Source organism: Watersipora subatra, chromosome 1 (assembly GCF_963576615.1).
Source record: "Watersipora subatra chromosome 1, tzWatSuba1.1, whole genome shotgun sequence".
Taxonomy (NCBI): domain Eukaryota; kingdom Metazoa; phylum Bryozoa; class Gymnolaemata; order Cheilostomatida; family Watersiporidae; genus Watersipora; species Watersipora subatra.
In genome coordinates, this window is record NC_088708.1 from 36,234,277 (window position 1) to 36,481,780 (window position 247,504).

Below are 247,504 nucleotides of genomic sequence, written 5' to 3' on the forward strand. Positions count from 1 at the left end.
CTAAACCTCACCTTGTACATTCCAATGCTAAACCTCACCTTGTACATTCCATTGCTAAACCTCACCTTGTACATTCCATTGCTAAACCTCACCTTGTACATTCCATTGCTAAACCTCACCTTGTGCATTCCATTGCTAAACCTCACCTTGTACATTCCATTGCTAAACCTCACCTTGTGCATTCCATTGCTAAACCTCACCTTGTGCATTCCATTGCTAAACCTCACCTTGTGCATTCCATTGCTAAACCTCACCTTGTTCATTCCATTGCTAAACCTCACCTTGTACATTCCATTGCTAAACCTCACCTTGTGCATTCCATTGCTAAACCTCACCTTGTACATTCCATTGCTAAACTTCACCTTGTGCATTCCATTGCTAAACCTCACCTTGTACATTCCATTGCTAAACCTCACCTTGTACATTCCATTGCTAAACCTCACCTTGTACATTCCATTGCTAAACCTCACCTTGTACATTCCATTGCTAAACCTCACCTTGTACATTCCATTGCTAAACCTCACCTTGTTCATTCCATTGCTAAACCTCACCTTGTTCATTCCATTGCTAAACCTCACCTTGTGCATTCCATTGCTAAACCTCACCTTGTTCATTCCATTGCTAAACCTCACCTTGTACATTCCATTGCTAAACCTCACCTTGTGCATTCCATTGCTAAACCTCACCTTGTACATTCCATTGCTAAACCTCATCTTGTTCATTCCATTGCTAAACCTCACCTTGTACATTCCAATGCTAAACCTCACCTTGTACATTCCATTGCTAAACCTCACCTTGTGCATTCCATTGCTAAACCTCACCTTGTACATTCCATTGCTAAACCTCATCTTGTTCATTCCATTGCTAAACCTCACCTTGTACATTCCAATGCTAAACCTCACCTTGTACATTCCATTGCTAAACCTCACCTTGTACATTCCATTGCTAAACCTCACCTTGTGCATTCCATTGCTAAACCTCACCTTGTACATTCCATTGCTAAACCTCACCTTGTACATTCCATTGCTAAACCTCACCTTGTTCATTCCATTGCTAAACCTCATCTTGTTCATTCCATTGCTAAACCTCACCTTGTACATTCCAATGCTAAACCTCACCTTGTACATTCCATTGCTAAACCTCACCTTGTACATTCCATTGCTAAACCTCACCTTGTGCATTCCATTGCTAAACCTCACCTTGTACATTCCATTGCTAAACCTCACCTTGTACATTCCATTGCTAAACCTCACCTTGTACATTCCATTGCTAAACCTCACCTTGTTCATTCCATTGCTAAACCTCACCTTGTACATTCCATTGCTAAACCTCACCTTGTGCATTTCATTGCTAAACCTCACCTTGTACATTCCAATGCTAAACCTCACCTTGTACATTCCATTGCTAAACCTCACCTTGTACATTCCATTGCTAAACCTCACCTTGTACATTCCATTGCTAAACCTCACCTTGTGCATTCCATTGCTAAACCTCATCTTGTGCATTCCATTGCTAAACCTCACCTTGTGCATTCCATTGCTAAACCTCACCTTGTGCATTCCATTGCTAAACCTCACCTTGTGCATTCCATTGCTAAACCTCACCTTGTACATTCCATTGCTAAACCTCACCTTGTGCATTCCATTGCTAAACCTCACCTTGTTCATTCCATTGCTAAACCTCACCTTGTGCATTCCATTGCTAAACCTCACCTTGTACATTCCATTGCTAAACCTCACCTTGTTCATTCCATTGCTAAACCTCATCTTGTGCATTCCATTGCTAAACCTCACCTTGTGCATTCCATTGCTAAACCTCACCTTGTTCATTCCATTGCTAAACCTCACCTTGTACATTCCATTGCTAAACCTCACCTTGTACATTCCATTGCTAAACCTCACCTTGTACATTCCATTGCTAAACCTCACCTTGTGCATTCCATTGCTAAACCTCACCTTGTTCATTCCATTGCTAAACCTCACCTTGTACATTCCATTGCTAAACCTCACCTTGTACATTCCATTGCTAAACCTCACCTTGTACATTCCATTGCTAAACCTCACCTTGTGCATTCCATTGCTAAACCTCACCTTGTACATTCCATTGCTAAACCTCACCTTGTACATTCCATTGCTAAACCTCACCTTGTGCATTCCATTGCTAAACCTCACCTTGTTCATTCCATTGCTAAACCTCACCTTGTGCATTCCATTGCTAAACCTCACCTTGTGCATTCCATTGCTAAACCTCACCTTGTGCATTCCATTGCTAAACCTCACCTTGTGCATTCCATTGCTAAACCTCACCTTGTGCATTCCATTGCTAAACCTCACCTTGTACATTCCATTGCTAAACCTCACCTTGTACATTCCATTGCTAAACCTCACCTTGTTCATTCCATTGCTAAACCTCACCTTGTGCATTCCATTGCTAAACCTCACCTTGTACATTCCATTGCTAAACCTCACCTTGTACATTCCAATGCTAAACCTCACCTTGTACATTCCATTGCTAAACCTCACCTTGTACATTCCATTGCTAAACCTCACCTTGTACATTCCATTGCTAAACCTCACCTTGTACATTCCATTGCTAAACCTCACCTTGTGCATTCCATTGCTAAACCTCACCTTGTACATTCCATTGCTAAACCTCACCTTGTACATTCCATTGCTAAACCTCACCTTGTTCATTCCATTGCTAAACCTCACCTTGTACATTCCAATGCTAAACCTCACCTTGTACATTCCATTGCTAAACCTCACCTTGTGCATTCCATTGCTAAACTTCACCTTGTACATTCCATTGCTAAACTTCACCTTGTGCATTCCATTGCTAAACCTCACCTTGTACATTCCATTGCTAAACCTCACCTTGTTCATTCCATTGCTAAACCTCATCTTGTTCATTCCATTGCTAAACCTCACCTTGTACATTCCAATGCTAAACCTCACCTTGTACATTCCATTGCTAAACCTCACCTTGTACATTCCATTGCTAAACCTCACCTTGTGCATTCCATTGCTAAACTTCACCTTGTACATTCCATTGCTAAACCTCACCTTGTACATTCCATTGCTAAACCTCACCTTGTACATTCCATTGCTAAACTTCACCTTGTGCATTCCATTGCTAAACCTCACCTTGTACATTCCATTGCTAAACCTCACCTTGTTCATTCCATTGCTAAACCTCATCTTGTTCATTCCATTGCTAAACCTCACCTTGTACATTCCAATGCTAAACCTCACCTTGTACATTCCATTGCTAAACCTCACCTTGTACATTCCATTGCTAAACCTCACCTTGTTCATTCCATTGCTAAACCTCATCTTGTTCATTCCATTGCTAAACCTCACCTTGTACATTCCAATGCTAAACCTCACCTTGTACATTCCATTGCTAAACCTCACCTTGTACATTCCATTGCTAAACTTCACCTTGTACATTCCATTGCTAAACCTCACCTTGTACATTCCATTGCTAAACCTCACCTTGTTCATTCCATTGCTAAACCTCACCTTGTACATTCCAATGCTAAACCTCACCTTGTACATTCCATTGCTAAACCTCACCTTGTGCATTCCATTGCTAAACCTCACCTTGTACATTCCATTGCTAAACCTCACCTTGTTCATTCCATTGCTAAACCTCACCTTGTACATTCCAATGCTAAACCTCACCTTGTACATTCCATTGCTAAACCTCACCTTGTGCATTCCATTGCTAAACTTCACCTTGTACATTCCATTGCTAAACTTCACCTTGTGCATTCCATTGCTAAACCTCACCTTGTACATTCCATTGCTAAACCTCACCTTGTTCATTCCATTGCTAAACCTCATCTTGTTCATTCCATTGCTAAACCTCACCTTGTACATTCCAATGCTAAACCTCACCTTGTACATTCCATTGCTAAACCTCACCTTGTTCATTCCATTGCTAAACCTCATCTTGTTCATTCCATTGCTAAACCTCACCTTGTACATTCCATTGCTAAACCTCACCTTGTTCATTCCATTGCTAAACCTCACCTTGTACATTCCATTGCTAAACCTCACCTTGTGCATTCCATTGCTAAACCTCACCTTGTACATTCCATTGCTAAACCTCACCTTGTTCATTCCATTGCTAAACCTCACCTTGTACATTCCATTGCTAAACCTCACCTTGTACATTCCATTGCTAAACCTCACCTTGTGCATTCCATTGCTAAACTTCACCTTGTACATTCCATTGCTAAACTTCACCTTGTGCATTCCATTGCTAAACCTCACCTTGTACATTCCATTGCTAAACCTCACCTTGTTCATTCCATTGCTAAACCTCATCTTGTTCATTCCATTGCTAAACCTCACCTTGTACATTCCAATGCTAAACCTCACCTTGTACATTCCATTGCTAAACCTCACCTTGTGCATTCCATTGCTAAACTTCACCTTGTACATTCCTTTGCTAAACCTCACCTTGTTCATTCCATTGCTAAACCTCACCTTGTACATTCCATTGCTAAACCTCACCTTGTACATTCCATTGCTAAACCTCACCTTGTTCATTCCATTGCTAAACCTCACCTTGTACATTCCATTGCTAAACCTCACCTTGTACATTCCAATGCTAAACCTCACCTTGTACATTCCATTGCTAAACCTCACCTTGTACATTCCATTGCTAAACCTCACCTTGTTCATTCCATTGCTAAACCTCACCTTGTACATTCCATTGCTAAACCTCACCTTGTGCATTCCATTGCTAAACCTCACCTTGTTCATTCCATTGCTAAACCTCACCTTGTGCATTCCATTGCTAAACCTCACCTTGTGCATTCCATTGCTAAACCTCACCTTGTGCATTCCATTGCTAAACCTCACCTTGTACATTCCATTGCTAAACTTCACCTTGTACATTCCATTGCTAAACCTCACCTTGTTCATTCATTTGCTAAACCTCACCTTGTACATTCCATTGCTAAACCTCACCTTGTGCATTCCATTGCTAAACCTCACCTTGTGCATTCCATTGCTAAACTTCACCTTGTGCATTCCATTGCTAAACCTCACCTTGTGCATTCCATTGCTAAACCTCACCTTGTACATTCCATTGCTAAACCTCACCTTGTACATTCCATTGCTAAACCTCACCTTGTACATTCCAATGCTAAACCTCACCTTGTACATTCCATTGCTAAACCTCACCTTGTGCATTCCATTGCTAAACCTCACCTTGTTCATTCCATTGCTAAACCTCACCTTGTACATTCCATTGCTAAACCTCACCTTGTACATTCCAATGCTAAACCTCACCTTGTACATTCCATTGCTAAACCTCACCTTGTTCATTCCATTGCTAAACCTCACCTTGTACATTCCATTGCTAAACCTCACCTTGTACATTCCAATGCTAAACCTCACCTTGTACATTCCATTGCTAAACCTCACTTTGTGCATTCCATTGCTAAACTTCACCTTGTGCATTCCAATGCTAAACCTCACCTTGTACATTCCAATGCTAAACCTCACCTTGTACATTCCATTGCTAAACCTCACCTTGTACATTCCAATGCTAAACCTCACCTTGTACATTCCATTGCTAAACCTCACCTTGTGCATTCCATTGCTAAACCTCACCTTGTTCATTCCATTGCTAAACCTCACCTTGTACATTCCATTGCTAAACCTCACCTTGTACATTCCAATGCTAAACCTCACCTTGTACATTCCATTGCTAAACCTCACCTTGTTCATTCCATTGCTAAACCTCACCTTGTGCATTCCATTGCTAAACCTCACCTTGTACATTCCATTGCTAAACCTCACCTTGTACATTCCATTGCTAAACCTCACCTTGTACATTCCAATGCTAAACCTCACCTTGTACATTCCATTGCTAAACCTCACCTTGTTCATTCCATTGCTAAACCTCACCTTGTACATTCCATTGCTAAACCTCACCTTGTACATTCCAATGCTAAACCTCACCTTGTACATTCCATTGCTAAACCTCACCTTGTGCATTCCATTGCTAAACTTCACCTTGTGCATTCCATTGCTAAACCTCACCTTGTTCATTCCATTGCTAAACCTCACCTTGTACATTCCATTGCTAAACCTCACCTTGTGCATTCCATTGCTAAACCTCACCTTGTACATTCCATTGCTAAACCTCACCTTGTACATTCCATTGCTAAACCTCACCTTGTACATTCCAATGCTAAACCTCACCTTGTGCATTCCATTGCTAAACCTCACCTTGTGCATTCCATTGCTAAACCTCACCTTGTGCATTCCATTGCTAAACCTCACCTTGTTCATTCCATTGCTAAACCTCACCTTGTACATTCCATTGCTAAACCTCACCTTGTACATTCCATTGCTAAACCTCACCTTGTTCATTCCATTGCTAAACCTCACCTTGTACATTCCATTGCTAAACCTCACCTTGTACATTCCAATGCTAAACCTCACCTTGTACATTCCATTGCTAAACCTCATCTTGTGCATTCCATTGCTAAACTTCACCTTGTGCATTCCATTGCTAAACCTCACCTTGTACATTCCATTGCTAAACCTCACCTTGTACATTCCATTGCTAAACCTCACCTTGTGCATTCCATTGCTAAACCTCACCTTGTACATTCCATTGCTAAACTTCACCTTGTGCATTCCATTGCTAAACCTCACCTTGTGCATTCCATTGCTAAACCTCACCTTGTACATTCCATTGCTAAACCTCACCTTGTTCATTCCATTGCTAAACCTCACCTTGTACATTCCATTGCTAAACCTCACCTTGTACATTCCATTGCTAAACCTCACCTTGTACATTCCATTGCTAAACCTCACCTTGTGCATTCCATTGCTAAACCTCACCTTGTACATTCCATTGCTAAACCTCACCTTGTTCATTCCATTGCTAAACCTCACCTTGTTCATTCCATTGCTAAACCTCACCTTGTGCATTCCATTGCTAAACCTCACCTTGTACATTCCATTGCTAAACCTCACCATGTACATTCCATTGCTAAACCTCACCTTGTGCATTCCATTGCTAAACCTCACCTTGTACATTCCATTGCTAAACTTCACCTTGTGCATTCCATTGCTAAACCTCACCTTGTACATTCCATTGCTAAACCTCACCTTGTACATTCCATTGCTAAACCTCACCTTGTGCATTCCATTGCTAAACCTCACCTTGTACATTCCATTGCTAAACTTCACCTTGTGCATTCCATTGCTAAACCTCACTTTGTGCATTCCATTGCTAAACTTCACCTTGTGCATTCCAATGCTAAACCTCACCTTGTACATTCCAATGCTAAACCTCACCTTGTACATTCCATTGCTAAACCTCACCTTGTACATTCCAATGCTAAACCTCACCTTGTACATTCCATTGCTAAACCTCACCTTGTGCATTCCATTGCTAAACCTCACCTTGTTCATTCCATTGCTAAACCTCACCTTGTACATTCCAATGCTAAACCTCACCTTGTACATTCCATTGCTAAACCTCACTTTGTGCATTCCATTGCTAAACTTCACCTTGTGCATTCCAATGCTAAACCTCACCTTGTACATTCCAATGCTAAACCTCACCTTGTACATTCCATTGCTAAACCTCACCTTGTACATTCCAATGCTAAACCTCACCTTGTACATTCCATTGCTAAACCTCACCTTGTGCATTCCATTGCTAAACCTCACCTTGTTCATTCCATTGCTAAACCTCACCTTGTACATTCCATTGCTAAACCTCACCTTGTACATTCCAATGCTAAACCTCACCTTGTACATTCCATTGCTAAACCTCACCTTGTTCATTCCATTGCTAAACCTCACCTTGTGCATTCCATTGCTAAACCTCACCTTGTACATTCCATTGCTAAACCTCACCTTGTACATTCCATTGCTAAACCTCACCTTGTACATTCCAATGCTAAACCTCACCTTGTACATTCCATTGCTAAACCTCACCTTGTTCATTCCATTGCTAAACCTCACCTTGTACATTCCATTGCTAAACCTCACCTTGTACATTCCAATGCTAAACCTCACCTTGTACATTCCATTGCTAAACCTCACCTTGTGCATTCCATTGCTAAACTTCACCTTGTGCATTCCATTGCTAAACCTCACCTTGTTCATTCCATTGCTAAACCTCACCTTGTACATTCCATTGCTAAACCTCACCTTGTGCATTCCATTGCTAAACCTCACCTTGTACATTCCATTGCTAAACCTCACCTTGTACATTCCATTGCTAAACCTCACCTTGTACATTCCAATGCTAAACCTCACCTTGTGCATTCCATTGCTAAACCTCACCTTGTGCATTCCATTGCTAAACCTCACCTTGTGCATTCCATTGCTAAACCTCACCTTGTTCATTCCATTGCTAAACCTCACCTTGTACATTCCATTGCTAAACCTCACCTTGTACATTCCATTGCTAAACCTCACCTTGTTCATTCCATTGCTAAACCTCACCTTGTACATTCCATTGCTAAACCTCACCTTGTACATTCCAATGCTAAACCTCACCTTGTACATTCCATTGCTAAACCTCATCTTGTGCATTCCATTGCTAAACTTCACCTTGTGCATTCCATTGCTAAACCTCACCTTGTACATTCCATTGCTAAACCTCACCTTGTACATTCCATTGCTAAACCTCACCTTGTGCATTCCATTGCTAAACCTCACCTTGTACATTCCATTGCTAAACTTCACCTTGTGCATTCCATTGCTAAACCTCACCTTGTGCATTCCATTGCTAAACCTCACCTTGTACATTCCATTGCTAAACCTCACCTTGTTCATTCCATTGCTAAACCTCACCTTGTACATTCCATTGCTAAACCTCACCTTGTACATTCCATTGCTAAACCTCACCTTGTACATTCCATTGCTAAACCTCACCTTGTGCATTCCATTGCTAAACCTCACCTTGTACATTCCATTGCTAAACCTCACCTTGTTCATTCCATTGCTAAACCTCACCTTGTTCATTCCATTGCTAAACCTCACCTTGTGCATTCCATTGCTAAACCTCACCTTGTACATTCCATTGCTAAACCTCACCATGTACATTCCATTGCTAAACCTCACCTTGTGCATTCCATTGCTAAACCTCACCTTGTACATTCCATTGCTAAACTTCACCTTGTGCATTCCATTGCTAAACCTCACCTTGTACATTCCATTGCTAAACCTCACCTTGTACATTCCATTGCTAAACCTCACCTTGTGCATTCCATTGCTAAACCTCACCTTGTACATTCCATTGCTAAACTTCACCTTGTGCATTCCATTGCTAAACCTCACCTTCTGCATTCCATTGCTAAACCTCACCTTGTACATTCCATTGCTAAACCTCACCTTGTTCATTCCATTGCTAAACCTCACCTTGTACATTCCATTGCTAAACTTCACCTTGTGCATTCCATTGCTAAACCTCACCTTGTACATTCCATTGCTAAACCTCACCTTGTTCATTCCATTGCTAAACCTCATCTTGTTCATTCCATTGCTAAACCTCACCTTGTACATTCCAATGCTAAACCTCACCTTGTACATTCCATTGCTAAACCTCACCTTGTACATTCCATTGCTAAACCTCACCTTGTTCATTCCATTGCTAAACCTCATCTTGTTCATTCCATTGCTAAACCTCACCTTGTACATTCCAATGCTAAACCTCACCTTGTACATTCCATTGCTAAACCTCACCTTGTACATTCCATTGCTAAACCTCACCTTGTACATTCCATTGCTAAACCTCACCTTGTGCATTCCATTGCTAAACCTCACCTTGTACATTCCATTGCTAAACCTCACCTTGTGCATTCCATTGCTAAACCTCACCTTGTACATTCCATTGCTAAACCTCACCTTGTACATTCCATTGCTAAACCTCACCTTGTGCATTCCATTGCTAAACCTCACCTTGTACATTCCATTGCTAAACCTCACCTTGTTCATTCCATTGCTAAACCTCACCTTGTACATTCCAATGCTAAACCTCACCTTGTACATTCCATTGCTAAACCTCACCTTGTGCATTCCATTGCTAAACTTCACCTTGTACATTCCATTGCTAAACTTCACCTTGTGCATTCCATTGCTAAACCTCACCTTGTACATTCCATTGCTAAACCTCACCTTGTTCATTCCATTGCTAAACCTCATCTTGTTCATTCCATTGCTAAACCTCACCTTGTACATTCCAATGCTAAACCTCACCTTGTACATTCCATTGCTAAACCTCACCTTGTTCATTCCATTGCTAAACCTCATCTTGTTCATTCCATTGCTAAACCTCACCTTGTACATTCCATTGCTAAACCTCACCTTGTTCATTCCATTGCTAAACCTCACCTTGTACATTCCATTGCTAAACCTCACCTTGTGCATTCCATTGCTAAACCTCACCTTGTACATTCCATTGCTAAACCTCACCTTGTTCATTCCATTGCTAAACCTCACCTTGTACATTCCATTGCTAAACCTCACCTTGTACATTCCATTGCTAAACCTCACCTTGTGCATTCCATTGCTAAACTTCACCTTGTACATTCCATTGCTAAACTTCACCTTGTGCATTCCATTGCTAAACCTCACCTTGTACATTCCATTGCTAAACCTCACCTTGTTCATTCCATTGCTAAACCTCATCTTGTTCATTCCATTGCTAAACCTCACCTTGTACATTCCAATGCTAAACCTCACCTTGTACATTCCATTGCTAAACCTCACCTTGTGCATTCCATTGCTAAACTTCACCTTGTACATTCCATTGCTAAACCTCACCTTGTTCATTCCATTGCTAAACCTCACCTTGTACATTCCATTGCTAAACCTCACCTTGTACATTCCATTGCTAAACCTCACCTTGTTCATTCCATTGCTAAACCTCACCTTGTACATTCCATTGCTAAACCTCACCTTGTACATTCCAATGCTAAACCTCACCTTGTACATTCCATTGCTAAACCTCACCTTGTGCATTCCATTGCTAAACTTCACCTTGTGCATTCCATTGCTAAACCTCACCTTGTACATTCCATTGCTAAACCTCACCTTGTGCATTTCATTGCTAAACCTCACCTTGTTCATTCCATTGCTAAACCTCACCTTGTGCATTCCATTGCTAAACTTCACCTTGTGCATTCCATTGCTAAACCTCACCTTGTGCATTCCATTGCTAAACCTCACCTTGTACATTCCATTGCTAAACCTCACCTTGTACATTCCATTGCTAAACCTCACCTTGTACATTCCAATGCTAAACCTCACCTTGTACATTCCATTGCTAAACCTCACCTTGTGCATTCCATTGCTAAACTTCACCTTGTACATTCCATTGCTAAACCTCACCTTGTTCATTCCATTGCTAAACCTCACCTTGTACATTCCATTGCTAAACCTCACCTTGTACATTCCATTGCTAAACCTCACCTTGTTCATTCCATTGCTAAACCTCACCTTGTACATTCCATTGCTAAACCTCACCTTGTACATTCCAATGCTAAACCTCACCTTGTACATTCCATTGCTAAACCTCACCTTGTGCATTCCATTGCTAAACTTCACCTTGTGCATTCCATTGCTAAACCTCACCTTGTTCATTCCATTGCTAAACCTCACCTTGTACATTCCATTGCTAAACCTCACCTTGTACATTCCATTGCTAAACCTCACCTTGTTCATTCCATTGCTAAACCTCACCTTGTACATTCCATTGCTAAACCTCACCTTGTACATTCCAATGCTAAACCTCACCTTGTACATTCCATTGCTAAACCTCATCTTGTGCATTCCATTGCTAAACTTCACCTTGTGCATTCCATTGCTAAACCTCACCTTGTACATTCCATTGCTAAACCTCACCTTGTACATTCCATTGCTAAACCTCACCTTGTGCATTCCATTGCTAAACCTCACCTTGTACATTCCATTGCTAAACTTCACCTTGTGCATTCCATTGCTAAACCTCACCTTGTGCATTCCATTGCTAAACCTCACCTTGTACATTCCATTGCTAAACCTCACCTTGTTCATTCCATTGCTAAACCTCACCTTGTACATTCCATTGCTAAACCTCACCTTGTACATTCCATTGCTAAACCTCACCTTGTACATTCCATTGCTAAACCTCACCTTGTGCATTCCATTGCTAAACCTCACCTTGTACATTCCATTGCTAAACCTCACCTTGTTCATTCCATTGCTAAACCTCACCTTGTTCATTCCATTGCTAAACCTCACCTTGTGCATTCCATTGCTAAACCTCACCTTGTACATTCCATTGCTAAACCTCACCATGTACATTCCATTGCTAAACCTCACCTTGTGCATTCCATTGCTAAACCTCACCTTGTACATTCCATTGCTAAACTTCACCTTGTGCATTCCATTGCTAAACCTCACCTTGTACATTCCATTGCTAAACCTCACCTTGTACATTCCATTGCTAAACCTCACCTTGTGCATTCCATTGCTAAACCTCACCTTGTACATTCCATTGCTAAACTTCACCTTGTGCATTCCATTGCTAAACCTCACCTTGTGCATTCCATTGCTAAACCTCACCTTGTACATTCCATTGCTAAACCTCACCTTGTTCATTCCATTGCTAAACCTCACCTTGTACATTCCATTGCTAAACCTCACCTTGTACATTCCATTGCTAAACCTCACCTTGTACATTCCATTGCTAAACCTCACCTTGTGCATTCCATTGCTAAACCTCACCTTGTACATTCCATTGCTAAACCTCACCTTGTTCATTCCATTGCTAAACCTCACCTTGTTCATTCCATTGCTAAACCTCACCTTGTGCATTCCATTGCTAAACCTCACCTTGTACATTCCATTGCTAAACCTCACCATGTACATTCCATTGCTAAACCTCACCTTGTGCATTCCATTGCTAAACCTCACCTTGTACATTCCATTGCTAAACTTCACCTTGTGCATTCCATTGCTAAACCTCACCTTGTACATTCCATTGCTAAACCTCACCTTGTACATTCCATTGCTAAACCTCACCTTGTTCATTCCATTGCTAAACCTCACCTTGTTCATTCCATTGCTAAACCTCACCTTGTGCATTCCATTGCTAAACCTCACCTTGTACATTCCATTGCTAAACCTCACCATGTACATTCCATTGCTAAACCTCACCTTGTGCATTCCATTGCTAAACCTCACCTTGTACATTCCATTGCTAAACTTCACCTTGTGCATTCCATTGCTAAACCTCACCTTGTACATTCCATTGCTAAACCTCACCTTGTACATTCCATTGCTAAACTTCACCTTGTTCATTCCATTGCTAAACCTCACCTTGTGCATTCCATTGCTAAACCTCACCTTGTACATTCCATTGCTAAACCTCACCTTGTACATTCCATTGCTAAACCTCACCTTGTGCATTCCATTGCTAAACCTCACCTTGTACATTCCATTGCTAAACCTCACCTTGTACATTCCATTGCTAAACCTCACCTTGAACATTCCATTGCTAAACCTCACCTTGTTCATTCCATTGCTAAACCTCACCTTGTACATTCCATTGCTAAACCTCACCTTGTACATTCCATTGCTAAACCTCACCTTGTGCATTCCATTGCTAAACCTCACCTTGTACATTCCATTGCTAAACCTCACCTTGTGCATTCCATTGCTAAACCTCACCTTGTTCATTCCATTGCTAAACCTCACCTTGTGCATTCCATTGCTAAACCTCACCTTGTTCATTCCATTGCTAAACCTCACCTTGTGCATTCCATTGCTAAACCTCACCTTGTGCATTCCATTGCTAAACCTCACCTTGTTCATTCCATTGCTAAACCTCACCTTGTGCATTCCATTGCTAAACTTCACCTTGTACATTCCATTGCTAAACCTCACCTTGTGCATTCCATTGCTAAACTTCACCTTGTACATTCCATTGCTAAACCTCACCTTGTGCATTCCAATGCTAAACCTCACCTTGTACATTCCATTGCTAAACCTCACCTTGTGCATTCCATTGCTAAACCTCACCTTGTACATTCCATTGCTAAACCTCACCTTGTGCATTCCATTGCTAAACCTCACCTTGTTCATTCCATTGCTAAACCTCACCTTGTGCATTCCATTGCTAAACCTCACCTTGTTCATTCCATTGCTAAACCTCACCTTGTGCATTCCATTGCTAAACTTCACCTTGTACATTCCATTGCTAAACCTCACCTTGTGCATTCCATTGCTAAACTTCACCTTGTACATTCCATTGCTAAACCTCACCTTGTGCATTCCAATGCTAAACCTCACCTTGTACATTCCATTGCTAAACCTCACCTTGTGCATTCCATTGCTAAACCTCACCTTGTACATTCCATTGCTAAACCTCACCTTGTGCATTCCATTGCTAAACCTCACCTTGTTCATTCCATTGCTAAACTTCACCTTGTACATTCCATTGCTAAACTTCACCTTGTGCATTCCATTGCTAAACTTCACCTTGTGCATTCCATTGCTAAACCTCACCTTGTACATTCCATTGCTAAACCTCACCTTGTACATTCCATTGCTAAACCTCACCTTGTTCATTCCATTGCTAAACCTCACCTTGTGCATTCCATTGCTAAACTTCACCTTGTACATTCCATTGCTAAACCTCACCTTGTTCATTCCATTGCTAAACCTCACCTTGTGCATTCCATTGCTAAACCTCACCTTGTGCATTCCACTGCTAAACCTCACCTTGTGCATTCCATTGCTAAACTTCACCTTGTACATTCCATTGCTAAACTTCACCTTGTACATTCCATTGCTAAACCTCACCTTGTACATTCCATTGCTAAACCTCACCTTGTGCATTCCATTGCTAAACCACGCCTTGTACATTCCATTGCTAAACTTCACCTTGTACATTCCATTGCTAAACCTCACCTTGTACATTCCATTGCTAAACTTCACCTTGTACATTCCATTGCTAAACCTCACCTTGTGCATTCCATTGCTAAACCTCACCTTGTTCATTCCATTGCTAAACCTCACCTTGTGCATTCCATTGCTAAACCTCACCTTGTTCATTCCATTGCTAAACCTCACCTTGTGCATTCCATTGCTAAACCTCACCTTGTTCATTCCATTGCTAAACCTCACCTTGTACATTCCATTGCTAAACCTCACCTTGTGCATTCCATTGCTAAACCTCACCTTGTACATTCCATTGCTAAACCTCACCTTGTACATTCCATTGCTAAACCTCACCTTGTACATTCCATTGCTAAACCTCACCTTGTACATTCCATTGCTAAACTTCACCTTGTACATTCCATTGCTAAACCTCACCTTGTGCATTCCATTGCTAAACCTCACCTTGTTCATTCCATTGCTAAACCTCACCTTGTACATTCCATTGCTAAACCTCACCTTGTGCATTCCATTGCTAAACCTCACCTTGTGCATTCCAATGCTAAACTTCACCTTGTTCATTCCATTGCTAAACCTCACCTTGTGCATTCCATTGCTAAACCTCACCTTGTACATTCCATTGCTAAACCTCACCTTGTACATTCCATTGCTAAACCTCACCTTGTACATTCCATTGCTAAACCTCACCTTGTACATTCCATTGCTAAACCTCACCTTGTACATTCCATTGCTAAACCTCACCTTGTTCATTCCATTGCTAAACCTCACCTTGTATATTCCATTGCTAAACCTCACCTTGTACATTCCATTGCTAAACCTCACCTTGTACATTCCATTGCTAAACCTCACCTTGTTCATTCCATTGCTAAACCTCACCTTGTGCATTCCATTGCTAAACTTCACCTTGTACATTCCATTGCTAAGCCTCACCTTGTACATTCCATTGCTAAACCTCACCTTGTACATTCCATTGCTAAACCTCACCTTGTTCATTCCATTGCTAAACCTCACCTTGTGCATTCCATTGCTAAACTTCACCTTGTACATTCCATTGCTAAACCTCACCTTGTTCATTCCATTGCTAAACCTCACCTTGTACATTCCATTGCTAAACCTCACCTTGTACATTCCATTGCTAAACCTCACCTTGTACATTCCATTGCTAAACCTCACCTTGTACATTCCATTGCTAAACCTCACCTTGTTCATTCCATTGCTAAACCTCACCTTGTACATTCCATTGCTAAACCTCACCTTGTGCATTCCATTGCTAAACCTCACCTTGTACATTCCATTGCTAAACCTCACCTTGTACATTCCATTGCTAAACCTCACCTTGTGCATTCCATTGCTAAACTTCACCTTGTACATTCCATTGCTAAACCTCACCTTGTGCATTCCATTGCTAAACCTCACCTTGTACATTCCATTGCTAAACCTCACCTTGTACATTCCATTGCTAAACCTCACCTTGTTCATTCCATTGCTAAACCTCACCTTGTACATTCCATTGCTAAACCTCATCTTGTTCATTCCATTGCTAAACCTCACCTTGTACATTCCATTGCTAAACCTCACCTTGTACATTCCATTGCTAAACCTCACCTTGTACATTCCATTGCTAAACCTCACCTTGTTCATTCCATTGCTAAACCTCACCTTGTACATTCCATTGCTAAACCTCACCTTGTGCATTCCATTGCTAAACCTCACCTTGTTCATTCCATTGCTAAACCTCACCTTGTACATTCCATTGCTAAACCTCACCTTGTGCATTCCATTGCTAAACCTCACCTTGTACATTCCATTGCTAAACCTCACCTTGTACATTCCATTGCTAAACCTCACCTTGTGCATTCCATTGCTAAACTTCACCTTGTACATTCCATTGCTAAACCTCACCTTGTGCATTCCATTGCTAAACCTCACCTTGTACATTCCATTGCTAAACCTCACCTTGTACATTCCATTGCTAAACCTCACCTTGTTCATTCCATTGCTAAACCTCACCTTGTACATTCCATTGCTAAACCTCACCTTGTGCATTCCATTGCTAAACCTCACCTTGTGCATTCCATTGCTAAACCTCACCTTGTACATTCCATTGCTAAACCTCACCTTGTACATTCCATTGCTAAACCTCACCTTGTACATTCCATTGCTAAACCTCACCTTGTGCATTCCATTGCTAAACCTCACCTTGTTCATTCCATTGCTAAACCTCACCTTGTACATTCCATTGCTAAACCTCACCTTGTGCATTCCATTGCTAAACTTCACCTTGTACATTCCATTGCTAAACCTCACCTTGTACATTCCATTGCTAAACCTCACCTTGTACATTCCTTTGCTAAACCTCACCTTGTACATTCCATTGCTAAACCTCACCTTGTGCATTCCATTGCTAAACCTCACCTTGTACATTCCATTGCTAAACCTCACCTTGTACATTCCATTGCTAAACCTCACCTTGTACATTCCATTGCTAAACCTCACCTTGTGCATTCCATTGCTAAACCTCACCTTGTACATTCCATTGCTAAACCTCACCTTGTTCATTCCATTGCTAAACCTCACCTTGTACATTCCATTGCTAAACCTCACCTTGTGCATTCCATTGCTAAACTTCACCTTGTACATTCCATTGCTAAACCTCACCTTGTTCATTCCATTGCTAAACTTCACCTTGTTCATTCCATTGCTAAACCTCACCTTGTACATTCCATTGCTAAACCTCACCTTGTACATTCCATTGCTAAACCTCACCTTGTACATTCCATTGCTAAACCTCACCTTGTACATTCCATTGCTAAACCTCACCTTGTACATTCCATTGCTAAACCTCACCTTGTTCATTCCATTGCTAAACCTCACCTTGTACATTCCATTGCTAAACCTCACCTTGTACATTCCATTGCTAAACCTCACCTTGTACATTCCATTGCTAAACCTCATCTTGTGCATTCCATTGCTAAACTTCACCTTGTACATTCCATTGCTAAACCTCACCTTGTGCATTCCATTGCTAAACTTCACCTTGTACATTCCATTGCTAAACCTCACCTTGTACATTCCATTGCTAAACCTCACCTTGTACATTCCATTGCTAAACCTCACCTTGTACATTCCATTGCTAAACCTCACCTTGTACATTCCATTGCTAAACCTCACCTTGTTCATTCCATTGCTAAACCTCACCTTGTACATTCCATTGCTAAACCTCACCTTGTACATTCCATTGCTAAACCTCACCTTGTTCATTCCATTGCTAAACCTCACCTTGTGCATTCCATTGCTAAACCTCACCTTGTGCATTCCATTGCTAAACCTCACCTTGTTCATTCCATTGCTAAACCTCACCTTGTGCATTCCATTGCTAAACCTCACCTTGTTCATTCCATTGCTAAACCTCACCTTGTACATTCCATTGCTAAACCTCACCTTGTGCATTCCATTGCTAAACCTCACCTTGTTCATTCATTTGCTAAACCTCACCTTGTACATTCCATTGCTAAACCTCACCTTGTACATTCCATTGCTAAACCTCACCTTGTTCATTCCATTGCTAAACCTCACCTTGTTCATTCCATTGCTAAACCTCACCTTGTACATTCCATTGCTAAACCTCACCTTGTGCATTCCATTGCTAAACCTCACCTTGTGCATTCCATTGCTAAACCTCACCTTGTTCATTCCATTGCTAAACCTCACCTTGTACATTCCATTGCTAAACCTCACCTTGTACATTCCATTGCTAAACCTCACCTTGTACATTCCATTGCTAAACCTCATCTTGTGCATTCCATTGCTAAACTTCACCTTGTACATTCCATTGCTAAACCTCACCTTGTACATTCCATTGCTAAACCTCACCTTGTACATTCCATTGCTAAACCTCACCTTGTTCATTCCATTGCTAAACCTCACCTTGTGCATTCCATTGCTAAACCTCACCTTGTGCATTCCATTGCTAAACCTCACCTTGTTCATTCCATTGCTAAACCTCACCTTGTGCATTCCATTGCTAAACCTCACCTTGTTCATTCCATTGCTAAACCTCACCTTGTACATTCCAATGCTAAACCTCACCTTGTACATTCCATTGCTAAACCTCACCTTGTTCATTCCATTGCTAAACCTCACCTTGTACATTCCATTGCTAAACCTCACCTTGTACATTCCAATGCTAAACCTCACCTTGTACATTCCATTGCTAAACCTCACCTTGTGCATTCCATTGCTAAACTTCACCTTGTGCATTCCATTGCTAAACCTCACCTTGTTCATTCCATTGCTAAACCTCACCTTGTACATTCCATTGCTAAACCTCACCTTGTGCATTCCATTGCTAAACCTCACCTTGTACATTCCATTGCTAAACCTCACCTTGTACATTCCATTGCTAAACCTCACCTTGTACATTCCAATGCTAAACCTCACCTTGTGCATTCCATTGCTAAACCTCACCTTGTGCATTCCATTGCTAAACCTCACCTTGTGCATTCCATTGCTAAACCTCACCTTGTTCATTCCATTGCTAAACCTCACCTTGTACATTCCATTGCTAAACCTCACCTTGTACATTCCATTGCTAAACCTCACCTTGTTCATTCCATTGCTAAACCTCACCTTGTACATTCCATTGCTAAACCTCACCTTGTACATTCCAATGCTAAACCTCACCTTGTACATTCCATTGCTAAACCTCATCTTGTGCATTCCATTGCTAAACTTCACCTTGTGCATTCCATTGCTAAACCTCACCTTGTACATTCCATTGCTAAACCTCACCTTGTACATTCCATTGCTAAACCTCACCTTGTGCATTCCATTGCTAAACCTCACCTTGTACATTCCATTGCTAAACTTCACCTTGTGCATTCCATTGCTAAACCTCACCTTGTGCATTCCATTGCTAAACCTCACCTTGTACATTCCATTGCTAAACCTCACCTTGTTCATTCCATTGCTAAACCTCACCTTGTACATTCCATTGCTAAACCTCACCTTGTACATTCCATTGCTAAACCTCACCTTGTACATTCCATTGCTAAACCTCACCTTGTGCATTCCATTGCTAAACCTCACCTTGTACATTCCATTGCTAAACCTCACCTTGTTCATTCCATTGCTAAACCTCACCTTGTTCATTCCATTGCTAAACCTCACCTTGTGCATTCCATTGCTAAACCTCACCTTGTACATTCCATTGCTAAACCTCACCATGTACATTCCATTGCTAAACCTCACCTTGTGCATTCCATTGCTAAACCTCACCTTGTACATTCCATTGCTAAACTTCACCTTGTGCATTCCATTGCTAAACCTCACCTTGTACATTCCATTGCTAAACCTCACCTTGTACATTCCATTGCTAAACCTCACCTTGTGCATTCCATTGCTAAACCTCACCTTGTACATTCCATTGCTAAACTTCACCTTGTGCATTCCATTGCTAAACCTCACCTTGTGCATTCCATTGCTAAACCTCACCTTGTACATTCCATTGCTAAACCTCACCTTGTTCATTCCATTGCTAAACCTCACCTTGTACATTCCATTGCTAAACTTCACCTTGTGCATTCCATTGCTAAACCTCACCTTGTACATTCCATTGCTAAACCTCACCTTGTTCATTCCATTGCTAAACCTCATCTTGTTCATTCCATTGCTAAACCTCACCTTGTACATTCCAATGCTAAACCTCACCTTGTACATTCCATTGCTAAACCTCACCTTGTACATTCCATTGCTAAACCTCACCTTGTTCATTCCATTGCTAAACCTCATCTTGTTCATTCCATTGCTAAACCTCACCTTGTACATTCCAATGCTAAACCTCACCTTGTACATTCCATTGCTAAACCTCACCTTGTACATTCCATTGCTAAACCTCACCTTGTACATTCCATTGCTAAACCTCACCTTGTGCATTCCATTGCTAAACCTCACCTTGTACATTCCATTGCTAAACCTCACCTTGTGCATTCCATTGCTAAACCTCACCTTGTACATTCCATTGCTAAACCTCACCTTGTACATTCCATTGCTAAACCTCACCTTGTGCATTCCATTGCTAAACCTCACCTTGTACATTCCATTGCTAAACCTCACCTTGTTCATTCCATTGCTAAACCTCACCTTGTACATTCCAATGCTAAACCTCACCTTGTACATTCCATTGCTAAACCTCACCTTGTGCATTCCATTGCTAAACTTCACCTTGTACATTCCATTGCTAAACTTCACCTTGTGCATTCCATTGCTAAACCTCACCTTGTACATTCCATTGCTAAACCTCACCTTGTTCATTCCATTGCTAAACCTCATCTTGTTCATTCCATTGCTAAACCTCACCTTGTACATTCCAATGCTAAACCTCACCTTGTACATTCCATTGCTAAACCTCACCTTGTTCATTCCATTGCTAAACCTCATCTTGTTCATTCCATTGCTAAACCTCACCTTGTACATTCCATTGCTAAACCTCACCTTGTTCATTCCATTGCTAAACCTCACCTTGTACATTCCATTGCTAAACCTCACCTTGTGCATTCCATTGCTAAACCTCACCTTGTACATTCCATTGCTAAACCTCACCTTGTTCATTCCATTGCTAAACCTCACCTTGTACATTCCATTGCTAAACCTCACCTTGTACATTCCATTGCTAAACCTCACCTTGTGCATTCCATTGCTAAACTTCACCTTGTACATTCCATTGCTAAACTTCACCTTGTGCATTCCATTGCTAAACCTCACCTTGTACATTCCATTGCTAAACCTCACCTTGTTCATTCCATTGCTAAACCTCATCTTGTTCATTCCATTGCTAAACCTCACCTTGTACATTCCAATGCTAAACCTCACCTTGTACATTCCATTGCTAAACCTCACCTTGTGCATTCCATTGCTAAACTTCACCTTGTACATTCCATTGCTAAACCTCACCTTGTTCATTCCATTGCTAAACCTCACCTTGTACATTCCATTGCTAAACCTCACCTTGTACATTCCATTGCTAAACCTCACCTTGTTCATTCCATTGCTAAACCTCACCTTGTACATTCCATTGCTAAACCTCACCTTGTACATTCCAATGCTAAACCTCACCTTGTACATTCCATTGCTAAACCTCACCTTGTGCATTCCATTGCTAAACTTCACCTTGTGCATTCCATTGCTAAACCTCACCTTGTACATTCCATTGCTAAACCTCACCTTGTGCATTTCATTGCTAAACCTCACCTTGTTCATTCCATTGCTAAACCTCACCTTGTGCATTCCATTGCTAAACTTCACCTTGTGCATTCCATTGCTAAACCTCACCTTGTGCATTCCATTGCTAAACCTCACCTTGTACATTCCATTGCTAAACCTCACCTTGTACATTCCATTGCTAAACCTCACCTTGTACATTCCAATGCTAAACCTCACCTTGTACATTCCATTGCTAAACCTCACCTTGTGCATTCCATTGCTAAACTTCACCTTGTACATTCCATTGCTAAACCTCACCTTGTTCATTCCATTGCTAAACCTCACCTTGTACATTCCATTGCTAAACCTCACCTTGTACATTCCATTGCTAAACCTCACCTTGTTCATTCCATTGCTAAACCTCACCTTGTACATTCCATTGCTAAACCTCACCTTGTACATTCCAATGCTAAACCTCACCTTGTACATTCCATTGCTAAACCTCACCTTGTGCATTCCATTGCTAAACTTCACCTTGTGCATTCCATTGCTAAACCTCACCTTGTTCATTCCATTGCTAAACCTCACCTTGTACATTCCATTGCTAAACCTCACCTTGTACATTCCATTGCTAAACCTCACCTTGTTCATTCCATTGCTAAACCTCACCTTGTACATTCCATTGCTAAACCTCACCTTGTACATTCCAATGCTAAACCTCACCTTGTACATTCCATTGCTAAACCTCATCTTGTGCATTCCATTGCTAAACTTCACCTTGTGCATTCCATTGCTAAACCTCACCTTGTACATTCCATTGCTAAACCTCACCTTGTACATTCCATTGCTAAACCTCACCTTGTGCATTCCATTGCTAAACCTCACCTTGTACATTCCATTGCTAAACTTCACCTTGTGCATTCCATTGCTAAACCTCACCTTGTGCATTCCATTGCTAAACCTCACCTTGTACATTCCATTGCTAAACCTCACCTTGTTCATTCCATTGCTAAACCTCACCTTGTACATTCCATTGCTAAACCTCACCTTGTACATTCCATTGCTAAACCTCACCTTGTACATTCCATTGCTAAACCTCACCTTGTGCATTCCATTGCTAAACCTCACCTTGTACATTCCATTGCTAAACCTCACCTTGTTCATTCCATTGCTAAACCTCACCTTGTTCATTCCATTGCTAAACCTCACCTTGTGCATTCCATTGCTAAACCTCACCTTGTACATTCCATTGCTAAACCTCACCATGTACATTCCATTGCTAAACCTCACCTTGTGCATTCCATTGCTAAACCTCACCTTGTACATTCCATTGCTAAACTTCACCTTGTGCATTCCATTGCTAAACCTCACCTTGTACATTCCATTGCTAAACCTCACCTTGTACATTCCATTGCTAAACCTCACCTTGTGCATTCCATTGCTAAACCTCACCTTGTACATTCCATTGCTAAACTTCACCTTGTGCATTCCATTGCTAAACCTCACCTTGTGCATTCCATTGCTAAACCTCACCTTGTACATTCCATTGCTAAACCTCACCTTGTTCATTCCATTGCTAAACCTCACCTTGTACATTCCATTGCTAAACCTCACCTTGTACATTCCATTGCTAAACCTCACCTTGTACATTCCATTGCTAAACCTCACCTTGTGCATTCCATTGCTAAACCTCACCTTGTACATTCCATTGCTAAACCTCACCTTGTTCATTCCATTGCTAAACCTCACCTTGTTCATTCCATTGCTAAACCTCACCTTGTGCATTCCATTGCTAAACCTCACCTTGTACATTCCATTGCTAAACCTCACCATGTACATTCCATTGCTAAACCTCACCTTGTGCATTCCATTGCTAAACCTCACCTTGTACATTCCATTGCTAAACTTCACCTTGTGCATTCCATTGCTAAACCTCACCTTGTACATTCCATTGCTAAACCTCACCTTGTACATTCCATTGCTAAACCTCACCTTGTTCATTCCATTGCTAAACCTCACCTTGTTCATTCCATTGCTAAACCTCACCTTGTGCATTCCATTGCTAAACCTCACCTTGTACATTCCATTGCTAAACCTCACCATGTACATTCCATTGCTAAACCTCACCTTGTGCATTCCATTGCTAAACCTCACCTTGTACATTCCATTGCTAAACTTCACCTTGTGCATTCCATTGCTAAACCTCACCTTGTACATTCCATTGCTAAACCTCACCTTGTACATTCCATTGCTAAACTTCACCTTGTTCATTCCATTGCTAAACCTCACCTTGTGCATTCCATTGCTAAACCTCACCTTGTACATTCCATTGCTAAACCTCACCTTGTACATTCCATTGCTAAACCTCACCTTGTGCATTCCATTGCTAAACCTCACCTTGTACATTCCATTGCTAAACCTCACCTTGTACATTCCATTGCTAAACCTCACCTTGAACATTCCATTGCTAAACCTCACCTTGTTCATTCCATTGCTAAACCTCACCTTGTACATTCCATTGCTAAACCTCACCTTGTACATTCCATTGCTAAACCTCACCTTGTGCATTCCATTGCTAAACCTCACCTTGTACATTCCATTGCTAAACCTCACCTTGTGCATTCCATTGCTAAACCTCACCTTGTTCATTCCATTGCTAAACCTCACCTTGTGCATTCCATTGCTAAACCTCACCTTGTTCATTCCATTGCTAAACCTCACCTTGTGCATTCCATTGCTAAACCTCACCTTGTGCATTCCATTGCTAAACCTCACCTTGTTCATTCCATTGCTAAACCTCACCTTGTGCATTCCATTGCTAAACTTCACCTTGTACATTCCATTGCTAAACCTCACCTTGTGCATTCCATTGCTAAACTTCACCTTGTACATTCCATTGCTAAACCTCACCTTGTGCATTCCAATGCTAAACCTCACCTTGTACATTCCATTGCTAAACCTCACCTTGTGCATTCCATTGCTAAACCTCACCTTGTACATTCCATTGCTAAACCTCACCTTGTGCATTCCATTGCTAAACCTCACCTTGTTCATTCCATTGCTAAACCTCACCTTGTGCATTCCATTGCTAAACCTCACCTTGTTCATTCCATTGCTAAACCTCACCTTGTGCATTCCATTGCTAAACTTCACCTTGTACATTCCATTGCTAAACCTCACCTTGTGCATTCCATTGCTAAACTTCACCTTGTACATTCCATTGCTAAACCTCACCTTGTGCATTCCAATGCTAAACCTCACCTTGTACATTCCATTGCTAAACCTCACCTTGTGCATTCCATTGCTAAACCTCACCTTGTACATTCCATTGCTAAACCTCACCTTGTGCATTCCATTGCTAAACCTCACCTTGTTCATTCCATTGCTAAACTTCACCTTGTACATTCCATTGCTAAACTTCACCTTGTGCATTCCATTGCTAAACTTCACCTTGTGCATTCCATTGCTAAACCTCACCTTGTACATTCCATTGCTAAACCTCACCTTGTACATTCCATTGCTAAACCTCACCTTGTTCATTCCATTGCTAAACCTCACCTTGTGCATTCCATTGCTAAACTTCACCTTGTACATTCCATTGCTAAACCTCACCTTGTTCATTCCATTGCTAAACCTCACCTTGTGCATTCCATTGCTAAACCTCACCTTGTGCATTCCACTGCTAAACCTCACCTTGTGCATTCCATTGCTAAACTTCACCTTGTACATTCCATTGCTAAACTTCACCTTGTACATTCCATTGCTAAACCTCACCTTGTACATTCCATTGCTAAACCTCACCTTGTGCATTCCATTGCTAAACCACGCCTTGTACATTCCATTGCTAAACTTCACCTTGTACATTCCATTGCTAAACCTCACCTTGTACATTCCATTGCTAAACTTCACCTTGTACATTCCATTGCTAAACCTCACCTTGTGCATTCCATTGCTAAACCTCACCTTGTTCATTCCATTGCTAAACCTCACCTTGTGCATTCCATTGCTAAACCTCACCTTGTTCATTCCATTGCTAAACCTCACCTTGTGCATTCCATTGCTAAACCTCACCTTGTTCATTCCATTGCTAAACCTCACCTTGTACATTCCATTGCTAAACCTCACCTTGTGCATTCCATTGCTAAACCTCACCTTGTACATTCCATTGCTAAACCTCACCTTGTACATTCCATTGCTAAACCTCACCTTGTACATTCCATTGCTAAACCTCACCTTGTACATTCCATTGCTAAACTTCACCTTGTACATTCCATTGCTAAACCTCACCTTGTGCATTCCATTGCTAAACCTCACCTTGTTCATTCCATTGCTAAACCTCACCTTGTACATTCCATTGCTAAACCTCACCTTGTGCATTCCATTGCTAAACCTCACCTTGTGCATTCCAATGCTAAACTTCACCTTGTTCATTCCATTGCTAAACCTCACCTTGTGCATTCCATTGCTAAACCTCACCTTGTACATTCCATTGCTAAACCTCACCTTGTACATTCCATTGCTAAACCTCACCTTGTACATTCCATTGCTAAACCTCACCTTGTACATTCCATTGCTAAACCTCACCTTGTACATTCCATTGCTAAACCTCACCTTGTTCATTCCATTGCTAAACCTCACCTTGTATATTCCATTGCTAAACCTCACCTTGTACATTCCATTGCTAAACCTCACCTTGTACATTCCATTGCTAAACCTCACCTTGTTCATTCCATTGCTAAACCTCACCTTGTGCATTCCATTGCTAAACTTCACCTTGTACATTCCATTGCTAAACCTCACCTTGTACATTCCATTGCTAAACCTCACCTTGTACATTCCATTGCTAAACCTCACCTTGTTCATTCCATTGCTAAACCTCACCTTGTGCATTCCATTGCTAAACTTCACCTTGTACATTCCATTGCTAAACCTCACCTTGTTCATTCCATTGCTAAACCTCACCTTGTACATTCCATTGCTAAACCTCACCTTGTACATTCCATTGCTAAACCTCACCTTGTACATTCCATTGCTAAACCTCACCTTGTACATTCCATTGCTAAACCTCACCTTGTTCATTCCATTGCTAAACCTCACCTTGTACATTCCATTGCTAAACCTCACCTTGTGCATTCCATTGCTAAACCTCACCTTGTACATTCCATTGCTAAACCTCACCTTGTACATTCCATTGCTAAACCTCACCTTGTGCATTCCATTGCTAAACTTCACCTTGTACATTCCATTGCTAAACCTCACCTTGTGCATTCCATTGCTAAACCTCACCTTGTACATTCCATTGCTAAACCTCACCTTGTACATTCCATTGCTAAACCTCACCTTGTTCATTCCATTGCTAAACCTCACCTTGTACATTCCATTGCTAAACCTCACCTTGTTCATTCCATTGCTAAACCTCACCTTGTACATTCCATTGCTAAACCTCACCTTGTACATTCCATTGCTAAACCTCACCTTGTACATTCCATTGCTAAACCTCACCTTGTTCATTCCATTGCTAAACCTCACCTTGTACATTCCATTGCTAAACCTCACCTTGTGCATTCCATTGCTAAACCTCACCTTGTTCATTCCATTGCTAAACCTCACCTTGTACATTCCATTGCTAAACCTCACCTTGTGCATTCCATTGCTAAACCTCACCTTGTACATTCCATTGCTAAACCTCACCTTGTACATTCCATTGCTAAACCTCACCTTGTGCATTCCATTGCTAAACTTCACCTTGTACATTCCATTGCTAAACCTCACCTTGTGCATTCCATTGCTAAACCTCACCTTGTACATTCCATTGCTAAACCTCACCTTGTACATTCCATTGCTAAACCTCACCTTGTTCATTCCATTGCTAAACCTCACCTTGTACATTCCATTGCTAAACCTCACCTTGTGCATTCCATTGCTAAACCTCACCTTGTGCATTCCATTGCTAAACCTCACCTTGTACATTCCATTGCTAAACCTCACCTTGTACATTCCATTGCTAAACCTCACCTTGTACATTCCATTGCTAAACCTCACCTTGTGCATTCCATTGCTAAACCTCACCTTGTTCATTCCATTGCTAAACCTCACCTTGTACATTCCATTGCTAAACCTCACCTTGTGCATTCCATTGCTAAACTTCACCTTGTACATTCCATTGCTAAACCTCACCTTGTACATTCCATTGCTAAACCTCACCTTGTACATTCCTTTGCTAAACCTCACCTTGTACATTCCATTGCTAAACCTCACCTTGTGCATTCCATTGCTAAACCTCACCTTGTACATTCCATTGCTAAACCTCACCTTGTACATTCCATTGCTAAACCTCACCTTGTACATTCCATTGCTAAACCTCACCTTGTGCATTCCATTGCTAAACCTCACCTTGTACATTCCATTGCTAAACCTCACCTTGTTCATTCCATTGCTAAACCTCACCTTGTACATTCCATTGCTAAACCTCACCTTGTGCATTCCATTGCTAAACTTCACCTTGTACATTCCATTGCTAAACCTCACCTTGTTCATTCCATTGCTAAACTTCACCTTGTTCATTCCATTGCTAAACCTCACCTTGTACATTCCATTGCTAAACCTCACCTTGTACATTCCATTGCTAAACCTCACCTTGTACATTCCATTGCTAAACCTCACCTTGTACATTCCATTGCTAAACCTCACCTTGTACATTCCATTGCTAAACCTCACCTTGTTCATTCCATTGCTAAACCTCACCTTGTACATTCCATTGCTAAACCTCACCTTGTACATTCCATTGCTAAACCTCACCTTGTACATTCCATTGCTAAACCTCATCTTGTGCATTCCATTGCTAAACTTCACCTTGTACATTCCATTGCTAAACCTCACCTTGTGCATTCCATTGCTAAACTTCACCTTGTACATTCCATTGCTAAACCTCACCTTGTACATTCCATTGCTAAACCTCACCTTGTACATTCCATTGCTAAACCTCACCTTGTACATTCCATTGCTAAACCTCACCTTGTACATTCCATTGCTAAACCTCACCTTGTTCATTCCATTGCTAAACCTCACCTTGTACATTCCATTGCTAAACCTCACCTTGTACATTCCATTGCTAAACCTCACCTTGTTCATTCCATTGCTAAACCTCACCTTGTGCATTCCATTGCTAAACCTCACCTTGTGCATTCCATTGCTAAACCTCACCTTGTTCATTCCATTGCTAAACCTCACCTTGTGCATTCCATTGCTAAACCTCACCTTGTTCATTCCATTGCTAAACCTCACCTTGTACATTCCATTGCTAAACCTCACCTTGTGCATTCCATTGCTAAACCTCACCTTGTTCATTCATTTGCTAAACCTCACCTTGTACATTCCATTGCTAAACCTCACCTTGTACATTCCATTGCTAAACCTCACCTTGTTCATTCCATTGCTAAACCTCACCTTGTTCATTCCATTGCTAAACCTCACCTTGTACATTCCATTGCTAAACCTCACCTTGTGCATTCCATTGCTAAACCTCACCTTGTGCATTCCATTGCTAAACCTCACCTTGTTCATTCCATTGCTAAACCTCACCTTGTACATTCCATTGCTAAACCTCACCTTGTACATTCCATTGCTAAACCTCACCTTGTACATTCCATTGCTAAACCTCATCTTGTGCATTCCATTGCTAAACTTCACCTTGTACATTCCATTGCTAAACCTCACCTTGTACATTCCATTGCTAAACCTCACCTTGTACATTCCATTGCTAAACCTCACCTTGTTCATTCCATTGCTAAACCTCACCTTGTGCATTCCATTGCTAAACCTCACCTTGTGCATTCCATTGCTAAACCTCACCTTGTTCATTCCATTGCTAAACCTCACCTTGTGCATTCCATTGCTAAACCTCACCTTGTTCATTCCATTGCTAAACCTCACCTTGTGCATTCCATTGCTAAACCTCACCTTGTTCATTCCATTGCTAAACCTCACCTTGTACATTCCATTGCTAAACCTCACCTTGTACATTCCATTGCTAAACCTCACCTTGTACATTCCATTGCTAAACCTCACCTTGTTCATTCCATTGCTAAACCTCACCTTGTACATTCCATTGCTAAACCTCACCTTGTACATTCCATTGCTAAACCTCACCTTGTGCATTCCATTGCTAAACCTCACCTTGTGCATTCCATTGCTAAACCTCACCTTGTACATTCCATTGCTAAACCTCACCTTGTGCATTCCATTGCTAAACCTCACCTTGTGCATTCCATTGCTAAACCTCACCTTGTTCATTCCATTGCTAAACCTCACCTTGTACATTCCATTGCTAAACCTCACCTTGTACATTCCATTGCTAAACCTCACCTTGTACATTCCATTGCTAAACCTCATCTTGTGCATTCCATTGCTAAACTTCACCTTGTACATTCCATTGCTAAACCTCACCTTGTGCATTCCATTGCTAAACCTCACCTTGTACATTCCATTGCTAAACCTCACCTTGTTCATTCCATTGCTAAACCTCACCTTGTACATTCCATTGCTAAACCTCACCTTGTGCATTCCATTGCTAAACCTCACCTTGTACATTCCATTGCTAAACCTCACCTTGTACATTCCATTGCTAAACCTCACCTTGTACATTCCATTGCTAAACCTCACCTTGTTCATTCCATTGCTAAACCTCACCTTGTGCATTCCATTGCTAAACCTCACCTTGTGCATTCCATTGCTAAACCTCACCTTGTTCATTCCATTGCTAAACCTCACCTTGTGCATTCCATTGCTAAACCTCACCTTGTTCATTCCATTGCTAAACCTCACCTTGTACATTCCATTGCTAAACCTCACCTTGTGCATTCCATTGCTAAACCTCACCTTGTACATTCCATTGCTAAACCTCACCTTGTTCATTCCATTGCTAAACCTCACCTTGTGCATTCCATTGCTAAACCTCACCTTGTTCATTCCATTGCTAAACCTCACCTTGTACATTCCATTGCTAAACCTCACCTTGTGCATTCCATTGCTAAACCTCACCTTGTTCATTCCATTGCTAAACCTCACCTTGTGCATTCCATTGCTAAACCTCACCTTGTTCATTCCATTGCTAAACCTCAGCTTGTACATTCCATTGCTAAACCTCACCTTGTTCATTCCATTGCTAAACCTCACCTTGTACATTCCATTGCTAAACCTCACCTTGTGCATTCCATTGCTAAACCTCACCTTGTACATTCCATTGCTAAACCTCACCTTGTGCATTCCATTGCTAAACCTCACCTTGTACATTCCATTGCTAAACCTCACCTTGTACATTCCATTGCTAAACCTCACCTTGTACATTCCATTGCTAAACCTCACCTTGTGCATTCCATTGCTAAACCTCACCTTGTACATTCCATTGCTAAACCTCACCTTGTTCATTCATTTGCTAAACCTCACCTTGTACATTCCATTGCTAAACCTCACCTTGTGCATTCCATTGCTAAACCTCACCTTGTTCATTCCATTGCTAAACCTCACCTTGTACATTCCATTGCTAAACCTCACCTTGTACATTCCATTGCTAAACCTCACCTTGTTCATTCCATTGCTAAACCTCACCTTGTGCATTCCATTGCTAAACCTCACCTTGTACATTCCATTGCTAAACCTCACCTTGTACATTCCATTGCTAAACCTCACCTTGTACATTCCATTGCTAAACCTCACCTTGTGCATTCCATTGCTAAACCTCACCTTGTACATTCCATTGCTAAACCTCACCTTGTTCATTCATTTGCTAAACCTCACCTTGTACATTCCATTGCTAAACCTCACCTTGTGCATTCCATTGCTAAACCTCACCTTGTTCATTCCATTGCTAAACCTCACCTTGTACATTCCATTGCTAAACCTCACCTTGTACATTCCATTGCTAAACCTCACCTTGTTCATTCCATTGCTAAACCTCACCTTGTGCATTCCATTGCTAAACCTCACCTTGTACATTCCATTGCTAAACCTCACCTTGTACATTCCATTGCTAAACCTCACCTTGTGCATTCCATTGCTAAACCTCACCTTGTGCATTCCATTGCTAAACTTCACCTTGTACATTCCATTGCTAAACCTCACCTTGTACATTCCATTGCTAAACCTCACCTTGTGCATTCCATTGCTAAACTTCACCTTGTTCATTCCATTGCTAAACCTCACCTTGTGCATTCCATTGCTAAACCTCACCTTGTTCATTCCATTGCTAAACTTCACCTTGTGCATTCCATTGCTAAACCTCACCTTGTTCATTCCATTGCTAAACCTCACCTTGTACATTCCATTGCTAAACCTCACCTTGTTCATTCCATTGCTAAACCTCACCTTGTGCATTCCATTGCTAAACCTCACCTTGTACATTCCATTGCTAAACCTCACCTTGTACATTCCATTGCTAAACCTCACCTTGTGCATTCCATTGCTAAACCTCACCTTGTACATTCCATTGCTAAACCTCACCTTGTACATTCCATTGCTAAACCTCACCTTGTACATTCCATTGCTAAACCTCACCTTGTACATTCCATTGCTAAACCTCACCTTGTTCATTCCATTGCTAAACCTCACCTTGTACATTCCATTGCTAAACCTCACCTTGTACATTCCATTGCTAAACCTCACCTTGTACATTCCATTGCTAAACCTCACCTTGTTCATTCCATTGCTAAACCTCACCTTGTACATTCCATTGCTAAACCTCACCTTGTACATTCCATTGCTAAACCTCACCTTGTACATTCCATTGCTAAACCTCACCTTGTACATTCCATTGCTAAACCTCACCTTGTGCATTCCATTGCTAAACCTCACCTTGTACATTCCATTGCTAAACCTCACCTTGTACATTCCATTGCTAAACCTCACCTTGTACATTCCATTGCTAAACCTCACCTTGTACATTCCATTGCTAAACCTCACCTTGTTCATTCCATTGCTAAACCTCACCTTGTACATTCCATTGCTAAACCTCACCTTGTACATTCCATTGCTAAACCTCACCTTGTACATTCCATTGCTAAACCTCACCTTGTTCATTCCATTGCTAAACCTCACCTTGTACATTCCATTGCTAAACCTCACCTTGTACATTCCATTGCTAAACCTCACCTTGTACATTCCATTGCTAAACCTCACCTTGTACATTCCATTGCTAAACCTCACCTTGTACATTCCATTGCTAAACCTCACCTTGTGCATTCCATTGCTAAACCTCACCTTGTTCATTCCATTGCTAAACCTCACCTTGTGCATTCCATTGCTAAACCTCACCTTGTACATTCCATTGCTAAACCTCACCTTGTGCATTCCATTGCTAAACCTCACCTTGTTCATTCCATTGCTAAACCTCACCTTGTACATTCCATTGCTAAACCTCACCTTGTACATTCCATTGCTAAACCTCACCTTGTACATTCCATTGCTAAACCTCATCTTGTGCATTCCATTGCTAAACTTCACCTTGTACATTCCATTGCTAAACCTCACCTTGTGCATTCCATTGCTAAACTTCACCTTGTACATTCCATTGCTAAACCTCACCTTGTACATTCCATTGCTAAACCTCACCTTGTACATTCCATTGCTAAACCTCACCTTGTACATTCCATTGCTAAACCTCACCTTGTACATTCCATTGCTAAACCTCACCTTGTTCATTCCATTGCTAAACCTCACCTTGTACATTCCATTGCTAAACCTCACCTTGTACATTCCATTGCTAAACCTCACCTTGTTCATTCCATTGCTAAACCTCACCTTGTGCATTCCATTGCTAAACCTCACCTTGTGCATTCCATTGCTAAACCTCACCTTGTTCATTCCATTGCTAAACCTCACCTTGTGCATTCCATTGCTAAACCTCACCTTGTTCATTCCATTGCTAAACCTCACCTTGTACATTCCATTGCTAAACCTCACCTTGTGCATTCCATTGCTAAACCTCACCTTGTTCATTCATTTGCTAAACCTCACCTTGTACATTCCATTGCTAAACCTCACCTTGTACATTCCATTGCTAAACCTCACCTTGTTCATTCCATTGCTAAACCTCACCTTGTTCATTCCATTGCTAAACCTCACCTTGTACATTCCATTGCTAAACCTCACCTTGTGCATTCCATTGCTAAACCTCACCTTGTGCATTCCATTGCTAAACCTCACCTTGTTCATTCCATTGCTAAACCTCACCTTGTACATTCCATTGCTAAACCTCACCTTGTACATTCCATTGCTAAACCTCACCTTGTACATTCCATTGCTAAACCTCATCTTGTGCATTCCATTGCTAAACTTCACCTTGTACATTCCATTGCTAAACCTCACCTTGTACATTCCATTGCTAAACCTCACCTTGTACATTCCATTGCTAAACCTCACCTTGTTCATTCCATTGCTAAACCTCACCTTGTGCATTCCATTGCTAAACCTCACCTTGTGCATTCCATTGCTAAACCTCACCTTGTTCATTCCATTGCTAAACCTCACCTTGTGCATTCCATTGCTAAACCTCACCTTGTTCATTCCATTGCTAAACCTCACCTTGTACATTCCAATGCTAAACCTCACCTTGTACATTCCATTGCTAAACCTCACCTTGTTCATTCCATTGCTAAACCTCACCTTGTACATTCCATTGCTAAACCTCACCTTGTACATTCCAATGCTAAACCTCACCTTGTACATTCCATTGCTAAACCTCACCTTGTGCATTCCATTGCTAAACTTCACCTTGTGCATTCCATTGCTAAACCTCACCTTGTTCATTCCATTGCTAAACCTCACCTTGTACATTCCATTGCTAAACCTCACCTTGTGCATTCCATTGCTAAACCTCACCTTGTACATTCCATTGCTAAACCTCACCTTGTACATTCCATTGCTAAACCTCACCTTGTACATTCCAATGCTAAACCTCACCTTGTGCATTCCATTGCTAAACCTCACCTTGTGCATTCCATTGCTAAACCTCACCTTGTGCATTCCATTGCTAAACCTCACCTTGTTCATTCCATTGCTAAACCTCACCTTGTACATTCCATTGCTAAACCTCACCTTGTACATTCCATTGCTAAACCTCACCTTGTTCATTCCATTGCTAAACCTCACCTTGTACATTCCATTGCTAAACCTCACCTTGTACATTCCAATGCTAAACCTCACCTTGTACATTCCATTGCTAAACCTCATCTTGTGCATTCCATTGCTAAACTTCACCTTGTGCATTCCATTGCTAAACCTCACCTTGTACATTCCATTGCTAAACCTCACCTTGTACATTCCATTGCTAAACCTCACCTTGTGCATTCCATTGCTAAACCTCACCTTGTACATTCCATTGCTAAACTTCACCTTGTGCATTCCATTGCTAAACCTCACCTTGTGCATTCCATTGCTAAACCTCACCTTGTACATTCCATTGCTAAACCTCACCTTGTTCATTCCATTGCTAAACCTCACCTTGTACATTCCATTGCTAAACCTCACCTTGTACATTCCATTGCTAAACCTCACCTTGTACATTCCATTGCTAAACCTCACCTTGTGCATTCCATTGCTAAACCTCACCTTGTACATTCCATTGCTAAACCTCACCTTGTTCATTCCATTGCTAAACCTCACCTTGTTCATTCCATTGCTAAACCTCACCTTGTGCATTCCATTGCTAAACCTCACCTTGTACATTCCATTGCTAAACCTCACCATGTACATTCCATTGCTAAACCTCACCTTGTGCATTCCATTGCTAAACCTCACCTTGTACATTCCATTGCTAAACTTCACCTTGTGCATTCCATTGCTAAACCTCACCTTGTACATTCCATTGCTAAACCTCACCTTGTACATTCCATTGCTAAACCTCACCTTGTGCATTCCATTGCTAAACCTCACCTTGTACATTCCATTGCTAAACTTCACCTTGTGCATTCCATTGCTAAACCTCACCTTGTGCATTCCATTGCTAAACCTCACCTTGTACATTCCATTGCTAAACCTCACCTTGTTCATTCCATTGCTAAACCTCACCTTGTACATTCCATTGCTAAACTTCACCTTGTGCATTCCATTGCTAAACCTCACCTTGTACATTCCATTGCTAAACCTCACCTTGTTCATTCCATTGCTAAACCTCATCTTGTTCATTCCATTGCTAAACCTCACCTTGTACATTCCAATGCTAAACCTCACCTTGTACATTCCATTGCTAAACCTCACCTTGTACATTCCATTGCTAAACCTCACCTTGTTCATTCCATTGCTAAACCTCATCTTGTTCATTCCATTGCTAAACCTCACCTTGTACATTCCAATGCTAAACCTCACCTTGTACATTCCATTGCTAAACCTCACCTTGTACATTCCATTGCTAAACCTCACCTTGTACATTCCATTGCTAAACCTCACCTTGTGCATTCCATTGCTAAACCTCACCTTGTACATTCCATTGCTAAACCTCACCTTGTGCATTCCATTGCTAAACCTCACCTTGTACATTCCATTGCTAAACCTCACCTTGTACATTCCATTGCTAAACCTCACCTTGTGCATTCCATTGCTAAACCTCACCTTGTACATTCCATTGCTAAACCTCACCTTGTTCATTCCATTGCTAAACCTCACCTTGTACATTCCAATGCTAAACCTCACCTTGTACATTCCATTGCTAAACCTCACCTTGTGCATTCCATTGCTAAACTTCACCTTGTACATTCCATTGCTAAACTTCACCTTGTGCATTCCATTGCTAAACCTCACCTTGTACATTCCATTGCTAAACCTCACCTTGTTCATTCCATTGCTAAACCTCATCTTGTTCATTCCATTGCTAAACCTCACCTTGTACATTCCATTGCTAAACCTCACCTTGTGCATTCCATTGCTAAACTTCACCTTGTGCATTCCATTGCTAAACCTCACCTTGTTCATTCCATTGCTAAACCTCACCTTGTACATTCCATTGCTAAACCTCACCTTGTACATTCCATTGCTAAACCTCACCTTGTACATTCCATTGCTAAACCTCACCTTGTTCATTCCATTGCTAAACCTCACCTTGTACATTCCAATGCTAAACCTCACCTTGTACATTCCATTGCTAAACCTCACCTTGTGCATTCCATTGCTAAACTTCACCTTGTACATTCCATTGCTAAACTTCACCTTGTGCATTCCATTGCTAAACCTCACCTTGTACATTCCATTGCTAAACCTCACCTTGTTCATTCCATTGCTAAACCTCATCTTGTTCATTCCATTGCTAAACCTCACCTTGTACATTCCATTGCTAAACCTCACCTTGTGCATTCCATTGCTAAACTTCACCTTGTGCATTCCATTGCTAAACCTCACCTTGTTCATTCCATTGCTAAACCTCACCTTGTACATTCCATTGCTAAACCTCACCTTGTACATTCCATTGCTAAACCTCACCTTGTTCATTCCATTGCTAAACCTCACCTTGTACATTCCATTGCTAAACCTCACCTTGTACATTCCAATGCTAAACCTCACCTTGTACATTCCATTGCTAAACCTCATCTTGTGCATTCCATTGCTAAACTTCACCTTGTGCATTCCATTGCTAAACCTCACCTTGTACATTCCATTGCTAAACCTCACCTTGTACATTCCATTGCTAAACCTCACCTTGTGCATTCCATTGCTAAACCTCACCTTGTACATTCCATTGCTAAACTTCACCTTGTGCATTCCATTGCTAAACCTCACCTTGTGCATTCCATTGCTAAACCTCACCTTGTACATTCCATTGCTAAACCTCACCTTGTTCATTCCATTGCTAAACCTCACCTTGTACATTCCATTGCTAAACCTCACCTTGTACATTCCATTGCTAAACCTCACCTTGTACATTCCATTGCTAAACCTCACCTTGTGCATTCCATTGCTAAACCTCACCTTGTACATTCCATTGCTAAACCTCACCTTGTTCATTCCATTGCTAAACCTCACCTTGTTCATTCCATTGCTAAACCTCACCTTGTGCATTCCATTGCTAAACCTCACCTTGTACATTCCATTGCTAAACCTCACCATGTACATTCCATTGCTAAACCTCACCTTGTGCATTCCATTGCTAAACCTCACCTTGTACATTCCATTGCTAAACTTCACCTTGTGCATTCCATTGCTAAACCTCACCTTGTACATTCCATTGCTAAACCTCACCTTGTACATTCCATTGCTAAACCTCACCTTGTGCATTCCATTGCTAAACCTCACCTTGTACATTCCATTGCTAAACTTCACCTTGTGCATTCCATTGCTAAACCTCACCTTGTGCATTCCATTGCTAAACCTCACCTTGTACATTCCATTGCTAAACCTCACCTTGTTCATTCCATTGCTAAACCTCACCTTGTACATTCCATTGCTAAACCTCACCTTGTACATTCCATTGCTAAACCTCACCTTGTACATTCCATTGCTAAACCTCACCTTGTGCATTCCATTGCTAAACCTCACCTTGTACATTCCATTGCTAAACCTCACCTTGTTCATTCCATTGCTAAACCTCACCTTGTTCATTCCATTGCTAAACCTCACCTTGTGCATTCCATTGCTAAACCTCACCTTGTACATTCCATTGCTAAACCTCACCATGTACATTCCATTGCTAAACCTCACCTTGTGCATTCCATTGCTAAACCTCACCTTGTACATTCCATTGCTAAACTTCACCTTGTGCATTCCATTGCTAAACCTCACCTTGTACATTCCATTGCTAAACCTCACCTTGTACATTCCATTGCTAAACCTCACCTTGTTCATTCCATTGCTAAACCTCACCTTGTTCATTCCATTGCTAAACCTCACCTTGTGCATTCCATTGCTAAACCTCACCTTGTACATTCCATTGCTAAACCTCACCATGTACATTCCATTGCTAAACCTCACCTTGTGCATTCCATTGCTAAACCTCACCTTGTACATTCCATTGCTAAACTTCACCTTGTGCATTCCATTGCTAAACCTCACCTTGTACATTCCATTGCTAAACCTCACCTTGTACATTCCATTGCTAAACTTCACCTTGTTCATTCCATTGCTAAACCTCACCTTGTGCATTCCATTGCTAAACCTCACCTTGTACATTCCATTGCTAAACCTCACCTTGTACATTCCATTGCTAAACCTCACCTTGTGCATTCCATTGCTAAACCTCACCTTGTACATTCCATTGCTAAACCTCACCTTGTACATTCCATTGCTAAACCTCACCTTGAACATTCCATTGCTAAACCTCACCTTGTTCATTCCATTGCTAAACCTCACCTTGTACATTCCATTGCTAAACCTCACCTTGTACATTCCATTGCTAAACCTCACCTTGTGCATTCCATTGCTAAACCTCACCTTGTACATTCCATTGCTAAACCTCACCTTGTGCATTCCATTGCTAAACCTCACCTTGTTCATTCCATTGCTAAACCTCACCTTGTGCATTCCATTGCTAAACCTCACCTTGTTCATTCCATTGCTAAACCTCACCTTGTGCATTCCATTGCTAAACCTCACCTTGTGCATTCCATTGCTAAACCTCACCTTGTTCATTCCATTGCTAAACCTCACCTTGTGCATTCCATTGCTAAACTTCACCTTGTACATTCCATTGCTAAACCTCACCTTGTGCATTCCATTGCTAAACTTCACCTTGTACATTCCATTGCTAAACCTCACCTTGTGCATTCCAATGCTAAACCTCACCTTGTACATTCCATTGCTAAACCTCACCTTGTGCATTCCATTGCTAAACCTCACCTTGTACATTCCATTGCTAAACCTCACCTTGTGCATTCCATTGCTAAACCTCACCTTGTTCATTCCATTGCTAAACCTCACCTTGTGCATTCCATTGCTAAACCTCACCTTGTTCATTCCATTGCTAAACCTCACCTTGTGCATTCCATTGCTAAACTTCACCTTGTACATTCCATTGCTAAACCTCACCTTGTGCATTCCATTGCTAAACTTCACCTTGTACATTCCATTGCTAAACCTCACCTTGTGCATTCCAATGCTAAACCTCACCTTGTACATTCCATTGCTAAACCTCACCTTGTGCATTCCATTGCTAAACCTCACCTTGTACATTCCATTGCTAAACCTCACCTTGTGCATTCCATTGCTAAACCTCACCTTGTTCATTCCATTGCTAAACTTCACCTTGTACATTCCATTGCTAAACTTCACCTTGTGCATTCCATTGCTAAACTTCACCTTGTGCATTCCATTGCTAAACCTCACCTTGTACATTCCATTGCTAAACCTCACCTTGTACATTCCATTGCTAAACCTCACCTTGTTCATTCCATTGCTAAACCTCACCTTGTGCATTCCATTGCTAAACTTCACCTTGTACATTCCATTGCTAAACCTCACCTTGTTCATTCCATTGCTAAACCTCACCTTGTGCATTCCATTGCTAAACCTCACCTTGTGCATTCCACTGCTAAACCTCACCTTGTGCATTCCATTGCTAAACTTCACCTTGTACATTCCATTGCTAAACTTCACCTTGTACATTCCATTGCTAAACCTCACCTTGTACATTCCATTGCTAAACCTCACCTTGTGCATTCCATTGCTAAACCACGCCTTGTACATTCCATTGCTAAACTTCACCTTGTACATTCCATTGCTAAACCTCACCTTGTACATTCCATTGCTAAACTTCACCTTGTACATTCCATTGCTAAACCTCACCTTGTGCATTCCATTGCTAAACCTCACCTTGTTCATTCCATTGCTAAACCTCACCTTGTGCATTCCATTGCTAAACCTCACCTTGTTCATTCCATTGCTAAACCTCACCTTGTGCATTCCATTGCTAAACCTCACCTTGTTCATTCCATTGCTAAACCTCACCTTGTACATTCCATTGCTAAACCTCACCTTGTGCATTCCATTGCTAAACCTCACCTTGTACATTCCATTGCTAAACCTCACCTTGTACATTCCATTGCTAAACCTCACCTTGTACATTCCATTGCTAAACCTCACCTTGTACATTCCATTGCTAAACTTCACCTTGTACATTCCATTGCTAAACCTCACCTTGTGCATTCCATTGCTAAACCTCACCTTGTTCATTCCATTGCTAAACCTCACCTTGTACATTCCATTGCTAAACCTCACCTTGTGCATTCCATTGCTAAACCTCACCTTGTGCATTCCAATGCTAAACTTCACCTTGTTCATTCCATTGCTAAACCTCACCTTGTGCATTCCATTGCTAAACCTCACCTTGTACATTCCATTGCTAAACCTCACCTTGTACATTCCATTGCTAAACCTCACCTTGTACATTCCATTGCTAAACCTCACCTTGTACATTCCATTGCTAAACCTCACCTTGTACATTCCATTGCTAAACCTCACCTTGTTCATTCCATTGCTAAACCTCACCTTGTATATTCCATTGCTAAACCTCACCTTGTACATTCCATTGCTAAACCTCACCTTGTACATTCCATTGCTAAACCTCACCTTGTTCATTCCATTGCTAAACCTCACCTTGTGCATTCCATTGCTAAACTTCACCTTGTACATTCCATTGCTAAACCTCACCTTGTACATTCCATTGCTAAACCTCACCTTGTACATTCCATTGCTAAACCTCACCTTGTTCATTCCATTGCTAAACCTCACCTTGTGCATTCCATTGCTAAACTTCACCTTGTACATTCCATTGCTAAACCTCACCTTGTTCATTCCATTGCTAAACCTCACCTTGTACATTCCATTGCTAAACCTCACCTTGTACATTCCATTGCTAAACCTCACCTTGTACATTCCATTGCTAAACCTCACCTTGTACATTCCATTGCTAAACCTCACCTTGTTCATTCCATTGCTAAACCTCACCTTGTACATTCCATTGCTAAACCTCACCTTGTGCATTCCATTGCTAAACCTCACCTTGTACATTCCATTGCTAAACCTCACCTTGTACATTCCATTGCTAAACCTCACCTTGTGCATTCCATTGCTAAACTTCACCTTGTACATTCCATTGCTAAACCTCACCTTGTGCATTCCATTGCTAAACCTCACCTTGTACATTCCATTGCTAAACCTCACCTTGTACATTCCATTGCTAAACCTCACCTTGTTCATTCCATTGCTAAACCTCACCTTGTACATTCCATTGCTAAACCTCACCTTGTTCATTCCATTGCTAAACCTCACCTTGTACATTCCATTGCTAAACCTCACCTTGTACATTCCATTGCTAAACCTCACCTTGTACATTCCATTGCTAAACCTCACCTTGTTCATTCCATTGCTAAACCTCACCTTGTACATTCCATTGCTAAACCTCACCTTGTGCATTCCATTGCTAAACCTCACCTTGTTCATTCCATTGCTAAACCTCACCTTGTACATTCCATTGCTAAACCTCACCTTGTGCATTCCATTGCTAAACCTCACCTTGTACATTCCATTGCTAAACCTCACCTTGTACATTCCATTGCTAAACCTCACCTTGTGCATTCCATTGCTAAACTTCACCTTGTACATTCCATTGCTAAACCTCACCTTGTGCATTCCATTGCTAAACCTCACCTTGTACATTCCATTGCTAAACCTCACCTTGTACATTCCATTGCTAAACCTCACCTTGTTCATTCCATTGCTAAACCTCACCTTGTACATTCCATTGCTAAACCTCACCTTGTGCATTCCATTGCTAAACCTCACCTTGTGCATTCCATTGCTAAACCTCACCTTGTACATTCCATTGCTAAACCTCACCTTGTACATTCCATTGCTAAACCTCACCTTGTACATTCCATTGCTAAACCTCACCTTGTGCATTCCATTGCTAAACCTCACCTTGTTCATTCCATTGCTAAACCTCACCTTGTACATTCCATTGCTAAACCTCACCTTGTGCATTCCATTGCTAAACTTCACCTTGTACATTCCATTGCTAAACCTCACCTTGTACATTCCATTGCTAAACCTCACCTTGTACATTCCTTTGCTAAACCTCACCTTGTACATTCCATTGCTAAACCTCACCTTGTGCATTCCATTGCTAAACCTCACCTTGTACATTCCATTGCTAAACCTCACCTTGTACATTCCATTGCTAAACCTCACCTTGTACATTCCATTGCTAAACCTCACCTTGTGCATTCCATTGCTAAACCTCACCTTGTACATTCCATTGCTAAACCTCACCTTGTTCATTCCATTGCTAAACCTCACCTTGTACATTCCATTGCTAAACCTCACCTTGTGCATTCCATTGCTAAACTTCACCTTGTACATTCCATTGCTAAACCTCACCTTGTTCATTCCATTGCTAAACTTCACCTTGTTCATTCCATTGCTAAACCTCACCTTGTACATTCCATTGCTAAACCTCACCTTGTACATTCCATTGCTAAACCTCACCTTGTACATTCCATTGCTAAACCTCACCTTGTACATTCCATTGCTAAACCTCACCTTGTACATTCCATTGCTAAACCTCACCTTGTTCATTCCATTGCTAAACCTCACCTTGTACATTCCATTGCTAAACCTCACCTTGTACATTCCATTGCTAAACCTCACCTTGTACATTCCATTGCTAAACCTCATCTTGTGCATTCCATTGCTAAACTTCACCTTGTACATTCCATTGCTAAACCTCACCTTGTGCATTCCATTGCTAAACTTCACCTTGTACATTCCATTGCTAAACCTCACCTTGTACATTCCATTGCTAAACCTCACCTTGTACATTCCATTGCTAAACCTCACCTTGTACATTCCATTGCTAAACCTCACCTTGTACATTCCATTGCTAAACCTCACCTTGTTCATTCCATTGCTAAACCTCACCTTGTACATTCCATTGCTAAACCTCACCTTGTACATTCCATTGCTAAACCTCACCTTGTTCATTCCATTGCTAAACCTCACCTTGTGCATTCCATTGCTAAACCTCACCTTGTGCATTCCATTGCTAAACCTCACCTTGTTCATTCCATTGCTAAACCTCACCTTGTGCATTCCATTGCTAAACCTCACCTTGTTCATTCCATTGCTAAACCTCACCTTGTACATTCCATTGCTAAACCTCACCTTGTGCATTCCATTGCTAAACCTCACCTTGTTCATTCATTTGCTAAACCTCACCTTGTACATTCCATTGCTAAACCTCACCTTGTACATTCCATTGCTAAACCTCACCTTGTTCATTCCATTGCTAAACCTCACCTTGTTCATTCCATTGCTAAACCTCACCTTGTACATTCCATTGCTAAACCTCACCTTGTGCATTCCATTGCTAAACCTCACCTTGTGCATTCCATTGCTAAACCTCACCTTGTTCATTCCATTGCTAAACCTCACCTTGTACATTCCATTGCTAAACCTCACCTTGTACATTCCATTGCTAAACCTCACCTTGTACATTCCATTGCTAAACCTCATCTTGTGCATTCCATTGCTAAACTTCACCTTGTACATTCCATTGCTAAACCTCACCTTGTACATTCCATTGCTAAACCTCACCTTGTACATTCCATTGCTAAACCTCACCTTGTTCATTCCATTGCTAAACCTCACCTTGTGCATTCCATTGCTAAACCTCACCTTGTGCATTCCATTGCTAAACCTCACCTTGTTCATTCCATTGCTAAACCTCACCTTGTGCATTCCATTGCTAAACCTCACCTTGTTCATTCCATTGCTAAACCTCACCTTGTGCATTCCATTGCTAAACCTCACCTTGTTCATTCCATTGCTAAACCTCACCTTGTACATTCCATTGCTAAACCTCACCTTGTACATTCCATTGCTAAACCTCACCTTGTACATTCCATTGCTAAACCTCACCTTGTTCATTCCATTGCTAAACCTCACCTTGTACATTCCATTGCTAAACCTCACCTTGTACATTCCATTGCTAAACCTCACCTTGTGCATTCCATTGCTAAACCTCACCTTGTGCATTCCATTGCTAAACCTCACCTTGTACATTCCATTGCTAAACCTCACCTTGTGCATTCCATTGCTAAACCTCACCTTGTGCATTCCATTGCTAAACCTCACCTTGTTCATTCCATTGCTAAACCTCACCTTGTACATTCCATTGCTAAACCTCACCTTGTACATTCCATTGCTAAACCTCACCTTGTACATTCCATTGCTAAACCTCACCTTGTGCATTCCATTGCTAAACCTCACCTTGTACATTCCATTGCTAAACCTCACCTTGTTCATTCCATTGCTAAACCTCACCTTGTACATTCCATTGCTAAACCTCACCTTGTGCATTCCATTGCTAAACCTCACCTTGTACATTCCATTGCTAAACCTCACCTTGTACATTCCATTGCTAAACCTCACCTTGTACATTCCATTGCTAAACCTCACCTTGTTCATTCCATTGCTAAACCTCACCTTGTGCATTCCATTGCTAAACCTCACCTTGTGCATTCCATTGCTAAACCTCACCTTGTTCATTCCATTGCTAAACCTCACCTTGTGCATTCCATTGCTAAACCTCACCTTGTTCATTCCATTGCTAAACCTCACCTTGTACATTCCATTGCTAAACCTCACCTTGTGCATTCCATTGCTAAACCTCACCTTGTACATTCCATTGCTAAACCTCACCTTGTTCATTCCATTGCTAAACCTCACCTTGTGCATTCCATTGCTAAACCTCACCTTGTTCATTCCATTGCTAAACCTCACCTTGTACATTCCATTGCTAAACCTCACCTTGTGCATTCCATTGCTAAACCTCACCTTGTTCATTCCATTGCTAAACCTCACCTTGTGCATTCCATTGCTAAACCTCACCTTGTTCATTCCATTGCTAAACCTCAGCTTGTACATTCCATTGCTAAACCTCACCTTGTTCATTCCATTGCTAAACCTCACCTTGTACATTCCATTGCTAAACCTCACCTTGTGCATTCCATTGCTAAACCTCACCTTGTACATTCCATTGCTAAACCTCACCTTGTGCATTCCATTGCTAAACCTCACCTTGTACATTCCATTGCTAAACCTCACCTTGTACATTCCATTGCTAAACCTCACCTTGTACATTCCATTGCTAAACCTCACCTTGTGCATTCCATTGCTAAACCTCACCTTGTACATTCCATTGCTAAACCTCACCTTGTTCATTCATTTGCTAAACCTCACCTTGTACATTCCATTGCTAAACCTCACCTTGTGCATTCCATTGCTAAACCTCACCTTGTTCATTCCATTGCTAAACCTCACCTTGTACATTCCATTGCTAAACCTCACCTTGTACATTCCATTGCTAAACCTCACCTTGTTCATTCCATTGCTAAACCTCACCTTGTGCATTCCATTGCTAAACCTCACCTTGTACATTCCATTGCTAAACCTCACCTTGTACATTCCATTGCTAAACCTCACCTTGTACATTCCATTGCTAAACCTCACCTTGTGCATTCCATTGCTAAACCTCACCTTGTACATTCCATTGCTAAACCTCACCTTGTTCATTCATTTGCTAAACCTCACCTTGTACATTCCATTGCTAAACCTCACCTTGTGCATTCCATTGCTAAACCTCACCTTGTTCATTCCATTGCTAAACCTCACCTTGTACATTCCATTGCTAAACCTCACCTTGTACATTCCATTGCTAAACCTCACCTTGTTCATTCCATTGCTAAACCTCACCTTGTGCATTCCATTGCTAAACCTCACCTTGTACATTCCATTGCTAAACCTCACCTTGTACATTCCATTGCTAAACCTCACCTTGTGCATTCCATTGCTAAACCTCACCTTGTGCATTCCATTGCTAAACTTCACCTTGTACATTCCATTGCTAAACCTCACCTTGTACATTCCATTGCTAAACCTCACCTTGTGCATTCCATTGCTAAACTTCACCTTGTTCATTCCATTGCTAAACCTCACCTTGTGCATTCCATTGCTAAACCTCACCTTGTTCATTCCATTGCTAAACTTCACCTTGTGCATTCCATTGCTAAACCTCACCTTGTTCATTCCATTGCTAAACCTCACCTTGTACATTCCATTGCTAAACCTCACCTTGTTCATTCCATTGCTAAACCTCACCTTGTGCATTCCATTGCTAAACCTCACCTTGTACATTCCATTGCTAAACCTCACCTTGTACATTCCATTGCTAAACCTCACCTTGTGCATTCCATTGCTAAACCTCACCTTGTACATTCCATTGCTAAACCTCACCTTGTACATTCCATTGCTAAACCTCACCTTGTACATTCCATTGCTAAACCTCACCTTGTACATTCCATTGCTAAACCTCACCTTGTTCATTCCATTGCTAAACCTCACCTTGTACATTCCATTGCTAAACCTCACCTTGTACATTCCATTGCTAAACCTCACCTTGTACATTCCATTGCTAAACCTCACCTTGTTCATTCCATTGCTAAACCTCACCTTGTACATTCCATTGCTAAACCTCACCTTGTACATTCCATTGCTAAACCTCACCTTGTACATTCCATTGCTAAACCTCACCTTGTACATTCCATTGCTAAACCTCACCTTGTACATTCCATTGCTAAACCTCACCTTGTGCATTCCATTGCTAAACCTCACCTTGTTCATTCCATTGCTAAACCTCACCTTGTGCATTCCATTGCTAAACCTCACCTTGTACATTCCATTGCTAAACCTCACCTTGTGCATTCCATTGCTAAACCTCACCTTGTTCATTCCATTGCTAAACCTCACCTTGTTCATTCCATTGCTAAACCTCACCTTGTACATTCCATTGCTAAACCTCACCTTGTGCATTCCATTGCTAAACTTCACCTTGTACATTCCATTGCTAAACTTCACCTTGTTCATTCCATTGCTAAACCTCACCTTGTGCATTCCATTGCTAAACCTCACCTTGTACATTCCATTGCTAAACCTCACCTTGTTCATTCCATTGCTAAACCTCACCTTGTTCATTCCATTGCTAAACCTCACCTTGTGCATTCCATTGCTAAACCTCACCTTGTTCATTCCATTGCTAAACCTCACCTTGTGCATTCCATTGCTAAACCTCACCTTGTTCATTCCATTGCTAAACCTCACCTTGTACATTCCATTGCTAAACCTCACCTTGTACATTCCATTGCTAAACCTCACCTTGTACATTCCATTGCTAAACCTCACCTTGTTCATTCCATTGCTAAACCTCACCTTGTACATTCCATTGCTAAACCTCACCTTGTACATTCCATTGCTAAACCTCACCTTGTGCATTCCATTGCTAAACCTCACCTTGTGCATTCCATTGCTAAACCTCACCTTGTACATTCCATTGCTAAACCTCACCTTGTGCATTCCATTGCTAAACCTCACCTTGTGCATTCCATTGCTAAACCTCACCTTGTTCATTCCATTGCTAAACCTCACCTTGTACATTCCATTGCTAAACCTCACCTTGTACATTCCATTGCTAAACCTCACCTTGTACATTCCATTGCTAAACCTCACCTTGTGCATTCCATTGCTAAACCTCACCTTGTACATTCCATTGCTAAACCTCACCTTGTTCATTCCATTGCTAAACCTCACCTTGTACATTCCATTGCTAAACCTCACCTTGTGCATTCCATTGCTAAACCTCACCTTGTACATTCCATTGCTAAACCTCACCTTGTACATTCCATTGCTAAACCTCACCTTGTACATTCCATTGCTAAACCTCACCTTGTTCATTCCATTGCTAAACCTCACCTTGTGCATTCCATTGCTAAACCTCACCTTGTGCATTCCATTGCTAAACCTCACCTTGTTCATTCCATTGCTAAACCTCACCTTGTGCATTCCATTGCTAAACCTCACCTTGTTCATTCCATTGCTAAACCTCACCTTGTACATTCCATTGCTAAACCTCACCTTGTGCATTCCATTGCTAAACCTCACCTTGTACATTCCATTGCTAAACCTCACCTTGTTCATTCCATTGCTAAACCTCACCTTGTGCATTCCATTGCTAAACCTCACCTTGTTCATTCCATTGCTAAACCTCACCTTGTACATTCCATTGCTAAACCTCACCTTGTGCATTCCATTGCTAAACCTCACCTTGTTCATTCCATTGCTAAACCTCACCTTGTGCATTCCATTGCTAAACCTCACCTTGTTCATTCCATTGCTAAACCTCAGCTTGTACATTCCATTGCTAAACCTCACCTTGTTCATTCCATTGCTAAACCTCACCTTGTACATTCCATTGCTAAACCTCACCTTGTGCATTCCATTGCTAAACCTCACCTTGTACATTCCATTGCTAAACCTCACCTTGTGCATTCCATTGCTAAACCTCACCTTGTACATTCCATTGCTAAACCTCACCTTGTACATTCCATTGCTAAACCTCACCTTGTACATTCCATTGCTAAACCTCACCTTGTGCATTCCATTGCTAAACCTCACCTTGTACATTCCATTGCTAAACCTCACCTTGTTCATTCATTTGCTAAACCTCACCTTGTACATTCCATTGCTAAACCTCACCTTGTGCATTCCATTGCTAAACCTCACCTTGTTCATTCCATTGCTAAACCTCACCTTGTACATTCCATTGCTAAACCTCACCTTGTACATTCCATTGCTAAACCTCACCTTGTTCATTCCATTGCTAAACCTCACCTTGTGCATTCCATTGCTAAACCTCACCTTGTACATTCCATTGCTAAACCTCACCTTGTACATTCCATTGCTAAACCTCACCTTGTACATTCCATTGCTAAACCTCACCTTGTGCATTCCATTGCTAAACCTCACCTTGTACATTCCATTGCTAAACCTCACCTTGTTCATTCATTTGCTAAACCTCACCTTGTACATTCCATTGCTAAACCTCACCTTGTGCATTCCATTGCTAAACCTCACCTTGTTCATTCCATTGCTAAACCTCACCTTGTACATTCCATTGCTAAACCTCACCTTGTACATTCCATTGCTAAACCTCACCTTGTTCATTCCATTGCTAAACCTCACCTTGTGCATTCCATTGCTAAACCTCACCTTGTACATTCCATTGCTAAACCTCACCTTGTACATTCCATTGCTAAACCTCACCTTGTGCATTCCATTGCTAAACCTCACCTTGTGCATTCCATTGCTAAACTTCACCTTGTACATTCCATTGCTAAACCTCACCTTGTACATTCCATTGCTAAACCTCACCTTGTGCATTCCATTGCTAAACTTCACCTTGTTCATTCCATTGCTAAACCTCACCTTGTGCATTCCATTGCTAAACCTCACCTTGTTCATTCCATTGCTAAACTTCACCTTGTGCATTCCATTGCTAAACCTCACCTTGTTCATTCCATTGCTAAACCTCACCTTGTACATTCCATTGCTAAACCTCACCTTGTTCATTCCATTGCTAAACCTCACCTTGTGCATTCCATTGCTAAACCTCACCTTGTACATTCCATTGCTAAACCTCACCTTGTACATTCCATTGCTAAACCTCACCTTGTGCATTCCATTGCTAAACCTCACCTTGTACATTCCATTGCTAAACCTCACCTTGTACATTCCATTGCTAAACCTCACCTTGTACATTCCATTGCTAAACCTCACCTTGTACATTCCATTGCTAAACCTCACCTTGTTCATTCCATTGCTAAACCTCACCTTGTACATTCCATTGCTAAACCTCACCTTGTACATTCCATTGCTAAACCTCACCTTGTACATTCCATTGCTAAACCTCACCTTGTTCATTCCATTGCTAAACCTCACCTTGTACATTCCATTGCTAAACCTCACCTTGTACATTCCATTGCTAAACCTCACCTTGTACATTCCATTGCTAAACCTCACCTTGTACATTCCATTGCTAAACCTCACCTTGTACATTCCATTGCTAAACCTCACCTTGTGCATTCCATTGCTAAACCTCACCTTGTTCATTCCATTGCTAAACCTCACCTTGTGCATTCCATTGCTAAACCTCACCTTGTACATTCCATTGCTAAACCTCACCTTGTGCATTCCATTGCTAAACCTCACCTTGTTCATTCCATTGCTAAACCTCACCTTGTTCATTCCATTGCTAAACCTCACCTTGTACATTCCATTGCTAAACCTCACCTTGTGCATTCCATTGCTAAACTTCACCTTGTACATTCCATTGCTAAACTTCACCTTGTTCATTCCATTGCTAAACCTCACCTTGTGCATTCCATTGCTAAACCTCACCTTGTACATTCCATTGCTAAACCTCACCTTGTTCATTCCATTGCTAAACCTCACCTTGTTCATTCCATTGCTAAACCTCACCTTGTGCATTCCATTGCTAAACCTCACCTTGTACATTCCATTGCTAAACCTCACCTTGTTCATTCCATTGCTAAACCTCACCTTGTGCATTCCATTGCTAAACCTCACCTTGTGCATTCCATTGCTAAACTTCACCTTGTACATTCCATTGCTAAACTTCACCTTGTTCATTCCATTGCTAAACCTCACCTTGTGCATTCCATTGCTAAACCTCACCTTGTACATTCCATTGCTAAACCTCACCTTGTTCATTCCATTGCTAAACTTCACCTTGTGCATTCCATTGCTAAACCTCACCTTGTACATTCCATTGCTAAACCTCACCTTGTGCATTCCATTGCTAAACCTCACCTTGTACATTCCATTGCTAAACCTCACCTTGTGCATTCCATTGCTAAACTTCACCTTGTACATTCCATTGCTAAACTTCACCTTGTTCATTCCATTGCTAAACCTCACCTTGTGCATTCCATTGCTAAACCTCACCTTGTACATTCCATTGCTAAACCTCACCTTGTGCATTCCATTGCTAAACCTCACCTTGTACATTCCATTGCTAAACTTCACCTTGTACATTCCATTGCTAAACCTCACCTTGTACATTCCATTGCTAAACCTCACCTTGTACATTCCAATGCTAAACCTCACCTTGTACATTCCATTGCTAAACCTCACCTTGTTCATTCCATTGCTAAACCTCACCTTGTACATTCCATTGCTAAACCTCACCTTGTACATTCCATTGCTAAACCTCACCTTGTGCATTCCATTGCTAAACCTCACCTTGTACATTCCAATGCTAAACCTCACCTTGTACATTCCATTGCTAAACCTCACCTTGTGCATTCCATTGCTAAACCACGTTTGCTTGAACGTTCTTGTGGTTCTTTCATTTTTTGCTACCTTGCAGCTTTTTCATATTCTTTTTCATATTCATTTCATATTCAGCTTTTTCATATTCATAAGGGTATTGCTATAATAGAGAGAGAACATGGTAGCTTGGTTTTAAGCACAAATTACTTTGTGCACATAATGTGTGTGTGCATGCACATCGGACAACAGTTTTTGCTCATTGTGTGTGTACACGTATATAGAAAATTGTTCTACCTACTCATTTCATATCACAGATAGCTTGCATTTGCATAACTAACTCCTTTTACCAAAGTTGGTATCGACATCATGTTCATTATAAAATATCAAACAATCAAAATTCAAGTGTATTTAATATACCGGCTGCTACGTTGCAGTCAAGTTAATACTTTTTGGAAAGACAAAATATGAAGGGCTGGCATTTTTGATGTGACAATAGTATTGTTGAACCTTTTGTCTTACCCTCTGTGTCTGGCTTTTAGCAACTTCTCCAAGGAGTTTCTTCAGGGTTTTTAGGACATCTTTATTGATGTTGTTGGTAGCCTTTACCAACCAACGATTCCGGTAGAACTATAGGATTACAGAAATAACAGCTAAATGCGGTCAGTATGTTCAGAGAGCAGCACCGAAACGACAAGATTGAATTTATATGACAGGTATCAAATAGAAGCGATCGAGGCAGGAAATTAATCGTCATCAGGCAGGAGATTACTGAATTTCGAAATTACTCAAATAAGAAAAAACGAATTTTCGCTGAAAGAAAACAAAACGACTGAAAGAAACAAACGTTCACGTGACCTTCCCTGCACACGTTAGCAGTAAATATTGATTGCATGTAATTTTTTGCTCATTAATTTATTTAATGAGTAGGAAATTTAATTTAATTTTATCAAATTAAAATTTTATTTACTACTCATATTAATTCAGTTCACTTTGTACAACTGTACACTTTGTACTTTGTACAACTGAATTGAAAAAAGGAAAGACTATGTTTGAAAGGTGTGTGTTGTATAATCGTAATACTCTTTTGGAGATACAATACTTATGTAGTATTGTATCTTTATACTCGTAATCCTGTTATATAATTGTATCTTTATGTCAGTCAGCTTCTGGTTAAATAAATTCTCACCGAAATATTTTTAAGTTACACCCTTTGCATCAGTGTGCTAAAACAGAACAGTCTGAGCGCACTAAATGCGAATTAAGCGAAGCTGTAGCGGCTGAGGCCTCAAACGAATGTCACCTCAAAGCGCATTTGGTGCGATATCATTCACGTTCCATCCAGCATTAATTTAAATTTGAATTAAAATATATTAATTATTATTATGATTTATTTACTCACCAGCTAGCTTTAACTCTTTTGCGATTATTCGCCAGTTGTTTCTCTTGATATCTTCTCTTTTATAATTTTGGTGTCTTTGATTATAGAGACAAGACCTCTCTCTTACTAGCGCAATGAGTTGCTCTTCCATATCTGATCACGCTACTATTATTAATTAATCAATTTATTATTATTAATACACTATAGTTTGGTATGACCAAGCTTGCAGTTTTTGTGGTCTATGGAACAGCTAATAGCGTGCAAGTGGTTACACCCAAAATCAAACATGTTTGAACGCTCTGAAAACGCCACAATCTTGCCTCTGCGGCTGCCGCTTTGTCGCATCGCTTCACTTTCGTATCACATTCGCTGTAGTGTGAGCGCACACTAGAGCAAACACACACACGCACACAAATATACAGACAGATATTTTGCCGTTTTTATAGTAGATATAATAGCTGTACTAACCGGCGTTGCCCGAGTAATAAAAAGTCTTTGGACAAAAAATTGATTTGTACTTAATATATAACAACATTTGACATTCTTACTTTCAAACTTCATATCTAACTTTCAAACTACAGCAAAGTGTTTTGTGTACTTGAAATGAACTAAGAGAGAATATAGAAACAACTGTGAAGTTTTAAAGCTCCGTTAAACAACTGTAACTCTCAAACTTTAGATCATGAAAAAAATGTTTTGTGTCAAATAAGTTAAAAAAATAAAAAACCTATAATACCAGGATCGCCGATGCGTGTTTGTTAAAAGTGATAGTAATTAGTGCTGTTACTTGTGGTGCTTAGTTGTTTACAGATACTATACCTCATGATAAGTGTTTCGTGTGTGGTTTCCGTGCTTTAGTGTTTACAGTGTAGTGGTGCTAAGTGAAGTTTTTTTGGTGTTTTTAACACTTGTGTGGTGTTCGTGTTGGTTCTTGTTATGCGTCAATTATTTAATTTTAATGAGTTTCCCTCATTAAAATTGCATAGTGGTGACATTAATGGTTCATGGAGAAGATGGTTTAAGAGTTTCCAAACGATATACGTAAAAACGATGCAATTCATTATTGTTTCACAAACAGCCGGTGAAATGGAAAGCGATTATTTGCTTCGAGTTGAAAAACTCAGCCGTAGGAAATGCAATAGAAAAGGTCATACTAGTATTGACTGTAAGAAAGATAGCGCCAAGAATACTCGGAAAAGTGACCACTACAACAGAAGTAGTATTAGGGGAAGTAATTGGAGTAGGGGCAGAAGCCCTGATAGAAGGAATAGAGATAGTATATGTTTTTCCTACCCAAGTGGAAGTGAAAGATTTTTCTCTGCAGGTCCTAAAGGTAAACGGTAGTGAAGTTAATTTCACATTTGATACAGGTGCTTGCTGATGTTTCTACTTTGACTGTTAAGACATCAAATAAACTAGGTTTGAATTTAAAAGTTCTAAGGTTTAGTACAGTACATTTAGAGAACTCATATCATACTACTGATGCTCCTGTATATGTATTAGAAGGTTTAGTAGAGTACATATAGAGAGCTCATATCATACTACTGATGCTCCTGTATATGTATTAGAAGGTTTAGTAGAGTACATTTAGAGAACTCATATCATACTACTGATGCTCCTGTATATGTATTAGAAGGTTTAGTAGAGTACATTTAGAGAACTCATATCATACTACTGATGCTCCTGTATATGTATTAGAAGGTTTAGTACAGTACATATAGAGAGCTCATATCATACTACTGATGCTCCTGTATATGTATTAGAAGGTTTAGTACAGTACATATAGAGAGCTCATATCATACTACTGATGCTCCTGTATATGTATTAGAAGGTTTAGTAGAGTACATATAGAGAGCTCATATCATACTAGTGATGCTCCTGTATGTGTATTAGAAGGTTTAGTAGAGTACATATAGAGAGCTCATATCATACTACTGATGCTCCTGTATATGTATTAGAAGGTTTAGTACAGTACATATAGAGAGCTCATATCATACTACTGATGCTCCTGTATATATATTAGAAGGTTTAGTAGAGTACATATAGAGAGCTCATATCATACTACTGATGCTCCTGTATATGTATTAGAAGGTTTAGTAGAGTACATATAGAGAGCTCATATCATACTACTGATGCTCCTGTATATGTATTAGAAGGTTTAGTAGAGTACATATAGAGAGCTCATATCATACTACTGATGCTCCTGTATATGTATTAGAAGGTTTAGTAGAGTACATATAGAGAGCTCATATCATACTACTGATGCTCCTGTATATGTATTAGAAGGTTTAGTAGAGTACATATAGAGAGCTCATATCATACTACTGATGCTCCTGTATATGTATTAGAAGGTTTAGTAGAGTACATATAGAGAACTCATATCATACTACTGATACTCCTGTATATGTATTAGAAGGTTTAGTAGAGTACATATAGAGAGCTCATATCATACTACTGATGCTCCTGTATATGTATTAGAAGGTTTTAGATGCAACCCTTTAGAAATGACAGAACTTAAAAATCTTAAAGGTTGACTTGCAACAAAATTCACACTACAGTTATTTGGTATTAAAAGATTCACCAAGTCTTACTCTGCTGTGTGGTAGGTGCAAAAAATGTGAAATGTGATTACAAGCTTTTAAAAGTTCAAAAACGAACAGTTATTCGCAGCCATCACGAAAATACCACAAATGGGAATCCCTTTTCAAAACGGCTCAAATGGGACGCAGTTGAACACGATGGTTTCTGTTTACAGTTTCATGCAACCTCATTCGTCGAAATATTTTCACAAATATACTTCACGCATTCAATAAAACTATGTCTATTGTTCTTACGAGTCTGTTTTATGATCATTGTAATGCTGTCATTTTGAACACTGATATCTCAAAACCTACCGTCAAGATTCATCTATTTTTTCAACCTTAGCTCGAAGGAGTGCATATCATCCTCTGATAAACACGAGGAGCCTGTTGGTCACCTGTGTTAGTAAAAAATTGCTGCAGAAATTATTTGCATTGTTTGGCAGAAAGTATGGGTCCCATGATTAGATTACGACTAGATGATTAGACCAAGCCGAACCAAAACTCTAAACTAGCGAGCATCTATATTTGGTAAGGGCTCTTCAGTAAAACCCGAAGTGTTTGTCATAAACTAGTGCTACGAGATGTTTTATATTGAGCCTTTTATTGGCCTTTCAATTCACGTGATAACATCACGTGTCAAAACAATAACCAAATCGTTTGAGTACGTCAGAGAAATAAATTGATTCCAATCTACGGCGGTTTCAAAATGGCGGGGATGAACTGTTCATTTTTGAGCTTTTAAGAGCCGCTAATCACATTTCCACATATTTTGCACCTACAACACAACAGAGTAAAACATGGTGAACCTTTTGTTACCAAATAACTGTAATGTGAATTTTGTTGCAAAAAAACCTTTAACAATATTCACACATGCTTGAAAATAACTTGAAGAATGCTTCAACTTGCGATGTCATTCAGACTAAAATAATTGAGGCATTTAAAGTAGGCCTATTGTAATAGTTGAAAATACAGACCAAAAATAGTTGAAACTTCTCTTTTTATACACTACATACCGGTATATTGAAATAAAAATAGTCTTGCAAAAACAAACAAAAGTTCGATTGGTTTTGAAATATATAGGTGACCTATTTTGTAACCAAAAAATTAGCGTTAAAAACATACCAAAAATGAATTTTGTTTAGACTGGAACATAGAAGGATTGCAATAAACATTTAAACCTTTGTCGAAAACTTGTAAAATACAAGGAAAACGGGCGTTAGAAACCACTTATCACTTGCTGATACTCATTGAGACAGGTCTCAATTTTTGGACAAAGATGTAGTTTGCGTTTGTAAAATTCATAACACTTTTTCATGCAGTGCACATGTGCATACATGTAGTGATATCGAATTGTTCCATTGTTTGGGGTTCCTTTTAACAAAGTACCAACAATGTTATGGAAAACTTTTTTAGTTTTAACTATTTGTTTTTTACTATGTGCACAAGATATATAAGATTTTGTAATACTTGTTGTATATGGGTACATAGAATTCGAATTTCTAAGTACTTTACTTAGACATTTGTTTCTATTAAGTCGAATTATTTCCTTTTGGCACGGTCTTTTGCTTCGGGCTGCCCGACTACCAATAAGCTCTTTGCGACTTTCTTGCTTTTCTTTGCATGGCTTTGGACCATTCCAAAATGAGTTTGGAATAAGTTTTGTTTGTTTAATCTTTAATCTTTAATGGCAACTTTGACCACTCATCTGGATCAACATTAATATGTGCAAAATTAGTATACTTGACTAGCACATAGAAACAAAGAACTACAAATTATACATAGTAGTCTATTGCTAACGCAGTTGCTCTTCCGAAACAAAAGCCATGATTCATGACTGGCATATCCTATGAACTAAGCATTACCATCTAATTATACATACTTCAACGGAACCAATGCTGATGTAAGAATGAAGCCCCGCCATTCGTGACTATGCAAAGCTCAAAAGTGAACTGAGCAGCGCCTTTTTGAGGCATAAGCCAATGAAAGTACGAAGTCTATTTACTCTATCACAAGGGAAAAAGAGCGTGGGCACATTCTATGATGAGGTGGTGACCGCAGGCAAATCAGCTTATGCTGATATGCCAGCTGACTACAAAAATCGCATTATACGGGATGCATTCATCAATGGTCTCAAAGACAAGTAACAGGACAAGACTTTGGCCAGAGGAGATGTGTCTCTTGAAAAGGCTTTGGACATAGCGTAAAGAGTGGAGTATACCGATACAATCGGTAAAGGTCAGAAGCTAGTGGCAGCATCCCAAGGACATGTAAATTGTGTTCAGGATAACCCTGACCAACTACAAGCCCATACTCAGCAAATGAGTGCTTTAACTGAGTTGGTAAGAGCCCAAACTGCAAGGCCACCCAAAAGCCATAAATATTCCAAGCATAATTTTCCATCAAATGGCTCGGGGAAATGCAACTCGAAATGGGTTCCTAAAGCTCAAAATCAGCCAAAATTTCAGCATAAGAATTAGAGCTGCACAACGATTATAAAAATGAATCGCGATTAATAACTAGTCTGAACCAGTTAATCTTCGATTAATCTTAGAATTAATCTCGCAAAAAACCTGCATATTCAAAAACAAATAATACAGCTATATACAAATTAATTATATTTGAGACAATTATTGTTAACACAATTATATGTTATGTACAATGTATATAAGTTACAATCATAGATATATACACTTAGGTTGGCCAATAATAGCTACTCCTATCGGTTGCCTTGTCAGACTTAAATAACTTGACGTAACGTCATTGTATTGTACTTCACGCTTGACTGCACGGTTTGTAACAATGGAGCTTATGAGGAGAATTTGACAAAATCACATTTATTTTCACATAAAAACCTTCTTGGATACATAATCAAGTAAACTAAAGCAATTCTGTGATAATATCTGATAACCATCTTAGATTAAAACTATAAAAGCTATGAATTGTTGCGAACAAATCATGAGCCATCAGGGCTTTATTTGCCACCCTCTCCTATCCCTATTCTCTCTTTTCCCCTTCTCCAAAAAAGAAGTGAGAAGGGAAAAAGGAAGAAGGGAGAAAGGAAAGGGAAGGGGGTCAAATAGCCCACCCACTCAAAGAGCCAGACCCTGGCTAGGTAAATAGAGTAATATCATGCTGAACTAAACATGACTAAATATGATGAGTATGCAAGTATGTCTTAAGTCAAAAATGAGACAGAATGATTATTTTACAGTTAGCTATGTAGCTGGCTAGGTCACCAAAGCTGAAATGTAATGATTGTATCACTAGCATCGTAGATGTTACCAACTATGATGTAAACCAAGCAATGAATTCCCTAATCACAGTTAAGAATCGTGGTGGCTTGACTTTGTCTTCACATGTGGTGATTGAGGTTTGCAACCACAGTGAGAAAGCGACGAGAGTGTTGCTTAGTAGTGCTGGATTGGTGAAAAACTTTCCCAAGCTAGCACTAAGTGCTACCATGGAGAAGTTGCTGAGGTTCAACATCATGCTACTGTTTAAAGAATGACTTGCAATAAAATCCACATTACAGTTATTTGGTATCAAAAGATTCACCATGTCTTACTCTGTTGTGTTGTAGGTGCAAAATATGTGGAAATGTGATTACAAGCTCTTGAAAGTTAAAAAAAGAACAGTTAATCGCAGCCACACGAGACCGCCGTAGTTTGGAGTCGCTTTCCCAAACGGCTCAATTGGGACGTAGTTGTTACAGGATGGTTTCTGTTTACACTTTCATGCAACCTCATTCGTCAAAATATTTTTATAAATATACTTCACGCATTCAATAAAATCATATCTATTGTTCTTACGCGTCTGTTTTATCGTCATTGTAATGCTGTCACTTCTAGCACTGATATCTTATAACTTACCGTAAAAAATCGTTAAACTTTTTAACCTTAGCTCGAAGGAGTACATATCATTGTCTGATAATCGTGACGAGCCTGTTGGTCACCTGTGATAATCAAAAAGTGCTGCAAAAATTATTTTCGAAGTATTGGGTCACGTGATCAGATTACGACTTGACGATTGAATAATGCCGAAACAAAACTGTAAAGTAGCGAGCATCTATATTCGATACGGGGTCTTCGGTAAAACCCAAAGTGTTTGTCATAAACTAGTGCTACGATAATTTTTATATTTAGCTTTTCATTGGCTTTTCAATTCACTTGAGAACATCACGTGACAAGATGATAACCAAACTGTAATGACTACGTCATCGAAATAAAGAGATTCCAATCTACGGCGGCTTTTCGTTGTTGAGCTTTTAATTGCTTGTTATCGCATTTCCACGGATTGGGCACCTACAACACAACAGAGTAAAACATGGTGAATATTTTGATATCAGATAAATGTAATGTGAATTTTGTTGCAAGTCAACCTTTAAGCTACAAAGAACGGTCCACCTCAATACTATTGAGGCATTTACAACGAGGGCATCCTGAGGAACTTAAAAGCGCGTCTAAGAACCTTCAATCCAGCAAATTTATTTTATTTTTAGTTTCTTTCACTAATACCAGAAGTTTTAGGAAAGTGATGGATTTTTGCTTCCCACTATGCTGGGTTATCTATTTCTATATTTGTAAAGTATTTCTTAACTAATCTCTTGTTGATTATAATAGCAGTTGAAAATAAAATCTGTAATAAAAACACTAGCCAAATCATGCCATTAATCTATCACCCATTGAGTAGCATTGATCCACCAATGTATAGCCATAAATTGTAGATTGCATCTATAAACCAAGCCACAAAATATAATGGTTGGTGTGATAATGGTTTCTTTTATCTTAGTTTATTGATGTCACAACATTAGGCTGTAATGGAACTATCTCTTAACCTTAAATGAATAAAAAATCGCGCGTGCTGAACCGGTCCGACCCGATCTTGGCCCTCATTGCTGACCCCGATTCTGGTCCGACTCTGCATTCCTTGGTCTTGTTCCAGCTCTAGGTAAGAAAGCCATTGATTCCATTTCCCTGATCAGATCAAAACTTCACAGGCTCATCATATTTCGTCATGTTTAGTTCAACATGATATTAGTCTTTTACCTAGCCAGGGTCTGGATCTTCCGGTGGGTGGGCTATTTGCCCCCCTCTCCTTTCCCCCTTCTCTCTTTTCCATTTCTCACTTTCTTTTTAGAGAAGGGAAAAAGAGAGAATGGGGATAGGAGAGGGTGGCAAATATAGCCCTGCTGGCTCATGATTTGTGTGCAACACTTCATAGCTTTTATACTTTTAATCTATAGTGGTTATCAGATATTATCACAGAATTGCTTTAGTTTACTGGATTATGTATACAAGAAGGTTTTTATGTGAAAATACATGTAAATGTGATTTTGTCAAATTCTCCTCATTAGCTCCATTGTTATCAACAGCGCAGTCAAACATGAGGTACAATACAATGACGTTATGTCATGCTATTTAAGTCTGACAGGCTTTTCCCTATTGGCCAATCTAGGTTTATATATCTAGGTTTATATATATTATGTACATAACGTCTATCATCTATGTACTATTCATCGTTTGCCGTTTCCACACAAAAAGACAAAATAATTACAACTCTATGGATTTCTTTTAGCTTCATGACACACGATGCTTTTTGTCCTCGACGCATTAGGGCTAATTTGTTTTCGGCAAAACGATATCGACAATAGACTCTCTCGATATTTGGCGAATAAATTTTATTAACTCTATGAAACACGATGCCGTTTTTGTGAACCTCTATTTCTGGCTTTTCTTAAAGTTCAATTGCTAAATCGCTGTTAAGGTCACTATTTTTCACGTGGACAATCATATTATCTCGACTAGATTTTCTTACCTTCGATCAGACAAAGACACTATAATATTTTATTTTTACATAACAAATCGTCGTACCAGTATCGTCGTACTTAGAGTTTTGATGGGTAGCTGTTGGCGGAACTGTAACTTTTTTATACACACACTTCTATGCAAGAATTGTTATTATTAATTCAACATTTTCACGAATTTTATTTTGTTTTTTCAGATCGTATTAATTGTATCATTACCGAATCATCTCATATTGTAATCATAGCAAAACAGATTCAATTTAGCTATTACTTGCTAATTATTTCACTGTTACTTCTAAACCTTTTTGTAGTTGTTTTATTTTTAAAATTTATTTGACCTGCACGAAACATTTTTCTCATGATATGAAGTTTAAAAGTTGTTTGACAAAGTAAGTTTGAAAACCTTTACAGTTGTTGGCAAATATTATATGTTAAATACAAATCAATTTTCTGTTCAGTTTTTTTATTACCCGGGCAACGCTGGGTTGTACAGCTAGATGTATTAGCTTACACATCTTTCCTTTTAAACCTAACCAATTAGTTTTTCGTAATTAATTTCACATTTTACAACAAACATTTGTAAGATTACTGTAAGAGTTATCGTGTAAGATTGCAAGTATTAGTTATTCTCCACTCTCTTATATTTACATACATTTACATACTTTGAGAAATATATATATATATAGATATATAAATTTAAATTCTCTTATTACATTTATATACTTATTATGACTTTTGAAGTTTATAATATAAGTTTTTTTAAGTTTGTTTCATCGTTTTTATTATTTTAACTTGCATTCTTTTAAACATAAATTGAGTATCGTGTTTGAAGTTAAAACATTATTCATTTTTCTATCACTGTTATTATTACTTGATTAGTTTCCAATCTTTATCATTAATATTACTCTTTTAATCAACCATTTTTGGCAGACATTGTTCTAATAAAATTTCAACTACAAAATACTATGATATTCTGTCATATTTTTTAGTATCGTCGTATTCAAAGAATTGATGGATAGTTTCTGTTGGGACGGTAACCTTTTTATACCCATACATCTATGCAAGAATTGTTATTATGAATTCAACATATTCACAAATTTTATTTAGTTTTCTCAGTTTGTATTAATCGCATCATTACCGTATCATTTTTTATTGTAATTGTTGCAAAACCGACTTAATTTAGCTATTACTTGCTAATTATTTGAAATTTACATCTAATCCCTTTTACAATTGTTTTGTTTTTTTAAATTTATTAGACAGACAGAAAACCTTTTCCTCATGATATGAAGTTTGAAAGTTGTAGTTGTTTGAAAAAGTTTGAACCTTTACAGTTGTTTTATTTTTTCTCTTAATTTATTTCAACTACACAAAACACTTTTTTCATGATATGTAGTTTGAAAGTTAGAATGGCAAATGTTGTTATATGTTAAATACTAATCAATTTTGTGTTCAAAGACTTTTTTGCTACCCGGGCAACGCCGGGTAGCACAGCTAGGCTTGGGGCCGTGGCGTCACTTGGGGATGCGCGGAAGACCTTTTTTACCCCGAGTGCAGTGAGAGTCTCCATGCGCGGCTTTCCGGATGAATGAGTTGGCGAGTGCGAGACGATTGATTGCGAGTGCGAAGCGATTGGTTGCGAGACGATTGGTTGCGAGTGCAAGGTGATTGATTGCAAGGCGAGTGGGAGGTGATTGATTGCAAGGCGAGTTCAAGGCAATTGATTGCGAGGCGATTGATTGCGAGGCGAGTGGGAAGTGGTTGCAAGGCGAGTGCGAGTTTTGATTGCAAGGCGATTGATTGCGAGGCTAGTGCATGAACGCAATTGTCAACTGCTCGGCGGGTAAAGACTGGTCAGCCGAGGGGGGGGCTCAGCGGCAGAAGTGCGTGATCGTCAACTACAAATATAGATGGGTGTGAACGGATGCATGAATCTAGACACATGAATCTAGAATATTTACTAGATTTTACACGCATCTAGCTGTAAGAAACATTGCAGATTTCCATTGTTCTCCCCAACATTGACATGTATGTCTGCATGCATACTCTGATCAGGACAACAATTTCAGTAGACTGCATATTTGGAGTCATTTTACAGTATGAAAGAAAACTCTCAATAAAACTTATGCTGCACAGGAATCTGTTTCTGTAGGCGGGTAATGCAGCTAGTTTATAATATAAATAAGTACATTTCTTGCAAACAATAAATAGGGGAGAGCTGGGATACATGGGCCAATAAAAGTGCCGTTTTTTTGTTTTCTATGCCACATCCAAATTATTGCTCTCAGTTACTTCCAACCCATATAGAAACAATGTATAGACCTGCTCTAACATAATATGCTCTTGAAATTACCAACACCTTAACATGGCAGCAGTAATTAGAGTTATATGATGTTGGCCCATGTATCCTTCAGCTCTGGATACTTGTGCCAGGGTGAAGGATACATGGGCCAAAAAGAAAATATCAATTAAAACACAGTATTGTGAGGTTTTATTAACCTTTTATTACCAACATCTATCAGAAACAACAAAAGGAATAAATTTCAGTTCCACAAATCATGAAAAACCCCGAAAACAAGCTAATAGTGTGGTACTGAGTTAGTTCATTTGACATTTGATGCGAGTTCGGTCCCAAAATTCAGGATGTTTTGCAGACGACCGGTGCCTCCGCTCTGGATGGGGTGTGGGAGAACCGTCACAACTTGGTTACAATCGATAGTGGAAATGTCAGGCTGTAGTGGACTCACCCACACATCACCAAACCTTCAGCAGAAATCAACAGATAGAGTTGTTTCGTCAGAGTCTTTAGCTAGAACTTTTCCAACGTACAACACCTTAGTCTTCTTCGTCGTAAACTCCACCAGGCAAAAGTCTCCAACCGCCACTTCCCTTCCACATCTCCCGACTCAATGCAACTTGGCTCATTGGCATCACTCAGTGGCTCAGACGAATTGCTGTCCAGTGGTACCACTACATTCGAGTTACTAGACTCACTTGATTCTACCGCTGCTAATCGTTGACAAACTGTTGATTTCTTGGCTCGTTTAGGTTTAGGCTGAGGTTTTCTTCTTTCAATTTTAGGTGTTCGTGTTAGATATCCTGTTACCGCTTTCATTCGTTGTGTCGTCACACTTGAATTTGATTGAGCCCTGGCTGATGTTGGAAATGGTCGACATTCAGATGGCTGGACTGTGAAAGCTGTCGTTGACGGGTTGCCTGAAGTTAAAGGATTGTCTGCCGCTGACTGACGAAAGGTGGAAGCGATAGGCTCATCTGTAACTGGGTCGGTGGTGGTAGTCGGCTTGGCAGTGGCCGTCAGCTCAGCGGTGGAAGTTGACACGGTGGTGGTTGTCTGCCCAGTGTTGCCCATCGGCCTTTCTGAAACAGTTGCTGGTAAATACCAATAATCTGTGAACATGTTTCTGTCATATGGCCATATTCCTGCCGATTAAAATCCAGATATGATATTTTCTGGAGTGCAGGCTCTCAGATAACTTTTAGTTATGAGCTCTGGCATTTGGTAAATGGTAATAGGCTTTCCTGGATTCTGCAACATCCATGAATTGGAAAAATTTGAAAAGCATCTTTTCATAGGACCGAAGACGGTCTTGTCCAGGGGCTAGGTTTTGTTGCTCGTGTGGGCCGGAAGAGTTACGATGTGTATGCCACACTCCTTGGCTTTCTTCAGCCCTTCATATGACACATGACTTTCGTGATTGTTCATGATTAAGATAATAGGTCTTTCAGCTGATGATTGAGTACGCTGCACTATGTGGTCTATGGTTTTTTGCGAATAACTCTCTACACATCCATGCCGAGCCAGTGCTAGGGTTTGTGAGGACCAGAGTGTTTTCTATTCGGCATCCTGCCTGAAAGCCGGGTTGGTTTTTTTTCCTTGGCATTATTATCACCGGTGGAAAAGCCACACCTGTAGCTGAGATTATTGCAGCACAAGTAACTAGCACTCCTCGATCTGTGCTCACTATCTGGCCAACTTGTTTGTGGCCTTGTGGAGAGATAACCTTTAGCAGGCGAGCAACAGTGTTAAAACCTGTTTCAGCCAGGTTATAAATTCTGTCCCTGGTGACTCCAGTTGCCTTCAAGGCTCACTCAAGCTTATCAAAGAAATAAGCGATATTTGGCCGGTTAAACGCTGTGGCCCTCGCAATGCTTGTGGCTTCTGGGTTTCTAATGGAGATTTGAGAATTTTTTTTCATGAAACCCTGAAGCCATGATTTGCCTGCTGACTCAAGAGTTATCCACTGACTAGGCATACTAATGTTGTTTGCTTTAGCTAAATCATATGCATAATGCTGAGCTTCCCCTGTAGTTAGACCATAGAATCGTTTGGAACAGTCACAGAGATAGGCAGCTAACTCGGTCTCCTGCTCTGTAGTAGAAACTTGGCGGTTGCGGTAGTTTGGTTCGAGAGAAGCATCTTCATTCGCTAAATGTTTTTTCAGATACCTGCTGAGAGTGTTTTGAGGGACATTATACAGGCCTGCTGCCTGACGCACAGATTGATGATCCTTCTTCACAGCTTCCACAACCTTCAGCATGACATCATGTGACACCACCTCTCTGCTAGTCCTTCTTTTGTAATTCTGTGGCATTCTGAATACCTGAAAGAATGTTTCTATTTTGTAACATAACATCAAAAAACATAACATGATTCATAAATCTCAAAGATAACTGGTAAGCGGCCAATATCTGTTCTAAAGCACTAAATTTGCACTTAGTAACTATTTTAAATGTATAAGGATATATGGGCCAGGACAAGGATACATGGGCCAGTGGCCCATGTATCTCTGGCCCATGTATCCTACAGACACATGTTTCACAAAAATTACCAAGTGCAAAATTTAAGGTGAGATTTCAGATTAACCTTTAGCTGCTATGAAGTCAATCAGTCAAAGCACAAAATAACACAAGATTTAAATTGATTATCACAATTACTTACCAAGTGGCTTAATTCACAGAGTCATCAAACAATGGAAAATTTCTACAAGCATACAGACATGTCAGACTTCACAATTCTCATTGTTCAAAATGGCTGAAAGTATGTCAAGGACAAGACAAAGGTCACAGTTCTTTCATATGAAAATCCAGAAAAGAAAACACAATTCCTTCAGTTTAAAAATTGATGTGGCCCATGTATCCCTCTGGCCCATGCATCCCAACTCTACCCTACAAACTTTTATTAGAATGAATCTGTAATATTGGACCAAGAAATTGAGACAAACAAATAAAGTGCATATCAGATAATTAGTGTGAAACTTGATATTTTACGTTTTTACACAACTTTTCAATGTCCGCTTTTACTGATGTAGTAGCAACTCGAAGTTGTCTGGTCAGGTGTTCATCGGTGAGTTGACTTCGGTACCTGTCTTTAGTGAACTTCATTTTTGAAAAAAACTGTTCGCAGCAATACGTACTGCCAAAAAGTGACAACATGTTTCTAGCATGCAGCTCTAGATTTGGATACTTTCCAAATACATATTTCTCAAAAATGTTACTAAATCATTATTAGTATATGCTCTCCTCAAATCAGCATCTGATTGTAATTCTATCATCTCCATTTGATAGCGGTCAGGACTGTCTTCAGGTACCATGTCAAAGGGCTGAGAAAATAGTTTGAACTTAGGTTCACATTTCCTAAAATCAGCAAACCTCTTTGAAATTTCGGAATGCAACTTGTCAAGTTGTTCAGTATATTTGGAGCAATCTATTCCTGGCAGTTCTGCTTTTCTGACTGCTAAACAAGGAAAATGAGTAAGTTATGTTTTACTCAGTTGATTCCCGAAACAGTAGAAGCTTCTTTTCAAAGGAACATATGTGTTCAAAAATCTTGTTTACCAACTGAAATTTGCCTTGTAGTTTAACATTTAAATCTGAAAAATGTTGTGTGATGTCAGTTAGAAAGGCAAGGTCATTTAACGAGTCATCATCAGTTAAACAAGCAACATCCGGCTGCTTATTAACCATGAAAGTCATAATCTCCTTTCTCAGATTCCAAAATCTTTTTAGTGTACTAGCTCGGCTCAACCAACGCACTGCAGAGAAATATACAACATCTGGGTAATCTGAATCGAGTTCTTCTAAAAATGCCTTGAATTGGTGATGGATGAGTCCTCGAGCACGAATGTAGTTCACACATTTAACCACACTTTTCATCACATCAGTAAAACCAAGAATTTTTGTGCATAAATTTTTCTGATGTATAATACAGTGATTCACCACAACCTCTGGCAAACCTATGGCATCTAAGAATTTCTTGGTGAATCCATTAATTTTCCCTGCCATCGAAGGTGCCCCATCAGTTGTTAGGCCAGCGAGCCTAGAAGGGTCCAGTTCAAACTTATCCATCAGCTTCACTACTTGGTCGCAAATGTCTTGTCCAGTGGTTGTTGAAGACATACTGGTCATGTCTAAAAATTCTTCAATTATTTCAAAATTATCTGTGATGCCTCGTATGAAATCAACCAATTTGGCAGTGTCACCAACATCTGTGCTTTCATCAAGAGCCAAGCTATATGATGTGCATCTCTTTATTTGTTCTTTCTAAGTCTCTTCAATGTTATCCGAAAGCTGGTTAATCCTGCGTGCAACAGTATGACGAAACAAACTGGTTTGTTGCAAAAACTGTTTTTTTCAGGACGGGCGAAATCGGTGAATATACCCAAGCAACTTTTTACGAATTCTCGATCACTACATGGCTTCCCTTTTTCTGCAAGTAACTCACAGACTTTGAAGCTAAGCTTGGTTACAAGCTCAGAGTCTTTCTTATATGAAGTAAGCACCCCTTGTTGCTTCTTAATTGCCGCGGTCATCTGTTCCAGCTTGTTTAATCTAGCTTGGCCTAACAAGGTATCGTACGAGGCTGAATGTATTGATGTGTAATGTCGTTTGATGTTGTATTCCTTCAATACGTTGATTGTAGCTTGGCAGATTACACATATAACACCTTTGTTGTGCTCAACAACAAAATATTTGCTACTTCAATCTTTATTGAAAACTCTTCCTTCAACGTCAACTTTTCTTTTCTTAGTAGCAGACATGTTAAGCTACAAAAACAAATTTCCCTGACTGTTATATTACCATCGCAAAAAAAGCTTTAATGAGTACAATCAGCTGACACAGAACTGGGTAGAGTCGATAAATTTCATTTAAATTTGGGATATAAGTTGAAGAAAATATTTTTAAAATATCTTAATAAAAATATACATATTGGAGGAAAAATTTTAGCCCAGAATGTTCAACTTACCCAAAAAAGTTATTTTCGTTTTGGTTAGCACTTACCAGTAATAATCTTTCCCAATCTTATTTTATCAATAAAGAGTGTACTGTCCTTACGGGGTTAAAGAACTGAGTCCAACCGATTCAGGTTTATATTGTTTATTTGGAACCCAAACCGTGAAAACTAAAATAAAAGCATAACATTATGACATAAAACATTTTGACATGGGTTTATATAAGCTTATATAAGTAGACAATTTGCACAATTCTAAGCAATATAAAATCAATAAAATATATAAGTTCTATAATATGCAAATGCTACAACAATTACATGAATGATTGCTAATAATATAAATCGCATACCTCTTTGGCGTTCTACTCAGGTAAGGCAGTAAAAAGACTTGATCACTTGTATGTCAAGCTATGACTGTTGATAAAGCGTAAATATTAAAAAACTACATGCTGCCAACTAGCAGAGTAGCTTGGTATAAAATGGCTTAGTACAAATCAGCAGAGTTTATATATTGTTGGCTATAACATAAACAAAAATACAATTTATTGCAAAATGGCAACGCAAGAGCTATGAATTTTTCTAGCTTAGCTAAAAATACACAAGACAGGATTAAAATGGTCAATTTGATTCATAGGCAGCATCAGTGCAACCTACAAGCATAGGTTATATAAACAAGCATCACTAACTAAGCTATTATATTGCCGTTTATGCGATGATGATCTCATGGCTATTCTGTAGGCGCTAGGTGAATGAGAGTTTACTACTCTAAAACACTAGCACCGCAATGCAGGGGCCACATTATCTTAGCCTGTGGGCCAGATTGTGGCCCGCGGGCCGCCTGTTGCACACCCCTGGTTTAAGTCTTTCCGTGTCCACGAAACATCTTTAGGATAAATATTTATATTAGCAGGAATCCACATAGAAGAATAAAGTTTTTATTAAGCATTCTTTAGTACTTGTCACGGCATCAACTATTCTCCTATTAGAATGATTAAATGCAGAGAACTTTTTTTAAAACTTACCTAATCTTCCATCTGTGTGCTTTGGAAGATTTAGAAGATTGATCATTGATAATGTCTTGGAGGAGTTGTGTGAAGTTGTGATGATTTTTAAGGTCAAGTGGAAAATAACTTATAATTTTGTCAATATCTATGGTCTGAGTAGATGGTCTGTCGTTAGTAGATGAGTAAAATGGTATATAGTCTTTATCAGAAGTTAAGTCGCAATCTGAATCACTGACAGTAGATGTCAAATCGCAGTCAGAGTCCTTGATGTCACTTGTCTCTGGATTGTTTGGAGCGCTTTGCACTTCCCTTGTATTTATGACCCGAGTATCCTGAATATCGAACTTCACAGCTGAGTAGCTGTGGTCCAACAAAATGTGGCGTGGAAAATGATCATGTGACATGATCATTTCCTTTTCTAATCAAGCCAGAGTAAACTTGCACTCGTTTGCCATCGACTGTTGAGCCTTCCATTGTGCCAATAGATGGGAATACTTCATGCAGTGCAATGCCAAACTGTCTTTTACTCAGTCGTGAACAATGACCTCTATAATGGTCATATGCAGAGCTGACAAGAACATCTCTGTACCTTGAAACATTTCCGAAAGCCTAGCTTTCTTTAATCCTGGTACAAATAAAAAATAACCGGAGTTGCACTATTGGTTCCAGATATATGCGCAATATATACATGCGATATATATGCATCCAATCTATAAATCTCAGTGTTGGTCTTTCTGAATTTTTGTCTCTTTGTTTGTTAAACCGTGTGTCCAGTTATAGCAATTAAACCCTGTGTCCAGTTATAGCAATTAAACCCTGTGTCCAGTTATAGCAATTAAACCCTGTGTCCAGTTATAGCAATTAAACCGTGTGTCCAGTTATAGCAATTAAACCCTGTGTCCAGTTATAGCAATTAAACCCTGTGTCCAGTTATAGCAATTAAACCCTGTGTCCAGTTATAGCAATTAAACCCTGTGTCCAGTTATAGCAATTAAACCGTGTGTCCAGTTATAGCAATTAAACCCTGTGTCCAGTTATAGCAATTAAACCCTGTGTCCAGTTATAGCAATTAAACTCTGTGTCCAGTTATAGCAATTAAACCCTGTGTCCAGTTATAGCAATTAAACCGTGTGTCCAGTTATAGCAATTAAACCGTGTGTCCAGTTATAGCAATTAAACTCTGTGTCCAGTTATAGAAATTAAACCCTGTGTCCAGTTATAGCAATTAAACCCTGTGTCCAGTTATAGCAATTAAACCGTGTGTCCAGTTATAGCAATTAAACCCTGTGTCCAGTTATAGCAATTAAACCGTGTGTCCAGTTATAGCAATTAAACCGTGTGTCCAGTTATAGCAATTAAACCCTGTGTCCAGTTATAGCAATTAAACCCTGTGTCCAGTTATAGCAATTAAACCGTGTGTCCAGTTATAGCAATTAAACCCTGTGTCCAGTTATAGCAATTAAACCCTGTGTCCAGTTATAGCAATTAAACCCTGTGTCCAGTTATAGCAATTAAACCCTGTGTCCAGTTATAGCAATTAAACCCTGTGTCCAGTTATAACAATTAAACCCTGTGTCCAGTTATAGCAATTAAACCCTGTGTCCAGTTATAACAATTAAACCGTGCGTCCAGTTATAGCAATTAAACCTTGTGTCCAGTTATAACAATTAAACCGTGTGTCCAGTTATAGCAATTAAACCCTGTGTCCAGTTATAGCAATTAAACCGTGTGTCCAGTTATAGCAATTAAACCGTGTGTCCAGTTATAGCAATTAAACCCTGTGTCCAGTTATAGCAATTAAACCCTGTGTCCAGTTATAGCAATTAAACTCTGTGTCCAGTTATAGCAATTAAACCCTGTGTCCAGTTATAACAATTAAACCCTGTGTCCAGTTATAGCAATTAAACCCTGTGTCCAGTTATAGCAATTAAACCCTGTGTCCAGTTATAGCAATTAAACCGTGTGTCCAGTTATAGCAATTAAACCCTGTGTCCAGTTATAGCAATTAAACCCTGTGTCCAGTTATAGCAATTAAACCCTGTGTCCAGTTATAGCAATTAAACCCTGTGTCCAGTTATAGCAATTAAACCCTGTGTCCAGTTATAACAATTAAACCCTGTGTCCAGTTATAGCAATTAAACCCTGTGTCCAGTTATAACAATTAAACCGTGCGTCCAGTTATAGCAATTAAACCTTGTGTCCAGTTATAACAATTAAACCGTGTGTCCAGTTATAGCAATTAAACCCTGTGTCCAGTTATAGCAATTAAACCGTGCGTCCAGTTATAGCAATTAAACCGTGTGTCCAGTTATAGCAATTAAACCCTGTGTCCAGTTATAGCAATTAAACCCTGTGTCCAGTTATAGCAATTAAACTCTGTGTCCAGTTATAGCAATTAAACCCTGTGTCCAGTTATAACAATTAAACCGTGTGTCCAGTTATAGCAATTAAACCCTGTGTCCAGTTATAGCAATTAAACCGTGTGTCCAGTTATAGCAATTAAACCCTGTGTCCAGTTATAGCAATTAAACCCTGTGTCCAGTTATAGCATTTAAACCCTGTGTCCAGTTATAGCAATTAAACCCTGTGTCCAGTTATAGCAATTAAACCCTGTGTCCAGTTATAACAATTAAACCCTGTGTCCAGTTATAGCAATTAAACCCTGTGTCCAGTTATAGCAATTAAACCTTGTGTCCAGTTATAGCAATTAAAATCTAGCAATGAAAAATCCACACGGCACAAGATCTGATCTCGGAACCTCAGCATCGAACACCAGCAAACTTACCCATTGGAGTACACTTGCAACTACGCATAGCTGTCGATAATAGTGAAAACATTCATTACATTGGTTAAGATACTCACGCTTGATGCGCTAGTACTGTTGATCGTTACGCATAATGTCACCAGTGATAAGCTGGCCCAAACGCGAGTATTGTTTTAGTAAAGATTTTAGTAAAGATCTAGTTGTCCAGGCAAGTTACTCAAATTCATTACGCAATTTATTCTATTCCCGTGGAAAGTTGAGCATTCGGCTTTTATACATGTATATATTAGTAATCTATGGAACTTGGCAATGTGGAGGAGATAACTATGGCTACAACACATATAGTATTATGCAACAACTATATAATTGACAGTGATAAACAGTGCTACGAATGATAGTACAATGTATATTGGCATATAAACTGAAAAACCGAATAAAATTGGAATGACAAGTTGCTTTTTACTTGCTTGACTGGCTAATCGCGCATGGAAGGTTATACAATGAACATTAGAAACTTGTTGCAAGTAAATGCCATCAAAAAGTTTTAACAAATGTCTGTTCTTGGGTCACACAATCAAATGATGTCTCACAGGAACAGCTGTTAGGTTTTATAGCAGTCAACTACCATTTTTAACTATTAGAATTAATCTAAGTAATTCATATTAAATTACCATCTTTTGGCTGCTACTTTAGCTGTTTTTTGTGTGTCATTCATTATGATATTAAAATCAATATAATTACATAACCCAAAAACTAGTTAAATTTCACAGCTGACTATTGGCATAAAACCATTAGAGCGCGTAACTACTTTCCTCAGCAGCCACCAGTACGGCACATGTCAAATAGCGCGCCTGCGATTTTGACTACGTAATCTTATTGGCTAATAATTATTGCCGATGCAGAGTCAGGTAGCGCAACGAGGCTACATTGCTCCGAGTCGATGAACTTATGGGGAAACCCCAAAACCTTTGCTTTTAGTAAATACACGTTTGTGACCGATCTAACGACGAGGTTAAAAGATCATTTCGTAAACTTTTCTTGTAGCCGTTATATATCGAATCCCGGTATTCAAATGTTTACATTAGACGCTCGTTTCCGCCCGCAAGTGTCTTTTGAAAGTTCTATATTGTTAGTAAAGGTGAGTGTTTTAATTGGTAAAATTTTAGGTTTTTATGCTATTTGATGTATATTTTCAATTGAGAGCATTTCTAAAAGTGAATGAGATGGTGTGATTTTTTGTAATATACCCTTCTCTCATTTTTATCACCGTCGCCTATCGCAACGCTCGGAGTACCCGTGGTTTCAAATGATATGGGCCCGTTGAAATGGATTACTATGATGGCTGATAGCAGCCATTAGAAACTGCAGCTTGGCGACCCGAGATTATGAAAACTTCGCCCGCGGTTTTCATAATCTCGGGGTCACGAATCCGCGATTTCTAAGAAAAAGCGACGTCGACTAGACACCGGGGCTGTACAGCTTGCCCTTGTTTTCTCGCCCTTATTTTGTTAAATAATATACTATTGGTAACTTAAAACTACTTAATGACCAATGACATGCCTTGTTTAACACTGGTTTTTCCTATCTCAATAAGCGGTATATATGGCTGTCAGAAATTGTGACTTCGTGTTAAAACTAATAACATATTTATTAGCTGTCAGTGGCAGGGCTCTTCTGAGGATTTGTAGGGTGTATGGGTGGGCGTTAATAGAAAAAATACAATTATTTGGTGCATGTGGGTGAGTAGTAAATACCCATAACAATGTACACTAAATAAAAGGACCCGTAATACTTCGCATTTTCATTTTTTGTTTTATTATTATTATTTATTAATAATATAGTATGACAGAATCGTTTGATATAATATAGTCTTGGTCTGGTATTAGTTGGCTGAGGTTATGAAAAGTTTTTCTAGGACAGCCAGCTACCCACAGACTGGCTGCTAAATCACTGAAATTAATCTTGTGTGGCTTTTGTATGCCTTTTGTAGTTTTTTTTCTCTTATCTTCTTAATTAACTTTATCTACTGTTCTAGGAGGCGCTTCCAGATCTTCTGCTGATGTAACTCTATCTACTGTTCCAGGAGATTCTTCCAGATCTTCTGCTGATGTAACTTTATATATTGTTCCAGGAGACTTCCAGATCTTCTGCTGATGTAACTTTATCTACTGTTCCAGGAGACTCTTCCAGATCTTCTGCTGATGTAAGTCTATCTACTGTTCCAGGAGACTCTTCCAGATCTTCTGCTGCTGTAACTTTATCTACTGTTCTAGGAGGCTCTTCCAGATCTTCTGCTGATGTAACTCTATCTATACTGTTCCAGGAGACTCTTCCAGATCTTCTGCTGCTGTAACTTTATCTACTGTTCTAGGAGACTCTTCCAGATCTTCTGCTGATGTAAGTCTATCTACTGTTCCAGGAGACTCTTCCAGATCTTCTGCTGATGTAACTCTATCTATACTGTTCCAGGAGGCTCTTCCAGATCTTCTGCTGATGTAACTTTATCTACTGTTCCAGGAGACTCTTCCAGATCTTCTGCATATGTAACTTTATCTACTGTTCCAGGAGGCTCTTCCAGATCTTCTGCTGATGTAACTTTATCTACTGTTCCAGGAGACTCTTCCAGATCTTCTGCTGATGTAACTTTATCTACTGTTCCAGGAGGCTCTTCCAGATCTTCTGCTGATGTAACTCTATCTATACTGTTCCAGGAGGCTCTTCCAGATCTTCTGCTGATGTAACTTTATCTACTGTTCCAGGAGACTCTTCCAGATCTTCTGCATATGTAACTTTATCTACTGTTCCAGGAGGCTCTTCCAGATCTTCTGCTGATGTAACTTTATCTACTGTTCCAGGAGACTCTTCCAGATCTTCTGCTGATGTAACTTTATCTACTGTTCCAGGAGGCTCTTCCAGATCTTCTGCTGATGTAACTCTATCTATACTGTTCCAGGAGGCTCTTCCAGATCTTCTGCATATGTAACTCTATCTACTGTTCCAGGAGGCTCTTCCAGATCTTCTGCTGATGTAACTCTATCTATACTGTTCCAGGAGGCTCTTCCAGATCTTCTGCTGATGTAACTTTATCTACTGTTCCAGGAGACTCTTCCAGATCTTCTGCTGATGTAACTCTATCTATACTGTTCCAGGAGGCTCTTCCAGATCTTCTGCTGATGGACGGTATAGGTACGGTATGAACTTCTTTAGTAATTGATTTATGCTTGTTTAAAAATTTATTGAAATGGCTATCTGATTTAAACATACAACGAGAATTATTGCAAGACGTATACATATTTTTCGTGGTCAGTAGCCAATATGTATTTGGTCTTAAGCCTTTGCTTAGAAAATTGAGTAGATTAATGAACCTGCTCATTATTTGGTTGAATTTTTTTACGTTCAGTTTTTATTGTGGATCTCGAAGTATTGAGGTTGCTGTTAAGCCGATATGTTTCTCAGGGTCTGAGCAATGTTCAGTTAGTGGAAGTACTTAAAAACAGGCACAGGATTGGAATTAGATAGGAGAGAGTTGAAAGTTAGTACGGATTTGTTATTGTATACGATGGTAATTGCTGTTTTTCAAATTATATCAGTGGCAGTCCTTTTAAAAGCCATTGTGTTCTGTATATTTGGTGGCAATTGTCAAAAATCTACCAAAAAGCTAGCCTATGTATCTAGCAAGTGTTTGGAGATTGGGTGGTGAGATAATGGGATTCAATGTTTTTTTTATAATTTTATGTTTTTTTACAATTACAAATGCCACCCAGGCTTGCGGTGTTCAAAAAGGCTTGAGGAAAGCTTTTTGTTGACCCAGGTTACGATACCCATCAATGCCAATCCCCAAACACTTGCTAGATACACAGGATACATCGGTTAACTTTTTAGTAGCTTTTTGAAAATTGCTATATGGTGTCTGTTTTTGGAAAAAAAGTTCCCACTTTGACTGTTAAACGCTATTAAATGCAGGTGAAGCTATTTTATAATTTTAATTGACGACATGTTTTGTTAAGTATGACAGCATAATACGGAAATGTCAAGATCATGCACTGCTTGTTCCTGTTTTCTGTTACAATTTAAACTGAGGTTGTTGATCTTTCTACAAAATATGGTTGTCCAGTTAAAGTTCATTATCACCAAATGACATCATATTTCATGCTTTGGATTTTTTTTCTGTTTAAAGCATCTGTCTTCAATGATTATAAAATATAAAGGAAAGTTGTACAGCTAGTGAGCACAATAATGGTGTTACAGTAACATGATCATAAATTAAGTCACATTGCCTATGTGTTTTTGATGTTAGTGTGTTACATTTGTTTTGTTTGTTGATTTTATTTGGGACTGTAACTGTAAACAACATTGTAATCATTTGGTTTAGTGAAAGAACACTAAGGCGGCGGTCAACTGATTTTAATATTCACCGAAGAAATATACCTTATGGTGCTCAGGAGCTTAGATATGCCATTGAGGTAGGTTTGTATAAAATGCCATTTTCTCACCTGTCTTTGCTTCTGTTTCATTTGGCACCCTATATGAGAGGAGCTAGATTTTAGAGAAAGAGCTCAACTCTCTCCACAGTCCCCAGCTAGGTGTCTAACCTTAAACCTTTCAGTTGCGTAAGGTCAAGGTAGTCGCTCCCCAACCCCGACATATATGAAAAATTCTGCAAGCTAATAGTGACTTTGCTTTTTTTAGCATGAGGTTGATACAACTGGAGCGGATATAGGTTACAGGGCTATGCGAGTGAGATTGCAGCTATCCTATGGCGTAACAGTTTCAAGGTAATCCAACGCAACTTTAAGTGGTAAACTGTACTGTAGGCTGTAAGAATGTTGGCAGTTTCAACAGATATATAACATGTTATGTGGTTTAATCTATAAGGAGGTATAGTAGTTCAGCAACAATTGCTGGAAGTGGATCCACAAGCCGTTGAGCTTCGAAGGTGGGGAACCCTGCGTCGTAGGGTATATGTCAACAAAGGCCCCAACTACTTAATTCACGTAGATGGCTATGACAAGTTGAAACGCTATGGACGGGTAATATTTCTGAATTTAAGTTCCACTAGATTGAAAAAAAATCTTTTTTACGTGAACAAAACAATATACGATAAGCATTTGCATATAAGCAAGCACTGATCGCTTTTTCATATGCTAATGAACTTTCAAAGGTTACTATGGATTATCTGGCACAATACTATTAGCAATGGTAGAGTCGGTTTCACCTGTAATTGCATTTCATTTTTTCAAAACATCTAAATTTTAAAGATCTTTTACTGATCACTCAAGTTGTAGTCACCTAAAATTTTTATTGTAGCTATCTCTTAATAAAATATGTCTCATTTGTGATAAAATAAAGTTTACAAACATAACATTAGTTCTGTCATGTATTAAATATGAAAATAAGGGTTGTATTTTGCGACATTGGTTAAATTACATAGTCATATAGGATGCCTATAACGGTCTTTCGCCATCCTTTCCCCTTGTTATATTAATGTATTTGCTACTCTATTTCTTGTGCTTCCACATAGATATTTTGGCATATGTTTCGACGAAAGACGAAGAAAGTAAATTAATTAGCAGGTACATGTATATGCCTACCAGAAAAGAGAGTAAGTTGTATGAAATTTTATTGGTATAGAAGGAAAACAGTTGTTGTTATTGGGTTTATCTGAAGCCAATAGTGTGTTACTCGCTAAGGGGCAACAAAAATGTTACTGGTTGTGGTATTATTTTACAGATATTCTAAGAAGCTTCTCTGGTTGGATGTGGGACACTCAAATAATGATCCTAAATATGTAGCTTACAACTTTACCCAATACATCAACTGCATCAAAGGTAGTAAACAATATATATGTAATTGGTTCTTAGCAGATTGTGTGATCTTTATGTAGTCACTCTAGCAGCTATAGTTGATTGTCTAACAAAGTAGCTTGCTTGAACCTATCAGTAGCACAATGTTTTACAAAAAGTATTCTAAAACTTATTACGGTTTTACAAATTTCATTTATAATAGTCACTTGGCAACAATGAAATATATTAATTAGTTTTGTTGTGCTGTAAATAGAGCAATTTTTCATCTTATATTTATGCTCTAGGTGCTAGGTGTTCCAAGGTTTAATCTTACATCTATGCGCTAGGTATTCCAAGGTTTAATCTTATATCTATGCGCTAGGTGTTCCAAGGTTTAATCTTATATATATGCGCTAGGTGTTCCAAGGTTTAATCTTATATCTATGCGCTAGGTGTTCCAAGGTTTAATCTTATATCTATGCGCTAGGTGTTCCAAGGTTTAATCTTGTATCTATGCGCTAGGTGTTCCAAGGTTTAATCTTGTATCTATGCGCTAGGTGTTCCAAGGTTTAATCTTATATCTATGCGCTAGGTGTTCTAAGGTTTAATCTTATATCTATGTGCTAGGTGTTTCATGGTTTAATCTTATATCTATGTGCTAGGTGTTCCAAGGTTTAATCTTATATCTATGCGCTAGGTGTTCCAAGGTTTAATCTTATATCTATGCGCTAGGTGTTCCAAGGTTTAATCTTATATCTATGCGCTAGGTGTTCCAAGGTTTAATCTTATATCTATGCGCTAGGTGTTTTGAGGTGTATTAGAATGGATCGAGGAAGAGAAAATACCTTAATTGAAGACATTCAGGCCACAATTAGAGAATGTCATACCAATGATATGGCCAGGAACTCAGTATTGTACGGTTCTTCTACACATAACCAGGTGCATTGGAGAAATTGTCAAAATGTAAAATTGTTATCAGTGCTAATTTGTTTTTTATTCAGTGCTAGAAACTACGTCTTCGTATAAACATTTCTAGAATGTTATACGATTTTATTGCATTGTAAAAAAATTATGGATTCTGCAAAATGTATGTGCTTGTTGTTTTCTAGCCTATAGAAAGGTGGTGGCGAAGTGCTCGCCAGCTTGGCCTGCAATATTACCTCAATTACTTCAAAGATTTAGAGATGGCTGGGGACTTTGAGACTGGCAATTATAAAGATGTGTACGTTAGACATGCTATATTATAGAGCCTTTAAACCTAATTAACTTAACATAGAACTGCGCAAACAAAACACACAACTTCTACTCATGATCGTTTTTGAAATACGCTATGACCAAGCCCGTATAGTCGAGTTATTTTTTACATGTTGTGTTTCTTTACGTACTCTATTAATTCATAGTTTGTCAGATCTATGCTAGTGGTCAGTAGTGAAGTATAAGAAAAGGTAGAGTGCAATTGCTCTTCTAACGCAAACGTTTTGTTATAACTGTTGGTTTAATCTGCTAAAGCAACTGTTTTGTTATTAACTATGGTTCCCTGTTTTCAATGCTATTATTAGCACTATTATTGAGCATTAAGAAATAGAGCCACGCTACGAAACTTTTATCAAATTTGCAACTCAATTTTAGTCATAGATGGTTATAAATTTTAAAAGATATTCTGTTCTAAAACTATTATTTGGTGACAAAACAAAATTATAGAAATGTTGAGGAGAGAAGACAACTTCACTGTATTTGTTGTATTTTGTAGAATGTGTCTCAGATATTGCTTTATGCATATTGTCAAACAAAAACTTCATGAAATCATGATGGAGTGGAATCAACATACAAGAAGATCAACTGGCGATCATTTAGGTGGCATTCCTACTGTCTTCTACGGGCATCCTGAACTGCAAGGTAATTCTCCAAGTCTTTTAGTGTCATATGTTAGCCCCGATAACCATGCTGCACATTATTTCACTCGTAGTATATACATGTACTGCAAGATATGTCGCATTTCAAAACGCAGCATTACCTGTCAATCCGATTAGGAAAAACCTGGGGCTAGTTATTTAAATTGCTTGCAGTTAATTTTTTAGGTCGCGTAAATCATAAAACCATGGTTGAACGGCAGGATATAGATGATGTTATTACTTTATGCATGCCACCAAAACAACGTGGTATTGACGGAGTTGAGAGGGAAGATTTAGACAACTTAGTGCAAGACCTAAATGGCCAATTCACTATTCCTTGCTCCATTGAGGCAGCCAAAGACTTGTATATACAGCTGCGACTGCTCCTCTAAGGAAATACGTAAAATAAGTTAAATACATGTTCGCATCTGTGCATCTATCTATCATAAATCTCACATATAAAACAATTGAGCGTATTCCAGAGCTGCTAAGTTTTGTTTGCAGTTGTGAGTGTGACCGCATAGCTTACACGGCTTTAAACTTTGTAGCTGTTCAACTAATTTTATAAGACAGGGTAGGCATTTCTAGCGGAAAGTTTTTATTGGTAACATTGCTTGGTGATGGTAACTTCAGCTAGTGCATCTTCAGTGACTATATGTTCTATGCCTTCTAAAGCATCATCACCACATTCAGAATAGTTGAGGCAGACTCAGGGTACTGCGGTATTCAGTCAGTTGCGATGACTTGTAAGATGTTACATTAGGCATATGTGGCATCAGCATTCACCAGTTGATTCAGGTGCCATTACAATTTATACAAACATAATTATCTGATCAATCAGCTTCTCAGTAACTAAAATTGTTTCCCATGTTATGTCCTATTTGAAAAATATAACAGCATAACACACTGAATACACACCATGCTTTGTATTTAATGTCCTGCAATTAATCCATACTGCTGTTTAGCAAGCACCCAGTCATAGAACAAATGTTATGTTCATAAACTTTATTTTATTACTAAGGAAAAATATCATGTAAACAGTATACAGAAGAATGTGGCATGTAATATATACATGTGCTATGCGATACCATGTAGCATAATGGAAATACTATGAGAGTAAGTTGCAATGGGTTGTTAGCAGCTGAATAAAACTTCCTAGTGGAGAGAAAAACACCTATTCTGCAAAAATGAAACAGCATGTAAATATAGTATACAAAAGAATGTGGCATAGAATATATAGATGTAATACAGTGCTATGCAATACCATGTAGCACAATAGAAGTACTATAACAGTAAGTTACAATGGGTCGTTAGCAATACAGCACCGAGGAAACATTTCAAATATGTCTAAGCATTAAAGAAGAGACATCCAACTTCAAAGAATACGGTGTTCAATGTTGCACAGATGTTGTTCATATTCTACACCAACTGACAAATGGAGTAAGTTTGCACAAGTGTTGGCATAAGGTATATTTCTTTCATGCACATTTACCACGTCTCCCAGATGGGTGAAACATATTTCAAGTGGGGAGCTTAGGCCTAGAGGTGGTATATCCTTCAGGCCTGTGATATAGGCCTAGAGGTGGTATATCCTTCAGGCCTGTGATATAGGCCTAGAGGTGGTATATCCTTCAGGCCTGTGATATAGGCCTAGAGGTGGTATATCCTTCAGGCCTGTGATATAGGCCAATACCATAGGTAGTTGAATTCCTAAGAAAGTAGCAAATACAAAGTTAGCACATTCGAGTTAATTTTTATATTTAGTTTTGGTATTACGAATATTATAGAGAAATGCTATAAAACTCTATAGAATGCAGGTAATCCTCTAGGTTTTGCATGCTGTATAAATGTTGTGTAGCTAAATAAATTTAATTTTCTGACCGCTAATCCATATGCACAGCAAATCATTAATTAAAACATGAGCTAAGGGTAAAAAAACTTGTGTAGCCTTAGATATTAACTTTGCAGCCGTAGCAACAGTGTAGTATAGAGGAGGTTGGTGAGTTCCTAGCTGATTTATGAAACCGCCATGAGCACTTGGGCTTTACGGCAGTATGATAGACTGGTTTGTTCATTGGCTATATCCTACCTGGTTGGGATCTCAACCAGTCAGGATCTGGCCTGTGGGATAGCTACATTATCTAAGGTGGCTTAAATTTCTTTTATACTACCTTTGATTTAATAAATGCAGGCAATCAGTCTATAACAATCCTGTAATCTTCCAGTGCCCAGCCCAAACAAACCCAGTTCATAGCCAGCCAGTGCATTGATTTGCTTGTGATGTGAAGCCGTTTGTATGATCATTGCTATATGTTCAAGGTTGTAGGCCTAGTTGTAGGTGAAATATAACCAAGATCTGACCACAATTCACCACAAGCCAACCAATCCAATTAGTTAGCTAGCTGCACAGATAGATTTTTTCTTCTAATCTAATTAAGAAGATAAAAGTAAAATAAAAAAAGACTACAAAAGGCATACAAAAACCCCACAAGTTTAATGTCAATGGTTTAGCAGTCAGCCTGTAGGTAGCTGGCTGTCCTAGAAAAACGTTTCATAACCTCAGCCAACTAATACCAGACCAAGACTATATTATATCAAACTATTCCGTCATACTATATTATTAATAAATGGTAAAAATAAAATGAAAATGTAAAGTATGACGGGACCTTTTATTTAGTATACATTTTCATGGGTATTTAATACCCACCCAAATGTACCAAGTAATTGTATTTTTTCTATTAACGCCCACCCATACACGGATGAGTATAACTGGAGTGGCTCAGAACCTGGTCAAGTGACAGGGGAATTTTCTGTTTTTGTCACATGTCTTGCACATGCCCAGTTGCTACGACAACATAATGCCAAAATGGGAGCTGCTTAACCGTCGGTCTACTGAGATTCATCTACGTGTATTGCACAATTATCCACATCTCCCAAGTCATATTGTTTTGTGGGTATATCTCGTTGTTTCAGAACAAAATAATTTTGGTTTTATCAACAGTAGCATATGGTAATATTGTGTTAGAGATTCCAAGAATGATAAATAAATCTATAATAATACATACATCCAAAGTTCAGAGTAAGTCAAGAAGGATGTGTTTTCCAGATTTTTTTCATAAATATGCTTGTATTTAAGATCAAGATCAAAGCTAAAATTATACATACTATTGCTGATAAAGTCAGAAAAAACCGGTAAGTACATGTATATGATTTCTAGAATTCAACATGATCAATGATATCAATGTATCATGATTGATATTAGTAAATTAGACTGCAGGATGCAGCTATTGATACCGGGAATATACTGATCACCCTGAAAGTTTGTATGGATTACAGAGATTACGCCTACAAGAGGATTGGGCTACAAGAGCTTTCGCCTACAATGCTGGATGTTTTGTCTACACTTCCTGGAGGTTACGCCTACACTTCCTGGAGGTTACGTCTACACTTCCTGGAGATTACGTCTACAGTTATGGAGATGGTACCTACCATTGATTGTTGAAGAGAAAATGTCAAAAAAATGGTAAAAAATAATGCAATAAGTGTTTTCACTTAAAATTGATTGAAAAATGTACTACCGATTAAAGTCATCTATCAATCAGAACGAAAATCGTGGAAGTGTAAAACAAAAACAATTTATTATCTCCTTTCCTTTCTTGGCTTCCTAACCATTACTATCACTGCTACTATTACAACTGATGGCCAGACCTGCCAACCCAAGAGCGGGGCAATGCGTGAGATTTGGTTTTGGGGCAATTGAGGTATCAATGATAGTATATATAAAATTGTAGAAATTGGGACAAAAATCTCACGCATTTTCATATTTTCTTTGGGGTGATTGCGTGAGTCTCATGCCCAATGCGTGAGAATTGGCAGGTATGCTGGTGGCTCTTCGGAGCCACAAAAACGCTAAGATATGTGCTTAAAATCCCAAAGCTTTGGTAGACGCTTTGAGTCTGATAAAATCATCACCACCTTATGGTGATAGTACCATTCATTGTACTACGAATTATTATTTATTGATATTTTGTAGTTAATTACTAGTCTGCAACTCACGGTAAACTAGTATTAATAAGTCGATATATTTGGCATTGGTCTGTCTGCCTATAGTAACGCAATAGTAAAACGAGTGTGAGTGAATGAATGAGACAAAATAATATGATTATTTGCGAATAAATAACAAAAAATGAATAGTTGTTTTATAACTAAATTGTTCCATTCTTCTGGTCACTTTTAATGTTTTACGCATTGCTTTGTTTTAGCTTGCTTTGTAAAACATTGTTTTAGTAATGTCTTATGCATTGCTAATATATACATAGTAGTAGTAATATTATATCTTTGGTATAATATACCATATACATAATATATATTACATATAATTATGTAGTGGTTTTATTATTTTGTGTTGCAGGCAAGGTTGATTGATCGAAAGGTTGAGTCATGAGTTAAAACTGTTTGTCTTGGGGTGGCTAATTGTGATAAGTAACATTACATTAAAAATTTCATCCTCTGAGCAGTACAATTAGTCTAAAACTTTAAATTATGAAAAGCCAACACCATGTAGCAGGCTGTACGCTACCATTTTCCATGTAGGTAGCTTTGTACGCAACATCTAAATTATAAGTCCCAGGTAGCGAATGGGACCAATGTCAATATTGGTATATTGATATTGGTCCTGATCAATAAGTCAATATTACCACCCTGAATTTTACTAAAAACATTATGACAAAGTTTAACTCATCTGTCTTTCAAGGTTTTAAAATAATTAATTTCTCATAGTTGAAGAAAACTAACACTGCCTTTTTGTCTATACAAAATCTCAATGCAGCATTTTGAGTTCACTTTAGTAAAGTAATATCCTTTGTAAGGTAAGGGTCCCAAACCATGCAGCCATACTCAGGACCAGGTCTAACTCGTCAAGTATCAGCTATCTTTCTTGTCTTTTGATCTGCATCTTTCAGAACCATTGTGAACATGCCAATTAATTGCTCTTCCTAGGATTCAATTTTAAAAATATGTTGATTAAATTTCAGATCATTCTGCAGTGCTACCACAAAATAAGGATTAGAAGTCACACTTTGAAGATGTGGATCACATAAGATGAGAAAATTATTTGTATCCATCGGCAAAGAGGACTTGCCAATAGAGAGATGGTAATACTTTTGTGGATTAAATTTCATGTGCCAAATTTTGGCTCAAGATTCAAAAGAGAATAAATCTTGTTGCAGCATGGGAGCTTTGTCTTGTGTAGCTGTTGAAGCTCTGTGTTATCAGCTAAGTTGTCAGTTCATCTTCGGCCACTTTCTTGGCACTAGCATGGAGTCCCTTAATACCTCGTCTCTTAGCCTACCAAGCATCATTTTATGCAATATGTAGCAGGCACAGAAATAGCTCTAGATTCTCTCAACAAGCTGTTCGACAGTTGTCTGTTAGAGTTTTGCTGTTGTTGAACACACGACTCCTTTCTTAAAGCTAGTCAAACCAGGCTAAACTAGCTCATACAATGATTAGCAGGGCCTTTGGCTCACAAAATATGAAGCAAAAGTTTAATCATTATATTATCGTTTGAGCGTTTTAGAATATTATACCTATAACCTAACTTAGGTTGATTTGTTCTGTATCTTGCAAAAAATATGTGCATTTAATCATTAATTCTATGTTATGTACATTAGGACAATTTTTTTCCAGCATCAAAACTAATTAATTACCTGCATCAGTGAATTCCTAGTTTGTAGATACTTGCTGTTATTTTGTCAAGTTTGGTGCTAGTGAAAATTCCTATATAATTCTACTCCGGAAATTTGATCTAAAATTTACCGATTAAACTGCTATGTTACTGTTTTTATACCTCTCATAGATATCTTGATGGCTGCTATGTTGCTCTATCTTGCTCCATCTGACATGGTACGTTGTCAATGAGAGGTGCAGCTGTGGCGATCATTCCAGTGACAGGTGACTCTGCCAGAAGTACGGGTATACAATCTTTCTTTCTGTAGTATAAAATAATATTATTAATGCGAGTGATTGGCATACGAATCAAAAAGTAGTGCGTTATCATTACAGTGCCATAAATATTTGTTATAAATTCCAAAAATTATAACAAATATTTATATTTGATATAAATTCAAAAGTTTATAGCAAATATAAATATATTTATGTATTTATATTTATTATGAATATATAAATAGTATTTTATGTTTATTTAATATAATATTTTCATTTTAAAAAGTATAAAGATATTTGATTTTATATTGGTAAATATTAACTATAAATAAAATTTATTTATATCTAAAGCCAAAAATTTATAAACTCAAGCATTTTTAATGATCTAAAGTTCTAAACCATGGTATTCTCAACAACATAAAATCGCTACTCTAAACAGGCATCACCCATGATAGTGTTGGTGTATGAGGGCTTGGTAATTTTATCTCTTTAACGTCAGTCTAGAGCTACTAATATTATTAGAGCATTACACAGCTTGCAAAAAAATAGTGACAACTGTGGGCCTGCCCCTCTCTGTTATGCGAAATCAACAAAAGTCATCTGCTCTTGTTTACTCATCAATCTTCATTGCATGTCAATTTTATCTAAACCGCGTCATCCACACATCCTCGGATTGCGGTTGTAAATAATAAACTTCATCGCATGATTTTTTTAAATACAGTATACCGCTGGCTCCATTGAATGTCAAGTTTTTACTTCCAATTCGTAAAATATCGTCAAACCATTTCCGTAGATGAAATGTCAATAGAAAATTTCGAAAAAATATAACAGGTTTTCATTTGAATGCTTCATTTCTTTATGCAATTACAAAAGAATTGAATTACATACAATCACACTGTATTAATGCCAGTTTGAAAAATCTAATCATTAGTGTTCCAAATTGCTTATCAAGGTGTATCTAACTTACATGGTATATACTTTGATTATGCCTATGATTTCATGATTATCGTGATTCAGTATTATCACTCACCATCAAACAAGCAGTAAATCCCATTGACAATTTTTGTTATTTTTGCAGTGCTTTCACCTTAAACATATTACACAACCAATCTGTAGGCAACCAGTCACAGATGAACAACCCGTACTCTAGTATTTAGTACTCTACGGTTAAGGTTCTTTTGAGTGAATTTTACCAAATTTGTATTTACAAAGAAACCAATTTTACAAATTGTTTTTGTATCTCATATAAAGTTAACTGATTAATTTATGGTGAGCCAAAACACTTACAATACATGTTTATAATTGCTGCCATTTTTCTCCTCATCACTCTGTGCAAATTTTCTTATCTGCTCAGTGTTGGGGTCCTGATGTATCGAGCTAGAGAAAGTAAATTGCATGATCATACTTTCTAATATTCTCAAAAAAACATATTGCTTTTTCATGACCTTCTACTCTACTTTGTAGAACATTGAAAGTCGATTAAGAAAGAATGATGACAGTCAGAAGATAGGGTGATATGACGATACATACGATATTGAACAAATACTAGTACAAGTACAGATACTACCATCTCAAGATGTATCACTGACATGATGGTGCTTATATGTGATGAATGAGAAAATGGAGCAAATAAATCTATAACTGGATGTTTGTATTTTTTTGCAAAATAAATTCCAAACTTATAATATATCAATTGATTCAATGGATGAAATAGGAAAACTTCAGCAAGTAAAAATACTACAAGGATGTGTACTTAGCATATGAACGTTGTTATTATGTTTTGGTACGCATTTAAAGTGTACACGAAGTGCAGATGGTTACGATTGCATTTATTGACAGAAGAAACAGATAATAGTAATGGCGCTTAAACCTCGCACATATAGTGATGTATATCACGTAACTTCCGTTAAGAGAATAGCATAGTCGTTAAGCATAAAGAGCAGCATAACTCTATGAACACAACATCCCTTCAAAACTTTAGATAGTAAAATACATTACAAAACAAAAGGTAATCAGTTAGTCGAGTACACACAATAAAACAAGACAACTACTTAATAGCATAGTCTAAAGTTAATGTTAACAAAATACATAAAATGCACCAAGTAAAAGACAATATAAAACAAGACAAGTACCCTGGGTGTGTGTGTCTAATACATTTGAAAATCGTCAAACTTTGAAGGTAGTTTATGAGCCCGAGAACTACACCTACGACTAGAAAGGCCATCCTCTATAACAATGCTAGACTTAGATTGCTCATTTGGCACCTGTGTGACGCTTTCATTTACTTGTGGGCTATTGTCAAAAGAACTGGGAGATGCAAGCTGCTTTGCAAAAGATGCGTTTCTCCGAACCAAAGAACCATCCGATCTCGTGCAAACCATATCGGAACCTTGAAGCCCAACAACTGTATGCTCTTCTCGTCTATAGTTAGTGTCTAGCTTCCCCTTGCTTTCCTGTCTCTTAACCACCTTATCTCCTACTCCAAACTCAGTCAGTCTAGTGCCCCTATCGGCATAGGTTTTCATTTTCTCCTTGTATTGACCATCACAATCCCTAGCCTCACTGTCTATACCACGAACAACATCGCTGTACATAGGTAACTTTGTTCTCATCTCTCTTCCAAACATCAAAGAAAAAGGTGTCATTCCTGTTGCTGAATGAGGTGTCGACTTGTAAGCCATAGAAAATTTCTGTACAGCTCTTTCAAGATCTCTGCCCTCTTCCTTTGCAACTTTGAGAACCTTCAAAAGAGTCCGGTTCATACGTTCAACTTCCCCATTGGCTTGGGGCCACAAAGGTGTGGTCGATACCCATCGCACTCCACACTGCTTCAAGTATCCTTGAAATTCGCCTGACACAAATTGTGGACCATTATCTGAGCGAAGCAACTCCGGGTACCCATACAGTGAAAAGACATTCTCTAAAAACAGGACAACTTTCTCTGCCTTGGTATTCTTTAAAAAAAACATTCAAAGAATCTACTAAAATAATCGACTAAAACCAGAACAGAACAACCATCCGGCAAAGGACCCAGTAAATCAATGGCACAAAACTTCCAGGGACCATTGGGCATTTGGGTAGGAGTGATTGGTACAGGAGGACCATCATTACTAACCAACTGACAAGAAACGCACTGTCTGCAGAACAATTCGGCCTCCTTGTCAACACCGGACCACCAGACTTTCTGACGCAATCGCCATTTTGTCTTCACAATCCCTTGGTGCCCTTCATGAGCCAAAGAAAGAACTCTGCGCCGCAATGACACTGGAACAAAAATACGGTCGCCGCGGAGAATCACGCCTTCACAACTAATCAGCTCATTGCGAACAGCCTTTATCGCAGAAGAAAACTGCTGCTAATTACCAGTTTGATGTGCTGAATTAATAGTCTTAGACTCCTCACAAGTCAAAGCCGCCTCACACATCTCCTTCCAAGACAGAGCACAAGGCATAGCAGTTTCTACAACTGCCCTGATGTATGAATCATCAGTGACAGGCCCAGAGACATCCCTTGATACACTCAAATGAGACATGGCATCAGCAATATTCTCGGAGCCTCGCCGGTAAACAAGATTGAAATCAAATGCCTGAAGCCTAAGACTCCATCTTTCCAATCGGGGGGTTGGCCTGGAACTTGGGTTATTAAAAATTGCAACTAAAGGTTTATGGTCAGTCACCAACTGGAAACTGTTCCCTAACAAGTACATTTTAAAATGCTCACAAGCCCAAATCAAGGCAAGCGCCTCGCGCTCAATCTGAGAATAACGTGACTCAACATCTGTCAAACGTCGATGCCCATATGCCACAACGCGAGAAACTCCCTGTTGAAATTGGCATAACACTCCACCGAGACCAGTAGGACTTGCATCTGCGACCACAGTGGTGGGTGCATTCCTGTCATAGTATGCCAAGGTTTCACACGAAGTCATCAAATCTTTGATAGCTACAAAAGAATCCTGGTGTACCTGCAACCATTCAAAACGAACACTGCTCTTGGTCAGTGACCACAAAGGTGAAGCAACAACAGCAAGATTGGGAACATATCGACCAACAAATTGCACAAGTCCCAAAAAACCTTTTAATTCAACTACATTTTGGGGAGGTCTAGCTGACAAAATGGAATTAATCTTACCAGGGTCAGGTGAGACACCATCACTCAAAATAACATGACCTAAAAACTTGATCGAGGAAACACCAAATGCACATTTAGCAGGGTTCAAAGTAAGACCACACTCGGACAAGCGACTCATTACTTTCAACAATCTGACTCTGTGCTCAGCACTAGTTTGACCAAAAACGACAATATCATCAGCTAAATTTAAAACTCCCTCAAGCCCATTTAAAACTGTCTGAATGGTGTACTGAAAAATTTCAGGAGCAGCAGATACTCCCATTCCTAACCGCTTCATTCTAAACAGACCGATATGTGTTACAAAAGTAGTAATATTCCGAGATGCAGGATGCAATTCACACTGGAAAAAACCCTGTTTCAAATCCAACTTGGAAAACACTTTAGACCCATTGAGCTCAACTAGCATTTCCTGCATTGTTGGCACAGGATAGCGTTCCCTAACAATTGCCGTGTTGGCGCGTCTCATGTCAACACACAGACGAACCTCATCCCTTTCTTTAGGCACAACAACCAAAGGACTTACCCAAGTAGAACCTATACCATGAACCTTCTCAATAACACCCTCTTCAAGTAATTTTTGTAAAGCATTTTCAACTTTGGCCCGATAACTGAAAGGTAGACGTCTGACTGGCTGAGCAACTGGCTCACAGTCTGGATTAATGTGTAATTTGATCTGCACATTTTTCAATTTGCCCACACCAGAAAAACACCCAGGGTACTTGTCTTTCACAACACTTTCCAAACTGGCTTCAGTACTCAAACTACTAACGTTGGTCAAACAGAATAGCCCTAGACTACTAGCAGTGGCAGCACTCAACAAATTGCATGCAATACCATCAAAGACATAAAATGTAGCATTAACAGTCTTACTATCTACTGAGACATTTAAATTGAACTGCCCTAACATACGCAAGGGTGCACATTGTCCATAAGCAAATAATTTCTTGGTAGTTGGTTGTAATACAACACTATTGCGTAAAATGTCATAGGTTTGTCTATCAAGTACATTATCTACAGCACCCGAATCTACAAGAAATGTTACTGAAATACCCGCCATTGATGCAGTACAAGTAAGTGTACCCTTACCAAGCGTAAGCCCATGGCCTACCGTAAACTCATGACTAAAATTGTCTACAGCTGAAGGCGAACCAGTCATAGTCGTAATGCCATCAGGTGTAGCAGCGTTATCGTCAGCAATAGCGTTCACTGTCGTAGATTTCTTTTTCTTCGCTTTACGACAGAACCTCGAGCCTGCAAAATGTCCCTTCTTCTTGCATTGGTTACAAATTTTACTCCGTGCAGGACAGGAAGTGTCACTAGCTACATGGCCAGGCTTTGAACATCGGAAGCATGTAACGGTCTTTGAAGGCTTCTGTGGTTTTCTAGTGTTACTAGCCGAAAAAGTGTTATAGTTAGATATTGCACCTCCTTTATGAGCAACACGAGCGACGAAATTAGGAGTAGTGGCAGCTATAGCTCGAGAATCGCAATCAAGTAACTAAACTGTACCAGCAACTTCCATAGCTCCAGCTAATGTCGTGATTCTAGTATCCTCAATGAGTTTTTTCGATAATCCTGAACGATTAACTCCGGAGATAAATTGCTCCAGCAAATTTTCATCAAGTCTATCTCCAAAGTTACAGTATCTAGCTCCCTTTCTGACTCGAATCTGGAAATCTGTAAATGACTCACCACTCTGACGTATAATTGAGCGAAACCGTGTACGCTCCAGCCTCATGTTTCTAGGCTCACCAAAGTGTGATTGTAAGCTAAGCTTTAAATCGTCATAACCAACAGATTGTGGCACTGCAGGTGAAACCAAGTCTCTCAAAGTCTGATACTGACCAGCACTAAGTCCCATTAACAAGATAGGTACCTTCTTTGCATTCTTGGTACTAGACACAGCAAAGTAGCATTCCAATCTTTCTAAAAACGAGTCAACCTCAGTGCCGTCATCAAACGTGGGAATAGGTAATCCAGCCATCACAGTTAATAATAACGAGTTAAATAACCCGAAAACGAATCAAAGGTAAGCTAAATCATCTTTGTCGCCAAAATTATGTTTTGGTACGCATTTAAAGTGTACACGAAGTGCAGATGGTTACGATTGCATTTATTGACAGAAGAAACAGATAATAGTAATGGCGCTTAAACCTCGCACATATAGTGATGTATATCACGTAACTTCCGTTAAGAGAATAGCATAGTCGTTAAGCATAAAGAGCAGTATAACTCTATGGACACAACAGTTGTGTGTACAAAAGTAGCCCAATTCCTCCAAACTATACAAAAGTGAGTAATTTTGTATAAGTCTAAATAATATTCAATTCGAAATAGTCTTTTAATCTATACAGTAATACTTCAACTTACGAGTGCTCTAACGTACGAGAAACTTGAGATACGAGCCAGCTTTTAAGCAAGTTTTAGCACCAACATACGAGCCATGTTTGAGATACGAGCACATGAGTCAGTTGCAAAGTATGCCGGAGGTGTTTTATGAGAACAGCATCACTCTGTATTTTTCAACTACTCAGGTTATACTTTTGTACCGTGTTTTCTGTGCGCAATTTTCAGTGCAGAATTATGTGAATTAAAAGTACGGTGCGTAGACCGAATGTTTGCCAGTAAAATGAAAGATAATGGAAAGAAAAAGCAAATGATAACAATTGATATTAAACGGAAAATTTTTGTAAAATATGCGAAATGTGTATGCGTGATTGATCTAGCTCAGCAATATGGCAGAAATACATCTACAATTATCAAAGCGAAGGGTTGTATTCAGGGCATTTAGTTTGCAAAAGGACTAACCATAGTTTCTAAACGACGCAGCGATTTTCACGACCGCTGATGGAGAGACTGCTCAGGCATTGGATAAAAAATAAACAATTGGCCGGTGACAGCGTAACTGAAACGATGTTACAATGAAGGCGAAAAGGCCGGTGGTTAAAAGGCAAAAAGGTCTATGTGAAAAGGCCGGTGCTATCTATAAAAATAGACTTTCGGACAAGTTGGCTAGTGGTCGTGCATTAACCCTTTGTGACGACACCAGTGTTCGTCCTAATCGCAACACGTTGAAAGCGCGACAAAGGCAAACGTCCTTAGATAAGTTTATCTTAAAACGGCCGGCTAGTCATGAAAGCGAAACAAAGGAAAAATTAGCTAACCAACGAGAAACTTCCAACTATGAACGCCAAAGAAATTTTAATTACGAAAAATGAAAGTTTGCTTTTAGGTTTGCTTTTAAGTTTGTTTTTTTTAAAACTTTTGATAAAATCCAAATTTATCAAATTCAACTGTTGTAATGAAGAATAACACTTATATCTCCCTCCCTGGCAAATGCTAGTGTTAGCTGCTACTGTATGTATTGTGTTGGATTGAGCCACCAACACGTATCGGCGTACAAAACGTCTTACACTACAGGTAACAACAATCCCTAATTCAGGGAGCACTGCGTTGGACTGAATCACTAACACGCAGCGGCGTACGAGACGTCTTACGCTACAGGTGACAACCAATTACTAACTTCGGGTAGCACTGCGTCGGGCCAAGTTACCAACACGCAGCGGCATACGAAATGTCTTATGCTACAGGTAACAAGTCACCAACTCGGGCAACCTTACGTTAGATTGCGTCACCAACACACAGCGGCGTACGAGACGTCTTACGCTATAGGCAACACAATTGCTCGTCTCTAGACAGGGGTCGACCTCTGGTCGACAGTCTACAGCAAGGTCGACAGTGTCACAGTGTGTGCTCACACTGAATGCTAATGACTCTACCAGCCCTACAGTAGCCGAGTCAGCTTATCCTATTATTATAAGATTAGTTATGCTAGCTATGTTTGGGCTAGCTATGTTTGCCAGTTGCTTACACACATCCTATGCATACAGTTCATTACAGTTCATACAATATAACATTATTAACTTACAATTCCTGGCTTTATGATATGGTGTCAGGACAGGATTTTTGAAGAGAACGAAAAGAAAACATGGCAGAAGGAGGGCTCAAGCCGCCGGCAAGTTTTGTAAATTCTACAGACAATCCCAGCGAGACTATTAGAAGTTGGAAAGCATGGCTCGAGCAATATGATTTTTACATGATAGCAACAGAAAAGACTAAAAAGGATGGAGAAACACAAGTAGCGACTTTATTGACACTGCTTGGCGCACAAGGCCAAGAAATATTTCGAACACTGAACATAGCAGATCGAAAAGACATTGCAGAAGTAAAGAAAGCGTTCACTGAACACTTCAACCCTCAGGTAAAAACAGTCTTTGAGCGATTCAAATTTCACAGCAGAGTTCAGAAGCAAGGCGAGCCATTCGAAAGCTTTGTGACAGCACTTCGAGACCTCATCACAACTTGTGAATTTTATGCTGATGAGAAAGACAAAGCACTAGTGGACCGAATTGTAGCAGGTATATCATCTAAGTTGGTTCGTGAGAATATATTCAACTTGCCAGGCAATCCTAAATTACAGGAGGTTATCTCAGTATGCCAACGTAAAGAGGCTACCACGCAATACCTCAGAGAAATGAACCACACGACAGATGGTGTTAATGCCATACGAAGTGTTTACTCCCAAAACAGAAAGTATCCATGTCAGAGAGCAAAAGCCCAAACCTACAATCGGATAGAAAATATAGAACTGGACCGTTACAAACGATAAAGAACTGTAAATACTGTGCAATGGAACATCAACGAGGGAGGTGCCCAGCTTACAGAAAGGTGTGCAAGAAATGTTCCCGTAAAAATCACTTTTCCACTGCATGCTTATCTTCACGAGATAACAGCAACAACACTGCCAATGAGGTATCGGAACCTGACAACGTTAATACCGGAGACACTGCATTTGCCATCAATGACGGAAGAGAATGGACAATCAATGCTAAATGCAATGGTAAGCCATTACGATTAAAAGTGGATACGGGAGCATCATGTAATGTAATTTCACAGACTGTACTAGCCAGCGTAAATAGTCAGGTGACAATTGTCAAACATGCTAGATCATTAGTGTCTTTTAGTGGACACGCACTTGATGTATTAGGCAAGGTTATGTTACTGGTGGATGTTAGCAATAAGTATCATACAGTGGAGTTTATAGTCATAAAAACTGATACAAACATGGCAACTTTATTGGGGCTGCCCAGTTGCATTGAGCTTGGGTTGGTTGATAGGGCTGATTCCGTCACAGATAAGGTAGCTAAAAAATTCACTGATGTGTTCAATGGTCTTGGCAGGTTGCCATGTAAGCATGCTTTGCAACTAAAAGAAAATGCTCAGCCTGTTATACAAAGTGTTAGGAGGGTCCCATTTAGACTAAGGGATAAACTAAAGTTCACGTTACAATATATGGAAAGTGAGGGCACAATAGCTAAAGTAAGACAAGCAACTGACTGGGTGCACCCTATAGTAAACATACTGAAACCTGACGGGTCACTCAGGATTTGTCTAGACCCTACACAGTTAAATAAAAATCTAAAACGCGAACATTTCGCATTACCAACAGCTAGTGAAATATTTGCTAAACTTTCGAAGTCTCGAGTATTCACTACGTTAGATGCAACCTCAGGATTTTGCAGATTGAATTAGATGAGGCTAGCAGTTTGTTGACGACTTTTGCCACTCCATTCGGTAGATATCGATTTCTTAGATTGCCTTATGGAATATCCTCTAGTCCTGAGATATTTTGTCGGACTGTGTCGGAATTATTTGAAGACATTGAAGGAGTGGAATGCTACATAGATGATTTGTTGATTCATGCAGCGACTGAAACCGAGCACGATAAATCTTAGAGTTGGTATTGCAGAGATGCAGGGATTGTAATCTGAAATTGAAAGAGTCGAAATGCAATTTTAGGCAGTCTGAGTTGAAATATCTAGGTCACGTTACAGGCGATGGTACTATCAGGGCCGATGTCCGTAAGGTGGAGGCAATTACAAAAATGCCAAAACCAGAGTGTAAAGATGACGTCAGTAGGCTTTTAGGAATGGCCACATATCTAGCTAAGTTCTGTCCGAATCTGTCGGAAGTTACCACCCCACTGCGCGAGCTAACTAAAAAAGGTGTCGAATGGTCCTGGAGCAAAGCAGCTGAGCAGGCGTTTGAGAAACTAAAATTCCTCGTATCATCTAGCCCAACGCTAAAAATGTTTGATTCAGAATTGCCAGTTACCCTATCAGTTGATGCTAGTCAGTTTGGCATGGGAGCAGTAATAATGCATGCAGGCCAACCAATAGAATATGCCAGTTGCTCCCTTATGGAAACCCAGAGAAAATATGCGCAAATTGAGAAGGAGTACCTCGCGATTCAATATGGTCTGAGGCGGTTTCATCAGTACATATACGGGCAGCATGTCATGATAGAAATAGACCAACTTCCACTAATTGGAATAATGAAAAAGGGTTTAAATGAGCTTAGCCCTAGATTGATGCGCATGAGACTACGCAATCAAGGATACGATCACACTTTAATTCATAAACCAGGTAGAGACCTCATTTTAACTGATACATTGTCACGTGCATTTCTTCCTAGCTACGGTGCTGAGGCTAATAAACTTGAAGCACTAGATCATGATCAGATTGATTCAATAACCACAGGCATTATCACACAGCCTCTGTTCAAGGAAAAGTTGAGTCAGACAACGAAACTAGATCCCACAATGCAGATACTAGCGTCATACATAAAGCATGGTTGGCCAATGACTAAACATGCTTGCCTTGAGCCACTGAAACCTTACTGGAATGTAAAATCTGATCTCACAATGCATAATGACCTGTTACTGTGCCGGGCCCAGATTGTTATTCCTATAGCAATGAGGAAAACGGTGTTGGACCAAATACATGCTGGTCACATGGGAGTTAGTAAATGTACTGAGCGAGCCAAAGGTGCAGTTTATTGGCCAGGCTATTTAGGTCAGATTAGAGATTTGATAGAATCGTGTTCTGTTTGTCAAGAATACATGAGATCGAACAGTCAGTATAGCCTTGAACCATATGATATCCCAGAATACCCTATGCAATCGGTTAGTATGGACATTTTCCACCTCAATGGCAACGATTATTTGGTAACAGTAGATCGATACTCGAAGTGGCCAGCCTGCTATCAATTAAAAACTTCTTGGTCTTTAGAAGTCATAGATTTACTAAAAAGGCAGTTCATCGACTTTGGTCGGCCTGAAACCTTGGTCAGTGACAATGCGTCATATTTCACATCTTATGAATTTAAATGCTTCATTGAGGATAATGACGTTAAACACATAACTTCCTCTCCCAATCATTCACGCTCTAACGGGTTGGCCGAACGCATGAATCAAACCATCAAAAACAGCCTCAGAAAGGCGGTGATATCTGGTCAGACATTGTGCAATGTTTTGGCCACATTACGGTCAACTCCATTGGGTGACCAACTCCCATCTCCAGCAGTTTTGCTACAGGCTCGAAATTTAAGAGGACAATTACATTGCCTACCCCACCAACTCAAGCCCCAAGGACTACATCTAGGGAAATACACAGTCGCTTTGTTAAAAGACAATCACAAGCTATATTTCAGAACAACACAGCTACCCTTCCCACTGAGTATTGCGTAGGAATGAAAGTTTGGTGTAAACTAGGCCATAGAAAGTGGGCAGAAGGTGTTATTGTTGAACACGCGGAAACGCCTCGAAGTTACTACATCAAATTATCTGATGGCAAAGTTTTCAGACGCAACATAAAATCTCTGAGACCTAACCGATCTTCTCATGCCTATAATAAAACCTCGATTAATGATCACATTGATAAACAACAGAGACTCGTTGAAAGTACTAATTCTGATAGAACCTTGATTAATGATAACCTTGATAAACAACAGAAACTGGTTGAAAGTACTAATTCTGATAAAACTTTGGTTCCGGTCCAGTCTGCTCAGCAAAGTCAGTTAGCTGTTGTTCCCAATTCTGTTGACCAGAGTGGCACCGCCACTCCTGCATCGACAGGTGCAACTAATCCTAATCAAATGAGTTCAAGCTTTTCCTCAGTTGTCACTAGGTCGGGAAGAGTGTCCAAACCACCCATTCGTTTAGATTTCTCTTGATTAGGACAATTATTGTAAGCTAGATCCACCAGATTTTTGTGTCTTTTTAGTTAAAAAAATCATGTTTTGTTTTTGGTGTGGTTTTGGACTAAGAGTCAATTTCTACCAAGAATCAGATTTTGTACAATTGTGTTTTGCAATCAACTTCTATTATTTTAAACTGTTATGCAGATATGTTATTTTTCTGTAAGTGTCTGACTTGTGATATTTTAGAGCAGTTTGAATTGTAACAACAACTAAAAGAGGAAGATGTCACAGTGTGTGCTCACACTGAATGCTAATGACTCTACCAGCCCTACAGTAGCCGAGTCAGCTTATCCTATTATTATAAGATTAGTTATGCTAGCTATGTTTGGGCTAGCTATGTTTGCCAGTTGCTTACACACATCCTATGCATACAGTTCATTACAGTTCATACAATATAACATTATTAACTTACAATTCCTGGCTTTATGATAGACAGCCAGTAGAGGTCGACATGTCGACTTGTCCTGCTATACCGAGCAGCGCTTAGAGGCAAAATGCCGAGATACTTGCAATAAATCAAGTAATTCTCCTTATCAGAAAAACTGAAGAGAGAGATGGTTCATGGAACAACATGTATTTCAGAACGAAATAATAAGGCTGATGCCTTCCTTTATATACTATAAGATATGCAAATTAGTGGAACATAAGGCCAGCCCATGAGGGCGTGGCTAATCGGGAAAAAGATAAAATAGGGCACAACTCCCTATAATAATATATAAAAAAACGTTATTCACTTGGTGGCAAATCCACCACAGTATTTAATTTTACATTTTAATTAATCACATTTCCTTGCATTGTTTTTATATATTTGTTGCTTTTTGAAAGCATGTGGTAAGTTACGACAATAACCAACATGTTTTTTATGTTACAATATCTTGTTTTGAGTGTTTTATTTGCATTTTTTAGAGTATAGAAACCAATTAAAATATATTTAATTGTTCTATATATAAATAAATTGCACCAAAATGCGAGTAAATTGACATACGAGCTCAGTCTCGGAACGCATTAAGCTCGTAAGTCGAAGTATGACCGTACTTGTTATATAGCAAAGTTAAGGAGATGGAGCAGTTATAGTAGCCATGCAAAAAGATTGAGAAATGGGTTTTTACTTCATTTCAAAGATATTTATTACAGCATTACAAAGTGGTTGAAGCTATGGCCACTTTAGCATAATGTTATCAAACGGGCTTAATCGTTTGTGGTCTTTTTGTTAATTTAGAGTTGGCTCGTTATATGTAATATCTTTTCTTGCTAAAACAATATTTTTTAGTAAATAATTTTTTTGTATCAAAGTGAAATAACAGGTTATTGTTGTATAGTACACGTGCTAGTGTTATGCCACGTGTTAGTGTTATGTCACGTGTTTATATTATATCACGCGGAAAAGCACTTCACTGCGAGAAATACACTATGAATGTCCGTTAACAATCTGTTTATTTATTCTAAGTATAAATCTCATACATCTTACTTGTCTATGCAGTATATAACAACGAACACAACAACTGGCGACGAGGATGGCTGCGTAGAGGAGTATCGTTCCAATTTTAGCTTAATGCTAATTGCTTTCATATGGTTTAATTGAATTTTCTGATACCCTCGTGTTTGACCCTTGTTCAATATAGTGGCTGATGCTTATACTAGCGACCTTAGAGGTCCATCACAATTTAATCCAGACGGTGATGCAGCGACTGTGTCTGTTAATTGGAAGGCATGGTTAAAAGAGTTCAATTTATTTGCTGATTGTAAGGGTTTGTTTAATGAAACACCTGAAACAGATACAGCAGAAGCCAAATCTTTGAGAAAAAGGCGTAGGGCTCTATTGTTTTACTGTATCGGTGCTGCTGCTCGAGAGATATTTGGTAGTAGGCCGCATGATGATACTAATTTTGACAAAGGAGAAGACCACAATTTTGATAAAGCTGTAGCTTGTCTCAACAAACAATTTGTATACACTCCAAACTCTACATTCTTGCGACATCAATTTAGAAAAATGTCTCAAACTGCTACTGAAACTATTGCACAGTATGTGGCTAGGCTAAGGAAAGCTTCTGAGGGTTGTGAGTATGCCGATGTAAACACTGAAATTGTTGACCAGGTCATAGCTAGCTGTTGCTCTGTCGACCTCCGCTCAAAGCTGCTTAGCAAGGGCGATAGACTTGAATTACCTAAGTTGCTTGAGATGGCAGCGAATATCGAGGCTGTTCAGCTCCAAACAAAGGAAATGAGGTCTGGGGGAGCGACAGGCAGTAGTGGCGCTGTAAACAATCTTCGTTCAAAACCACCTAAATCAGGGGGCATGCAAAAACATACGTTGAGACCTCAGTCAGGGAAATCTGCAAAACCTGAAATTGAATGCTATCATTGTGGTCGGAAGGGTCACACAGGAGCTAGTCCTGATTGCCCTGCAAAGAACAAAACATGTAAAAAGTGTTTTAAAATTGGTCACTTTGAGGTAAAGTGTAGAACTAAATTAATAAAAGCTAGCAGTGCTGCTCGACGTGTTGAGAGCAAAGACGATAATACAGAGTATGCGTTTACATGTCAATCAAGCCAAAAATTCCATAGAGTGGATGTGGAGCTTGGAGGAGTGTATACAAATTTCATTATCGACTCGGGCAGTGACTGCAACATCTTGTCGGCTGATGTATGGAAATCATTGAAGCGCGAAGGCATTATTTGTGTTTCAAATAAAACTGCAAAAGAGATCTATCCGTATGGTAGTAAAAAGCCATTGAAAGTCATAGGCACATTTGAAGCCACTGCAAAAGTAGGTCCTCACGAGTCAAAAGGGGAATATGTGGTTGTTGATCATGAAGTTGAATCACTTTTGGGCTATGACACATCTCAGAAACTGGGTTTACTCAAAATTGGTCTAGATGCTAGTGTAAACATGTGCAGTTCATATGAAACTAAATACCTGAATTTGTTTGGTGGGGTAGGATTACTGAAAGATCGAACTGTTAAGCTGACCATAGATCAAACTGTCACACCTGTATGCCAACCGTGTCGAAGAATACCTTTTGGACTACGTGATAAGGTCGAGCAGAAAATCCGAGAGCTTCTGGATGCCGAAATTATTGAGCCAGTGAGCGGGGTCAGTGACTGGGTCTCACCTGTGGTGGTAGTGCCTAAGCCCAATTCGGAGATCAGGTTGTGTGTCGACATGAGACAGGCCAACACTGCCATCAAGCGTGAAAGACACCCTATGCCGACAGTAGACGAGCTGCTGCTAGACATGTCTAAATCAAATATATTCAGCAAGCTCGATCTAAAGTGGGGGTTTCACCAGATAATGCTTCACGAAAGCTCCCGGCACATAACAACTTTTGCAACCCACATAGGCCTATTCAGATATAAGCGCCTAATGTTTGGGATCAATGCTGCACCAGAGCTGTACCAAAACGAAATAAGAAAAATCATCCAAGGCATTTCAGGGGTTGCCAATATGAGCGATGATCTTGTAGTTCATGGCTCAGACAGAGAAGAGCATGACGCAAGACTTCACATGGTCTTTGAACGACTTGAGGCATGTGGCTTAACTCTCAACAGGCAAAAATGTTCTTTCGGGGTTGAAGAGGTCGAGTTTCTTGGGCATAGGCTCTCGAGTCGTGGTATCAAGCCAGGTTCTGGCAAGGTCGAGGCAGTTCAAGGGTTCAAGGAACCTAAAGATCAGTCGGAAGTGAGAAGCTTCCTAGGTTTGGTCGAGTATCTAGGTCGATTTGTTCCAAATCTTCCAGAACTTTGTGAACCACTCAGGAAACTGACCCGCCGTAGTGAGCCATTTATATTCGGTCCCGAACAATCGAAAGCGTTCAAAAAGCTCAAGGATGCTCTGTCAGACCGCAAAATTCTGGGATTTTTTGACGTCGGCGCTCATACTTCAGTCATAGCAGACGCAAGTCCTATTGGCGTGGGCGCGGTCCTAGTACAAAAGCAAGATGGTGTGAACAGAGTGATCTACTATGCTAACAGAAGTTTGTCTAGTGTAGAGAGGCGGTACAGCCAAACCGAGAAAGAAAGTTTAGCTTTAGTGTGGGCCTGCGAAAGATTTCAATCATACTTGCTGGGGGTAGACTTTGACCTCATAACTGACCATAAACCGTTGATGAACATATACTCAACCAGATCAAAACCTTCTGCACGAATTGAACGCTGGGTGTTGAGGTTACAACCGTACTATTTTAGAGTGGTCTATGTCAAGGGAAAAAATAACATCGCCGACCCTCTCAGTAGGCTCTTAGAGGCAGATGCTAATAGCGCGTTGTCTAAAGCTCAGATTGAAGACATGGCACATGTTAGGTTTGTTGCGCAAAATGCTACACCACGTGCGTTAACCACACGAGAGATAGAACGTGAGTCTGCTGTAGACGATGAGTTGGTTTCTCTTCACCAGTGTATAGAATATGGTAACTGGAATAGTTTTAATGGGCCAAAATTATACAAAGCCATCAAAGACAAACTTTGTACTATAGGTAAACTCATTCTCCGGGGCAACAGAATTGTAATGCCCACTAAACTCAGACAGCAGATACTCCAGCTAGCACATGAAGGCCATTTAGGCATAGTAAGAACAAAGCAAGCTTTGCGATCAAAAGTATTTTGGCCGGGGATGGATGTAGAAGCTGAAAATTTATGCAAAACATGCCATGGCTGTCAAATCACTTCGAGAAAATCTAACCCAGAACCTATCAGGACAACCAAACTTCCACTTGAGCCATGGTCCGAACTAGCCGTTGATTTTCTAGGACCTTTACCATCAGGCGAGCACATTATGGTGGTGATAGACTACTATAGTAGATTTTTTGAGATTGCCTATATGAAAAGTATCACAGCTGAGAAAACTGTCAAAGAGCTTGAAAACATGTTTCTGACACATGGGTTGCCAAATTCCATCAAAAGTGATAATGGGCCACAGTTTATTTCTCAGGTATTAGCAGACTTTCGCAACCAAAATGGTATTAAACATATGAGAGTCATACCTAGATGGCCACAGGCTAACGGGGAAGTCGAGCGCCAAAATGCAAGCTTAATGAAACGCATCAGAATTGCATACGAGTCCAATCTGAATTACAGACAGGAAGTAGCTAAGTACTTACTCGCATACAGAGCTTGTGTTCACCCTGCTACGGGCAAAAGTCCTGCTGAGTTACTGTTTGGGCGGAAAATCAGAACTAAGTTGCCACACTTCAGCGACTTGCATATTGACCAACAGGCGCATGACACTGACTCAGAATACAAAGGGCAGTCGAAAATTTACGCTGACTGCCGCCGGCGTGCTGTCCCATCAGACATTTCCGTAGGTGACCAGGTTTTGTTGAAAAATGAACAGCCATCGTCTAAAGTAGACTCACCATATTTACCTTCGCCTGGCATAGTCACTGCCCGAGTCGGTCAGAAAATTTCTGTTGAGACCCATGGAAAATGTGTTGATCGTAATGTGTCATCCGTGAAAAGATTTCTGCCGTCTTCTTGTGTTGTAGGTGAATCGTCAGATGACATCACCGAGGAGATAGGAGATAGCGGAATACCAGTGAACAAGGAAGCCACGAGCACGAAGCGTGCTGAGGCTGAGTCTAGCATGAGCACGAAGCGTGCTAACGCTGAATCTACAATGGCTGGTGAACGAAGTAGCCGACCTATGCGGCAGACCAAGGAACCGGCATATCTGAAAGACTATGTTCGCTACTAAGGACTGGAACACTCGCTACACTTGCTTACATTAGCTTACACTTAGAGCTTGTGTGCCTTATCGCTATGGATACTCCATGTATAATACTCCTTTAGTTATAATACTCTTTATTTCTGTTTTAAACAAACCTAAGAAGGGATGTTGTATAGTACACGTGCTAGTGTTATGCCACGTGTTAGTGTTATGTCACGTGTTTATATTATATCACGCGGAAAAGCACTTCACTGCGAGAAATACACTATGAATGTCCGTTAACAATCTGTTTATTTATTCTAAGTATAAATCTCATACATCTTACTTGTCTATGCAGTATATAACAACGAACACAACAGTTATATGCAAAAAATCAGATTTTTATGAGAGCCTTCTTTTGCTCATTTATGATGGATGACACTATTGTAAATCATATAACTTGCATCTGTAATTTACTCTGTATATATGCATATGTACTCCCGGGTGATCTCAACCGGCTGTGAGGGAGGCTCCATATAAAAGTAGAACATAATGGTATGCCCAGACCTGCCAACCCGAGAGTGGGGCAATGCGTGAGATTTAATTTTGGGGCAATTGATGTATCAATGACAGCATATATAAAATTTTGGAAATTGGGGCAAAATTCTCACGCATTTCCATTTTTTCTTTGGGGTGATTGCATGAGTCTCACGCCCAATGCGTGAGAGTTGGCAGGTATGGGTATGCCATAGGAGATAAAAAAACAACTCCAAAGTTATGCCATGATATATTGACCAGCAACCAATGATCACTTTTTGTGATGGGCAGCTGATAACATATAGAAATACTCAGTTATTGACACGTGTCTGTATGTATAAGACTACCTACTTTAAAAATACATACGCTTGTTTTTTGCTTAATGATTCAATAAAAATGTGTTTTTAAAGTAGGGGCAATATCCTAGATCGTAGGCATAGTCTATCAGCTTGTAGACGTAATCTCCTGTAGGCAAAATCACTTGTAGACGTGATCTCCTGTAGGCAAAATCACTTGTAGGCGTAATCTCTGGCACCCGTTGAGGATATGCTGAGCGGGTGCTGAGCTCAATGATATATTTTTGTAAATTGACTTATTTTGCTACATGTTTACAAAACTTGGTTATATTGGTTTTACGAGTCATCCCAGTTTTTAAAATTTTGTTTATAGCCTCTTTGGGATTATTGAAGAACTGTTGATCTTTCTTGAGTCCAGATTCAATTGTCTTGGATAACCCTCTTGACGAATAATATAGCGATTTGCCTCCTGGTATGGCGGATTAAAGTGCCTCGAGTTTGCCACCCGAGTTGATAAACTAAGTTATATTAACAAACTCGAGTTTGTAAGAATAACTCGGTTTACCAACCGGTTGCCAACTCGAGACACTTTTTTTCGTCATAAGTTCTAGTTGTACAGTACATACATAGTTCAATTTGAGATAAGATAAATATGAAGTCTCAGCAAAAAATAATTATCTGCAACTAATAACTTCTAAGCATAAATTAGTTTTTATTTGTAGAAATTTGATGCAACCACACCACCGCCGAGTACATCTCTTCTCTCATCAGCACCATCTACATCTTATGCTCCAGTTTGTGCTGATCCAGATTCTGCCGCTGCCACTCCAGTTTTTGCGTCCAAGCACAAGCTGGAGACTTTCAGGAAGTATCTTGCTAGCTCGCCTGTTTCTGCTGGTGCTGACACTACTTCTGGTGATACCGCCGCAAGCAGTGTCAGGGCAAGCAGCTTTAGGGTAGTGAGCGTGAAATTTTTATATAGCTTAGTTTCTCATATGTGTTCCGTCTGTCGTAGTACTAATGTAGGGTTAGTTGAGACTGATAGGGTATATGGTATGTCTAGTTTATTTGAAGTAGTTTGTAACGATTGTAAGACCGTAGTTATGTCGCGGCACACATCCCCGAGTGTGGTAAATGGTAAGGCTTATGATATAAACGATAGATTTGTTTATTCTTGTAAGAGTAACAGGGTAGGTTATGAACAGGCGTGTAGCTTTATTTCGGATTTAAATTTACCACTGCCTATTACGAGTGCCTCATACTTCGCTATGTTAGGTAAGTTAGCTACTGCATGTTCTACAGCTTTAGAGGCTTGTTTTAGAATCATTAGGAATATTGTAAAGGCAGAGTATCTAAAGCTTGATAGACGTAGTACTGATGTAGATACTGTAGATATAGCTGTGAGTTACGACGGTGCATGGCAGAAGCGTGGACACACTTCACGCAATGGTGTATTTGTTGCTATAGATGTTCTTACTGGGTATGTTGTAGACTTTGAAGTGATGTCAAACTACTGCCAGGTATGTGAGAAAGGACCGAAGAAGGATGACAGCGATTACGACGAGTTCTGGAAGAAATGCCAAGATGCTTGCGAGAAGATCCATGACTGCTCGAGCGGTGCTATGGAGAGAGAAGCAGCAAAGATTATCTGGCAGAGATCTACAACAGGGCCTTTACGTTATACTGTTTCTCTTGGTGATGGTGATAGTGCAGCGTATGATGCGGTGTGTAGTCTGAATGTGTATGGTAATGTCAGCGTCAAGGAGGCGTGCATAAATCATGTTGCTAAACGTTTGTCAACTCATATGAAATAACTCAAGTTTCATATAGTAAATCGGCGACGCCTATTTCCGGGAAAGGCAAGCTTACAGAAACCTTGATGACCTCTTTGCAGTCTTGTTATCGCAAAGCCATCAGTCGGAATCCAGGTAACATTGATAGAATAAAAAGAGAAATTTTGGCCGCGCCGTATCACATCACGTCTGATGCCTCGCACCCGCAGCATGATTATTGCCCTCGTGATAGCTGGTGTTGATATAAGAATCCCAGCAAGTCATCTTCAAAACCTGACTGACCAAATGCGATGTTGAGTGTGATACGAGAGATTGTCAGACGAGAGATTGTTGGAGCGGTGTGCGAAGGTTCGTACGCAGAATGCGAATGAGTGTTTGAATGGGGAAATCTGGCGACGTTGCCCGAAGACCCAGTGGCATGGTGAGCATGCGGTGACAGTGAGCGCGACGATGGCCCTGATGTTCTTCACTAGTGGTAGGACTGAAGTATTTTGGTTTGCTTGTAGGTGAGAAGTCATTGCTGCATGCAAAAGTTAAAGATGAGCACAGATTGAAGAGAAAGAATCGGAAATCGGTAAGGTTTACTTTCTTTCGCAGTTGCTTGGTTTCATACTCTTGAAAAGGTGGAGTAGAAATCGAACAACTGCCGAAGTAAGTCAACAGCACGTCGCACGACTACTGAGCAACAGAGAAGCGGCATAAATTTTTTTTTCAAAGTCGTTTTTCTTAAATGTGCTTTTTCAGTGACTCCATATGCTACGTGAGACTATATAAAGAAGAAAGTATGTAATATTGTCATGAGATTTTACTTGTATATTCAGAATTTTGTGTAGAATCAGGTGATAGTAACAGATTTTGGCTAAAATCTGCACCTTCTTTGTTATTGTGTAAATTATAGGTCAGTCTTGTAAGATCGATCGGCATAAATTTATTTGTTCAAAAATGAAATTTTGTATTCATTATCAAAATTCTGTTTCTATGGCTGCTAGAACCACATTCTGAGCTTCAATTTGACACCAAGAACAAGCATTTTGGTGTAGCAGCTTATTTACTAAATCGTCAAATGTGAGGCAAGCATTACAGGTTTCAGCTCGTTTCTTGTTTGGAAAGCGGTGCAAGGCCAGATTTGGGCATTTCTCAGGATTGCTTGAACATTCATAGGCACAGCACCCACGGCGACTTGGACTTTTTATTGGCCTAAACATTAACAATACATACATGTAGTAGAATGAATATAATTACATTACTTCGAATGAGACAAAAAAAGGCATTTGATCAACCATGCCAAGCTAGATTACAACCCTACCAGCTTTGAGAGACAAGTATGTAATATATGTTGTTGTAATCAGTCTAGACAATCTTTCTTTTGATAGTCCCATTCATTCACTTCACTTTCAATTCCGAATAATCATAAAAAGGTATGTTCGTTGTTATGAGACCATGATAGGACAAGTAAGTTGAGTTGGTAAGGTAGTTAGTTTGTTTCCAGTAGCAACATGCAACGTGAACCAATGATATAGTACACGCGCAAAGGTTAAGTTGATTTAAGTATTTAAAATTTTTATTGTGGGTTCACATACCTGAGGTGTTGTAGTCTTTTCTGATGACATTTTACCGAGAATTTAGTCTTATTGTAACGTTTATGACTTATAAACTAGTAGCACAAGCATGCTTTCACTACTAAACTCATTGCTCAGCGGAAGGCTCTGTTGCCGTGATGCACATCACTGCGACTTGACATCGTGAGAACAACAGCCAATTATAGGCCTCACTTTTGCTCCATTGTAATGATAGCTATTCGCCAATCTAGGATTTACTATATCTATATCTAAACTCTCTTTGCTTATAGCAATCAGCAAGACAGTTGATAGATCAGCAAGATAGTTATTAAAGGTTGATTTGCAATAAAATTCTCATAACAGTTATTTGGTATCAAAAGATTCACCGTGTCTTACTCTGTTGTGTTGTAGGTGCCAAATATGTGGAAATGTGATAAAAAGCTCTTAAAAGCTCAAAAACGAAAAGCCGCCGTAGATTGGAATCTCTTTATTTCGATGACGTAGCCATGAAATTTGGTTATTGTCTTGTTACATGATGTTCTCACGTGAATTGAAAGGCCAATAAAAAACTCAATATAAAGCTTATCGTAGTACTAGTTTATGACAAACACTTCGGGTTTTACCGAAGACCCCTTATCAAATATAGATGCTTACTACTTTACGGTTTTGTTTCGGCATTATTCAATCGTCAAGTCGTAATCTGATCATGTGACCCAATACTTCGCAAATAATTTTTGCAGCACTTTGAATATCACAGGTGACCAACGGACTCGTCATGATTATCGGACAATGATATGTACTCCTTCGAGCTAAGGTTAAAAAGTTCAATGATTTTTTATGGTAAGTTATAATATATCAGTGCTAAAAGTGACAGCATTACAATGACGATAAAACAGACTCGTAAGAACAATAGACAGTTTTATTGAATGCGTGAAGTATATCTGTGAAAATATTTCAACGAATAAGGTTGCAAGAAAGTCTAAACAGAAACCATCGCTCAGAACTACATCACATTTGAACCGCTTTGGAAAGGGAATCCAAACTACAGCGATCTGGTGTGGCTACGATTTTCTGTTGGTTTTTGAGCTTTTAAGAGCTTGTAATCACCTTTCCACATATTTTGCACCTACAACAGAGTAAGACATGGTGAATCTTTTGATATCAAATAATTGTAATGTGAATTTTGTTGCAAGTCAACCTTTAATAACTATCTTGCTGATCTATCAACTGTCTTGCTGATTGCTATAGGCAAAGAGAGTATGTTGCCAATCGGCATAAATTTCTTCGTCGTCTGTACTAGGAAACAGTGCTCTGACATAAGCATATATGCAGGCAGGTAGTGGCTTTCTTTCACCTCGTTTCAAACTTGGGTATGCCCAAAATATTAACGACCTGTAAGCGCACAGTCTTTTTTGTTCATTAATTAGTCTGGTAATCTGTTCTTGGGTTAGGTTTGGGCCCACTTGAAGCAATTCAGCATCTGGTCTTTGTGGTACTGTAATGATAGGAACAAAGGTTAAAAACATAGTCCACGCATGCTAGGTTGAGATTATGGGTGATTTTCAACCCATCATGCTGGCTGTAGGTAAACTTTTGCAATAAAATATCTACAATATTCTTGTAAGAGGTAGCATTATAGAGCTGCATAATAATTTGCTTGAAAGATTAAAAACATTATAGGATGAGGAAGGGATTTGCTAAACAGCAGACATGTCATGCGACAAATCTCATTATGCAGTGCAAATCAAAACACACCATGGTATGTACAGTAGTTGTGCCACATGTTTCTTAAGGGGGCATACATCATAAGTTCGCCAATGTTGGGGCATGATGTAATGCAGGAAATCTCTGGCCCTCCACTTCTTTGCGTGTCCCATATAGGATGATTCCTGCAGCAGATGTTCATGTCTTCTTTAGGCCAAGCCTGGCATCTCCCACAGCCACACCATTCCTCAACAGGTCTTGGTACATAAACCTGGTAAGGAAGCGAATGTTTTAGTGACAAGAGGTTGAATACAAAGCGGCTTATCTTTACATACATGTACAACCGAGTCTCAAAGTGAAAAATTTGGGGAAGCTAAGTCAAGAATATTAAACTCAATAAATTTATTGAGAACACAACATGATGATGAACAAGCCGATATATTCATTTGTATGTATGTATATAATCCAACGAAATCTAATAAAATGAATGATATAACTGCTTTGTACTTTATAACAAATATCGCATTTTTTCATCAATTATTTTCGATAAATTAAAAATAAATGAAATAAAAATAATATTACTCACGTTCACAACCTCGTTATCTTCCATCCTAACAAGAGGTTCAGCCACAAAACCATGCATACCTTCATCCATGGGTACTTGGGTTCCTGCCATTGAGAGCGTTATCTGTATAAAGCGATTTCCGAGCGTCTCGATAAAAATTTATGAAAAATTATGTAAACCTGACCTTGACCTTTGGAGATTTGACATCTGTAACGTCGATTTTCATTGGTAAGCTCGCAGAGCTATTTGTTTCTCAGTCGACTAAACATCTCCGACTTGCGTCCATAAAAAGCTAGGTTACGTCACATGTTTATGGGCGGGGCTTGAAGTGTCGTTTTCGACCCCGATATTGAATCGCTGTAAAAAGCCTTCAAAAACAAAAATGACTTTGAAAACTAGTGGACCAATTTTTATTTTGATTACAAAATCGGAATCAGCATGTCTGATTTACATATGAAAAAAACAAAAACACTGATCGTGGCAGTTATGGTTTAACTAACCGGTAATCAGTGGTGTACCATCGTTAATATAATCAGATCTACGGTTATGCTACCGTAATACCAGTATATTGCACCTTATTTTTTCAAACTCGAGTTTGTAAATACCATAGACCTATTAACTATACCATAGTTAATAGGTCTTTGGTAAATATAACTCGGTTTATCACTTCGGGTTGCAAACTCGGGGCACTATAAGCTCCATACTTCCGGCGACACCAATTATAGTAAAAAGAGATATGGCGGACAGAAAAGCCGAGCTAGAAAGGAAAAAGGCTCGTTTGGAAGCTATCAGAAAAGATCGCCAGAGAAAAGAAGAAGAAAAGAGACAAAAGGAAGTAAGCCATTTAGTTCTATTTATTTCATTTAGACAGTCTTTGGGAATTTTTCAGCTTCGTGAAATAAAAGATAAAACGCTCATCATCTAGAAGTTGACGATGATGGAGTCTGATGTTGGTTGACTTCTATAGACTACAGAGTTTTATAGTAATGTTGTTAAAGGCATTATGAACGTAGTTTATGTTAGTGAAGGCTAAAATTTTTTATATTTGATTTGTGCATTTGAATGTGTATAAACAAATGAGAGCGTGAGCTATTCCCCTCTAAGCGTAAGTTATATTTGGCACCATACCTAGGGTTGCCAGATGTCCTGTATTTGACTGGATTGTCTTGTTTTTTTATCTGTGTCTTGTGTCCTGTATTTGACCCTAACTTTCCTGTATTTGAGTTGCAGGGGAGAGTTATTTTTTATCTGTAACTATTTTCTTTAAATACATGTACATGTAATACATATACAACAACCATTGCAGCTGTATTGGTTATTGAGCCAACTGGAATATTATATAACAATAACCATCGATGATTGATAGATAGATATATAATATAGGTATCCATGCATATAACAATAGCCAAACAAACAGCTGTAATTAGTGGGGAATTTCCCTTCTATCTATTGTGGAGTTGGCAATGGATAGAAAGAAAATTCTCTTTCCCACCCCACTGATTCAGGAAAGTGCCAGCGAATTATGAAGTTTTCAGCCACAGCCCACAATAAATTTGCTAGTTCATCAGTCAGCATGTTTGAGGCAAGTTCTTCGACAGCTGAATATCTTCACAATACTCCGCCAAAGAAACCCAAGCGCTTGACCGTATATAGCAAAACATGGGAAGAGAAATTCATGTGGATAAAGCCTGTGAGCAGAGATAAATTCAAAGTGCGCTGCAGTCTTTGCAACAAAGACTTCTCCATTGCATCAGGAGGAGCAGCGGACATTAAACAGCATGAAGAAACCAAGTAGCATAAGAGAAGTGTAAGCTCAACTAAAGATAATCATCGGTTGTCTACGTTTTTTGCATCTACAGAAAGCTCTCAGCAAAGTCAAATAACTGCTGCTGAGCTTACCAAAGTAGTTCACACATTGAAACATAGTTTGAGTTATAATTCATTGGACTGTGATATGAAACTGGATAGGATTATATACTAGTGTTGGGCCGGTATCTAATTTAGTGCCGTATCGGATATCCTTGCACGTTTTTATCGGTTTTCTCGGTATCGATATCCTCTGTATTTACCATCTTCGGTATCCTTTGTCAACTAAGAAAGTTCGGTATTGTCGGTACTATTGTTCGGTATGTGGTTATCAGTGTGTCTTTAAATGGTTTAAACTTTAAATCATAACTGTCTCGAACAATTTTTATCGTTGTGCAAAAAGTAGCCTGTGCAAAAAAACATTCTTTAGTCAGCAGTATATTGTTACGGCAAAGAGACTCCTTGTTTTAGAAAGCCAAAAAAGAAAAGAAAGATGGAAATATAATTTTCATGATAGATGTTTTTATTGTTTATTCTATTAAAAAATATAGTTATTGATACAAACGTTGTGTATAATAATAAAGAACAGATAGATAATGGCAAGGGGCTCTCTTTGTTAAATATACTGAAACAGTTAAAAAAAATCTTACTATTGCATATTGTAATCAGGTAATGTAATCACATAATTATACGCAGTCCAATTAGAGTCCAGTCCCGTTAGAGTTTTTTTACGTCCTCCCATCTGTGTATAACTTCCAAACCTTCGAGGCGGGTGGTATTATCAATGTAACATAATATAATAGTAGATACAGTAAGTGTGGAAATTTTCGTTGAATCTGTTCGCCAATGCGTGCTGAGATTAGCATATTCGTCATGAAGCGTTTTAAAAATCTCTCCGGATATCTGTATAACCATTTACCGGTAGGCTTTTACGGATAAATATTGATCATATCAAACCGGCCGCGGATACCTAGCTGACACCGAAAATGATTGGTTTCCTCGGATACCGAGAATTCCTCGGTATCGGTAAGAGCGGATAACCCAATACCTGCCCAACACTATTATATACTCTGGGAGCGTTGTTGCAAAGCAGATATCTTGTGGGCGAACAAAAGTTGAAGCTTTTGTCAAGACTGTGTTGGCACCATACATTGTATGTGTAGCTGTGCAAAAACTATGAGATGGGTTGCTACGATTTAGCATTGCGAGTGATGCTAGTAATAAAGGGAACCAAAAATGTTTCCAGTGATACTGAGATTCTTTGCACCACATGATGACATTCAATCTGTATTATTGGATTTCTATAAAGACCCTACATAAAACTATAAGCATAGCTAAAGTTATTCAGGAATCGCTAGCCAAATTCAACATTAATATGTCGAAGGCGACAGCGTATAGTGCTGACAATGCATCCGTGAACTATGGAGTGCACCATTCTGTTTACCAACATCTGAAGGTAGAACAACCAAACTTACTAAAAGCTAACTGTTGTGCTCATCTCTGCACAATTGCTTGAATAATACTGCTTCCAAATTAGATGTGGATGTGGAGTTAATAGTACTATGGGTCTTCAATCACTTTTCTTCTTCAGCAGGCCGAAGACAGCAGCTTAAGGAGTTCTATGAATTTGTTGATATAGAGTGGTGTGAGCTACTAAGACATATGCCCACAAGATGGCTGTCATTAAAACCTGCAGCTGAGAGATTACTAAAGGTTTTAGCAGCTGTGAAAAGTTATTTTATGTCACTCAAGGATGATTGCCCAACTGCAGTTAAACAGTTACTGAGACTCAAATGGACGGGACTGACAATCCTCAAGCAAAGGAATTCATTGTGGAACTTTATCTGGGCTTCATGTCAAATATTGCCACTATATTTGAGAAGGGTGTTCTGCAACTCGAAAAGGACAATGGTACAATAATGGAGCTTTATGACATTATAAGAAATTAGAAATAAGGAAGACAAATTCTTTGGTAGCACAGCGAGAACAATATTGAGTTAATTGAGCACTTATGAACACCGGATAATCACCACAGATCTTCTTGGATTCCTAGGCAATGGCGTGTATGTACAATGCTGCATATGATAAATTATTACCTCCAAAAATAGCATCCATTTTATGTGACACCTTGTGGATCGGTAGAAGTTAGAAAAAGCGTAATGGGTCACATACATTTATACAGCATCCAATACAAATAATGCAGATTACAAAATTTTTCTTGTTTTTTCATCTATTGCTTATCTAAAGAAAGGGTTTGACTTCACAAAGTACTCATATTTGTACAAAGCAACTCATTTTGCACTGATAGAAGGCATCCCTAGCTACCAACACATGCTTGACTTAAAGAATGATTTCAATCTAAGATATGTGGATGAGGATGTATTGTACGAGGAGCATAGAAGTATCAGAAGAATTTCCTGGGATAACATCAAGTCCTTGAGCTCCCCAGCTGAAAAGTGGAGTTACATCTTGAATAGTGCACCACTATTTCTGGAAACAACTAAGCTTGTATACTCTCTGTACCAACCAGCAATGCCGGACCTGAGCGTGTATTTTTGCTCATGACAACCAGATGGACAAAAGAAAGAAACAGAACATCAACTGTACTATAAAATCAGAGCTGCAAGTGGCATGAAATATGAAAGTAAACTGCAAAGCATTTTATGCTGCTGTATTAAAAGATGATTCATTGCTAAAGAAGTTTAGACAATCAACAAATAATTGTGAGTAAGACTAAAGAGGAGAGACAATGCATACTAAGTAGAGCCTAATATACACTACTGTACAGCATTACATGCATGTATATTATTATATTAGTATATATATCATGTCATCATATCATGCATTTACCATATAACTATATACAAGACACTATACGCTATACACTTTCAAATACAGAACCCACTGCCAGCCACAATATGTCCTGTATTTTTTGTTCATCCATCTGGCAACTCTAACCATACCTGCCAACTCTCACGCATTGGGTGTGAGACTGACGCAATCACCCCAAAAAAAAAATGAAAATGCGTGAGATTTTTGCCCCAATTTCCATAATTTTATATATACATGTACTACCATTGATACATCAACTGCCCCAAAACCAAATTTCACGCATTGCCCCACTCTTGGGTTGGCAGGTCTGTTTGGCACCTATATTACACATTAGCTCTGCAAGTTTTCTCTTAACACAGGAATCATTGAAGAATGCAGTTAAGGTGGCTGAACCTGATATACCTATTGAAGAACGTCTCTCGGCCGCCGACAGGCTTCTCCAGGATCTCGGTATAGGTAAGAAACAAACGAGCGGTTCCTTTTAACATACACTTACTATATATAAATATTACTAGGGTATTTGTAAACTACAAACAAGTCTGATTTTTAATTTTACTGGTTATATTTTGAGCTTCCTCGACAGCTTCCTAAGACAGAAGAACTTTCAGTTTTTTATTTTGCCATTTCGTCGAATCCAATGCTTTCCATTGATGTTGTCCATGTAGTATATATTAAAAATGTACTTGACACTTTTTTATTGATGTTACAGCGTTAGGCTTGTTCAAAACATAGGTTATGATTTTTAATGCTTGTTTTATTTAAGATGGCAGCGCATCAAGCCAGACCACAAGCACCACCAAAGATGTTAGTTCAGAAAGGCCAATGCCAACAAGTAATACCAGTTGTGACGTGGCAAACATTTTGTAAGTACATAAGTTTATGCATTGTTTGTCTGGTTTTGGTTTTATCTATGATCAAAAGTTTTATTATAGGTATTACGGTAATGAATTTGTAGTTCATAATCATAATTTTTGTGATGACTAATCGTGATCTTCATTTTTGGCCTGCAAGGGCACAGTAATTAGTAAGAGGTGATGTTGAGAGTTATCAAAGCATTTAAACACTAAAAATTTGTTTTTTATGACTAATTTCTATTATGGCTCATTAGGTTGACTAGGTAAAGAGCAAGAGACTGGTTGATTAGGTACAGAGCAAGATACTGGTTGATTAGGTACAGAGCAAGAGACTGGTTGATTAGGTACAGAGCAAGAGACTGGTTGATTAGGTACAGAGCAAGAGACTGGTTGATTAGGTACAGAGCAAGAGACTGGTTGATTAGGTACAGAGCAAGAGACTGGTCGATTAGGTACAGAGTAAGATACTGGTTGATTAGGTAAAGAGCAAGAGACTGGTTGATTAGGTACAGAGCAAGAGACTGGTTGATTAGGTACAGAGCAAGAGACTGGTTGATTAGGTACAGAGCAAGAGACTGGTTGATTAGGTAAAGAGCAAGATACTGGTTGATTAGGTACAGAGCAAGATACTGGTTGATTAGGTACAGAGCAAGAGACTGGTTGATTAGGTACAGAGCAAGAGACTGGTTGATTAGGTACAGAGCAAGATACTGGTTGATTAGGTACAGAGCAAGAGACTGGTTGATTAGGTACAGAGCAAGAGACTGGTTGATTAGGTACAGAGCAAGAAACTGGTTGACTAGGTACAGAGCAAGATACTGGTTGATTAGGTAAAGAGCAAGAGACTGGTTGATTAGGTAAAGAGCAAGATACTGGTTGATTAGGTACAGAGCAAGAGACTGGTTGATTAGGTACAGAGCAAGATACCGGTTGATTAGGTACAGAGCAAGATACTGGTTGATTAGGTACAGAGCAAGAGACTGGTTGATTAGGTACAGAGCAAGATACTGGTTGATTAGGTACAGAGCAAGATACTGGTTGATTAGGTACAGAGCAAGATACTGGTTGATTAGGTACAGAGCAAGAGACTGGTTGATTAGGTAAAGAGCAAGATACTGGTTGATTAGGTACAGAGCAAGAGACTGGTTGACTAGGTACAGAGCAAGATACTGGTTGATTAGGTACAGAGCAAGAGACTGGTTGATTAGGTACAGAGCAAGATACTGGTTGATTAGGTACAGAGCAAGATACTGGTTGATTAGGTACAGAGCAAGAGACTGGTCGATTAGGTACAGAGCAAGAGACTGGTTGATTAGGTACAGAGCAAGAAACTGGTTGACTAGGTACAGAGCAAGATACTGGTTGATTAGGTAAAGAGCAAGAGACTGGTTGATTAGGTACAGAGCAAGATACTGGTTGATTAGGTACAGAGCAAGAGACTGGTTGATTAGGTACAGAGCAAGATACTGGTTGATTAGGTACAGAGCAAGAGACTGGTTGATTAGGTAAAGAGCAAGATACTGGTTGATTAGGTACAGAGCAAGAGACTGGTTGACTAGGTACAGAGCAAGATACTGGTTGATTAGGTACAGAGCAAGAGACTGGTTGATTAGGTACAGAGCAAGATACTGGTTGATTAGGTACAGAGCAAGATACTGGTTGATTAGGTACAGAGCAAGAGACTGGTCGATTAGGTACAGAGCAAGAGACTGGTTGATTAGGTACAGAGCAAGAAACTGGTTGACTAGGTACAGAGCAAGATACTGGTTGATTAGGTAAAGAGCAAGAGACTGGTTGATTAGGTAAAGAGCAAGATACTGGTTGATTAGGTACAGAGCAAGAGACTGGTTGATTAGGTACAGAGCAAGAGACTGGTTGATTAGGTACAGAGCAAGATACCGGTTGATTAGGTACAGAGCAAGAGACTGGTTGATTAGGTACAGAGCAAGATACCGGTTGATTAGGTACAGAGCAAGAGACTGGTTGACTAGGTACAGAGCAAGAGACTGGTTGATTAGGTACAGAGCAAGAGACTGGTTGATTAGGTACAGAGCAAGATACTGGTTGATTAGGTACAGAGCAAGAGACTGGTTGATTAGGTACAGAGCAAGAGACTGGTTGACTAGGTACAGAGCAAGAGACTGGTTGATTAGGTAAAGAGCAAGATACTGGTTGATTAGGTACAGAGCAAGATACTGGTTGATTAGGTACAGAGCAAGAGACTGGTTGATTAGGTACAGAGCAAGAGACTGGTTGATTAGGTACAGAGCAAGATACTGGTTGATTAGGTACAGAGCAAGAGACTGGTTGATTAGGTACAGAGCAAGAGACTGGTTGATTAGGTACAGAGCAAGAAACTGGTTGACTAGGTACAGAGCAAGATACTGGTTGATTAGGTAAAGAGCAAGAGACTGGTTGATTAGGTAAAGAGCAAGATACTGGTTGATTAGGTACAGAGCAAGAGACTGGTTGATTAGGTACAGAGCAAGATACCGGTTGATTAGGTACAGAGCAAGATACTGGTTGATTAGGTACAGAGCAAGAGACTGGTTGATTAGGTACAGAGCAAGATACTGGTTGATTAGGTACAGAGCAAGATACTGGTTGATTAGGTACAGAGCAAGATACTGGTTGATTAGGTACAGAGCAAGAGACTGGTTGATTAGGTAAAGAGCAAGATACTGGTTGATTAGGTACAGAGCAAGAGACTGGTTGACTAGGTACAGAGCAAGATACTGGTTGATTAGGTACAGAGCAAGAGACTGGTTGATTAGGTACAGAGCAAGATACTGGTTGATTAGGTACAGAGCAAGATACTGGTTGATTAGGTACAGAGCAAGAGACTGGTCGATTAGGTACAGAGCAAGAGACTGGTTGATTAGGTACAGAGCAAGAAACTGGTTGACTAGGTACAGAGCAAGATACTGGTTGATTAGGTAAAGAGCAAGAGACTGGTTGATTAGGTACAGAGCAAGATACTGGTTGATTAGGTACAGAGCAAGAGACTGGTTGATTAGGTACAGAGCAAGATACTGGTTGATTAGGTACAGAGCAAGAGACTGGTTGATTAGGTAAAGAGCAAGATACTGGTTGATTAGGTACAGAGCAAGAGACTGGTTGACTAGGTACAGAGCAAGATACTGGTTGATTAGGTACAGAGCAAGAGACTGGTTGATTAGGTACAGAGCAAGATACTGGTTGATTAGGTACAGAGCAAGATACTGGTTGATTAGGTACAGAGCAAGAGACTGGTCGATTAGGTACAGAGCAAGAGACTGGTTGATTAGGTACAGAGCAAGAAACTGGTTGACTAGGTACAGAGCAAGATACTGGTTGATTAGGTAAAGAGCAAGAGACTGGTTGATTAGGTAAAGAGCAAGATACTGGTTGATTAGGTACAGAGCAAGAGACTGGTTGATTAGGTACAGAGCAAGAGACTGGTTGATTAGGTACAGAGCAAGATACCGGTTGATTAGGTACAGAGCAAGAGACTGGTTGATTAGGTACAGAGCAAGATACCGGTTGATTAGGTACAGAGCAAGAGACTGGTTGACTAGGTACAGAGCAAGAGACTGGTTGATTAGGTACAGAGCAAGAGACTGGTTGACTAGGTAAAGAGCAAGAGACTGGTTGATTAGGTAAAGAGCAAGATACCGGTTGATTAGGTACAGAGCAAGATACTGGTTGATTAGGTACAGAGCAAGAGACTGGTTGATTAGGTACAGAGCAAGAGACTGGTTGACTAGGTACAGAGCAAGAGACTGGTTGATTAGGTACAGAGCAAGAGACTGGTTGATTAGGTACAGAGCAAGATACCGGTTGATTAGGTACAGAGCAAGAGACTGGTTGACTAGGTACAGAGCAAGATACTGGTTGATTAGGTACAGAGCAAGAGACTGGTTGATTAGGTACAGAGCAAGATACTGGTTGATTAGGTACAAAGCAAGATACTGGTTGATTAGGTACAGAGCAAGAGACTGGTTGATTAGGTACAGAGCAAGAGACTGGTTGACTAGGTACAGAGCAAGAGACTGGTTGATTAGGTACAGAGCAAGAGACCGGTTGATTAGGTACAGAGCAAGATACCGGTTGATTAGGTACAGAGCAAGAGACTGGTTGACTAGGTACAGAGCAAGAGACTGGTTGATTAGGTACAGAGCAAGAGACTGGTTGATTAGGTACAGAGCAAGAGACTGGTTGACTAGGTACAGAGCAAGATACCGGTTGATTAGGTACAGAGCAAGAGACTGGTTGATTAGGTACAGAGCAAGATACTGGTTGATTAGGTACAGAGCAAGAGACTGGTTGATTAGGTACAGAGCAAGAGACTGGTTGATTAGGTAAAGAGCAAGATACTGGTTGATTAGGTACAGAGCAAGATACTGGTTGATTAGGTACAGAGCAAGAGACTGGTTGATTAGGTACAGAGCAAGATACTGGTTGATTAGGTACAGAGCAAGAGACTGGTTGATTAGGTAAAGAGCAAGATACTGGTTGATTAGGTACAGAGCAAGAGACTGGTTGACTAGGTACAGAGCAAGATACTGGTTGATTAGGTACAGAGCAAGAGACTGGTTGATTAGGTACAGAGCAAGATACTGGTTGATTAGGTACAGAGCAAGATACTGGTTGATTAGGTACAGAGCAAGAGACTGGTCGATTAGGTACAGAGCAACAGACTGGTTGATTAGGTACAGAGCAAGAAACTGGTTGACTAGGTACAGAGCAAGATACTGGTTGATTAGGTAAAGAGCAAGAGACTGGTTGATTAGGTAAAGAGCAAGATACTGGTTGATTAGGTACAGAGCAAGAGACTGGTTGATTAGGTACAGAGCAAGAGACTGGTTGATTAGGTACAGAGCAAGATACCGGTTGATTAGGTACAGAGCAAGAGACTGGTTGATTAGGTACAGAGCAAGATACCGGTTGATTAGGTACAGAGCAAGAGACTGGTTGACTAGGTACAGAGCAAGAGACTGGTTGATTAGGTACAGAGCAAGAGACTGGTTGACTAGGTAAAGAGCAAGAGACTGGTTGATTAGGTAAAGAGCAAGATACCGGTTGATTAGGTACAGAGCAAGATACTGGTTGATTAGGTACAGAGCAAGAGACTGGTTGATTAGGTACAGAGCAAGAGACTGGTTGACCAGGTACAGAGCAAGAGACTGGTTGATTAGGTACAGAGCAAGAGACTGGTTGATTAGGTACAGAGCAAGATACCGGTTGATTAGGTACAGAGCAAGAGACTGGTTGATTAGGTACAGAGCAAGATACCGGTTGATTAGGTACAGAGCAAGAGACTGGTTGATTAGGTACAGAGCAAGAGACTGGTTGACTAGGTACAGAGCAAGAGACTGGTTGATTAGGTAAAGAGCAAGATACTGGTTGATTAGGTACAGAGCAAGAGACTGGTTGACTAGGTAAAGAGCAAGATACTGGTTGACTAGGTACAGAGCAAGAGACTGGTTGACTAGGTACAGAGCAAGAAACTGGTTGATTAGGTACAGAGCAAGATACTGGTTGATTAGGTACAGAGCAAGAGACTGGTTGATTAGGTAAAGAGCAAGAGACTGGTTGATTAGGTAAAGAGCAAGAGACTGGTTGATTAGGTACAGAGCAAGAGACTGGTTGATTAGGTACAGAGCAAGAGACTGGTTGATTAGGTACAGAGCAAGAGACTGGTTGATTAGGTACAGAGCAAGAGACTGGTTGATTAGGTACAGAGCAAGAGACTGGTTGATTAGGTACAGAGCAACAGACTGGTTGATTAGGTACAGAGCAAGAGACTGGTTGACTAGGTACAGAGCAAGAGACTGGTTGATTAGGTAAAGAGCAAGAGACTGGTTGATTAGGTACAGAGCAAGAGACTGGTTGATTAGGTACAGAGCAAGAGACTGGTTGACTAGGTACAGAGCAAGAGACTGGTTGATTAGGTACAGAGCAAGAGACTGGTTGATTAGGTACAGAGCAAGATACTGGTTGATTAGGTACAGAGCAAGAGACTGGTTGATTAGGTACAGAGCAAGAGACTGGTTGATTAGGTACAGAGCAAGAGACTGGTTGATTAGCTAAAGAGCAAGAGACTGGTTGATTAGGTAAAGAGCAAGAGACTGGTTGATTAGGTAAAGAGCAAGATACTGGTTGACTAGGTACAGAGCAAGAGACTGGTTGATTAGGTACAGAGCAAGATACTGGTTGATTAGGTACAGAGCAAGAGACTGGTTGACTAGGTAAAGAGCAAGATACTGGTTGACTAGGTAAAGAGCAAGATACTGGTTGATTAGGTACAGAGCAAGAGACTGGTTGACTAGGTACAGAGCAAGAGACTGGTTGATTAGGTACAGAGCAAGAGACTGGTTGACTAGGTACAGAGCAAGATACTGGTTGATTAGGTACAGAGCAAGAGACTGGTTGACTAGGTAAAGAGCAAGATACTGGTTGATTAGGTACAGAGCAAGAGACTGGTTGACTAGGTACAGAGCAAGAGACTGGTTGATTAGGTACAGAGCAAGAGACTGGTTGACTAGGTAAAGAGCAAGATACTGGTTGATTAGGTACAGAGCAAGAGACTGGTTGACTAGGTACAGAGCAAGAGACTGGTTGATTAGGTACAGAGCAAGAGACTGGTTGACTAGGTAAAGAGCAAGATACTGGTTGATTAGGTACAGAGCAAGAGACTGGTTGACTAGGTACAGAGCAAGAGACTGGTTGATTAGGTACAGAGCAAGAGACTGGTTGACTAGGTACAGAGCAAGATACTGGTTGATTAGGTACAGAGCAAGAGACTGGTTGATTAGGTACAGAGCAAGAGACTGGTTGACTAGGTACAGAGCAAGAGACTGGTTGATTAGGTACATAGCAAGAGACTGGTTGACTAGGTAAAGAGCAAGATACTGGTTGATTAGGTACAGAGCAAGAGACTGGTTGACTAGGTACAGAGCAAGAGACTGGTTGATTAGGTACAGAGCAAGAGACTGGTTGACTAGGTACAGAGCAAGATACTGGTTGATTAGGTACAGAGCAAGAGACTGGTTGACTAGGTACAGAGCAAGAGACTGGTTGACTAGGTACAGAGCAAGAGACTGGTTGATTAGGTACAGAGCAAGAGACTGGTTGATTAGGTACAGAGCAAGAGACTGGTTGATTAGGTACAGAGCAAGAGACTGGTTGACTAGGTAAAGAGCAAGATACTGGTTGATTAGGTACAGAGCAAGAGACTGGTTGACTAGGTACAGAGCAAGAGACTGGTTGATTAGGTACAGAGCAAGAGACTGGTTGACTAGGTACAGAGCAAGATACTGGTTGATTAGGTACAGAGCAAGAGACTGGTTGGTTAGGTAAAGAGCAAGATACTGGTTGATTAGGTACAGAGCAAGAGACTGGTTGATTAGGTACAGAGCAAGAGACTGGTTGATTAGGTAAAGAGCAAGATACTGGTTGATTAGGTACAGAGCAAGATACTGGTTGATTAGGTACAGAGCAAGAGACTGGTTGATTAGGTACAGAGCAAGATACTGGTTGATTAGGTACAGAGCAAGAGACTGGTTGATTAGGTAAAGAGCAAGATACTGGTTGATTAGGTACAGAGCAAGAGACTGGTTGACTAGGTACAGAGCAAGATACTGGTTGATTAGGTACAGAGCAAGAGACTGGTTGATTAGGTACAGAGCAAGATACTGGTTGATTAGGTACAGAGCAAGATACTGGTTGATTAGGTACAGAGCAAGAGACTGGTCGATTAGGTACAGAGCAAGAGACTGGTTGATTAGGTACAGAGCAAGAAACTGGTTGACTAGGTACAGAGCAAGATACTGGTTGATTAGGTAAAGAGCAAGAGACTGGTTGATTAGGTAAAGAGCAAGATACTGGTTGATTAGGTACAGAGCAAGAGACTGGTTGATTAGGTACAGAGCAAGAGACTGGTTGATTAGGTACAGAGCAAGATACCGGTTGATTAGGTACAGAGCAAGAGACTGGTTGATTAGGTACAGAGCAAGATACCGGTTGATTAGGTACAGAGCAAGAGACTGGTTGACTAGGTACAGAGCAAGAGACTGGTTGATTAGGTACAGAGCAAGAGACTGGTTGACTAGGTAAAGAGCAAGAGACTGGTTGATTAGGTAAAGAGCAAGATACCGGTTGATTAGGTACAGAGCAAGATACTGGTCGATTAGGTACAGAGCAAGAGACTGGTTGATTAGGTACAGAGCAAGAGACTGGTTGACTAGATACAGAGCAAGAGACTGGTTGATTAGGTACAGAGCAAGAGACTGGTTGATTAGGTACAGAGCAAGATACCGGTTGATTAGGTACAGAGCAAGAGACTGGTTGATTAGGTACAGAGCAAGATACCGGTTGATTAGGTACAGAGCAAGAGACTGGTTGATTAGGTACAGAGCAAGAGACTGGTTGACTAGGTACAGAGCAAGAGACTGGTTGATTAGGTAAAGAGCAAGATACTGGTTGATTAGGTACAGAGCAAGAGACTGGTTGACTAGGTAAAGAGCAAGATACTGGTTGACTAGGTACAGAGCAAGAGACTGGTTGATTAGTTAAAGAGCAAGAGACTGGTTGATTAGGTACAGAGCAAGAGACTGGTTGACTAGGTAAAGAGCAAGATACTGGTTGATTAGGTACAGAGCAAGAGACTGGTTGACTAGGTACAGAGCAAGAGACTGGTTGACTAGGTACAGAGCAAGAAACTGGTTGATTAGGTACAGAGCAAGATACTGGTTGATTAGGTACAGAGCAAGAGACTGGTTGATTAGGTAAAGAGCAAGAGACTGGTTGATTAGGTAAAGAGCAAGAGACTGGTTGATTAGGTACAGAGCAAGAGACTGGTTGATTAGGTACAGAGCAAGAGACTGGTTGATTAGGTACAGAGCAAGAGACTGGTTGATTAGGTACAGAGCAAGAGACTGGTTGATTAGGTACAGAGCAAGAGACTGGTTGATTAGGTACAGAGCAACAGACTGGTTGATTAGGTACAGAGCAAGAGACTGGTTGACTAGGTACAGAGCAAGAGACTGGTTGATTAGGTAAAGAGCAAGAGACTGGTTGATTAGGTACAGAGCAAGAGACTGGTTGATTAGGTACAGAGCAAGAGACTGGTTGACTAGGTACAGAGCAAGAGACTGGTTGATTAGGTACAGAGCAAGAGACTGGTTGATTAGGTACAGAGCAAGATACTGGTTGATTAGGTACAGAGCAAGAGACTGGTTGATTAGGTACAGAGCAAGAGACTGGTTGATTAGGTACAGAGCAAGAGACTGGTTGATTAGGTAAAGAGCAAGAGACTGGTTGATTAGGTAAAGAGCAAGAGACTGGTTGATTAGGTAAAGAGCAAGATACTGGTTGACTAGGTACAGAGCAAGAGACTGGTTGATTAGGTACAGAGCAAGATACTGGTTGATTAGGTACAGAGCAAGAGACTGGTTGACTAGGTAAAGAGCAAGATACTGGTTGACTAGGTAAAGAGCAAGATACTGGTTGATTAGGTACAGAGCAAGAGACTGGTTGACTAGGTACAGAGCAAGAGACTGGTTGATTAGGTACAGAGCAAGAGACTGGTTGACTAGGTACAGAGCAAGATACTGGTTGATTAGGTACAGAGCAAGAGACTGGTTGACTAGGTAAAGAGCAAGATACTGGTTGATTAGGTACAGAGCAGGAGACTGGTTGACTAGGTACAGAGCAAGAGACTGGTTGATTAGGTACAGAGCAAGAGACTGGTTGACTAGGTAAAGAGCAAGATACTGGTTGATTAGGTACAGAGCAAGAGACTGGTTGACTAGGTACAGAGCAAGAGACTGGTTGATTAGGTACAGAGCAAGAGACTGGTTGACTAGGTAAAGAGCAAGATACTGGTTGATTAGGTACAGAGCAAGAGACTGGTTGACTAGGTACAGAGCAAGAGACTGGTTGATTAGGTACAGAGCAAGAGACTGGTTGACTAGGTACAGAGCAAGATACTGGTTGATTAGGTACAGAGCAAGAGACTGGTTGATTAGGTACAGAGCAAGAGACTGGTTGACTAGGTACAGAGCAAGAGACTGGTTGATTAGGTACATAGCAAGAGACTGGTTGACTAGGTAAAGAGCAAGATACTGGTTGATTAGGTACAGAGCAAGAGACTGGTTGACTAGGTACAGAGCAAGAGACTGGTTGATTAGGTACAGAGCAAGAGACTGGTTGACTAGGTACAGAGCAAGATACTGGTTGATTAGGTACAGAGCAAGAGACTGGTTGACTAGGTACAGAGCAAGAGACTGGTTGACTAGGTACAGAGCAAGAGACTGGTTGATTAGGTACAGAGCAAGAGACTGGTTGATTAGGTACAGAGCAAGAGACTGGTTGATTAGGTACAGAGCAAGAGACTGGTTGACTAGGTAAAGAGCAAGATACTGGTTGATTAGGTACAGAGCAAGAGACTGGTTGACTAGGTACAGAGCAAGAGACTGGTTGATTAGGTACAGAGCAAGAGACTGGTTGACTAGGTACAGAGCAAGATACTGGTTGATTAGGTACAGAGCAAGAGACTGGTTGGTTAGGTAAAGAGCAAGATACTGGTTGATTAGGTAAAGAACAAGATACTGGTTGATTAGGTACAGAGCAAGAGACTGGTTGATTAGGTACAGAGCAAGAGACTGGTTGATTAGGTACAGAGCAAGAAACTGGTTGATTAGGTACAGAGCAAGATACTGGTTGATTAGGTACAGAGCAAGAGACTGGTTGATTAGGTACAGAGCAAGATACCGGTTGATTAGGTACAGAGCAAGAGACTGGTTGACTAGGTACAGAGCAAGAGACTGGTTGATTAGGTACAGAGCAAGATACTGGTTGATTAGGTACAGAGCAAGAGACTGGTTGACTAGGTAAAGAGCAAGATACTGGTTGATTAGGTACAGAGCAAGAGACTGGTTGACTAGGTACAGAGCAAGAGACTGGTTGATTAGGTACAGAGCAAGAGACTGGTTGACTAGGTACAGAGCAAGATACTGGTTGATTAGGTACAGAGCAAGAGACTGGTTGGTTAGGTAAAGAGCAAGATACTGGTTGATTAGGTAAAGAGCAAGATACTGGTTGATTAGGTACAGAGCAAGAGACTGGTTGATTAGGTACAGAGCAAGAGACTGGTTGATTAGGTAAAGAGCAAGATACTGGTTGATTAGGTACAGAGCAAGATACTGGTTGATTAGGTACAGAGCAAGATACTGGTTGATTAGGTACAGAGCAAGAGACTGGTTGACTAGGTACAGAGCAAGATACTGGTTGATTAGGTACAGAGCAAGAGACTGGTTGATTAGGTAAAGAGCAAGATACTGGTTGATTAGGTACAGAGCAAGAGACTGGTTGATTAGGTACAGAGCAAGAGACTGGTTGATTAGGTACAGAGCAAGATACCGGTTGATTAGGTACAGAGCAAGAGACTGGTTGACTAGGTACAGAGCAAGAGACTGGTTGATTAGGTACAGAGCAAGATACTGGTTGATTAGGTACAGAGCAAGAGACTGGTTGACTAGGTACAGAGCAAGAGACTGGTTGATTAGGTACAGAGCAAGAGACTGGTTGATTAGGTACAGAGCAAGAGACTGGTTGATTAGGTACAGAGCAAGAGACTGGTTGATTAGGTACAGAGCAAGATACTGGTTGATTAGGTACAGAGCAAGAGACTGGTTGATTAGGTAAAGAGCAAGATACTGGTTGATTAGGTACAGAGCAAGAGACTGGTTGACTAGGTACAGAGCAAGAGACTGGTTGATTAGGTACAGAGCAAGATACCGGTTGATTAGGTACAGAGCAAGAGACTGGTTGATTAGGTACAGAGCAAGAGACTGGTTGATTAGGTAAAGAGCAAGATACTGGTTGATTAGGTACAGAGCAAGAGACTGGTTGATTAGGTACAGAGCAAGAGACTGGTTGATTAGGTACAGAGCAAGATACTGGTTGATTAGGTACAGAGCAAGAGACTGGTTGATTAGGTACAGAGCAAGAGACTGGTTGATTAGGTACAGAGCAAGATACCGGTTGATTAGGTACAGAGCAAGAGACTGGTTGATTAGGTACAGAGCAAGAGACTGGTTGATTAGGTAAAGAGCAAGATACTGGTTGATTAGGTACAGAGCAAGAGACTGGTTGATTAGGTACAGAGCAAGAGACTGGTTGATTAGGTACAGAGCAAGATACCGGTTGATTAGGTACAGAGCAAGAGACTGGTTGACTAGGTACAGAGCAAGAGACTGGTTGATTAGGTACAGAGCAAGATACTGGTTGATTAGGTACAGAGCAAGAGACTGGTTGACTAGGTACAGAGCAAGAGACTGGTTGATTAGGTACAGAGCAAGAGACTGGTTGATTAGGTACAGAGCAAGAGACTGGTTGATTAGGTACAGAGCAAGAGACTGGTTGATTAGGTACAGAGCAAGATACCGGTTGATTAGGTACAGAGCAAGAGACTGGTTGACTAGGTACAGAGCAAGCGACTGGTTGATTAGGTACAGAGCAAGATACTGGTTGATTAGGTACAGAGCAAGAGACTGGTTGACTAGGTACAGAGCAAGAGACTGGTTGATTAGGTACAGAGCAAGAGACTGGTTGACTAGGTAAAGAGCAAGATACTGGTTGATTAGGTACAGAGCAAGAGACTGGTTGACTAGGTACAGAGCAAGAGACTGGTTGATTAGGTACAGAGCAAGAGACTGGTTGACTAGGTACAGAGCAAGATACTGGTTGATTAGGTACAGAGCAAGAGACTGGTTGGTTAGGTAAAGAGCAAGATACTGGTTGATTAGGTAAAGAGCAAGATACTGGTTGATTAGGTACAGAGCAAGAGACTGGTTGATTAGGTACAGAGCAAGATACTGGTTGATTAGGTACAGAGCAAGATACTGGTTGATTAGGTAAAGAGCAAGATACTGGTTGATTAGGTACAGAGCAAGATACTGGTTGATTAGGTAAAGAGCAAGATACTGGTTGATTAGGTACAGAGCAAGAGACTGGTTGATTAGGTACAGAGCAAGATACTGGTTGATTAGGTACAGAGCAAGAGACTGGTTGACTAGGTACAGAGCAAGAGACTGGTTGATTAGGTACAGAGCAAGATACTGGTTGATTAGGTAAAGAGCAAGAGACTGGTTGATTAGGTACAGAGCAAGAGACTGGTTGGTTAGGTAAAGAGCAAGATACTGGTTGATTAGGTACAGAGCAAGAGACTGGTTGACTAGGTACAGAGCAAGAGACTGGTTGACTAGGTACAGAGCAAGAGACTGGTTGATTAGGTACAGAGCAAGAGACTGGTTGATTAGGTAAAGAGCAAGATACTGGTTGATTAGGTACAGAGCAAGAGACTGGTTGACTAGGTACAGAGCAAGAGACTGGTTGATTAGGTACAGAGCAAGAGACTGGTTGATTAGGTACAGAGCAAGATACTGGTTGACTAGGTACAGAGCAAGATACTGGTTGGTTAGGTACAGAGCAAGAGACTGGTTGATTAGGTACAGAGCAAGATACTGGTTGATTAGGTACAGAGCAAGAGACTGGTTGATTAGGTACAGAGCAAGAGACTGGTTGATTAGGTACAGAGCAAGAGACTGGTTGACTAGGTACAGAGCAAGAAACTGGTTGATTAGGTACAGAGCAAGAGACTGGTTGATTAGGTACAGAGCAAGATACCGGTTGACTAGGTACAGAGCAAGAGACTGGTTGATTAGGTACAGAGCAAGATACCGGTTGATTAGGTACAGAGCAAGAGACTGGTTGACTAGGTACAGAGCAAGAGACTGGTTGATTAGGTACAGAGCAAGATACTGGTTGATTAGGTACAGAGCAAGAGACTGGTTGACTAGGTACAGAGCAAGAGACTGGTTGATTAGGTACAGAGCAAGAGACTGGTTGACTAGGTAAAGAGCAAGAGACTGGTTGATTAGGTACAGAGCAAGAGACTGGTTGATTAGGTACAGAGCAAGAGACTGGTTGATTAGGTACAGAGCAAGATACCGGTTGACTAGGTACAGAGCAAGAGACTGGTTGACTAGGTAAAGAGCAAGATACTGGTTGATTAGGTACAGAGCAAGAGACTGGTTGATTAGGTACAGAGCAAGATACTGGTTGATTAGGTACAGAGCAAGAGACTGGTTGACTAGGTACAGAGCAAGATACTGGTTGATTAGGTACAGAGCAAGATACTGGTTGATTAGGTACAGAGCAAGAGACTGGTTGGTTAGGTAAAGAGCAAGATACTGGTTGATTAGGTACAGAGCAAGAGACTGGTTGACTAGGTACAGAGCAAGAGACTGGTTGACTAGGTACAGAGCAAGAGACTGGTTGATTAGTACAGAGCAAGATACTGGTTGACTAGTACAGAGCAAGAGACTGGTTGACTAGGTACAGAGCAAGAGACTGGTTGATTAGGTACAGAGCAAGAGACTGGTTGATTAGGTACAGAGCAAGATACTGGTTGACTAGGTACAGAGCAAGATACTGGTTGGTTAGGTACAGAGCAAGAGACTGGTTGATTAGGTACAGAGCAAGATACTGGTTGATTAGGTACAGAGCAAGAGACTGGTTGATTAGGTACAGAGCAAGAGACTGGTTGATTAGGTACAGAGCAAGAGACTGGTTGACTAGGTACAGAGCAAGAAACTGGTTGATTAGGTACAGAGCAAGAGACTGGTTGATTAGGTACAGAGCAAGATACCGGTTGACTAGGTACAGAGCAAGAGACTGGTTGATTAGGTACAGAGCAAGATACCGGTTGATTAGGTACAGAGCAAGAGACTGGTTGACTAGGTACAGAGCAAGAGACTGGTTGATTAGGTACAGAGCAAGATACTGGTTGATTAGGTACAGAGCAAGAGACTGGTTGATTAGGTACAGAGCAAGATACTGGTTGATTAGGTAAAGAGCAAGAGACTGGTTGATTAGGTACAGAGCAAGAGACTGGTTGATTAGGTACAGAGCAAGATACTGGTTGATTAGGTACAGAGCAAGAGACTGGTTGATTAGGTACAGAGCAAGATACTGGTTGACTAGGTACAGAGCAAGATACTGGTTGGTTAGGTACAGAGCAAGAGACTGGTTGATTAGGTACAGAGCAAGATACTGGTTGATTAGGTACAGAGCAAGAGACTGGTTGATTAGGTACAGAGCAAGAGACTGGTTGATTAGGTACAGAGCAAGAGACTGGTTGACTAGGTACAGAGCAAGAAACTGGTTGATTAGGTACAGAGCAAGAGACTGGTTGATTAGGTACAGAGCAAGATACCGGTTGACTAGGTACAGAGCAAGAGACTGGTTGATTAGGTACAGAGCAAGATACCGGTTGATTAGGTACAGAGCAAGAGACTGGTTGACTAGGTACAGAGCAAGAGACTGGTTGATTAGGTACAGAGCAAGATACTGGTTGATTAGGTACAGAGCAAGAGACTGGTTGATTAGGTACAGAGCAAGATACTGGTTGATTAGGTAAAGAGCAAGAGACTGGTTGATTAGGTACAGAGCAAGAGACTGGTTGATTAGGTACAGAGCAAGAGACTGGTTGACTAGGTACAGAGCAAGAGACTGGTTGATTAGGTACAGAGCAAGAGACTGGTTGACTAGGTAAAGAGCAAGAGACTGGTTGATTAGGTACAGAGCAAGAGACTGGTTGATTAGGTACAGAGCAAGAGACTGGTTGATTAGGTACAGAGCAAGATACCGGTTGACTAGGTAAAGAGCAAGAGACTGGTTGATTAGGTACAGAGCAAGATACTGGTTGATTAGGTACAGAGCAAGAGACTGGTTGATTAGGTACAGAGCAAGAGACTGGTTGATTAGGTACAGAGCAAGATACTGGTTGATTAGGCACAGAGCAAGATACTGGTTGATTAGGTACAGAGCAAGAGACTGGTTGACTAGGTACAGAGCAAGACACTGGTTGACTAGGTACCGAGCAAGAGACTGGTTGATTAGGTACAGAGCAAGAGACTGCTTGATTAGGTACAGAGCAAGAGACTGGTCGATTAGGTACAGAGCAAGAGACTGGTTGATTAGGTACAGAGCAAGAGACTGGTTGATTAGGTACAGAGCAAGATACCGGTTGACTAGGTAAAGAGCAAGAGACTGGTTGATTAGGTACAGAGCAAGATACTGGTTGATTAGGTACAGAGCAAGAGACTGGTTGATTAGGTACAGAGCAAGAGACTGGTTGATTAGGTACAGAGCAAGATACTGGTTGATTAGGCACAGAGCAAGATACTGGTTGATTAGGTACAGAGCAAGAGACTGGTTGACTAGGTACAGAGCAAGACACTGGTTGACTAGGTACCGAGCAAGAGACTGGTTGATTAGGTACAGAGCAAGAGACTGCTTGATTAGGTACAGAGCAAGAGACTGGTCGATTAGGTACAGAGCAAGAGACTGGTCGATTAGGTACAGAGCAAGATACTGGTTGACTAGGTACAGAGCAAGAGACTGGTTGATTAGGTACAGAGCAAGAGACTGGTTGACTAGGTACAGAGCAAGAGACTGGTTGACTAGGTACCGAGCAAGAGACTGGTTGATTAGGTACAGAGCAAGAGACTGGTTGACTAGGTACCGAGCAAGATACTGGTTGACTAGGTACAGAGCAAGATACTGGTCGATTAGGTACAGAGCAAGATACTGGTTGATTAGGTACAGAGCAAGATACTGGTTGACTAGGTAAAGAGCAAGATACTGGTTGATTAGGTACAGAGCAAGATACTGGTTGATTAGGTACAGAGCAAGAGACTGGTTGATTAGGTACAGAGCAACAGACTGGTTGATTAGGTACAGAGCAAGAGACTGGTTGACTAGGTACAGAGCAAGAGACTGGTTGATTAGGTACAGAGCAAGATACTGGTTGACTAGGTACAGAGCAAGATACTGGTTGATTAGGTACAGAGCAACAGACTGGTTGATTAGCTACAGAGCAAGATACTGGTTGACTAGGTACAGAGCAACAGACTGGTTGATTAGGTACAGCGCAAGAGACTGGTTGATTAGGTACAGAGCAAGAGACTGGTTGATTAGGTACAGAGCAAGAGACTGGTTGATTAGGTACAGAGCAAGATACTGGTTGATTAGGTACAGAGCAGGATACTGGTTGATTAGGTACAGAGCAAGATACTGGTTGATTAGGTACAGAGCAAGAGACTGGTTGATTAGGTACAGAGCAACAGACTGGTTGACTAGGTACAGAGCAAGAGACTGGTTGACTAGGTACCGAGCAAGAGACTGGTTGATTAGGTACAGAGCAACAGACTGGTTGATTAGGTACCGAGCAAGAGACTGGTTGATTAGGTACAGAGCAAGAGACTGGTTGATTAGGTACAGAGCAAGAGACTGGTCGATTAGGTACAGAGCAAGAGACTGGTTGATTAGGTACAGAGCAAGAGACTGGTTGATTAGGTACAGAGAAACAGACTGGTTGATTAGGTACAGAGCAAGATACTGGTTGACTAGGTACAGAGCAACAGACTGGTTGATTAGGTACAGCGCAAGAGACTGGTTGATTAGGTACAGAGCAAGAGACTGGTTGATTAGGTACAGAGCAAGAGACTGGTTGATTAGGTACAGAGCAAGATACTGGTTGATTAGGTACAGAGCAGGATACTGGTTGATTAGGTACAGAGCAAGATACTGGTTGATTAGGTACAGAGCAAGAGACTGGTTGATTAGGTACAGAGCAACAGACTGGTTGACTAGGTAAAGAGCAAGATACTGGTTGATTAGGTACAGAGCAAGAGACTGGTTGACTAGGTACAGAGTAAGATACTGGTTGATTAGGTACAGAGCAAGATACTGGTTGATTAGGTACAGAGCAAGAGACTGGTTGATTAGGTACAGAGCAAGAGACTGGTTGATTAGGTACAGAGCAAGATACTGGTTGATTAGGTACAGAGCAAGAGACTGGTTGATTAGGTACAGAGCAAGATACTGGTTGATTAGGTAAAGAGCAAGAGACTGGTTGACTAGGTACAGAGCAAGAAACTGGTTGATTAGGTACAGAGCAAGAGACTGGTTGATTAGGTACAGAGCAAGAGACTGGTTGATTAGGTACAGAGCAAGATACTGGTTGATTAGGTACAGAGCAAGATACTGGTTGACTAGGTACAGAGCAAGAGACTGGTTGATTAGGTACAGAGCAAGATACTGGTTGATTAGGTACAGAGCAAGATACTGGTTGACTAGGTACAGAGCAAGAGACTGGTTGATTAGGTACAGAGCAAGAGACTGGTTGACTAGGTACAGAGCAAGATACTGGTTGATTAGGTACAGAGCAAGATACTGGTTGACTAGGTACAGAGCAAGATACTGGTTGATTAGGTACAGAGCAAGATACTGGTTGACTAGGTACAGAGCAAGATACTGGTTGATTAGGTACAGAGCAAGATACTGGTTGATTAGGTACAGAGCAACAGACTGGTTGATTAGGTACAGAGCAGGATACTGGTTGATTAGGTACAGAGCAACAGACTGGTTGATTAGGTACAGAGCAAGAGACTGGTTGATTAGGTACAGAGCAAGAGACTGGTTGACTAGGTACAGAGCAAGAGACTGGTTGATTAGGTACAGAGCAAGATACTGGTTGATTAGGTACAGAGCAACAGACTGGTTGATTAGGTACAGAGCAGGATACTGGTTGATTAGGTACAGAGCAAGAGACTGGTTGATTAGGTACAGAGCAAGAGACTGGTTGATTAGGTACAGAGCAAGATACTGGTTGATTAGGTACAGAGCAAGATACTGGTTGATTAGGTACAGAGCAACAGACTGGTTGACTAGGTACAGAGCAAGATACTGGTTGATTAGGTACAGAGCAAGATACTGGTTGATTAGGTACAGAGCAAGAGACTGGTTGATTAGGTACAGAGCAAGATACTGGTTGATTAGGTACAGAGCAAGATACTGGTTGATTAGGTACAGAGCAAGAGACTGGTTGATTAGGTAAAGAGCAAGAGACTGGTTGATTAGGTACAGAGCAAGATACTGGTTGATTAGGTACAGAGCAAGAGACTGGTTGACTAGGTAAAGAGCAAGAGACTGGTTGATTAGGTACAGAGCAAGATACTGGTTGATTAGGTACAGAGCAAGATACTGGTTGATTAGGTACAGAGCAAGATACTGGTTGATTAGGTACAGAGCAAGATACTGGTTGACTAGGTACAGAGCAAGATACTGGTTGATTAGGTACAGAGCAAGATACTGGTTGACTAGGTACAGAGCAAGATACTGGTTGATTAGGTACAGAGCAAGAGACTGGTTGACTAGGTACAGAGCAAGAGACTGGTTGACTAGGTAAAGAGCAAGAGACTGGTTGATTAGGTACAGAGCAAGATACTGGTTGATTAGGTACAGAGCAAGATACTGGTTGATTAGGTACAGAGCAAGAGACTGGTTGATTAGGTACAGAGCAAGAGACTGGTTGACTAGGTACAGAGCAAGAGACTGGTTGACTAGGTACAGAGCAAGAGACTGGTTGATTAGGTACAGAGCAAGATACTGGTTGATTAGGTACAGAGCAAGATACTGGTTGACTAGGTACAGAGCAAGAGACTGGTTGATTAGGTACAGTGCAAGAGACTGGTTGACTAGGTACAGAGCAAGATACTGGTTGATTAGGTACAGAGCAAGATACTGGTTGATTAGGTACAGAGCAAGAGACTGGTTGACTAGGTACAGAGCAAGAGACTGGTTGATTAGGTACAGAGCAAGATACTGGTTGATTAGGTACAGAGCAAGATACTGGTTGATTACGTACAGAGCAAGATACTGGTTGATTAGGTACAGAGCAAGAGACTGGTTGACTAGGTACAGAGCAAGATACTGGTTGACTAGGTACAGAGCAAGATACTGGTTGACTAGGTAAAGAGCAAGATACTGGTTGATTAGGTACAGAGCAAGAGACTGGTTGATTAGGTACAGAGCAAGAGACTGGTTGATTAGGTACAGAGCAACAGACTGGTTGACTAGGTACAGAGCAAGAGACTGGTTGACTAGGTAAAGAGCAAGAGACTGGTTGACTAGGTAAAGAGCAAGAGACTGGTTGACTAGGTACAGAGCAAGATACTGGTTGATTAGGTACAGAGCAAGAGACTGGTTGATTAGGTAAAGAGCAAGATACTGGTTGATTAGGTACAGAGCAAGAGACTGGTTGATTAGGTACAGAGCAAGAGACTGGTTGATTAGGTACAGAGCAAGATACTGGTTGATTAGGTACAGAGCAAGAGACTGGTTGATTAGGTACAGAGCAAGAGACTGGTTGATTAGGTACAGAGCAAGATACCGGTTGATTAGGTACAGAGCAAGAGACTGGTTGATTAGGTACAGAGCAAGAGACTGGTTGATTAGGTAAAGAGCAAGATACTGGTTGATTAGGTACAGAGCAAGAGACTGGTTGATTAGGTACAGAGCAAGAGACTGGTTGATTAGGTACAGAGCAAGATACCGGTTGATTAGGTACAGAGCAAGAGACTGGTTGACTAGGTACAGAGCAAGAGACTGGTTGATTAGGTACAGAGCAAGATACTGGTTGATTAGGTACAGAGCAAGAGACTGGTTGACTAGGTACAGAGCAAGAGACTGGTTGATTAGGTACAGAGCAAGAGACTGGTTGATTAGGTACAGAGCAAGAGACTGGTTGATTAGGTACAGAGCAAGAGACTGGTTGATTAGGTACAGAGCAAGATACCGGTTGATTAGGTACAGAGCAAGAGACTGGTTGACTAGGTACAGAGCAAGCGACTGGTTGATTAGGTACAGAGCAAGATACTGGTTGATTAGGTACAGAGCAAGAGACTGGTTGACTAGGTACAGAGCAAGAGACTGGTTGATTAGGTACAGAGCAAGAGACTGGTTGACTAGGTAAAGAGCAAGATACTGGTTGATTAGGTACAGAGCAAGAGACTGGTTGACTAGGTACAGAGCAAGAGACTGGTTGATTAGGTACAGAGCAAGAGACTGGTTGACTAGGTACAGAGCAAGATACTGGTTGATTAGGTACAGAGCAAGAGACTGGTTGGTTAGGTAAAGAGCAAGATACTGGTTGATTAGGTAAAGAGCAAGATACTGGTTGATTAGGTACAGAGCAAGAGACTGGTTGATTAGGTACAGAGCAAGATACTGGTTGATTAGGTACAGAGCAAGATACTGGTTGATTAGGTAAAGAGCAAGATACTGGTTGATTAGGTACAGAGCAAGATACTGGTTGATTAGGTAAAGAGCAAGATACTGGTTGATTAGGTACAGAGCAAGAGACTGGTTGATTAGGTACAGAGCAAGATACTGGTTGATTAGGTACAGAGCAAGAGACTGGTTGACTAGGTACAGAGCAAGAGACTGGTTGATTAGGTACAGAGCAAGATACTGGTTGATTAGGTAAAGAGCAAGAGACTGGTTGATTAGGTACAGAGCAAGAGACTGGTTGGTTAGGTAAAGAGCAAGATACTGGTTGATTAGGTACAGAGCAAGAGACTGGTTGACTAGGTACAGAGCAAGAGACTGGTTGACTAGGTACAGAGCAAGAGACTGGTTGATTAGGTACAGAGCAAGAGACTGGTTGATTAGGTAAAGAGCAAGATACTGGTTGATTAGGTACAGAGCAAGAGACTGGTTGACTAGGTACAGAGCAAGAGACTGGTTGATTAGGTACAGAGCAAGAGACTGGTTGATTAGGTACAGAGCAAGATACTGGTTGACTAGGTACAGAGCAAGATACTGGTTGGTTAGGTACAGAGCAAGAGACTGGTTGATTAGGTACAGAGCAAGATACTGGTTGATTAGGTACAGAGCAAGAGACTGGTTGATTAGGTACAGAGCAAGAGACTGGTTGATTAGGTACAGAGCAAGAGACTGGTTGACTAGGTACAGAGCAAGAAACTGGTTGATTAGGTACAGAGCAAGAGACTGGTTGATTAGGTACAGAGCAAGATACCGGTTGACTAGGTACAGAGCAAGAGACTGGTTGATTAGGTACAGAGCAAGATACCGGTTGATTAGGTACAGAGCAAGAGACTGGTTGACTAGGTACAGAGCAAGAGACTGGTTGATTAGGTACAGAGCAAGATACTGGTTGATTAGGTACAGAGCAAGAGACTGGTTGACTAGGTACAGAGCAAGAGACTGGTTGATTAGGTACAGAGCAAGAGACTGGTTGACTAGGTAAAGAGCAAGAGACTGGTTGATTAGGTACAGAGCAAGAGACTGGTTGATTAGGTACAGAGCAAGAGACTGGTTGATTAGGTACAGAGCAAGATACCGGTTGACTAGGTACAGAGCAAGAGACTGGTTGACTAGGTAAAGAGCAAGATACTGGTTGATTAGGTACAGAGCAAGAGACTGGTTGATTAGGTACAGAGCAAGATACTGGTTGATTAGGTACAGAGCAAGAGACTGGTTGACTAGGTACAGAGCAAGATACTGGTTGATTAGGTACAGAGCAAGATACTGGTTGATTAGGTACAGAGCAAGAGACTGGTTGGTTAGGTAAAGAGCAAGATACTGGTTGATTAGGTACAGAGCAAGAGACTGGTTGACTAGGTACAGAGCAAGAGACTGGTTGACTAGGTACAGAGCAAGAGACTGGTTGATTAGTACAGAGCAAGATACTGGTTGACTAGTACAGAGCAAGAGACTGGTTGACTAGGTACAGAGCAAGAGACTGGTTGATTAGGTACAGAGCAAGAGACTGGTTGATTAGGTACAGAGCAAGATACTGGTTGACTAGGTACAGAGCAAGATACTGGTTGGTTAGGTACAGAGCAAGAGACTGGTTGATTAGGTACAGAGCAAGATACTGGTTGATTAGGTACAGAGCAAGAGACTGGTTGATTAGGTACAGAGCAAGAGACTGGTTGATTAGGTACAGAGCAAGAGACTGGTTGACTAGGTACAGAGCAAGAAACTGGTTGATTAGGTACAGAGCAAGAGACTGGTTGATTAGGTACAGAGCAAGATACCGGTTGACTAGGTACAGAGCAAGAGACTGGTTGATTAGGTACAGAGCAAGATACCGGTTGATTAGGTACAGAGCAAGAGACTGGTTGACTAGGTACAGAGCAAGAGACTGGTTGATTAGGTACAGAGCAAGATACTGGTTGATTAGGTACAGAGCAAGAGACTGGTTGATTAGGTACAGAGCAAGATACTGGTTGATTAGGTAAAGAGCAAGAGACTGGTTGATTAGGTACAGAGCAAGAGACTGGTTGATTAGGTACAGTGCAAGATACTGGTTGATTAGGTACAGAGCAAGAGACTGGTTGATTAGGTACAGAGCAAGATACTGGTTGACTAGGTACAGAGCAAGATACTGGTTGGTTAGGTACAGAGCAAGAGACTGGTTGATTAGGTACAGAGCAAGATACTGGTTGATTAGGTACAGAGCAAGAGACTGGTTGATTAGGTACAGAGCAAGAGACTGGTTGATTAGGTACAGAGCAAGAGACTGGTTGACTAGGTACAGAGCAAGAAACTGGTTGATTAGGTACAGAGCAAGAGACTGGTTGATTAGGTACAGAGCAAGATACCGGTTGACTAGGTACAGAGCAAGAGACTGGTTGATTAGGTACAGAGCAAGATACCGGTTGATTAGGTACAGAGCAAGAGACTGGTTGACTAGGTACAGAGCAAGAGACTGGTTGATTAGGTACAGAGCAAGATACTGGTTGATTAGGTACAGAGCAAGAGACTGGTTGATTAGGTACAGAGCAAGATACTGGTTGATTAGGTAAAGAGCAAGAGACTGGTTGATTAGGTACAGAGCAAGAGACTGGTTGATTAGGTACAGAGCAAGAGACTGGTTGACTAGGTACAGAGCAAGAGACTGGTTGATTAGGTACAGAGCAAGAGACTGGTTGACTAGGTAAAGAGCAAGAGACTGGTTGATTAGGTACAGAGCAAGAGACTGGTTGATTAGGTACAGAGCAAGAGACTGGTTGATTAGGTACAGAGCAAGATACCGGTTGACTAGGTAAAGAGCAAGAGACTGGTTGATTAGGTACAGAGCAAGATACTGGTTGATTAGGTACAGAGCAAGAGACTGGTTGATTAGGTACAGAGCAAGAGACTGGTTGATTAGGTACAGAGCAAGATACTGGTTGATTAGGCACAGAGCAAGATACTGGTTGATTAGGTACAGAGCAAGAGACTGGTTGACTAGGTACAGAGCAAGACACTGGTTGACTAGGTACCGAGCAAGAGACTGGTTGATTAGGTACAGAGCAAGAGACTGCTTGATTAGGTACAGAGCAAGAGACTGGTCGATTAGGTACAGAGCAAGAGACTGGTTGATTAGGTACAGAGCAAGAGACTGGTTGATTAGGTACAGAGCAAGATACCGGTTGACTAGGTAAAGAGCAAGAGACTGGTTGATTAGGTACAGAGCAAGATACTGGTTGATTAGGTACAGAGCAAGAGACTGGTTGATTAGGTACAGAGCAAGAGACTGGTTGATTAGGTACAGAGCAAGATACTGGTTGATTAGGCACAGAGCAAGATACTGGTTGATTAGGTACAGAGCAAGAGACTGGTTGACTAGGTACAGAGCAAGACACTGGTTGACTAGGTACCGAGCAAGAGACTGGTTGATTAGGTACAGAGCAAGAGACTGCTTGATTAGGTACAGAGCAAGAGACTGGTCGATTAGGTACAGAGCAAGAGACTGGTCGATTAGGTACAGAGCAAGATACTGGTTGACTAGGTACAGAGCAAGAGACTGGTTGATTAGGTACAGAGCAAGAGACTGGTTGACTAGGTACAGAGCAAGAGACTGGTTGACTAGGTACCGAGCAAGAGACTGGTTGATTAGGTACAGAGCAAGAGACTGGTTGACTAGGTACCGAGCAAGATACTGGTTGACTAGGTACAGAGCAAGATACTGGTCGATTAGGTACAGAGCAAGATACTGGTTGATTAGGTACAGAGCAAGATACTGGTTGACTAGGTAAAGAGCAAGATACTGGTTGATTAGGTACAGAGCAAGATACTGGTTGATTAGGTACAGAGCAAGAGACTGGTTGATTAGGTACAGAGCAACAGACTGGTTGATTAGGTACAGAGCAAGAGACTGGTTGACTAGGTACAGAGCAAGAGACTGGTTGATTAGGTACAGAGCAAGATACTGGTTGACTAGGTACAGAGCAAGATACTGGTTGATTAGGTACAGAGCAACAGACTGGTTGATTAGCTACAGAGCAAGATACTGGTTGACTAGGTACAGAGCAACAGACTGGTTGATTAGGTACAGCGCAAGAGACTGGTTGATTAGGTACAGAGCAAGAGACTGGTTGATTAGGTACAGAGCAAGAGACTGGTTGATTAGGTACAGAGCAAGATACTGGTTGATTAGGTACAGAGCAGGATACTGGTTGATTAGGTACAGAGCAAGATACTGGTTGATTAGGTACAGAGCAAGAGACTGGTTGATTAGGTACAGAGCAACAGACTGGTTGACTAGGTACAGAGCAAGAGACTGGTTGACTAGGTACCGAGCAAGAGACTGGTTGATTAGGTACAGAGCAACAGACTGGTTGATTAGGTACCGAGCAAGAGACTGGTTGATTAGGTACAGAGCAAGAGACTGGTTGATTAGGTACAGAGCAAGAGACTGGTCGATTAGGTACAGAGCAAGAGACTGGTTGATTAGGTACAGAGCAAGAGACTGGTTGATTAGGTACAGAGAAACAGACTGGTTGATTAGGTACAGAGCAAGATACTGGTTGACTAGGTACAGAGCAACAGACTGGTTGATTAGGTACAGCGCAAGAGACTGGTTGATTAGGTACAGAGCAAGAGACTGGTTGATTAGGTACAGAGCAAGAGACTGGTTGATTAGGTACAGAGCAAGATACTGGTTGATTAGGTACAGAGCAGGATACTGGTTGATTAGGTACAGAGCAAGATACTGGTTGATTAGGTACAGAGCAAGAGACTGGTTGATTAGGTACAGAGCAACAGACTGGTTGACTAGGTAAAGAGCAAGATACTGGTTGATTAGGTACAGAGCAAGAGACTGGTTGACTAGGTACAGAGTAAGATACTGGTTGATTAGGTACAGAGCAAGATACTGGTTGATTTGGTACAGAGCAAGAGACTGGTTGATTAGGTACAGAGCAAGAGACTGGTTGATTAGGTACAGAGCAAGATACTGGTTGATTAGGTACAGAGCAAGAGACTGGTTGATTAGGTACAGAGCAAGATACTGGTTGATTAGGTAAAGAGCAAGAGACTGGTTGACTAGGTACAGAGCAAGAAACTGGTTGATTAGGTACAGAGCAAGAGACTGGTTGATTAGGTACAGAGCAAGAGACTGGTTGATTAGGTACAGAGCAAGATACTGGTTGATTAGGTACAGAGCAAGATACTGGTTGACTAGGTACAGAGCAAGAGACTGGTTGATTAGGTACAGAGCAAGATACTGGTTGATTAGGTACAGAGCAAGATACTGGTTGACTAGGTACAGAGCAAGAGACTGGTTGATTAGGTACAGAGCAAGAGACTGGTTGACTAGGTACAGAGCAAGATACTGGTTGATTAGGTACAGAGCAAGATACTGGTTGACTAGGTACAGAGCAAGATACTGGTTGATTAGGTACAGAGCAAGATACTGGTTGACTAGGTACAGAGCAAGATACTGGTTGATTAGGTACAGAGCAAGATACTGGTTGATTAGGTACAGAGCAACAGACTGGTTGATTAGGTACAGAGCAGGATACTGGTTGATTAGGTACAGAGCAACAGACTGGTTGATTAGGTACAGAGCAAGAGACTGGTTGATTAGGTACAGAGCAAGAGACTGGTTGACTAGGTACAGAGCAAGAGACTGGTTGATTAGGTACAGAGCAAGATACTGGTTGATTAGGTACAGAGCAACAGACTGGTTGATTAGGTACAGAGCAGGATACTGGTTGATTAGGTACAGAGCAAGAGACTGGTTGATTAGGTACAGAGCAAGAGACTGGTTGATTAGGTACAGAGCAAGATACTGGTTGATTAGGTACAGAGCAAGATACTGGTTGATTAGGTACAGAGCAACAGACTGGTTGACTAGGTACAGAGCAAGATACTGGTTGATTAGGTACAGAGCAAGATACTGGTTGATTAGGTACAGAGCAAGAGACTGGTTGATTAGGTACAGAGCAAGAGACTGGTTGATTAGGTACAGAGCAAGATACCGGTTGATTAGGTACAGAGCAAGAGACTGGTTGACTAGGTACAGAGCAAGCGACTGGTTGATTAGGTACAGAGCAAGATACTGGTTGATTAGGTACAGAGCAAGAGACTGGTTGACTAGGTACAGAGCAAGAGACTGGTTGATTAGGTACAGAGCAAGAGACTGGTTGACTAGGTAAAGAGCAAGATACTGGTTGATTAGGTACAGAGCAAGAGACTGGTTGACTAGGTACAGAGCAAGAGACTGGTTGATTAGGTACAGAGCAAGAGACTGGTTGACTAGGTACAGAGCAAGATACTGGTTGATTAGGTACAGAGCAAGAGACTGGTTGGTTAGGTAAAGAGCAAGATACTGGTTGATTAGGTAAAGAGCAAGATACTGGTTGATTAGGTACAGAGCAAGAGACTGGTTGATTAGGTACAGAGCAAGATACTGGTTGATTAGGTACAGAGCAAGATACTGGTTGATTAGGTAAAGAGCAAGATACTGGTTGATTAGGTACAGAGCAAGATACTGGTTGATTAGGTAAAGAGCAAGATACTGGTTGATTAGGTACAGAGCAAGAGACTGGTTGATTAGGTACAGAGCAAGATACTGGTTGATTAGGTACAGAGCAAGAGACTGGTTGACTAGGTACAGAGCAAGAGACTGGTTGATTAGGTACAGAGCAAGATACTGGTTGATTAGGTAAAGAGCAAGAGACTGGTTGATTAGGTACAGAGCAAGAGACTGGTTGGTTAGGTAAAGAGCAAGATACTGGTTGATTAGGTACAGAGCAAGAGACTGGTTGACTAGGTACAGAGCAAGAGACTGGTTGACTAGGTACAGAGCAAGAGACTGGTTGATTAGGTACAGAGCAAGAGACTGGTTGATTAGGTAAAGAGCAAGATACTGGTTGATTAGGTACAGAGCAAGAGACTGGTTGACTAGGTACAGAGCAAGAGACTGGTTGATTAGGTACAGAGCAAGAGACTGGTTGATTAGGTACAGAGCAAGATACTGGTTGACTAGGTACAGAGCAAGATACTGGTTGGTTAGGTACAGAGCAAGAGACTGGTTGATTAGGTACAGAGCAAGATACTGGTTGATTAGGTACAGAGCAAGAGACTGGTTGATTAGGTACAGAGCAAGAGACTGGTTGATTAGGTACAGAGCAAGAGACTGGTTGACTAGGTACAGAGCAAGAAACTGGTTGATTAGGTACAGAGCAAGAGACTGGTTGATTAGGTACAGAGCAAGATACCGGTTGACTAGGTACAGAGCAAGAGACTGGTTGATTAGGTACAGAGCAAGATACCGGTTGATTAGGTACAGAGCAAGAGACTGGTTGACTAGGTACAGAGCAAGAGACTGGTTGATTAGGTACAGAGCAAGATACTGGTTGATTAGGTACAGAGCAAGAGACTGGTTGACTAGGTACAGAGCAAGAGACTGGTTGATTAGGTACAGAGCAAGAGACTGGTTGACTAGGTAAAGAGCAAGAGACTGGTTGATTAGGTACAGAGCAAGAGACTGGTTGATTAGGTACAGAGCAAGAGACTGGTTGATTAGGTACAGAGCAAGATACCGGTTGACTAGGTACAGAGCAAGAGACTGGTTGACTAGGTAAAGAGCAAGATACTGGTTGATTAGGTACAGAGCAAGAGACTGGTTGATTAGGTACAGAGCAAGATACTGGTTGATTAGGTACAGAGCAAGAGACTGGTTGACTAGGTACAGAGCAAGATACTGGTTGATTAGGTACAGAGCAAGATACTGGTTGATTAGGTACAGAGCAAGAGACTGGTTGGTTAGGTAAAGAGCAAGATACTGGTTGATTAGGTACAGAGCAAGAGACTGGTTGACTAGGTACAGAGCAAGAGACTGGTTGACTAGGTACAGAGCAAGAGACTGGTTGATTAGTACAGAGCAAGATACTGGTTGACTAGTACAGAGCAAGAGACTGGTTGACTAGGTACAGAGCAAGAGACTGGTTGATTAGGTACAGAGCAAGAGACTGGTTGATTAGGTACAGAGCAAGATACTGGTTGACTAGGTACAGAGCAAGATACTGGTTGGTTAGGTACAGAGCAAGAGACTGGTTGATTAGGTACAGAGCAAGATACTGGTTGATTAGGTACAGAGCAAGAGACTGGTTGATTAGGTACAGAGCAAGAGACTGGTTGATTAGGTACAGAGCAAGAGACTGGTTGACTAGGTACAGAGCAAGAAACTGGTTGATTAGGTACAGAGCAAGAGACTGGTTGATTAGGTACAGAGCAAGATACCGGTTGACTAGGTACAGAGCAAGAGACTGGTTGATTAGGTACAGAGCAAGATACCGGTTGATTAGGTACAGAGCAAGAGACTGGTTGACTAGGTACAGAGCAAGAGACTGGTTGATTAGGTACAGAGCAAGATACTGGTTGATTAGGTACAGAGCAAGAGACTGGTTGATTAGGTACAGAGCAAGATACTGGTTGATTAGGTAAAGAGCAAGAGACTGGTTGATTAGGTACAGAGCAAGAGACTGGTTGATTAGGTACAGAGCAAGATACTGGTTGATTAGGTACAGAGCAAGAGACTGGTTGATTAGGTACAGAGCAAGATACTGGTTGACTAGGTACAGAGCAAGATACTGGTTGGTTAGGTACAGAGCAAGAGACTGGTTGATTAGGTACAGAGCAAGATACTGGTTGATTAGGTACAGAGCAAGAGACTGGTTGATTAGGTACAGAGCAAGAGACTGGTTGATTAGGTACAGAGCAAGAGACTGGTTGACTAGGTACAGAGCAAGAAACTGGTTGATTAGGTACAGAGCAAGAGACTGGTTGATTAGGTACAGAGCAAGATACCGGTTGACTAGGTACAGAGCAAGAGACTGGTTGATTAGGTACAGAGCAAGATACCGGTTGATTAGGTACAGAGCAAGAGACTGGTTGACTAGGTACAGAGCAAGAGACTGGTTGATTAGGTACAGAGCAAGATACTGGTTGATTAGGTACAGAGCAAGAGACTGGTTGATTAGGTACAGAGCAAGATACTGGTTGATTAGGTAAAGAGCAAGAGACTGGTTGATTAGGTACAGAGCAAGAGACTGGTTGATTAGGTACAGAGCAAGAGACTGGTTGACTAGGTACAGAGCAAGAGACTGGTTGATTAGGTACAGAGCAAGAGACTGGTTGACTAGGTAAAGAGCAAGAGACTGGTTGATTAGGTACAGAGCAAGAGACTGGTTGATTAGGTACAGAGCAAGAGACTGGTTGATTAGGTACAGAGCAAGATACCGGTTGACTAGGTAAAGAGCAAGAGACTGGTTGATTAGGTACAGAGCAAGATACTGGTTGATTAGGTACAGAGCAAGAGACTGGTTGATTAGGTACAGAGCAAGAGACTGGTTGATTAGGTACAGAGCAAGATACTGGTTGATTAGGCACAGAGCAAGATACTGGTTGATTAGGTACAGAGCAAGAGACTGGTTGACTAGGTACAGAGCAAGACACTGGTTGACTAGGTACCGAGCAAGAGACTGGTTGATTAGGTACAGAGCAAGAGACTGCTTGATTAGGTACAGAGCAAGAGACTGGTCGATTAGGTACAGAGCAAGAGACTGGTTGATTAGGTACAGAGCAAGAGACTGGTTGATTAGGTACAGAGCAAGATACCGGTTGACTAGGTAAAGAGCAAGAGACTGGTTGATTAGGTACAGAGCAAGATACTGGTTGATTAGGTACAGAGCAAGAGACTGGTTGATTAGGTACAGAGCAAGAGACTGGTTGATTAGGTACAGAGCAAGATACTGGTTGATTAGGCACAGAGCAAGATACTGGTTGATTAGGTACAGAGCAAGAGACTGGTTGACTAGGTACAGAGCAAGACACTGGTTGACTAGGTACCGAGCAAGAGACTGGTTGATTAGGTACAGAGCAAGAGACTGCTTGATTAGGTACAGAGCAAGAGACTGGTCGATTAGGTACAGAGCAAGAGACTGGTCGATTAGGTACAGAGCAAGATACTGGTTGACTAGGTACAGAGCAAGAGACTGGTTGATTAGGTACAGAGCAAGAGACTGGTTGACTAGGTACAGAGCAAGAGACTGGTTGACTAGGTACCGAGCAAGAGACTGGTTGATTAGGTACAGAGCAAGAGACTGGTTGACTAGGTACCGAGCAAGATACTGGTTGACTAGGTACAGAGCAAGATACTGGTCGATTAGGTACAGAGCAAGATACTGGTTGATTAGGTACAGAGCAAGATACTGGTTGACTAGGTAAAGAGCAAGATACTGGTTGATTAGGTACAGAGCAAGATACTGGTTGATTAGGTACAGAGCAAGAGACTGGTTGATTAGGTACAGAGCAACAGACTGGTTGATTAGGTACAGAGCAAGAGACTGGTTGACTAGGTACAGAGCAAGAGACTGGTTGATTAGGTACAGAGCAAGATACTGGTTGACTAGGTACAGAGCAAGATACTGGTTGATTAGGTACAGAGCAACAGACTGGTTGATTAGCTACAGAGCAAGATACTGGTTGACTAGGTACAGAGCAACAGACTGGTTGATTAGGTACAGCGCAAGAGACTGGTTGATTAGGTACAGAGCAAGAGACTGGTTGATTAGGTACAGAGCAAGAGACTGGTTGATTAGGTACAGAGCAAGATACTGGTTGATTAGGTACAGAGCAGGATACTGGTTGATTAGGTACAGAGCAAGATACTGGTTGATTAGGTACAGAGCAAGAGACTGGTTGATTAGGTACAGAGCAACAGACTGGTTGACTAGGTACAGAGCAAGAGACTGGTTGACTAGGTACCGAGCAAGAGACTGGTTGATTAGGTACAGAGCAACAGACTGGTTGATTAGGTACCGAGCAAGAGACTGGTTGATTAGGTACAGAGCAAGAGACTGGTTGATTAGGTACAGAGCAAGAGACTGGTCGATTAGGTACAGAGCAAGAGACTGGTTGATTAGGTACAGAGCAAGAGACTGGTTGATTAGGTACAGAGAAACAGACTGGTTGATTAGGTACAGAGCAAGATACTGGTTGACTAGGTACAGAGCAACAGACTGGTTGATTAGGTACAGCGCAAGAGACTGGTTGATTAGGTACAGAGCAAGAGACTGGTTGATTAGGTACAGAGCAAGAGACTGGTTGATTAGGTACAGAGCAAGATACTGGTTGATTAGGTACAGAGCAGGATACTGGTTGATTAGGTACAGAGCAAGATACTGGTTGATTAGGTACAGAGCAAGAGACTGGTTGATTAGGTACAGAGCAACAGACTGGTTGACTAGGTAAAGAGCAAGATACTGGTTGATTAGGTACAGAGCAAGAGACTGGTTGACTAGGTACAGAGTAAGATACTGGTTGATTAGGTACAGAGCAAGATACTGGTTGATTTGGTACAGAGCAAGAGACTGGTTGATTAGGTACAGAGCAAGAGACTGGTTGATTAGGTACAGAGCAAGATACTGGTTGATTAGGTACAGAGCAAGAGACTGGTTGATTAGGTACAGAGCAAGATACTGGTTGATTAGGTAAAGAGCAAGAGACTGGTTGACTAGGTACAGAGCAAGAAACTGGTTGATTAGGTACAGAGCAAGAGACTGGTTGATTAGGTACAGAGCAAGAGACTGGTTGATTAGGTACAGAGCAAGATACTGGTTGATTAGGTACAGAGCAAGATACTGGTTGACTAGGTACAGAGCAAGAGACTGGTTGATTAGGTACAGAGCAAGATACTGGTTGATTAGGTACAGAGCAAGATACTGGTTGACTAGGTACAGAGCAAGAGACTGGTTGATTAGGTACAGAGCAAGAGACTGGTTGACTAGGTACAGAGCAAGATACTGGTTGATTAGGTACAGAGCAAGATACTGGTTGACTAGGTACAGAGCAAGATACTGGTTGATTAGGTACAGAGCAAGATACTGGTTGACTAGGTACAGAGCAAGATACTGGTTGATTAGGTACAGAGCAAGATACTGGTTGATTAGGTACAGAGCAACAGACTGGTTGATTAGGTACAGAGCAGGATACTGGTTGATTAGGTACAGAGCAACAGACTGGTTGATTAGGTACAGAGCAAGAGACTGGTTGATTAGGTACAGAGCAAGAGACTGGTTGACTAGGTACAGAGCAAGAGACTGGTTGATTAGGTACAGAGCAAGATACTGGTTGATTAGGTACAGAGCAACAGACTGGTTGATTAGGTACAGAGCAGGATACTGGTTGATTAGGTACAGAGCAAGAGACTGGTTGATTAGGTACAGAGCAAGAGACTGGTTGATTAGGTACAGAGCAAGATACTGGTTGATTAGGTACAGAGCAAGATACTGGTTGATTAGGTACAGAGCAACAGACTGGTTGACTAGGTACAGAGCAAGATACTGGTTGATTAGGTACAGAGCAAGATACTGGTTGATTAGGTACAGAGCAAGAGACTGGTTGATTAGGTACAGAGCAAGATACTGGTTGATTAGGTACAGAGCAAGATACTGGTTGATTAGGTACAAAGCAAGAGACTGGTTGATTAGGTAAAGAGCAAGAGACTGGTTGATTAGGTACAGAGCAAGATACTGGTTGATTAGGTACAGAGCAAGAGACTGGTTGACTAGGTAAAGAGCAAGAGACTGGTTGATTAGGTACAGAGCAAGATACTGGTTGATTAGGTACAGAGCAAGATACTGGTTGATTAGGTACAGAGCAAGATACTGGTTGATTAGGTACAGAGCAAGATACTGGTTGACTAGGTACAGAGCAAGATACTGGTTGATTAGGTACAGAGCAAGATACTGGTTGACTAGGTACAGAGCAAGATACTGGTTGATTAGGTACAGAGCAAGAGACTGGTTGACTAGGTACAGAGCAAGATACTGGTTGATTAGGTACAGAGCAAGAGACTGGTTGACTAGGTACAGAGCAAGAAACTGGTTGATTAGGTACAGAGCAAGAGACTGGTTGATTAGGTACAGAGCAAGAGACTGGTTGATTAGGTACAGAGCAAGATACTGGTTGATTAGGTACAGAGCAAGATACTGGTTGACTAGGTAAAGAGCAAGAAACTGGTTGATTAGGTACAGAGCAAGAGACTGGTTGATTAGGTACAGAGTAAGATACTGGTTGATTAGGTACAGAGCAAGAGACTGGTTGATTAGGTACAGAGCAAGAGACTGGTTGACTAGGTAAAGAGCAAGAGACTGGTTGATTAGGTACAGAGCAAGATACTGGTTGATTAGGTACAGAGCAAGATACTGGTTGATTAGGTACAGAGCAAGAGACTGGTTGATTAGGTACAGAGCAAGAGACTGGTTGACTAGGTACAGAGCAAGAGACTGGTTGACTAGGTACAGAGCAAGAGACTGGTTGATTAGGTACAGAGCAAGATACTGGTTGATTAGGTACAGAGCAAGATACTGGTTGACTAGGTACAGAGCAAGAGACTGGTTGATTAGGTACAGTGCAAGAGACTGGTTGACTAGGTACAGAGCAAGATACTGGTTGATTAGGTACAGAGCAAGATACTGGTTGATTAGGTACAGAGCAAGAGACTGGTTGACTAGGTACAGAGCAAGAGACTGGTTGATTAGGTACAGAGCAAGATACTGGTTGATTAGGTACAGAGCAAGATACTGGTTGATTAGGTACAGAGCAAGATACTGGTTGATTAGGTACAGAGCAAGAGACTGGTTGACTAGGTACAGAGCAAGATACTGGTTGACTAGGTACAGAGCAAGATACTGGTTGACTAGGTAAAGAGCAAGATACTGGTTGATTAGGTACAGAGCAAGAGACTGGTTGATTAGGTACAGAGCAAGAGACTGGTTGATTAGGTACAGAGCAACAGACTGGTTGACTAGGTACAGAGCAAGAGACTGGTTGACTAGGTTAAGAGCAAGAGACTGGTTGACTAGGTAAAGAGCAAGAGACTGGTTGACTAGGTACAGAGCAAGATACTGGTTGATTAGGTACAGAGCAAGAGACTGGTTGATTAGGTACAGAGCAAGATACTGGTTGATTAGGTACAGAGCAGGATACTGGTTGATTAGGTACAGAGCAAGAGACTGGTTGATTAGGTACAGAGCAAGATACTGGTTGATTAGGTACAGAGCAAGAGACTGGTTGATTAGGTACAGAGCAAGAGACTGGTTGATTAGGTACAGAGCAAGATACTGGTTGACTAGGTACAGAGCAAGAGACTGGTTGATTAGGTACAGAGCAAGAGACTGGTTGATTAGGTAAAGAGCAAGAGACTGGTTGATTAGGTACAGAGCAAGATACTGGTTGATTAGGTACAGAGCAAGATACTGGTTGATTAGGTACAGAGCAAGATACTGGTTGATTAGGTACAGAGCAAGATACTGGTTGATTAGGTAAAGAGCAAGATACTGGTTGATTAGGTACAGAGCAAGAGACTGGTTGATTAGGTACAGAGCAAGAGACTGGTTGATTAGGTACAGAGCAAGATACTGGTTGACTAGGTACAGAGCAAGATACTGGTTGATTAGGTACAGAGCAAGAGACTGGTTGATTAGTTACAGAGCAAGATACTGGTTGATTAGGTAAAGAGCAAGAGACTGGTTGATTAGGTAAAGAGCAAGAGACTGGTTGACTAGGTAAAGAGCAAGAGACTGGTTGATTAGGTAAAGAGCAAGAGACTGGTTGACTAGGTAAAGAGCAAGAGACTGGTTGATTAGGTAAAGAGCAAGAGACTGGTTGACTAGGTAAAGAGCAAGATACTGGTTGACTAGGTAAAGAGCAAGATACTGGTTGATTAGGTACAGAGCAAGATACTGGTTGATTAGGTACAGAGCAAGATACTGGTTGATTAGGTACAGAGCAAGATACTGGTTGACTAGGTACAGAGCAAGATACTGGTTGATTACGTACAGAGCAAGATACTGGTTGATTAGGTACAGAGCAGGATACTGGTTGATTAGGTACAGAGCAAGAGACTGATTGATTAGGTACAGAGCAAGAGACTGGTTGATTAGGTACAGAGCAAGATACTGGTTGATTAGGTACAGAGCAAGATACTGGTTGATTAGGTACAGAGCAAGATACTGGTTGATTAGGTACAGAGCAACAGACTGGTTGACTAGGTAAAGAGCAAGAGACTGGTTGATTAGGTACAGAGCAAGAGACTGGTTGACTAGGTACAGAGCAAGATACTGGTTGATTAGGTACAGAGCAAGAGACTGGTTGATTAGGTACAGAGCAAGATACTGGTTGATTAGGTACAGAGCAAGATACTGGTTGATTAGGTACAGAGCAAGATACTGGTTGATTAGGTACAGAGCAACAGACTGGTTGACTAGGTAAAGAGCAAGAGACTGGTTGATTAGGTACAGAGCAAGATACTGGTTGATTAGGTACAGAGCAAGAGACTGGTCGATTAGGTACAGAGCAAGAGACTGGTTGATTAGGTACAGAGCAAGAGACTGGTTGATTAGATACAGAGCAAGATACTGGTTGATTAGGTACAGAGCAAGATACTGGTTGATTAGGTACAGAGCAAGAGACTGGTTGATTAGGTACAGAGCAAGATACTGGTTGATTAGGTACAGAGCAAGATACTGGTTGATTAGGTACAGAGCAAGATACTGGTTGATTAGGTACAGAGCAAGATACTGGTTGACTAGGTACAGAGCAAGATACTGGTTGATTAGGTACAGAGCAAGATACTGGTTGATTAGGTACAGAGCAAGAGACTGGTTGACTAGGTACAGAGCAAGAGACTGGTTGACTAGGTACCGAGCAAGAGACTGGTTGATTAGGTACAGAGCAAGAGACTGGTTGATTAGGTACAGAGCAAGAGACTGGTTGACTAGGTACAGAGCAAGAGACTGGTTGACTAGGTACAGAGCAAGAGACTGGTTGATTAGGTACAGAGCAAGATACTGGTTGATTAGGTACAGAGCAGGATACTGGTTGATTAGGTACAGAGCAAGATACTGGTTGATTAGGTACAGAGCAAGAGACTGGTTGACTAGGTAAAGAGCAAGAGACTGGTTGATTAGGTACAGAGCAAGAGACTGGTTGATTAGGTACAGAGCAAGATACTGGTTGATTAGGTACAGAGCAAGAGACTGGTTGATTAGGTACAGAGCAAGATACTGGTTGATTAGGTACAGAGCAAGAGACTGGTTGACTAGGTACAGAGCAAGAGACTGGTTGACTAGGTAAAGAGCAAGATACTGGTTGATTAGGTACAGAGCAGGATACTGGTTGATTAGGTACAGAGCAAGATACTGGTTGATTAGGTACAGAGCAAGAGACTGGTTGATTAGGTACAGAGCAAGAGACTGGTTGATTAGGTACAGAGCAAGAGACTGGTTGACTAGGTACAGAGCAAGAAACTGGTTGATTAGGTACAGAGCAAGATACTGGTTGACTAGGTACAGAGCAAGATACTGGTTGATTAGGTACAGAGCAAGATACTGGTTGATTAGGTACAGAGCAAAAGACTGGTTGACTAGGTAAAGAGCAAGAGACTGGTTGATTAGGTACAGAGCAGGATACTGGTTGATTAGGTACAGAGCAAGATACTGGTTGATTAGGTACAGTGCAAGAGACTGGTTGATTAGGTACAGAGCAAGAAACTGGTTGATTAGGTACAGAGCAAGATACTGGTTGACTAGGTACAGAGCAAGATACTGGTTGATTAGGTACAGAGCAAGAGACTGGTTGATTAGGTACAGAGCAAGAGACTGGTTGATTAGGTACAGAGCAAGATACTGGTTGACTAGGTACAGAGCAAGATACTGGTTGATTTGGTACAGAGCAAGAGACTGGTTGACTAGGTAAAGAGCAAGAGACTGGTTGATTAGGTACAGAGCAGGATACTGGTTGATTAGGTACAGAGCAAGATACTGGTTGATTAGGTACAGTGCAAGAGACTGGTTGATTAGGTACAGAGCAAGAAACTGGTTGATTAGGTACAGAGCAAGATACTGGTTGACTAGGTACAGAGCAAGATACTGGTTGATTAGGTACAGAGCAAGATACTGGTTGATTAGGTACAGAGCAAGAGACTGGTTGATTAGGTACAGAGCAAGATACTGGTTGACTAGGTACAGAGCAAGATACTGGTTGATTAGGTACAGAGCAAGAGACTGGTTGATTAGGTACAGAGCAAGATACTGGTTGATTAGGTACAGAGCAAGATACTGGTTGATTACGTACAGAGCAAGATACTGGTTGATTAGGTACAGAGCAAGAGACTGGTTGACTAGGTACAGAGCAAGAGACTGGTTGACTAGGTAAAGAGCAAGAGACTGGTTGATTAGGTACAGAGCAGGATACTGGTTGATTAGGTACAGAGCAAGATACTGGTTGATTAGGTACAGAGCAAGAGACTGGTTGATTAGGTACAGAGCAAGAGACTGGTTGATTAGGTACAGAGCAGGATACTGGTTGATTAGGTACAGAGCAAGATACTGGTTGATTAGGTACAGAGCAAGAGACTGGTTGATTAGGTACAGAGCAAGAGACTGGTTGATTAGGTACAGAGCAAGAGACTGGTTGACTAGGTACAGAGCAAGATACTGGTTGATTAGGTACAGAGCAAGAGACTGGTTGATTAGGTACAGAGCAAGATACTGGTTGATTAGGTACAGAACAGGATACTGGTTGATTAGGTACAGAGCAAGATACTGGTTGACTAGGTACAGAGCAAGATACTGGTTGATTACGTACAGAGCAAGATACTGGTTGATTAGGTACAGAGCAGGATACTGGTTGATTAGGTACAGAGCAAGATACTGGTTGATTAGGTACAGAGCAAGATACTGGTTGACTAGGTACAGAGCAAGATACTGGTTGATTACGTACAGAGCAAGATACTGGTTGACTAGGTACAGAGCAAGATACTGGTTGATTAGGTACAGAGCAAGAGACTGGTTGATTAGGTACAGAGCAAGAGACTGGTTGATTAGGTACAGAGCAAGATACTGGTTGATTAGGTACAGAGCAAGAGACTGGTTGACTAGGGACAGAGCAAGAGACTGGTTGATTAGGTACAGAGCAAGATACTGGTTGATTAGGTACAGAGCAAGAGACTGGTTGATTAGGTACAGAGCAACAGACTGGTTGACTAGGTACAGAGCAAGATACTGGTTGATTAGGTACAGAGCAACAGACTGGTTGATTAGGTACAGAGCAAGATACTGGTTGATTAGGTACAGAGCAAGAGACTGGTTGATTAGGTACAGAGCAAGATACTGGTTGATTAGGTACAGAGCAAGAGACTGGTTGACTAGGTACAGAGCAAGAGACTGGTTGATTAGGTACAGAGCAAGATACTGGTTGATTAGGTACAGAGCAAGAGACTGGTTGATTAGGTACAGAGCAAGATACTGGTTGATTAGGTACAGAGCAACAGACTGGTTGACTAGGTACAGAGCAAGATACTGGTTGATTAGGTACAGAGCAACAGACTGGTTGATTAGGTACAGAGCAAGAGACTGGTTGATTAGGTACAGAGCAAGAGACTGGTTGATTAGGTACAGAGCAAGATACTGGTTGATTAGGTACAGAGCAAGATACTGGTTGATTAGGTACAGAGCAAGAGACTGGTTGATTAGGTACAGAGCAAGATACTGGTTGATTAGGTACAGAGCAACAGACTGGTTGACTAGGTACAGAGCAAGATACTGGTTGATTAGGTACAGAGCAACAGACTGGTTGATTAGGTACAGAGCAAGATACTGGTTGATTAGGTACAGAGCAAGAGACTGGTTGATTAGGTACAGAGCAAGATACTGGTTGATTAGGTACAGAGCAAGATACTGGTTGATTAGGTACAGAGCATGAGACTGGTTGATTAGGTACAGAGCAAGATACTGGTTGATTAGGTACAGAGCAAGATACTGGTTGACTAGGTACAGAGCAAGATACTGGTTGATTAGGTACAGAGCAAGATACTGGTTGACTAGGTACAGAGCAAGATACTGGTTGATTAGGTACAGAGCAAGAGACTGGTTGATTAGGTACAGAGCAAGATACTGGTTGATTAGGTACAGAGCAAGAGACTGGTTGACTAGGTACAGAGCAAGATACTGGTTGATTAGGTACAGAGCAAGATACTGGTTGACTAGGTACAGTGCAAGATACTGGTTGACTAGGTACAGAGCAAGATACTGGTTGATTAGGTACAGAGCAACAGACTGGTTGACTAGGTAAAGAGCAAGAGACTGGTTGATTAGGTACAGAGCAAGAGACTGGTTGACTAGGTACAGAGCAAGATACTGGTTGATTAGGTACAGAGCAAGAGACTGGTTGATTAGGTACAGAGCAACAGACTGGTTGATTAGGTACAGAGCAAGATACTGGTTGATTAGGTACAGAGCAAGAGACTGGTTGATTAGGTACAGAGCAAGAGACTGGTTGATTAGGTACAGAGCAAGATACTGGTTGATTAGGTAAAGAGCAAGAGACTGGTTGATTAGGTAAAGAGCAAGAGACTGGTTGATTAGGTACAGAGCAAGAGACTGGTTGACTAGGTACAGAGCAAGAGACTGGTTGATTAGGTACAGAGCAACAGACTGGTTGATTAGGTACAGAGCAAGATACTGGTTGATTAGGTACAGAGCAAGAGACTGGTTGATTAGGTACAGAGCAAGAGACTGGTTGATTAGGTACAGAGCAAGATACTGGTTGATTAGGTAAAGAGCAAGAGACTGGTTGATTAGGTACAGAGCAAGAGAATGGTCGATTAGGTACAGAGCAAGATACTGGTTGATTAGGTACAGAGCAAGAGACTGGTTGATTAGGTACAGAGCAAGAGACTGGTTGATTAGGTACAGAGCAAGATACTGGTTGATTAGGTAAAGAGCAAGAGACTGGTTGATTAGGTACAGAGCAAGAGACTGGTCGATTAGGTACAGAGCAAGAGACTGGTTGACTAGGTACAGTGCAAGAAACTGGTTGATTAGGTACAGAGCAAGAGACTGGTTGATTAGGTACAGAGCAACAGACTGGTTGATTAGGTACAGAGCAAGAGACTGGTTGATTAGGTACAGAGCAAGAGACTGGTTGATTAGGTACAGAGCAACAGACTGGTTGATTAGGTACAGAGCAAGATACTGGTTGATTAGGTACAGAGCAAGAGACTGGTTGATTAGGTACAGAGCAAGAGACTGGTTGATTAGGTACAGAGCAAGATACTGGTTGATTAGGTAAAGAGCAAGAGACTGGTTGATTAGGTACAGAGCAAGATACTGGTTGATTAGGTACAGAGCAAGATACTGGTTGATTAGGTACAGAGCAAGAGACTGGTTGATTAGGTACAGAGCAAGATACTGGTTGATTAGGTACAGAGCAAGATACTGGTTGATTAGGTACAGAGCAACAGACTGGTTGATTAGGTACAGAGCAAGATACTGGTTGATTAGGTACAGAGCAAGAGACTGGTTGATTAGGTACAGAGCAAGATACTGGTTGATTAGGTACAGAGCAAGATACTGGTTGATTAGGTAAAGAGCAAGAGACTGGTTGATTAGGTACAGAGCAAGATACTGGTTGATTAGGTACAGAGCAAGATACTGGTTGATTAGGTACAGAGCAAGAGACTGGTTGATTAGGTACAGAGCAAGATACTGGTTGATTAGGTACAGAGCAAGATACTGGTTGACTAGGTACAGAGCAAGATACTGGTTGATTAGGTACAGAGCAAGATACTGGTTGACTAGGTACAGAGCAAGATACTGGTTGATTAGGTACAGAGCAAGATACTGGTTGATTAGGTACAGAGCAAGATACTGGTTGACTAGGTACAGAGCAAGAGACTGGTTGATTAGGTACAGAGCAAGATACTGGTTGATTAGGTACAGAGCAAGATACTGGTTGACTAGGTACAGAGCAAGAGACTGGTTGATTAGGTAAAGAGCAAGAGACTGGTTGATTAGGTACAGAGCAGGATACTGGTTGATTAGGTACAGAGTAAGATACTGGTTGATTAGGTACAGAGCAAGATACTGGTTGATTAGGTACAGAGCAACAGACTGGTTGACTAGGTACAGAGCAAGAGACTGGTTGATTAGGTACAGAGCAAGAGACTGGTTGATTAGGTACAGAGCAAGATACTGGTTGACTAGGTACAGAGCAAGATACTGGTTGATTAGGTACAGAGCAAGATACTGGTTGATTAGGTACAGATCAAGAGACTGGTTGACTAGGTACAGAGCAAGAGACTGGTTGATTAGGTACAGAGCAAGAGACTGGTTGATTAGGTACAGAGCAAGAGACTGGTTGATTAGGTACAGAGCAAGATACTGGTTGATTAGGTACAGAGCAAGATACTGGTTGATTAGGTACCGAGCAAGAGACTGGTTGATTAGGTACAGAGCAAGAGACTGGTTGATTAGGTACAGAGCAAGAGACTGGTCGATTAGGTACAGAGCAAGAGACTGGTCGATTAGGTACAGAGCAAGATTTTGGTTGACTAGGTACAGAGCAAGAGACTGGTTGATTAGGTACAGAGCAAGAGACTGGTTGACTAGGTACAGAATAAGAGACTGGTTGACTAGGTACCGAGCAAGAGACTGGTTGATTAGGTACAGAGCAAGAGACTGGTTGACTACCACGCTACATCATGCTTCGGCGTGTGCGTTTTTCATCTTTAGCTAGTAAAGCGCAAAAGGCGGTTTAGGATAGCCAAACACTACTAGTAAACGTTTTTAATGACGCCTGATCTGCACAAAGAAAGACTTGTATAGCTCAACATTACAACTGTAAATTCCTTTGATATTATACATTAAAGACTCCATAAGTCATTCCGAACCAAGCCGCAATTATTGAAAGCAGAAGCAAAGATCCCAAAGCATAATGATAGTAACAGTAGTGCTATCTGGTAGTGCATGACCTCATCAGCAAAGAATAACATTAATATTCCCAAATCATCTGTACGGCTGAGTTGCAGTTTTTAGCTATAGTTGACCCTCGTTAAAATGAAGCCAGTTTGTTTAAATATTGAATAAGACGAACAATTTTGTGCATAGCGGCTACAATCAATTCAAATACAAATCAATACAATTCAAACTCTAATGCGTGCACGAACATGTGGATTACCCTCTCTTAATGTTTTATGATTATTACTGCTTGAATAAATGGATCAAAGGTTTCTGAGTATGGCGTTTTAATTGGCACATAAAACAAGAGACTACGATGCTTCCTTTTTCGTGCATTACCACTTTAGCACTCGGAACTACGCGTTTGTGGTACCGTCCCTGTGGCACCCCTCTTGTGGTACCCCTCCTGTGGCACCCCTCTTGTGGCACCCATCTTGTGGTACCCCTCCTGTGGCACCTTTCTTGTAGGCTCCCTCATGTGGCACCCTTCTTGTAGGACCCCTCTTGTGGCACCCTTCTTGTAGGACCCTTCTTGTAGGACCCCTCTTGTGGCACTCCTCTTGTGGCGCCCTTCTTGCAGGAAGTCGAAAGTAGACCTATCCTTCAAGAATTTCTACCAATATTTATGTAAGCTTGGATAGACATTGCGTAGAAACCGTAACCATTGCAACTACGTTGAATGGCTGCAGTTGCAACACCTTAGATTAACTGGCTTTGACATTTGTTAACCGATGTTAACTGTTTTATTTTACAAATTGTTCGATCATATGTAGAGTCGGTTTTTGTTCACAAGACTTCATATCGGGAAACACGATTCTGCAACCTTCGGTGTTATAGATATTTAACTGTTTTAAGCAGGGTTGGTTTGATATATATCTATCGGCGATATATATCATCGATATATATCGCCGATAGATATATTTTTTGGTCAAAAAAATCGATATTTTTGAAAATATTCATTCTATCATTCCGTTTTCACCTCACAACTATTGCTAACAGTCTCAAAATGCTAAATAACACCTAAAATCATCAAATACTTGCATAGGGCCTATTAGGCTTACCCACCACAGAAAAAAAAGACAGCCAGACCAAGTAAGTAACAGTGGCTAGACCAAGTAAGTAACAGTGGCTAGACCAAGTAAGTAACAGTGGCTAGACCAAGTAAGTAACAGTGGCTAGATCAAGTAAGTAACAGTGGCTAGACCAATCAATTAGTCTTTTAGTTGAGAACAGTTTTTCAGATCTAAATTGTATTCCTTCATCCCTGTACTATCTCGCTAATCTGATTATCTCATCTCATGTTAAATTGTTATATTTTATTGCCTTATTGGAAGACCAGCCTGCTGAAAACCCTTTGAACTTCATAATCAATGATTTTGAATTGAACAATCTGACACCCAGAGACAGAATTGTAAGCACATTACACTGACTCAACTGAGATGACAGAGTAACTCATCTCATCCTTTCCTTTAAAAATCTTTCAATGATTAGCTTCGAAGAATTCTGGCTCAGTATAAAATCTACAAATAGGATTATATAACTCTGACTGCTAGTGTTAAGTGTGTGTTTTCGTCATGTGGACTGGTTCACAGCAAGTTGAGAAATTGTCTCGGTGTGGTCAAGGCTGACAAGTTGGTGTTTGTTTACGAATACCTAAACTAGACAAGAGTAGGACATTATAACATGCTTGGACTATCATATTGTGTATTTACTATTTGCACTGTTTCTTTTGCACATTGCATTCTTGTCAAGATTTCCAATCCAATGTTTTACAAATATATTTATATTTACAAATATTATTATTATACTAGGCCTACAATAAATCAAGTATTTGGTATTAAACATTGCTGACAATACAGCTTAATTGAACCTATAAAATACATCAATCACAATGTAAACACCATACAAGTTCAACCTAGCTTCAAATTTTTTTCCAAATATTCATTTGTTTAGAAAATATCGTAAAAATCAAAAAATTTCATATTCATATATTGTCATCAATATTTTTGCCTACCCTAGTTTTAGGCAAGCGTTTGTTGAGCAGGGTAAGTAATTCTGTAAATGCTCGCCTTTCAGAAGCAAGCGAAAGGATATTACTCTGAGTATCGCACACCAGGTAACCCAGACCAGCATCCCCCCGAAGGAAGTTGTCTCTTATGATAAGGAGACCCAGACTGCTACAGAACTTGCAGACAAGGAAGGTAAGGAGTTAATAAAATGTAGTGGCATTGCTCAACCCTCAGCTTTGTCTGACATTGCTCATATGTCGGCTTTATGACATACCAGATGACATACTAGCTGTACCACCCGGCGTTGCCCGGGTAATAAAAAAGTCTTTGGACAGAAAATTGATTTGTATTTAACATATAACAACATTTCCCATTCTTACTTTCAAACTGCATATCATGAGGGAAGTGTTTTGTGTAGTTGAAATAAATTAAGAGAAAAATAAAAACATACTGCCAATGGAAAATTCCACTAAGCTAGTTAATAAGGCTAGGCCTCTAATGACGGTACTCCATGACGTTACGTCAGCATTGTCCAGCTCCACTGTTCTAATATTTGCTATAGCTGGAATGACAGACAGATGGACTCTGAAAAAAAAAATATATATATAGATATATATATATATATAGATATATATATATATAACTAAAAGCAAGTGCAAAAGCATATAAAAAGTGAACTCTACACTGAAAACCTAAAAGGTAATTAGTGGAGTATGAAAAATTATTGCGAAAAAAGTAACTTTTAGTATTTGCTATATATATATATAGACTAGATGACGTACTGAATTACATACTAGATGACATACTAGGTGAATGCCCTAGATACTAGGTAAAACAGCGCAAATAACTCATTTTTATTTAACATATACAACATTTACCAACTTTTAAACTTTATATCATAAGAAAAGTGTTTTTGCGCAGTTCAAATAAAAATGTAAACAATGAGTTCATGCAATTTGGTGTCTAAAAAATATTACTGTTGCAGCAGAAGTTCGTTGTATTCAAAGTTTTGATAGACGATACTGATACCCCTCGATACTGATACAAACCAGAAAATGAGATAACAGACCTTCTTTGTCTGATACTTTGTCTGACTGAACAGAGAAAGATTGTAGAGGCTATTCCTACTCCTTATAATACAATTGTCAGAGTGAAAAGCATTTAGCTTTACAGATTTACCGAAACCGGAAATATGAGCGTAATGGCACGTTTGAGATTGATATGGCATATTTGAAAATTACAAATTATAAAAATAGAATATAATGAATGGTAAAAAAGTTAGCTTTAAAAAAAATGCAAAAGGTAATATTAATTAATAACACGTGTGAACCCTAGCCATACGATTTTAATTCGTTCCAGTATTGGCATCGTAAGATGAAAATGCTGTATAGAGGGATATAAAAACCCTTAGTAATTATCTAATGTAAACACCCCTTGGTAAAAATCATTTTAATTTTATATATGTATTTTACATTTATTTAACAAAATAATCCGTTAGCCTTAAATCTGTGGCCTACGTACCATGGGGAGGTCTTACTCTCGAGACAGACATGTAACAAACATTCAATTTATCTTAAATAAATTTAGCCTACTAAACACATACATAGAGCTAAGTTTTAGTATGTATTTAGTTTGTAAACATAAACTTTGTCATTGGCTAAAATTTTATCACCTCTCTTTTTCCAGTTGTCGTATGGCGAGGGCGAAAAAAATGTTTTTTACTTCGCAAAGTGAAAATATCATGTAACAGGGTCATCGTAACCCGATGGCACACCGTGTAATAAAAAGTGCTCATTAAACGTTTGCATTCCGGAAAAAATATACAGTATTTATGGTAAAAGCGATGGGAACTATAGGAACGGCTTACCCTTGTGGTTATGCGCTTGTTGGTAGACTTGCTCTTTTAATGCCACGAGTTGGAAACCAGTACGAAGGGGATTTTTTATTGCTAAAACTTTTTTTGCTATAACAGACACACAGACAGACACTAGACAAACACTAAGTTTTATATATATAGATCGAGTATTCGCTACTTTTCTAGCAATCGACTAAAGCACGTAAAGGTTTGCTTGCAACAAAAATTGCATTACAGCTATTTGCTATCAAGAGGTTCACCATGTCTTCATCTGCTGTGTTGTAGGTGCAAAGTATGTGGAAATGTGATTACAAGCTCTTAAAAGCTCAAAAACGAACAGTTAATCACAGCCATCACGAAACTGCCGTAGATCGGAATCAGTTTATTTTTCTGACGTAGTCATTATATTTGGTTATTGTTTTGACACGTGATGTTCTCATGTAAATTGAAAGGCTAATAAATGGCTCAATATAACGCTTCTCGTAGCACTAGTTTTATGACAAACACTCGGGTTCTACCGAAAAACCCTTATCAAATATGTATGCTCGCTACTTTACAGCTTTGTTTCGGCTTGGTCTAAACATCTAGTCGTAATCTGATCATGTGACCCATACTTCCCGCCAAACAGCGCGAACAATTTCTGCAGCATTTTTCTACTATCACAGGTGACCAACAGGCTCGTCATTTTTAACAGATAATGATATGCACTCCTTCGAGCTAAGGTTAAAAAATTAAACAAATTTTTACGGTAGGTTTTGAGATATCAGTGCTCAAAGTGACAGCATTACAATGATGATGAAATAGATGCGTAAGGACAATAGACATGGTTTTATTGAATGTGTGAAGTATATTTGTGAAAATATTTCAACAAATGAGGTTGCATGAAAGTGTAAACAGAAGCCGTTCTGTTCAACTACGTCACATTTGAGCCGTTTGGGAAAGAGATTCCAAACTATGGCGTTTTCGTGATGGCTGCGATTAACTGTTCGTTTTTTAGCTTTTAAGAGATTGTAATCACATTTCACATATTTTTTACCTACAACACAGCAGAGTAAGACATGGTGAATCTTTTGATACCAAATAACTGTAATGTGAATTTTGTTGCGAATCAACCTTTAAGGAAGTCTCACACTGGTAATTTTGAAATAAAGAATTTCTTTTAATATTTATTATACAATTTAAAGTCGGAGACAACATTTGATTAGACGAAACAGTCTAGCGACCAAGATAGCCCGCAAATGCATCTGTTACAGAGTTCAACTTGTTTACTTTCACGCCTTTTTTGAGATTTTCTAACTTTACTAAGTTTGTTTGATTCTATTTAGGCTTTCCAGCAGCTAAAACTACTCTCTCAGCTGACTTTTCCTCCTTAAATTGTCAACAGATTTTTTAGTATACTTTCTTCCAATTGCTTATTGAGCTATTATTTCTTTTGTATCAATGTTTTATAGCACTTTGGGAATCCTACTATGGTAAGTCTCACTATTGCATTACTGTATATCACACTCTCTCATCTCCTCGTGCAGCTCCAAAAAACCTTGGACCCACATTACGCAATTTTGTTGTTGGCATCGGCAAGAATGTTATTGAGAAACCAATTACTAGGAGAGGTTAGAGTGAAGTTTTCAACATTAGTGAGAGGACAGAATCGCTTGACATGGTACACGCTGGATAGAACTAGCTTCATTTGCTCATTTGTAGTTTTGCCCTTTGTCTGAAAACACACAACACACACACAACACACACACAACACACACACACAACACACACAACAAACACACACAACAAACACACACAACAAACACACAACACACACACAACAAACACACACAACACACACACAACAAACACACACAACACACACACACAACAAACGCACACAACACAAACACACACAACACAAACACACACAACAAACACACACAACACACACACACAACACACACAACAAACACACACAACAAACACACACAACACACACACAACAAACACACACATCAAACACACACAACACACACACAACAAACACACACAACACACACACACAACAACACACACACAACAACACACACACACAACAACACACACACACAACAACACACACACACAACAACACACACAACACAAACAAAGCAGACACACTGTTACATCTACATGTATTACAACAACCTTGGCAAACACCAAAAAATGTTAATGTAGAATTTTACTTTCCATTTGTAATTAAAAAAATCTAGGATAATGGTTAATACGTTATAGTGTTGATTCTAGGGATTATGCATGTATTTTTCCTGTTTATGTAACTTTATATATCTACTAGGAATTGCTGGATATCTGTCCAATGTGCACGCATATCGACAGCAAATTTCTGTGACAGACCACATAAGTAACTATGGCGGATCGCATAGAGATTTTGACTCGTCTCGAGGGGGTTCCCCGGCATTTTCTTTTGGTTCTCCTCGTCTCTTCTCCCACCTTGAGTGGGATGATGAGTTTCGTGCAGGTACAGTTTGTATGCATAGTCGCTTGCTGCCTCACTACCTCAGTTCTTTTCTTCCTATGTTCTAGATATCATCTGCTGATGCTTTGGTGATCACCAGCGGTTCTTTATTGCATGTTCTTGTATGCGGTCAACAGGAACTTTCTCTTAGATCTTAGCGCAGTTGCTCAGTGCAGCTGCTCAGTGCAGTTACTCAGTGCAGTTGCTCAGTGCAGTTACTCAGTGCAGTTGCTCAGTACAGTTACTCAGTGCAGTTACTCAGCGCAGTTGCTCAGTACAGGTACTCAGTGCAGTTACTCAGTGCAGTTACTCAGTGCAGTTACTCAGTGCAGTTACTCAGTGCAGTTACTCAGTGCAGTTACTCAGTGCAGTTGCTCAGTGCAGTTGCTCAGTGCAGTTGCGCAGTACAGTTGCTCAGTGCAGTTGCTCAGTGCAGGTACTCAGTGCAGGTACTCAGTGCAGGTACTCAGTGCAGTTGTTCAGTGCAGTTGTTCAGTGCAGTTCCTCAGTGCAGGTACTCAGTGCAGTTGCTCAGTGCAGGTACGCAGTGCAGGTACTCAGTGCAGTTGCTCAGTGCAGGTACTCAGTGCAGGTACTCAGGCTATTCTTACTTGCAATCATTGACAAATCCAATATGCATCAGTGTATAGAAAGAGAGCTCCACTATATGCAGTTGCGGTAACTATTACTAGCAGTAACTGGTGATGCCTGTTTTTTTTTTCATTTTCAATTAGACAGCTCTCAGGTGGGTGTTTAACCCTTAGACCAGGTATAAGCCCCCCAAAAACAACCGAAACTCGTGTAATTTATTTTCGAAAATTCAATAAAATCGATATTTTATGAACATGCATAGCTCAAATCTTAAATTTATTTCTATGAACAAAGATTTTTGTACATAAACATTCATTCACATATCTACTACTAAAAAAAATACAACCATGTGCAATTGTCCCTGTATGAATTGCTTGGAAGCATTTTTTTTCGGTAGAGTCAAACACTATAACGTAGCTGTGCGAGCCACCATAACGATCGTTTTCTCTGTATATTCCAAGTATATTAAAAGTCCAATAAGTTTACATCACTTCTATCATTTGAATTATTTTTATTCTGATTGGATAAAAAATCACTAACGATCGCAGGATCAAATAATCTTTTATTTTACCGTTTTAAAAGTCGAGCCGATGTTGACTGGTTTTTCCAACTTTTATTGTTTTCCAAGGAAGCGCGATTTGTTTAGCTTTTAGCAAAAAGCAAGCCTCTCAGATAATCGTTTCATATTGTAAATCATCAACCGATATCTTTTTAATGATATTTAAAACTTGCTAGTGTTCATATCCTTGGTTTAACATTACTAGGCGACAGCTTTATAAACGTCTACCGAAATCGACATGAATGTCGTTTCCCCACGCAACCGGTAAACGACATTTTGGTCGTTTCCCCTGCCAAAGGTTAAGACGCTGGTTCTCAGAAACCAAACAGAGTTCTTGAGAACGAAAAAACCAAATCTTTTTGGCGACTTGGCAGAAGGGACGGAGCATATGCATGTGAAGTTTTGATGAAATCGGCCAAAACAGACGTCCATGACTAAGTGGGATTTATTAATAAAGATTTTGATCACTATACAGCAATTACTTCTACGTTATCAGAGGGATGTTATAAACCCACCCGCAAAATGGGAATTTCTGCAAAATAGCAACTATATTGGTTAAAAATATCAGCCATATTTTTAATACTCACACACTGAAGGTGTTTGCTAAAAAAACTTCACTTACAAGTAAATGTCCTTGTACAGGCAGCATAGTTGTGTAGCACTTTATATATATTGTATATACAGTTTATATATATATAAGTATTTCTCAAAGTATGTCTGCATCCTGGCTATAGCTATTAAAATCTTAGGATAAAGAATCCATACCAAAGAAGATGGGATCTCAGACCCTCCCGTTCTCAAGTCCAACACCCTACCCATTTGGTCACAAAGATTTAGTTGTTCACTTGCCAATATAAGTGGCTATATCAGAGCAAATACCCTATGGCTTTGCATACCACGCAGTGTGATTGCGTAAGTGAATGCCATTAGTTAGCTTAATAAAAAATTTCCATTGGCATTGTGCCAGGCTAATAGCAAGTGGCAGGCAACTCTCATTACTTCTCATTGTTTATAAGCTGATTTTTAGTATGCGGGCAAAGCCGGGAAGCAGAACTAGTATACAAATATATACTAGAAATTCCACTGTCATACAGCCCACGACCAAAGAGGTGGCCAGAGATATTGGCAAAAAAATAAAGGGTACTGATGGTTGAGAAATGCAATATTAGCAATCAAATGGCTCTGCAGTGCAATAGGATAACTGCAATGGTAGCTGTAATGTACTGGGTGCGGGTGTTATTATATGCAACAATAAGCAATAATGAATGGAAAAGATGTTTATATTTTCCCACGCAACAGGAGAAATGCAATATTGGCCAATATTAGAAGTAAAATGCACTGATATTCTTAGAATAATCAATTTTATTAATATAGTAATAATAGAAAACCAATACACAATTTTGTTTACATTTCAAAACGTCATAGGTAGAAATATCGAGAAGTTGTGGTATTTATATAGGTTTTTAGAAAATTTATTTAAAAAGTGTTTGGTCATGACAAACAACAACAATGAAAGGAAAATATTACACGTTTATATCTCTCCCTTGCAATAGGAGAAATGCAATGTTGGCCAATATTATAAGTAAAATGCACTGATATTATTAAAATAACCAATATTGTTAATATAGTACTGTAATACAGCAATAATAGAAAACCTATGAGCGAGATTTCTGCAAACTGCAGCAAAATAAAAGCTGTTATAAAAGTGTGATAAAGCTGTAGGCCTAATTTACTGTAACGTATGTAATTCAACAACAGTAAAGAAATATGTTTATTATAACTCTGAAATGCAAAATTAGAAGTAAAATGGCAAGCTACTGTGTACTATACACAGTTTGAAAGTTGGTTGCGTTGAATGTAGAATGGTTTTAATAAGCGATCTTTAACAGAAAGCGGATAGGAGCATTCACGCGTATAAAAATGTAGCAAAATAAAAAATGTTCTCGTCATGAAGGAGCGTTGTAGTTCGGCCCTAGCTTGTACATAAGTTGTAAAGACTTTCGGCTAACGTTTCAAATAATGAAACCTTCGGTGATTGGACAAAAAACACAGGCTGATAAACTGTGTACCACAATTTCGTACCTGTAAATCGGTCAACGCCTCAAACGGTTTACGTTTATTACAGAAACCTTCGAATAAATTCGAATACAAGTAAAAATGGCCATAGACTGATGAAATGAGCACGGTTTTCTCGTGAAATGCGCACTGTTAAATAGTTCTACAATCGGTCGCACGGCTTTATTGGCGTTTCAATTTTCGGTCTTAACTTTTATTAAACCGAGCTTTTCAAGCTTTTTGTGGCAATTTTCGTTCAAATTAATCTGTCTATTTGTGTATAATCCGATCAGATGGGTAAGTTTTAAAATAATACCGACGGTTTACAAAGACTTGGTAACATATTTAAATAGGTTTAAATGTGTTTTGTATCGTTATTATACTTTAACGACTTTACATTCCGATGCTTAAATTTTTTGATGAAATTTCTTGACGAGGGTTCGTCTCATTGTTGATGAATAATTTTCGTAAGTTCTGTGCACATGCATTTATCATAAAAACTCCCACACTTCCGCTCCGCTCGTGTGTTCGTGGGATAATTCTGAAATATGCGAGAGATTAACAAAATCTAAATGGTGTGGTGAAGAATGGCTGGATGAAAATTAAACAGGCAGTAAATGCTAAATATTCATATTCTTTATCCAATCAGCATCAGAATAGCAAAATGATGGAAAGAGCATATTGGCAATTCACTGTAGATAATAGACGGTGTGATCAAATTCCATTCTTTAATGGAAAAGCACTTTTAAGTTATCCTTGTTAGATGTCCTATTTTTATTGGAGACTTGGATCAGCCTAAAATCTGATCAAACTTCGATCAGCCCGTTGCTTGGGAGCTTTCATATCAATAGACTGTTCGCTCCCAATCATGCCATAGCGACGAGACTGACAGTGTATTGCCATATGTATACAGATGAGAGGCTCCCAATCATACCATAGCGATGAGACTGACAGTGTATTGCCATACGTATACAGATGAGTGTATTGCCATACGTATACAGATGAGGGGCTCCCCATCATACCATAGCGACAAGACTGACAGTGTATTGCCATACGTATACAGATGAGAGGCTCCCCATCATGCCATAGCGATGAGACTGACAGTGTATTGCCATACGTATACAGATGAGAGGATCCCAATCATACCATAGCGACGAGACTGACAGTGTATTGCCATACGTATACAGATGAGTGTATTGCCATACGTATACAGATGAGAGGCTCTCAATCAAGCCATAGCGACGAGACTGACAGTGTATTGCCATACGTATACAGATGAGAGGATCCCAATCATACCATAGCGACGAGACTGACAGTGTATTGCCATACGTATACAGATGAGGGGCTCTCAATCATACCATAGCGATGAGACTGACAGTGTATTGCCATACGTATACAGATGAGAGGATCCCAATCATACCATAGCGATGAGACTGACAGTGTATTGCCATACGTATACAGATGAGAGGCTCCCAATCATGCCATAGCGATGAGACTGACAGTGTATTGCCATACGTATACAGATGAGAGGATCCCAATCATACCATAGCGATGAGACTGACAGTGTATTGCCATAAGTATACAGATGAGTGTATTGCCATACGTATACAGATGAGAGGATCCCAATCATACCATAGCGATGAGACTGACAGTGTATTGCCATACGTATACAGATGAGTGTATTGCCATACGTATACAGATGAGAGGCTCCCAATCATGCCATAGCGATGAGACTGACAGTGTATTGCCATACGTATACAGATGAGAGGCTCCCAATCATACCATAGCGATGAGACTGACAGTGTATTGCCATACGTATACAGATGAGTGTATTGCCATACGTATACAGATGAGAGGCTCCCAATCATGCCATAGCGATGAGACTGACAGTGTATTGCCATACGTATACAGATGAGAGGCTCCCAATCATACCATAGCGATGAGACTGACAGTGTATTGCCATACGTATACAGATGAGTGTATTGCCATACATATACAGATGAGGGGCTCTCAATCATACCATAGCGACGAGACTGACAGTGTATTGCCATACGTATACAGATGAGTGTATTGCCATACGTATACAGATGAGGGGCTCCCATCATACCATAGCGATGAGACTGACAGTGTATTGCCATACGTATACAGATGAGAGGATCCCAATCATGCCATAGCGACGAGACTGACAGTGTATTGCCATACGTATACAGATGAGAGGCTCCCCATCATACCATAGCGATGAGACTGACAGTGTATTGCCATACGTATACAGATGAGAGGATCCCAATCATACCATAGCGATGAGACTGACAGTGTATTGCCATACGTATACAGATGAGAGGATCCCAATCATACCATAGCGATGAGACTGACAGTGTATTGCCATACGTATACAGATGAGAGGCTCCCAATCATGCCATAGCGACAAGACTGACAGTGTATTGCCATACGTATACAGATGAGGGGCTCCCAATCATGCCATAGCGACGAGACTGACAGTGTATTGCCATACGTATACAGATGAGTGTATTGCCATACGTATACAGATGAGAGGCTCCCAATCATGCCATAGCGATGAGACTGACAGTGTATTGCCATACGTATACAGATGAGAGGCTCCCAATCATACCATAGCGATGAGACTGACAGTGTATTGCCATACGTATACAGATGAGTGTATTGCCATACGTATACAGATGAGGGGCTCCCATCATACCATAGCGACGAGACTGACAGTGTATTGCCATACGTATACAGATGAGAGGCTCCCCATCATACCATAGCGACGAGACTGACAGTGTATTGCCATACGTATACAGATGAGGGGCTCCCAATCATGCCATAGCGACGAGACTGACAGTGTATTGCCATACGTATACAGATGAGAGGCTCCCAATCATACCATAGCGATGAGACTGACAGTGTATTGCCATACGTATACAGATGAGAGGATCCCATCATACCATAGCGACGAGACTGACAGTGTATTGCCATACGTATACAGATGAGAGGCTCCCAATCATGCCATAGCGATGAGACTGACAGTGTATTGCCATACGTATACAGATGAGAGGCTCCCCATCATACCATAGCGACGAGACACAGTGTATTGCCATACGTATACAGATGAGGGGATCCCAATCATGCCATAGCGACGAGACTGACAGTGTATTGCCATACGTATACAGATGAGAGGCTCCCCATCATACCATAGCGACGAGACTGACAGTGTATTGCCATACGTATACAGATGAGGGGATCCCAATCATGCCATAGCGACGAGACTGACAGTGTATTGCCATACGTATACAGATGAGAGGCTCTCAATCATGCCATAGCGACAAGACTGACAGTGTATTGCCATACGTATACAGATGAGAGGCTCCCAATCATACCATAGCGATGAGACTGACAGTGTATTGCCATACGTATACAGATGAGAGGCTCCCAATCATACCATAGCGATGAGACTGACAGTGTATTGCCATACGTATACAGATGAGAGGCTCCCAATCATGCCATAGCGATGAGACTGACAGTGTATTGCCATACGTATACAGATGAGGGGCTCCCAATCATGCCATAGCGACGAGACTGACAGTGTATTGCCATACGTATACAGATGAGAGGCTCCCAATCATACCATAGCGATGAGACTGACAGTGTATTGCCATACGTATACAGATGAGAGGATCCCATCATACCATAGCGACGAGACTGACAGTGTATTGCCATACGTATACAGATGAGAGGCTCCCAATCATGCCATAGCGATGAGACTGACAGTGTATTGCCATACGTATACAGATGAGGGGCTCCCAATCATGCCATAGCGACGAGACTGACAGTGTATTGCCATACGTATACAGATGAGAGGCTCCCAATCATACCATAGCGATGAGACTGACAGTGTATTGCCATACGTATACAGATGAGAGGCTCCCAATCATACCATAGCGATGAGACTGACAGTGTATTGCCATACGTATACAGATGAGAGGATCCCATCATACCATAGCGACGAGACTGACAGTGTATTGCCATACGTATACAGATGAGAGGCTCCCAATCATACCATAGCGATGAGACTGACAGTGTATTGCCATACGTATACAGATGAGGGGCTCCCAATCATGCCATAGCGACGAGACTGACAGTGTATTGCCATACGTATACAGATGAGAGGCTCCCAATCATACCATAGCGATGAGACTGACAGTGTATTGCCATACGTATACAGATGAGAGGATCCCATCATACCATAGCGACGAGACTGACAGTGTATTGCCATACGTATACAGATGAGAGGCTCCCAATCATGCCATAGCGATGAGACTGACAGTGTATTGCCATACGTATACAGATGAGAGGCTCCCCATCATACCATAGCGACGAGACACAGTGTATTGCCATACGTATACAGATGAGGGGATCCCAATCATGCCATAGCGACGAGACTGACAGTGTATTGCCATACGTATACAGATGAGAGGCTCCCCATCATACCATAGCGACGAGACTGACAGTGTATTGCCATACGTATACAGATGAGGGGATCCCAATCATGCCATAGCGATGAGACTGACAGTGTATTGCCATACGTATACAGATGAGAGGCTCCCAATCAAGCCATAGCGATGAGACTGACAGTGTATTGCCATACGTATACAGATGAGAGGCTCCCAATCATACCATAACGATGAGACTGACAGTGTATTGCCATACGTATACAGATGAGAGGCTCTCAATCATGCCATAGCCACAAGACTGACAGTGTATTGCCATACATATACAGATGAGTGTATTGCCATACGTATACAGATGAGAGGCTCCCAATCATACCATAGCGACAAGACTGACAGTGTATTGCCATACGTATACAGATGAGTGTATTGCCATACGTATACAGATGAGAGGCTCCCAATCATACCATAGCGACGAGACTGACAGTATATTGCCATACGTATACAGATGAGAGGCTCTCAATCATACCATAGCGACGAGACTGACAGTGTATTGCCATACGTATACAGATGAGAGGCTCTCAATCATACCATAGCGACGAGACTGACAGTGTATTGCCATACGTATACAGATGAGTGTATTGCCATACGTATACAGATGAGAGGCTCTCAATCATACCATAGCGACGAGACTGACAGTGTATTGCCATACGTATACAGATGAGAGGCTCTCAATCATACCATAGCGACGAGACTGACAGTGTATTGCCATACGTATACAGATGAGTGTATTGCCATACGTATACAGATGAGTGTATTGCCATACGTATACAGATGCCATCAAAAATCCATGATTCAGTGAAGCTGCGATAGTTGAAGCTGTGAAGGAGGCGTAACTGTATAGCACCTATGACTTATTAATGATGCAATATACATAATATATATTACACATAATACACGTATATATTATACAGTGCACCTTCAGGATACGATTTTAATCCATTCCCGGTTTGGCATCGTATGGTGAAAAGATTGTAGAGGGGTATAGAAACCATAGTCATTATATAATGCAAACATTCCTTGGTAAAAATCACTAAAATTTTATACAAGTACTGTACATGTTACTAAATACACTATAGTTACCTACAGTAACTTTAGTGTATTTATTGGTTACGATCAGCATGAAAATGTAACGTTACAATGTGCTATCACTGTAGAGAGTTCTTACCTTCAAGACAGATATTCATATAACATAAACTTTGAATTCACTTTAAATAAGTTTAGTTTACTAAACACACACTTAGGGGTAAGTTTTAGCATGTATTTTTAACTATTTTACTGAGTTTTAACTTTTTATCACTAAATTTTTATCACTTATTAGTTTCTGGATTCGTTTTCACTATAACTTTTAGCCGACCTGATTAAAACCTTATTCAACCTAATTTGTCCAGAAATCCCGAGCGATGCTGTTCTAAAAAATGTTCTGTTTAATACGTATTAAAGCGGATTTTTGGTAGCAGGTCAAAAGAAGTTGTCTGACCACTGACCTTCTGTTTGAAGGGATCGCAACTCCCACTTTGCTGTTGGTTTTCAATGTAAAATAATTATTACTGTTTTATACGAGAAATGCTGAACTGAGAGAAATCGATCATCGCGTTTCTTTCAGACGTTGTGAAAATAATTTTTAACTAACAGCATTTCGGCGTTGTTGTTATTTCGACGTACATAATAAGCACACCAACTGGCAAATTTGAACTCTGGCGAAAATTTTGATGAAATCGTGTGGTGAAATTAGATTCGTCTGCCGAGGTAAAAAATTCATCGTGTTCTACTTCGTAAGATGGCAAAATCGTATAACAGGTTAGTCGTATCCTGAAGGTGCACTGTATATGTTAGCAGTACTTTAAGAATTACAATAGTGTAACATATAAGTAAACAGTACCTGAAAAACTGTATACAATCTTACAAGACAATGCAGCTCTGATGAAATAGTACAAATGTATGACCCTGAGCAATAGGCATGAGTGCGGTTATCACATGCGGACCATGTAGTATGTGGTAAAGCGTCTTAGGGCAGCTGCTACAACTCATGTTCTCTCTATCAGACATGTCTGTCTAATACCAAATCTATCATGTGTCTCACACAACTATTACACATTCTGATCGTATTACATACCAAATCTATAATAATCACAGTGATTTACATAGTGGCACTGATGCACATGGATGCTCAGTGCAGGAACTGGTACTGACTAAATGCTGCTGCATTGGTAACTGGTGAAGCTCCCTCTGCTCAAACTCGTCTCTTATTGCCCCTGATTCCCCCCTGCTGGCCTCTGCTCCCATATCCAGTCATACATGTAGTTGTTCCCATTGTATTCCATCTCGCATCTCTAATGCTGTGTGAGAATATTAGATTAAGGACAACTTTCTCATTCACCTCATAAATCTCCCTCATCTAGTTCACCTGTTTCATACTAACCCTGTCATTCCTGCTGTTCAGTTGAAATGCCGCTTGGGGACCCCCGATTAGCGCTTGCTCGCCAATTGCTGACACACATTTTTTTTAAATATTCGGGACTAAAATATTGATCTATGATCGCTATGTTTGATCGGCTAGTACTAGCTAGGGGTCCCTAGGGTGTTTCCTTTTACTCACCTCTTTATGTTGTGTTTTTAGATGCATGTTTTTTGTTATTCTTTTTGTTGTAGCTCCTTGCTTTGCTTACTGCACTCAGTCTGCGTTGTACTCGTCTGCGTTGTACTCGATTGGCTGTCTTACTAATGAGACCATTTGCTTGCCTTTAAAGATTGCTAGAATAAGTTCCTGGAAACGATCTGTGAAACCGATATCAGCATGTAGCCAGGTCTTTTACATCACAGTCTAATCACCATCTTTCTGGCCGTTTCAAGCAGTAGTCTTCTGGTGATTTGACCCGTTCCCTATTTAAAAAACACCTACTTTCAGATTAGTCGACTGTCCACAGATGTATACTTCTATTTATCACTGTTTGAGTCAGCTGACCAATGAATAGGCAGCATACTCACCTGTCGTATAGAAGAACTTTGTAAAAGTCATAGCTGAACTTTGCAGTTGTGGTATTGAATAAGGCTAAATTGTTGTTGGCAGACGGAGGGCCTCCCCTGCTGCATCTCCTCTGACGTTTTCTAGTAATATCACAATTCCAATAAGTATGCTTATATTCAAAAAGTGCGATATGCTTTCCACTCATGGACGGAGTTTGAGGTCAAAGCTTGTTTCACGAGGTCGTCTTGTACTTGCATGGGCATTAACTTATCTCTGCTTTTTTAGCAGATTGTTATTCTGGAAATTGATCGAGGTAGGTCATATGTATTCAGATAATCAGTTGAGACAGTAGATTTATTGCAATTTATCAGTAGAACATGTATTCACTTGGCATCAAGTTACCAGAAGGCTAATGCTTTGAATGTCCTGAACTTTGGTTACTATATGTAAACGACTTGGATGCATAAGCAAATGTTAGCAGATTGTTTTCAGTGATCAGAGTTGAAGAAGACCTTACATTGACAGACATCTCACATTACTGTATGATTTTGACATTTTGTGTTCTGCATGTGCATAGTTAAACATTCTGATGTTTTCTTGCCCACGAGAGTACTGTGTGTTATGGAATGCTTAACTCTTTCACTGCCGTATGGGCATTTATGCGAAATCTATGGTCGGCTGCTGTATGCACATTTTTGTGAATTTTCCAACAATTGAGTAGTAACTTAATTTTATTATTTGTTGACAACATAGCCAATGATCTTTAAGATTTTTATGGTATTAATAGTGTTGTCCGAAGATTACTCTATAAAATTAGCCTAAACTCACAAAGCAATTTAATCTTTTGTCTGGGAATTTCTAACTCAAAGACATACATTTTTCTCTTTCTCACATTCGAACTATTTAGTGTTATTACGGCTTTCGTAAGTACCTTCCGAGTTAGAAAACAAAAAATTACTTATGTTGATGCCATTATAACCCGTTCAAATTTTAGTAATTACCCTAGGACACTTATGTATTCGCGGCATCTAACTTTCGCATTTTCGCGGTGTAATCCTCTCGCGAAAATTTAATGAGCGAAACTAAACTATCATAACGAACAAACGCGAAGTTAAATAGCTTTGTTCATTGATATCCACAATACAATCGTAATATTAGAAATGCAGGCAACTTTCGTCTGTGGTTAGGATAAATGGGAAATTTCTGGTAAATTCATTATAGCTAATACACCAACTGAGCAGCATGGCAAAGCAATATCAGTTTAGCCACCGAATTTGTAACTGATGAGGATGAAAGTCTGGTAGGTGAAGTCGTAAAATTGAAGAATAATTATTGCAGTGGTGAATTTTATTACCATCCAAAAACAATATCAACCCTCATCAGGTTCAACCACATTATTTTTTTCACTGCCAACCATGCACAAATTGGTTACCGGCCTAGTGCCAGCCATTTTACCGAAATTGTCGATATTGCTTCATGATATGTATACAGTATTTTTCAAGTTCTACTTTAATTATCTGTATAATCACGAAAATCTAAATTGGCTATTATGTCATCAACAACTAATTACCTGTTTTATGACTCGTGCGGGGTAGTTAATGAACTCCCAGAAAAATGTTCGTTTTTAGATTAGAAATTCTCAAACAAAAGTTTAAAATTGCTTCGTTGTTTTAGGCTGATTTTATAGAGAACTCTTCGGACAACACAGTCAATTTCATAAGACACTTAAAGACTGTGGGTTATGTGGTCAACAAATAATAAAATCAGGTTACCAGACAATTGCTGAGAAAGTCCAAAAATGCGTTTATGGCAGTGGCCCCTAGAATACGCATAAATGCGTTTATGGCAGCGTAAGGGTTATACAGTTTTGGTTGTGAAGTTGGTTGTTACCTATCTATTTTCTTCTTCTTGGGATTCGAGTGTGAAAGTCACGGCAGGAGGGACCTAGACGTCATTGATAGTCTAAGAAACAAATGGCAGCAAGTGATCAAATTGAATTGTCGATCTCACCCACACATTTCAACCTGTGGTTTACAAATACAAACTATTTCCAAATTGAATTTTTTTCTTATTAGTGAACTGGACCTGAGGAATGTAATGTTTTTTCCACTGAATTTATTTTCACACCACTATATTTTCGCACTCATCTGAGCCGCGAAATTAAGTAGCAGCACTGACTCTGATGTTGGTGAAAGTAATAGCTTTGTAAGAGTGAGGAACATTGTAGAGGATCGTTTTAGTTTCATAGCGATCGTAGCTTCACATAGCTTTAGCAATGTGCCAAGTATAGATACATTGAATGTTTTGCATAGCAGTGTGTATTAACATGTCTAAATAAAATATGTAACAAGAATGTTTTAGATAGTTTAAAGTTGAAAAAAATTGTATACATATCATGAAGCACAATCAGCAAATTTCGGTAAAATGGCTGGAGGTAATACGATAGCTAAATTTGTACATGGATGGCAGTGAAAGAGTTAATACAGTTTAGGATAGGATGCAAGAATAGGGCAGTTCATGAACGACTCCTAGCAACATAGCCTACTAAGAAATTATTAACTGTCAGACTATAACGGTGATGAATAAGTTTGTCTTTCAAGTTTCCAAAATTTAAGCCGATATGAACCATATAATCTGTATTTGCATTTTATATTTTCCAAGAGCTGTTAGCAGTGCATCTAGTAGAAAAATTAATATAAGAATATAGATTATTTTTACAGAATCATAGCAAGCGCTAACAGGAGCTCATCCGCTTGGCGCACATATTTGTATTATATGCCACAGCTCTGACCTATGGAATGAAACCAGCTGATGATGATGCAGATTCTTTGGAAGTGGTGTTGGACAATACTCTGCACTCAAAGATGCCGCATGTAGAGATGGTAAAGGCTGCCCACACAGATGAGGATGATGAAACTCCTCTTCCAGCTCCTGGTACTGGCATTGTAGTTTTAGATGTTTCATTGGATTTTAGACCAACTGTCAGTCCGAAGCCTGCATCCTGCGTGAAGCCACACATCAATGGCTAAGCTTGGTTTTCTATCGTCGCATAATCCATAATCACTGAATGATGTTTGAAAACCATTTAATGTCATTATGGGTGCTGAAGAATGTCATCTAAGACAACAACTTCAGCCTTGGGAATATAAATGTAGCTATTACTACATGCCTTGGTTATTACCTCTCCATACCCGTTCTATGGACAGCATGCAACTTTTATATCTTTTAGTCAAAGAGTTGAGTGAAGAGGAGAAGCAACAGATAATGATGACGGAAGAGTATAAGAGATTTTTGGATCGTTCCTCTCGAGTCGTTGAGAGGGCCCTCACACAAGATACAGACATTTTTGTAGATTACACAGGCGAGATATCTGACGAAGGGTGAGTACATTGTGTCACCTATCATCAGGGTCAACTTGTATGACCTACCTCCAAGGTCAAGTTGTATTGCCTAACGCCAGGGTCAAGCTGTATCACCTAGCCTGTCTTGACAAACTGTTGTTTTTGCGGAGTTGTTCCCCTGTCAAGCAAGCGAGCAACACAACAGCTTGTCATAAGACGTACTGCACCTGATGCACCAGTTGCACTGAAAGGGAGTTGTTCTCTTCCGTCTATGCGGCTTGGTTGCGATGTTATGGCAGTCGCTCCATTGGTAGTCATAACGAATTTCACGCAAAAACTTATGTAGAACAAATAAGATTACAATGTTTAACCAGCGACCAGTCTCTGCGGTAAACCTTGGTAGAACTTGAGAACTTAGGCAACAACCGACTAAACAAGTCGTTATTTGTGCGCTCAGTCAGTTTTATTTCTATTTTTGTATCAGTCAGTTTTATTTGTTCTTATGGATTTTATTTTCAATTTATTTTATAAATTCTACTAACGACTACAACAGAGACTGGTCTTTGATTAAACGTTGCAATCTTATTTTTTTCTACATAAATTTTTGCGCGAAAGCCATTATGATTACCAATGGAGCAACCGCCATAACATCGCAGCCAAGCCGCATAGACGGAAGAGAACAACTCCCTTTCAGTGCAGCTGATGCATCAGCTGCAGTACGTCTTGTGACAAGCTGTTGTGTTGCTCGCCCGCTCGACGGGGTGACAACTCCGCCAAAACAACAGTTTGTCAAGACAGGCTATGTATCGCCTAACACCAGAGTCAAGTTGTATCAGCTAACGCCAAGGTCAAGTTGTATCAATTAACACCAGGGTCAAGTTGTATCAGCTAACTCCATATCAAGTTGTATTACCTAACATCATTGCAAAGTTTTCCACATACGGAGTCGTCTGCCCTGTTGTTTTTTATGAAATGCATACGTCTAGACTGGCTCAATCACATAGTGAATGGATGTTGTGATGGATGAGTTGACTGCATTCTCTCAGTTAACTGTTCTTACATGATTTATTGTTTTGTTCAGAGATCACCTTGGGGAAAAACTTAAACAGCAGAGGGTTTTCTATGATGAGCATTGGACTAAACACCGACTCGTCACATGCCTGGACTGGTCTAAGCAGGTACTTGTCACTGTTTGGTGCTAAAGTTGACAGGTTTAAGCAGGTACTCGAGGGAGGGGTTTAACGTTGACTAGTCCAAACAGGTACTCAATGCTGTTTGGTTTTGAAGTTGTCTGAAGTGAGCAGGTGCTTGTAGCTGTTTGGTGTTGAAGTTGACTGGCTAAGCAGGTGCCCATAGGAGTATTGTCCTTAGATGGCTGGTCTGAAATTGATTCACGAAATACTCTATTTCATTAATAATAGAGATCTAGCTGAAGTTATATCTCTAATAGCAGTTGCTTATCGATTAGAAATATATTAGAGATATATATTTATAAATATTAGAGATATATTATTGTCTCATTGTATTCAAGTTTGATATTGTAGTTGACAAACCTCTATTATGATCTTTTACAGTAAAGACTTGCATTCGATAACCTTTTATTATGATCAACAATAGATATTATGAAATATATGAAACTTAATCCATCACGAAGTGATGAGGGAGTTACGATTGATATCCTGTAGCATTGAATGATTCAGCGAACAATATTTCTCATGGAAATGAGCTATCTAGATTTCCATTCACATGAAAATCTTCTTTTCCTTCTATTTTGCATATGGCTTCTGGTGACCTTTTCACCTATATTAAGGATTCAATCTGTTAATTTTGTTGTAATGTTAGCCAATTCATTTTAGTACCAAGAACTTCTACTCGCCTCATACAGCACCAACCCTGAACTCCCGCACGAACCCGAAGGAGTTTGTCTTGTTTGGAACTCTATGTTTAAAAAGGAATCGCCAGAATACATATTTCACTGTCAGGTCAGTTGCGTTTCTTGCCATGTCGTCATGTGCATTGACTGGAAATGGCCTCGCTATGATCATAAGAGAGGATTAGCACCCTAATAACAGATAGAGACACACTCGACAGTTTACATTTGAAATTCGTCAGCTTTTATCAACGTTGGTTGTACACTCCCCCCCTTCCTCTATACATTGTTTTCAGTGCCACGCAATACCCCAACGATATTCAGTTTTTGTTGCAGAGCGCTGTCACTACATGCTGCTTTGCGGCTTTTCATCCCAACCTTTATGTGGGTGGCACATACTCAGGCCAGGTGGTCGTCTGGGACAACAGGAGCAACAAACGAATGCCTGTTCAGCGAACACCCCTCTCAGCCTCTGCTCATACAGTAAGTCTCTATCAATAACCTTCTCTCTTAGCCTCTGCTCATACAGTGAGTCTCTATCAATAATCATCTCTCTCACCTTCTGCTCATACAGTATGTCTCTATCAATAATCATCTCTCTCAACCTCTGCTCATACAGTAAGTCTCTATCAATAATCATCTCTCTCAACCTCTGCTCATACAGTAAGTCTCTATCAATAATCATCTCTCTCACCTTCTGCTCATACAGTAAGTCTCTATCAATAATCATCTCTCTCAACCTCTGCTCATACAATAAGTCTCTATCAATAATCATCTCTCTCAACCTCTGCCTTTACAATAAGTCTCTATCAATAATCATCTCTCTCACCTTCTGCCTTTACAGTAGGTCTCTATCAATAATCATCTCTCTCACCTTCTGCCTTTACAATAAGTCTCTATCAATAATCATCTCTCTCAACCTCTGCTCATACAATAAGTCTCTATCAATAATCATCTCTCTCAACCTCTGCCTTTACAATAAGTCTCTATCAATAATCATCTCTCTCAACCTCTGCTCATACAGTAAGTCTCTATCAATAATCATCTCTCTCAACCTCTGCTCATACAGTAAGTCTCTATCAATAATCATCTCTCTCAACCTCTGCCTTTACAATAAGTCTCTATCAATAATCATCTCTCTCACCTTCTGCTCATACAGTAAGTCTCTATCAATAATCATCTCTCTCAACCTCTGCTCATACAGTAAGTCTCTATCAATAATCATCTCTCTCAACCTCTGCCTTTACAATAAGTCTCTATCAATAATCATCTCTCTCAACCTCTGCTCATACAATAAGTCTCTATCAATAATCATCTCTCTCAACCTCTGCTCATACAATAAGTCTCAATCAATAATCATCTCTCTCAACCTCTGCCTTTACAATAAGTCTCTATCAATAATCATCTCTCTCAACCTCTGCTCATACAATAAGTCTCTATCAATAATCATCTCTCTCAACCTCTGCTCATACAGTGAGTCCCTATCAATAATCATCTCTCTCAACCTCTGCCTTTACACTAAGTCTCTATCAATAATCATCTCTCTCAACCTCTGCTCATACAGTGAGTCTCTATCAATAATCATCTCTCTCACCTTCTGCTCATACAGTAAGTCTCAATCAATAATCATCTCTCTCAACCTCTGCCTTTACAATAAGTCTCTATCAATAATCATCTCTCTCAACCTCTGCTCATACAATAAGTCTCTATCAATAATCATCTCTCTCAACCTCTGCCTTTACAATAAGTCTCTATCAATAATCATCTCTCTCACCTTCTGCTCATACAGTAAGTCTCTATCAATAATCATCTCTCTTAGCCTCTGCTCATACAGTGAGTCTCTATCAATAATCATCTCTCTCACCTTCTGCTCATACAGTGAGTCTCAATCAATAATCATCTCTCTCAACCTCTGCTCATACAGTAAGTCTCTATCAATAATCATCTCTCTCAACCTCTGCTCATACAGTAAGTCTCTATCAATAATCATCTCTCTCAACCTCTGCCTTTACAATAAGTCTCTATCAATAATCATCTCTCTCACCTTCTGCTCATACAGTAAGTCTCTATCAATAATCATCTCTCTCAACCTCTGCTCATACAGTAAGTCTCTATCAATGATCATCTCTCTCACCTTCTGCTCATACAGTAAGTCTCTATCAATAATCATCTCTCTCAACCTCTGCTCATACAGTAAGTCTCAATCAATAATCATCTCTCTCACCTTCTGCTCATACAGTAAGTCTCAATCAATAATCATCTCTCTCAACCTCTGCCTTTACAATAAGTCTCTATCAATAATCATCTCTCTCAACCTCTGCTCATACAATAAGTCTCTATCAATAATCATCTCTCTCAACCTCTGCCTTTACACTAAGTCTCTATCAATAATCATCTCTCTCAACCTCTGCCTTTACAATAAGTCCCTATCAATAATCATCTCTCTCAACCTCTGCTCATACAATAAGTCTCTATCAATAATCATCTCTCTCAACCTCTGCCTTTACAATAAGTCTCTATCAATAATCATCTCTCTCAACCTCTGCTCATACAATAAGTCTCTATCAATAATCATCTCTCTCAACCTCTGCCTTTACAATAAGTCTCTATCAATAATCATCTCTCTCAACCTCTGCTCATACAGTAAGTCTCTATCAATAATCATCTCTCTCAACCTCTGCTCATACAGTAAGTCTCTATCAATAATCATCTCTCTCAACCTCTGCCTTTACAATAAGTCTCTATCAATAATCATCTCTCTCACCTTCTGCTCATACAGTAAGTCTCTATCAATAATCATCTCTCTCAGCCTCTGCTCATACAGTAAGTCTCTATCAATAATCATCTCTCTCACCTTCTGCTCATACAGTAAGTCTCTATCAATAATCATCTCTCTCACCTTCTGCTCATACAGTGAGTCTCTATCAATAATCATCTCTCTCAACCTCTGCTCATACAGTGAGTCTCTATCAATAATCATCTCTCTCAACCTCTGCTCATACAGTAAGTCTCTATCAATAATCATCTCTCTCAACCTCTGCCTTTACACAAAGTCTCTATCAATAATCATCTCTCTCAACCTCTGCTCATACAGTAAGTCTCAATCAATAATCATCTCTCTCACCTTCTGCTCATACAGTGAGTCTCAATCAATAATCATCTCTCTCAACCTCTGCCTTTACAATAAGTCTCTATCAATAATCATCTCTCTCAACCTCTGCTCATACAATAAGTCTCTATCAATAATCATCTCTCTCAACCTCTGCCTTTACACTAAGTCTCTATCAATAATCATCTCTCTCAACCTCTGCTCATACAGTAAGTCTCTATCAATAATCATCTCTCTCAACCTCTGCTCATACAGTAAGTCTCTATCAATAATCATCTCTCTCACCTTCTGCTCATACAGTAAGTCTCAATCAATAATCATCTCTCTCAACCTCTGCCTTTACAATAAGTCTCTATCAATAATCATCTCTCTCAACCTCTGCTCATACAATAAGTCTCTATCAATAATCATCTCTCTCAACCTCTGCTCATACAGTGAGTCTCTATCAATAATCATCTCTCTCACCTTCTGCTCATACAGTAAGTCTCAATCAATAATCATCTCTCTCAACCTCTGCCTTTACAATAAGTCTCTATCAATAATCATCTCTCTCAACCTCTGCTCATACAATAAGTCTCTATCAATAATCATCTCTCTCAACCTCTGCCTTTACACTAAGTCTCTATCAATAATCATCTCTCTCAACCTCTGCCTTTACAATAAGTCCCTATCAATAATCATCTCTCTCAACCTCTGCTCATACAATAAGTCTCTATCAATAATCATCTCTCTCAACCTCTGCTCATACAGTAAGTCTCTATCAATAACCTTCTCTCTCAGCCTCTGCTCATACAGTAAGTCTCTATCAATAATCATCTCTCTCAGCCTCTGCTCATACAGTGAGTCTCTATCAATAATCATCTCTCTCAACCTCTGCTCATACAGTAAGTCTCTATCAATAATCATCTCTCTCAGCCTCTGCTCATACAGTAAGTCTCTATCAATAATCATCTCTCTCAGCCTCTGCTCATACAGTAAGTCCCTATCAATAATCATCTCTCTCAACCTCTGCTCATACAGTAAGTCTCTATCAATAATCATCTCTCTCACCTTCTGCTCATACAGTAAGTCTCTATCAATAATCATCTCTCTCAGCTTCTGTTCATACAGTAAGTCTCTATCAATAAACATCTCTCTCAGCTTCTGTTCATACAGTAAGTCTCTATCAATAAACATCTCTTTGCCTCTGCCCTTACAATAATTTTTTTGCAATAAACACTTTTATCAACATCTTTTCGTACTGTAAGTTTCCACCCTCCAAAATTCTATATTCTAGCATATTCTAGTCATATTCTAGCATACATGTGAACCTATTTTACTATCCAACTAGCTGTGTTTCCTGGTGTTGCCTGGGTAATGAAAAAGTCTTTGGTCAGAAAATCGATTTATATTTAACACATGACAACATTTGCCATTCTTACGTTTAAACTACATATCATGAGAAAAGTGCTAGGTGACATAATTTATTAGCAACTAAAAACAACTGTTAAGGTTTTCAAACTCTGTCAAACAACTTTTAAACTCATCTTTTCTCATATCGTGAGGAATATGTTTTGTGCAGGTCAAATGAATTGAAAAACATAAAACTACTATAAAAAGCTTTAGATGTAAATGTGAAATAGTTAGCAAGTAATAGCTAAATTAGTCCGGTTTTGCCCAATAATGATACAATTAATACAAAGTGAGAAAACAAAATAAAAATCCTGAATATGTAGAATTAATAATAACAATTCTTGCATGGAGGTGTGCGTATATAACAAAGGTTACTGTGCCACCAGAAGCTATCTGTCAAAACTTTGAATGTGGAGACACTCCTACTCTATGGAGACTCTTTCCACGGAGGCAATGTAATTGTCCGCGCGAAAAGAATTGGCTTTGACCCTAGATATAGTGTCGAAACTTACAAAAATACTTCTTAACAGGGACGACATAGCGCGTGACCGCATCTATAAAATAATCAGTGTGCACTATAGCTATATCTATTGCCGGAATGCGTACCAGCATAACACATACTTAGAGAAATATATATAGATTGTAGTGCAAATTCGCAAGTCCACAAGTCCACAAGTCCACATTTGCATTGGTAGGTTATGATTGTTTCCTTGTTTTACAGCATCCGATATATTGCACATCCGTTGTTGGCACAGAGAATGCTCACAATCTCATCACAGTATCCACAGATGGCAAGGTCTGCTCATGGAGTCTCGACATGCTCTCTCAGCCTCAGGTAATTGGTGAAGGCTAGGTGCTTGGCAGGAACCTGGCACCTCACCATGGCAGGAACTTCTCATCGTGTATCCAGAATTTTCTTTTAGATGTTTTAGAAGCTATGAATTATTTCTTTTTCAATAATAATAATTTCTTTTTATGTAGCAAAAGCTCCGTCGCAAAAACAGTCGCTATCTCTAGCGCATATAGGCAGTTGCATCGTATATATCAAGTCATATCGCGATGATACTTTTATTGTGTGTCGTCGTACGTGTCTTGGACTATACCACTTGTCAAAGCTATTAGAACTGTGCTCGCTAAAAAAATTGGTTAGCCAATTAAAAGCGTTTCGTTGACAAATTCGGTGTGCATGCACAGCTCAGACGATTCTGTGATATTCGGCCGAATAAATCTGTGAAATTCGGGAATTCGATCAGATTGAACGAATAATTCGTTACGTGTGGCCAGACCTTTACAGTTACACCGTGCATATGTTTCCTTGGCTTCCATATATGCTGTGTATGTGTACAAACTGCCGAAAATGAAAACATTTAATTGTTGCGCATGTGTGGTTGTTTACTGCAGGACTCAATGAACTTGATTGCCACCAACAAGAATAAATTACCAGTTGCCGCACTTTCGATGTCATTCTTATCTGGAGATGTTAACAACTTTGTGATTGGTGGAGAAGATGGTGCTGTCAACCTTGCATGTCGGCACGGAAGGTTTTAGTCCTTTATTTCATCATCCTTTTTCAGGCTAAATTCATAGGCTATAGGTTCATAGACTATAGGTTCATACGCTATAGGTTCATACGCTATAGGTTCATACGCTATAGGTTCATACGCTATAGGTGCATAGGCTATATGTTCATACGCTATAGGTTCATACGCTATAGGTTCATAGGCTATAGGTTCATAGGCTATAAGTTCATATGCTCTAAGTTCGTAGGCTATAGGTTCGTAGGCTATAAGTTCATAGGCTATAGGTTCATAGGCTATAGGTTCATACGCTATAGGTTCATACGCTATAGGTGCATAGGCTATAAGTTCATACACTATAGGTTCATAGGCTATAGGTTCATAGGCTATAGGTTCATAGGCTATAGGTGCATAGGCTATAGGTTCATAGGCTATAGGTTCATAGGCTATAGGTTCATAGGCTTTAAGTTCGTAGAGCGCAATTCTCCTTAATGCATGCAGAAGTTCATTTTTAAGGTTGTAATCGGAAGGATTGTGGCGCATTTATATCGAAAATGAGCATGGACTAGGTTCAGTTTTTCACATTAAATAACCTGCAGATAATACATGGACCTCTGGCAGTCTGATATTATAACTCTTCCCTCAATGTTATGCAACATGTAGTAGGAACAGTAGTAGTAAGCAACATGTAGTAGGAAGAGCTTTTGATGTAGTAAAGAGATAATTCTGCAAAACTGGTCAGCGGTTGGATTGGTTGAGTTGATAGAGTGTCGATATCGCGAGCCGAATGTCACAAGTTGATATTCACACACAGTATCTTTCATGAGGCACTTTGATTATTGCTCCAACTGCGATACTCCAACTCGTGACATTCAGATTGGTGGACCAACGCTGTAATACCTGCACCAATTGATCGTTTTTGTATTCATGAACAGCTTTGTCGGCACGTTTGAGTATCTATCACGATGAACTGCAATTGTTCCGAAAGTTTCATATGTATATAATATGTAGGTAGAGCGCTATACGCACATCGTTTTTCTCTTGCCAGCGCGGCGAGTTTGAGTAGCATTCAAATAGAATTTAAGAACTCGCCCGACCTGGCCCATTACGTTATATGGAATTTTTATGTAGTAGGAATCAAAAACTTCACATAAATCTTTTTACATTCCTTGGAATTTACATTATAGGAGGTATACGTTATAGGAGCGTCTACTGTAAATAGATGCACGTATTTAAACTTTAGTAGATTAGTGAGTAGATACGTCATGCGTGGCAGGACAGTGCAATTATGCTGCATTGAGTAAGACAGTTTAGCATGCTGTTGGCAGAGCCAGTATCTACAAAGTCCAGCAATGCGCGGCACTGTTAGTTTGTTCACTCATCTTGATAGGCGAGCGTTTTAAAGAAATATTTTCGTAGGGCTTTGAATCCCATCAAGATGTCTAAAACCAAATCATCGTTCGATATTCCCAAGCCTGCCAAGAAAGAAAAAGGCTATTGATCTTGACACAAAGATGAAAGCGGTGAAGCAAAAAAGTTAATGTGATAGCACACGAAAATATTCGTTGGTTATAAAAATTCGCGATTTCGCGAGCAGTCAATTCCGCGAATTATTAAATTCCGTGAATAATTAGTTCTATTTTTAATCACAAGGGAGAATAACTACTGCATCAAATTAAAAACTAGCTGCTAGGTTAGTTTTCATTATAAATACTAAACGTAGTTAAGTTCCAAAACATTTTTAAAATCATTGCCTGGGCTTTGAGTTAACCCCATTGCCAATGCATCACATTTCTTTACAAAATTATTCAAGGTTGTCACAAGATATGCAGAATGGCGTCATCGGAAAAATAGCCGCTAGGCAGAAGTACTAAACGCAGCCGAGTTCCAAAACTTATTAACATGATTAAATTATATATTTTATTTCATGTATAGATATACTATAATTTATTACAAACTTGTGTGTAAAAATAAAATATTTCAAATACAAATAAAATTTTACAAGCGATGAATGGAGTAAATATAAACAGTTTAGTCTATTTGGCGGTTGTCTAGAGCAATAAAATTAAACTGATACTCTTGAAAAGTGAATACTAGCGTGTAATGGTGCTGCTCTCTGACTAGTTATTTTGGTAATAGCAGCTCTATATCGCTGTCACTGTCTTGGGTAGATGTTAAAGGCGATTCTCTCGCTACTACATGGCTGGTAAGGAAGTTATCATCAGAACTCTCCTCCTGGCCTACTATTGCAATTTCTGCCGGTTGGCCAAAGTTTTGTGCTCGTAAAGGCCTTTTTGTTCTTTTTTTAAAACAGATATATTCTCCTCGTAAGTAGCTGCGGTCACTTCTACCTCAATTTCCAGACTTCCCTGAATGATTCGTGATCTTCTAAGAATGACATATACCACCCTTGCAGTATTGTGCTTGCGTGTATGATGAAAAATCTCTCTCTCACACTAAAACAAATAGGTAATGAAGCGGTAGGGATGGAAAAAATAAATATTGCGTTTTACCGAAGAACCAAAGTAAAATTCAACTAATTTAGTAAATGGTTTTGAAAAAACTCATTACTTACCACTAATTGTTGGTTCATCAAAGGCCTCCAAATCTATGAATATTCGTAAAAACCTCTGAACGCAGCAAACAATGTATAGCTTAGCTGTCCCGCCTTAGCACGATCCACCCGTAGTTGTAAGCTAAATAGAAAACGAAACACGCAATGCGCGCATGCATAGGGTTAACTCTATTGGTAAACGTAATGGAGTTAACTCTTCATAGAGAGTAGCAGTTTTCAGCCGCAAGTAAATTAATCCGCGAATATTCATGAAATGACAATTTTCGCGAAATATAACTCCGCGAAAAAATTTATCCTGTAGTGTATCCCATTCTGCAGTATCAACGATTCTGAAAGACAAGGAGAGGATTCGTGAAGTAGTGAAAGGCTCAGCACCCATATGATCTGCCGCAATAACGAATCAAAGTACTGGGACCATTCACGGAATAAAGAAATTATGAAATATTTGGATGGAAAACTAAACTACAAAATGACAAAAAAGATTAGGTATTTTCAATACATTGAAGAGCGTACAGAAAAAAACTAAAGTTGGATTTGTTCTGGTTTTGTTGGATTGTTCTGGATTTGGCTGGTTCTCGATACATAATACACAGGTGAAGTAGCGAGGTCAGATGTGGTAGGAGCTGAAAAGTTTGGCAAGACTTTTGATGACATTATTAAAGAAGTTGCATATTTACCCGAGCAAATTTTTAATGTAAATGAAACTGGCCTATGCTGGAAAAGCATGCTGGCACGCACTTACACTCATAAAGACGCAAATAAATATCCGGGTTTATAACTTTTAAAGATAAGCTGACTCTGATGTGTGATGGTAACATTGCTGGATGTGAGCCGTCTCGTAGTACCCTTATAGTCTCGTAGTACCCTGTCAGTATTGTAGTACTCTAACAGTCTCGTAGTACCCTGACAGTCTCGTAGTACCCGACAGTCTCGTAGTACCCTGACAGTCTCGTAGTACCCTGACTGTCTCGTAGTACCCTTACAGTCTCGTAGTACCCTGACAGTCTCGTAGTACCCTGACAGTCTCATAGTACCCTGACAGTCTCGTAGTATCCTGACAGTCTCGTAGTACCCTGACAGTCTCGTAGTACCCTTACAGTCTCGTAATACCTTGACAGTCTCGTACCCTGACAGTCTCGTAGTACTCCGACAGTCTCGTAGTACCCTGACAGTCTCGTAGTACCCTGACAGTATTGAAGTACTCTGACAGTCTTGTAGTATCCTGACAGTCTTGTAGTACCCTGACAGTCTTGTAGTACCCTGACAGTCTTGTGCGTCGCGAGGGATCATCATGCATAATAAGAGTTTGCGCAATTATTTCGCAAGGCAGCAAAGTGGTTGAGTGGCGCAACTGGTAAGTTGCCTGGCTGCTAAGCCAAATACCCAAGTTCCAATTCCGTGTGATGCATTCTTTTTCAAACCTTCAAGCGTGGCTTCAGACAAACGAATACAGCTCTTATCATGGTAAATATTGAAAAAATTCACCTGGACACCCACCTTATCTAGAAGATTTCCATTCAAATGTGAAAGTGGTATTTTTATTCCAAATATCACTGCCCTTCTCCAGCCAATGGGCCAAGTTTGCTTTGCTGTATTCAAGGCTAATTATCTGAAAACTCCTTTTTTCTAAACTCTAGCTGTTACAGATGCCAGATTTATCTTTGCAAGACTTTGGAAGACAATATGATCTCCTTTAAGCTGTCAAGAACATTGCTATAGCATAGGATCCAGTGATAGGACCTGGTGAAAAATAAATGTGTGAATGGCATCTGGAAAAAATGCGTTGAGCATTATGTTAGTGCTTTTACTGGATTTGGTTGTGACAGTAGCTTTAAAAAGGTTTAAGAAAAAATACTAGCTTCGGCTAAAATTTTCTCGAAAATGCCATGTGGAAGAAAGTGAGCGAGTTTTTGAACCGAGATGTGGAAAAATGAGCAAATAAAGATCTAATTGCTTAGAAGAAAGAGTGGCAGATGAAGACAAGAGTAATGTGATGCAGTAGAACAAAAAAAACCACAAAGAATGTTCACTGTTAATAGATCGTCCGAAGGTTTTTCAAGTTTGAAGGTATGAACCTGAATATTGAACGCTTTGCTAGCATTGAACCACTACTACTAGATGCTTTTCATCCGTATCAAGAATTATACATGGGGAGTAAAAAGAAACGACCCATTTATGACAACAGGTTTTTGATGGCCCAGAAATGACAGCATGTTTGTGCGAAAAGCTTCTTCACCTACTCTCACGGTTGATACAAACAATCTACAACCTAGCACAAGTAATAAATAATATTGCTCTAACTTTGGTTTGTAAGGTGTTGTTTTTCTATTTTTGTATTTCCTAATATCTTTTCAGTCACAATTCAGATGCAATAAATTACCATTGTTATGTAGCCTGTATCCAAAGTACACAGTAAACAATAACAGTAAACTTTTTTAGTTTATGTGGTAGTCAATAAAAAGGTTCACCGTAGTAAACAAAAAGAAGACTGGTTTTAAAATAAATAGTATTCAGATTTTTTATCACGTTTTACATGCTTTAATATCTTTTGTAACTAAATCAAATATAAATTATACAATGATTTCAATTTAACTTGCAAAGTATTTTTAAGACAAAACCGATGTGTAGCTTAGGCTTAGCCTAAATGATGCCTAGACTAGGCTTTACCCGTTGTTGATAAGAACCTAAGCAAGTAAATAGATGTCGGAATAATCTATACGTACATATCTATATATATATTTCTCAAAGTTTGTGTGGGTATGTGTGTAGTTCCAGTTACAGCTATTAAAATCTTGGAATAAAGATTCGGTATCGCAAAAGATTTCGTCTCGGACCCTCCGGTTTGCCAGTCCAACTGCCTTACCAATTTTGCCACACGAGCTTGATGTATTCATTAGGCGATATATGTCGCTATATGGGAGAAAATAAGAGCAGATGGCATTAAGCAGATGGCGTAATGTCATGAGAAGCTGGTAGCTCTTATTAGTAAGCTTACTTGGATTATCCATTGGCAATGTGCCAGGCTAATAGCAAGTGGCAGGCAACTCTCGTTACCTCTCATTGTTTATAAGCTGAATTTTAATACCTCGGGAAAGCCGGGTAGCACAGCTAGTCATATGCTAAACGACAGTAAACTTAGGCAACGTTTCCTAAAGAAAATCTGATAAAATTACGGTATTAACAAATTAAAAATACTACACAGTGTAGCTCAAAGGTGACAAGATTTTATTGATTGTCATAAACGTAATTTTGACACTATGTAATAGACTACAGTAAAATTATTTAAAGGCTAGTATAAATAATATTTTATTTAACAGTTATACTTATGTTCAGACCAGCTCAGGACCTGTTGTGTGATGACGGCAACCTGTAGTTTGTTTTTCTTTAATTACCATTGTCATCACAGAAGGTTTCTTATACAGATTTTTTATGAACTTCTTGGTAATCAAGTGTATATCATATCATGTTGTTATTTGCAACTGTCTACACTGTACACAGTATATTTAGTGTAAGTGCTGGATTTCTAGCAAAGCTGGTGTAACTCTATCACTCGAGGAGCACAATGGACCGGTGACTGGCATAGATACGCACAAGGTGCAGGGAGGTGTTGATTTTTCACATCTCTACCTAACCTCTTCATTCGATTGGACAGTCAAACTGTGGAGCACGAGGGTTTGTTTGCAAGCAATTGTCTGGTTCCAGCATTTTCAGTACATTGATAAAAGTGATAAAACAGCAATTTTTTAGCTGTTAACAGGTAAACCTTAAAGGCTGACTTGCAACAAAATTCACATTACAGTTATTTGGTATCAAAAGATTCACTTTGTCTTACTCTGCTGTGATGTAGGTGCAAAATATGTGGAAATGTGATTGGAAGCTCTTAAAAGCTCATCACGAGACTGCCGTAGATTAGAATTTCTTTCCAAAACGGCTCACATAGGATGTAGTTGTACAAGATTGCTTCTGTTTACACTTTCACGCAACCTCGTTCGTCGAAATATTTTCACAAATATACTTCACACATTCAATAAAACCATGTCTATTGTTCTTACGCGTCTATTTCATTGTCATTGTAATGCTGTCACTTTCAGCACTGATATCTTATAACCTACCGTGAAAATTCGTTTAATTTTTTAACAGCTCGAAGGAGTACATATCATTTTCTGATAAACATGACGAGCCTGGTGGTCACCTGTGATAATCGAAAAATGCTGCAGAGATTATTCGCGAAGTATGGGTCACATGATCAGATTACGACAAGACGATTTGAAAATTCGTTCAATTTTTTAACCTTAGCTCGAAGGAGTACATATCATTGTTTGATAAACATGACGAGCCTGTTGGTCACCTATAATAATCGAAAAATGCTGCAGAGATTATTCGCGAAGTATGGGTCACATGATCAGATTACGACAAGACGATTGGAAAATTCGTTCAATTTTTTAACCTTAGCTCGAAGGAGTACATATCATTGTTTGATAAACATGACGAGCCTGTTGGTCACCTGTAATAATCGAAAAATGCTGCAGAGATTATTCGCGAAGTATGGGTCACATGATCAGATTACGACTTGACGATTAGACCAAGCCGAAACAAAACTGTAAAGTAGCGAGCATCTATATTTGATACCGGCTCTTCCGTAAAACCCGAAGTGTTTGTCATAAACTAATGCTACGAGAAGTTTTATATTGAGCCTTTTAATTGGCCTTTCAGTTTACGTGAGAACATCACGTGACAAAACAATAACCAAATGTAATGACTACGTCAGAGAAATAAACTGATTTCAATTACGGCGGTCTCGTGATGGCTGCGATTCACTGTTCGTTTTGGATCTTTCAAGAGCTTGTAATTACATGTCCACATATTTTGCACCTACAACACAACAGAGTAAGACATGGTGAATTTGATACCAAAAAACTGTAATGTGAACTTTGTTGCAAGTCAACCTTTACCTGCGGGATGTGCCAAGAGCATGGATGTCAAATTATTAGCGTATGTGCAGTCTTGGAGTTGTGTTCTACTGCATATGTCAGTCGTGAAGTAATGTTTTAAAACAAAATATGGCTCTGTGAAACCTTAATAATCTGTTTGAGATTGATTTTATAGAATTTATAAATGTGGAAGTGAAAATGCATAGAAGTAATTCAGGCCAAAAAACCTGGGTCTGCATAAATTTGCTGATTTCTGTGGGCAGGGTGAGCATTCACTCTACACGTTCAAGGATGGCACAGAGTATGTGATGGATGTCAACTGGTCACCTATTCACCCTGCTCTTTTTGCATCTGTTGATGGCACTGGCAAGCTCTCTCTTTGGAATCTCAACCGTGATACAGAGGTTGGTTTGTTGTCTCCTAGACCTATAACATTGTTTACCTAATAATATATCACTGAATATCGAGAAGCTGCTGCATGAGCTGTTTTATTAAGGCTGTGTCATCAAAAGGGTCATCACCACGAAGTAATTTGCGATCATGTCTAAAATCTTTCAGTCATGTTGAAGCTCTGGTGCAGTGTATATACCATTCTTTCCTTCTGCAGGTACCAACAGCTAGTACAGTACCTGATTACCAGTCTGCCCTTAACAGGTGTAAATGGCACAGCAGTGGCACACATCTCGCGGTTGGATCTACGACTGGCAAGATATATCTATATGATGTTGTAGAGGTTTGTATTAAATATGCTTCAAATACCCTACAGGGTGATATTATTCAATGAATTTAAAAATTCGCAGGAAAACAATTTCGTTGATAGTCAAAATCTGCAAATAATTGTTAGCTTTTTAAAAAGAGAGAATAACTTCTACCTGAAATTAAATACTTGTTGCCAGTCAGTTGAGTTTCAAACTCGTTTATAAGAATCGCTGGATTGGAGTTGTACCCATTTATGAGAATCGCGTGGGGTCTGAGTTGCACCCATTGAATTGCAAATACATGGCGGTTCTTTACAAAATTATTTCAGAGTGTCACAATTTCTTCAGAATTCAGCATAGTGTAATTATCTCAAGTCTCTCTTGCCGTTTCCTACCATGAAATCACTTCCAACAACTTCTAATACTCATGACATTGAAAGTGATTATTCTGATTTAGGCCTTGCGGTATGTATATGATTTGCAGTGCAGGTACAGTTACATGTACTGTAGAATACATAAAGTTAAACGCCTGCTGTACGCATGTGAAGGTTTTATATTCTATTGTTAGCTGGATTCACAGATTAATTCCTTCGTGTATGTGTTCCTCCGCGAAAATGCACAAAAAGACTGCTTCAGTGAAATATGACTTCGTGAATAATATTGTCCTGTATGGTAACATTTGGTCATTTATGCAGAAAACGACGAACGTATATTTAATGCTTCTCAAGTTTTACTTAAACAGTATTCTACACAAACTATAGTGTCTGCCAACTCTCTGTCATCATCAGCTTCTACTTTGAACAGAGAGTGTGAACAATTTATGGTCATTCAAAGTAATCATTTACTGCATAAAACAGGAAGTCTGTTGTTTATAATCCAGCTGCCAAGCAATCCAAGCAATTAATTTACGTGAAGTTAGAATGGAGTGACCAATGTCTGCATGATGAAACAGTAATGGTTGTGCGGAATCGATGAGGAGAGTAGCCCAGTTTTGTTCAGCTGCCTATTGTAGAATACCTTTTATTCAACATACAGCCATAGACAACTCCACTAACTCTCTAGATAGTTCTAGACAGCTTTACTCATGTAATATCAAGTCAAACAACTCAACTCATTTAATATGCAGTCATTGGCAACTTCAGAGACTTTTGGAACCTTTTCACTCGCTAAAGATGCCTTTTGGAACCTTTTCACTGGCTAAAGATGCCTTTTGGAACCTTTTCACTGGCTAAAGATGCCTTTTGGAACCTTTTCACTGGCTAAAGATGCCTTTTGGAACCTTTTCACTGGCTAAAGATGTAATTAAAAATGTATGAGATAAAGTTGCATTGCTTTTTCTAGAGATTGGCTACACCACGGATGGATGAATGGAATAAATTTGCTCACACTCTGCTGGAAATGCAGTCTGAGTACACAGATATGAACATGTCTGGATCGTCACCGTTGAGATGACGGTCTGGCAACTGTATGGCAGGTCTGGCCACCATATGGCAGGTCTGGCCACCATATGGCAGGAATCTTGAGCAGTCACTTGCACTATTGTAGGCCGCAGGGCTTGTGTTTGGATGAGATAAACTGTATTGCATTTTATTTATACAAATAATTATATTTGTTGCTAGTGCTTTTATAGGCTATGTTATTAATTACCTACTATTCTGGCAGACCTTTGCCTTTGTATGATCACCTCGTTTAGTTCATTTCATGATTTACTTTTGTCTATCACACAAATAAATAGCTTGTATAACTAATCATTATTGTATCACGCTCTCACGCCAATGACCAATTGATCAGCCTCCCCCACTCGCCGTTTTTTAGGATAGGCCCAATAAAAACTACATTTTTATGTACATAGTATATAAGCGATGCAAAAATGCCTGCTGAGAAGGTTATATTAGGATATAGTGATTATATGATTTAAATGTTTAGTTAGAAACTACACAAGCAAAAAGCCTCTCGGGACTATCTGTTCGATTGTTATCATATTTTTCACAAGGTTGAGATAAACTGACAGTCAGAAAAAGAGCTAATAACGCACTAAGTGCACCGGCACAAAACTGCAGCTTTGCACGCGTTGACTGTCTCTAGGTGTTGACTGTCTCTAGGTGTTGACTGTCTCTAGGTGTTGACTGTCTCTAGGTGTTGACTGTCTCTAGGTGTTGACTGTCTCTAGGTGTTGACTGTCTCTAGGTGTTGACTGTCTCTAGGTGTTGACTGTCTCTAGGTGTTGACTGTCTCTAGGTGTTGACTGTCTCTAGGTGTTGACTGTCTCTAGGTGTTGACTGTCTCTAGGTGTTGACTGTCTCTAGGTGTTGACTGTCTCTAGGTGTTGACTGTCTCTAGGTGTTGACTGTCTCTAGGTGTTGACTGTCTCTAGGTGTTGACTGTCTCTAGGTGTTGACTGTCTCTAGGTGTTGACTGTCTCTAGGCTCAGCAAGGTTGATTATCAATAATGTTGATGTTTTTCTGAATTCAGAGAGCTGACAGCCTCACTGTAGGCTCAGTGCACCAGCACTCCTCCATAATAGTCTGCAGGCGGTGGACCATTCGAGGAGCATCTCTTCCATACTCCATGAAATACAGATTTGAGTAGTCACATGCTGAAATATGTGAAATAAGTAGACACCATATCCATACAGTAACTTACTGTGGTAGATGGGTGTAACGTACCGTTGTAGATGGACGCCTCTGTTTGTCTGCAACGACCTCTTTCATATCTTGAAACGAGGGATTGTTCATGACCAGTTCATCATACTGGTAAAGTGGTAGATGGTAAAGTGTCTCTAAAAGGAGTCAAGACTAAGCGTTGACCATGCTTAGGTTCAAACAAGCTACATCGTATAAATCAAAAGTAAAAGTTTGCTCGGGCTTTTTGAAATACGGTGTTGCATAAACTGGGACTCGATTCTTTTCTGTCTCGACGGATTAGAAAGGTTAGCTATATTGGTATATTATGTTTATAGGATCATATCTCTACCTTCTTTGTCAGGATATAATCCTGGAGCATGTTCAACTCTACATAGACTACTGTTGACAAGAACCTCCCAAAGTAAGAGTCCAAAAGAGTAGATGTCCGCTTTCTGAAAGGCTTGAAGACTGTCACTGTGAATTGAAAGGTTTAAAATCTCTGGAGCCAAGTATCTTTTAGTTCCCACCTGTATAAACTAATATTAGCCATATCAATCAGCTATGTTATGTCAATTCTCATAACATTTCTCAACAATACTTATTTGAGGCTGTCATCCTTGTCTTTCAGATTACCTGAGAAACACTTTCATTGCCGTCTTGCATCAATGACTTTATCTTTCTCCAGTTGGCGATATCCTTCGGTGTTATTGCCATTCCAAGGTCAGCGATGCAGCAGCTGCCGTCATTCTTCACAAGAATGTTCTTGGTCTATGCACAACAGCACACACAACAGTTGACACAACTCAGTGCAGTAGTAGTAGCAGTTAGTGTAGTACTTGAAGTCAAACATATTGACACAAATGTTTTTGCTGTTGTATTCTGCGCTGACGCTTTGCCTCAACTTAATCTTTGGTTTAATGTCTATTGAGAGCTGCACTGAATTCTCTAAGTAATTCAGATTTATTCTGAAGTAACTTCATACTGTATATTAATTTTGCTTAACTTTGTTTGGCCAGTTTAAGAAATAATAACTTACAATTAGAGTGCATAACAATGTAAGTTAAAACTGGCTACCAATTTTTCGTTCAAAGAAAGAGTTTTGATGGTAAGAGTTTTTAAAACCAAAATTGAAGTGGTACATGTATCTTTAAAGGCCACGCAATAAGTGATAATTTTTATGTGATGCAGACAGTGGAAGTGGTTGCTCTCTCAGAGGTGAATAGATGATTGTAAAAACTAGGATATGATCACTAACTGGGAACGCTTTGATATCACTGAATTGTATGTATGTATTCGAACTACCGTGACATCTCTATGAATTGTATATAGGCATACAAACAAATACCTTGATATCTCTATGAGCTAAAGGTTCTTTATAGGGCTGGCCATTAATTTCTGAGTGGAGATATGTCAAGCCAGAAATGATTGTGCGCAGTATGCGGCTCACCACAACAATATCCAAAGACTTCTTTGCTTTAAGATAGTCATAGAGTGAACCTAGTTTGACAGTAAAGATTGGTAACAGATTAAACATAGTTGCAGATAGCAGACGTGCTGCATTTCTATCAGAGAAGAATAACAAGATATACAGCAAGTAAAATATATCTTAAGACTGCACGCTATAAAAGACGTCTGCTAGTGTATATATTCCTGCTGACCAAGCTACTTTTTCTCTTTTTATGTAATACTTGGCAGCTAAGACATTAAAATTTATAATATGCTAAGAAAAAGGTGTAACCAAAAACAAAAAAAGTTTGGCATACCATTTGGGTGATAATCAGTCACTATGAGATATTGAATGACGGATGAGCACGACTCCACATCAGCGACCACGAATCCAAGCAAATTTTCGTGGTGTAAATTGACTTCTGCATAAATTTTTTTTTCTTGTGACCAGCCAATCAAGCCATGTTGAGGGGTGAAAACTTTAACAGCATATTCTGTGGTAAAATGGCTGCATTTGTAAACCTTTCCATATTTTCCTTCACCTAAAAGTTGTGTTAGCTGTTGGCTATGCGTTACGATATGGCACAGTAGTTATGCTGAAGAGCAGATGAGGTTATAGAGTGATTGTAACAATAGATTGATGACTGAGCTATAAAGCCATTATAACAATAGAGTGATGACTGTGAGCTATTGAGTGATTATAACAAAAGAGTGATGACTGTGAGCTATAGAGTGACTATAACAATAGAATGATCGCTGTAAGCTATAAAGCGACTATAATAATAGAGTGATGACTGAACTATAGAGTGATTATAACAATAGAGCGATGACCGTGAGCTATGGCGTGATTATAACAAAGTGATGATCGTGAGCTATAAAGTGGTTATAATAATAGAGTGATGACTGTGAGCTATAGAGTGATGACTGTGAGCTATAGAATGATGACTGTGAGCTATAGAGTGATTATAGCGATACAGTGATGACTATGAGCTATAGAGAAATTTTTGGGGAGACCATATGGAGTGAAAGGAGTGAGGACAGACAGAACGCGCCATGGAAGAAAAGAGACAATGAGTACTGAGTGGCTCCTTTTTGATAATGTGATTGCTGATGGAAATATCACAAGATGATATATGAAAGACTGATAATGAAAGACCGACAGAGAGGAAACCAACCTGCAAACTATCGACGAATCTCGTGCCTACTGCTTATATGGAATACATTGACTGGTAGCAAAGAAGCTCTGACTACGTTGAATCACATGGAATTATAGGGGATGAACAACTGGGCTGTTGTAAATATAGAAGGTGTACAAAAGTACACCTTCCATTTGGGAAAACTATACAGGGGGATTGTAGGAAGAGAAATACAAATCAACTCAAACAATGCCAGATCAGATCAACTGCCAGAAGGCTTATGATCTTCTGCCGCATTGTTGGATCCCACAGACAAGCAAACTATCAAGATTACCCAATAATGATGTGAACATAATCAAAAATAGCATAGACTCTTAGAACATCAGACCACAGTGCAACAATCAGGAATTGACTGAGGTTGATATTAGAAGAGGAATCTTTTAAGGAAACTGTCCTCTCTTCTTCACCGTGTCACCGATACCTCTATTGAGAACCTTGAGAGATGCGGTTTGAGGATATATGTTATTAAAACGGGTACATAGTCAATCATTTTCTGTTTATGGATAATTTGAAGCTGTACGAAAAGTCTTAAGTAGGAACTGGAGGATCTTGCGAACACCAAGAAGTTATATCAATGATATCGGGATGGAATTTGGGCTACAGAAGTGTGCAACAGTAGTGTTGAAGAAAGAAAAGGAAGTAGAGGACAAAAGGTTTATGATGTTGGATGGTCAGTTGATAGAGGATTTAGGAGACACATCTTACAAGTATTAGGCTGTACAGGAGGCTGATAAGATTGAAATGAATGAGATGAAGAAGAAAATAAGGACTGATTATTATCAAGGACTGAAGAAACTTATGGAAACAAGTTCATATGGAACAAACTTAGTTGTACAGGTAAACTTATATATAGACGCGTGTCGGGTGGGAAAAGGTGTCAGGAGAAAGTCTTGAGAAGAAGAAAATTGTGAAAGACAAAGGGCTCAATGAGCAAATGGAAGCGTTTGATCTGGAACACAAAAAAAGCTATAATTATTTAGTATAAAGTACAGGAAGATGCATTCAAAATGGAGGCAGGGTACAACAGATTACGAGATGAGATGGAAAGACAGATGAGGACCCTGACCAAACAAAGAACTACAGCGCTACGAGTTGATTAACAAAGTAGTTGGTAGAGAATAATTGGTAGAGAATGATTGGTAGAGATTAATTGGTAGAGAGTAATTGGTAGAGTGTAATTGGTATAGAGTAATTGGTAGAGAGTAATTGGTAGAGACTAATTGGTAGAGAGTAATTGGTAGACAGTAATTGATAGAGAGTAATTGGTAGAGAGTAGTTGGTAGAGAGTCATTGGTAGAGAGTCATTGGTAGAGAGTAATTGGTAGAGACTAATTGGTAGAGAGTAATTGGTAGACAGTAATTGATAGAGAGTAACTGGTAGAGAAAAATTGTTAGAGAGTAAATGGTAGAGAGTAAGTGGTGGAGAGTAATTGGTAGAGAGTCATTGGTAGAGAGTAATTGGTAGAGAGTAATTGGTATAGAGTAATTGGTAGAGACTAATTGGTAGAGAGTAATTGGTAGACAGTAATTGATAGAGAGTAATTGGTAGAGAGTAGTTGGTAGAGAGTAATTGGTAGAGATTAATTGGTAGAGAGTAATTGGTATAGAGTAATTGGTAGACAGTAATTGATAGAGAGTAACTGGTAGAGAAAAATTGTTAGAGAGTAAATGGTAGAGAGTAATTGGTAGAGAGTAATTGGCAGAGGGTAATTGGTAGAGAGTAATTGGTAGAGAGTAATTGGTAGAGACTAATTGGTAGAGAGTAATTGGTAGACAGTAATTGATAGAGAGTAACTGGTAGAGAAAAATTGTTAGAGAGTAAATGGTAGAGAGTAAGTGGTGGAGAGTAATTGGTAGAGAGTCATTGGTAGAGAGTAATTGGTAGAGATTAATTGGTAGAGAGTAATTGGTATAGAGTAATTGGTAGACAGTAATTGATAGAGAGTAACTGGTAGAGAAAAATTGTTAGAGAGTAAATGGTAGAGAGTAAGTGGTGGAGAGTAATTGGTAGAGAGTCATTGGTAGAGAGTAATTGGTAGAGAGTAATTGGTAGACAGTAATTGGTAGAGAGTAATTGATAGAGAGTAATTGGTAGAGAGTAATTGGTGGAGAGTAAATGGTAGAGACTCATTGGTGGAGAGTAAATGGTATAGAGTAATTGGTAGACAGTAATTGATAGAGAGTAACTGGTAGAGAAAAATTGTTAGAGAGTAAATGGTAGAGAGTAAGTGGTGGAGAGTAATTGGTAGAGAGTCATTGGTAGAGAGTAATTGGTAGAGAGTAATTGGTAGACAGTAATTGGTAGAGAGTAATTGATAAAGAGTAATTGGTAGAGAGTAATTGGTGGAGAGTAAATGGTAGAGACTCATTGGTGGAGAGTAAATGGTAGAGACTCATTGGTAGAGAGTAACTGGTAGTAATTGGTAGAGAGTAAGTGGTAGAGAGTAATTGGTAGAGAGTAATTGGTAGAGAGTAATTGGAAGAGTGTAATTGGTATAGAGTAATTGGTAGAGAGTGATTGGTAGAGTGTAATTGGTATAGAGTAATTGGTAGACAGTAATTGGTAGAGAGTAATTGATAGAGAGTAATTGGTAGAGAGTAATTGGTGGAGAGTAAATGGTAGAGACTCATTGGTGGAGAGTAAATGGTAGAGACTCATTGGTAGAGAGTAATTGGTAGAGAGTAAGTGGTAGAGAGTAATTGGTAGAGAGTAATTGGTAGAGAGTAATTGGAAGAGTGTAATTGGTATAGAGTAATTGGTAGAGAGTGATTGGTAGAGAGTAATTGGTAGAGAGTAATTGGTAGACAGTAATTGGTAGAGAGTAATTGATAGAGAGTAATTGGTAGAGAGTAATTGGTAGAGAGTAAATGGTAGAGACTCATTGGTGGAGAGTAATTGGTATAGAGTAATTGGAAGAGTGTAATTGGTAGAGATTAATTGGAAGAGTGTAATTGGTAGAGAGTAACTGGTAGTAATTGGTAGAGAGTAATTGGTAGAGAGTAAGTGGTAGAGAGTGATTGGTAGAGAGTAATTGGTAGAGAGTAATTGATAGAGAGTAATTGGTAGAGAGTAATTGGTGGAGAGTAAATGGTAGAGACTCATTGGTGGAGAGTAAATGGTAGAGACTCATTGGTAGAGAGTAACTGGTAGTAATTGGTAGAGAGTAAGTGGTAGAGAGTAATTGGTAGAGAGTAATTGGTATAGAGTAATTGGAAGAGTGTAATTGGTATAGAGTAATTGGTAGAGAGTGATTGGTAGAGAGTAATTGGTAGAGAGTAATTGGTAGACAGTAATTGGTAGAGAGTAATTGGTAGAGAGTAACTGGTAGAGAGTAATTGGTAGAGAGTGATTGGTAGAGAATAATTGGTAGAGTAATTAGTAGAGAGTAATTGGTAGAGAGTAATTGGTATAGAGTAATTGGTAGAAAGTCATTTGTATAGAGTAATGGGCAGAGGGTAATTGGTAGAGATTAATTGGTAGAGAGTAATTGGTAGAGAGTAATTGGTATAGAGTAATTGGTAGAAAGTCATTGGTAAAGTGTGATTGGTAGACAGTAATTGGTAGAGAGTAATTGGTATAGAGTAATGGGCAGAGGGTAATTGGTAGAGATTAATTGGTAGAGAGTAATTGGTAGAGAGCAATTGGTAGAGAGTAATTGGTAGAAAGTAATTGGTGGAAAGTCATTGGTAAAGTGTGATTGGTAGACAGTAATTGGTAGAGAGTAATTGGTATAGAGTAATTGGTAGAGATTGATTAGTGGAGGATATTTGGTAGAGAGTAATTGGTAGAGAGTAATTGGTAGAGAATAGTTGGTGGAGAGTAATTGGTAGAGAGTAACTGGTAGAGAGTCGTTGGTAGAGAGCATTGGGTAGAGAGTGATTGGTAGAGAGTAATTGGTAGAGAGTAATTGGTGGAGAGTAATTGGTAGAGAGTAATTGGTAGAGAGTAATTGGTGGAAAGTAATTGGTAGAGAGTAACTGGTAGAGAGTCGTTGGTGGAGAGCATTGGGTAGAGAGTGATTGGTAGAGTGTAATTGGTACATTCAAACTGAATTTTACAAACTTCTAGAAAAAGGGGGCATATGAGTACATGAAATGCAATATAGACCCAAGGAGAGTGGCAGAAAATTATCGATATGTTAAAACAAAGTGTCGAGACCAGATCATGAAAGCAGAACAGCGGCCTTAACATTGAATCAGATCACATAAGCTGTGCAGGAAATTCTCTGGAAGAGTGATGCATTTAACATCACAATGCCAGCTTTTTGTAAAAAATGAGTATCTGACAAGACACATTAATGTGCTAAAGATTCTGATGACTGCCTGGATCAAAGAGTATATAATCTGCTGGGCGATGACCAATGCTGGTACAGGTTAAGGTTAGAAAAAAAGCACTCTGTTAGAAAATGGAGAGTCAAAGTTGTGCTGAGACTGAATACTGGATGAGCAAGGAAGCAACCGGCCAGACATGATCGTTGAATACAAGAACCAGAAGCTGTTTCAGATAATAGGCGAGGCTGCCCTTATCAGTAAGAACTTAATAAGAAGATAAAGGAAAAGCAACAGAAATGCTAGCAACTGGTTTGCGGAATTCATGAGTGAAGGCCCGGGTCCAAGGTGCAAAGCAATCCAATGATCGTAGAATGTATGGCCGGAGTAGCGAGCTGAGAATAAAGATAATACCGAGTGCTGATGAGAAACTAGTACATATGACACAGAGGGAACGCTGAGAACTTTATTAGCAGAGAGCAAACATATAGTAAGGAAGGTGCTGTCAAACATAAATACAGTAATATGAAAGCATATAGATATATATATATATATATATATACATATATATATATAGAAATATATACCGAAATGTATACTACAGAAATACAAAACAAAAAAATGAAGCTGCCAGCGATCTTTGGCGGCACACTTAAAACAAGGCCCAATGGACTATATGACACCTATAATAGTAACAATAATGAACAAGGACTTAATAGGCTACATCACACCTGTAATAATAACAATAATGAACAAGGACTTAATAGGCTTCATCACACCTGTAATAATAACAACAATGAACAAGGACTTAATAGGCTACATCACATCTGTAATAATAACAATAATGAACAAGGATTTAGTAGGCTACATCACACCTGTAATAATAACAATCATGAACAAGGACTTAATAGGCTACATCACAGCTGTAATGATAACCATAATGAACAAGGATTTAATAGGCTACATCACAACTGTAATAATAACAACAATGAACAAGGACTTAATAGGCTACATCACACCTGTAATAATAACAATAATGAACAAGGATTTAGTAGGCTACATCACACCTGTAATAATAACAATAATGAACAAGGACTTAGTAGGCTTCATCACACCCATAATAATAACAATAATGAACAAGGACTTAATAGGCTACATCACACCTGTAATAATAACAATAATGAACAAGGACTTAATAGGCTACACCACACCTGTAATAATAACAATAATGAACAAGGACTTAGTAGGCTTCATCACACCCATAATAATAACAATAATGAACAAGGACTTAATAGGCTACATCACACCTGTAATAATAACAATAATGAACAAGGACTTAATAGGCTACATCACACCTGTAATAATAACAATAATGAACAAGGACTTAGTAGGCTTCATCACACCCATAATAATAACAATAATGAACAAGGACTTAATAGGCTACATCACACCTGTAATAATAACAATAATGAACAAGGACTTAGTAGGCTTCATCACACCCATAATAATAACAATAATGAACAAGGACTTAATAGGCTACATCACACCTGTAATAATAACAATAATGAACAAGGACTTAGTAGGCTTCATCACACCCATAATAATAACAATAATGAACAAGGACTTAATAGGCTACATCACACCTGTAATAATAACAACAATGAACAAGGACTTAGTAGGCTTCATCACACCTGTAATAATAACAATAATGAACAAGGACTTAATAGGCTACATCACACCTGTAATAATAACAACAATGAACAAGGACTTAGTAGGCTACATCACAACTGTAATAATAACAATAATGAACAAGGACTTAATAGGCTACATGACACCTGTAATAATAACAATAATGAACAAGGACTTAATAGGCTACATCACACCTGTAATAATAACAACAATGAACAAGGACTTAGTAGGCTTCATCACACCCATAATAATAACAATAATGAACAAGGACTTAATAGGCTACATCCCACCTGTAATAATAACAATTATGAACAAGGACTTAATAGGCTACATGACACCTGTAATAATAACAATAATGAACAAGGACTTAATAGGCTACATCCCACCTGTAATAATAACAATTATGAACAAGGACTTAATAGGCTACATCACACCTGTAATAATAACAATTATGAACAAGGACTTAATAGGCTACATCACACCTGTAATAATAACAATCATGAACAAGGACTTAATAGGCTACATCACATCTGTAATAATAACAATAATGAGTAAGTGAGTGGTACCCCGCAACTACCTATTAGATTTTGGCGAATCAAGTCTTTTGCTATGGTTCTCTTGCAGAGTTTTAGCGCTCCATAGCTACTGCTTTCATTTTCAAAGGATGTTAAATCTGGTTTATTCTGCAGAAATTCATATAAATGTAAAGTGTGAGACAGTATCTTTTTACATGACCTTTTAGGAGCCTGTGAACCATTAGCTATCCCTAGCTCATCTTTGTTGCCTATAAACAGTCCAAAAGCCTGAATTAGTCTATAGGCTAGCATTGATGAACGTAGTGATTAGCATTGATGAATCTATAGATTAACATTGATACACTTACAGATAAGTTTTGATGAATCTATAAATTAGCTTTGACAAATCTATAGATTAACATTGATGTACCTATAGATTAACATTGCTGAATCTCTAGATTAGCATTGATGAATTTATATGTTAGCATTAATGATTTTATATGTTAGCATTGATGAATTTATATGTTAGCATTGATGAACTTATAGACTATCATTGATGAATTTATAGATTAGCATTGATGAATTTATATGCTAGCATTGAGAAAGCTTTAAATTATGAAATGTTTCAAGATGTGAAAATTTATCCCACGACAAAACACGAGCGAAGCGATTGTTTGGGAGCTTCATGATAAATGAATATGTGTACACAACTTACGAAAATTATTCATCAACACCGTTGCAAACCCTTGTACTGAAATCTCATCAACAAATTTAACCATTTTTCAATGGAGTCGTTTAAGTATAATAAAAATACAAAACACATATAAACTTATTTAAGTATGTTACGAAGTTTTTGAAATTTGTAGACAATATCCTAAACCTTACCCATCTGATCGGATTATACATAAATAAACAGATTAATTTGGCCTAAAATTGCTATGAAAACTTGACAAACCTTCTTTAATCAAAATTAAGACCGGCCAACGAAACGCCGATAAGGCCATGCGACAGAGACTAGAACCATTAAGTCGTGTGCATTTCACGAGAAAAATGTGCAAATTTCACCAGTCTATGGCATTGTCCAATTGCCGAAGGTTTCTGTAATTAACGTAGAAGTACTGAAGAGTAATCGTTTCTTTTTTGCTGATTCTACCGGAATCTGACATTTTGGACACTTATAATGAGTACTTTATTATTCCAACTGATGTCCAAAGCAGTGAAAGTAAAGGAAATGACCATGATACTATTCTAATGGTTTTTATAAAATTAGTACAATATATAATTAACGTAGAAGTACTGAAAAGTAATCGTTTCTTTTTTTGCCGATTCTACCGGACTCTGACATTCTGGACACTTATAATGAGTACTTTGGTATTCCACCTGATGTCCAAAGCAGTGAAAGTAAAGGAAATGACAATGATATTTTTCTAACGATTCTTACAATATTACCTATAAAATTATTACAATATTTAATTGTAAGAATAATTATTCATTTTTATAAGATTTAGTTATAAGAATAATCATTCGAATTTACAAGATCAAAGTATATAGTGACTGATGGTGTGCAATATGTTACTGCAATTATTTTTTGAAAGATTTTGTTGATGGTACTACGGCTGTGCCCAATATTGCAATACCGCCAAGCCGCTTTTAATATCCGCAAAGTTAAGTAATAGGCGTACATTTTCTTATAGATATACATCTATTTCTATGACAACCAGCTAAATTCTGTATAGATTTTTAAATTCAGCATCATTTTTTAGATACAAACACAGAAACCTAGATAAATATCACAACTTCTTGATATTGGTTGCTATGACCAATGATACACAGCCCCCAGCGATATATATATATATTGTATATGTATATATATATATATATATATATATACATATATATATATATATATATATATATATACAGTGAAACTCGGATAACTCAAACTTCAAGGGACCGAGCAAAAGTGTGCGAATTATCAGAGTGTTCAAGTTATCAAAGCACTGTCACAAGTCCATGTATTTACTTATTTATTAGTAGATACATGAACATATACAAACTATAATATAAATCAAAAGCACAAATGGCTTGTTTCAAATTAAATGCTTCTAATGTAAAGTTTAAAACGTTTTTATCAAAAAGTATAGAGATTTTTCTATTACTTGAGATTGGTTTGTTGTTTGAGGTGATGTTATTGCCAGGACGTTTTTAGATTGACATTGGCAAAGCTTCTCGTTGCTGAAATGCTAAAAAGAAAAGACATCTTTTTCTTTCGAGCATTTTACCCACGATCAATTTTGCCGATTTTTGTTGAAGTTTATGCAAAGATTACCTTACTTTACCTGGCATTCGGTAAGAGCAACACTCCGAGGCAGTTCAATTAAAAGCTTTACGAGGTTTTGCGGTACATTGTATATTACTAACGTTTTTTGAATGGATACTTATTGAATGTACACACGTATTCTGTGTTTAGGTCAAACGATGAATAGTTTTTTTTAGCTAAGACAACGTATACGTTTAATTACAATAATTTTTAAGACGTTTTAAACATTCAACATTCCGACCTTGATTCAACACGGAATCAACGTCGGAAAACTATTCATCACGGGCTAGCCGGGTCACGCACTCAAGGATTTTCGCCACGCAAATACAAAACGAAAACAACATGCTGTTTTGGTTTTGTATGTGCGTGGCGAAAATCCTTGCGCCCGTGACCCGGCTAGCCCGTGCTATTCATCATATAGCAGTATAAATCAAATTTCACCAAACCTTTAGAACAGTCGTTGACAAAAATATTTTGCCGATGGAGGTAGTAACGACGCTTATGAATTACGAAAAGTTGAGGTTTACCTCTATGGCTTGGAATAAAGGGATTTTCTAAAACGATAGCAACCGTTTCGGTAGCCGTTGGGCAAAAAAACAGTTTGAATAAACAGTGTTGAGTTCGAGTTATATAGAGCCTTTTATCATTGCATGGGAACGGACCAAGCAAATCCAGTCGAGTTAACCATGTGTTCGCTATATCCGAGGGCGAGTTATCCATGTTTCACTGTATATATATATATATATATATATATATATATATATATATATATATAGCTGTTAGAAGACATTAACTTGGCACTGGAGTCAATCTCAACTGAATCGATCAGTGAGACTAATGCCATATTCTACAGTACGGCAACTGTCGTCTTGGAGGAGATGGATATTAAGCCACTGTCAACAAGGCTTCAAACCATTCCATCTTGGCAGCTGAGGCTACAAAATAAGATCAAGGACTTGCGCATGAAAGTTAGTAGGCTCAGTAAAAGATCTAACCACAGTTTGGAGCGTCCAAAAAGGGAAGCCACAATAGAAGCTCTAGAATCTGCCAAACAGCAGCTAATAGCACTCTCGGCACGACTGAAGCGGTACACCAAAGAGCGGGATAACAAGAGAATGAACAAAAACTGTTCATCAATAATCCATCTAAAGTGTATTCTCAGTTCAAAGGTGAACTGCAGAGGCCAATGTCAGATCCTCCCCGATCCAGCACCTCAAAGTTCTGGAAGGACATCTGGGAGAAAGAGACTACTCATAACACCACTGCAAATTGGCTGAAGAGGCTTAAAGAGAGCCACCAACACACTGTGGCTCAGCAAGGACTCACCATCAGCAAAGTGGACATCAAGTGCAGAGTGCAGCGTATGAAAAACTGGGCAGCACCTGGCCATGACATGATTCAGGCCTTCTGGTTGAAGAAATTGACATCACTTCACACTAAAATGGCTAAGCAGATGGAATGCCTAATAGAACATGGCGACCATCCGGAATGGCTGACCAAAAGACGAACTGTACTTCTGATAAAAGATCCAAAGTAGGGGCCGATTCTCAAGTACTATCGACCAATAACGTGCTTGCCCACCACCTGGAAACTGCTTTCAGGAATAGTTGCAGACAAACTGGAAGAGCACATGAGTCACTATATGACCAGTGCTCAGAAAGAAATTGGGCGCAACACCCGAGGAACCAAACATTAGTTACTGGTGGATCGGATGGTCTGTCAAGACAGCAGGAGAAGACATACCAATCTTGCCATGGCTTGGATCGACTACAAAAAGGCCTATGACTCAATTCTCCATAGTCGGATACTTGAGTGTCTCAGTATGTACAATTTTCACCCTGCTCTTGTGGCATTCATCAAGATGTCAATGACCAAATGGAAGACGGAACTGGAGACTAATGGCCAAAAGCTGGTGAGTGTACAAATTAAGCGAGGCATCTATCAAGGTGACTCCTTATCACCGCTGCTCTTCTGCATATGCCTGAACCCTCTAAGCAATATGATGGAGAAGACTCACTATGGGTACCAGTTTAAGAGTGGCACCAAGATAAACCACCTCTTCTACATGGATGACATCAAGCTGTACGCTAACAAAGAGAGGGACATTGATTCGCTAATACACCTCACTGTGACGGGATAACTCCCATATTGACTGGAATTGGTTGACAACAGTAGTTTATTTGAAACCTGTACCATGAAATACGACATTTAAAATAGAATAATAGTATTGTAAATAATAGCATGTAATAAAACAATTCAAGCAAAATGAGATATTATAAAATGCTAATACTATAATATAATACATGTGCTTACTAATCTTAATATTAACTGAAATTAGTTCCCTTGAGTACACAGTTTAAAACAAGATTGATAGAACTAGATAATAGATAAAAGTAGAAAAGGAATTAAAAAACTCACAATTCCTGATCTCTTCCAGTCTTGTAGATACATAGAAAGTAGATGATTATTTAGAATGATATAATGCACATAAGAGTCTCTAGTCTACTTTTCAACCAGCTTCAGCTGGCAGCTAGCTTTTCACTGTCTTCTCCCTTTGAGCTATCATGCTCTATTGAACAAGACATATGACCTCATGATGAGTAGGTTTGATACCAAATATGGTCGTTAGAAAAGCTATCACATCAATGCTATGCATGACATGACACATAATAGTACTGACAGAAAATGCTATTGATAGATAATACTGACAATAAAATAATACTGATAGAAAAGCTATCACACCAAAGCTCTGTATGTCGTGACACATAATAATACTGACACATCGGAGGGAGGCGATGTTGATGTGATAGCTTTTTAATTGAGTGACTCAAGGGATTCGTTAGTTATGCAAATACTAATCTACCAGAACCGGAAACCGTAACCATCCAAAATGTAACTACAAAATAACCAAAATATGCTATGTACACATATTGTCGAGACAATCTCTGACGAGCAGTCGAACACCTACTCCTGAGCCGCTACCACAGGCGATCCAGCATCATTCACTGGCACCAACAAAGCTAATCTCTGCACACTACGTGAGATTTTTGTGTTATTTGCACCTTTGTACACATTTAGTTTCTCACCCTGTCTGAAATTTTTGTATGCAATGGTTACTTTGCGGACTCTACTGTCCTTGCCATGAAAAACGTCATCTACTTTGGCTATGTAGTACTTACCACGTAGAACATTGTGGTCTGCCACAGCTACAATGTCACCTGGCTTCAGATTTCTGCTTGATTTTTGCCATTTGTTATGTCTGAGAAGTGTGGGAGCATAAAGCTCTGTCCAGTGTTTCCAAAATGTAATGGCTAGTTCACTGATTAATCCTAACTGTGTTTTGTAATTGGGATAGTTTGTCCAGCCACCTGGATTGGCAGAGAAAGACCGCCCAAGCAGCAAGCTGTTGGGAGTTAGAATGTTGATTTCAGAGTCTGGGCTTGGTAATGTACCTAACGGCCTCTCATTGAGGATATTGTGTACTTCGGCTGCTAGAGTGCCTAGACCAGTTGAAGAGAGACGCTGATAGACTATAGATAGCTTGAAACATCTTTTGGCAGCCTTTACCAGTGTTTCTACAGCACCTTGATGCCATGGGCTATCGGCTGGACCAAAAGTCCAGCCCCCAAGATGAGTGTTCCCTTTGTCACACTCATCTTGTACACAGTGTCCCTATCCAACAACTTCCAAGCTGTAGCAAGCTCCTTTTCAACTACTAGTTGGGTACCAGGATCAGAAAATATCTTCTCCGGCCAACCTATGATTGAAACAAAGCAAGTCAGTGCCATAAGAAAAGACTCGGTGTCATAGCTGAATACCACTTCATTGTGCACTGCTCTAGAGTAGAGATCTGTAAAGAGGACTCCATATGTCTTGCCACTAGTTCGCTTTTGCACCTCTCCCTTCACTAGGTAAGGACCAAAAAGGTCCACCATTGTGTTGTTGAATGGAGGTGCTGGTTTGAGTCGTTCCAGTGGTAACTGTCCCATTTGTTGGACAAGTAGCTTGGCATCCCTCACTCGATATAGTTGACAGTTGTTCTTAATTGTCTTTGCGAGCTTAGCTCCCTGTGAAGTCCAAAAGGATCCTCTAAATCTGGCCAATGTACCATCTCTTCCTCTATGGCCACCTACTTCATGAGCATCTTTCATGAGAAGTCTAGTATACTCATGATTGCAAGGCAACAGCCATTGCGGAGCATCATCTGTTAATGGATTATGGCGAGCTAGTCTTGATCAAATAACCCAGATCATATGCTCGTTTTTGATAAGTTTAAGTTGTTTATACCGACCTTTGTTTGTGCTCTTAAGGTCACTCATTGTAGATTGTACATCTTTTATTAGCAGCCTGCGAGCTTCATCCAAGGTTTCAGTTGTGATATGCTTTGTTTGCATTCCTTCGAATGATCTTTGCTTGAAGACACTTATGACTCGTGCTACTGTCCATTGAAGTCTGACAGCACTACTGAATTTTTTGTAGTCCCATAAAGAAGACTGGTCTGCCACCAAACTACTTGATGCTGCAAAAGCTGAGGACTGCTCAACAATGTTTTGTTCTTTGGAGAAAGACTTGCAAGGCTGAATCTCCCAGCTATCTAAATCTGTGTAGAGAAAGGCTAGGCCTCTCAACCAGTCTGACTTTTCATGCAAGTCTTGCAACAGCCTGGGTCTGGTAAGCCAGTCTGCAATGTTATCTTTTCCATTGACCAAAAACCAACTAGACATGTCTCCATTAGCGGCTGCTTGTATTTCTCCAACACAGACACCTTCATAGGTTTTAAAACGTGTTGAGACCTTGCTTACCATGTTGAGAACCGTTTCAGAGTCTATGAGGTAGAAGACTTGATCAAATTCATACCTCATCTTTTCTTCCAGTACCCTGCGTGCTCTCTTAGAAAGCACTGCTGCATTGAGCTCCAACTGTGGGATTGACCTAGTTCTCATTGGTGCAATTTTGCCTTTAGCACAGATGAGTCGACACCAGTATTCTCCATTGTCCAGCCTCTAGTGAACATATGCAGCAAACCCATAGGCAACTTGAATTCCACCTGAAAATATGATCAGTGTAGGTTGTCCAACTGCATTTCCAGGTTTTATTCAGCTTTGGAAACCACGCTCTGTACAAAGAACTTCACCCACAGTGATCTAAGCTCTTCTGGCAAAGGTTCATCCCACTTGAGATCCTGAACCCAAGTCTTTCTAAGAAGACATTTAGCTTGTAGTGTGAAAGGACTCACAAATCTCAGTGGGTCGTAAATTTTCATAACTTGCTCTAGAACCATTCTTTGGTGAGGGAATTGCTGCACAAATAGTTTCAGCGGTGAGGGCCTCTTCGGTATATTGACCTTTTCTTTTTACAGAAAAGTTGATACTTGATCTAATGTTTATTGTGTCTTCCTCGGGTTTCCATAGTACACCTAAAACTCGGACTGTTCTGTTACCAGTAACTTCACTGACTACTTGCTGTTGAGTTACTGTTTCACCAGAAAATTGCCAGCTTTTTACTTTAAAGGCAGCCTTTGAAAGAACTATGTCAGTTTCATCAGCTAGTGACATAGCAGCATCTGGAGTTTGTACAGAATGTACGATGTCGTCAACATAAGTTGAGTGTTTCAACATGTCAGCTACCTCGGGGTATTCCTGCTGAAACAGTGAGGCTGTTTTGTATAAAGCCTCACTGCTGATAGCTCCTGCTGGCTTACCACCCATGTTTACCCTTTGTATAATATATGTATTTGGTTCGTTTTCTGTTTTCAAGCCCCTCCATAAGAATCTGTGGCAGGGCTGCTCAGTAGGTTCAATAAATATGGAGTTGAACATCTTCCTGATGTCTGCCACAAGTGCTGTGCCTTCCATTTGCCAGCGAAGTAAAATACCCACGATGCTGTTTAAATAAGCGTCAGGTCCTTTTGCAACAGCAGAATTTAAAGATACTCCTTGAAAGCTCTGGCTCGAGTTGAATACAATCCTCACTGGGTTTGATTCTGATTTAGGATTGCTAACTGCCAAGTGACTGATATAAAAGACAGGGCCTGACCAGTTCTCTATTTCTTTCTTAGAAAGTTTCCTTGCAACCTTTCTGTCAACCATATCTTGGATCTGTTGGTTATACACTTCAGCCCAGCTTTCATCTTCAAGGCTGATCTTTCTTGCTTCAGCCTCTTTATCTGATCTTCCATCTCATCATCTGTTGTAAATAACTCTTACTGAGGCCACCTCTCAGCAAATTGGTACTGTGATGGGATAACTTCCATATTGACTGGAATTGGTTGACAACAGTAGTTTATTTGAAACCTGTACTCTGAAATACGACATTTAGAAATAGAATAATAGTATTGTAAATAATAGTATGCAATAAAACAATTCAAGCAAAATGAGATATTATAAAATGCTAATACTATAATATAATACATGTGCTTACTAATCTTAATATTAACTGAAATTAGTTCCCTTGAGTACACAGTTTAAAACAAGATTGATAGAAGTAGATAATAGATAAAAGTAGAAAAGGAATTTAAAAAACTCACAATTTCTGATCTCTTCCAGTCTTGTAGATACATAGAAAGTAGATGATTATTTAGAATGATATAATACACATAAGAGTCTTTAGCCCATTCAGCCCGGCAAGCCACTCACAGTGGCTTTATGTTTTATCAATAATGCCGGCAAGCCACTGTCAGTGGCTTTGTGTTACCATAGATATTTTAATTAAATAATATTTAATTTGAGGCTATAATGTTTTGGTTTGAGGCTGTGCTGGAAGATTGCCCAAGTTTGTTTGTAGTTTACATTTAGTTGGGGGGGTCATAACAAGCCACAAACTGAAATATTCTGCTCACAAAAATTCAGGAGTCGTCCTTGAATTCACTCCAAAGTCATTCTCTAGCATGGCTGATGCAAACAGGCCACTCAGAGCTGCAGCTGCCAAAGCATTGCTGAATGCTTCATTTGCTCTAGATAATATACTGGACAGTTCAGATGATGAGGTAAGCACACAGTCATTGATTAGTGGTGGTTAGTATTGTTGCTAGTAGTTATATTGTAGTTGATGAGAAATAAAGTATAAAAATAATTGATTGATTCTTCATCGCTCACCACTAGCAATGCATTATAAGTAATTGGTGTAGTAATATATTGTTGCTAGTAGTAATGTTTTAGTAGATTGGAATGGTGGCTAGTTGTTAGTACACGCAATGAGTAATGTTACTACTAACATTCCTACATCTATCAAATGAGCCACAAGTAACAGCTACAGAAGTATGTATCAGCAATCATGTGCAATAAGCATAGAGTTATTCAGTTTTAGCAACTCTTGGGGTGAATATAATTTTAGAATTACAGAGAAGCCTCCAGTACTGATAGTACTGATGATACTGATACAGAGGACATAGTGCCACTCACTTCTACTCCTACTACTGCTAGTACTTCTGCAACAGCAACCCAAATACCTAGGCAAGGCCGTAGAGGGCGACCAAGGTTGCTAGGTATTTATATAATTTTTTGACAGTAGTATTCTGAATGGTCGGTCTTTCTGCTGTTTATTGCTGACCAAATTTATTTCCTTTTTATGTTGGTTTCATTTTATTGTACTGGAACCTGATTGCAGGTCAGCGACAAGCATCTCAGCCGCGTAATGCTGCTTCGTTGCCTAGCTGGACTGTTGCTGATGACAATTCTGCTCCCGAGCTAGCTTACCGATTCATACCTGCTCGGCCATCTGGAGTGCAGCAAGACCTCACCAATGCTAGTGTCATTGATTGCTTCAGAACCCTCGTTACAGATGACATCATTGATGAGCTAGTGCAAAACATCAATGACTATGCAACAGAGAAACTTGCAATGAACCGACCTGCCAAAAGGAGGAGTCGCTTCAATGAATGGACGCCAGTGAACAAGGAAGACATCCTGAAACTGATGGCTGTGCTAATAGCTATGGGAATCACCAAAAAGCCTAGGATGCGAGACTATTGGACGTCTGATGCAGTGCACCAGACACCTTGGTATGGTAGCATGTTTTCCAGAGACCGGTTTGAGGCAATTTATTCTACTATGCTGCATGCATCTGATGTCGGCTCACAAGGCAAAGCAAAAATAGAACCATTCGTCAACAAACTGATAGAATCATTTCAAGCAGCATTCTATCCATACAAAGAAGTAGCTGTCGATGAGATGGTGATCGGCTATAACGGCAAGTGGTCTAGCAAACAGTACAATTCGAGCAAACCTTCAAAATATCACATCAAGACGTTTGGTTTGTGTGACAGCAACACCTCGTATGTGTACAATCTGCTGATTTATTTTGGTGCTGACACGTCATATGATCCGGAATTGGATAAAGACTGCGGAGAAGCTGTTAAAGTGTTTCACTATCTTATCAAGACACTGGGCCCTGGACACCATATCTACGCTGATAGATATTATACATCTTTGAAACTGATCACTTTTTTAAAAAGCCACTCCATGCATTACACCGGCACCCTCAATGTCAGCCGAATTGGTTTTCCTTTAGAAATTAAAAAAAAAACGCTAAAGCTGCAGCACAGAGAGCACAGAAACTACCTCAGTGAAGACAAGTCCATCTTATGTGTCGCTTGGAGAGATAAAAAGGCGAAAAAGTACTGCACCCTAGTAACAACTGCTCATCACGCTGGGCAGACGGAGGTTCAACGGCGTCGAGAAACTGTCATCATGCCTTCTGTCGTTGCCAACTACAACAGTTTTATGGGCGGCTGTGACAAGATGGACCAAATTCTGTCATACTATGGGCAGTATACACGCAAAACCATCAAGTGGTGGAAGAGGGCTTTCACATGGATTTTAGAAGTAGCCCAGGCAAACAGCTACATCCTTTACTGCCTATCACATCCAGATGCAAAACTAACTTTGCTTCAGTTCAAGAACCGACTTGTTGATCAACTGTGCGAGGCTGCTGCTGACATTGGGGCTGCTGAAGAACCAGCAAGAAGATCAGGAAGACCTTCTGTACATCTGATGGAACGGCTCTCTCACAAACCTCATCTGGTAGCTCATCGGTCAGAAGCACGGAACTGTGAGGTGTGCAGCACTCCACAGGAGAGGAAGAGAACTAACTTTGTTTGTTTGTCATGTCAGGTGTATTTGCATCCTAAATGCTGCTTTGGCCTGTATCATTCCATTGATTACAAGAAATAAGATGCTGATCGAATTGTTTGACTGTTTTTTTTTTGAATTTGTTTTCTACTGATTTTCATTTATAAACATCAGTGCAATAAAGGCCACTTATCTCTAGAAATAAAAGGTTTACAGCAGCTAAAATTTGCATGCACATAGAAAACACATTTATCAATAAGTACATAGCTAGAAATTGGTGAGAATCAGTATATTTCTATTTTTTGTTAATATATAAATAACAAAAAATACGTGCTGGGCAGCTTGTTGGTAAAACATGTGTAAGTTTCATCTAATGTCAGGTACTAAACTAATGACACAATAAAAAAACACATAAGCTGTTGTTATAGCTCGAAGTGTCTAGATCATGTTGATATATAGTTTTATGGAGCTAACGTCGGCCAAACCCAGACTACAGTGCACCAAAGTCGTGTAGGTACAGTTTGGAATTGAGAAAGATAAATAATTCCGGCAAAACTTATAAATAATCCCGGGCTGAATGGGTTAGTCTACTTTTCAACCAGCTTCAGCTGGCAGCTAGCTTTTCACTGTCTTCTCCCTTTGAGCTATCATGCTCTATTGAACAAGACATATGACCTCATGATGAGTAGGTTTGATACCAAATATGGTCGTTAGAAAAGCTATCACATCAATGCTATGCATGACATGACACATAGCACTGACAGAAAATACTACTGATAGATAATACTGACAATAAGATAGTACTGATAGAAAAGCTATCACACCAATGCTCTGTATGTTGTGACACATAATAATACTGACACACTCACTCAGGTATACAGCAAGGGCATCGGAATGACCTTCGGTATTGAGAAATGTGGAAGGCTAATTCTTAAGAAAAACCATTCTATGCTCACAGATGGCCTAAGAATGCCAAATGGTACCATCAAAGATATAGAAGAAGGGTACAAGTACTTGGGGATTATGCAAAGCAACATCAACCATGAATCCGAGGTACGTCACAAAGCCATTACTAAATACAAGAAACGCCTTTGGCAGGTCCTACGGAGCCAGCTCAATGCCAAGAACCAAATCATGGCAATAAATACCTACGCACTGCCAGTAATAAGATATCCAGCAGGCATAATAAAATGGACTGAGGAAGACATCAAGGAAACAGATATAGCAACTCGTAAACTGACGACCATGGATGGAGCACTCCACCCAAAATCTGATACTACTAGATTGTATCTCGATAGGAAAGATGGTGGTAGGAGACTCAAAAGTGTAAAGCAGACAGTGAAGGAAGAAGAGCAAAGCATCAAAGCCTATGCAGCCTCCATGGCCACTTCAGATAAGTTGCTAGCTGAATTTCAATCGGCTGCTCTTACAATGGACCTTCGCCCTGATGATGAGGAAATTGACTGGCACACGAAACCTCTTCATGGTGCTTACCACCGACAAATATCTAAGGTTGGCGATCTTCACCAGACATATATGTGGCTGAACAAAGGAAACCTAACGGCCAATACAGAGTCGCTAATCATGGCAGTCCAGGAGCAAGTGCTCCCAACAAGGCAACTCCAAACAAAAATCTATCACACTAGAGACGATCCTAGATGCTGACTGTGCAAAAATGCACCTGAGACCATCCAACACATCATCAGTAGATGCAAGCAGCTAGCAGGAAATGCATACACTGAGCGGCATAACCATGTCGCAGGTGTTGTGTATAGCAGTCTATGTGACGAGTATGGCCTTAATAAACCACAACACTGGTGGGAAGCTCCTGGTAAGGTCAATGAAAATGACCGCGCTAAGATCCTTTGGGACTTCTACATCCGGACTGACAAGCATGTCCTAGCAAACCAACCAGATATAGTGGTGGTGGACAAGAAGAACAAGAGAGCTACTATAATAGATATAGCAGTACCCAATGACTACAATATAGACAGCGAAGAAAAAGAAATGGTAGAGAAATATCTCCCTCTTGGAGAAAAGATTGAAAAATGCTGGGATGTAAGAACAACTGTAATCCCAGTAGTCATTGGGGCACTGGGCGCAATAACACCGGCGCATAAAATGTGGCTTGCCCAAATACCAACAGCAATCAACTCAGGTGAGTTGCAAAAAAGTGCCCTACTGGGAACAGCTAAGATCTTGAGGCGAGTGCTTAAACTCCCAGGTCTCTGGTAGGAGACCCGAGTTAGAGCAGAAACTACTACCACCCATACGGGTTAACCGGGGTGAGGTTATATATATATATATATATATATATATATAGACAGATAGCGCAGTTGGTAAGGTATCGGGACCGTGATCATTAGGTCCTCGGTTCAAACCCCAACAACTGCACTTTTCTGGTGGTCCTTAGACAAGACCTTTGCTTGTATAACGTCTACAACCTCTATGATGAGTGCAATAACCAAAGCCATGCCGGCTCGGACGTCGCCCGGTCAAACAAGGTCCGCGCTGCCTGTAGCTGAACCAGGAGAAGGCAGTGAAAAATGGGCTACTGGTTCAAAACGGATGAAATGGACTCGGACTGATAACACGGACCTCATGCAGTGCTACTTTATGAGTGAACCTCAAAAGTGGGGCTACATGGGAAGGATGCGTCAACTGTGGATAAACATGCGCCCTGAATTGCCACTAACCGCTAAGCAACTTGTAGCTCAGAGGAGTAACATAATCAAGCGGCACCTCATATCACAACTTGAGGTAGATGAAATTAGGGAAAAGTTCACCCAAGTAACCTCAACCAACGACGAGTGCATATCAACACACACTGTCATGGATACACGATCATGTGTTGACTCACGGGCTGAAGAGGACATGCACTTGGACCTTGACCCAAGGGTGAAAGAGCTTGCGGAAAATATCATCAACAAGTTGTCAGCTGCTAATGATTATGGAAGCAGGGTACCACTACGAAGAGTTAGCAAGGCCATACCTAAGAAGCTGTTAGAAGACATTAACATGGCACTGGAGTCGATCTCAACAGGATCAATCAGTGAGACTAATGCCTCAATCTACAGTACAGCAACCGTCATCTTGGAGGAGATGGATATTAAGCCAATGCCAACAAGGCTTCAAGCCGTTCCATCCTGGCAGCTGAGGCTACAAAATAAGATCAAGGACTTGCGCAAGAAAGTTAGTAGGCTCAGTGAGAGATCTAACCACAGTTTGGAGCGTCCAAAAAGGGAAGCCACAATAGAAGCTCTAGAATCTGCCAAACAGCAGCTAATAGCACTCTCGGCACGACTGAAGCGGTACACCAAAGAGCGAGATAACAAGAGAATGAACAAACTGTTCATCAATAATCCATCTAGAGTGTATTCCCAGTTCAAAGGTGAACTGCAGAGGCCAATGTCTGAGCCACCCCGATCTAGCACTTCAAAGTTCTGGAAGGACATCTGGGAGAAAGAGACCACTCATAACACCACTGCAAATTGGCTGAAGAGGCTTAAAGAGAACCAACAACACACTGTGGCTCAGCAAGGACTCACCATCAGCAAAGATGACATTAAGTGCAGAGTGCAGCGTATGAAAAACTGGGCAGCACCTGGCCATGACATGATTCAAGCCTTCTGGTTAAAGAAATTGACATCACTTCACACTAGAATGGCTAAGCAGATGGAATACCTAATAGAACAAGGTGACCATCCAGAATGGCTGACCAAAGGATGAACCGTGCTTCTGATAAAAGATCCAAAGCAGGGGCCGATTCCCAAAAACTATTGACCAATAACGTGCTTGCCCACCACTTGGAAACTGCTCTCAGGAATAGTTGCAGACAAACTGGAAGAGCACATGAGTCACTATATGACCAGTGCTCAGAAAGGAATTGGGCGCAACACCCGAGGAGCTAAACATCAGTTACTGGTGGATCGGACGGTCTGTCAAGACAGCAGGAGAAGGCAAACCAATCTTGCCATGGCTTGGATTGACTACAGAAAGGCCTATGACTCAATTCTCCATAGTTGGATACTTGAGTGCCTCAGTATGTACAATGTTCACCCTGCTCTTGTGGCATTCATCAAGATGTCAATGACCAAATGGAAGACGGAACTGGAGGCTAATGGCAAAAAGCTGGTGAGTGTACAAATTAAGCGAGGCATCTATCAAGGTGACTCCTTATCACCGCTGCTCTTCTGCATATGCCTAAACCCTCTAAGCAATATGCTGGAGGAGACTCAATATGGGTACCAGTTTAAGAGTGGCACCAAGATAAACCACCTCTTCTACATGGATGACATCAAGCTGTACGCTAACAAAGAAAGGGACATTGATTCGCTAATACACCTCACTCAGGTATACAGCAAGGACATCGGAATGACCTTCGGTATTGAGAAATGTGGAAGGCTAATTCTTAAGAAAGGCCATTCTATGCTCACAGATGGCCTAAGAATGCCAAATGGTACCATCAAAGATATAGAAGAAGGGTACAAGTACTTGGGGATTATGCAAAGCAACATCAACCACGAAGCCGAGGTACGTCACAAAGCCATTTCCGAATACAAGAAACGCCTTCGGCAGGTCTTACGGAGCCAGCTCAATGCCAAGAACCAAATCATGGCAATAAATACCTACGCACTGCCAGTAATAAGATATCCAGCAGGCATAATAAAGTGGACTGAGGAAGCCATCAAAGAAACAGATATAGCAACTCGTAAACTGCTGACCATGCATGGAGCACTCCACCCAAAATCTGATACTATTAGATTGTATCTTGATAGGAAAGATGGCGGTAGGGGGCTCAAAAGTGTACAGCAGACAGTGAAAGAGGAGGAGCGAAGCATCAAAGCATATGCAGCCTCCATGGCCATTTCAGATAATTTGCTAGCTGAATTTCAATCGGCTGCTCTCACAACGGACCTATGCCCTGATGATGAGGAAATTGACTGGCATACGAAACCTCTTCATGGTGCTTACCACCAACAAATATCTAAGGTTGGCGATCTTCACCAGACATATATGTGGCTGAACAAAGGAAACCTAACGGCCAATACAGAGTCGCTAATCATGGCAGCCCAGGAGCAAGTGCTCCCAACAAGGCAACTCCAAACGAAAATCTATCACACTAGAGACGATCCTAGATGCAGACTGTGCAAAGATGCACCTGAGACCATCCAACACATCATCAGTGGATGCAGACAGCTAGCAGGGAACGCATACACTGAGCGGCATAATCATGTCGCAGGTATTGTGTATAGAAGTCTATGTGATGAGTATGGCCTTAATAAACCACAACACTGGTGGGAAGCTCCTGGTAAGGTCAATGAAAATGACCGCGCTAAGATCCTCTGGGACTTCTACATCCAAACTGACAAGCATGTCCTAGCAAACCAACCAGATATAGTGGTGGTAGACAAGGAGAACAAGAGGGCTACTATAATAGATATAGCAGTACCCAATGACTACAATATAGCCAGCAAAGAAAAAGAAAAGGTAGAAAAATATCTCCCTCTTGGAGAAGAAATTGAAAAATGCTGGAATGTAAGAACAACCGTAATCCCAGTAGTGATTGGGGCACTGGGCGCAATAACACCGGCGCATAAAATGTGGCTTGCCCAAATACCAACAACAATCAACTCAGGTGAGTTGCAGAAAAGTGCGCTATTGGGAACAGCTAAGATCTTGAGGCGAGTGCTCAAACTCCCAGGTCTCTGGTAGGAGACCCGAGTTAGAGCAGAATTTACCACCCATACAGGGTATCCGGGGTGAGGAAACAATTTTTTTTTATTTTTATATATATATATATATATATATATATATATATATATATATAACCCAGCAGCTTGCCATTTCACTTCTAATATTGCATGTCTCCTATTGCAGGGAGAGATATAAACATAATCTTTTCCTTTCATTATTGCTGTTTGTTGTACATAATAACACCCAGTAGGCTACATTACAGCTACCATTGCAGTTATCTTATTGCACTGCAGTGCCATTTCACTGCTAATATTGCATTTCTCAACCAGCAGTACCCTTTTTTTCCAATATCACATTGGTCGTGGGCTGTATGACAGGGGAATTTCTATTTACTTTAAATTCAGAATATATGAGAAAGAAATTTCATAAACTATTACAAGTTACTCATTATAAGATCCTCCAGTTGCGCTAACTAGCAATAACCATAAAAAAGCACCTACCATCTTAGCTCTCCTCTCACATGTACCTCTACAGAAGAATAGTGCAACAGCAACTAAGAAAACTCCACCCACTACAGATGTCGCTATGACAACCTCTTGTGGGACTTAAGGTCCATTCGAAGCCATTGAATTTTCTGAAACAAGCAACAATTTCTCTAATCAAATTACATTCAGAGCTCTGAAAGCTAGTTCACAATGAACACCATTTGAATGCTGTTCAGACAATCTTCCTACTTACACCATTGGTAAGTTAAAATTTAACTTGCGCTAATTTAAGTTGAAATGGAAAATGGTTTTCTCACATACAAAAGTTACATTTACATAGTGCAAATGGAAAGTGCATAACCGCACCCTGCATTATCTTCCAGCTGCATAGATAATCTTGTTTTATATAGTCAGCTTTAGTACTGAATGATACATAAAAATTTTTCTGTATGTTTAACTTATATATATAAATCTAAGTGTATGTCTGTATCCCGTTTCTATTTCGTTTGTATGTCCGCGTGACTAGTTACAAATTTTTGGTGAAAAATTCGCATAACACTAGATTCAAACTTGTAATTGCCAGTTCTGCGATGGGAATTTAACCAATACACTACGCTGTCCAACTGGCTATACTATGGAATAAATTGAGCACATACTTATTACACCTGCCAATCTTTCATGGTTTCACACTTAACACTTTAGCTAGCATTATGCGTGAAGCCATACCAAAAGAAAAATACTTAAACTATTTCAAGACTATTGCAATCAGTATAGAGCTGTAGTAGACACTGCAGAAGGTACAGTATGAATTACACAGAAATAAACACAGTACACAGAAATAAACACAGTACACAAAGTAAACAAACACCTTCATTTAAAATCGTAAATGGTGTATATCGGTATGCTGATTAAAAGTAAATTTTTTGTGCAAAGGCTTTTTTATTACCTAATGATCTATAAATATTAACTCCAAATACATGTATGTAAATCTCAATGTTTGTCTTTTGTTGGTCTGTCATTTGTGTGTCCAGCTGTAGCAAGTTAAATCTAGCAACAAGAAAACCATTTAGTACTGACTTTTAATGCGGAACCACTGTATCTGTAGGTAAATGTTCTGCCCGACACACTAAGCTGTCCTCACCTTAAATACAGGTACATATCTAATCATAAATTTATTGGTTAGGCATTCCATCGGTTCAGCTTATCGCAGTTGTACCACTTTTACTTCTAGGCACCTTTGCAAGTTACAAGCTAAGTATGTGCTTTTCATTGTTAGTAAATATTCCCTTTCGCATTTGTTTATCTTTTGAAAATGTTGTATATTGGCATCAATATGGAGCAGCATATAACAAGTATGGTTTTATTTTTTAAAACAGAAGGCAAACGAAATCTCATAACGACCGAAATTCTTCAGCACATATAGCGATACAAATAATTACATTTTCATAACCCAACATTCTACGATGTAACTACTCGTCCCCTCTTAAAAAACAACAAATATCAAGCACCTGTTCTAAAGTGAGTATACAACATGACTAATTATAGTAAGTATACAACATGATTAATTATAGTGATTATACAACATGGCTAATTATAATGATTATACAACATGGCTAATTATAGTGATTATACAACATGGCTAATTATAATGATTATACAACATGGCTAATTATAATGATTATACAACATGGCTAATTATAATGATTATACAATATGGCTAATAATAGTGAGTATACAACATGGCTAATTATAATGATTATACAACATGGCTCATTATAGTGATTATACAACATGGCTAATTATAATGATTATACAACATGGCTAATTATAGTGATTATACAACATGGCTAATTATAATGATTATACAACATGGCTAATTATAATGATTATACAACATGGCTAATTATAGTTAGTATACGACATGACTAATTGTAGTGAGTATACAACATGGCTAATGATAGCAATTATACAACATGACTAATTATAGTGAGTATACAACATGGCTAATTATAGTGAGTATACAACATGGCTAATGATAGTGAGTATACAGCATGGCTAATTATAGTGATTATACAACATGGCTAATTATAGTGAGTATACAACTTGGCTAATTATAGTGAGTATACAACATGGTTAATTATAGTGAGTATACAACATGGTTAATTATAGTGAGTATACAACACGGTTAATTACAGTGATTATACAACATGGCTAATTGTAGTGAGTATACAACATGGCTAATTGTAGTGAGTATACAACATGGCTAATTATAATGATTATACAACATGGCTAATTATAATGATTATACAACATGGCTAATTATAGTGATTATACAACATGGCTAATTATAATGATTATACAACATGGCTAATTATAATGATTATACAACATGGCTAATTATAATGATTATACAACATGGCTAATTATAATGATTATACAACATGGCTAATTATAATGATTATACAACATGGCTAATTATAATGATTATACAACATGGCTAATAATAGTGATTATACAACATGGCTAATTATAATGATTATACAACATGGCTAATTATAGTGATTATACAACATGGCTAATTATAATGATTATACAACATGGCTAATTATAGTGATTATACAACATGGCTAATTATAATGATTATACAACATGGCTAATTATAATGATTATACAACATGGCTAATTATAATGATTATACAACATGGCTAATTATAGTGATTATACAACATGGCTAATTATAATGATTATACAACATGGCTAATTATAATGATTATACAACATGGCTAATTATAATGATTATACAACATGGCTAATTATAATGATTATACAACATGGCTAATTATAGTGATTATACAACATGGCTAATTATAATGATTATACAACATGGCTAATTATAATGATTATACAACATGGCTAATTATAATGATTATACAACATGGCTAATTATAGTGATTATACAACATGGCTAATTATAATGATTATACAACATGGCTAATTATAATGATTATACAACATGGCTAATTATAATGATTACACAACATGGCTAATTATAATGATTATACAACATGGCTAATTATAATGATTATACAACATGGCTAATTATAATGATTATACAACATGGCTAATTATAATGATTATACAACATGGCTAATTATAATGATTATACAACATGGCTAATTATAGTGATTATACAACATGGCTAATTATAGTGATTATACAACATGGCTAATTATAGTGAGTATACAACATGGCTAGTTATAGTGAGTAAACAACATGGCTAATTATAGTGAGTATACAACATGGCTAATTGTAGTGAGTATACAACATGGCTAATTGTAGTGAGTATACAACATGGCTAATTATAGTGATTATACAACATGGCTAATTATAATGATTATACAACATGGCTAATTATAATGATTATACAACATGGCTAATTATAGTGATTATACAACATGGCTAATTATAATGATTATACAACATGGCTAATTATAATGATTATACAACATGGCTAATTATAATGATTATACAACATGGCTAATTATAATGATTATACAACATGGCTCATTATAGTGATTATACAACATGGCTAATTATAATGATTATACAACATGGCTAATTATAATGATTATACAACATGGCTAATTATAATGATTATACAACATGGCTAATTATAATGATTATACAACATGGCTAATTATAATGATTATACAACATGGCTAATTATAATGATTATACAACATGGCTAATTATAGTGATTATACAACATGGCTAATTATAGTGATTATACAACATGGCTAATTATAGTGATTATACAACATGGCTAATTATAGTGAGTATACAACATGGCTAGTTATAGTGAGTATACAACATGGCTAATTATAGTGAGTATACAACATGGCTAATTGTAGTGAGTATACAACATGGCTAATTGTAGTGAGTATACAACATGGCTAATTATAGTGAGTATACAACATGGCTAATGATAGTGAGTATACAACATGGCTAATTATAGTGATTATACAACATGGCTAATTATAGTGAGTATACAACGTGGCTAATGATAGTGAGTATACAGCATGGCTAATTGTAGTGAGTATACAACATGGCTAATTATAGTGAGTATACAACTTGGCTAATTATAGTGAGTATACAACATGGTTAATTATGGTGAGTATACAACATGGTTAATTATAGTGAGTATACAACACGGTTAATTACAGTGATTATACAACATGGCTAATTGTAGTGAGTATACAACATGGCTAATTGTAGTGAGTATACAACATGGCTAATTATAATGATTATACAGCATGGCTAATTATAATGATTATACAACATGGCTAATTATAGTGATTATACAACATGGCTAATTATAGTGATTATACAACATGGCTAATTATAATGATTATACAACATGGCTAATTATAATGATTATACAACAAGGCTAATTATAATGATTATACAACATGGCTAATTATAGTGATTATACAACATGGCTAATTATAATGATTATACAACATGGCTAATTATAATGATTATACAACATGGCTAATTATAATGATTATACAACATGGCTAATTATAATGATTATACAACATGGCTAATTATAATGATTATACAACATGGCTAATTATAATGATTATACAACATGGCTAATTATAATGATTATACAACATGGCTAATTATAATGATTATACAACATGGCTAATTATAATGATTATACAACATGGCTAATTATAATGATTATACAACATGGCTAATTATAATGATTATACAACATGGCTAATTATAATGATTATACAACATGGCTAATTATAATGATTATACAACATGGCTAATTATAGTGATTATACAACATGGCTAATTATAGTGATTATACAACATGGCTAATTATAGTGATTATACAACATGGCTAATTATAGTGAGTATACAACATGGCTAGTTATAGTGAGTATACAACATGGCTAATTACAGTGATTATACAACATGGCTAATTGTAGTGAGTATACAACATGGCTAATTGTAGTGAGTATACAACATGGCTAATTATAATGATTATACAGCATGGCTAATTATAATGATTATACAACATGGCTAATTATAGTGATTATACAACATGGCTAATTATAGTGAGTATACAACATGGCTAATGATAGTGAGTATACAGCATGGCTAATTGTAGTGAGTATACAACATGGCTATTTATAGTGAGTATACAACTTGGCTAATTATAGTGAGTATACAACATGGTTAATTATAGTGAGTATACAACATGGTTAATTATAGTGAGTATACAACACGGTTAATTACAGTGATTATACAACATGGCTAATTGTAGTGAGTATACAACATGGCTAATTGTAGTGAGTATACAACATGGCTAATTATAATGATTATACAGCATGGCTAATTATAATGATTATACAACATGGCTAATTATAGTGATTATACAACATGGCTAATTATAGTGATTATACAACATGGCTAATTATAATGATTATACAACATGGCTAATTATAATGATTATACAACATGGCTAATTATAATGATTATACAACATGGCTAATTATAGTGATTATACAACATGGCTAATTATAATGATTATACAACATGGCTAATTATAATGATTATACAACATGGCTAATTATAATGATTATACAACATGGCTAATTATAATGATTATACAACATGGCTAATTATAATGATCATACAACATGGCTAATTATAATGATTATACAACATGGCTAATTATAATGATTATACAACATGGCTAATTATAATGATTATACAACATGGCTAATTATAATGATTATACAACATGGCTAATTATAATGATTATACAACATGGCTAATTATAATGATTATACAACATGGCTAATTATAATGATTATACAACATTGCTAATTATAATGATTATACAACATGGCTAATTATAGTGATTATACAACATGGCTAATTATAGTGATTATACAACATGGCTAATTATAGTGATTATACAACATGGCTAATTATAGTGAGTATACAACATGGCTAGTTATAGTGAGTATACAACATGGCTAATTATAGTGAGTATACAACATGGCTAATTGTAGTGAGTATACAACATGGCTAATTGTAATAAGTATACAACATGGCTAATTATAATGATTATACAACATGGCTAATTATAGTGATTATACAACATGGCTAATTATAATGATTATACAACATGGCTAATTATAGTGATTATACAACATGGCTAATTATAATGATTATACAACATGGCTAATTATAATGATTATACAACATGGCTAATTATAATGATTATACAACATGGCTAATTATAATGATTATACAACATGGCTAATTATAATGATTATACAACATGGCTAATTATAATGATTATACAACATGGCTAATAATAGTGATTATACAACATGGCTAATTATAATGATTATACAACATGGCTAATTATAGTGATTATACAACATGGCTAATTATAATGATTATACAACATGGCTAATTATAATGATCATACAACATGGCTAATTATAATGATTATACAACATGGCTAATTATAGTGATTATACAACATGGCTAATTATAATGATTATACAACATGGCTAATTATAATGATTATACAACATGGCTAATTATAATGATTATACAACATGGCTAATTATAATGATTATACAACATGGCTAATTATAATGATTATACAACATGGCTAATTATAATGATTATACAACATGGCTAATTATAATGATTATACAACATGGCTAATTATAATGATTATACAACATGGCTAATTATAGTGATTATACAACATGGCTAATTATAGTGATTATACAACATGGCTAATTATAGTGATTATACAACATGGCTAATTATAGTGAGTATACAACATGGCTAGTTATAGTGAGTATACAACATGGCTAATTATAGTGAGTATACAACATGGCTAATTGTAGTGAGTATACAACATGGCTAATTGTAATAAGTATACAACATGGCTAATTGTAGTGAGTATACAACATGGCTAATTGTAGTGAGTATACAACATGGCTAATTATAGTGATTATACAACATGGCTAATTATAGTGAGTATACAACATGGCTAATGATAGTGAGTATACAGCATGGCTAATTGTAGTGAGTATACAACATGGCTAATTGTAGTGAGTATACAACATGGCTAATTATAGTGAGTATACAACATGGCTAATTATAGTGAGTATACAACATGGCTAATTATAGTGAGTATACAACATGGCTAGTTATAGTGATTATACAACATGACTAATTATAGTGAGTATACAACATGGCTAATTATAGGGAGTATACAACATGGCTAATTATAGTTAGTATACAACATGGCTAATTATAGTGAGCATCTGACTATGAAATCCCCACCAACTAGTTAAATAATTTGTGGGGATAGTCCAACTAGTATGAGATTAATATCAACGTGTCTGTTTACATTTATTCTATTAATTGCTCAGCAGGATGCCACAAATAACTTGATTGTCAAAGTGGCTGAGCCAATTTTGCTCGAGGTGCAACAGGAGCGGTTGGCGACTGTTAGTTGTCTCCTCCATTACCCAGAAGCACCTTAGGGGAGTTGGGTATTACATCAAAAGTTTTGAGTGTTTCTATTCTCACGCTGGAAATTCCAGACACCTGCACGCCTTCCGAAACCACAATAGTTGGTAGAGACAAACCATAATCCCCAAACAAAGCGTCTAACTCTTCACTCTTGAGTATTTGCTAGTGTAGGGTTCAATTGGTCAAAAATTCTCTTCCAAATTTTACTGTTGATTTCCACTCGGTAAAGTAACTGCTCTTCATATGACATAACCATGTATTTTAGCAATTTTTCTTAACGTACCTAACTTTGTACCAAGTGTAATTTGCCTATTTGAAACCTTAGTGCTTTTCTACCCAACCTCTATTGATAGTCTAGTCTTCTACTACTGCAGATCTACTAAAGTTCAAAGCTAGTGGTAATCAGTTATTCTAAAAATGGATAACAGGCGACTCCCAAGTCCCATTACGTGGACAGTTTTTGTAAGCCAAGAACAATCAATCTTGACACAAGTGTACACGATCTGTTGGGTTCTCTCCTATGCATAATAGTGACTCCTGTTTGATAGTTTTCACAACCCCTGACATTGACATTCCACCAGCCATTGACATTCTACCAACCATTGACATTCCACCAACCATTGACATTCCACAAACCAATGACATTCCACCACCCATCGACATTCCACCAACTATTGATATTCCACCAACCATTGATATTCCACCAACCATTGACATCCCACCAAACATTGACAATTCCACCAACTATTGACATTGTACCAAACATTGACATTCCACCAAACGTTGATATTCCACCAACCATTGACACTCCAACAGGCCCATATTCCCTGGGGTTATTGGCCGACTGAGCCGCCCCAACTTTTTAGGAATTTTTGGCGGGTAAGTACAATCAAACTAGGATAGCTTGCCCTCGGATAAAATGTAAAATTTTATCACGAACACTTGGTTAACCCGGACGGATTTGTTTGGTCCGTTCCCACCCAATTTTAAATTGCTTTAAATAAGTCGACCTACACAGTATTAACTCGAACATTTATTTGCCCAACGGCTACACTGTCCCTTTTTATCGCTGTAGAGTATCACTTTAATCAAAGTCATATAGATAAACGTCAACTTTAAATAGTTATTGGGCGTCATTATAATCATCATCGGGAAAATATTCTTGTGAACGATTTTTAAAAAGGTTTGCAAGAGGTCAAGTTTAAACAAACATCTGCTTGGCAATAGCCCCACGAAAGCGTAGAAACCTTAGGATGAACGTAAAATAAAATCGGCAAAAATTATCTTTGTTGAAACTCTCCAAAGAAAAAGATGTAATTTTTCTGAGCGTTTCAACTGCGGTCAAGTTTAGCCTATTTTAATCTGAAAACGTCCTGGCATTCACATCATCTAAAACCAACAAATCTTAAATAATAGAAAAAATGTTTATACTTTCCGATAAAAGTTTTTTAAACTATTACATGAGATGCCCGGTTGAAGCCCTACATAAGACAAACTGTTGAGGGGGCTGACACGGCCCCTCCAAACCCCCAGATGCTCACAACTCGTCACCTAACATTAGCAGCCCCAACTTGCTTATCCGCCCTAACTTGCAACCAGAGAATACAAGCCTGCATTCCACCAACCATTGATATTCCACCAACCATTGACATTCGCCCAACCATTGATATTCCATCAACCATTGACATTCCATCAACCATTGATATTCCATCAACCATTGACATTCCCCCAACCATTGATATTCCATCAACCATTGATATTCCACCAACCATTGATATTCCATCAACTATTGACATTCCACCAACCATTGACATTCCATCAACCATTGATATTCCATCAACCATTGACATTCCATCAACCATTGATATTCCATCAACCATTGATGTTCCACCAACCATTGATATTCCATCAACTATTGATATTCCACCAACCATTGATATTCCATCAACCATTGATATCCTATCAACCAATGACATTCCACCAACCATTGATATTCCACCAACCATTGATATTCCACCAACCATTGACATTCCACCAACCATTGATATTCCACCAACCATTGATATTCCACCAACCATTGATATTCCACCAACTATTGACATTCCATCAACCATTGATATTCCACCAACCATTGACATTCCATCAACGATTGATATTCCACCAACTATTGACATTCCACTAACCATTGATATTCCATCAACCACTGATATTCCACCAACCATTGATATTCCATCAACTATTGATATTCCACCAACCATTGATATTCCACCAACTATTGACATTCCATCAACCATTGATATTCCATCAACCATTGATATTCCACCAACCATTGATATTCCATCAACTATTGACATTCCACCAACCATTGACATTCCACCAACTATTGATATTCCACCAACCATTGACATTCCACCAACCATTGATATTCCATCAACTATTGACATTCCATCAACCATTGACATTCTACTAACCATTGACATTCAATCAACTATTGACATTCCATCAACCATTGATATTCCATCAACCATTGATGTTCCACCAACCATTGATATTCCATCAACCATTGATATTCCATCAACCATTGATATTCCATCAACCATTGATATTCCATCAACCATTGATATTCCACCAACTATTGACATTCCATCAACCATTGATATTCCATCAACCATTGATATTCCACCAACTATTGATATTCCATCAACCATTGATATTCAACCATTGATGATCAGACATTTGTCGGCTATGTGATTATAACCTCATCTGTAACAACCTTTGTTTTTATCACTATTTTTCTGTGATTCAGAGTTATTATTGTTGCGACTGCGTATATGAGACACCTGAAGCATCGTTTCTCTGCCATCATTACATGCTTTCTCTTGCTTGCCTAAAATTAACCTGGTTAGCTTGGTTGAAAATCATCATCCGCTCTCTTGTTGTTTCATGAGCCCACGCATCAGTTTTAGCGCAGTCAATCGCAAGTTTGGCATTTTTGAACAAAACCTCCCTTGACCGCGCATCGCAACACCCGCAAAAGAGCTGGTCATGTAGATGTTCATGTATGGTATTTTCTGTAAAAACGGGCTTTGTACAATGCTGTACAGACCCCGCTAAATGTACAAGATATGCGTTAATAGATTCTTCTACTTTTTGTTTAGCTGACCTAAACTTGTAACGCTCAATCAGTAAATTCGCTCGCCGCTAAAAAGGATCATCAAGCCTGACAGTGAATATGTCATCAGATGTTTCTTCATGGTTGTCAGCCAGGCCAGATGTATTGTGTGTAGCAACTTAGCTCTATCTCACCTCTAGGGTTAACAGAATAGCTATAGCTTTGGCTTTTTTTCTGTTGAGTACCCAAGTAGCAATCAGGTACAGTTTGAGCTTCTGTTTAAATATACGTCGGTTTTCCAATGTTGGCGGTTTTCTACAGACACTCCGTAGTGTAAGAGCTTTAAAGTTTATCTCCGCCATGATACTACTTTAGTAATATTCAATCCACGTCACCAAATGTGTTGTATATTGGCATCAATAAAGATCAGTGTATATCAAGTATGGTTTGGTTCTTCAAAACACAACTTCTGGCAAACTGAAATCACTTGACTATCAAGAATTTTTGGAACATTTTTTGCATTTTCATGACCCAACATGTTATAGTATAACATGTTACAGTATAACATGTTATAGTATAACAGAAGAATTTTTAACAATCTTATATTTATTACTTTTTTTCATTTGTCATTTTTAAATGTACTGTTTCAAGTTACACATTTTCAATTTCTGGTTCTACTAGCAACTATTCTGGTTTAAGGTGATTTTTTTGAAATTCTATAGGTTGAAATACACATATAATGTCAAATATTGTATGTCATATTTGCCACATTATTAATAATAATATTTTTAGTGAGTTTTTACCAGTTAGCTAACTTTATATTCAACTTAGTGTTAGTTTAGCTCTATAATTTTGTACTAGCTCTAACAGCTAAGCATATGCTATGTTATTAATGCTGCAACATAAAAATACTGCACTCACAATTTTGACACGCATTCAACTTTTTTATCACAAAATTTTGCAACATATGGGTTTAATAATATATACATATCTTGCATGTTTCATTGGTTCACGGTTGAAATTGTTATGCAAAATTTGGTTTGTTAAAAGCTTCCGCAACTTTACCGACGCGTTTAATTTTTTACATGCTACTTAGTACATGCTACTAGTTACTTGCTACTTATATACTGAAATCTTTTTAGATGGAATAATTGTGATTTTATGGCTAGATGTGTAATTTTTAAGAAATATAGCAAATTGATACTGTTCTAACTATAATAACACAAATCTTTTCAATAGTCTTTAATTTCAACTAATTGTTTATGAATTCGACTAATAGTCTGTCGGCAACAACCGTTTCGACCATTATCTTTTAAACAAAATCTTCATTTACCAAATATTCCTAAGGTCAATCGCCAAAAACTGAAAATACTAAAAACTTTTCACATGGACAGTTTTATGTTGCATTATCACGAATAGGATTTGCTTTTACATTCTCTTTCGCTCGGGTCAGACTAGAACCCTCATGCGCTTCACTGCTTCAGTGATATCTTCAGATGATGCCAATATCTCATTTTGTACCAGTACAGTTGTGTTCAAAATTTTGATGAAATCTTTTTATAAACAAACTTCTCATGTACTCCTTGCTATTATTAATTCAACATATTCATGATTTTTATTTTGTTTTCTCAGTTTGTATTAATTGTATAAGTACCAAATCAATCTTTTACTGTAATCATTGTAGTAGAATTAAAGCTGGGCGGTTTGTCGGTATTACCGTTTTTTTGCGGTACTTGCTTTTAAAATCGAGCGGTTAAAACGTCACAACGGAACCGCACGGTGCGGTTCGGTTGTTCACGCACCGAGGATACCGAATACTTTTGTGAAAATTCATGCTGTGTCGGTACGCACCCAGGTAGACCGAGCAACCGTTGTCAGATGGTAAAAGTTGCGCCAAAATAGAGCAGATTGATTGGTGGATGAAGATGATGTTTCATCGCAGGAGGCTATCCTTTGCGAAAAAAAGAGTCGTCACCGCGCTAGAATGGACAGCGAGAGTATCGTAGAAGGTAAATGCTTTCATTGTTTATTATTGTACTCGATGTTCGGCCATGAGTGGTCACACTTTAGATTTTTGTCTGGACTGGGTACATTAGTATGGCTGGGAGGCATTTGATTTTTTATTCTAATGTCTTAATCTATCGTATGCATGAGTGGGGATTGTTGTAAACGTAAAAATAAAGCGAGATATTCTAAAGAACGAACTCTATGAAAGGAGTGGTGGCCATAAAAAAGACCGTGTGAGGAGTAACTCCGAAGAGTTGTCTTATTTGGATGCTATCGGTCCCATGGACGTCAGGCTCATCAAGGCGCTCCGGACACCCGGCGCAGAAAAACATGGTGAACTGATCAAAGGGAAAAGGTGACGTAGCCAATATATACCCTACAGGATGAAAATATTCGTTGGTTATAAAAATTCGCGATTTCGTGAACAGTCAATCCCGCGAATTATTAAATTCAGTGAATAATTAGTTCTGTTTTTAATCACAAAAGAGAATAACTACTGCATCAAATTGAAAACTAGTTGCTAGCCTAGTTTTTAATGTAAATACTAAACGTAATTAAGTTCCAAAATTTTTTTGAAATCATTGCCTGAGCTTTGAGCTAACACCATTGCCAATGCATCACATTTATTTACAAAATTATTCGAGGTTGTCACAGGATATGCAGAATGGCGTCATCGCGAAAATAGCCGCGAGGCAGAAGTACTAAACGTAGCCGAGTTCCAAAACTTCTTTAAAATCATCGCCAGGCTTCGAGCTTTATTGCCATTGCGTCAAACTTTACAAAATCGTTCAAGGTTTTTACAAGTTATTCGGCACGGCTTCAGCATAGCAAAAAAGCTCTCCTAGTCTTTTTACATTAGAATCAACTCCATCAATCGCTAATACCGAAGTCGATCATGATTCTGATCTGGACATTATGGTATGTATTTGATTTGCAGTGCAGATACGTTTTTCCATAATCAACTGCATTAGTTAATTCTTTTGTTTAAAAACTGATCGCTTTCATCAAATACTTCAGCTATTGTTTTTGTACTTCCTCAACACTCGTTAATATTTTTTCTTTTTTGTGTTTACTGCAGATTGAGAATGAAACAACCTACTCCGATTACGAAAACTAGAGACAAGCAGTAATATTCATCAAGGCAGGAATATTGGCAGAGAGGCAACCAGTCAACCTAGACCCCTTCATCGACAACAACTTTTTGATATCGCTGCAGCAAACATGATTAAATTATATATTTCATTTCATGTATAGATATATTATAATTTATTACAAACTTGAGTGTACAAATAAAATATTTCAAATACAAATAAAATTTTACAAATGATGAATGGAGTGAATATAAACAGTGTAGTCCATATGGCGGTTGTCTAGCAATAAAATTAAACTGGTACTCTTGATATGTGAATACTAGCGTGTAATGGTGCTTTCTGACTAGTTATTTTGGTAATAGAAGCTCTGTCGCTGTCACTGTCTTGGGTAGATGTTGAAAGCGATTCTCTTGCTACTACATGGCTGGTAAGGAAGTTATCATCATTACTCGCCTCGTGGCTTACTATTGCCAAGTTCTGCCGGTTGGCCAAAGATTTGTGCTCGTAAAGGCGTTTTTGTTCATTTTTTAAACCATAACTGCCACGATCGGCGTTTTTGTAATGTGTAAATCAGACATGCTGATTCCGATTTTGTAATCAAAATAAAAATTGGTCTACTAGTTTTCAAAGTCATTTTTGTTTTTGAAGGCTTTTTACAGCGATTCAATATCGGGGTCGAAAACGACACTTCAAGCCCCGCCCATAAACATGTGACGTAACCTAGATTTTTATGGACGCAAGTCGGAGATGTTTAGTCGACTGAGAAACAAATAGCTCTGCGAGCTTACCAATGAAAATTGACGTTACAGATGTCAAATCTCCAAAGGTCAAGGTCAAGTTTACCTAATTTTTCATAAATTCTTATCGGGACACTCGGAAAACGCTTTATACAGATAACGCTCTCAATGGCAGGAACCCAAGTACCCATGGATGAAGGTATGCATGGTTTTGTGGCTGAACCTCTTGTTAGGATGTAAGATAACGAGGTTGTGAACGTGAGTAATATTATTTTTATTTCATTTATTTTTAATTTATCGAAAATAATTGATGAAAAAATGCGATATTTGTTACAAAGTACAAAGCAGTTATATCATTCATTTTATTAGATTTCGTTGGATTATATACATACATACAAATGAATATATCGGCTTGTTCATCATCATGTTGTGTTGTCAATAAATTTATTGAGTTTAATATTCTTGACTTAGCTTCCCCAAATTTTTCACTTTGAGACTCAGTTGTACATGTATGTAAAGATAAGCCGCTTTGTATTCAACCTCTTGTCACTAAAACATTCGCTTCCTTACCAGGTTTATGTACCAAGACCTGTTGAGGAATGGTGTGGCTGTGGGAGATGTCAGGCTTGGCCTAAAGAAGACATGATTATCTGCTGCAGGAATCATCCTATATGGGACACGCAAAGAAGTGGAGGGCCAGAGATTTCCTGCATTACATCATGCCCCAACATTGGCGAACTTATGATGTATGCCACCTTAAGAAACATGTGGCACAACTACTGTACATACCATGGTGTGTTTTGACTTGCACTGCATAATGAGATTTGTCGCATGACATGTCTGCTGTTTAGCAAATCCCTTCCTCATCCTATAATGTTTTTAATCTTTCAAGCAAATTATTATGCAGCTCTATATACTAACTTCTTACAAGAATATTATAGATATTTTATTGCAAAAGTTTACCTACAGCCAGCATAAAGGGTTGAAAATCACCCATAATCTCAACCTAGCATGCGTGGACTATGTTTTTTTATAAAGCCCTGGTCAACCACTTTAATTCACCATTGATGATTAGCCTGATTCACAATTGAGGTTAACCTTTGTTCCTATCATTACAGTACCACAAAGACTAGATGCTGAATTGCTTCAAGTGGGCCCAAACCTAACCCAAGAACAGATTATCAGACTAATTAATGAACAAAAAAGACTGTGCGCTTACAGGTCGTTAATATTTTGGGCATACCCAAGTTTGAAACGAGGTGAGAGAAAGCCACTACCTGCCTGCATATATGCTTATGTCAGAGCACTGTTTCCTAGTACAGACGACGAAGAAATTTATGCCGATTGGCAACATACTCTCTTTGCTTATAGCAATCAGCAAGACAGTTGATAGATCAGCAAGATATATTCTTCTCGTAAGTAGCTGCGGTCACTTCAACCTTAATTTCCAGACCTCCCTAAATGATTGGTGATCTTCTAAGAATGACATCTACCACCCTTGCAATCATTGTTCTCCGGTGTATGATGAAAAATCTCTCTCACACAAAACAAATAATGAAGCAGTAGGGATGGAAAAAATTAGTATTGCGTTTTACCGAAGAACCAAAGTACAATTCAACTAATTTAGTAAATGTAAAAAACTCATTACTTACCACAAGTTGTTGGCTTATCAAAGGCCTCCAAAGCGATGAATATTCGTGAAACCTCTGGACGCAGCAAAAATTGTTTACCGTAGAATAGCATGATCGCCTCGGAGTTGTAAGCTAAATATAAACCGGAACACGCGGTGTGCGCATGTGTAGGAGTAAATATTACTAGCCGCAATAGAGTTAACTTTTCCTAGAGAGTGGCAGTTTTCAGCCGCGAATAAATTCATCCGCGAATATGCATGAAAAGACAATTTTCGCGAAATATAACTCCGCGAATAAATTCATCCTGTAGGGTATATAGAGAGAAAAGACTTCTGGGATAGTGGTTGACCTAGAAAATATAACAGACGCTATTCATTAAGGCTTTTACGCAGTGAACAATCTTTTATAATTTATTTCTTACCGTTCACTCATTGGAAGGCATTATTTATGTTCATGGTTACATGTCAAAATATTCTAAGTTTCTGTTTTAATTAATTGTTAGTAGTTTAAGATTACTTAAACAATATTGTTTCCGTTTTTGTTCTACGTTTTCTCGAGATAAAATTTTGTAATTAGCCCTTTTCGTTATCAAAATATGTCTTAATGTTTTTTTACAATTACTGTTCGCTACCCAGTATATGTAGAATTTCCTGGGCTTTTTGTTAGTGTTTAGATTGTTACGCTACAATGGCTCATTGTCTAGCAATAATTTTTTATTGTTCTGTATGTGAAAATTCTTAGAAAATCGGCAGTCAGTAAGACTATATGATTGGTCGGTTTGAACGATAACCGCCAATCTCTAGGCCAATCGCTTATGTGATATAAATACTGCCACTAATTTTTAGGCAGTTCAGCTTGGGTGTGACTCTTGAATTGGATTCATGATTAGTATTACTATAATAAAGTCGTTATTGTTGGAGAAATATCGTTTATAATCATCACTAACAGCAAGCTCACACAAAATGACTACAAATAAATAGGATAATTAAATAATTATTCTTACAAGAGTTGTGTTCTCTCCTGTTGGTTTCAGCAGGTTACAGCGTTGGTTTCAGCGCACTCTGTTGGTTTCAGCAGAACGGAAGTGAGTTGGGTTCAGCTCCCTCCTGTTGGTTTCAGCAGGTTGTACAGTCAGCAGCGTTGGGTTCAGCGCACTCTGTTGGGGTCAGCAGAGCATAAATGAGTTGGTTTCAGCTCCCTCCTGTTGGGTTCAGCAGGTTGTAGCGTTGGTTAAAGCGCAGAGAACTAGAGCTAGGGTTTGTCCCCACCCCACTCTTGCGAGTTTTCTTCAGGATCATCATTTTTCAATTTTTTTTATTTTGGATTCAATATGCTAATCGAATGGACAGCCTTGAATATTGACTTGCCAGTTATTGCAGTTTTAGTGTCCGTACTATTTTTTTTATAAATCCAAATGGAAAGTAAATGCTAGCTAGGCAGCAGAATTAATTGGAATATTATTTATTCGAGACTCAAAGTCAACCTGTGATAAAGTGTTTCACCCTTCATAAAATGAATGACTCAAGTTGCAGGAGCTGAAGATGGCCTATGTTCATTATGTTCATGATGTTCATGAGATGGGAGTCCCAATTTCTAACATCAAACTAGGCTTACATTACAAATACTACTGTGTACTACAGCTTCGACGAACGCAAGCGGTTATTACTTCTAGATAGTAGTCTGGTGTCAATGTCCAATCATTGAGAAAATTCACACCCTTACACCAAAGCTAAATAAATTATAATTAATGCTCATTCTTTCTTGTATTGTACATTATAAGTACCATCTATGGTAGCGTTAGCTTGGCCAGTCAGTGTAGTATTGTTATATGTGTATTTAGGTAAATTGCTTTACTGGAATACCACACTAACATCAATGATTAATAACCACAAGTTCCACTTCAATCTAAACTATGCTTGTTGTGGTTAACTAGGCTAGGCAAGCCGCCTTGTCTATTGGTTGCTAAGAGTGTGAGTGTGGGACTTGACCCAGATCTTTGTGCAAGCCTCAACTATGCTAAATCTCAGATGTTTGGTATAGCAATCAAAATATCTTTTATTCTTATGAACCAAAGCCTAATACACAAGTAGCAAAATTCTAGAATATAAGATAGATAACAAGTAGTAAAAGCTAAGTAAAATAATCTCTTACGCCAACAGCTGTATCTGCTCTTAAGCTTGTCTTGTACGTCTACAAGTGTCACTGTCAAAAAAGGATGAGCTACTAAAATTGTTCGCTTTTATAGGCATTCAGGGTAGCCCGAGGACGGTACGTATAATGTTCGTATTATATCTTTGTGTTGTAAGAGTAAGTCTACTGGAGGGAACACTGTCTCTGAGCGCGTCATCTGATTAGCGTTGTCTCTGTGTCTTGAAACTGGGATTGCATAATATTGCTTCCGCTGGCGCTGTGTCATGTAATGGAAAAATGCTGGCTCAGGGTAAGCTCAGTTATTTTAGGTTGTGCTTGGTCATGGTTGGTAGGTGTAATTACGTTCCAAATTCTTTTGGCGGTGTTGACGTGGTGTTGACGCAGCAGTTTCCAAGATTGATGTCTTCTAATTCTGACATTTAAAATTAGAGAATCTTTTAATGTCTCTTTTATCCTGTGTTCTGGTTACATTCCCTGCTGGTATCTTGTTTTTGAAGTATTTCCATACAACATTTCTCCCGCTGTTAATGAACGATATGTCCTCATATCGGTATCGGTATTCCGTGGTAACGTTGCTGTTGGCATGACGGTAGTAAAATAAACAGAATATATAAAATGAAGTTATAAAGTTATAGTTAGAATAAAGATATTTAAAACCCATGTACCCGAGTTAATTAAAAAATTATATAATAATTCGTAAACCCAAAACCATGAATAAATCCAAAACCATAAAAATGTTAAGAGTGAAGCATAAATTTTTTTTCAGAGCAGTAAGGTATGTGTTAGTAGTAGAAGTACATGGTTGTTAGTTTGCCTTGTGGTATATGCGAGTGTCAATTGTCCTTTCGGAATCGCGTATTATTGTCCTGGTGTTTGTATTGCGTCTCCCTTGGCAAAGTAAACGGGTCCTCCCGTATGTCGGTATGTATGGGTGGTTGTAAGCGGCGGGTAGTCATTGGTCTTATGGTCAGGAAAGAAAGCTAAATCTTGAAATAGAAACTTCACATAACATTGTAGCAAAAATTGGCGTGCCTATTAGAATCACAAAATAAATGTTATAACATGAATGACTCAGTTGTGTGCAAACATTTTCATTCTCCACTGCTGGAGCTACCTACAGAAAGAAATCCCAAGCAACTGTGTTCATCACTAACCTGTCTTATCCTAAAAATAGAAAGTCACAATAGAAGTTAACAGTTTTAATTGAGTTCGTTTTCTGGTATGTGCCGTGTCTATTTCACAATAAAGTCTATCCTAAAAAATTCAAAATCAATTTCATTACATGAAGTGAGCACGCCAATTTTCTTACAGTGGCTTAAGTTAGATTTCCATCTCAAAGTTGGGTGAACCATGGTGTGTTTAATTAAATTAGGTAATGAATCAGCCACTATCTGAGATTAATAAAACGATACGGCACTGTTTACCTGTCAAGGGAATATAGATGTTAGCATGTGGTGAAACAGTGGTTAGTAGTAGGGATGGTTAATCATTAAAGCCGAAAGGTATAAATACTGGGGGGAACGTTCCGCAGTATTTCTCTCTTTTTATTTTTTCTCTTTTGCAAAATGTCGAACAGAACATTCGTTGACTCAGTCGTTGCTGAGCTTCTGACATTTGTAAGAAGGTAAGTTAGGCTAATTATCGGATTGACAGTCATCAAATTGGGTTAGGTGTAACATAGTCAGTGTACTTACCAGAAGTGTGTTGATATACGTCTCTTATGTGGCAGGCTAAGTGAGATTGTCGAAAGAGAATTCGGCAGTCAGAACTCACCAGCTACAGCCTGTGCCTCTACACAGACCGAGGCCATTTCGGCGGGTCCGACCAGACCCTTGCAAAGGGTGGAGCCGTTGGCCGACCCTATGTTGGCGAGGGTGCCGAGGGTGGCATCCATCCGGCTGGTGCGGCGTCCGGTGGGGCGGGGGGCAAGGCTCCTTCGTTATTTAGAAGAGCAGGCAAGGTGAGTACTAGTGTTTGTATGTGTCCTTTAGTCGTCTCTTTCTTTCTTTTAGGTAATAGTCCTGTAGATGTCCTGTGTCTTTATTTTTTAGGTCACAAGCTCCGAGAGCACTTCCTGCGGGGGAGGAGGAGAGCTCGGAGGAGGAAGGGTCGATGAACCCGACAGAGTGTGGGCCAGAGTGTCTGGCCTGGGTCCGGAGGGGCTATCGGCGGTGTATTCACGGGGCACGCTTTTGTACGGACTGTGGGAATTTTACCCATCAGGACATTCATTGCGAGTGCGCCAGTGGGATGTGACCCAGTTCTGCTTCTATTAATGTGAAATAAAGATCATTGAACAATTTCTTGTTTGTCTCAGTCAGTTATGTTAGTCGTGGTCTATTAATAGGAGTTGTATGAAGTCTTCGGGTGATAGTCTGTCGAGATAGTTGTCGTCATGTAGTCCTAGACTTGTTGGTTCTGGTGGGGATATTCCGTGATAAATCAAGTTGTCCTTGGGTCTAATTAATCATATGTTTTTTCGGTGTAGTTGATCTGTCACTGTGTGGAGGTCACCTAATGGCTTGCGCAATCCGTAGCCTTGAAGGGTGGGCAGAGCCATCGGTTGGTTGGCAGGAAGTGGTGGCCAATAAGGTGTCTTTCTAGTGTCACGAGGCTCGTCAAGTTATCCCTTGGCTATAGTTGGCGGTTCATTCTTATCTCAAAAATCTAAGTCGAAGCATGGCATGCTCTGTCGTCGGTCTTGATTTCCTCTTCTACTTCGTTATCGTTTTCAGGGTTGTCACTCCATTGCCCTTTTCTGATGCGGTGAGTTGTCTCTATCTCCGATGTTGAGTCTTTACAAGTGTTTTCTATTTAAAAGAGTTCATAACTGTCATACTGATTATTTCCTTACTATTTTAGCCTTGCGACATCAAGCACTCTACATGTTTCAGCCTCGTAAGTGTATGTGCTTTTGAGACAAGCCCTGCCGGGACAGAACTATCGAATGTGGACACCATTAACTCAATAACTGTGGAGGAAGGTGTAACGGAACCAGATGGCATTACCAAAAGCGAACATACACCAAAAGCAATGGACACCGATGAAGCCGAGTCCGAGGCAATCGCCACTTCTTCAGTTATTATTAGTAAGTGAGGTTATCCCATTTGACAGGGACCATTCGTCTTTGCTCAATTGCTCCTGGTGTTTATTGCATTTTGTTGTCCCTTGTAGCTCCTGATGTGCAGATCACTATGGATTATAAAAGACTTTCTACTCACCGCATCCTTGGAGAATTTGTCTCGTCTGATCTCCCGGTTGTCGTTGGTAAGTTATCTCACCGTTTTAGTTGTCGTCTTGTATCTATATTAGTGGAGTTGAAAGATCGCTTCAAGTCTGTATTATTTATTGTTGTATTCTTTCAGATCCCAAGCTCGTGACACCGCTTAAACTAGGGGAAATTCTGGTGATTGTTGGTTTTGTCGTTTTTGTTGTTGTTGTTATCGTCGGAAAAAATAAAATTTGTTAGGTTTTCTACTAGTCTCATTCTGTTGTGCACTAGTGCATATCTATCGAAGATGCTGATTTGGAAGTGTTAACACCGACATCATCATCATCGAAATCCGATGTTTGGCAATGTTTCGATACGTCGAGTGTTATAGAAAAACATGATACAGGGCTGAATGTAACCATAAAGACTGCGAAATGTAAATTTTGTGTTGCGAGTTTTCAAATTAAACGTGGTAACACAAGCAATCTATGGTTACATATCCAAAGAAAACATGCAAAGAAATATAGAGAAACAGCTTCGATGAAGTTACAGCAATCACGCAGTAAAACTCTGCCCACACCAAAGCTTAAATCTTTGGCTTTCCAACCATCGATAAAACAATCGCTGCTGCAGAATGTACCCTACCAAAAGGACAGTCGTGAGGACAAAATTACAACAAAAGC

General features: G+C 39.5%; 8 protein-coding genes and 2 long non-coding RNA genes across 14 annotated transcripts; 4 read left to right on the forward strand and 6 right to left on the reverse strand.

Annotated features, from left to right (window-relative positions):
* Positions 1 to 67,830: 67,830 nt before the first annotated feature.
* Positions 67,831 to 68,463, reverse strand: LOC137387093 (general transcription factor II-I repeat domain-containing protein 2A-like). Its single transcript, XM_068073394.1, has one exon. The coding sequence runs from the start codon at positions 68,461 to 68,463 to the stop codon at positions 67,831 to 67,833; it is 633 nt and encodes a 210-aa protein (XP_067929495.1).
* Positions 68,464 to 77,749: 9,286 nt separating this feature from the next.
* Positions 77,750 to 81,551, forward strand: LOC137385348 (uncharacterized). The gene is made up of 5 exons (XM_068071798.1): positions 77,750 to 77,838; positions 78,794 to 78,891; positions 79,956 to 80,068; positions 80,597 to 80,742; positions 80,925 to 81,551. The coding sequence occupies exons 3-5, from the start codon at positions 80,031 to 80,033 to the stop codon at positions 81,128 to 81,130; spliced, it is 390 nt and encodes a 129-aa protein (XP_067927899.1). The 5' UTR covers positions 77,750 to 77,838; positions 78,794 to 78,891; positions 79,956 to 80,030; the 3' UTR covers positions 81,131 to 81,551.
* Positions 81,552 to 84,173: 2,622 nt separating this feature from the next.
* LOC137408516 (uncharacterized) lies at positions 84,174 to 88,366 on the forward strand. The gene is made up of 4 exons (XR_010980093.1): positions 84,174 to 84,261; positions 85,772 to 85,891; positions 86,596 to 86,705; positions 88,146 to 88,366. It is a non-coding gene; the product is annotated as an uncharacterized lncRNA (long non-coding RNA).
* On the reverse strand, positions 85,750 to 88,064 carry LOC137408523 (uncharacterized). Its single transcript, XR_010980094.1, has 3 exons — positions 87,969 to 88,064; positions 86,587 to 86,728; positions 85,750 to 86,084 (listed from the first exon to the last, which is right to left on the reverse strand). It is a non-coding gene; the product is annotated as an uncharacterized lncRNA (long non-coding RNA).
* Positions 88,367 to 108,093: 19,727 nt separating the features above from the next.
* Positions 108,094 to 111,160, reverse strand: LOC137406367 (uncharacterized). The gene is made up of 3 exons (XM_068092939.1): positions 111,029 to 111,160; positions 110,494 to 110,713; positions 108,094 to 110,233 (listed from the first exon to the last, which is right to left on the reverse strand). The coding sequence occupies exons 1-3, from the start codon at positions 111,116 to 111,118 to the stop codon at positions 109,962 to 109,964; spliced, it is 582 nt and encodes a 193-aa protein (XP_067949040.1). The 5' UTR covers positions 111,119 to 111,160; the 3' UTR covers positions 108,094 to 109,961.
* Positions 111,161 to 111,689: 529 nt separating this feature from the next.
* Positions 111,690 to 197,726, forward strand: LOC137385590 (cytoplasmic dynein 1 intermediate chain 2-like). 5 transcript variants are annotated; one of them, XM_068072080.1, is made up of 17 exons: positions 111,690 to 111,842; positions 116,005 to 116,101; positions 116,409 to 116,508; positions 161,571 to 161,695; positions 164,810 to 164,830; positions 165,676 to 165,858; positions 179,336 to 179,485; positions 179,781 to 179,931; positions 180,974 to 181,070; positions 181,749 to 181,874; positions 182,099 to 182,245; positions 186,985 to 187,098; positions 187,665 to 187,804; positions 193,883 to 194,027; positions 195,550 to 195,690; positions 195,894 to 196,019; positions 197,326 to 197,726. In XM_068072080.1, exons 1-17 carry the CDS (start codon positions 111,744 to 111,746, stop codon positions 197,434 to 197,436), a joined length of 2,073 nt encoding a protein of 690 aa, XP_067928181.1. In that variant the 5' UTR covers positions 111,690 to 111,743; the 3' UTR covers positions 197,437 to 197,726. The 5 variants fall into 5 exon arrangements, with proteins under 5 accessions (XP_067928181.1, XP_067928182.1, XP_067928183.1 ...); XM_068072081.1 differs by lacking the exon at positions 164,810 to 164,830; XM_068072082.1 differs by lacking the exon at positions 165,676 to 165,858 and having other exon boundaries at positions 111,691 to 111,842.
* Positions 197,727 to 213,619: 15,893 nt separating this feature from the next.
* LOC137387127 (uncharacterized) lies at positions 213,620 to 214,987 on the reverse strand. The gene is made up of 2 exons (XM_068073443.1): positions 214,336 to 214,987; positions 213,620 to 214,248 (listed from the first exon to the last, which is right to left on the reverse strand). Exons 1-2 carry the CDS (start codon positions 214,985 to 214,987, stop codon positions 213,620 to 213,622), a joined length of 1,281 nt encoding a protein of 426 aa, XP_067929544.1.
* Positions 214,988 to 215,254: 267 nt separating this feature from the next.
* On the reverse strand, positions 215,255 to 216,133 carry LOC137387137 (uncharacterized). Its single transcript, XM_068073454.1, has one exon. The coding sequence runs from the start codon at positions 216,131 to 216,133 to the stop codon at positions 215,255 to 215,257; it is 879 nt and encodes a 292-aa protein (XP_067929555.1).
* Positions 216,134 to 216,930: 797 nt separating this feature from the next.
* Positions 216,931 to 233,632, forward strand: LOC137387146 (piggyBac transposable element-derived protein 4-like). Its single transcript, XM_068073466.1, has 4 exons — positions 216,931 to 217,029; positions 217,377 to 217,527; positions 217,650 to 219,140; positions 233,430 to 233,632. The coding sequence occupies exons 1-4, from the start codon at positions 216,931 to 216,933 to the stop codon at positions 233,630 to 233,632; spliced, it is 1,944 nt and encodes a 647-aa protein (XP_067929567.1).
* Positions 233,633 to 234,428: 796 nt separating this feature from the next.
* Positions 234,429 to 235,343, reverse strand: LOC137387153 (ovarian abundant message protein-like). Its single transcript, XM_068073476.1, has one exon. It carries the CDS (start codon positions 235,341 to 235,343, stop codon positions 234,429 to 234,431), a length of 915 nt encoding a protein of 304 aa, XP_067929577.1.
* Between the last annotated feature and the right edge of the window lie 12,161 nt (positions 235,344 to 247,504).

Excerpts from the sequence above, each read along its gene's own strand:
- LOC137387093 (XM_068073394.1), bottom strand. The coding sequence starts at position 68,463 with ATGTCTTCAACAACCACTGGACAAGACATTTGCGACCAAGTAGTGAAG.
- LOC137387137 (XM_068073454.1), bottom strand. The coding sequence starts at position 216,133 with ATGGTTGACAGAAAGGTTGCAAGGAAACTTTCTAAGAAAGAAATAGAG.
- LOC137387153 (XM_068073476.1), bottom strand. The coding sequence starts at position 235,343 with ATGTCAATGGTTGATGGAATGTCAATAGTTGATGGAATATCAATGGTT.
- LOC137385348 (XM_068071798.1), top strand. The coding sequence starts at position 80,031 with ATGGCTGGGGACTTTGAGACTGGCAATTATAAAGATGT. Across the intron at positions 80,069-80,596 it reads ACTGGCAATTATAAAGATGT|AATGTGTCTCAGATATTGCT; the intron begins GTACGTTAGACA and ends TGTATTTTGTAG. Across the intron at positions 80,743-80,924 it reads CGGGCATCCTGAACTGCAAG|GTCGCGTAAATCATAAAACC; the intron begins GTAATTCTCCAA and ends TTAATTTTTTAG.
- LOC137387146 (XM_068073466.1), top strand. The coding sequence starts at position 216,931 with ATGGCTGATGCAAACAGGCCACTCAGAGCTGCAGCTGCCAAAGCATTG. Across the intron at positions 217,030-217,376 it reads TGGACAGTTCAGATGATGAG|AATTACAGAGAAGCCTCCAG; the intron begins GTAAGCACACAG and ends ATATAATTTTAG. Across the intron at positions 217,528-217,649 it reads AGGGCGACCAAGGTTGCTAG|GTCAGCGACAAGCATCTCAG; the intron begins GTATTTATATAA and ends ACCTGATTGCAG.
- LOC137387127 (XM_068073443.1), bottom strand. The coding sequence starts at position 214,987 with ATGAGAACTAGGTCAATCCCACAGTTGGAGCTCAATGCAGCAGTGCTT. Across the intron at positions 214,249-214,335 it reads CCTTAAGAGCACAAACAAAG|ATGATGCTCCGCAATGGCTG; the intron begins GTCGGTATAAAC and ends ATCCATTAACAG.
- LOC137406367 (XM_068092939.1), bottom strand. The coding sequence starts at position 111,118 with ATGGCAGGAACCCAAGTACCCATGGATGAAGGTATGCATGGTTTTGTG. Across the intron at positions 110,714-111,028 it reads AAGATAACGAGGTTGTGAAC|GTTTATGTACCAAGACCTGT; the intron begins GTGAGTAATATT and ends CTTCCTTACCAG. Across the intron at positions 110,234-110,493 it reads CAACTACTGTACATACCATG|TACCACAAAGACCAGATGCT; the intron begins GTGTGTTTTGAT and ends CTATCATTACAG.
- LOC137385590 (XM_068072080.1), top strand. The coding sequence starts at position 111,744 with ATGGCGGACAGAAAAGCCGAGCTAGAAAGGAAAAAGGCTCGTTTGGAA. Across the intron at positions 164,831-165,675 it reads ACTTTGGGAATCCTACTATG|GAATTGCTGGATATCTGTCC; the intron begins GTAAGTCTCACT and ends TATATCTACTAG. Across the intron at positions 182,246-186,984 it reads TCTCAGCCTCTGCTCATACA|CATCCGATATATTGCACATC; the intron begins GTAAGTCTCTAT and ends CTTGTTTTACAG.